General features: G+C 47.3%; 2 protein-coding genes and 3 non-coding genes across 8 annotated transcripts; 3 read left to right on the forward strand and 2 right to left on the reverse strand.

Moving 5' to 3' along the window:
• The first annotated feature begins 5468 nt into the window (after positions 1 to 5468).
• CHAF1B (chromatin assembly factor 1 subunit B) lies at positions 5469 to 33273 on the forward strand. Of its 2 annotated transcripts, none has more exons than XM_027961569.3 (14): positions 5469 to 5554; positions 6136 to 6365; positions 7549 to 7681; positions 8374 to 8491; positions 9491 to 9594; positions 13816 to 13912; positions 15986 to 16070; positions 17398 to 17491; positions 26313 to 26382; positions 26483 to 26574; positions 29577 to 29724; positions 30491 to 30922; positions 31531 to 31625; positions 32492 to 33273. In XM_027961569.3, the coding sequence occupies exons 2-14, from the start codon at positions 6240 to 6242 to the stop codon at positions 32590 to 32592; spliced, it is 1695 nt and encodes a 564-aa protein (XP_027817370.1). In that variant the 5' UTR covers positions 5469 to 5554; positions 6136 to 6239; the 3' UTR covers positions 32593 to 33273. The 2 variants fall into 2 exon arrangements, with proteins under 2 accessions (XP_027817370.1, XP_042094275.1); XM_042238341.2 differs by having other exon boundaries at positions 6230 to 6365.
• A 52987-nt stretch (positions 33274 to 86260) lies between these two features.
• Positions 86261 to 214304, reverse strand: CLDN14 (claudin 14). 3 transcript variants are annotated; one of them, XM_042238346.2, is made up of 4 exons: positions 213922 to 214304; positions 151634 to 151764; positions 139547 to 139682; positions 86261 to 87528 (listed from the first exon to the last, which is right to left on the reverse strand). In XM_042238346.2, the coding sequence occupies exons 3-4, from the start codon at positions 139553 to 139555 to the stop codon at positions 86782 to 86784; spliced, it is 756 nt and encodes a 251-aa protein (XP_042094280.1). In that variant the 5' UTR covers positions 139556 to 139682; positions 151634 to 151764; positions 213922 to 214304; the 3' UTR covers positions 86261 to 86781. The 3 variants fall into 3 exon arrangements, 2 of the variants coding, with proteins under 2 accessions (XP_042094280.1, XP_027822498.1); XR_006057544.2 differs by lacking the exon at positions 86261 to 87528 and adding an exon at positions 131431 to 133633; XM_027966697.2 differs by lacking the exons at positions 139547 to 139682; positions 151634 to 151764; positions 213922 to 214304 and adding an exon at positions 104989 to 105121.
• Positions 131791 to 131897, reverse strand: LOC114110994 (U6 spliceosomal RNA). Its single transcript, XR_003587121.2, has one exon. It is a non-coding gene; the product is annotated as a U6 spliceosomal RNA (small nuclear RNA).
• TRNAS-GGA (transfer RNA serine (anticodon GGA)) lies at positions 197092 to 197164 on the forward strand. The gene has a single exon. It is a non-coding gene; the product is annotated as a tRNA-Ser (tRNA).
• An 8122-nt stretch (positions 214305 to 222426) lies between the features above and the next one.
• Positions 222427 to 222498, forward strand: TRNAS-GGA (transfer RNA serine (anticodon GGA)). The gene has a single exon. It is a non-coding gene; the product is annotated as a tRNA-Ser (tRNA).
• Positions 222499 to 285057: the final 62559 nt, after the last annotated feature.

The raw sequence follows: 285057 nt of genomic DNA on the forward strand, positions 1-285057 counted from the left end.
ACTGTGTGGCCAGTTTTCAGTGTTTGCTGTGATCTGAACCAGGGCTGACTGGAAGTAAGTTTGGGCTTTTTGTTTTCTTTTTCTGAATAGACAGTTGTCCCATGTTTTTGCAAGTCCCTTGGTGGAATGTCTCTCTGTGCAGACAGCTGAGACACTAGAGGGGGCTCTTCCCAACTTGCTGTGTGACTTGGGAGTTGTCTAAGCAGCTCACAGTCTGACCTTTTCCTGGGCATAGAATTAGAGGGGTCTAGGGTCCATGGTGCTGGACAGGGAGGCCTGTCGTGCTGCGATTCATGGGGTCGCAGAGTAGGACACGACTGAGCAACTGAACTGAACTGAGGGTCCATGGGGTCACTAAGAGTTGGACACAACTGAATGACTTCACTTTCAGTTTTCACTTTCATGCATTGGAGAAGGAAATGGGAACCCACTCCAGTGTTCTTGCCTGGAGAATCCCAGGGACGGGGGAGCCTGGTGGGCTGCTGTCTATGGGGTCGCACAGAGTCGGACACGACTGAAGCGACTTAGCAGCAGCAGCAGGGCAATAATAAATACTATGTATCATTATATAGTATCTTTAATTCCATTATGTAAACTATATGATAAAAGTATTCCCTGTAATCACTTTAACCAGTAGTTTCTCATTTTCTACTAATTTACTGTGTTCTTAAATTGTTTTTTTCAGTATCAGATATTTTAAGCTCTATGGTGGAAATTTGGGGGTTTTTTTGGGGGGGTGCATACTGGGTGGCTTATGGGATCTTAGTTTCCTGACCAGCAATGGAACCAGGGCCCCCAGCAGTGGAAGCACAGGGTCCTAACCACTGGACCACCAGGGAATTCCCTCTATAATAGGAATTTTCAAATGTATACAAAAGTACAGAAACCGTTCACTGCAGCACTGTTTACAATAGCGAGGACATGGAAGCAACCTAAATGTCCATCAACAGAAGAATGGATAAAGAAGATGTGGTACATAATGCAACGGAATATTACTTAGCTATAAAAAAGAATGAAATAATGCCATGTATAGCAATGTGGATGGGACCTAGAGAGTGTCATTGTGAACTAAGAGAAAGACATATGATGTTGGTTATATGTGGAACCAAAAAAAGGATACAAATGAACTTATCTGCAGAACAAATAGATTTATAGATGTAGAAAACAGATTTATGGTTACCAGGGGGTAAAAGGAAGAGGGAGGGATAAATTGGGAGATTGGGGTTGATATATATACACACCACTATATATAAAATAGATAACCAAGGACTTACTGTATAGCACGGGGAACTCTTCAGTACTCTGTAATGGCCTATAGGGGAAACGAATCTAAAAAATGGGTGTATGTATAACATTGACTTTGCTGTACACCTGAAACTAAAACAACATTGTAAATCAACCATACTCCCGTAAAAAGGAAAGTAGAAAAACTATTATAATGAACTCATGTGCACCCGTCACTTCAACAGTTTCCAACTCATGGTCAATCTTGTTTTATCTATATTCCCATTAACTTATCCCTCTGGTAATAATTTGTGATTGTAAATATTGACTAATTTTTTTATTGTGTAAGTACCATTTTTAAGTGTACAATTTAGAGGCATGAAGTACATTCATATCATTGGGCAACTACCTCCACCATCCATTTCCAGGACTTTTTCATCATTTCACACAAACTGTATATCCTGTAAACAATAACTTCCCATTCCCACCTGTCCCTTGGTGGCCTCTACTTTCTGTCTCTACGAATTTGCTTATTCTAAATATCTAAGTGGAATCATAACGTGTTTGTTCTTTTATGTTTGGCTTATTTCACTTTGCATAACATTTTTAAGGTTCATCTATATTGTTGCAGATACCAGTTTCATTCCTTTTTAAGGCTGAATGATACTCCATTGTATGGACATACCATATTTTATCCATTCATCCATCCATGGACATTTAAGTTGGTTCCACTTTTTACTATTAATAATGCTGCTATGAATACTATTGTATAAATATCTATTGGTGTCTTTGCTTTTAATTCTTTTGGGTACATACCTAGGAGTGGAATCTTCCTTTTTCCCCTCCTCTTATCTGTGCTTTTCAAACAACTAGATTATCTACAGCACATATTAGTCATTCCCACTCCCAAGTTCTCTAAATTCTAGCCATAACTCAGAGAACATCTAAAAACTACATTGTCCTAGCTTCCTCTAGACTTAAGGAGCATGCAGTCATATTCATCAACATGAGACAGTTTGTAGACGATTTGTATACCTTTTGTAAAACTGGCTAAAAGCGTTTGACTAGCATTTATATAGGAATCCATGACAACTCTTTCCTAAAAATGCCAGAAAAGAAAAATTTTTTTAAAAGCAAGAGTTGGCTCCTCAGACAAACCTGTATTTCCTTTCATCGAGGCTTTGCATCACAGGATATTTGTTTCCTTTCCTTCCAGGAAACTTACAGGTAAAATGTCACATTTGGAAAATTAACCCATTTCTAAAGGCCTTGCTACATTCATTTCTGCCTTCTGATTAACGACCTCACTTTAAAATGTTAAATTCTATTTTTAGGAAGTGTTCATAAGTGCATCTGTTAATTGAGGTATACTGTAAGCACCAGGTACTGAATAATCACATAGTTTTGAATTCTCCAAAATGATCTAGAGACTATATAAATATATCAAAAAAATATAAAAAACCCAAATCCCAATTTTTGTTTGCCAAAGGAGCAAGAGACCTGATTGAATTCAGGGCCAAAACATCCAGAGAGAAAGCAGGAAAGGTGGGGAGTGGGAGAGTCACGTCAGGGAGGCCCTTGAGCTGTCTTCTGCAAGGTTGCACAGGGTAGGACTGGCTTCACAAAACGCCTTGGCTTTGAAGGTCCAGAAACCTGCTGTCAGTCAGCACAAGGAGATTGTCTGTTTATCTGGACCAATCTCATTTCAACCAAGCTCCCAGACTAATGTATGGAATCAGGATTCCAATTAATTTAGAAGGAGAATTTAAACCCCCTGAAGAGGGCATGGCAGCCCACTCCAGTATTCTTGCCTGGAGAATCCCATGGACAGAAGAGCCTGGTGGGCTTATAGTCCATAGGGTCACAAAGAGTCAGACACAACTGCAGCGACTGAGAACACATGCTTGCACTTGTCCACATGACCGGCTTGTTTATGTCCAGAGACTAATGGGTCCCTGATCCACCCATCCATTCCCACGGCCAGGTCCCACTGCTTCTTTGTATCTCTATTGTTGACAGTGAGTTCCTTTACCTTCAATTCGCATTTCCCAGAGCTGTTCACTCCAAAACTCTATCACTTGAAACCCACTTTAAGTGTCTCCTCTTCAAACTTTCTTTGATCCTTCAAGTCTAAAGTAAGTTCACATTCAGGACTGTAAAAGCACATTGTTCCTTTCATGTTTCTTTTCACTGTGTTTTGCTGCTGCTTTTGTTCCGTTGCTAAGTCATGTCTGACTCTTTGCAACCCCATGGACTGCTGCCTGCCAGGCTTCCCTGTCCTTCACTATCTCCCAGAGTTTGCTCAGACTCATGTCCATTGAGTTGTTGATGCTGTCCAACCATTTCATCCTCTGTCACCCTCTTCTTTTGCCATCAATCTTTTCCAGCATCAGGGTCTTTTCCAATAAGTTGGCTCTGTGCATCAGGTGGTCAAAGTATTGAAACTTCAATTTCAGCATCAGTCTTTCCAATGACTATTCAGGACCCATTTCCTTTAGGATGGACTGATTTGATCTTGCAGTCCAAGGGACTCTCAAGAGTCTTCTCCAACCACAATTCAAAAACATCAATTCTTCGGTGCTCAGCCTTCTTTATGGTCCAACTCTCACATCCATACACAACTACTGGAAAAACCATATCTTTGACTATATGGACATTTGCTGGCAAAGTGATGTCTCTTCCTTTAAATATGCTGTCTAGGTTGGTCACAGATTTTCTTCCAAGGAGCAAGCGTCTTTTAATCATGCCTGTAGTCACTGTCCACAGTGATCTTGGAGACCAAGAAAATAAAATCTGTCATCGATTCCACTTTTTCCCCATCTATTTTGCCATGAAGTGATGGGACCAGATGCCATAATCTTTGTTTTTTGAACGTTGAATTTTAAGCCAGCTTTTCCACTCTCCTCTTTCATGTTCATCAAGAGACTCGTTAGTTCCTCTTCTCTTTCTGCCATTTGAGTGGTATCATCTGCACATCTGAGGTTGCTGATATTTCTCCCAGCAATCTTGATTTCAGCTTGTGATTCCTCCAGCCCAGCATTTCACATGATGTACTCTGCATATAAGTTAAATAAGCAGGGTGGCAATATACAACCTTGACATACTCCTTTTCACTTTTTAAATTATTATTTGGAAAAATGACAGGAGGCCTGAAGACCGTTTCTGTGGTTTATTTATTTTGAAACACTAGTGACCAAAAGGGCTTCGCTGGTGGCTCAGAGGTTAAAGTGTCTGCCTCCAATGCGGGAGACCCGGGTTCGATCCCTGGGTCGGGAAGATCCCCTGGAGAAGGAAATGGTAACCCACTCCAGTATTCTTGCCTGGAGAATCCCATGGATGGAGAAGCCTGGTAGGTTACAGTCTATGGGGTCGAAAAGAGTCAGACACGACTGAGCGACTTCACTATCTATCACTAGTGACCAAAACAGGTTACAGCTGTCAGATAGTCACTGCACTAGTGAAAGTCGTGGTAGTCTTGGGTGAGTCTCAGAGTTACAGTGTCCCCACCTGTCCTACAGAAGGGCCCTCCGTTTTCTTTTAGCAGACTGCAAATTCTCCTGAGAGTAAGTCTGCTTTTGAACTGTGGTGTTGGAGAAGACTCTTGAGAGTCCCTTGGACTGCAAGGAGATCCAACCAGTCCATCCTAAAGGAAATCAGTCCTGAATATTCATTGGAAGGACTGATGCTGAAGCTGAAACTCCAATACTTTGGCTACCTGATGCGAAGAACTGACTCATTGAAAAAGACCCTGATGCTGGGAAAGATTGAAGGCGGGAGGAGAGGGGACGACAGAGGATGAGATGGTTGGATAGCATCACCGACTCAATGGACATAAATTTGAGTAAGCTCCGGGAGTTGGTGATGGACAGGGTGGCCTGGCGGTGCGGCCGTCCATAGGGTCGCAAAAAGTCGGACACGACTGAGCTACTGAACTGAACTGAAGTCTGCGTCAGCTTCGCTCTCCACTGTGTATCCAGGTCCAGCATAGGGTCCAGCATATAGCAGATGCTCAGTAAATGTTTGCTAAATTAACAAGGGAAGAAGTGACTGGACTCCCTCATCGTTCCACCGATGCGTCGTTCCGCAGGGAAATAATAAACCGGCGGGAGCCAGCCGAGTCCAAGGGCGCTGGTCACGCCTCCGCGGAGGGGCGGGGCCTCTGTGGATCCCCGCCTACGAGGAGGGGGGGAAGTCTCTAGATCCCCGCCCACTCGGAGGCGGGGAGTCCCGAGGCCCCGCCCATCAGGAGGCGGGGCCTGCGGCGCGCGGGAAGCGGCGCGCGCGCGGCGGCGGGAGCTGGCGGCCCAGCGGCCTGAACGCATCCCTGCAGGTACTGCTTTTCCCGCGCGGCCACTCGCGTCCCCGCGCTTTCCCGGCCGGGCCTGGGTGAAGGGTGAGGAGCCGGGTGAGGTGGCGAGCGGCCCTCGTCGAGGGCCAGCCGCGAGGACCCGGGGGAGCTTAGGAGAAGCGCCCCCGGCGGCCTCCTCTCAGCCAGGTCTCAGGTCCGGTTCCGGCTTTCCCGGCTGCCCCCTTCCTCCCCGGCCTCGGTCGGCTTGCCGAGCAGCCCTTCCGCCGCGGCCCCTGCCCTCCCTCACCCCCGGTAGCCGTCTCCCCGGGGCGCCCACCCCCAGATACCCGGTCTCGCCCCCTCTCAGCTTGGCCTGGCCCGGCCCGGGCCTTGCTTTCCCCTCCCTGGGTGTCCGTCCCTCGTTGCTTTTCTGGACATACCCGGAGAATAAACTGAAAACAGCCGCGGACTCCGCGAACCACTTAAGGTGGAGCTGCGAGGGCTGCGTCAGAGGGCCGCACTGACATCCTCTCCCAGGGTCGGCAGGGCTCCTGGGCTCAGGCTTGAGCGTTCAGTGCCTGGTCCCTGGCTCGAAGATTGATCTCATCACCAACCATTTGCAGCTCTCTCTCCTCCGTCTTTGGAGAACCAACGGGGGCACCCCAACCCCCACCCCCACGCACCACCCCCTGAGGAACTGTGTTTCGCTCCTTGAAGACTCCGGAGGATGAAAGTCATCACTTGCGAGATCGCCTGGCACAACAAGGAGCCGGTGTACAGCCTGGACTTCCAGTATGGAGCCGCCGGGAGGATCCACCGGCTGGCCTCCGCGGGGGTGGACACGGCTGTCAGGGTAAGCGGGGCATGGGGAGTGGGAAGGGCCCTGGAAGCAACGTTGAAGTGGCATTCTCCCTCCACTCTTGTGTTTTTGTTTTTTGTTTTTTTTTTAGGTATACTGTTTCATTAACATTTAAACCAATTTTATGATAATGGAAATAAAACTATAATAGGCAGAGCTTTTAATGGAGCAACATATTGAACACGTCAGATTACACAGACAAAAGCCCCAGAATTGGAAGTAAAACCCACCATTGACTAAAACAGATGTCCTTGGTTGCTGACAGAATCTCCGACTTGAGTCAGTAATGAAGTGCAGGATCGGTAAACGCGAGCAGATATCGCAGATTCCAAGCCTTAGATGGTTTTCCCGAGCAGGGCACTCTTGTGTTTTTATAATGACTGTTAAACGCGGGGCTACCCAGCTGGCTGGCTCAGTGGTAAAGAATCTGCCAATGCCTGAGACGCAGGTTCAATCCCTGAGTCGGGAAGATCCCCCTGGAGGAGGAAATGGCAGCCCACTGCAGTATTTTTTTCCCCTGGGAAATCCCATGGACACAGGAGCCTGGGGTTGCAAAGAGTCGGACAGGACTGAGCACGCACACTGCAGGCAATCATCACAAATTATTGTACTAAGTTACCTAGCCCAGGGGCTTCCCAGGTGCACTAGCGGTAAAGAATCTGCTTGCCAGAGGCAGGAGGTGCCAGTTGGATCCCTGAGTGGGGAAGATCCCCTGGAAGAGGAAATGGCAAATCCACTCCAGTATTCTGGCCTGGAGAATCCCATGGACAGAGGAGCCTGGGGGTCTCAAAGAGTCGGACACAACTGAGTGACAAAGTGTATGTATATGTGTATTTAGCCCAGATGGATAAATTTTCAGGATCTTGAGTCAACAATGAGGCAATAGCGAGCAACTTTCTTCCTAGGGTCCTGTTACATAGACGGATGTCACTGGATGTGGTGATGTTATTATTTCAGAACCCTGAGCCAGTTTCCTCTAGGGGAAGAGTTTGCACAAGAAAGAGGTGGGAGGCAGTGGCACTGGAGGTTTATATTTCAGATAGGAATTACTTCCTCTTACGTTTCAAAAGAGAAACTAAGTTTTCTTTCTGAAAATCAGTGCAGGGTTGTTTTAGTAGGTGCAGTATGAAGCCTGCTCACTACATGTTTCTCTGAATGAGTGTTTTTGTATCAACAGATCTGGAAGGTAGAAAAAGGACCAGATGGAAAGGCCATCGTTGAATTTTTGTCCAATCTTGCTCGTCATACCAAAGCGGTCAATGTCGTACGTTTTTCTCCAAATGGGGAAATTTTAGCATCAGGAGGGGACGGTGAGTATTATACTTTGAATCTGTAGAAACCAGATACACACATGTCTCATAGCCAATACTGAGATTTGAGCTAGATATACTTTCTCATTTCAGAGGTCGCTTGACCCTCTGAATCTGTCATTTAGATAGTTTAGGGGAGTTATGGGGATATGTTATGGGGAGTATTTCATTCTTTTTTATAGCTAAGTAATATTCCGTTGCATTTATGTACCACATCTTCTTTATCCATTCTGTTGATGGACATTTAGGTTGCTTCCATGTCCTCGCTATTGTAAACAGTGCTGCAGTGAACGGTTTCTGTACTTTTGTATACATTTGAAAATTCCTATTATAGAGGGAATTCCCTGGTGGTCCAGTGGTTAGGACCCTGTGCTTCCACTGCTGGGGGCCCTGGTTCCATTGCTGGTCAGGAAATAAGATCCCATAAGCCACCCAGTATGCACCCCCCCAAAAAAACCCCCCAGATTTCCATTATAGAGCTTAAAATATCTGATACAGAAAAACACAATATAAGAACACAGTAAATTAGAAAGCTTTTGTTCAGAAGGGAAACTTGCTGTTCCTGCCCGAATTCTTAGAGGTAAATCCTCATGGCCATAGTGTCTGTAGATATTGTTTAATGTCCTAAAAATCCAGAAGTGAAGAAGCCACACAGGAAAGCGTGATTTGCGTTTAATCGACTCACTCTGCAGATGCTGTCATTCTGCTCTGGAAGGTGAATGATAACAAGGAGCCGGAACAGGTTGCTTTTCAGGATGAGGATGAGGCTCAGCTGAACAAGGAGAATTGGACTGTCGTAAAAACCCTGAGGTAACCTTGGGAGGGACCTGCAGAGGGGTTAGCTTTAGGACCTGAATGCATTCAGCTGATAGGCATTTAGACTTTCATATCTCACTTAAAACTTTTACTTGTGCAAGACAGTAATGCAGGCATAGTTTAAAACAGCGGCCCCCCAATATTTTTGGCACCAGGAACAGGTTTCGTGGAAGACAGTTTTTCCACAGACTGGGGGTGAGGGTTGATTTCTGGCTGATTCAAGTGCATTACATTTTTTGTGCACCTTATTTCTGTTGTTATTATTATTATATTATAATATATAATGAAATAATTATACAGTTGTCACTTGCTGCTCAGTGATAGAGTATGCAGGCAGTTGATTCATCATGGTCTCCTGAGGTCCTCCTCCCTGAGCCACTCCCCAGAGCTCACCTCATGGCCTGAGCTCCACCTCAGATCATCAGGCATTAAATTCTCACAAGGAGCCTGCCACCTGGGTCCCTCTCAAGCACCGTTCACCGCAGGGCTCACCGTAGGACTCACGGCCCTGTGAGAATCCAGAGCCACTGCTGACCTGAGAGGAGGCGGAGCTCAGGCAGTATGTGATCGCCAGGGAGTGGCTCTAAATACACAGGAAGCTCCTCCTGCCTCCTCCTAGCCTCCTGCCAGCTAGCCCAGTTCCTAACAGGCCACAGGCTGGTAGCAGTCCAGGGATTGGGGACCCCTGGCTTAAAAAGATAAAAATATGGATTAAAATGGATTTTCCATTAAAAGCCATTAAAATAGAGTTCCCTAGTTTCTCTTATAAAATTTTCTTTAGTAAACTTGAATCAATTTTAAAGATACAAATATCCTTGAATGTAGTAGTTTATAGCTACAGCTAATATAGCTATATAGCTAATGTAGCTCTAGTGGGAATTCTACAATCCCATTGTGTGGGCCCTGAGTTTGCCTTTAAATTTTTGACTTTTTTTTTTTCTCTCCTCAAGACAAGAATTGCTTTTTCTTTTCTTTTTCCTCTTTGGGTTCTAGGGGCCACTTAGAAGACGTGTATGATATTTGCTGGGCAACTGACGGGAATTTAATGGCTTCTGCCTCTGTGGACAACACGGCCATCATGTGGGACGTTAGTAAAGGTAGCTGATGTGTTTTTGCTATTGTCGGGGGCAAAGTGCAAGTGTTAGTTGTTCAGTCATGTCCAATTCTCTGCGACCCCATGTACTATAGCCCGCCAGGCTCCTCTGCCCATGGAATTTCCCAGGCAAGAGTACTGAAGTGGGTTGCCATTTCCTCCTCCAGGGGATCTTCCCGACCTAGGGCTGGAACCAGGTCTTCTGCGTTTCAGGCAGAGTCTTTGCTGTCTTGAGCCACCAGGAAAGCCCATTATTAGGGGAGCGATATTCCAAGTGGCTGAAAAGTCGAACCATGAAACGCTTCAGAAGAGTTTCTTTAGTGGACTGAAACAGAAGTTTAGCTGGACAGCTTAGGGATTATCCCCGTATGCCAGGGATGCAGTTGGAATGTATGAGGTTTAGCAGTGGTGTTATGAGTCATGAGTTGCTGATGCCAAAGCAAGGTAGACACCACACGCCTGGGGGTGCAGACATGACGGGGGAGCAGGTAGGGAGGGACAGGGCTGATCCCGGCCTTCACAGACCTGAGGATCTTGGAAGGTTATCAAGTCATCCTTATTAATGGGGCATTTCCTGCTCGATATAGCGGTAGGTTTGATCAGGTTTCCTTGGTGGCTCACCCGCAATGTGGGAGACCTGGGTTCAATCCCTGGGGTGGGAAGACCCCCTGGAGAAGGGAAAGGCTACCCACCCCAGTATTCAGGCCTGGAGAATTCCATGGACTGTATAGTCTTTGGGGTCACAAAGAGTCGGACACAACTGAGCGACTTTCAGTTCACTTGACTTCATGGTCAGCTTTACATTTCAGGACATCAAATAAAGCAAAGGATACCTCACTGCTTTGAAAGAATCTGTTTTGGAGGGGTGTGGGAGGAGATGGGAGGTAAACACATGAGAAGTTAACTACAGTTTGAAAATAGCAGTGGTGGCCAATGCCTAACAACTTTTTCCCGCCACAGTCCTGCAGTCAAGCTTGGTTTCTCCCAAACCTATTCCTCTCCTCTCCTTTATCTGGTCATTCTCCACCAGCCCAGATACCCAGGTCAGGGGTCAGGCTGTGGCTGTTGGCATCCTCTGCGGTCTCAGCGCTGCATCCGCCTGGTTTCCATCCATACTGCAAAAGCCTCTCTTGTGTTAATAGTTCCATGCTGTTCCCTGAAGCAGCTTCTCTTACCTCCTCTGTGTCACACTCTCTAATCAGTCCCAAACATTTCGGCCAAGGGGAAGACGGGTGTGACCAGCATCCTCATCTTCTTTTTCCCAAACCTTGATATTTTGGTATCTGCAGACACTCCATCCAGCACCTCTGAAACCAGTTGTAATGACCTTGAACGCTACCAGCCCGCTGGGCATTCTTGCAGGTGCTGGAAAATACCCAAATATGATGGTCGCATTCTAGCAGGATGTGAATAAGTGCGCAACCGTCCATCTGATGTTAGGAAGTGATGGCGCCCCGAGGGGTCAGCGAGTGGTCGGGTGATCAAAAAGCCTTCTCTGAACACGTGGAGTTTGAAAAGAGACTGGAATGAAGTTGGGGAATGAAGACTGTGTGCATTGTTTTGGGGAATAGTGTTCCTGCCTGTGGGAACAGCAGGTGCGGAGGCCCTGTGGCCAAAACAGCTTGCTGTGTCCAGGCAACAGGAAGTCGAGGGTTGCAGGAGCAGGAGGGGGAAGGAGGACCCCAGGCTGGAGGGTGGTGGTGGGCCTGGCCACCCGGGTCGGGTCTCAGGTTGTATCCTAGGTGTGATCGTGAGCTGCCAAAGGGCTTTGAGCAGTAGAGCAACCTGATTTTACTTATTAGCACGTGGCATGCTGATCCTGGGACAACAGAGAAGGGGGCAGGGGGAGGAGCGGTTTTTAAGGAGTGTGGAAATCGAGACTTCATTGTAAGCCTTTGTTTTAAATGTGTAACATGGGCAAGGTTGTTCAAAGTCAGTAAGTTGTTGTATTTGTGGGTTTGCACATGCTGTGATTCCATCTCCTGCCCATCACCTTCAGTTCAGTTCAGTTGCTCAGTTCTGTCCTACTCTTTGTGACCCCACGGACTGCAGCAGACCAGGCCTCCCTATCCATCACCAACTCCCACTTTACTCAGACTCATGTCCATTGAGCCAGTGAAGCCATCTAACCATCTCATCCTCTGTTGTCCCTTTTTCCTCCCACCTTCAATCTTTCCCAGCATCAGGGTCTTTTCAAATAAGTCAGTTCTTCACATCAGGTGCCAAAGTATTGGGGTTTCAGCTTCAACATCAGTCCTTCCAATGAATATTCAGGATTGATCTCCTTTAGGATGGACTGGTTGGATCTCCTTGCAGTCTAAGGGACTCGCAAGAGTCCTCTCCAACACCACAGCTCAAAAGCATCAATTGTTCGGCACTTAGCTTTCTTTATAGTCCAACTCTCACATCCTTACATGACCACTGGAAAAACCATAGCTTTGACTAGACGGACCTTTGTTGGCAAAGTAATGTCTCTGCTTTTGAATATTCTGTCTAGGTTTGTCATAACTTTTCTTCCAAGGAGCCAAGTGTCTTTTAATTTCATGGCTGCAGTTACCATCTGCAGTGATTTTGACTCCAGAGTTGAAGTCATCATCTTCAAGATGACCCTTGAAGAAGAATGCCCACTTGGTCCACACTTGTCCTGTTTGCTGTCTGCTGTCCCAGAGCTGGGCATCTGTCTCTGAAGGCCTGTCCTCCAACAGCTCTGACAGGGACACCTCGGGCCAGGCAGGCTGCCCCTCATCAGCACATCTCCACCTGGTCCCTCAGCACGTCCGCTTCTTGCTCATTTCCTTCCAGGAGCCCTGCGGTCCACTGAGCCCTCTGCTTCCTGGTCTGTCGGCCCCTCCAGCCTCTCGTATTTTCCCTGTCCAGCTTGTTTCCCAAGGGATCATGTACAAACACAGACCGTCTTCATCCACCTGCCCCACCAAGACAAACCCCAGCCCAGGATCGGCTGTGGTCCTGGTCCTGGGCTGAACACAGCTGGTCACAGACCCGCACGCTGCACCCCAAGCCCCTGCAGATGCGTCCCCAGCAGCCTTTGGGGGTGGGTGGGTGGTCCCAAGGTCCCTGCCCCTTTCGCTTGTGAGGTCCAATCCCACCCCTGTTTCCCCAGCAGCCTCCCCCACAAACCTCCAAAGATCTCCCGAAGCCGCTTCTTCATCCCCAGCCACCTTAATCCCAGCAGACTCCCAGGGAAGAGCCTCATGAAGGGGAGGGGGACGCAGTTAGTCTGACATCTGTGGTGTGCACACGAAGGTCCCTGGTGACCTTGGGGCCTGCGGTTTTAGAGGGCAGTGGTGGGTGTGGGGAGCGGGTGCCCCCCGGCAGAAGGTTGAGTGAGTGAGAGGTGAGGAGGTCGCCAGAGTGAGTGACCAGGTGTAGAGTGCTCCCGCCAGAAGAGGGTTTTGTTTCTCAAAGACTGGCCAAGGCTTCCTAACTCCCTCTTCACTTCTTCCAGGTCGTCTTTGTGTGTGACTGGTTTTATCCTCCACGTTTCTCCCCTAAAGCCCTTTCCCGTCTGGGCCTGCCTTGCTCTGGGGCAGGCCCTTGGCTCTCACCCGGTCTCCTGTCCCCTCCCGACTAGTGACACTTCCTGTGTGTGCTCTCGTCAACCCTCGGCTTCATCCTTGACATGCAAGTCACTTCCCAGCTCAGCGCTGCGCCGAGCTGCACTGTGAGCCCCCAGAACCTTTCTCTCGCACACGAGGGTGTCGCACACACCAGCAGTCTCAGCTGCCTGTCATTTCCCCGAACACCAAGCTGGCTTTCACCCCGTGGGTTTGCTCAGAATGCTGCCTTCTCTCCCCGCTGGCCCCCTATGTCCTGCCTAACCTGGAGACCTGAACTCTGAGCTCACGCCTTCTCCACCCTCACCCCCTGCTTTCTTGGCTGCCCCTCGTCCTCCCCATGGTGTCAGTGTGCGTGCCCAGTGGTGGTCTGTTCTCCCCTCCCCGTGCCCCTGCCACTCGTATTCTTTCTGTCCAGCTTGCTCTCCAAGGGGACTGTGTGTTCATAGCTGCCACTGGGAGCTCTGAGCTCCCTGGGACGGGGGACTGCGTGGTTATCTTTGACCCCAGAGCCTGACTTGGGGTTTGGTAGAGAGGCTCAATCACCCGCTGCTGAATGATGGAACAGCAAAGTAATAATACTTAAATTGTAGTTTGTACCATTTGTGCATTAGTGGGTTTTAGTAGTGTGTTGTATGCTTTATCCATAGGCCAGAAGATCTCAATTTTTAATGAACATAAAAGTTACGTACAAGGAGTGACCTGGGATCCTTTGGGTCAATATGTTGCTACCCTGAGCTGTGACAGGTAAGTTAGTATTTGACGAGTTGTCCTCACCTCTGTTAGCTTGAAGTTTTCTTCAGAGATATTTTTATTACAGCTTAACCAATATAAACCACAATCTAGCTTTGATTCTTTTGTTCCTGATTTCATAGAAAGCATTTTATTTTACTGTTATTCTTAAAACTGGAGAAGGCAATGGCAACCCACTCCAGCACTCTTGCTTGGAGAATCCCATGGACGGAGGAGCCTGGTGGGCTGCAGTCCATGGGGTCACTAAGAATCGGATATGACTGAGCATCTTCACTTTCACTTTCATGCATTGGAGAAGGAAATGGCCACCCACTCCAGTGTTCTTGCTTGGAGAATCCCAGGGACAGGGGAGCCCGGTGGGCTGCCATCTCTGGGGTCGCACAGAGTCAGACACAATTGAAGAGACTTAGCAGCAGCAGCATTCTTAAAACAGAGTAAGAAATTGGAGACGGATTAGGACAAGAGCCTTACACAAAGTTAGTACTTAATAAATCTTTATTGAATGGGTGAATGAATGCAGAAATAGCTCTGAGTTAAATCTGAACTTTTTTAAAGAAAAAGTCTTTTATAAATATGACTTAGAAAAGAAGAGATACGTAGTGGTAAGGTTGGATATTTTTTTCAGTTTTTTGATTAGTGTTTACTGCTACAGTGATTTTAACAACTCCATTTAAATTAATTTGAAAAGATATTTTATCTTGTTTTCCTCCTTGTTTCAAGGAGGTCCTGTTGCTGTATTTACTGGTATAATTAAATACAGTAATTTAATTGTGTTCTTGGAACAAAGAATTTTAAAAAAAGCCAGGAGGATTTCCCTGGTGGTCCAGTAGTTAAGACTCCGTGCTCCCACTGCAGGGGACCTGGGTTCAATTCCTGGTCAGGGAACTAGATCCTACATGCTGCAACAAAGACCTGGTGTAGCTAAATTAAAAAAAAAAAAAACACAGAGGTACCAATCATATCGCTCACCTGTCATAATAGTCCTTTTTCAAGTCTCTTCAGCTTTTCTTCTCAGATTTATAATGGTCCTGCTCTAGCCATTTGCAGATTTGTTTTAGGTTGAAAGTTATCACTAGAAAAAAAGTACATAATGACATTTTTAGTATAGCGCGTATAGAGCCATGAAGTCTTTTGTTAGGTTTATTACTGCCATAATTGAGAAGTGCCTCCCCTGGTGACTCCAATGGTTAAGAATCTGCCTGCAGTACAGGAAACCCAGGTTCAATCTCTGGGTTGGGAAGATCCCCTGGGGTAGGAAATGGCAACCCACTCCAATGTTCTTGCCTGGAGAATTCCATGGACAGAGGAGCCTGATGGGGTCTCAGAGTCAGACACAACTAAGTGACTAAGCACATACAGCTACTTTTAAGTATAACAAACTGGATTTCAGATAACCCTGGAACGAAAACACTAAAGAAGAATTAGTGTTTATCTCTTGTAGAATCTCCTATAACATTCCAGATGTCATTTATTTTCTGGTATATGTGGGCGAATTCTTTGGCTTTGCCCCAGTGACATGTGGGATCTTAGTTCCCCAACCAGGGATTGAACCCATGCCCTCTGCAGTGGAAGGGCCGAGTTATAACCACTGGACTGCCAGGGTAATCCCCTGGTGTATGTGTTTTATTCAACACTCAGGAGTGAAGCAGTCTGATCGGCTTGGGGAATAATATGAATTACCAACAACCAGTTTACCTGCTAGTGTTTTCCTTATTTTTGCAAATCCCTGAGGCCAAGACCCTTCCACACAAAATCAACTTCACGATAGTTGTGCAGATGGCCACTGGGCCACACGTCCAAGACCCGAAGTTCATCTCCCTTGACAAGTTGAAACATTCCGTAAAAAAGTGAAATTATGGCGTATTTCCCCCCCTTCATTAGCGGTAGGTAGCCTTTCAGTTGTTAATATTTGCCCATGTCATTCAGTGAAGTGTGAAAGTCTTTGGTCAGTGGTTTTGCAGGCTGCAAGTTGTTGAAGCAGTCTTTAGTTCTGGTACTAGATTGTTTCTATGTGAAACGTAATTCACTTACTAGAAGAGATAGGTCAGACTTGTCTTCTTTGTTTAGGATCCTGAGGGTGTACAGCACGCAGAAGAAACGTGTGGCTTTTAACGTCTCAAAGATGCTGTCTGGAGTGGGGGCTGAAGGAGAGGTACAGGATTGACATTCTATCCCACCTGTGCTGAAGTTGGGACCCAGGAAGTCATGAGCGCCTCTGTATCTTGCAGCTAAGCCCCTGGCGGCCAGGCCCCGACACCTGAACTGCGGTGTGACTTCCTCTCAGACTGCCGAGTCTCAGTGTGGGGGTGCTGGGCTGACCTGAGTGGGAGTGGGGACCTCTGGGGGCCAGGGGAAGAGTAGGTGGTGAATCTCAGGGGTTTCCAGTCCTGCATGAGCTATGGAGTCACCTGGGCAGCATGTAAAAGTACAGGTGCCTGGGCCTCACCCCCAGAGATGTGTTTCACATGGCTGGAGGCAGCCAGGGCCCTGGGGTCTGAGGTGCAGTGAGGGTCAGGAACCACTGACCAGGAACATCCCAGCCCTAGGCAACGGGAGGGCAGGTGGGTCCAGCACCTTCCAGGCAGGTAGAGGGGCAACGTGGGCCACTGGGCTGGTACCCAGGAATGGGAAGGGTTCTGATCTTTGGGAAGAAGCAGGAAATAAAGGTAGCACCCTGGTCCTCGAGATGTCAGATGACTGAATACTAAGGCAGGCAAGGAGCTGAAAGGGAGCAAAGTGGTTACTGGACCAAAGGAGGGATGACTACCAAGCAGTCCTGGGCAGCAGGTTAATAAGGCAGAGTGGGCTGTGGGCTGGCCTGGGTCTGGAGGATTAAATGCTTAGTGTTTCTAAAGTGTCAGGTGCATGGCAGCAAAAACTGTTCCACATAGGTGTTCAAGCCGTGTTGTCTGGGAAGATGATGGGGTTACTATTTTCTTTTTAAAAAGGGTTCATTTGGTGGGAGATTCTAAATATATACACACAGATAACAGACAAAAGGGCTCCTAGTTAACTTCCTGCCTTTTCCCAGTCTCATTTCCCAGGCAAAGCACTGCTCACAGCATGGTGTGTTCTTACAGAGGTATATGCATTTAATAATTGTTGAACCACACAAACACACAGACCCACTCCAGTATTCTTGCCCGGGGAGTCCCAGGGACAGAAGAGCCTGGCGGGTCACAGAGTTGGACACAATTGAACAGCTTTACACTTTCACTTTCAAACACGTAGATACACACACACACACACACACACACACACACACACACACACAGCTTTCCTTACCAACGATGGGAGATGAGTTCAAGACTGATGGCCTTTGCAGTCCTGTGTGATTATTTGATTTGTAATGTGTTACAATTTCATACCTATTATTATGTCAGTAATAGATGACAATATGTAGTGAAGAGGTAGGAATTGGTAAGCCTTTATTGTGAATGTGAAGATTCAGGATAACATGTAAATTTCGTGTGCTGCAGGCGAGAAGTTACCGGATGTTCCATGATGACAGCATGAAGTCGTTCTTCCGTAGACTGAGTTTCACTCCTGATGGATCTTTGCTTCTCACACCAGGTGTGTTTCACGAAGCTTTGGATTTGAGGGCAGGAGGGCAGCAGTGCTGGGGTCTGGGCTCCTCATTCTGGGATGCTTTTTGCAGCTCAAGGAATTCTGATGAAACCAGTGGTCCCAACCCGTCCACACACGCTTCAGTTGTATCTGACTCTTTGCAACCCCACGTACTGTAGCCCACCAGACCCCTCTGTCCACAGGATTCTCCAGGCAAGAATACTGGAGTGGGTTGCCATGCCCTCCAAGGGATCTTCCTGACCCAGGGATTGAACCCACGTCTCTTAGGTCTCCTCCATTGGCAGATGGGCTCTTTACCACTAGCGCCACCTGGGAAGCCCTTCCAAAACCTCCAGGGAGCTTCCGAAAGTCCTGGTACTTGGGTCCCACCCCCCTAGAGATTGTATTTTAACTGGTTTGGAGTGTGTGGTCTGGGTTTTGCAATTTCAGAAAGATCCCCAGTGGTATTAACACACAGACAAGTTTGTGAGCCACTAGACTAGAGTGATAAATGTATTCTCTTAGATAAATTCAATTAAAAAAACAATTTTAACAAATTCCTTTTCCCTAGACATATATACCGAGGTCATAGTTCTAAAACTAATGAGAAAGTGCCCTTATCATGTTTATTCTGAGTAATGAAGCATCCTGTTGTGACAGGGTCTAGACACAGACAAGTTGGGTTGGAATAACTTGTGGGTGTGTAGTGGTGAAGTCTGACAGGTCAGCAGAATCAGCGAGGACATGTCAGGCTCGTTGTCTGCAGGAGGGCGAGAGGGTGAGCCTAGCAGAATCAGCGAGGACAGTGCTATGGCCAGCGTGGTCTCAGAGACCCCTGCTCTCCACTGCTCGGGCACCATCCTGTGTGTGATTCAGTGATGTGAACCAGGGCTCCACCAAACAGGAGGGCGCAGGTCAGGTTTGCCACTACGTGTTCCAGCCAGGCTGAGTGGGGGCCCCCAGGAGTGTGTGAATAACCCAGACGTGTGGATTAGACTATAAAAGGACAACAGAGAACATGTGGGAATGACATTGGCTTGGGGGTGGTCCCAGGACCAAGAGCAAATAATTGCTTAAGTAAATTAAAAGTTACTTACTAAACTCAGTATCAAATCCTTTTTCTTAATGGCAGCTCTAAAGACATTTTCAGTTTAAATCAGATACCCGATGGGTATCTGCTGTCACTGTTAATGATTCTCAGTGGTGTTAATAAATGCAGGAAATGCAATGACAGAGATTGGAAAAGAAGAAAGAAAATGTGATAGGGTTATGTTTCTAGTAAATCCAAGAGATTAAAAAAAAATACTATCAGAATCAAAAAAGAATTTGATAAGGTGGCTAAATATTGTAAAAATACATAAATTCTTTATCTGCTACACTAGAATAAGTACTTAGAAATGTGAAAAGGACAGTTGTTCCATTCATAATAGTACAAAGTCCAGAAGACATGGGACTACATAGGAAAAAATTTAATAAGGCACAGAGCCTTGGTGAAGAAGACTAGAAGGTCTTATTGATGGTTATAAAACAAGTTCTGAACAAATAGATATTTTGTGTTCTAAAAATTAACATACTAATTGTTTTCCATATAAGGGTTCCTTTAAGGATCCCGTTTAGGGTTTTTTGGTTGTTTCTTTTGGTTTTCTGTTTTTTTAATTGGATGACATCTCAGGTTTGTTTAGTAGAGTAAATGCAAAGAATAATGCAACCAGCTTCCCATGTGGCTCAGTGGTAAAGAATCTACCTGCAATGCAGGAGATGCAGGTTCAATCCTGGGAGTCCTCTCATCCAGGGAGTCCAGAAGATCCCCTGGAGAAGGAAATGGCAACCCACTCCAGTATTCTTGCCTGGAAAATTCCATGCACAGAGGAGCCTGGCAGGTTACAGTCTATGGGGTCACAAAGAGTCAAACACGACTGAGCATTAGCACTTATGAAAGAAGAATAACACTTGAGCAGGCATCTCTTTGTCTGAATGTCAGAGATTTTATAATGCAAAAAAAGATGTGCTTTTCATCATAGGGGACTGGAATGCAAAAGTAGGAAGTCGAGAGACAACCTGGAGACAGGCAAGTTTGATCTTGGGATACAAAATGAAGCAGGACAAAGGCTAACGGAGTTTTGCCAAGAGAATGCACTGGTCATAGCAAACACTCTCTTCCCATCAATACAAGAAAAGACTGTAAACATGGGCATCACCAGATGGTTAATACTGAAATCAGATGGATTATATTCTTTGCAGCTGAAAATGGAGAAGCTCTATACAGTCAGAAAAAACAAGACTGGAAGCTGACTGTCGCTCAGATCATGAACTCCTTATTGTCAAAGTCAGACTTAAAATGAAAAAAGTAGGGAAAACCACTGGGCCATTCAAGTATGACCTAAATCCCATCCCTTACGATTATACAGTGGAAGTAAGAAATAGATTCAAGGGATTAGATATGATATAGTGCCTGAAGAACTATGGATGGAGGTTTGTAATATTGTACAAGAGGTGGTGATCAAAACCATCACCAAGAAAAAGAAATGCAAAAAGGCAAAATGTTTGTCTGAGGAAGACTTACAAGTAGTTGAGAAAGAAGAGAAGTGAAAGGCAAAGGAGAAAAGGAAAGATATATCCATTTGAATGCTGAAAAATATACCCATCTGAAGAGTTCCAAAGAATAGCAAGGAGAGATAAGAAAGCCTTCCTCAGTGAACAATGCAAAGAAATAGAGAAAACAACAGAATGGGAAAAACTAGAGATCTTTTCAAGAAAATTAGAGATACCAAGGAAACATTTCACACAAACAAGGGTACAATAGACAGAAACGGTATGGACCTAACAGAAGCAGAAGATATTAAGAAGAGGTGGCAAGAATACACAGAAGAACTATACAAAAAGATATCTTCATGACCCAGATAACCACAATGGTGTGATCACTCACCTAGAGCCAGACATCCTGGAATGTGAAGTCAAGTGGGCCTTAGGAAACATCCCTATGAACAAAGCTAGTGGTGGTGATAGAATTCCAGTTGAGCTATTTCGAATCCTAAAAGATGATGCTATGAAAGTGCTGCGCTCAGTAGGCCAGCAAATTTGGAAAACAGCATTGGCCACAGGACTGGAAAAGGTCAGTTTTCATTCCAATCCCAAATGAGGACAATGCCAAAGAATGTTCAAACTACCATACAGTTGCACTCATCTCACACCCTAGCAAAGTAATGCTCAAAATTATCCAACCTAGGCTTCAACAATACATGAAACAAGAAATTCCAGATGTTCAAGTTGGATTTAGAAAAGGCAGAGGAACCAGTGATCAAATTGCCAACATCCATGGGATCATAGAAAAAGCAAAAGGATTCCAGAAAAACATCTGCTTCACTGACTACGCCAAAGCCTTTGACTGTGTGGATCAGAAGAAACTGGAATATTCTTAAAGAGATGGGAATACCAGACCACCTTACCTGCCTCCTACAAACCCTGTTATGCAGGTCAAGAAGCAACAGTTAGAACCAGACATAGAACAATGGACTGGTTCCAAATTGGGAAAGGAGTACATCAAGGCTGTATATTGTCACCTTGCTTATTTAACTTATATGCAGAGTACATCATGTGAGCCACAGTCAGCTCCTGGTCTTGTTTTTGTTGACTGTGGCTCAGATCATGAACTCATTATCAAATTCAGACTTAAACTGAAGAAAGTAGGGAAAACCGCTAGACCATTCAGGTATGACCTAAATCAAATCCCTTATGATTATACAGTGGAAGTGAGAAATAGATTTAAGGGCCTAGATCTGATAGATAGAGTGCCTGATGAACTATGGAATGAGGTTCGTGACATTGTACAGGAGACAGGGATCAAGACCATCCCCATGGAAAAGAAATGCAAAAAAGCAAAATGGCTGTCTGGCGAGGGCTTACAAATAGCTGTGAAAAGGAGAGAGGCAAAAAGCAAAGGAGAAAAGGAAAGATATAGGCATCTGAATGCAGAGTTCCAAAGAATAGCAAGAAGAGATAGGAAAGCCTTCTTCAGCGATCAATGCAAAGAAATCAAGGAAAATAACAGAATGGGAAAGACTAGAGATCTCTTCAAGAAAATAAGAGATACCAAGGGAACATTTCATGCAAAGATGGGCTCAATAAAGGACAGAAATGGCATGGACCTAACAGAAGCAGAAGATATTAACAAGAGGTAGCAAGAATACATGGAAGAACTATACAAAAAAGATCTTCACCACCCAGATAATCATGATGATGTGATCACTAATCTAGAGCCAGACATCCTGGAATGTGAAGTCAAGTGGGCCTTAGGAAACATCCCTATGAACAAAGCTAGTGGAGGTGATGGAATTCCAGTTGAGCTATTTCAAATCCTGAAAGATGATGCTGTGAAAGTGCTGCACTCAATATGCCAGCAAATTTGGAAAATTCAGCAGTGGCCACAGGACTGGAAAAGGGCAGTTTTCATTCCAATCCCCAAAAAAGGCAACGCCAAAGAATGCTCAAACTACCACACAATTGCACTCATCAATTGCTAGTAAAGTAATGCTCAAAATTCTCCAAGCCAGGCTTCAGCAATACGTGAACTGTGAACTTCCTGATGTTCAAGCTGGTTTTAGAAAAGGCAGAGGAACCAGAGATCAAATTGCCAACATCCGCTGGATCATGGGAAAAGCAAGAGAGTTCCAGAGAAACATCTATTTCTGCTTTGTTGACTATGCCAAAGCCTTTGACTGTGTAGATCACAATAAACTGTGGAAAATTCTGAAAGAGATGGGAATACCAGACCACCTAACCTGCCTCTTGAGAAATCTGTATGCAGGTCAGGAAGCAACAGTTAGAACTGGACATGGAACAACAGACTGGTTCCAACTAGGAAAAGGAATACATCAAGGCTGTATATTGTCACCCTGCTTATTTAACTTCTATGCAGAGTACATCATGAGAAATGCTGGACTGGAAGAAACACAAGCTGGAATCAAGATTGCCAGGAGAAATATCAATAACCTCAGATATGCAGATGACACCACCCTTATGGCAGAAAGTGAAGAGGAGCTAAAAAGCCTCTTGATGAAAGTGAAAGAGGAGAGTGAAAAAGTTGGCCTAAAGCTCAACATTCAGAAAACGAAGATCATGGCATCTGGTTCCATCACTTCATGGGAAATAGATGGGGAAACAGTGGAAAAAATGTCAGACTTTATTTTTGGGGGCTCCAAAATCACCACAGATGGTGACTGCAGCCATGAAATTAAAAGACACTTACTCCTTGGAAGAAAAGTTATGACCAACCTAGATAGCATATTCAAAAGCAGGGACATTACTTTGCTGACTAGGGTCCGTCTAGTCAAGGCTACGGTTTTTCCTGTGGTCATGTATGGATGTGAGAGTTAGACTGTGAAGAAGGCTGAGTGCCGAAGGATTGATGCTTTTGAACTGTGGCGTTGGAGAAGACTCTTGAGAGTCCCTTGGACTGCGAGGAGATCCAACCGGTCCTTTCTGAAGGAGATCAACCCTGGGATTTCTTTGGAGGGAATAATGCTGAAGCTGAAACTCCAGTACTTTGGCCACCTCATGCGAAGAGTTGACTCATTGGCAAAGACTCTGATTCTGGGAGGGATTGGGGGCAGTAGGAGAAGGGGATGACCGAGGATGGGATGGCTGGATGGCATCACGGACTCGATGGACATGAGTCTGAATGAACTCCGGGAGATGGTGATGGACAGGGAGGCCTGGCGTGCTGCGATTCATGGGGTCACAAAGAGTCGGACACGACTGAGCAACTGGACTGAACTGAACTGAACATCATGTGAAATGCTGGGCTGGATGAAGTTCAAGCTGGAATCAAGATTGCCAGGAGAAATATCAATAACCTCAGATATGCAGATCACACCAGCCTTATGGCAGAAAGCGAAGAGAAACTAAAGGGCCTCTTGATGAAGGTGAAAGAAGAGTGAGAAAGCTGGCTTAAAACTCAACATTTAAAAAATGAAAATCATGGCATCCGGTTCTATCACTTCATGGCAAATAGTTGGAGAAACAATGGAAACAGTGACAGACTTTATTTTTCTGGGCTCCAAAATCACCGTGAACAATCACTGCAGCCAGGGAATTAAAAGACACTTACTCCTTGGAAGAAAAGCTATGACTAACCTAGACAGCACATTAAAAAGCAAAGGTAGTACTTTGCCGGCAAAGGTCTGTCTAGTCAAAGCTATGGTTTTTTCCAGTAGTCACATATGGATGTGAGAGTTGGACCATAAAGAAAGCTGAGTGCTTAAGACTTGATGCTTTTCAACTGTGATGTTGGAGAAGACACTTGAGAGTCCCTTGGACTGCAAGGAGATCAAACCAGTCAATCCTAAAGGAAATCAATCTTGAATATCCATTGGAAGGACTGATGCGAAAGCTGAAGTTCCAATACTTTGGCCACCTGATGCTAAGAGCCGACTCATTGGAAAAGACCCTGATCTTGGGAAAGATTGAAGACAGGAGGAGAAGGGGATGATAGAGAATGAGATGGTTGGGTGGCATCACCAACTCAATGGACATGAGTTTGAGCAAACTCAGGGAGATATTGAAGAACAACAGGGAATTTTGGTGTGCTGCTGTCCATGGAGTCACAAAGAGTTGGACAGAACTGAGTGACTGAACAATAATAACTGTTACCAAATAGTATGGTATTGGTATGGGTGTTCAGTCACTTCAGTCGTGTCCGACTCTGCCACCCTGTGGACCAGCCCACCAGGCTCCTCTCTACCCGTATTGGTATAGGAATAAGCATATAGATCAGTGGACCAGAGCAGAATCCAGAAATAGATCTTGGGATAAAAGGAAATTTAGTAGGTAACCTGAGGGTATTTCAGTGGGAAGAAGGGGTTAGTGAGTGAAGAATGCTGGAATGTCCAGATGTATGGAAGGAAATGAAACTGGACTCCTAGCTTATGTATAAAAATAAATCTCAGGTGAACTCCGTACTTAAATATCAAACATGAAAATGTAAAACTCTTACAAGAAAATCTAGAAGGCCTTTCTAGGACTGGGGAAGACCAAGCAAAAGACTGGAGACCCAGAAGCTCTTAAATGATAGACCTACTTGGCTGTAGAATGTAGAGCTTGCCTACAGGCAAGAAATGCAGTAGACAGTATCAGTAGTCATATGATGGAGCTGGAAAATAATGTTCATGGAACAGGAAAGAAAGTGCTAAATGATATCGTATGTGAGCACTCTGCCAGTTGGCAAGAAGAACAAAAAAACAAAGGGAAAAAATCTGGAAGAGAGAAATGAGAGCCAAATACAAAAGGCAGTTTGTAGAAAAGCAGATCTTTGGGTGATATCAGCACACACAGGAGAATGTTCAGAAACCCAACAACCGTCAAGGCAGTGCCAGTTACCTTAATATAAGTTAGGTATGGCTCTATTCATTTCACACTGAAAAACTGAAAATACCTATGGCTGAAGGGTGTGGGTGTGGCTATTGCTGGAGGGAGTGTGGCTTATCAGAGCCTTTCTGGAAAGCAGTCTGGTAACCGCATCGGCTTTGCTGAGTCATCTGAGATTCACTTCATTAAAAAATGAAAACAGTACATAGGGTATATGTCCAAGCATGTTTATTGCAAACATGGTTTGTAGTTGTTAAAAAAAAAAAAAAAAAGCAATACTCACTTAGAGAGGATGAATTGTGGTATTTTCATACCAGTGCACAGTAGGCAGCTACTAAAGAAAGGATCCATTGGTGCCATGCTGGTAATGAGCACAAGTGTGAATAATATCCCATTTTGTAAAACAGGTTTTAAAAAGCCACTGTATAATGTACCTGCAGTTGAGTTATAACTGGTTGTGATGATTATGTGAAAGTGAAGTCAGTCATGTCTGACTCTTTGTGACCCCATGGACTGTAGCCTACCAAGCTCCTCTGTCCATGGGATTCTGCAGGCAAGACTACTGGAGTGGGTTGCCATTTCCTTCTCCAGGGGATCTTCCCGATTCAGGGATCGAACCCGGGTTTCCCGCATTGGAGGCAGATGCTTTAACCTCTCAGCCACCAGGGAAGCCCGATGATTATGTGAGCATGGAGGAAATTAGCAATGACCCAATGGTTTGTTAAGATGGATTATTTGGGGATGGAAGGATGGGTGAGCGGGAGAGGGTAGGGAGACACTGGCTCTGTCTGCTGCCCTCCCCTGGGGTATGGAATGGTCATGTGGAAGACTGTGTGGTTGTATAGGTATGTGGAAATGTTAGTATAAAACATGGAGATGTTCCCAAAAGTAGCTGTGTGTGACTGGCATTCTCCAACAGGGTCTGACCTGGTTTTGAGTATAGCCTGCAGTGAGCTCTCAGATGTGGACTGCTCCCCAGGGCAAAGGCAGCTTCTGCAGGGGCTGGAGATGTCAGCAGAGGGCTGGTCTTCTGGCAGCCTCAGGGTACCATCAGAAGCCCAAGTCTCAGCCTTTGGGTGGCACCTGAGGTCAGAATTGGGGGGTGGACAGCAAGCCGAGGGTCTGATCACAGCGCTTCACCATAGGGATTGGCTGGATTCTCAGGCAGAGGTCACTGAGACCAGGATCCCTGCTTTCTGTTCTTCCTGCCCAGGCCTGGTAGGGGCTCCCAGGCGGCTGAGCCTTTTGGGAGGTGACACTCAGGGGGGTGACAGGTGGCTAGAACTGTAGTAAGGGCTGAGCCCAGACAGGGACAAAATGTTTGCATTTGTCCTTAGTCATCAAACATTGTCCGGGAAATAATCTTTCTGGGGAATCTTATATAAACCCAAACTGAAGCTCTTGCATCTCTGTTGGTGAACAGTCTGATAATAACAGGCCTTGCCTTCCTCTCCTGCTTCTCCAGCTGGGTGCGTGGAATCTGGTGAAAATGTAACGAACACGACTTACGTATTCTCCAGGAAAAATCTTAAAAGGTAGGCAATTAAAGAAATATATGAAACGTTTACCCCTTCTTTTTTTATTGCTTTTGTTAAGTGACGGTGCCTTTTTGCAAAACCTCAATTCATCTTCCAGGCCCATCGCCCACCTCCCGTGTCCCGCGAAGGCGACGCTCGCTGTCCGCTGCTGCCCCGTCTACTTCGAGCTGAGGCCGGTGCCAGAAGCAGGTGTGTTAAGTGACCGGGGTGGGGAGGGAAGAGGTGAGTATGGGGGTTAGTTCCATTTGACCCGTCTTAGGAGCAAAGATTGACGTTATCAAAATAACATGTTAGCCTACGCATTGTCTAGAATACACTCATTCTTTTGCTACAAGCAGCTGTAAAGGAATGAAAGTAGTAGCTTTGTCTCTCTGCTGCTTGGTCAACTATCATTCATCATCAGTTTCCTGTGCAGTAAAACTGATACATGAACTGGATTTCTGTGTAACTGTTTTCCCTCCACTGGCTGCTTTTAAGATTTTTCTGTTTGTCGGTGGCTTTAAGTAGTCCTATCACAGTATGCCTGCCACAGTTTTCTTTGTGTTTCCTGTGCTTGGGGTTCATTGACTGGCTTAGATCTACAAGTTTATAGTTTCCATCAAATTAGAGGAGCTTTTAAAAATATATATATTTATTTATTTGGTTGTACCTGATCAGCGGCTTCCCTGGTGACTCAGATGGTAAAGCATCTGCCTGCAATGCAGGAGACCTGGGTTTGATCCCTGGGTCGGAAAGATCCCCTGGGGTAGGAAATGGCAACCCACTCCAGTGTTCTTGCCTGGAGAATCCCATGGACGGAGGAGCCTGATAGGCTACCGTCCATGGGGTCGCAAAGAGTCGGACACGACTGAGCGACTTCACCCAGTCTTAGTTGTGGCTGCGGGATCTTTAGTTACGGCATGAGGGAGCTAGTTCTCTGACCAGGGATTGAATCCCAGGCCGCCTGTGTTGGGAGCACAGAATCTTAGGCACTAGACCTCCAGGAAAGCCCCAGATATGGGGAACTTGGCCAGTTACTTCTTCAGAGACTTTGTGCTGTCACCTTCTCTCTCCCCCTTCTTCAGGGGCTCCAGCCACACGTGTGTCCGGCTGCTTGAAGCCCCCACGACTTGCTGAGGCTCTGTTCACTCGGCTCCCCCAGCTCCGCCCCCCGCCCGCCAGTGTTTGATTTTGGATGGTTTCTGCAGCCGTATTTTGAGTTCACGTACCTTTTCTTCTCTGTCGCCTGCCCTTGGTGCCATCCAGTGCATTCCTGTGACAGTGTGGTTCTCATCTCCAGAGTTCAAGTTGGCTCTTCCTTATGCATATCTGCTTTCCTCTTGCTTCTAGAACACGTGGACTACAGTTTTTAAAACAACTCTTTTAATGGCTTTGTGTACAAAGGGTTGGTTTTGATTGACTTTTTTCTCTTCATTATGGATATTTTTCTGCTTCTTGGCGTGCCTGATAATTTTTTATTAGACATTGTGGGGATTTTACTTTAGTGGATGCAGATGTATTTTCATTCTTTTTATTTTTTTTTTTTAAGTTTGGCTGTGCTTCCTGGCTCCAGCATTTATTGTCTATAGACTTTTTAATGATGGCCGCTCTGACCAGTGTGAGGTGGTGCCTCACTGTAGTTTAGACTTGCATTTCTCTAGTAATTAGTGATGTTGAGCATCTTTTCATATGGGCCATCTGTATGTCTTCTTTGCAGAAATGTCTGTTTAGGTCTCCTGGCCATTTTTGGATAGGGTTGTTTTGTTGTTGTTGAGTTGCATGAGCTGTTTGTGTATTTTGGAAATGAAGCCCTTGTCCGTAGCATCAGTTGCAGATACTTCCTCCCATCCTGTGGATTGTCTGTCTGATTGCTGGCCTTCTTAGGGATGGCTCTTTCTTGCCTGTAGTTTTCTCACATGCATGTATTGCCAGCGTCGGCTGAACACTCGGGAGGCCCCCACAGCTATCTCTCTGCCCCACCGCCGCACGCTCCACCAAGCCTCTTGGTTCCCAGCTCAGGGCATCTGCTGGACGCCGCCTGGGTTTCCTCCACCTTTGCAGGGCCTGGGAACTCCAGGCAGAAGGCAGGGGCGGTGGCGGGGCTCGGGTCTCTTGCTTCCCGTCTCTGTGGGATCGCTGTCCTCCATGGGCTTGTGGACAGTGTCCCCCGGACCCTGGTTTCAGTGTTCTGCCAGGTATTTCACTTCTTTCAGGGGAAGGGTCAGTTGGTCCCTGTTCCTCCAAGGCTAGATGCAGAAGCTGTTTTCAACTTTCTAAACCTCTCCTTGAATGACTTTCCTGCTAGCTCAGCTGGTAAAGAATCTGCCTGCAATGCAGGACATCTCGGTTCGATTCCTGGGTCGGAAAGATCCTCTGGAGAAGGGATAGGCCACCCACTCCAGTATTCCTGGGTTTCCCTGGTGGCTCAGCTGGTAAAACAATCCTCCTGCAGAGCGGGAGACCTGAGTTCAATCCCTGGGTTGGGAAGATCCCCTGGAATAGGAAATGGGAACCCACTCCACTATTCTTGCCTGGAGAATCCCCAAGGACAGAGCAGTCTGGCGGGCTACAGTCCATGGGGTCGCAAAAAGTCGGCCACGACTGAGCAACTTAGCACAGTGCAGACAGCATGAAAACATCCCTTGATAAGGCGTTTCTATGTGACCCTGACTTTTCCTCGTCAGGTGCTGACCCCAGGGTGACTTGCCTCATCCACACATCTTCCTTCCCTTCTTTTCGGATCTCAGGTGCCCATGAGTCTCAGATCAGAACATGGTGTCCTCATTGGTTCATGCATGGTTCTCCTTGATTCTTAGGTGTGTGTTAGTTGCTCAGTCACGTCCAACTCTTTTGTGACCCCATGGACTGTAGCCCACTGGGCTCCACTGTCCATGGGATTCTACAGGCAAGAATACTGGAGTGGGTTGCTGTTTTCCAGGGGATCTTCCCAACCCAGAGATCGAACCCGGGTCTCCCACACTGCAGGCAGATTGTTTACTATCTGAGCCACCTGGGAAGCCCTAGATTCTGATATTCATATATAAAGTAAGACAAAACTGAATTCTGTAAGGCATACAGCAAACCAGTCTTTTGTGAAATTATGTCACTTACGTCCCCAGGGGCGGGGCTTGGTGGGGGTCGGGTGGAGATGTGTTTGCTCTGAGAGCTTGGCTTGTTTGACCTTCTCTGCCCCTGTGTTCACCCATAACCAGAACCGGGCATGGAGCTGATAAGCCTGCCGTACCGCCTGGTGTTCGCCGTGGCTTCCGAGGACTCGGTGCTTCTGTACGACACCCAGCAGCTGTTCCCATTCGGCTACGTGTCCAACATCCATTACCACACCCTGAGTGATATTTCCTGGTGAGTGGACAGTGAGGACGCGTACCCTCGCTTGGGGTAGCCCTGTAGTTGGCTTGGTTGGCTCTTATTTACCAGCTTTTTTTTTTTTTTTGAAAAAAAGTATTAACGTTAAAAGGAAAGCTGTGTCTCACTTGCTACAATACTGCTTCTGGTGGTCACCTTGGGTGGGTATTGATGCCACACGGATCACCCTGTGGATTCTTCTCATTCTCATAAACTGAGAGGAAGACGCCTGGGCTCCCTGGTCATCTGGGGACTTGCCAGGTCCCCAGGAGGAAGGAAGCCCAGACACACAGGGGGCCCCGGAAGTGGGCCCGTCCGGGGGTATCACCGCCCTAGCCTTCCTGCTTGGGGTTCTTAGCACCCCGGGCACCTTCCTCCATCTCTCCTGCCCGCTGGGGCCCAGCCTGGGCCTCGCCACCCCGCCACCCGGTTCTTGCTCTTTGTAACTCTTGATCTTCTTTTAGTCCTCTTTTGATCTTGGTGGGCGAGAGGAGGCCGTCTCACCTTGATTCCCTGGTTAAGTTCATGACAAGGCAGAGGTGCTGGGGCCCTGAGAAGCTCGAGGCGGGTGGAGCAGGGGGCAGGGAAGGGGTCACACAAGCCCCTTCTCAGCTGGGCCCCTTCCCCACAACGACTCTTGTCTTCAAACAAAGCTGGGGACGGTGCTCACACTTCTGTTTTCCTGCCTGGTGATGAGCGTGCCCAGAGTGGCCAGCAGCGTTTGGTAAACTTCCTCCCTTCTGCTTCTGTTTTGGGAACGAAGGTCCAGCGATGGGGCCTTCCTGGCCATCTCTTCCACGGACGGTTATTGCTCCTTTGTGACGTTCAAGAAAGATGAGCTGGGAATCCCCCTGAAAGAGAAGCCGGTTCTGAGTGTGCGAACTCCTGATACAGCGAAGAAAACCAAGGGTCAGACCCCCTCTGGGTCTTCGCCAGGACCCAGGCCGGGGGAGGGCACCCCCACCGGCAGAATCCAGGACCCCAGCAGCCCCTCCACCACCCCCCCGCAGGCGAAACAGTCTCCGGGCCCCCCAGCGGCCAAGGACACCCCCGCGGCCGCGCTTGGTGCCAGAGGCTCCCCAGCAGGGCCCCCCAAGGAGAAGCCCCTGCAGCCCAGCAGTCAGAACGCCAAGGCCCAGCCGTCCCGGAGGGTCACCCTGAACACCCTGCAGGCCTGGAGCAAGCCCACACCCCGGTAAGCACTCAGACGCAGAAAGAACGCGTCCTTGCAGTTGGGAAAACAGCATGAGCTGAAAGCCCCCCGCCTTGTACTGTGCGAGCTCCCACACGGCGGCCAGAGAAGCGTTTCCTGACGTCTGAGGGGCCCTGGTCTTGCTCAGACCTCCGTCCACCTCGCTTCTGGTGGGGGAGGGGAGTAGGATAATGTTTGAAGTCTTTTTGATATTAAAGTTCCCCCCCTTAATTTCTTGTGAGTTTCTTGCAGTTAGAATTTTTAAAAAGTAACTGTTGAGAATTGAGACTGGATTTTTTTTTAAAAAGAACCGTCCATGTCTTAGAGCTTCCATACTGGAAGCCTTTCTGATAGTCTTAATATGAAGCATCTAGCAGGGTGGTTAGTGCGTCATTGGAAATTAACAAAGCATGGATTTTGAAGTTTTTAGATGGCTGGTTGACGATTTAACTGAGTACATGATCCTTAGTTACTAAGTAAGGAGGCACATTGACATAGTATTCAGGGCCTCGCATGAGGTCACCTCACACCTGTTTTTCCTAGGAACCTTGGTACCATATACAGTCAACCTCTGTGACGCTCACGACCTTTTACTTCTCTTCTTAATCCAGGAGAATAAACTTAATACCCTTAAAGACAGATTCTCCACTGAACTCCATATCAACCCCTATAACTTCCAGCCCTTCCACAGAGGAAATTCCATCAGGTGAGTGACACTGCGGGCTTCCCTGGTGGCTCAGCTGGTAAAGAATCTGCCTGCAATGCGGGAGACCCAGGTTTGATCCCTGGGTCAGGAAGATCCCCTGGAGAAGGGAATGGCCACCCACTCCAGTATTGTTGCCCAGAAAATCTGGTGGACAGAGGAGCCTGGTGGGCTGCAGTCCATGGGGTCACAAAGAGACACGACTGAGTGGGTTAACACTTTCACTTTTAAGCGACACTGTCTAATATAATTAATGAGAATACTGTCTCTTTTGGAAATGAACACCACGTGACTTTAAGTCACTTCCGAGAAATCAAGGATACATCTTGGGACTTCCCTAGTGGTCCAGTAGCTAAGACTCCACTCTCCCAATGCAGGGAGCCTGGGTTCAGTCCCTGGTTGGGGAACTAGATCTTGTGTGTCTCCACTGAGACCCCACACAGTCATATAAATAAAAGTAAATAAAATCTGGCTTTAAAAAAGGATGCATCTTACCAGGCTTGTTGTTTAAACCTGAGGCGGGGAGATGGTGTAGAGCTGGTTCTCAGTTCGGCCCTGCTGGTGCTGTGGGCGTCAGTCCTCGCTGTGGGGCTGTCCTGTGGATGCAGGTGGCATAGCAGCACCCTGGGCGCTGTCATCCCTTCCCCCTCCTCGTGACATCTGCAGTGTCACCAGACTCTGCCCACTGCCCCTCGAGGGGCACGGCCACCCCTGGCTGCAAACCACTGGGTCAGATCTCCCCCTCAGATCCACGAAGGACCAGGCCAGGCAGTCCAGTTCCTTTGTCTGGACACGAAATTTACCTTGTAAACTTCAGCTCTTAACTTAGAGACGTTTTCACTCACCCACCAACCTTGTGTGTGTTTAAGCCTCAGAGACGCCTGCAGACCCTCAGGTCAGCCCCCCGGAACTGAAGCGGCCCCGACTTGGTGAGCATGGAGAAGGACCCCGAGTCACGGACCCTCGATGAGACCTGTCCTGTGCCTGAAGGTGGCTAGCTCTGGGGCCCGCGGGTGCCAGCGAGAGGTGGGCCTGAAGGTAGCTCAGAGCAGCGCCGTCTGTTGGAAGTGGATTTCTCCAACGGAAGATACACGTGGCCTGGTCTTCTCCAGAGATATGCCGCCTCTTGTATTTAGGATTTGTTTTTACCTCGGAGATGCGAACATCTTAACAGATTGCATTCTCTTTTTCTTGAGTTTCTGAGATGGGAGCCCTGTATCATCCGTGGGGTCGCAAAGACTTGGATACGAACTGAGGGCCTTTTACTTTCAGTATTCCCTGATGTGAAAATGAGTGACTCCTGCCTCGGAATATTTGTATGAAAACGCAGACACTTGACGGTGGGCTCTCCTACAGCCGGAATTAGAGGAATCAGTACTTTGAGAAGGTTTATTCCATTGGGTTTTAGTGTGTTGGATTATTTGATCAACTTAGCTTCTAAATAGTTAATTAACTTCTGGAAGTTTGTTACGTTGGCTTTCAGATTTTAAAGGTAATAATGCTCTTTTTAGAAAGATAGTAAACTAGAGTGAATTAGGGGGAAAAACGGGGTTGGAGGTGGAAATCACCCATCTCCGAAGGAAATGGAGTGGAAGGAAACCCTTGCTACTGTTTCAGCATATTTCCTTTTAAAAATCTTTTTTGTGTGTTATTTTTGGGAGGAGGAAGGGTTGTGATTTTACTTTATATGCAGTTTGGTTAACACATAGGTTACCGTCTTGATTTTTCAAAGCAGAAGTACCTGTCCTCGGTGGCCTGTGCTTCTGCTCGCTCAGCACCTGGGCTGCTGGTGTGGTCCTTTCCCTCCTGGGGTTAAATGGGCCTTGCGGGCTGAGATGTGATGTGCCATCCCTGCAGCGGGCATCACCCGTTTGGAGGCTCCTCTTAGCACAGGAGACAATGGCGACATGACCGAGAGGTGGTGACCGGCACGGCCCCGGATGCCGGTGCGGCTGTGTCACCCTGAGCGGAGCTAACAGCTGCTTCCACGACGCCTGGCGCCGGCACCCCGGCACGATGAAGCCCCCAGGCGAGGCTGCACCAGTGCCCCCTGCCCTGTCTGAGCCAGACCAGAGGGCAAGTTCAGGACCCGCACATCCCACCTCCGGCGGGGAGCCCCTGAGGGTGGGAGAACGACCCTCCTCAGCTCAGGCCGGCAGCAAGCAAGAGAGTTGGAAAGAACTTGGTTCTTTGTTGCCTCATCCACAGCCTGTGCCCGTGTGTGTGCTCCGTTGTGTCCAACTCTCTGCGACCCCGTGGACTGTAGCCCCCGCCGGCCTCCTCAGGCCATGGGATGCTCCAGGCAAGAATACTGGAGCGGGTTGTGTGTCCTCCTCCAGGGGATCTTCCCCAACCTGCCTCTCCTGCATTGTCAGGCAGATTCTTCACCGCTGAGTCACCTGGGAAGCTCTGTCCACAACCCAGTTAAAGGAAAAAAGAGCCCGCCTCCCTCTCCATGGGAAAGAGGCAAAGGGGGTGATTTACAACGTGGAGAGCTTGCAGGTGAATCGATACAGGGTTGTAGTAACGCAGGTGTGGGTCACGTCCAATATACAAAGACGTTTTGAGAGGTCAAAGAGCAGCTGTTTTGACCAGGGGTTCTCCACCTTGAGGTCTCCCAAAGAGCTGTCAGACGTCGATGGCCGGGTCCTGTCGCTCAAGTCTGGCCTCCTTGGTCTGGGGCACCGGCTGAGCCTCGGGATTCTTGAAGACTCCTCTGGCCATCTGAGGCGCAGCCAGGATTGAGAAGTCAAGAGAGGGAAGCTTCCGCTGGAGGCAGTCTCTGCCGGTTAAATGCATCTGCACCGAAAGCTTTCTCTTGCTTCTCTGATCCATCACTGAGGGACAGCAGCACTTCTGTCCAAACCGAAAGGATAACAATGTGGGAGATGCCATCAACTCTTCAGAGGAAAAATGACCTTAAATTTCCTGCAGCTGGGGACTTCCTTGGCTGTCCGATGGCTAAGACTCTGGCGTGCTTCCAGTGCAGGGGTGGGGCACAGGTTCGACCTCTATTCAGGGAACTAAGATCACATGTGCTAGGCAGCTCAGCCAAAAAATGAAAATATCCTGCAGCTGGAGCGATGTATCTTTCCTAGGGGTTGGTCCCGTGCAAACAGGAGTCACTGTGGGTCCCGCGTGCCTCAGTAAGCAGGTCTGCTTCTCTGACCACCCCCAGCAGAGGGGCGACAACAGGAATGGGGGGAGGAGGCGGGGCCCAGTTATTCCCCGTCTGCCACCCTGACTGTAAGTTACACGTGGCAGTGAGAGCCCCAGCGGTGGCACCCCCACGTCCCGATCCAGAGCCTGCTTCACCCAGGTGGTGGCGGGGCAGCTGCTGGGGGGCCCGTATCCCTACTGAGTGCAGCGACCTGCCTGCCATTCTGATTTGTAGGTGGGTGGGGTTTGTGTCTGAATCCCGGCTGCCTGCTGGATGGAGAGAGGCCTGGGAGAACTTGATAACGAGTTTCCTGGAGTCTGGGGAGGAGTGGCCTGTAGGCCCGCGGGGCAGCCGGCAGCAGAGGTGACGGCTTCATCATACCAGGCCTGGGTGACCAGGCCTATTCAGGATGCCCACCAGGGCCAGGGCCCCCCCGTGGGGAAGAGGCAGGAGGGCGAGTCAATGTCCAGTCCTCTGACCCATTTCTGCCCCCTGCCAGCCACTGTTGTCCTTGCTGAAAGCACCCTTGTCTGCACTGGATTGATGTTATGGACCTTTCTTACCAAGATGATTGGTCAGTGTCCATTTAAGTAACGCAGGTCTCGAGTCCTAGGGGTGAATGAGGGGTGCAGGATGAACGGGCCTGGCCCCCCGTCCCAGCTAGACTCTCCCAGCACTCCTGCATCTCCCCTTTTGGGTTATTTTTGCTGTATTGCAGTCTCAGCTCCCTCTCCCCTGAGGTGTGTGTGTGCGTCTGTCTGTCGGTCTGTATGGGAGAGGCAGGACCTCAGACAAACTACTTCATCTGAGGGAATTTCTTCACAGCTCTAAAGACTATGCCTCCTTTGGTAGGGGAGAAGGGTCAGAGAAAAGGCAGGAGGGCAGAAATGAGAAACAGAATTAAAGGGTGGAGGGTAAACCAGATCCCGTCTCCTTCTGTGTGGGGGTCACACAAGGGCTTTCCTGGTCGCTCAGCTCGTAAAGAAGCTGCCTGCAATGCGGGAGGCCTGGATTCAGTCCCTGGGTTGGGAAGATCCCCTGGAGAAGGGAAAGGCTGCCCACTCCAGTATTCTGGCCTGGAGAATCCCATGGACAATCCATGGGGTTGCAAAGAGTTGGCACGACTGAGCGACTTTCAATAGACACCTGGTCTCACCTAAGTATGAACTCTCACGGGCACTAGAGGGCGCTGTCCACACTGACCCGGCCTGGTACTAGAGTCTGGGCTGGTACTGGAGTCTGGTACTGCCTGGCTCAAGAGTCTCTGCTGCCCACCCAGTCCCACCTCTCCCGGAGGGGTCCACATCCCTGTCAGGCTTGACATGAGTGTCCCTGGATGCCAACTTCAGCCCCTGCTGGCCAGACAGAGCAACAGATGGAGGAGGGAGTGGATTATGGAAGTAATCCACGTGTCCTCATCTGCTCACTTGGTTCATCTGTTCATTGGACACCTAGATACCCTGATAGCTCAGCTGGTGAAGAATCCGCCTGCCATGTGGGAGATGTGGGTTCGAGCCCCAGGTTGGGAAGATCCCCTGGAGAAGGGCATGGCAACCCACTCCAGTATACTTGCCTGGAGAATCTCTGGCCAGAGGAGCCTGGTAGGCTACAGTCTACAGGGTCACGAAGAGTTGGACACGACTGAGCGACTAAGCACAGCACAGCACGCAGACACCAGTGGATACACTGAGGCACAAAACAGACAAAGCTCTGCCCTCCCTCCCGCAGCTCATGTTCTGCTTGGGGGAGGCCAACCATAGAGCTAGCGCGTATAAGAAGGTGACTTACGGAAAAAAGAGAAAGGTGAGGGGCGTTATGGGAGCTGAGTGGAGGGTAGGCTGCAGCTTTCAGTGGGGAAGGCCTCTCGGGAAGACGGGAAAAACAACAAAGGAGGGGGCGAGGAAGGAAGGAGGCAGCTCAGGCTTTCTAGGCGTTTGCAAGCGCAAGACACACTTAGCTCATCTCTGATGCATCCAGTGAGCATCCCCCGGGCTCAGGCTGCTCCTGAGTGATGGGGGTGAGGACAGATGGCAGTCCCCTGCTGGTGAGGAGCCCCACCACCAGCTCCTCAGCCTCCCTTGGCACCTCAAGCTCACTTGGCATTGAGAATGGGATCAGTTCAGTTCAGTTCAGTTCAGTCACTCAGTCGTGTCTGACTCTGTGACCCCATGGACTGCAGCATGCCAGGCCTCCCTGTCCATCACCAACTCCCGGAGTTCACTCAAACTCACATCAGTCGAGTCGGTGATGCCATCCACCCTTCTCATCCTCTGTCATCCCCTTCTCCCACCTTCATTCTTTCCAGCATCAGGGTCTTCAAATGAGTCAGCTCTTCGCATCAGGTGGCCAAAGTATTGGAATTTCAGCTTCAACATCAGTCCTTTCAATGAACACCCAGGACTGATCTCCTTTAGGATGGGCTGGTTGGATCTCCTTGCGGTGCAAGGGAATGGGTAGGAGTTGTGAAATCCGGACGATATGCCAATGACTGGCGTTAAAATTCTTTGGACTCACTGATTTCATAAAGAAGCTCCATATTCAACTACTCAAGAAGAGGCCGAATCTTGAAGAAAACTTTGCTCTTCCCCCGCGCCCCAGGGCACTCTGCTTCTAACCCAGAAGTTAGAATGAGTTAATGCTCTGCTGTTGGAGCCCCTCCCCAAAGCGGGAACGAGCTCTCGGTTACCGGTGGGATGAGCGCTCCAACAAGCCACTAGGGGGCGATATTGCCAGGCCTTAGCTCCACGGTCAAATTAATTAACTCATTTCAAATATTTTCACTGAAAGGGTTTCTAATCCCGTTGTTATGGAAGTAGTATATTATCTATTACAATACAGTTTTCACGTTTATTACTTTCTAGATAATTAAATGCTATTTTGTCTTCTCAAAGAGCTCTATAAATCCAAGTCACATGCTGACTCAGAGCACACCAGGAGAACTTCACATGCATGTAAGTTAGGTTGAAAAGGCACTTATAGTCGCCGTGCCAAAAGTATAATGAGCTTGAAGACACTAACTTCAGAAGGGCTTTAAAATTTTTAAACCAAGAAAATAAATAAATAAATACAGCCTTAATAGTGACATTTCTCTACATTAGCCACAAATGTAATATCCGCTATGCCTCCCAACTGTACAGACATATACACAACGATTCGTTGCAATGTTTGGAAATGGAAAGCAAGACTGGAAATCACCAAAGTGTCTGCCAAAAGGAGATTAAGTCACGGTGTAGCTATATGTGATGCAGCTGTTAGCTGGACCTTGTCGCTGCTGTGGAAAAATGTTAATACTGACCGTAGTAATGTGCTTTTTGTTACCCAAACGTTGCTGACCAGAGATGCTTCGGTATTCACCTACATAACAAATCATTGGCCACAGTCCTTAGTTTCTGCAAAAATCCCCTGTTCAATAATGTGGCAAGTGCAGAAACAAAGATGAGATTCAATTTATCACGTTCCCTGCAAGCTGACAGGCAACTGACCTGAAAGGCTCAGAGGTGAGCAGTCAGCGTCCTGGGATCGGAAGAGCGTTTGGCTCTGCACCTTTTCCTCGGGAGCCGAGTGAGAGGGTAGTTTCTGCTTAGACACTCGAGGCCCTTGCAGTTTTATTTTTTAAATTTGTCCAGGCTCCTCTGTCCATGGGATTCTCCAGGCAAGAATCCTGGAGTGGGTTGCCATTTTCTTCTCCAGATCTTCCCAATCCAGGGATTGAACCCAGATCTCCTGCATTGCAGGCATGTTCTTTACCTTCTCAGTCACCAGGGAAGCCCCTTTTTAATTTAAATTTATTTATCTTTAATTGGGGGATAATTGCTTTACATTATTGCGTTGGTTTCTGCTGTATATCAACATGAACCCTTCTGGCTTTAGATTTCAAGCCATCACCTAACAATTTTAGCCCTCGTTCCACTTGCTAGTGCACGTGAGACTGACGAGGGCGTTGTCCTAGATGGTGGCGGGGAGCTTAGGCCAGCAAGCCACGTGACTGTGGGGTTCTCACCACAAATGTGGCTGCCAGAGTGTGTGAGGCGGTGTGAAGGGGGTCTGGGGGGAGCATAGCCAGGCGTGGACTCTGGGGCTAGAAAGGGTGGAGTTTCCATTCTGGCTCAACTGCTAAACTGCTGTATGACTTGGCACGTTTTACGTCATCTCCCTAGGCCTCAGTTTTCCCATCTGTAAAATAGGAATCCAGCCTTTGCCTCAAACGGTGGTTGAAAGGATTGAGTGGGACATGTACCTTCCTCTTAAACTGAGACTTCCATTTTCTCAGGGGAGAAATTTTGCGATCCTTGGGGACATATTTAATCACTATACTAGGGTTCTCCAGACAAGTACACAATAGGATATGTGTGTATATATAAATATGCACATATCTTTATATATATGTGCATATAAGTATACACACACTTCCGAGGTGGCACTAGCGGTAAAGAATCCACCTGCCAGTGCAGGAAACTCAGTAGATGCAGGTTCGAGTCCTGGGTCGGGAAGATCTCCTGGAGAAGGAAATGGCAACCCACTCTAGTATTCTTGCCTGAAAAATGCTATGGACAGAGGATCCTGGTGGGCTACAGCCCATGGGGTCGCAAAGAGTTGGAAATGACTTAGTTGACTGAGCATGCATTCATGTAAATATACACACATATTTATATTTATGTATACAAGTATACATACACATGTATGTATATAACTATACACATGTATGTGTATATAAATATACATACATGTGAATTTATACATATGTATAAATACACGAGTGAGAGGGAGAGAGATTCACTATAAGAATTAGCTCACAAGATTATGGAGGCTGGCAAGTCCCGAATCTGCAGTGTGGGCCAGCCGCCTAGAGACCCAGGAAAGCTGATGCTGAAGTTCCAGTCCAAAGGCTGGCAAGTGGAAACCCGGGAGAGCTCCCTCTTGCTTAGTGAGGCTGGACTTTTTGTTCTATTCAGCTCTTCAACTGATTGGACGAACCCCACCCCCAGGTTAGGGAGAACAATCCACTTACTCAGAGTTCACAGACTTAAATGTTACTCTCACCCCAAAACACTCTCTAAATGGACACTTAAAATTAGCCATCACGTAAATAACAAGGGCCTACTGTATAGCTCAGGGAACTATATTTGATATCTATATATTAGGGCTCAAACCTGGGTCTCCTGCACTGCAGGCAGATTCTTTACCATCTGATCCACAGGGGAAGCTCCATATAATGAAAAGAATCTGAAAAAAAAAATATGACAACTGAATCAATTCTCTGTAGATCTGAACACAACATTACAAGTCAACTCCACTTCCCTAAGAAATAAATTCACATAAGAAAACCACCACAACCACCAGTTTTGGCCAACCTTGGAAACTCAGAATGCTCATGGTCTGGCGAGTAGACCAGCAGACGACTCTGCAGAGTGGGAGATCTGGGTCCCTAATTCATGGTTAGTTTAATAGCTCTTAGATATTTAGGTAGAATGCCCTCTCTCCACCCAAATAACTCTAATCTGTGAGACTACACGATATTCTGACAACTCCTCAAAGAGCAATTCAGAACTATTAAAATAGCATGGAGCTGGTTTCCTATGAGAAGGTACAAGCGGAAGCACCTGTGAGTTAACCTGTGGCAGCTGGACCCAGCAGAACCCAGGTTCTCAGCAATCGCAGGGCTAGAAGGTCATGGGCTCTGGGGCCAGCCAGCCTGTCTGGGCTTGAACCCTGACTCTGCCACTTGCTATGTGGCCAAGGGTTTGTTGCTCAGCCTTGCTGAGCCTTTCCTGTCTTGCTCACCTGTAACATGAGATGACAGAGAGCCCCTGCCTCACAGACTTGCAATGCCGATTCAGCGAGAAGCATGGAGTAGGTGCCCCCCACCCGCTGAGCCTCAAACACATCAGCCATTCCTGCTCCTGTAACACCTCCATCGCCTCCACCACTGAGTGTGACGCCCCCTCGTGCGTGCACGCTACAGGGCTTTAGGATTGGGTAGGGCAAGGACTTGGAGAAGGCACTGGCACCCCACTCCAGTACTCTTGCCTGGAAAATCTCATGGACGGAGGAGCCTGGTAGGCTGCAGTCCCTGGAGTCACTAAAAGTGGACATGAATTCACTTTCACTTTTCACTTTCATGCATTGGAGAAGGAAATGGCAACCCCCTCCAGTGTTCTTGCCTGGAGACTCCTAGGGACCGGGGGAGCCTGGTGGGCTGCCGTCTATGGGGTCTCACAGGGTTGGACACGACTGAAGCAACTTAGCAGACTTAGCAGCAGGGCAAGTACTGACTTGAAGGATATTTAAGCCAAGGCTTGAAATATGAAGAGGTGTGAGTAGAAGAAACAGCCAGAAAGGTCCCAAGGTGGGAAGGCCTGACCTTTCAGGAACAGACAGATAAACTGATACTCATGTGGCTGGAGCTTTGTGAAACAGACAGTAGATGGTGTGTGATGAGTTCAGAGATGGGGGCAGGTTAAGCATGGAGAGGAGCTTGAATATATTCAAAGTACAAAGGGGAACCCCTCATAGGCACCCACTCCCCGCTGTGTTTTAGAAAGAGCCCTCTGCATGCACACTGAGAATGGTGCAGAGAACCCCAGTCAGGAGGCGACTGCAATGGTCTGAGCAGTGGTGATGGGCCTGGGCCAGAATGTTGGCCTGGGGTGGGAATAGGGGGAGCCCACAATCGAGGAGCATTCCGGAGATCAAGATGATAGTCCTTGTAGTGACTCTGACTCTGATGACTGTGGTTATTCACTCGTGACATGAAACTCCAAGACTGCACACCAAGAGGGCCTTAGAGATTAGAGTTACAGAGCTGGAAGCCGTCAGCCTGGTGGGATTCCCGCATGTTCGGCCAATTGCCCTTCTTACAGGAAGAGGAGGGTCCGAGGCCCAGGAGGGGTAGGTGCCCACGCTGGGCTGTATGAGGGACAGAGGCTGAACTGGCTTCCAGGAAAACAGAGCCCCAGGGCCAGGCCCTTGACCACCACCAGCAGTCCTGCTCAGGTAATTCCCCCTGCTCCCAAGCGCGGTTGCTGTGCGTTGAGGCTTCATCTCACCCAGCCTTAACCTGAACACTCCCAGGGACGGGGAGCTCTCCACCCTGTGCTCCATCCCTGCTCAGCCTAGGGGGACGCATCTCCCACCTATGGAATCAAACCCGGGTCTGCCTATGTCCACACAGAGCAGCGCGCACTCTAGTTCCAATGTGTCCTTGTTCCAATGAGGTGAATTCCACCACCTCATTCGGGGTGCCCTCTTTTCCAGGCTAAACAAGCTCCAGGAAGAGCAGGGTCTCCGAACATGTAGCTGCCAAACCACTGGCCTGCCCCGGGTGGTGGAAACCACGGTGGCGGCAGCAGCAGCAGAAATGACAGCATCGCGGGGCAGCCTGGCCTGAGTCACATACCCGGGTCCGTCCGGTCCTCGCTCGGCTGGGAGTCACTGGCCATTTTTACTTCTAAGGCCAGACTTTTGGCTTCATTGGGAGTCTCCTGTCTCCTGGCTGACGCAGGAGATGGAGGAGACACCATGTGGCCATCCGGAGGCCTCCGCAAAAGATGTGAGACCCGCAGGGTGTTTGGGGGTTGCAGCCGGTGAGGTGGGCGGACACCAGGTCTGTTCCCTCAACGGCCTGGCCTTCACCTGCAGCTTCGGGTTGGCTTTTTGTGCTTATCTGCTCAGCAGTGGAGCTAATTGTGCAACCAGAGCTCTCTTCTGTGTGACATGGGGGTGCCATGCTGTGCTTCACTAAAGGAGAGTTGAAAGAAGGGCCTTGGGACTTCGAGGCGTGATCCAGTGGCAAAGACTCTGCACTCCCAATGCGGAGGAGTCCAGGTTCGATTCCTGGTCAGGGAGCTAGATGGCACATGCCACAAACACAATGAAGATCCTGCATGTGGCAACTAAGACCCAGGGCAGCCAAATAAATATTAATATTTTAAAAAGAAAGCAAAGAGGGCCTCGGTGGTGAAGCACACCTACCAGCCACCTTGGGGAGGGAAGGTAGTTTCTCTGGGCACAAGCCATTCAAGGCTCAGCTGAGATGCTGGAGGAATCAGGGCTGGTCCTTCATCCTGGGGTCTTTTTTTCTGTTCCTAGATGTGCTCGCTCCAGCCCTGAGTGCTGGCGGAATATGCAGTGGAGGGCCTGGGGCTGCCAACACACTCAGGGGACCCCAAAGGGGAGCCTGAGCTTGTGGCCACCTGCCTGGCCTGGCCTGGCCCCGGGACCCCTTCCCAGCAGCTAGGATGGATCTGCTGGGCTCCCCTTGACAGAAAGGGGGCAGCCCTGGGCCCAGAGAACTGGCCTGGAGGCCCGTCCCCACCGATTAATGCCTGTGGCCGTGGGCAAGTCACATGGCCTCGCTGCACCTCGGGTTCCCTGGGGAAGGCCAGGGTGCCAACCACTCTCATCTCCTTGGTTCTGTGAGAAGGAAATGAGACGGTGAAGGGCCTTCTGCATAGTAGGCACTCACTGAGCATCAGGGATGGTGAAATAAAATTCAAATTTTTGACAAGACAAGAAAGTTTAGACATAACATTTTCTTGGCCCCTTTGGGCCTCCTCCCTCCTCTTCGGTGTGTCTTATGCTGCATTAACCAGACTTCCTTAACAGATAACCTTCCTGCTTAATCTCATAAAGGGTCACAACTCCTTAGGAGATAACCTTCCTTTTAATTGTTAAGGGACCACAGCGAGCCATAACCCACTACTTGCTTTGTACATGTAGCTCTAGATCGTATGAACTGTCAATGTGTATAATGACGTATAACGCTTTGTCTTAAAAATGTATATAACTGTGCTTTAACAGGCAGAACGGTCCTCAGAGCTTTCTGAAAGGTTGTCTCCCAGGTTGTGATCCTCAGGTTGGTGCAAATAAAATTTTCCATGCCTATCTTGCTAAGTTGCTTCAATTCTATCCAACTCTTTGTGACCCCACCGACTGTAGCCCGCCAGGCTCCTCTGTCCATGGGATTCTCCAGGCAGGGATACTGGAGTGGGGTGCCATGCCCTCCTCCAGGGATTGAATCAGAGTCTTTTAAGTCTCCTGTGTCAGCAGGCAGGTTCTTTACCACTAATGCCACCTGGGAAGCCCATTTCTTTCTTGAGACTTAGTCGCCCAGTCCTATCTGACTCTTTGTGACTGTGGGGCCCTAAATGGGAAACCTTAAAAAAGATGGGTTAGCTTTGAGGTTGGAAACTAAGATGGCGCCTGGCGGAAGAGAGAGGGGCGTGGTCTATGTTAAAGTTTTTGATTGGCTCTCTTGATTTCTGTGCACGTGGACAGTGCGTGATCACCTTAGACTCCTGTTATAATGAAGGCACATGATGATTTGACCTTTAACGAGATTGGTGCAACTATGGCACGTGATGATTTGACCTTTAATGTGATTGGTGCAACTATGGAAAGTGCCTCGCAAAACCCCCATGCTTGCCTATATAAACCAAGAGTTTGTGACAATAAAGCAGAACTGCTCAGACGGAACTCCTGTCACCTCTGATTTTCTGTCGCTCGGCAAGGGGCTGGGTTGGCGGACAGCAGGCTTACCTCTCTTTGGGACCCCTCGGCTTTGCTGAGGATAGTTCCACTGCCTCTCTCTTTTTGCGGAGCGCCCCCGGCATGTGACCTCTGTGGATGGTAGCCAGCCAGGCTGTTCTATCCATGGGATTTCTCAGGCAAGGATATTGGAGTGGGTTGCCATTCCCTTCTCCAGAGGGTCGTCTTGACCCAGGGGTTGACTCCAGCTCTCCTGCATTACAGGCAGATTCTTTATCTTCTGAGCTGCCAGGGAAGCCGATTTCTTTCTTAAATTGATTGATGTTTTTAACAGTGGTTTTGCTTTTAGATTTGAAAACCATTGACAAGAACTCACCTTGGTCTCTCTTGGACAAGCCCTTGTGCGGCCTGGGGTTCCCACCCATCACCACTGGCAGAACCTCCAGAGTGTCTGGGGGCCACTCCTTCCGGTCCTTGTCCAGGGTGATGCTGCCCCCAAGTCCACTCCCAAGGGGGATTTCTGGAGCAGAACCAGCTCTCTCTCCAGCTCCATCTCTCTGCCACTCCCACCCCCACCACATATGTGAGACTCCATAGAAAGCAGGGACTGGATCTTCTTTTTTAAAGTTACGAAAGAAAGTGAAAGTTCCTCAGTTGTGTCTGACCCTTTGCAACCCCATGGACAATGTAGCCCATGGAATTCTCCGGCCTGAATACTGGAGTGGGTAGCCTTTCCCTTCTCCAGGGGATCTTCCCAACCCAGGGATCAAACCCAGGTCTTCCACATTCCAGGCGGATTCTTTACCAGCTGAGCCACAAGGGAAGCCCAAGAAAACTGGAGTGGGTAGCCTATCCCTTCTCCAGAGGATCTTCCCAACCTAGGAGTCAAAGTGGGGTTTCCTGCATTGCAGGCAGATTCTTTACCAACTGAGCTATCAGGGAAGCCCAAAGTTATGATAACATATATAAAACATAAGGTTTGTCATTTTAGCCATTTTAACTTTTTATGGTCAAAGATGTATCAATGTTTTTTTGTTACCAGAACATTATTCACCAGAGATGCTTCAATACTATTGAAGCATCATGTCACTTATGTAACAAATCACCACAGACATTAATTTCTGCAAAAATCCCCTGATCAACAATGTGTTAAAGCATACAACTCAGTGGCGTTAATTACATTCATTGTATTGTTACCAGCACCGCCCCCTCCAGATCTTTTCCATCACCCCAAAGAGAAGCTCCGTACTCACTCAACAGCAGCTCCCCACTCCTCTCACCCCACAGCCTCTGGCAACCTCTGTTCTACTTTGTCTGTATGAATTTGCCTACTCTATGTTTCATACAACTGGAATCATACACTATCTGTCCTTTTGTGACTGGCCTCCCTCACTTAGCATAATATTTTTGAGGTTCATCCACGTTTCAGCACGTATTAGACCTTACCTTCTTCTTGTGACCAAATAATATTCCCATGTACAGGCATAACACATTGTGCTTGTTCATTCATTGGTTTATGAACACTTGGATTGTCTCCACTTTCGGGCTGGTATGAATGATGTTGCTATGAACCCTAGGATACAAGTATCCATCTGAGTCTGTCATCAGTTCTATTTTCTTGGGCTCCGAAATCACTGCGGATGGTGACTGCAGCCACAGAATTAAAAGATGGTTGCTCCTTGGAAGAAAAGCTATGACAAACCGAGACAGCATATTAAAAAGCAGAGACATCACTTTGCGGACAAAGGTCCGTATAGTCAACTATGGTTTTCCCAGTAGTCATGTACAGAGGGGAGAGTTGGACCATAAGAAGGCTGAGCGCTGAAGAATTGGTGCTTTTGAATTGTGGTGCTAGAAAAGACTCTTGAGAGTCACTTGGGCAGCAAAAATATCAAATCAGTCAATCCTAAAGGAAATCAACCTTGAATATTCACTGGAAGGACTGATGCTGAAGCTCTAATACTTCGGCTGCCTGATGTGAAGAGTCGACTCATTGGAAAAGACCCTGATGCTGGAAAAGACTGAAGGCAAGAGGAGAAGGGGATGACAGAGGATGAGATGGTTGGATGGCATCACTGACTCAACAGACATGAATTTGAGCAAACTCCAGGAGACAGTGAAGGACAAGGAAGCCTGGCGTGCAGCAGTCCATGGGGTTGCAAACAGCTGAACACGACTGAGCAACTGAACAACAACAATAGCACAATAGGTTGAATTGTGCCCCCCAAAAAGGTACGCTGGAACCCTAAGCCCAGCACCGCAGAATGTAATTTTATTCATTCAGAGATAGGATCTTTGTTTAGAAATAGGATCTTTACAGAGACAATTGAGTTAAAACGAGGTCATCAGTGCGGGCCTTTATCCAACACACCTATGTTCTTATGAAAAAGGGAAACCTGGACACAGGGGTGGAGATGCACAAAGGGCAGGCAACATGAAGACCCAGGGCGAAGACGCCCATGGACAAGCCAGAGAGAAAGGCCTCAGGGGCCCGCACAGCCGCAGAGGCCCACACCCATGGTCTTGGCCTTCCAGCCTCAGAATTGCGAGACCAGACCTTTCTGTCGTCTAAGCTGCCCAGTTCGTGGTTCTTTGTTACGGCAGTCCTAAGAAACGAATACAGGAACTTCCTTGTGGTCCAGTGGTTAAGACTCCCCCTTCCAATGCACCGGGTCAATCAGTGAGTTCGATTCCTGGTCGGGGAGCTTAGATCCCACATTCCTCATGGCCAAAAAACAAACAAAACCCCCCCACCAAGACATAAAACAGGAGCAATATTGTAGCAAATTCAGGAAAGACTTTAAAAATGGTCCACATCAAAAAAAAAATCTTGAAGAAACAAGTACATATGGTAATTATCATTGTGCTCTTGATTTACATTTCACGGATGACTAAGGATGCTGAGCATCTTTTCATGTGCTTATTAGCCATTTGTTTGTCTTTTCTTTTTCATTTTTAAAATCTCCAGTGCATAGCATAGTGTCTGATATGCTCAGGAAAGATATTTTGACTTATGGACGGACAGGAATTCCTGGTCTTGGATCTCCCAGCTGCCTTTACGTGTACCTGGTACCTGAGAAAGTTGCAGGAGTCCTATCCAGTGGTTTCTCAGTGTGCAGAGACAGAATTCCTCATGCAGCCAGCGTGCTTGGCTCCCAAAGTCCCCTCTGATGTGTTTATCACTTGCCTCTCATCCTCAGGGTGACCCTGAAATAGATTGCCCCAACTAGGGCACTTTGGGTAGATACATTAGGATAACTGATGACCCTGAGATGGTGCCAATGCACCATATATGAGGTCAGCCTGGACAGCACACTGGGGCCATCTTGGCTGTCCATCTAACCTGAACACCGAGCTCTCTGCCTGCACAGGGCCTTTGCATAGACCACATCTTCTGCCTGGAGGCCCCTTCGCTGCTGTACTCTCACCTGGCTCTTTGCTGACCCTCAGGTCTTGGCTTCAACCTCTTCTTTTCAAGAGGTCCTCACTGACCTCTTCCCGGATGAGACCCACCTGACATTCTGTCATGACATCATGGCACTGATCACGGTGTGTGATTATAAATTAATTTGCTTGTATGTTTTTTGTCTGCCTAGACTGTCAGGATTTCCCTTTTATTTGGAGGTAAAAAAAAAAATAGAACAAACGTATTGCATGGGCTACCTGTCAAAAGCGAGACAATGAATAAATAGCTATTGAAGGCTGCTGCTGCTGCTGCTGCTAAGTCGCTTCAGTCGTGTCCGACTCTGTGCGACCCCATAGAGGGCAGCCCACCAGGCTCCCCCATCCCTGGGATGCTCCAGGCAAGAACACTGGAGTGGGTGGCCATTTCCTTCTCCAACGCGTGAAAGTGAAAAGTGAAAGTGAAGTTGCTCAGTACTGTTGGACTCTTCGAGACCTCATGGACTGTAGCCTACCAGGCTCCTCCGTCCATGGGATTTTCCAGGCATGAGTATTGGAGTGGGGTGCCATTGCCTTCTCCAGCTGTTGAATGAATGAGCCATTAAGGCAAGAAAGGCTCTGTCATGCGACTCTACAAAGGACAGCTGGGAAATAATAAAAACTTTGCTGAAAGAGACAAGTTCTGCGAAGAGCAAACTCACAAGGTGGAAAACATTAAACCAATGAGGAACATTTGTCTCTTAACCTGCTCTTTAGCCAGAGGATTTTTTGGAATCATTGTGAACACTGATCATTTCTCTCTAACAGCTATTATGAAGCGACTTCCCTGGCGGTCCAGTGGTTAAAGTGCTGCATTTCCACTGCAGGGGGAGTTCTATCCCTGGTCAGGGAGCTTAAGATTCTGCATGCTGCTCCCTATGTGACCAAAAAAAGCTATTATGAGAATGGCTTCTTTCCTGTAGCCACACACTCACCCATCCACCTATCCACCTGCCATGACCCAGCCGTCATCCAACCAACATCCATCCATCCATCCATCCATGCACCATTTCCCTGCCATATAACCATACTCCCCTGTCCCTTTCATCTACCTCTCACCTTCCATCACCTGTTCCCTTCCTACCAACCTATCCAGGTCCCTGTCCCTGTTACTTGGGCTTGGACATGTAGTCCTGTTGGCTCTGAACAAATCACTCCAGCAGGAACAGTAGTTTGCTTTAGCTTGGTGCCCATTCGAGTCATCCAAAGATGAAGGTTACCTGCATTCAAAACAATAAAGAGAGGGACTTCCCTGGAGGTCCAGTGGTTTAGAACCCACCTTCCAATGCAGGGGACATGGGTTCGATCCCCGGTCAGGGAATAAGATCCTGCAAGCCATGGAGCAGCTAAGCCCACACACCACAACTAGAGGGAAGCTCTTGAGCTACAACTGGAGGAAATTGTGCACCACAGAGAGGAGCCACACGTTACAAGGGAAGATGCCGCATGCAATAGCTAAGACTCAATGTGGCAAAAAAAACCACAATCGTATATTAATGCATGTGTGTGAAATCTAGAAAAAGAATACTGATGAACCTATTTACAGGGAAGCAGTGGAGATGCAGACGTAAAGAAGGGACTCGTGGACAGAGAAGGGGAAGGAGAGGGTTGGAAGGACTGAGAAAGTTATGTTGATACGTATAGATGGGCACGTGTGATATAGACAGCTAGTGGGGAGCTGCTGTATCACACGGGGAGCCAAGCCTGTCTCTCTGTGATGGCTTGGGCTGGGGGGGTCAGACGTGGAGGCTCAAGAGGGAAGGCATATATGATTATGAGAGATTCGCCCTGTTGCACAGTGGAAACCAACACAGCGTTGTAAAGGAATTCCATCAGTTCCCTTCAGTCGCTCGGTCGTGTCCAGCTCTTTGCAACCCCGTAGGCCGCAGCACGCCAGGCCTCCCTGTCCATCACCAGCTCTTGGAGTTCTCTCAAACTCACGTCCGTCGAGTCGGTGATGCCTTCCAGCCATCTCATCCTCTGTTGTCCCCTTCTCCTCCCCCCTTCCATCTTTCCTAGCATCAGGGTCTTTTCTAATGAGTCAATAAAGCATATCCTCCAATTAGAAAAAAGAATAAACCCATGAGGAGACTCCTGGGGTTTTCCCCCAGACCGCACCAGTTTGGGGATACAAATAGCAACTGGTTTGGGTATTCTGAAGGTCAGCCTGCAGGCCTGTCTGGACCCAGTGATTCCGTGCTTGCCCTTCTCTCTCCAGAGGGAGAGATGCCACGTGTCTCAGGGGCCCTTGGAAGGGCTCCCTGCACACCCTCCGCTCTTCCTGCCTCCTGAGAATGAGGAAGTGTTGGCAGCTGGAGAACACAGAGGGCGCTGGGACTTCGGGGCTGCTCTGTCAGCGCCCTCGGTTACAGAGGAGGAAACCTGGGCCCGGGCATCTCAAGGTCCCCTGAGCGGGGAGCTGCTGTTACCAGCATCCAGCCTGAGACTTGGGGCGGGGGCCCTGCCAGGAAGAAGCAGAAGCTCAAGCTCAAAGGAGGCCCAGTTCTCTTGCCTGTGGGGGCTTCCCTTTGCCTGACGGGACATCCGAGCCAGAGACAGCACCTGCCAATGTGCCCTGCAGCTGGGAGCAAACAGACTTCTTCTTCTTCTTCTTCTTTTTTTTTTTTCTTCTGTAGCTTTAACACCAGGAGGACGGCGTCTGTTACATAAATCACATGGATGCCATCTGGGGTTTTAACTTGCACGACCATACCTTATCCCTAAGATAGCACCTTCTGGAAATGTCCAGATCAAACGGAAGCCAAAGCCTTGGTTCAGGAGAGAAAGGTTTCCAAGAATTAGGCAGGTGGTGGGAGGCCCCACAAGCCCCCATCATCAGGAATCATATATAACCAGGCACTCCCCTCCCTGCGGGCTCTCAGCGTATCACTAACACCTTCTAGGCTGTTCTGCTGAGACCTGCGTCCGCGTCTGAGCGTCCTGCCGAGCCCCAGGGCTGCTGAATGCTATTCCTCTTGCCAGACAGACTCGGGCTGTTTCCCAGATTCCAAAACACACCTCCAAAGAGAGATGCTTTATCGACTCCCTGGCAAGTACATTTCCTGCTCGGAGAGCTCAACATGTCCCCCATATCCTGCTACGAAGTCAACCTTTCACAGACTTATTTATTTAGTCCACTTAGAAAAAAGAAAATGTACCTTTGGAGATAAAAAGTGGAGTAAAGAGAGGAAATTACTGTGGAAATGCAAAAACCAAAAGGCGGTGACCAGCGTGTGTTAAAAAGTCAATAAAACGCCTGGTTGAAAGGTTCGTCTTTTTTTGTTCCCTTGTAAGGAGTCCAGCGGATTGATCCCCCTCTCGGTGGTGCTAATGCTCAGTGGAAAAAAGTGTTTTTACAAGTGGGCCCCCTTTGCAATGACATTCTGAAACACGAAACACTGTGGCCACCTCCCGGGGTGCCTGGAGGTGCATATTTATGAGCTTCATAATCAGTTACAGTCGGGATTTCTCCTGTGTACGTCGGTTACTGGCTTCCCATTTTCCAACCTGGGGATCAGAGAAGGTGTCAACTGCTGGATGCTCAGACAGCTCTCAGATTTATTAGTTTTCCTTTTTTTTCCTTAAAAAACAAAATCACTCTGCAGCCGGCCAACATTCAAGATGAAGGGAGCAGGAGAGGATCCTATGGTTTACTGAGTCTTGAGGACATTGATTAGTCTGTTTGTAGCTAATTTCCTTTTTTTTGGCTGCACCAGGCAGCTTGTAGGACCTTAGTTCCCTGACCAAGGATCAAACCTGGGCCCCCTGCAGTAGAAGTGCAGAGTGCTAACCACTGAACTGCCAGGAAGTTCCCTAATTTCCAGTGTAGGAGGACAAAGAAGCTGGACCTGGAATGCAGAAACACAAGGATGGCTAACATCAATTTTCTGGACAAATGGTAACTAATCAATTAAGCTTAAATTGTCACTTTTAAAAAGGCACCTTACTGTATATACTTGCTATTGGATATTTGAAAGATCTAAACACAAAGCACAGCTACATCGTGTATGTCTCTTTGTGGTCATAAAGCGGCTGCATACCACCAATGTCACATCTGTGACCCAGGGACTGATAAAAAAGATGCTAAAGATGGCTTTCCAGAAGCCTTAGCAACTTCCACTTATATTTAATTGGCCCAGGTCTAGATATGAGGCTTGGAAATATAAATGTGTTTTTCTGGGTACACTGGTCGTCATCACGTTAGTCACTCAGTCGTGTCCAACTCTTTGTGACCCCATGGACTATAGGCCGCCAGGCTCCTCTGTCCATGGGATTCTCCAGGCAAGAATACTGGAGCGGGTTGCCATTTCCTTCTCCAGGGGATCTCCCCAACCCAGGGATCGAACCTGGGTTTCCGGCACTGCAGGCGGATTCTTTACCTTCTGGGCCACCAGCGAAGCCCAGGGCTACCTCCAAACAAGACTGGAATCCTGTTGGTAGGGAGAAAGGGTAGAAAGGACAACTGGTGCACAACTAGCAGCCTCTGCCCAGCGTCTTACTGCCTAACTGTTGTAAGATGAAGACACGAACGGCACTAGGTTTAGGACTAAGGGGCCAATGACACCATGGATCAAGATGGGGGAACCTTTCAGTTTGGGGAGAAAGCCTGGTTTCTCTTTCAGCCGTGTTGCTGGAGAGGCTAGGAGACTTGTGAGCAGGGAAATGGAGGAGGCTGTGGAGTAGTCAGACCTGGCACTCTGGAAGAGCAGCATGTGAACGAAATTTTAAAATCAGGGACTGAACAAGCTCACCAGTCGAGGAAGAGGAAAATGCCAAGGACGGAGATCTGGGTCTGGAAGAGAAGAAGAGCAAAGAGACTGCAGTAGAGCAGGTGGCGAGCGGGAGGAGGGCTTGGCGACCACGTGTCCTTGGGTCGACGGAACAGACTTCCGGAAGGGATGGGGTGGTTCTCATGCGACCATAACGAGCAAGGTTTAAGGACAGCAAAACTGGCCAGTGGTTTTTTGCAAAGTAAAGGCCATTTGTGACCTTGGGGAGAGTTTGGTTTTTCATTTATTTTTGGCTATGCTAGGTCTTCTTTGTGGCTCAGAGGGTAAGGAGTCTGCCAGCAATGTGGGAGACCTGGATTCAATCCCTGGGCTGGGAAGATCCCCTGGAGAAGGAAATAGCAACCCACTCCAGTATTCTTGCCTGGAGAATCCCATGGACGGGGGAGCCTGGCGGGCTACAGTCTATGGGGTCCTCATTGCTGGGCACGGGCTTTCCCTAGCTATGGCGAGCAGGGGATACTCTCGAGTTGGGGTGCTCTGGCGTCTCTTGTTGGGGAGCACCAGCTCTGGGGCGCATAGCCTTCAGCAGTTGCAACATGTGGACTCGGTCGTTGCAGCTCCTGGCCCCTAGAGCACAGAATCAGCTCTTGTGGTGCACAGGCTTAGTTGCTCCGCAACATGTGGGATCTTCCCAGGCCAGGAATTGAACCCATGTCCCGTGCATTGGCAGGCGGATTCTTGACCACTCAGCCACCAGGGAAGCCTGGGAAGAGTTTTTAATAGGTGCTTAGTGGTCTTAGCATGGTTTCCTTAATCATTTCCCCCCATTAGGCACCCCTGAGTCATCTTGTCACTTTTTTCCTTTTCTTTTTTGGTAATGAAGAAAACAAGAGCTTCCCAGATGGCTCAGAGGTAAAAGAATTTGCCTGCCAACTCAGGAGACACGTGTTTGATCCCTGGATCAGTCCTCTGGAGTAGGAAATGGCAACCCACTCCAGCATTCTTGCCTGCAAAATTCCACAGACATTGGAGCCTGCTGGCTACAGTCCATTGGGTCGCAAAGAGTCAGACACGACCGGGCACACTCACACCCATGAGTGAAGACACATGCCACAAGGGATATCTTGTGCAGCTACTTTTGCTCCCATGTGGAAGTATTCCTTCTGGATAAGACCTAGAAACCACCAAGTCAAAGGATACGCATCTGTCAAAGGGTGATCTGTGTCATCAAATGCCTGCTAAGTGCTCATACCGGTCCACACTCCCACCAGCCATGCAGGTGTCAGTTTAACACACAGTGAAATCCTTGGTAAGCTGGTAGTTAAAAAATACTTTGCTTTCATTTGGAATTTCCATTAAGTTTTTAAAAGTTTTTTTTTTTTTGGATGATGACCATTTTTTAAAGACTTTATTAAATTCGTTACAATATTGTTTCTGTTTTATGTTTTGTTTTTTTTTGGCCATGAGACATGTGGGATTTTAGCTCCCTGACCAGGAATCAAACCAGCACCCTCTGCATTGGAAGGCAAAGTCTTACCCACTAGACCACGAGGGAAGTCACCCATTAATTTTTTTTCAGTTGGCCGTGTTTATGCCCATCTTTCCCCCATTTTTCTCTTTAGCTTTTTTTCTTATCAGTTTATCTGAGTGCCTTTACATATGTATTATTATTTTTTTCCCCTAGTTTGTCTTGATTTTTTATGTGTAATTTTTGCGAGCTTTAAATTCTACATTGTATATAGTCAAGTTTGTTTTTTCTCTTTCTGCTTAGAAAGGCCTTTGTCACCCCAAGACTATAAAAATGTTCACTCTTTCTCTTCTAGGTTTATCATTTATTTTTAAGAGTGAATCTTTGATCTCTATGAGATTTATTGTATTGCAGTGTCAGAAGTGAAGTTGAAAGTTAAGCTTTATTTTCCAAAGTTGGCCAGGCACTTCAACACCTTTCCTCGAGTAATTTATCTTTCTCCAATTAGTTTGAAGTCACTTTTTTTTAAATTTCATACATTTCCTTATGTCCATAAATCTCTTTCTCTTTTCTTTTTTGTACCATAAATCTACCTAGGGATATGTCTACTGATACTGTTTTAATAAGTGCAGCTTTATGTATCAGTGAGGGTGTGTTTCTGTTGCCAGTGATGGAAAGATCCATCTCAAACTGATTTTTGCATGTTGATTTTGTATCCTGCAACGTTACTAAAATCATTGATTACTTTCAATGGCTTTTTTTTTTTTTTTTGGCTGACTCTTGGGATTTTCTGTATACAGAATCTGATCATCTGAAAACCACAATTTTATTTCTTCCTTCCTGATTTTTTTTTGGCTTTGTCTAATTGCTCTAGGTAGGCCTTCCAACACTGTCAAGTGAGAGTGGTGAGACCAAATCAGCAGAGATTAAATCAGAAACCAAACATCTCCCAACACAGAGAACCTCAGGCCCAGATGGTTTCACAGACGAATTCTATCAAACATCAAAGAAGAATTAACGCAGGTCCTTCTTAAACACTTGCAAAAAATTGAGGAGGGAGTACCTCCAAACTTTTTCCACAAGGCCAGCACTGCCCTGATAAACCAGATAAGGACATCCCAAGAGAAAAACTATAGACCAATATTCATGATGGATGTAGATACAAAAATTCTCAACAAAATGTTAGCGAACCGAATTCAGGAACACATAGAAAAGATTATACACCGGGACCCAAGGGGATTCATCCCTGGGGTGCTATGGACGCAAATCAATAAGCATAACACCTCACACTAAGAAAATGAAAGATAAAAATCACACAACTATCTCAGCAGATGCAGAAAAAGCATTTGACAAAATACTTCTTTTCATATACAAATCTTCAATAGACTGGCTACAGAAGCAACATAATGTTAACCTAATAAAGGCTACACACAACAAATCCACAAGGAACATTATACTCAGTGGAGAAAAACGGAAAGCTTCACCTCTCCGATTAGGAGCGAGACAGGGATGCTCGTCCTTGCATTTCTCCTTTTTCGTGTTTGTTCTGGCTGCACCACAAGGCTTGTGGGATCTTAGTTCCTCCACCAGGGATCAAACTTGGGCCTCTTCTTCCCACCCCCCACAGGGAGTGTGCCAAGTCCTAACCACTGGACCGCCTGGGGATTCCCATGACATTTCTCCCTTGGAAGCTGACTGTACATTCGTTTCTGTTAGCAGCGGCTCAGAGGGAGACCACAAGGCTAGAGATGGTGAGCTCACATCTTCCTTTGCTTGCCATCCTGTTGGTGTCACCTTGCAGGGCCCTCAAGGGCCCTGGTGTTGGTGCCAGCCTGCACCCCCTGAGCCAGCCCCCTGCAACCCTCAGTGGTCCTAGCTCTGCAGACCTGTGCTTTGAGCTTCCAGACCTCTCAGCTCTTCCCCTGCTCCCAAGCACCGCAGAGCTCAGCTGCTTCCTGCAGTAACTTTCTTTGTATTAACTCACTGTCCACACTGGTTTCCTGTGACTCCGGTAACAAATGGTCACACCCTAAGTGGCTTAAAACAATGCAAAATAGGGACTTCCCAGGGAGTCCAGTGGTTAAGGTTCCATGCTTTCAATGCAGGAGGTACAGGTTTGATCCTTGGTCATAGAAAGGAGGACATCAAGGCTGTATACTGTCCCCCTGCTTATTTAACTTATATACAGAGTACATCATGAGAAATGCTGGGCTGGATGAATCACAAACTGGAATCAAGATTGCAGGGAGAAATATCAACAACCTCAGATATGCAGATGATACCACTTTAACAGCAGAAAGTGAAGAGGAATTAAAGAGCCTCTTGATGAGGGTGAAAGGGGAGAGTGGAAAAGCTGGCTTAAAGCTCAACATTCAGAAAACTAAGATCATGGCATTCGGTCCCATCACTTCATGGCAAATAGATGGAGGAAAAACAGAAACGGTGACTGGCTTTTATTTTCTTGGGCTCTAAAATCACTGCAGATGGTGACTGTAGCTGTGAAATTAAAAGATGCTTGCTCCTTGAAAGGAAAGCTATGACACACCTAGACAGCATCTTAAAAAGCAGAGCCATCATTTTGCTGACAAAGGTCCGTCGAGTCAAAGCTATGGTTTTTCCAGTAGTCACATATGGATCTGAGAGTTCGACCATAATGAAGGTTGAGCACCAAAGAATTGATGCTTTCGAACTGTGGTGCTGGAGAAGACTCCTGAGAGTCCCTTGGACAGCAAGGAGATCAAACCAGTCAATCTCGAAGGAAATCAATCCTGAAAATTCATTGGAAAGACTGATGCTGATGCTCCAATACTTTGACCACCTAAAGCAAAGAGCCGACTCATTGGAAAAAACACTGATGCTGGGAAAGATTGAAGGTGGGAGGAGAAGGGGACGACAGAGGATGAGATGGTTGGATGGCATCACCAACTCAACGGACATGAGTTTGAGCAAGCTCTGAAAGATAGTGGAGGACAGAGGAGCCTGGCATGTTACAGTCCATGGGGTCACAAAGAGTCGGACGTGACTCAGCGATTGAATGACAACAACAGGGAACTAAGATCCCACGTGCTGCAGGGCACGGCCAAAACATAGAGAAAAACACCAAGTTATCATTTTGCAGTTGTGGAGGTTAGGCGTCCCGTGCTGCTTTCCCTGGGCTGAAATCTAAGTGTTGGCAGAGCTGGCTCCTCCCGGAGGCTCTTGAGGAGAATCCTTGCCTTTTCCAGACGCCTCATTCCTGGGCTCATTCCCCTCGTCCACCTTCAAAGCCAGCAGCAACGCTGGGCTAAGTCCTTCTCAGGCTGCCAGCTCTCCGCTGGTGCCTCCTCCCCACGTCCCCTCCGCAGCGTGTCCCCCCCCTTGCATCCCCCCACCCCATCCCCCTATAAAGACCCTTGAGAGTACACTGGGCCCACCTGAAGAATCTCGGCCACTCCCCCTATTCAGTTCAGTTCAGTTCAGTTCAGTTTAGTTCAGTGGCTGAGTCGTGTCCGACTCTTTGCGACCCCATGAATCGCAGCACGCCAGGCCTCCCTGTCCATCATCAACTCCCAGAGTTCACTCAGACTCATGTCCATCGAGTCGGTGATGCCATCCAGCCATCTCATCCTCTGTCGTCCCCTTCTCCTCCTGCCCCCAATCTCTCCCGGCATCAGAGGCTTTTAGAGTCCCCTGATTAAAACCTTAACTCCACCTGTAACCTCAGTTGCTCTTGCCTTGTCACCCTCCGTGTTTACAGGTTCTGGGTGTTATGATGCAGACATCTTTGGGGGGACATTATCTGCCTACTACGATCACCATCTCCTTTTCTCCACCCTCCAGTACCTGTTTAACTAATTCTTTGTGTTAACTACTCTCTCTTACAACTGTTGCAGTGTCTGCAGATCCTGCCTTGATCTGAATACAATGGCTATTGCTTGTTATTTAAAAGTTTTCCATCCCTCTCTATCTCCCTATCATCTATCTATTTATTTGTTTTTTATATATTTATGTGACTTCACCAGGTCTCAGTTGCAGTATGTGGGATCTTCAGTTGCGCCATGTGGGTTCCAATGTCCTCGGAACCAAACCCAGGCCCCCTGCCCTGGGACTGCAGTCTTAGCCGCTGGGCCACCCGGGAAGTCTGTTTCTTTTTTAACCAACCATCTTATTGAACTAGATTTTCTAGGCTTTCAACCGTGTTATCAGGAAATAAGTATAACTTTCCCTCTGATTTTCAGTGATTTATTTCTCTTCTTGATTCTATTGTTCAATAGTCTAGTTCAACACTTCCATAATAATGTTCAACAACAAGGCCGGTCCCCTAGTTTCATATCTAAAGAAATGCTTTTTTTCCTGACTTTGTTTTCTGCTTCTTTCTGTAGCTGGAAAAGGTGGTGGAAAGGGAGAGGGAGGGATAAACTAGGGATTTGGGATTAACAGATACTACTACATATAATATAAATAGCAATGTCCTACTGTACAATGCAGGAAACTATATTCAATATCCTATTTAATGGCAAAGAATCTGAAAAAGAGGATATACATATATATATATATATGAATCATATTGCTGTACTCTTCAAACTAACACAACATTGTAAACCAACTACAATTTAAAAAAAAAAACCACCGAAAAAAAGGACAAGCTGTGAAAGTCTGTCTTAATGATCCTTGTGATACTCTTACTTTTTTCCTTTTTTGACCTACTGAGACCTCTGAGATCTGTTTAGAATAAATCAGTTTATTTACGGTGTATATTTATGCAATCTGTTTGCTAATAGTTTACTAAGGAACTGTATCAGTATGCATAACTGAGATACTGAGCTTGGCCTGGTGTGTGTGTATATTACATATTTTGCTGTCTTTGCTATCCTGCGAGTATGGTCAGTCACTCAGTCCTGTCTGATTCTTTGTGACCCCGTGGACTGCAGCCCACCAGGCTCCTCTGTCCATGGGATTCTCCAGGCAAGAGTACTGGAGCGGGTTGCCATTTCCTTCTCCAGGGGATCTTCCTGACCCAGGGACTGAACGGGCATCTCCGGCACTGCAGGTGGATTCTTTCCCCCTGAGCCACTAGGGAAATGAGGAGAAATGAGAGGGCACAAGTTGGGTCCCCTCAGAGTCAGAGCTTAGATCTTGAGGAGAATCTACTTGGCTGCCATGTCACTCTGAAGAGGTACAAAGAGATACAAGGCAAGCCGAGGCGCCTGGAGTCAGAACCAGGGGCGGTTAATCACACTGGCCTGGCTCCCTCTGGCACCTCCTGCTGGAGTCTGATGGCAAAGGGGTCCCAGCCCTTGGATCTAGCAGACCACAGAAGGGTAGCTTTAGACTTGAGAAATGGGCTTCCCTAATGGCTTGGGTCCATCTAGTCAAGGCTATGGTTTTTCCAGTGGTCATGTATGGATGTGAGAGTTGGACTATAAAGAAAGCTGAGCGCTGAAGGATTGATGCTTTTGAACTGCGGTGTTGGAGAAGACTCTTGAGAATCCCTTGGACTGCAAGGAGATCCAACCAGTCCATCCTAAAGGAAATCAGTCCGAATATTCATTGGAAGGACTGATGTTGAAGCTGAAACTCCAATATTTTGGCCACCTGATACAAAGAACTGACTCACTGGAAAAGACCCTGATGTTGAGAAAGACTGAGGGTAGGAGGAGAAGGGGAAAACAGAGGATGAGATGGTTGGATGGGGGTACTCTTTCTGCCCCCTTCTGATGCCTATGTCAGAAGCTTTCCCTATCTCCTTTATACTTTAATAAAACTTTATTACACAAAAGCTCTGAGCAATCAAGCCTCACCTCTGGCCCCGGATTGAATTCTTCTCCTCCAGGGGCCAAGAATCCCGGCGTCGTGATTCAACAACAACCTTTCATCTTGGGGACTCGTCTGGGATCCTTCAGGACAAGTGAACAGGCTAAGGAGGTTATAAAGATTCTCTTCATCAGTGGAAGGCTTCCCGTGGTGGACATCTCCACTTCAAGGAAAGGACTTTCTCCAAGTCTGTGAATACCTTCAACAGCAATCACATGCGATGCCTCTTCTTCATCTGATGACATCTACCAACCCTAAAATGGACTGGTGCAACACATTGCATTTTAACTATGGGCATAATGTGACTTTTAATTTTGATTTTAACTTGTTTTAATGACTATGTTGCCTTACATCTGTATTGTATAACTGGATTTGTTTCTAGCTGCATGAAAGCTTTTAAGTTACAAAAGGTTGCTCAAACTCCTGCTACTGCTGCACCTTCCTCCAACTACTATTTGGGGCCCCTGGATCAGATATCCTCAATAGGAGGATTAGGAGAATATGTTGCCAATTTAGGGACAACGCCCCTTCTCAGCTTGAAAGCAGTTATGGAACGAGAACGGCGCCCCTTTTCCCTAGGCAACATAATTCTCCTAAAAGAAAAGGGGGGAATGAGAGAGTCATTTCCTAGGCAGGTTGATAAAAAGTCTAGGGGTCCCCAAGGAGAGAGGGGTCTGGAATTCTCAAGGAGGAAGAAAGGACAAACTTTTTTTTATCTTAAAAGGTAAATTATGGGAGTAGGTCTGGTGAGGTCTTTACAACCTCCAGACATTCTTTGGATTCACTAGAGAGTATATAACTTCATTGCTAACACTAACAAGCAGGTACTTTTTCTGCCCCCTTCTGATGCCTATGTCAGAAGCTTTCCCTATCTCCTTTATACTTTAATAAAACTTTATTACACACACACACACACACACACACACACACAAAGAGATTGTTGGATGGCATTACAGACTCAATGGACATGAGTTTAAGTAAACTCCGGGAGTTGGTGATGGACAGAGAGGTCTGGCGTGCTGCAGTTCATGAGGTTGCAAAGAGTCGGACACAACTGAGTGACTGAACTGAACTGAGCTGATGGCTTAGATGGTAAAGAATCCGCCTGCAATGGGGGAGACCTGGGTTCCATCCTTGGGTTGGGAAGATCCCTTGGAGGAGGGCATGGGAACCCACTCCAGTATTCTTGGCCTGGAGAATCCCATGGACACAGGAGCCTGGAGGCCTACAGTCCACGGGGTCACCAAGAGTTGGACACTGAGCCCAGCACAAAGAATCCAGGGGCTTACCCTCTTTCCCCGGCCCTTCAATAATTTTTTATTTTATTTTATTTTTTTTAATTTTAGTTTTTTATTTTTTAAATTTTAAAATATTTAATTCTTACATGCATTCCCAAACATGAACCCCCCTCCCACCTCCCTCCCCATAACATCTTTCTGGGTCATCCCCATGCACCAGCCCCAAGCATGCTGCATCCTGCGTCAGACATAGACTGGCGATTCAATTCACATGATAGTATACATGTTAGAATGTCATTCTCCCAAATCATCCCACCCTCTCCCTCTCCCTCTGAGTCCAAAAGTCCGTTATACACATCTGTGTCTCTTTCCCTGTCTTGCATACAGGGTCGTCATTGCTATCTTCCTAAATTCCATATATATGTGTTAGTATACTGTATTGGTGTTTTTCTTTCTGGCTTACTTCACTCTGTATAATCGGCTCCAGTTTCATCCATCTCATCAGAACTGATTCAAATGAATTCTTTTTAACTGCTGAGTAATACTCCATTGTGTATATGTACCACAGCTTTCTTATCCATTCATCTGCTGATGGACATCTAGGTTGTTTCCATGTCCTGGCTATTATAAACAGTGCTGCGATGAACATTGGGGTACATGTGTCTCTTTCAATTCTGGTTTCCTCGGTGTGTATGCCCAGAAGTGGGATTGCTGGGTCATAAGGTAGTTCTATTTGCAATTTTTAAAGGAATCTCCACACTGTTCTCCATAGTGGCTGTACTAGTTTGCATTCCCACCAACAGTGTAGGAGGGTTCCCTTTTCTCCACACCCTCTCCAGCATTTATTGCTTGCAGATTTTTGGATCGCAGCCATTCTGACTGGTGTGAAGTGGTACCTCACTGTGCTCTTGATTTGCATTTCTCTAATAATGAGTGATGTTGAGCATCTGTTCATGTGTTTGTTAGCCATCCGTATGTCTTCTTTGGAGAAATGTCTATTTAGTTCTTTGGCCCATTTTTTGATTGGGTCGTTTATTTTTCTGGAATTGAGCTGCAGAAGTTGCTTGTATATTTTTGAGATTAGTTGTTTGTCAGTTGCTTCATTTGCTATTATCTTCTCCCATTCAGAAGGCTGTCTTTTCACCTTGCTTATATTTTCCTTTGTTGTGCAGAAGCTTTTAATTTTAATTAGATCCCATTTGTTTATTTTTGCTTTTATTTCCAGAATTCTGGGAGGTGGATCATAGAGGATCCTGCTGTGATTTATGTCTGAGAGTGTTTTGCCTATGTTCTCCTCTAGGAGTTTTATAGTTTCTGATCTTACATTTAGATCTTTAATCCATTTTGAGTTTATTTTTGTATGCGGTGTTAGAAAGTGATCTAGTTTCATTCTTTTACAAGTGGTTGACCAGTTTTCCCAGCACCACTTGTTAAAGAGATTGTCTTTACTCCATTGTATATTCTTGCCTCCTTTGTCAAAGATAAGGTGTCCATATGTGTGTGGATTTATCTCTGGGCTTTCTATTTTGTTCCATTGATCTATATGTCTGTCTTTGTGCCAGTACCATACTGTCTTGATGACTGTGGCTTTGTAGTAGAGCCTGAAGTCAGGCAAGTTGATTCCTCCAGTTCCATTCTTCTTTCTCAAGATTGCTTTGGCTATTCAATAATTTTTTAAATTGATGAATGAACTGTTTTTCTTTATTTATGTTCAGTTCAGTTCAGTTCAGTCGCTCAGTAGTGTCCGACTCTTTGTGACCCCATGAACTGCAGCACGCCGAGCCTCCCTGTCCATCACCAACTCCCAGAGTTCACCCAGACTCGCGTTCATCGAGTCATTGATGCCATCCAGGCATCTCATCCTCTGTCGTCCCCTTCTCCTCCTGTGCCCAATCCCTCACAGCATCAGAGTCTTTTCCAATGAGTCAACTCTTCACATGAGGTGGCCAAAGTACTGGAGCTTCAGCTTTAGCATCATTCCTTCCAAAGAAATCCCAGGGCTGATCTCTTTCAGAATGGACTGGTTGGATCTCCTTGCAGTCCAAGGGACTCTCAAGAGTCTTCTCCAACACCACAGTTCAAATGCATCAATTCTTTGGCACTCAGCCTTCTTCACAGTCCAACTCTCACATCCATACTTGACCACAGGAAAAACCATAGCCTTGACTAGACAGACCTTAGTTGGCAAAGTAATATCTCTGCTTTCGAATATGCTATCTAGGTTGGTCATAACTTTTCTTCCAAGGAGTAAGTGTCTTTTAATTTCATCACTGCAATCACCATCTGCAGTGATTTTGGAGCCCCCCAAAATAAAGTCTGACACTGTTTCCACTGTTTCTCCATCTATTTCCCATGAAGTGATGGGACCAGATGCCATGATCTTCGTTTTCTGAATGTTGAGCTTTAAGCCAACTTTTTCACTCTCCTCTTTCACTTTCATCAAGAGTCTTTTTAGTTCCTCTTCACTTTCTGCCATAAGGGTGGTGTCATCTGCATATCTGAGGTTATTGATATTTCTCCTGGCAATCTTGATTCCAGCTTGTGTTTCTTCCAGCCCAGCATTTCCCATGATGTACTCTGCATAGAAGTCAAATAAGCAGGGTGACAAGGTACAGCCTTGACGTACTCCTTTTCCTAATTGGAACCAGTCTGTTGTTCCATGTCCAGTTCTAACTGTTGCTTCCTGGCCTGCATACAGATTTCTCAAGAGGCAGGTCAGGTGGTCTGGTATTCCCATCTCTTTCAGAATTTTCCACAGTTTATTGTGATCTACACAGTCAAAGGCTTTGGCATAGTCAATAAAGCAGAAATAGATGTTTTCTGAAACTCTCTTGCTTTTCCATGATCCAGAGGATGTTGGCAATTTGATCTCTGGTTCCTCTGCCTTTTCTAAAACCAGCTTGAACATCAGGAAGTTTATGGTTCACGTATGGCTGAAGGCTGGCTTGGAGAATTTTGAGCATTACTTTATTAGCGTGTGAGAAGAGTGCAATTGTGCGGTAGTTTGAGCATTCTTTGGCATTGCTTTTCTTTGGGATTGGAATGAAAACTGACCTTTTCCAGTCCTGTGGCCACTGCTAGTTTTCCAAATTTGCTGGCATATTGAGTGCAGCACTTTCACAGCATCATTTTTCAGGATTTGAAATAGCTCAACTGGAATTCCATCACCTCCACTAGCTTTGTTCATAGTGATGCTTTCTAAGGCCCATTTGACTTCACATTCCAAGATGTCTGGCTCTAGATGAGTGATCACACCATCGTGATTATCCAGGTCATGAAGATCCTTTTGTACAGTTCTTCTGTGTATTCTTCCCATCCCTTCTTAATATCTTCTGCTTCTATTAGGTCCATACCATTTCTGTCCTTTATCGAGCCCATCTTTGCATGAAATGTTCCCTTAGTATCTCTAATTTTCTTGATGAGATCTCTAGTCTTTCCCATTCTGTAGTTTTCCTCTATTTCTTTGCATTGATCTCTGAAGAAGGCTTTCTTATCTCTTCTTGCTATTCTTTGGAACTCTGCATTCAGATGCTTATATCTTTCCTTTTCGCCTTGGCTTTTCGCTTCTCTTCTTTTCACAGCTATTTGTAAGGCTTCCCCAGACAGCCATTTTGCTTTTTTGCATTTCTTTTCCATGTGGATGGTCTTGATCCTTGTCTCCTGTACAATGTCACGAACCTCATTCCATAGTTCATCAGGCACTCTGTCTATCAGATCTAGGCCCTTAAATCTATTTCTCACTTCCACTGTATAATCATAAGGGATTTGATTTAGGTCATACCTGAATGGTCTATCGGTTTTCCCTACTTTCTTCAATTTGAGTCTGAATTTGGTAATAAGGAGTTCATGGTCTGAGCCACAGTCAGCTCCTGGACTTGTTTTTGTTGACTGTATAGAGCTTCTCCATCTTTTGCTGCAAAGAATAGAATCAATCTGATTTCGGTGTTGACCATCTAGTCATGTCCATGTGTAGAGTCTTCTCTTGTGTTGTTGGAAGAGGGTGTTTGCTATGACCAGTGCATTTTCTTGGCAAAACTCTATTAGTCTTTGCCCTGCTTCATTCTTCATTCCAAGGCCAAAATTGCCTGTTACTCCAGGTGTTTCTTGACTTCCTACTTTTGCATTCCAGTCCCCTAGAATGAAAAGGACATCTTTTTGGGTGTTAGTTCTAAAAGGTCTTGTAGGTCTTCATAAAACCGTTCAACTTCAGCTTCTTCAGCATTACTGGTTGGGGCATAGACTTGGATAACTGTGATATTGAATGGTTTGCCTTGGAAACGACCAGAGATCATTCTGTCAATTTTGAGATTGCATCCAAGTACTGCATATCGGACTCTTCTGTTGACCCTGATGGCTACTCCATTTCTTCTGAGGGATTCCTGCCCGCAGTAGTAGATATAATGGTCATCTGAGTTAAATTCACCCATTCCAGACCATTTTAGTTCGCTGATTCCTAGAATGTCGACGTTCACCCTTGCCATCTCTTGTTTGGCCACTTCCAATTTGCCTTGATTCATGGACCTGACATTCCAGGTTCCTATGCAATATTGCTCTTTACAGCATTGGACCTTGCTCCTGTCACCAGTCACATCCACAGCTGGGTATTGTTTTTGCTTTGGCTCCATCCCTTCATTCTTTCTGGAGTTATTTCTCCACTGATCTCCAGTAGCATATTGGGCACCTACTGACCTGCGGAGTACCTCTTTCAGTATCCTATCATTTTTCCTTGTCATACTGTTCATGGGGTTCTCAAGGCAAGAATACTGAAGTGGTTTGCCATTCCCTCCTCCAGTGGACCACATTCTGTCAGACCTCTCCACCATGACCCGCCCATCTTGGGTTGCCCCGCAGGCATGGCTTGGTTTCATTGAGTTAGACAAGGCTGTGGTCCTAGTGTGATTAGATTGACTAGTTTTCTGTGAGTATGGTTTCAGTGTGTCTGCCCTCTGATGCCCTCTTGCAACACCTACCATCTTACTTGGGTTTCTCTCACCTCGGGCGTGGGGTATCTCTTCATGGCTGCTTCAGCAAAGCACAGCCACTGCTCCTTACCTTGGACGAGGGGTATCTCCTCCTGCTGCCCTTCCTGACCTTCAATGTGGGATGGCTCCTCTAGGCCCTCCTGTGCCCAAGCAGCCACTACTCCCTGGGCATGGGGTTGCTCCTTCCGGCTGCCGCCCCTGGCCTTGGACGCGGGGTATCTCCTCCTGGCCATCACCCCTGACCTTGGATGTGGGGTAGCTCCTCTCGGCCATTCCTGGGCCATCGCAGCCTGGCACTCTAGGCCGCTACCCCTGACCTCGGACGTGGGGTAGCTCCCGGCTGCGCTTAGTGTGCCGGCCGCCGCCGCCACTGCCGACTGGTGGGAATGACACCCTTTCCTTTTTTCTGTGCCTGGCCTCCCGCAGTTGCTCGGTAACTGTGAAAGGCATGCTTTCCATTTGGGGCTTGTTGACTGTGTTCTTACCATCACCCCAACCTCCCTACTGAATGGCCCACATCAAGTTCATGCCCTTGGTCACTTCTCCTGGGTCTGTGTTTCAGTGACTTGAGCGTCAAGCCACACTGGATCTAAATTTCTGCTCAGTGCTCCTAGATTTCTTTCTTGGGTTGTTTTTCTTCCATCCATCCTTCTGTGTTGATGTTTCTCTTCCTTTTTTGAGAAATGATTTTATTTGTTTTATTTTGAGCTGTACTGGGTCTTCGTTGCTTTGCAGGCTATTCTCTGGCGGTGGTGGTGATGGGGTCAGTCTCCAGCTGCGGTGCTCGGACCTCTCATCGCAGCAGCTTCTCTTATTGCCAAGCACACGCTCTGGGTGGCAGGGCTTCGCTAGTTGTGGCACGTGAGCTCAGGAATTACAGCTGATTTGGGCTCTCGAGCGCAGGCTCAACAGCTGTAGCCCCTGGCTTCCTGGCTCAGAGGCAAGCGGGAATCATCCCAGATCAGGGATGGAAACCATGTCTCCTGCATGGGTAGGTAGATTCTTATCCACTGTGCCACCAGAGAAGAACCCCCTCTTGCCTTTTTCTCCTGTGAGTTTCTCAGGGGTGAGCTAGTAGGTCACCTGTACGGCATCAGCTACCACTTGTGAGCTCACACTCCTCAAGCTGCGTCACCGGCTGGTTATATGGTTCTTCTGCGATCGGAACCTGTAGTGGGGAAAGCCGTTCCAAATTCAAACGTGCTGATAAGTTTCAGCGGGCCCTCTGCCTCCCTTTATCCTCCACACTTAACAACTGTCTTGAGTGGGAGGAACCACCAGCCATTGAAAAGTTTAAACAGCCTAGAAAGTGCTTGTTCTTTCAAAGTTTGAAAGACTTGCCATCAGCCCATCTGAGCATGAGGCTTTTGTGGGGGAACAGTTCACTGCCAGCCTTTACTATTTTCCCCCAAATTACTGAGTTAGCTTTCCCATCTTTTCTTCAGTCCAGGTCTATGTAAGATGCACTTTCTCAGAAGACCATTAACTGGCAAGAGTTGCCAAAATTATTGTTTAATAATTGCTTCCCTTGCTTAATTTCGATTTTATGTATTTGTGTTCTCTCATCCTTATCTTTTTTTTTTTTTTTCCAAAAAGTGATCAAGCTGGTTTGTGGTCTTTGTACTTTGTTTTGCAAAAACCCTAAATCTTGAATTCATTATCAATTCTTCTATTTTTTTCTCTATGTTTTCAATAAGTTTTGTATTAATTTTTCTAGTCCCCCCCCAACCCAAGTTCGTGGTTCATTTTTGCAAGAAGTGTTTAAGGATACGATTATTACTTTGCCTTCAACTTTGACCCTATCCCCTGGGGTTTGATATTTAATACCTTCATTATTGTAATTTCCTAGATAGGCTGCAGTTCTAGTTTGATTTCCTTTTTGAAACAAGGAAAAACAGACTTTTTTTTTAACATTTCCGATAGGTTGGGTATTAATATTTTTTTTGCTTCAACTTTATTATTTTTAGTTTTATTATAGCTTTAGAATGTGGTTTCTATTTCACTTCTTGGAAATTATTGAGGTTTTCTTTGTGATCTAATATATTGGAGAGGGAAATGGCAACCCACTCCAGTGTTCTTGCCTGGAGAATCCCAGGGACGGGGGAGCCTGGTGGACTGCCGTCTATGGGGTCGCACAGAGTCAGACATGACTGAAGCGACTTAGCAGCAGCAGTAGCAGCATATTATAAAATTGTATAAGACTGCCATTGTTTTTGAAAAGACAGAGTACTGTATTTTCTCTTTCTTTTCAGGATGCAGAATTAGACATATATGTATAAGATCAACCTTCTTCATTCTATTATTCAGGTCATTTATATCTGAGGGTTTTTTTTGTTTTTTTTTCAACTTTGTTTTATTGGGCCTTACTTGATAATAGTGACTTAAAATGTTTTTCTATGAATGTGCTCCTGCCAGTTCTTTCCAGTTCATGAGAGAGACTTTTTCATTATGGACTATAAAATTGACCATGATGAAGTGACCCTTGTGTATAACCTAGTTTTCATTCAAAAAATTCAAGTTTCCTTAGTTTTAATATTATATGTCTTCCCCTGCTTTATTTTTATTTGCCATGATTATACTCACCATGTATCTATCATGTTGCTTGTAATTTTGCTTTCAGCTTCTCTAAGTTATTTTGTTTTAGTATTAATATATGGGCATATACTTGCTAAGTCGCTTCAATCGTGTCTGACTCTGTGCAACCCCATAGACGGCAGCCCATCAGGCTCCCCTGTCCCTGGGATTCTCCAGGTAAGAACACTGGAGTGGGTTGCCACTTCTTTCTCCAATGCATGAAAGTGAAAAGTGAAAGTGAAGTTGCTCAGTCATATCTGACTCTTAGCGACCCCATGGACTACAGCCTAACAGGCTCTTCCGTCCATAGGATTTTCCAGGCAAGAGTACTGGAGTGGGGTGCCATTGCCTTCCAGTATGAAAATTCTTACCTTTTAGTAAGTTCACCTGATTATTTTTTAAATGATCACATCTAACTGAAAAATATTTGTGTGCGTGTATTTAATATTTCCTTTCTGTTTTTTTTCTATTTCTAATCATTTGCTATGTTAACTTTTTTTCTCCTTTAAATTTAGAAGGCATATAGTCTGTTTGGATTCCAAATTTACCTTTATAACTTAAACAATATACTTAAGCCTATTTTCTCACAATATATCAGTTTCAGTACCACAATTATCTCTTTTTTATTTTCTCTTATGACAGATGAAAAACAGAGCATCTGTCCTCCTCTTCCCCAATTTTATTTGCTTGTTCTGGAGGTTTTTTTTTTTTTTCCTACTTTATACTATTGTCAATTAAAAACAGTTTCTTCTTTTCCAGGTATTAAAACAATTATATTCTTGCAATTAGAATGTCTGCCTTATTTAGAGGTAATTTATATTTAACAGATTAAAGACTCAAAGCTGATATTTCATCCTATGACTTCCTCATCTTTAGTTACTTATATTTATTTCAACTCTCAAACAGGTTACATTTTAAGTGATATTTTTTCAATTTTATTGAGGTATAATTAAAGTATACCAAACTGCACATCTACAAAGCATGCCATTTGATCTGTCTAGGTACACATACACACACTTCTATGAAGCTGTCACTGTGATCATGGTGATAACCCTTTCCATCTGAAAAGAGCAGTGCTCAGTGTGGAGGACTGACAACCCAAATATCCAACATACAGTTAATTTTGTAGACCTAAAAAATATAACAGAACAAGTTGAGTAGAAAAAAAACTAAAAGGTATAATAAAAACCAGAATTTCCTGAAATGAAGGAAAACATAGACACATTTGTACACTGAGTCCTTCATTACTTAGGACAAAAATAATAAAGAACTATAAAGTCTGAGTGAAATTACTGAAAGGGTAAGGTTAAAGGGCATATAGCAAAAATAACATTATATACTAAAAGCAAATTGTCTAACTTCAGATTTATCCTTAGCAGTTTTAAATGAAAGAAAGAAAATGGAACAGTGTCTAATGAAGGTTTTGTTTGAGGAGTTCTGTATGGCCCAATTTTCCACACCCAGTCAAGTCATCATTCCTATGACAAGGCAACAGAAATATGTTATCAAACAGTCAAGAATTCATGAACTGTAAGGTGGGCGGAGAAGGGGACGACAGAGGATAAGATGGTTGGATGGCATCACCGACTCAATGGACATGAGTTTGCGTGAACTCCGGGAGTTGGTGATGGACAGGGAGGCCTGGCGAGCTGCAGTCCATGGGGTGGCAAAGAGTCGGACACGACTGAGCGACTGAACTGAACTGAACTGAACTGATCCATTCGTATAGTCTTCTCTAAAATATACTTGACTGAAGCTAGTGTGTTAGCTGCTCCATCATGTTCAACTCTTTGTGACCCCTTGGGCTGTAGCCCACCAGGCTCCTCTGTCCATGGAATTCTCCAGGCATGAATACTGGAGTGGGTAGCCATTTACTTCTCCAGCGGATCTTCCTGACCCAATGGATCTCCTGCATTGTAGACAGATTCTTTACTATCTGAGCTACCAGGGAAGCCCAAACTAATATTGTATCCAATGGTGAAAGACAGTTGTTTTCTCTGAGATTGGGAATAAGGCAAGGATTCTCACTTTCAACACTTCTATTCAACATTGTTCTGGAGGTTACAAATATTGCAGTAAGGCAAAAAAAAAAAAAAAAAAAGGACATAAAAGTCATAATGGTAAGAAGTGACAAAGTGTAATTATCCCTGTTCCTGTTTTTTAGAGTTTCTTTTCCAAAGTTGATATATAATTTATGTATAACATTGTATAAGTTTAAGGTGTACAGCGTGTTGATTCGATACATTTATATGTTGCAATATGATCACTATTGTAGCTTTAGCTCATACCTTCATCATATCACTTAATTATCTTTCTGGGTGTGATGAGAACATGAAGATCTGTCTGGAGTTTTCTATAAAGAGCACCATATAGTAGTTACCTGTGGGTGGAGGTGGAGAGATGGGTACACTGCAAACAGCCTTGACTAAACTTTTGGACATGTTTATTATTTGGGTTGTTCAAAAGTAACATTCGAGGAATTTGTCTTTTTGTGTTCCTGAGCACTGTTTGAGCCATCCCCGTAGTATTATTCTGGAATGTGGCATGCCGATAGTTTTTATTCTCTGCTTAGATCTTCAATTGTTTGGGGGTTTGGAAGGGGGAGCAAGGCTGTGGACAGCAGCCTTCTGGAAACTCTCACCCTGTGTTTTCATTCTGAACTTGTTGACTCTACTGGAACCTGGGTTGATGTCGTTCTGTGCACGAGGGGGTTACCCTTGGATTTCAGTTTATTCCTCTGCATCAGGTAGAGAGGTTGAGTTGGAGCAGCCTGGTTTGCAAGATTTTTCTTCTCTTAACACTTATTTTATCCAACAGTTGCCACTGGTCAGCAGCTTCCAGATCTTCCTAGAGAGGAAATGAAGGCATCTTTGAGGAGTTGACATTTGAGAAGGAGCGTGAGTGAAGGAAAGTAATAAACCATTTGACGATTTAGGGGAGAGAGCATTCCAGGTAGAAGAAACAACGGATAAAGAGTTCCTGAGCTGTGAGAAAGCTCAATGCTGAGTTAGCTGAGAGCCTTTTCTCTAAGCCTTGAAGCAGGCTTTTTCTCACCCATAAACCCTGGGAACCTCCCATCTGGTTGAGCTGGTCCAGCAGGGAACATACACAGCACGTCTGGTCTAGCTATACAGTGGAATATTATTCAGCCTTAAAAAGGAATGAAGTTTTGGTACATGCCCATGTGGATAAATCCTGAGGACATCATGCAAGTTCATACAATTGCAATCATGCAGTGAGTGACCTTGGTGTTTGGTCCCTTTTACTTAGCATGTTTTCTTTGAGGTGCATTAACATTAAAGCTTCCCAGGTGGCGCTAGTGTTCAAGAATCTGCCTGCAATGCTGGAAACGTAAAGAGACGCGGGTTCTATCCGTGGGTCGGGAAGATCCTCTAGAGGGGGAAGTGGCAACCCACTCCAGTATTCTTGCCTGGAAAAGCCCGTGGACAGAGGAGCCTGGCGGGCTAGTCTGTAGGGTCGCCAAGAGTCAGACACGACTAAAACCACTGAGCATGCACACACACATGCATGTTGAAGCATGTGTTCGTCCCTTCTTCCTTTTGGGGGCTGGGTAATACTCCACTGTACGGACACAGTGGCCTGGAGAAAAAGCTTGTTCAGGGTTTTAAACCTGAACAAATTTTTGGCCAACCCAATACCATATTTTGTTAATTATCCACCTGTTAATGGACATTTGGATTTTTTCCACATTTTGGAAAATGTGAGTGATGCTGCTATGAACATTCATGTATAAGGGTTTGTTTAAGTATCTGTTTTCTTTTCTTTTCTTTTTTTTTTTAGCCTTTTACAATTAGTTTGGGTATTTACCTAGGGGTGAAATTACTGGGTCATTATTACATTTTAATTAAAAAGATTCTCTTCTTTTCAAAATGTGTTGCTTGCAATTTTCTGTGGCTTCCTATAGTATTACCAGCCATCATTTAACACTTTCTCAATTTCTCAGTCCTCCAGTCTCACCTGCTTGAAATGTTCCCGTGGAACCCATGGTGTGTGCTGGTAGAGTTTCTTAATCCTGTAAGACCTAGGCCTTCATACACTGCTTGGGCTTTGCAGTTTGGTGTTTCAGGAGTGGAAAAAAGCAGGTGGCTGAAATGGAAGGGGTGCATCAGAGAGGAGGATTTCTATGCCAGTGTGGCCTGGCCAGTGTGGAAAAGGCAGACAAGGGACTGAATTTAACTCAAGCTCCAAAGGCAGCTTTTGGGCTGAGACCTCTTCCAAAAATGTTCTTTCGTTGGATAGGCTGCCACGTGGTGTAAGGACCCAAGTAAATCCTGGTGCCTCTTTCCCTCCACCCTCAGGCACTTGAACTTGCTGAGATAGCAGTCATTTACACCATAGCATGAGTCAGTGCTGGTTTGCTAACTTTCCAGGGAGGGTCTCATGCCTCCTACCTTCTCTGCTTCCCTCCAATTCAAACACAGACTTATTTTCAGCCTTATTTTTTGTCCAGAAAGATGGACAAAATTTCTGCCTTGAAGGACCTGGAATCTAATGGAGGAGACAGAAAAAAAACCATATGTGTGAATTAATAAAGACAGTCACACAGTCTAAGAAGGCCTATAGGGGAGTGGATAGTACGCTGAGAAAGGGACTAACGAGAATGTAGGGCTGCTTTGAATGAGAAAAAGCCAGTTATTCTTTCTATATGATCTGGAGGTTTTTTTTTTTTTTTTTTCTCTCTGGGGTTTTTTAAAGTCTTTTCTTCTTTTACTCTGATGTTCTGAAATTTCATGGGGATGTATCTTATTAGTGTAAATTTTTGATTATTCATTCCATTTCACACATGCTAAGCCCTTTCCAATCTGGAAAATTCAGGTCTCCCTTCTGTTTCGGGAAATTTTTTTCACCGTTTTTTTCCACTGGTCCTTTCCCTTTATTGCTTTCAGGAACTCCTGGTTGTCAGATTTTTCACCTCTTAAAATGATGCTTTGTGTCTTTCATATGTTTTATGTGATTTTTTTAGTTTCTGGTTCAATTTTATTTGCACTTTAATCTTTGTTATGCTCTGGAACATTTTCTCTACTTTATGTTCCAATCCCTCTATTTAACTGTTAAAAATGTATTCTATTAGAAAAGCTTTCGCTTAAGAGCCTTTTCCATTTTCTTATCTTTTACATGGCATTCTGTTGTTATGGATGGAATAAGATCTTGAATTTCTCCGAGAATATAGAATAGAGATTTTAAAACCTTCTCTTCTCTGAACTATCTGTTTCCTCTGGTGTCAGTTTTTTCTCTTTTTTCTCTCTTGCACGTTGCAGGCTTTCCTCAAATGTCTGATGCTTCTTTGAAATGTAAAGCAGTACAGAAGCTGGCAAGGAGTGTTATTTGCAGAAGCAGGGCTTGGCAAAAGAAAGTCTTCCCTTACGCCAGAGGGAGCAGGAAGCTGGTTTTACCCCCAAGGACTTCTCAAAAGCCCAAAGTAGAAACACCCACACTACCTCCCTCTTCCCAGGTAATGATTCTTTCCCTAGTTTGTCCACTTGCTTTCATGTTCTGTGTGTGTGTGGTGGGGCCAAGGGGAGGCAATAAACAAGGAATCCCCTGACATTTTTCATTCTCACCTCCATTCTCCTCTTCTGCAAGCCTTCATTTTGAATATCCCTAGGGTCTGCCATAGGGTGAGTCCCTCTTCTTAACTGCAGACTTCTCACTTGTACGCTCAGCTGTGTCTCTCACCATCCTGATTCAATAATTATATTTTTCATATTAGCTTTCTATCTTCATGAATTAAAAAAACCCTGATGTCCCCTCTCCTATTCTCTTTGTTGTTATATTTTGTCCTTTTTTTTTTTTTTTTGATGAGGTCCTGGGAGGGCTAGCCACTTAAACATTTGAATTTAGCCTGCTGTCCTGAACTCAGTTCAGTTCAGTTGCTCATTTGTGTCCGACTCTTTGTGACCCCATGAACCACAGCACGCCAGGCCCCCCTGTCCATCACCAACTCCCGGAGTTTACCTAAACTCATGTCCATTGAGTCGGTGATGCCATCCAACCATCTCATCCTCTGTTGCCCCCTTCTCCTCCTACCCTCAGTCTTTCCCAGCATCAGGGTCTTTTCCAATGAGTCAGCTCTTTGCATCAGGTGGCCAAAGTACTGGAGTTCAGCTTCAGCATCAGTACAACCAATGATTATTCAGGAGTGATCTCCTTTAGAATGGACTGATTGGATCTCCTTGCAGTCCAAGGGACTCTCAAGAGTCTTCTCTGACACCACAGTTCAAAAGCATCAATTCTTCGGTGCTCAGCTTTCTTTATAGTCCAACTCTCACATCCATACATGATCACTGGAAAAACCATAGCCTTGACTAGATAGACCTTTGTTGACAAAGTAATGTCTCTGCTTTTTAATATGCTGTCTAGGTTGGTCATAACTTTCCTTCCAAGGAATAAGCGTCTTTTAATTTCATGGCTGCAATCACCATCTGCTGGCAGCTCCCAATTTTAAAAGATTACTTTCGCTGTTTTATGAGAAGGAGCTGGAAGAGTGAATAGTATCCAGAAGAGTTCAAAATTGTTATGACCCCTTCATCATTATTTTAACCTTTTAACATCCATGTTAATTTTCTCTGGTCTAAAACCTGTTTTGTCTGGTATTAATATAGCCACTCTATCCTTTTAAAAAAAATTAGTGTTAACAATGTGTATCTTCCTATTATTTTGCCTTTAACTTACTTTGTCTTTTGAAAAAAGATTTTATTTTTAATTGGAGGATAATTGCTTTACAATGTTATGTGGGTTTCTGCTGTAAAACAACATGAAAAAGCCATCAGCATACACATACCCACTCCCTCCTGAACCTCCCTCCCATCCCCTCATCCCACCTCTCTAGGTCATCACAGAGCTCTCTATGCTGTATAGCAACTTCCCACTAGCTCTCTATTTTACGCATTTTAAGGTGCATATTTCAATGCTACTTTCTCTCTCAATTCACTCTACCCTCTTCTAGAGACACAGACATAGAGAATGGACTTGTCTTTATTTTTAAAGTGGATTTCTACATAGGCATCTTATAGTTGGGTCTTGCTTTTTAATCCACTTTGACAACCTCTTTTTTTTTAATTGAAATATTTGGACCATTTACATTTAAGGTGACTATTGATATGGTTAGGTTTAGATGAATAGGGCATAATTCTTAGTTTATGCAGCTGATAACAGAGCTTCAAAATACATGAAGTAAAAACTTACAGAACTGTAGGGAGAAACAGATCCCCGATTTACAGTCAGAGGTTTCAATATTCCTACTTCAACTCTACGTGACCCCAAGGACTAGCCCACCAGGCTCCTCTGTCCATGGAATCCTCCAGGCAAGAATACTGGAGTGGGTTGCCATGCCCTTCTCCAGGGGATCTTCCTGACTCAGGGGTCGAACCTGAGTGCCCTGCATTGGCAGGCGGATCTTTACCATCTGAGCCACCCGGAAAGCTGCATCTCAATAATAGATAGAACAAATAGAAAATCAGGAAAGATATGAAAGAATTGAACAACACAGGATAGAGAGAGATAGTCGAGGAGGCAGTCTAGAGAAATCTGGAGGGCTGGGGACCCCAGTTCGTGTGAAGACAGCTTTTGAGAGGGGGAGAGAGGAGCACAAAGGAAGCAGGAGATGGGAGTGGCCGTAAATAAGTTGGAAGATTTGGAGATGATCACATGGGAGAAGCTTAAATTCTTTTCATATGAATGGAAAGCCTTTGCTTTCATGAAAAAAATTTTGTGTAAAGGCATCTGTATGCAGGTATTTTCGAGCACCGGAATCATACTTCAGAGCTTCTCTTCAAAGACCCCGGTTTAACCATAGCCCTGGCCGCATTTGGGCATGGAAGGAGCATGTGTCTATTTCTGCGGTCTACCACTGGCTCCCCTGGTGAAATGAGGGTCAACCACCACTTGGGAAAAAGGATGGGTTCTCGGCACCGTATGAAGTCCATCAGCCTGCTCTTTCTCCTCCCCTGTAGTGGAGTTTCCATTAGTGGAGTGGCCGATGGTTCTAGGAGGCCTTGTGTTCCACACAATGTGATCCCAAGAAATTCTGTGCAAATGGATTTTTAAAATAAAATACTGTGCAGTGTGGTTTAGTCGCTAAGTTGTGTCTGACCCTTTGTGACCCCATGGACCTTAGCCTGCCAGGCTCCTCTGTCCATGGGATTTATTTCCCAGTCAAGAATACTGGAGTGGGTAACCATTCATTTCCTTCTCCAGGAGGGTCTTCCTGACCCAGGAATTGAACCTGGATCTTCTGCATTGCAGGCAGATTCTTTACTGATTGAGCCACCAGGGAAGCCTCAAATAAAATAATGTCATAGGTAAAATGTATGAGTGGGATATCTGAAGGGATTCAATAGCGGCATTCTTTTGTAAAGCCCAAAGCCATGCCTTCAGTCACAAGTCACTTGTTGAGGAACTATGATTCCTCACTCCCGTACAAGGGTATGGGAGTAAAAAAAGTGACTAGAACAATCTAGTGGAGAAAGAAGACAAGCATAGCGTGAGTTGTAAAGAAAACAAGCGCTGAAACAGAGTACCTCAGTTGTTGGTGTCCATCTGGATACATGATTCCAGAATGAGTACAGCTGTGTAGCTACCTCCCAGGTCGAGGGAGGGGACATTACCAGCACCCAGAAGCACCCCCAAGTGCCCCCTCGGAATTACCAAAGCAGTGGTTCAAATTTACAGTCCACCTCCCAAGAATGTAAGCTGCAGCTGCTTCACTTCCCTGTCAACATCTGATGTTGTCAATCCTTTAAATTTTAGCCATTCTTATGGGCATGTAGTGGTATCTCATTATGGTTTTAAACAGAACCACACGTTTTAATTAAAAAAGAAAACAAAGGCAGGTGATATTCTTACGCTTGGCGCTTGCGTGCATGCAGAGTTGCTTCAGTTGTGTCCTATGGATTGTGGCCTGCCAGGCTCCTCTGTCCATGGGATTCTCAAGGCAAGAACGCTGGAGTGGGTTGCCATGCCCTCCTCTTATGCTCGGGTATTATGGAGCAATTCATAAACCCTACAAAGGTGAATGATGAATGTCATAGCAGAAATATCCATGGAGCTACGGATGGAAAGGAGACGACCCCTCCTGCTGAGAGGGTTGTCGGAGCAGAGGGCTGGGGTCAAGCACTCCCAAGGGCAGCACTGGGTCTGCCCCTTCCCACAACCTCTTCTCTGTCCTGGAAGCCCCTCGACTCCATTCCTTGATCAGCAAGGTCACAGTGAGCTCCTACCCACGGCAGGTACCAGCTTCCCAGACACCTGTTGAAGCCGCTCAACCAAAACTCTCCAGTGTTTTCCTGGCTGTTAAGTCCTGCCTTCTTGCTATTTATTATGCTGGATAGGAATCCTATGCAAATTCTTTAGTTTGGAAGAATGCCTGGGATGACTGAAAAAAAAAAAAATCCAGACCTCCCTAGAGCTGGAGGCCGGTGATGCTCCCTGCAGGGGCTCCCGTGTGCTGGAAAGCTCCAGGCTGTCAATTATTTATTGACATTTATTGAGCTTCATAAATAGAAATGCCCTCAAGAGAGAAGAATTAAGGTGTGCATGGCGCTGAGCTTTCCTGGGGCAGAACCGGCCCAGTGAGAGGGGAGGGGAGGGTGCAGGTGACATGCCCCGGGGCGGGGGCCTGGGCACTCCACATTTACGGGGTGACCTCCACCGGCCTTTCTCTGGCAGGAAATGGGCTGTTTGCTAATGCCTTGCCCACACGCACCTGCGAAAGCCAGTTGGTGGTGTTTTAAAATAATTTACTAGAATGAAATTTCTGTGTTTTCCTTTGGATATTTGCCCAGCAAATGGCTCTGTGCTTGTGATTCAAGAAATGGCTTCCAGTATTACAGGACCTCAGATTTCACTCTCTCTTTCCTTCTCTCTCTCTCTTTCACACACACACGCAGGCACACACAGACACACGCACACACACACTCCTGTCTCTCTTGGGTAGGAAAGAGTGAGGATACTGTAGAGAAGTGCGGTGGCTTTTTTTTTTTTTTTTTTTAAATCTTCCAAGTCTTAGTTAAATCTGTTTCACTTACTTGTCATCCCTTCCCAACCCACACCCCCGGCCTGGGTTTTCTCTGCTTGTTCCTCTCTCTCCCCTCCGTGGCCGTTCAGTTTCAGAGCTCTGCCAATTATGATTTCATTTGTCTAAAATGGACGTTTTCTGCAGAAAGAATGTGCGATGGGCTTGCCTAGGCCGGAGGCCCGATTTGGTTTAGCAAGCGTCTCCCCATTCCTCCTGTGTTACTGCTGCTCAGCTGTGTCTGACTCTTTGCAACCCCACGGACTGCAGCACGCCAGGCTTCCCTGTCCTTCACCATCTCTTGTTCAGTTCAGTTCATTTCAGTCGCTCAGTCGTGTCCGACTCTTCGCAATCCCATGGACCGCAGCACACCAGGCCTCCCTGTCCATCACCAACTCCCGGAGTTTACTCAAACTTATGTTCATTGAGTCGGTGATGCCCTCCAACCATCTCACCCTCTGTCCCCCTCTTCTCCTCTCGCCTTCGATCTTTCCCAGCATCAGGGTCTTTCCCAATGAGTCAGCTGTTTCCTGTAATCAAGGAGATGAGGGACACAGGAAGGCTCTGTGCCCCTGTGCCCCCCAGGCCCTGCCTGGTATCATTAATGGAGGACCCAGGCTTTTGCCGTCTTCAAGAACGGTGCTCAGCTTTCCCCTGCGGTCCTGCTGCCCCCATCCCAGGGCCCCCAGGCAGCATTTAATGAACAATCACTTATGTGCAGGAGATTTGGATTTCTGGTTTCATGAATGTCTTCTCACGCTCAAGGAGTTTAAGTGTCTTCAAGTCACCTGAGCAAGTTGCTTTACACTTTTTTTCTTTTGGTATTCCAACTCTTGAGACTTTGAAAATTGCAAATAATTTCATATCAGATTGCAATTGTTGCAAATTTCTTAAAATATCTTTTATACTCATTATTGCAGTGTTTATTAGACTTTTCTTTCTGGATAATGTCATTTCGTGCATGAATAAAGGAGTCCAAATAGTACTATTGCCATATTAAAAAATATCTTGATAACATATTTCAGTATAATGGTTTCCTCTTGAAATCTTACATATTTACCTTGTTTTTCCCTTTATATTGAAAATATTAATCTGAGGCGAGTCCATAATCACCAAACCTTTCTAGAAGTGCATAGCATAAACCTCAGTGAGAGGACTCAGTTCTGTTATCTAGGGAAGAACCTGTAACTAGGCCTGTCTTAATGTTTCTGCAGAAAGAGCAGGAACATGCATCTTTTTCTTAAGGGTTATTGCAACTGTAAATGAGAATTTTCTAATCTTGTGTGCATGTTTCCCTACCAGGCAGCTTACTCTTCATGGAGCAGTCCTCAGCAAGTCCCTTTCTTTCAAATATATATATATATTACATAAAATCCGTGACTAAGAGGTCCTGGAAACATGGTCCTTGTGGACGTATATGTTAATGGCGTTATACATCTGTTTAGTTTTCTTTTTGGCTGTGCTGGGTCTTCACTGCTGCGCTCTCTAGTGGTGGCGCAAGAGCTTCTCATTGCAGTGACTTCCCTTATTGCGGAGCACGGCTCTGGGGCGCGAGGGCTCAGTGGTTGTGGCGCATATGGGCTCCGTTGCCCCGTGGTACGTGGCCTCCTCCCGGACCGGGGACGGAACCCACGTCCCCTGCACTGGCGGGCAGACTCCCAACCTCTGGGCCACCAGGAAAGTCTGCCACTGCCTTTCTTTCCAAAGCCCCATTTCCTCATCTGGGAAACGCAGCGATCGCGGTGGCTAAGTCCTGCGTTCCCTGAAGACAGAGGGAGGTGGCTGAACACCGCGGATGGCTCCCTTCTCCTGGCTTCCGGAGCCGCCCCTCTTTGGCACTCCTAGCTCACGGGGTGTTTCTGGTTGCCTTTCCGGACCCCCCTCGCCCTCCCAGCCGCAAAAGTGAGACCCTCAGCCTCTCTGGTGGCTCATCTGCGTTCACGTCCCACGGGACCCTTTCTAGCTGCGCGGCTAATCGCATCCCGGGCTGAGGCCCCATGTGGGGCTGTCCTTCGGCTCCAAGTTCACACGTGTGAGGCCCCACTGGCCATCTCCACTGGAGGCAGCTCAGATCAAACACACGCCAAACAATTCTACCTGACCGAACCCTTTCTTTCTTTCTCTTCCTTTCTTTCTTCCCTCCTGCTCTCCCTCCCTGCGTCCCCTCCCCTTCCCTTCTTCCTTTCTTTCTTTCCAGAGTCTCCTTTCAGGAAATGGGGATCCTATTCTTCCACTTAATTCAGTCCCAAATCTTGGCACCCCCCTTTAAGCCTCTTTTTGCACACCGCACAATCAAGCCATCAGCAAATGTGATCACCTCTGTGCACCTTCAGGCACATGCCAATCTCTTCCCCTCTCCACGGCTGCCGCCTGGTCCAGGCCCCCATCTCATGCCCGGATTGTCACCATCCATTGGAAAAGACCCTGATGCTGGGAAAGACTGAAGGCAGGAGGAGAAGGGGACGACAGAGGATGAGACGGCTGGATGGCATCACCAACTCAAAGGGCATGAGTCTGAGTAAGCTCTGGGAGTTGGCGATGGACGGGGAGGCCTGGTGTGCTGCAGTCCATGGGGTCACAGAGAGTCAGACACGACTGAGCGACTGAACTGAGTCGTCACAGGCGACGTTCCCGCCACCTGGGAGTGAGGAAGCACAAAGGACCCAAGGCAGGAGAAGCAGAATGGCACGGGGCTTTGTGGCCAATTAGGGTGCAGACCCCAGTTTCATCTTTGGTACACAGTAAGTCCTCTACATATGAATGAGTTCTATCCTGAGAACTAGATCCTAAGTCCAATTTGTTCACAACTCCAACAGAGTTAGCCTAGGTACCCAACTAACACAAATGGCCATCTAGGACTGTACTGTAACAGGTCTATACACTTTTCATACCAATAATACGTAAAGAACAATCAAAGACTAAAGAAAACATTGTAATCTTCCAGTACAGTACTCTGAAAAGCACAGCAGTGCAGTACTCCAGTTGAGACATCTTGGCAGTGCCGGCTACAGCAGTGCTGCTTTTATGCATCCTGGACTCGAACTAAGGACACTGTGCTGCTGTGCTCTATACAGTCCTGCACAGGGAATCACACAGAAGCACAGCCGCTCGTCGTGGAAGCGCACACACGTGGCCATGTACGACAGACACGTGAACTGCCTTAGGTGACAACACGTGAATGCATATTTGCATCTTTAAAAGTTTGAGACTTGAAGGTTAGTATGTAGGGGACTTATTGTATTCCTGTCAAGTAATGGACAGTTGTTATACACATTATGAACGCACAGTAGTTCACAAATTATTTCTATGCAGGACAACAGTGGCTGATATGAATGGAGGATTCTCTGGGGATTTCAGAGGTTTTCGTGTTTTTTTTTAATTTTTTTATTTCAGAAGGCTTGAGCTTCCCAGGTGGTCCAAGTGGTAGAGAACCTACCCACCAGTGCAGGAGACGTAAGAGATGCGGGTTCAATCCCTGGGTCAGTAAGATCCCCGGAGGAGGGCATAACACTGTTGATTTCAGAAGGCTTAAGCAATTAGGGCGACTTCTTCACTTTCACTTTTCACTTTCATGCATTGGAGAAGGCAATGGCAACCCACTCCAGTGTTCTTGCCTGGAGAATCCCAGGGACGGGAGAGCCTGTTAGGCTGCCATCTATGGGGTCGCACAGAGTCGGACACAACTGAAGCGACTTAGCAGCAGCAGCAGCAAGCAATTAGGGTGTCTTATCCAAGAAGGAGGACATCTTGGTGCTTTGAGTATAGGAGGGGTGTGAATCCGTTTCTGGAAGTGTATTCCTGGAGACTGGGCCTGGGTCTAGTGTTCCTTGGGGGAGAAGGTTCCAGCTCTCCTTCACACAGAAGGGCCAGGGAGGGGCTGGGTAGTGGCTGAGGACGGATGGGCTGTGACCTGGGAGCAGCATTGCCAGCCCTGGGTTGTGAAGGTTTCAGCACCTGGCAGTCAGCAGGTAACCAGGGCAACCCCAAGGACTAAAGGCTGAGCCTCCCCCTCCTCCAAGTCCAGGGCCTCCAGGAGAGCTGGGGCCCTGTGCCTCCCAAAGGCAGGGGAGGGAACAGGGAGACATGGCAGGGTTTAGACCTCTCTGGATCGGAGCCAAATTTGATTTGATTTAGGGAAGCAAAGACATATAGCATTCCTTATCCCATGAGGGTAATAGGGTAATTTACATTCATAACAACGGTTTCCTGGAACACATCAGAGTCTGGCTCATGTTTCCTTTTCATTTTGAAATTTGGGATTATGCTTTGTACCTCGAAAGGAGACCATGCCTCAGTCAAAACAGCCTTGGTTATGGGCAGAAACAGGCATTCGCAGGTTGGCCCTGGTGGTTGTTACGTGACAAGAAAGGGGAATCACAGGACCTGAGGTCATGTCTTGGCTGTGAATGAGAGCAAGGGAGCAAGAGGAAACCAGGAGCAGCGTTCTTACCCACTTACGTGAAGGAGGGACTGGAGGTCTTCGCTGGTGGACCCGCTGTGGGCCAGAGTCAGGTGTGTGTCACTTCGTGCTTTCTGTGAGGATTCAGGCTTGGACCTATGGGTCCTCTGCATTTCATCTAATCCAGCCAGAACCCAGTTAACAGAAGCTTGGTGGGGTGATGGCTCTGGAAAGAACTAGATACAGTCATGAAACGATTCACCTATTTGGAAATAGTCTGAACGTGAAAGTAATTAGGCTACGGGTCATGCCTGTGGGCTTCCCAGGTGGCAGAGTGGTAAAGAAACTGCCCGCCACTGCAGGAGAGGCAAGAGAACCAGGTCTGAAACCTGGGTCAGGAAGATTCCCTGGAGTAGGAAATGGTAACCCACTCCAGTATTCTTGCCTGGAAAATTCCATGGTCAGAGGAGCTCCAGGGAGGCTTCCACAGCCTGGCAGGCTACAGTCCACGGGGTTGCAAAGAGCTGGACACGACTGAGCGTGCACACACACACACACACACACGTTTCTACTTGAATTAGTGTGTGTGCTTCCTGCTTACCTGTCTGGGTTCGAATCCTGGGTCTTTTGCTCACTAGCTCTGCGACCCTGGGCAAATAATTTAGTCTCTATGAACTTTGATGTCCTCTTTTGTAAAGTGGCCTGGAGAAGGAAATGGCATCCCACTCCAGTACTCTTGCCAGGAGAATCCCATGGAGGGAGGAGCCTGGTAGGCTACAGTCCATGGGGTCACAAAGAGTCGGACACGACTGAGTGACTTCACTTTCACTTTCACTTTGTAAAATAGAGTTAAAATAGTCTTTATTCATTGGGTTCTCATGTATCTTTTGGGATCAAATTAATAAATAAAAGGTATGCCTGGAACATAGTAAGTGCTCAATAAATTATAATCATGATTATTATTAGTCTTTCACCTGATAAGAAGAGAGAAAAATATTTTACTTGAGGAATGACAGAATTCAGAGAAAGAGTTTGGTAAAGCTATTTTAGAATGGAATATTGCCATTTGGGGCAACAGGGATAGACCTAGAGATTTTCATACGAGGTGAAGTAAGTCAAACAAAGACAGATATGCTATTACTTATATGTGGAATCTAAAAAATGATACAATCAAATCTATATACAAAACAGAAACATACTCACAGACATAGAAAACAAATTTATGGTTACCAAAGGCTGGAAAGGGACAGATTAAGAGTACGGGATTAACAGATACAAATTACTATATATAAAATAGAGAAATTTACTGTATAGTACAAGGAAATATACTCAATATCTTATAATAACGTTTAATGGAAAATATTCTGAAAAAATATATAATAATCACTTTGCTGTACACTTGAAGTTAACACATTATAAATAAACTATACTTCAAATTTTAAAAAGCTATTTTTATCTTTAAATTTGTAATCGATCCATTAACTAGAACAACTTCACTAAACATATTCTAAATTGTGATCAAGTAAGGACTGTAGAATATTACTTTATTTTAAGGAAACTTTGTTTCTCTTCTTTATTGATTCAGATATAATTTGAAGAGTAGAAATTGCTTGTTTTTTCATAAATAAATGATGATCTTTCTGATCTAAATCCCTGACCTAAATAGGATAGCATATCTCAGACCCTTTTAGCTTCTCCAGGATTGCCGGCATGCACGCTCAGTCACGTCTGACTCCTCGCGATCCCACGGACTGTAGCCCACCAGGTTCTTCAGTCCATGAGATTCTCCAGGCTAGAATACTGGAGTGGGTCACCATTTCCTCTTCCAGAGGAACATCCCCACCCGGGATCGAGCCCAAGTCTCCTGTCTCCTGCATCTCCAGGGTTAGATGGAGGCTAAAATGTATGGTACCCTCTCCTTCCTAACAGAAGAGGCCCCTGTTGCCTGGGGTCTAGAGGTCAGCACAAAATAGAAAAGAAATGTGTCTGTGTTGGACTGTCCTTTACACCCCGATTTTTCATGTCGCTAAAAGGTTTTCCTGTTGTGAGATCTCATCAATGATGCAGCTTATTAGGCGTAGCTGGTGAGGCTTAAAGGAATCAGAAGAGGGTAGCTGGGTGCACACACTTTCCTGGTGGGAGGCTCTGCCTTCAGGGAAGCACATGGCAGCTGGGCTTCTTGTGACCCTCTCAGTGACCCCGACAACCTGGTTAGGAGGAAGTGTGCAGTCAGGGGAGCATCGGGCAACCTCCAGCCTTGCTGGATCCAGAGCAGCAGGGCCGGGCCTGTCTGGCTTCCTGATCCTGGCCAGGGGGCCTCCCCTTCCACCCGCCCTGGTCCCCGGGCCAGGGACTCACCAGGCCAGACCAGCAAGGCTGGCCACCCGGCCCCGTGCTCATGCTGACCCTCTGTGGCTCTCTTCCCTGCAGAGAGTGACAGCTGGAGCCCTGGTGGCCCTCTTCCAAGACCCCTTGAGAATGGAGGGGCTTCACGGGACAACCCTCAGGCTCAGCTGCTCCACAGGGTTGTGAAGAGCTGGACACGACTGAGGGACTCAACAACAACAGCCCTTTCCGGGGACGGGGTACTTTCTTCCGAATCACAGCTTGAGGCTCAAACAGAGGCTGGAGCAGGGTGCCTTCGGGGCACGTCAACAGAGACAAGCTCCCTGGCTAATGGGGTAACAGCAGGTGTGTGCGTGAGTGTGGTTTAGATCACAGCCAGAAAGCAGCGTCAGGGTCCTTAAGGCAGTCAGCCTCACCTGGCCCTTCCAGCGGTTCTTTCCAGCTGGAAGAGCCTCAGCAGGCTCCCACGTCTGTTCTGGAAGCAGCTGCCATCACACTTCTGTCCCCAGAAAAGAAGCCCGTGACATCCTGCCCCGGGGGTGAGCAGCCTTCCTACCTGGGCCTCGTTCCAATGCCTGGAAAGCCAGGCACGTTCCACTCTTTTTTTTCCTTCTGACTTTTGCTGCCTTACCAGTGGGGCCCTCCTGTGCAAAGGTAGAAAATGACATTGCCCTTCTTCTGCGGTTTATGGCAATTACCTTCCCCCCGCCCCCAAAACCCTGGACTTCCTGCCCGGCCTCTCAAGCCAGGACAGGGTGGCAGTTTCTGGTGATGTCTCTCGGGCATCTTTGGGATGAGCACCAGCCCAGCCCTCCTCTGCTTTCCCATCCTGCCTCAGGCAGAGCCTGGAAGTGGGCTGACCATGGTTACCAGCATCTCAGGGGACAGAATAACAGCCTGGAAACAGACATGGGTATTGTCCATTTCACAGACAACCACCTCCAAAAGCCTTCTTCCCGGATTGCAAAACAAACCCCACTGACCAAACTCCCAAGTCGCTTTTTTATTCAGCTGTCATAAACCACCACATAAATACATAGAATAAATACAAAACCAGCAAGGATTACTTTTAAGCCTTTGGTATGGAGAGCTTTTCTCCTCTTCTTATTTCCCCCTTTCCCTGTGGTTCTAAGCCCCTTTCCTCAGGTTCACATGATGCCTTTGGACGTGAAAGCAGTCCCCGAGTAAACCTGGGGCAGGCGGGCCTTGAATCCATCAGTGGGCAGGCTAGGTCCTCGCAGCCTCTCGGCGTGGGGGCTCCTTGCGATGGGGGGTGGGGTGGGGGGGTGGAGACAGCCCTCCCCCCACGCCAGACTCACACACAGTCGTTCAGCCTGATGTCTTTGGGTGCTAAAGCAGTCCCCGAGTAAACCTGGTGCAGGCGGGCCTTGAATCCATCAGTGGGCAGGCTAGGTCCTCGCAGCCTCTCGAGGGTTGCGGGGGGCGCTCCGGAAGACGGGGGTGGGGTGCGGGGGGAGGACAGGCCACCCCGACCCCCAGAGGGGGCACTCACACATAGTCGTTCAGCCTATACCCGCTGTGCGAGGCCGAGACGGCCGAGGGGGCCCGATTGTCCTTGTAGGCGTCGGGGGGCCGGTAGGCGGGCGCGGGGGCCGCGGCGGCCCGGGGAGGGGCCCGGGTGGGCGCCTCTTCCTGGCAGGCCAGGCAGAGCAGCGTGCCGCCGATGAGCGACAGGGCCGAGGCGATGAAGCCGAGGTAGAGGGCCTGCCCGATCTCGAACTTCATGCCGCTGGGCAGCAGCGGGTTGTAGAAGTTCTGCACCACGTCGTGGGTGGTCCAGGAGACGGCCACCAGGCAGAGCAGGCCCGCCAGCAGGAAGAGCGCGCCGCCCAGCGCGGCGCACGCTGTCTTGGCCGCGGTGCCCTTGGCGCAGCGCGTGCACTGCATGCCCACCACGGCGCTGGCGCACGCGGCGCCCGACAGCAGGCAGGACACCACCATGAGCGCGCGCGCCGCCTGCAGGTCGCGGGGCAGCGCCAGCAGCGAGCGGTAGACCTGGCACTGGTAGATGCCCGTGCTGTGCCACACGCACTCCATCCACAGCCCCTTCAGGTAGGACACGGCCGTCAGGATGTTGGTGCCCACGTGCGCCGTGCGACGCCAGTGCGGCAGGATGGTGGTGATGAGCGTGCCCACCAGGCCCAGGAAGCAAAGCAGGAAACCCAGGAGCTGCACGGCGGTGCTAGCCATGGCCTCGCCGGCTGCTGCCCGCTCGCTCGGGCGCCCGCTGGAGTCCTGATGAAGCCGGAGGCGGGGCGGGGAGACAGGAAACGGGTTAAAGATTATCTCCAGGCATGCCAGACTTCCATAGGCCGTTGGTACCACGATTAACATATTAAAAAAAAAATAGCTTCTGAGACTTGATTGGGTGCAAGGAGAGCTGCTTCGTCTAAGCTTCCCTGGAAGGCCAGAGCTAGAAGGAGCGAGGGTCATGAGGCCAGCCTGTGCTTTCCAAGGACCCCAGGGCCCCAGGGCCCCCCACTTGTCTCAGTGCTTACGAGCTGCACGTGGGAAGTTCTGCCTTATGTCTATCCTCAGACTAGACTGCTGCAGACTCGCACTTTGTTCTGTTCGATCAGTGATTCACTAAGGTTGTTAGGGATACCCTGGGAGCTCAGAGGGTAAAGAATCTGCCCGCAGTGCAGAGGACCTGGGTTCGATCCCTGAGTCAGGAAGATCCCCTGGTGGAGGGCATGGCAACCCATGCCCTCCAAACCCTTGCTTGGAGCATCCTATGGACAGAGGAGCCTGGTGGGCTACAGTCCACAGGGTCACAAAGAGTCACTCATGTACTTACTGGAGGTTGCTAAATCGACAAATGGACTGATCATTGTTAACAAATGGACTCGTAAGCCTGTGCTGCCTATGGCTTAGAAAATAGCTTAGAGTGCCCGTCAGGACAAGTCATTTTCTGAAAGCGGGAGGCTTCCCTGTGTGCTCAGGAAGGGAGGGGTTGGCACCCTGGGCAGGTCAGATGCTGCCTTCCAGAATCCCAGGCGTGACCTTAGAGATCATCCCCTAATGCCAGGGGACAGGAACTACCAAGGCATCAGCTTCTTAGGTGCTACGGCCACGACCATAAACCAATGGCCCTCCCCTCCAGGCAAGGCACCTCTCCTGACACCACTCTGAAGAGGGGTGGGCTTGTCACAGACGGAGGCTGCAACCTGGCTTTCAGATACGGGGTGGGGGTGTGCAGAGCCATTTCATCCTCATTAGGAAATCATTTTTCATTAAATTAATTCCTTGTCTTGCCAAATGCTCAATCAATCCCTTAGTTTTCTTCTATTTTCACTTTAAGACCATTCCTAGAACTGCCTTTTAGAAGGTTTGCATCTGGGACACGAGCGTGCGTGCATGCACGCGTGCTAAGTCGCTTCAGTTGTGTCTGACTCTTTGTGACTTCAGGGACTGTAGCCTGCCAGGCTCCTCTGTCCATGGGATTCTCCAGGCAAGAAAACTGGAGTGGGTTGTTAAGCTCTCCCCCAGGGGACTGTCCTCACCGGGAGATCGAAATGGAGCCTCTGGTGTCTCCTGCATTGGCAGGCGGGTTGTTTTTTTTTTTTTAACCACTAGCATTACCTGGGAAGCCCCCAAAACGTGTTAACCACAGCAAAATCTCAAACCCTTCTTGGGGGCAAGGACCCAGCACGTGTGTACTAAGTGGTGGCAGGCATGTAGAGGATACTCAGGAAATACTGGGAGGGAAGAAGGAGAGAGATGGGGCGGAGGAGGGAGAAGAGAGGATGGAAGGGAGGGGGAGCGAAAGCACCCAAGTGGACACCCCAGCTCCTCTCTCCTGCTGGAAGAGAGTCAGGAGTCCTGTGCGCAGGGCCACCCCCACCCTCTGGGTGACTAGGGGCCTGTCTTTAAAATGAGGGAGCAGCTGTGACAGCCTCAAGGGCTGGGAGGGGTGGGGGGTGGGAGGCAGGGTCAAGAGGGAGGGGGCATATGTACGCCTGTGGCTGATTCACGCTGACGTACGGCAGAAACCCACACAACGCTGTAAAGCGATTATCCTCCAATTAAAAATAAATAAAACAAATAAACCATTAAAAAAAAAAAACAGCAACAAGGGACTGGACCTCAGGGCCCCCAAGTGTCTTCTGATTCTGAAGGGAGGAAAAGGGAAGGGTCTCAGCTGGTGACAAGTCACTACAGCAACCCAAACTGCTGAGAATTCAGAAGGCACGCCCCCTCCCCATCGTCCTTCTTTCTCAGGGCAGTATTCTGCAATTAAGCACAGAAAGGAAGCAGGAAGCAAAAGTGGGCTGAGAGGGAGTCTCCCAAGGCAATTCCTCCTGTGATCTGTCTTTGGGGTTCCCCAGGACCTCTTGGCTTTAATCCTGAGTCTGTCGTAAAGAAATCCTCCCACTAAATCATAATGCAGGACTGGGTTAGTAACAGGTGATGCCTCCTCTGGGGACCTCGACAATAATCTTGCTGGATTTAAAAATCTATGCCTAGAGGTGGGAGGAACTGGGAGATGGGGGCTGGACACATATACACTATTGATACTGCGTATAAAATAAAAAATAATGAGAATATACTGTATAACACAGGGAACTCTGCTTAACACACTGTGCTGATCTAAATGGGAAGGAAATCCTGGACTTGCAGTGGTGAGATGGGGGTGGGGTGGGGGAGACCCCCCCCCAGCTCCTGCTGCCCAGGGAAGGGTGGGGGCCAGCTGTCCAGAGGTCACTGCCAGGGAGGCGGCAGGGCCGGCAGAGGGGGCGCCAGAGCGGATGCGTGGAACAGCAGCTGTTCCCTGCCCTGTTTTCCACATGGGGGGGACCCGGGTGCAGGAATGAAAGTTCATTTTCTGGCCTGGCTAGAATTTTCCCTGGTTTACTTCCTCCTTTTTGAATTCAACAGGACTGAAGTTAGAGTGAGGGTTAGCAGTGGTGTTACGAGTATATCCTCTATAGCTGACTCTCCCCACCTCTTCCAAAGATATCTTTCTACAGTGGTTCAGGTGGCCAGGGTCAGGAACTTTCAGTGCTGAAATTGGGACAGTCCCAGGCAAACCAGGATGATCAATTACTCCAAGGAGTCCGGAGGCTGAGGACTTCTTCAAATGACCTCGGAGATCCTCCCAGTAACCCCTCGAGGCCACCTCCAGCCGGGTGGCTGCACTGTCTGTCCCTGATCCCGGGCCTTCTGAGGCTCCTCCGGGATCTTGCTTGTCAAGGTCAATCGCTCACTATCCTGAGCCTAAAGAATGTGGCATGAACGCTAAGACTGCTGACCCCACTGGTTTAGGGAGGGGGACCGGAGTTTATTGGACTTCTAAATATTTATGGAGAGCAAGGACTGCTAATTTTAGAAACCATTAGATTACTATATTTAAACTCCTGCCAGCAGGAGTTGCTAAAAGTGAGTGTTAATGAGCCCCCAACTCCCAGACCCCAGCTCTCCACCCACTTCCCCCGGAGTTACCAGCAGCTGCTACTGGTCTTAAGTCATAATTCAACTTCCCAGCCCAACCACTTTTCACTTTAGGGCCCCTGGATGGAAAAACAACCTCAAGTGAAGGAATCTCCTTGGAAACCACTCATCTTGGAGCTTCAGAAGGAAACTTGCCCAAGCATGGCCTCCCAAGGGGGCTGGTGTGTGGAGAGGTCAGCTGGTCTGCAGTTGGCTTCACCCATGGGCTACCCTTTTCCTGCAGACGTGCACGTGCTCATAGAGAGATGTGCGTTTGGGACAAATAACGGTTCTAAGGATCAGGTTCTGAAAAGACCTTGACCAGCTGGATGGATAGGGCTGCATGTAACAAGAGGACGACTTCCAGGAAGAAACACTGGGCCCTGCGCTGGGGTTCACAGCCCTGGAAGCACCCCCTGGCTGAGCAGTGTGTGGCTTAGTGACACAGGCAAGCAGGATTTCGGGCCAAGCTTCCCAGTGGCTGCTTCTTGAGGTGCTATGTTGGTAGGATGTCTCAAGGAAGACATAAATGCCAGGTTGCTGTTGTTCAGCCACTAAATCATGTCCGACTCTTTGTCACTCCATGAACTGCGGCATGCCAGACTTGCTGGTCCTTCACCATCTCCGAGAGTGTGCTCAAACTCATGTCCATCGAGTCAGTGATGCCATCCAACCATCTCATCCTCTGTCGTCCCCTTCTCCTCCTGCCCTCAATCTTTCCCAGCAGCAGGGTCTTTCCCAGTGAGTCGGCTCTTGGCATCAGGTGGCCAAAGGACTGGAGTTTCAGCTTCAGCTTCAGCATTAGTCCTTTCAGTCCTTCAGAATGGACTGGTTGGATCTCCTTGCAGCCCAAGGGACTCTCAAGAGTCTTCTCCAGCACCACAGTTCAAAACCATCAATTCTTCGGCGCTCAGCCTTCTTTATGGTCCAACTCTCACATCCATACCTGACTACTGGAGAAACCATGGTTTTGACAGGTATGTTGGAGAAAACCTGGTAATGGTAGGGCCTCTCATCGTAGGCCATATGCAAGCATGCATTGAACTCCCAGAAAAGTCTCTTGTGTGGCATTTCCTAAGTTTATTTGACTGGAGACATCCTTCCCCCCCGATTTTGCCAAAGGACAGCTTAAAGTCAGATCACTTTGGCAAGTAGGCTTAGAGGGTGGAAGTCTGCTGAAACTTTAATGGAGCAATGATGAGAGAGGGTTGATTTTTTAAAAGGATAATTTTGATGCTGGGGGGAGTTGAATGAGCACAAATAGGAGGGCCAGCAAGACTCGCTGATGTGCCCCCGGAAAGTCTCAGGGAAGCCCAGGGCTGGAAACTGATGCCAAGGGCAGCTGTGAAGTGCAGCAGAGTGGCCGTGGGCCCCTACCCTGCATCTGGTTCATGAGCGCCACATCCGAAAGGCGAGGGTTTTTTTCTTTTTCATATAAACTTTTATGTTGTCTCCTTCCTCTGTTGTCTGTGAGCTACATTTTTTTTTTTAAAGGAAGGAATTAAAAAAAAAACAAAAACAAAAACAAGACAGGAACCCAGAGCACATGGTGGGTTTCCTCCCCGCTTGCCTGGACCCCAGCTGTGTCAACTTTGGAGCTGGCCTCTGAATTAGGTCATTTCAACAGCCCTGGCCAGTTGGGGAGCTTCGCCGGGACGAGGGACGCGCAGGTTGTTTGCCCGGCCCTTGCTCCTGCTTCTTCACTGCCCCGGCTTCTTCGGCCCCTTTTGTGAAGAGCTCTGCAGTGGACACACGTCCTTTGTCCTTTCCACCCGCATGGCTGAAGGGCATGTCAGCCCTGGAGTGGAGGCCGTGCAGGTTATACCCGGGATGCCGGGGGTGAGCCAAGTGTGTGGAAGGTTCTACACCCCAGAACCACTGGGGCCTTCCTGCCTTGGCGAAGAGCTAGATGACTTGAGCTCTTGCACCTCATTTCAGCTTCTGGCCGCCCTGCAGTCACAGTGGATCTACAGCCAGTTGAGAACAGGCCATCCCCTATAGGACTGCTCCACAGGCTCCTGACACGTGTCGGATCCCCTGAGACACCTTGGACTTTGTTTCCTAGAGCTTTATCAGAAAAATGAAGAGCTGCCTTTCAAGCACAATGGTTGCTGGACTCTGAAAGAATGCTAAGTTGCCCCAGCTCTGATGTTCAGCAATTAAAGATGTCTGGTTCAACCAACTGCGATGTTTGGAGGGGTAGATTGGGCATTTGGGATCAACATGTACACACTGCTATATTTAAAATGGATAACCAACAAGATGATTGCTTCTTGGTGGGAAAGCTATGACAAACCTAGACAGCGTGTTGAAAAGCAGAGACATTACTCTGCCAACAAAGGTCCGTATAGTCAAGGCGATGGTCTTCCCAGTGGTCACGTACAGCTGTGAAAGCTGGACCGTAAGGAAGGCAGAACGCCAAAGAATTGATGCCTTGGAACTGTGGTGCTGGAGAAGACTCCTGAAAGTCCCTTGGACAGCAAGGAGATCAAGCCAGTCAATCTTAAGAGAGATCAACCCTGATTATTCACTGGAAGGCCTGATGCTGAAGCTAAAGCTCTGGTGTTTTGGTCATCTGATGCAAAGAGCCAGCTCATTGGAAAACACCCTGATGCTGGGAAAGATCTAGGGCAGAAAGAGAAGAGGGCATCAGAAGATGAGATGGCTGAACGGCATCACAGATGCAATGAACATGAACTTGGGGAAACTTTGGGAGATGGTGAAGGACAGGGAGGCTTGGCGTACTGCAGTCCATGGGGTCACAAAGAGTCCAACAAGACTGGGCGATTGAACACAACCACCACCAACAAGGACCTACTGTATAGCACAGGGAACTCTGCTCAGTGCTCTGTGATAATAAGATAAGTGGGAAAGAATTTGAAAAACTGACAGATACCTGTATATGTATAACTGAATCACTTTGCTGTATACACCAGTATTTAACAATATCAATGATGCGTGCGTGCCCGGTCCCTTAGTCATGTCCAGCTCTTTTGTGATTCTATGGACTGTAGCCTGCCAGGTTCCTCTGGACTTTTCCAGGCAAGAACTCTGGAGTGGGCTGCCATTTCCTTCTCCAGGGATCTTTCTGACCCAGAGATCGAAACTGTGTCTCTGGCATCTCCTGCCTTGGCAGGTGAGTTCTTTACCACTGGATCAACTATACTGCATTATAAAATAAAATTATTAAAAATGTAATATCTTTCCTGTCACACCAATTAGACTTCATTATAGCTTAGATATTTCATAAATGCTAAACCTTGGGAAATAGAAACTCCAGGGAAATTTGGATTCATCTATATGAGCTACATTACCCAAACTACCCAACAGGAGAAAAGAAAAAGAACTTTTATGCACTATCGGCATGAAATAACTCCAACCAGTAATTCTTAAATCACATGCTGGATGCTTGCTACTTCATAATGTGCAAAGGGAGGGGATCTCTTTCCTAGAAACTCAGGTATTCTCCAAAGGTGCTATTTTAGTACTTCTTTTTGTGCAAATATGTCAAAATTATGACAAAGTGATCAAGCCGTACCTTGGAAAAACCATTTCATATTCATTTAGGATGGGCTGGACTGTGGGTTTTTTGGCTCTAAAAACCAAGTTTCCTTCATTAGTATTCCAGGCTTTCTGTAACTTTCCTTGGGTTATTTTTCAGACTGGCAGGCATCTGTATTTGAAGCTTATGAGGCCGTTTATGCCAGGTACACACAGTGTGGAAGAACTGCCGTCTTTCCATAAGAGGCAGAGACAGAAGAATTATATAGTTAACTTATGACTGCTTGGATAGTTGATATTATTCAGGAAAACTGATGTGAAATATCTTGCTCAAATCATATAGAATGACAGTTTATAGATGAAAACTTCCCCTCTATTTTGGATGAGTAACGAAAAATCTATTTTTTTCATAACAAGAGCTGGTTTGGGGGAAAATCCTGTGATAATATGAATAAAAGTCATGGGAAGTGGTTAAATGCTTGCAGAGGCCATTTTCAACTCAGCGAGATTGAACAAACTATTGATTTAGTGAAATCTACAAGCTTAAGTTACCATGACCGTAAAATCCTAAACCGTTTCCCAGGAGGCATTCTCTCTCTCATTTCAACTCACCAAATTTCATTAGAATCCATTAAAAAGGTAGTAGATCAACATGTTTGAAATGAAGTGATTGAATTTCATTTACTAAAATACCCTGGTGCCTCTGCGTAGGTTTTTTTTTTCCTGACAAGATAGTCGTATAGATTGGCTATGTTATATTCATTTTTCAGGGGACAGGTGACTAAAAAAATCTGCCATAGAAGAAAAATACGAGAAAAGCAAAAACAACAACAACAAAAAAACCTCGTAGGTTATATGGTTATTTTCAAAAGTGTTAGATGATTAGATAGCTGCTAGTGTGAGTGTTCTCTAGGAGAGCTTTACGTAAGAGATGCTACGGGTTGCATTGTGTTTCCCCACTAAGGGATGCCGAGGTCATAACCCCTGTGTACGTGCGCCCAGTCACTTCAGTCGTGTCTGACTCGGTGACTCTATGGACTGTAACCCGCTGGGCTCCTCTGTCCATGGGATTTCCCAGGCAGGAATATTGGAGTGGGTTGCCATGCCCTCCTCCAGGGGATCTTCCTGTCCCAGGGACGGAGCTTGCATCTTTTCCATCTCCTGCATTGCAGGCGGCTTCTTTACCTACTGAGCCTCCTGGGAAGCCCCATAACCCCTAAGACCTCAGAATGTGAACTTACTGGGAAATAGGGCCGTTACAGATGTAACTTTTCGTTACGATGAGGACCTATGGGGTAGGGTAGATCTTTAAACCAATAAGACTGGTGTCTTTATGGGAAGATGAAGAAACAGGGATGACACCATCTGAAGACGGAGGCAGAGATTGGAGTGATGCTGCCTCAAGCCAAGGACAGCCAAGGATGACCAGCAGCCGTCAGAAAGGAGGAGAGAGGCCTGGAACAGATCCTTCCTTGTGGCCCGCAGAAAGGGCCAGCTGACTGCTTGATTTTTGGACTTCTGGCCTCTAGAACTGTGAGAGAATACATTTGTATTGTTTTAAGCCACCTAGTTTGCAGTGCTTTGTTAAGGCAGCCCCAGGAAACCAACACAGAGGATCACTGAATGGCAGCCTGGGGAATTACAGAAAAAAAAAAGAAACAAACACCCACGTCTGAATATGAGAAGTGAGTTCCCTTCCAGAGCAGACACTGAGCAGGGTCTAATGGCTTCACATCCCAAAGTGTGGAGGACACAATCCAGGGAGAGAGAGGACATGGGGAAGGGGGATTTGGAAGCCCTTCTGTGGTTGTAAAAACTCCAGAGCAAGTGCCAACTACCGTGTGTAACCCAAACGGCGGCCAGATGACTCAGCTTCTCCAGCTTGGAAAAGTGCATTAATCCACTGACCCCACAAAGAGTTTGGGGGGCTCAGTTCTTCACTTTTGTGTAATTGGCTGGGCTGCGTTCAGGGACATAGCAGACCTTTCCAGCCTGCATGTCTGGTTTTCTTAAGTCAACATGTCTTGGTTTCATAGACCATAAAAACCCAAATTTGGGGTCCAGGCCAGATTTGGATAAGGCAACTCCTATGTTGTCCAAGCTTTCTCTTGGAAATCCAGTAGATCTCAGAGGGCCCTCCCTTTAGGACTTACATCAAAACAGAAATAAGTAACAGGACATTGTTACTTCCAGCTGGGCTGGAAACCTCCATGAACAAGGTAACTATGTGATGGATTTTGTAAACCTGAGAAAATGATTTATTTGAGCATTGAACTGGGATTATACAGCAGTGACTAAAAATATGGTGTCAAATGAGAACATAAGGCTGAGATGTACAAATGCTAAATTAAATACTGCTAAAAAAAAGATCTTTAGGGCTTCCTTAGTGGCTCAGTGGTAAAGAATCTGCCTGCCAATGCAGGGGACACAGGTTTGATCCCTGATCCGAGAAGAGCCTCCATGTTGCTGAACAGCTAAGCCCATGAGCCACAACTATGGAGCCTGTGCTCTAGGGGCCTGGAGCGGCAGCTACTGAAGCTTTCGCGTACTAGAGACCCTGCTCTGCAACAAGAGAAGCCACCGCAATGGGAAGCCTGGGCATCGCAACTAGAGAATAAACCCCACTCGGTGCAACTTGAGAAAAGCCTGAGCAGCAGCAAAGACCCAGCACAGCCAAAAACAAAGGCATTTTAAAAATGATGTTTAATGCACGTTCTCTGTAAATTTAGCCTTTCAAGCCCAGGTGCACAGAAGCTGTGAGTTATTAATGATGAGGGTAGAAACAATCACAGTTCAGTGTTCATGATATTCCAGACACGGGCTACCTGCTTTCACTGGCATTAACTTAATCCTTCAACAAATCTCCAACGTGCGTGGCATCCCTGTTTACAGACGGAGAAACTTGGAGGCTTGGAGAGGTTAAGTAACTTGTCCAAGGTCACACCTGGGCTGAATCAGGGAGACTCATAGATGAGTCCTGCAATCACCCAGGTAAGAGATGCCAGCAGTAACAAAGGTGGGTGCTGAGAAGAGATATATTGGAGGTAAGAGTGGCTCTAAGGTCTTGGGCAACTGGAAGGATGGAGCTGCTATTTATTGAGGGTGAAGACAGTGGGGAGTGGGAGGATCTGTGTTTGGAGGGTGAAGGGCAGACAAGGGGAGTTTGGTTTTAGACATGCTGGGTTGAGATGGCTGTCGCCATCTGGTGGGGGAGGGGGACACTGTGGTTGGATGTGCAAGTGCAGAGGAGTCCGGGGAGGGCACGGAAGTGGGGAAGTCCACTCGGAACTCAACAGCAGAGAGCCAGGACTGAGGAAATCCCCTAGCGGTCAAGTGGTTAGGACTTGGTGCTTTCGTTGTGGTAACGTAGGTTCAATCCCTGGTCAAGGAACCAAGATCCTGCAAGCCTCATAGCATAGGGGGAAAAAAAGGGGCAGGATGGAAAGAAGCCGTGAGACTGGGTAAGAGCCCCTAGGGAGCGAGTGTGGATCAGGAAGAGCAGATGCCTGATGACTGATCCCAGGAAGCCTCCAACAGCAGAGATGGGGGTGAGGAGGAGGAGCCAGCTGGGGACCACAGGGAGTGTCGGGAGGGAGCAGGCAACCCAGAGCGAGAATGGTGAGTGAGGATAGTTCCAACTTGGAGGGTGCGACCCACTGGGTCAAGTCATCAGATGAATCACGTCATCTGAGCCCCAGAAATGATGGTTGGATTGAGCAACATGAAGGACATCAGAGACCTTGACAAGCTCAGTTTCTGCCAAGTGGTGGGTGTGGCTTCAGGATAAGCTACAGAGAGGGGCACAGGACATAATGAGCCTGGAGAATTCTTTCCAAGATTTGGACCATCAAATGAACCAGGAGATGAGGCAACTGTTGCAGGATCGGGGTTCTTAATCTGGGGTCGAGGGCCCATAGAAGTCACAGTATCAGTCAGCTTGGATGGGAAAAACAGTTGCATGATTTATTTCACTATCTTCTCCTTGAAAAGCATGTCCTTGTATAATGACCCCCTTACAGTGATCTGATTAGTGCCTGTGACTTCATCACCAACAGAAATCATGGTTCTACCAGCATTGCAGGTATCTGGGAAGATCAGTTACCATCGTTGCTATTTCAAAACTATGCTAGTTATAAGACCCCTGCTAGGTCTGATAGAGAAGCATAAATTACCATTGACAACATGATATTAAAATACTTTGATAGGGACTTTCCTGGTGGTCCAGTGGTTAAGAATCCGCTTGCCAGTGCAGGGGACACTGTGGTTCGATCCCTGATCCAGGAATTAAGATCCCACATGCCAAAACCACCATATGACCCAGAAATCCCACTCCTAGGCATATACCTTGAGGAAACCAAAATTGAAAAAGACACATGCACCCGTGCCCACTGCAGCACTATTTATGATAGCTACAACAGGGAAGCAGCCGTCTGTCCATTGACAGATGAATGGATAAAGAAGCTGCGGTACATATATTCAACAGAATACTGTGCGCTGCTGCTAAGTCGCTTCAGTTGTGGCTGACTCTGTGCGACCCCATAGATGGCAGCCCACCAGGCTCCCCCGTCCCGGGGATACTCCTCAGCCTTAAAAAGGAACACGTTTGAGTCAGTTCTAAAGAGGTGGACAAACCTAGAGCCTGTTATGCAGAGGGGAGTAAGTCAGAAAGAGAAATATAAATACCGTATTCTGACACATATATATGGAATCTAGAAAGATGGTACTGGTGAATTTATTTCAGGGCAGCAATGGAGAAACAGACATAGAGAACAGACCTATGGACATGATGAGAGGGGAGAAGAGGGTGAGATGTATGGAAAGAGTAACAGGGAAACTTTCATTACTATATGCAAAATAGATAGCCGATGGGATTTTGCTGTATGACTCGGAATTCAAACGGGGGCTCTGTGACAACCGAGAAGGATGGGATAGGAAGGAGGTTTGGGAGGGAGGGGACAGGGGTGTACCTATGGCTGATTCATATTGATGGCTGACAGAAAACCTGCACAATTCTGTAAAGCAATTATCCTTCAATTAAAAAATAAAACATTCCCAATTAAAAAAGAAATCCCACATGCTGCCAAGCAACTGAGCTTATACACTGCAACTACTGAAGCCTGCACGCCATAAAACCTGCTAAAATCTGCAACAAAAGTTGCTAAAATCTGCAACAAAAGAAGCCACCTCAAGGAGAAGCCCTCCTACCACAACCAAAGACAAGCCCAGGCAAAGCAACGAAGATCTAGCACAGCCCCAAATAAATAAATAATACATTTAAAACATGTTTGATAACCAAATTTCAATATAAATGGCTTCCTTCGCAATCCTGGGTATCGTTTTACACATCTTAAAGTATTATTTGGAGAAGAGACACTGGCTTCACTTCACTGAATCCAAGGCAAAACAAACAACCAGTCCAATAAACAACAACGTCAATAACACAATAAATAGACACAAAACAGTTAAGCATCTCTGCCGGTGGGATCTGCGGTCAAGAGAGGATGCTTGTTTTGTTGTTGATTTGAAGATGAGAGAACCCAGAGCATGTTTGCCTGCCTTCGGAAGTGACTCCGTAAGAAGCAGATATTGATAATGCTGAAGAGAGGTCCTTGAACAGAGGCCGTCAGGGACCCTGGCACACGTCTGGAGAGGCCGGCTCAGGCTGGAACAGGAGAGCGAATCAACGCAGGGAGCCTGGGGGACGTGGCCACGGGGCACTTGGTGATGTTCTTTGAGTGTCCCGGTTTTTTCAGGGGAAGAGGAAGCAAGGAGATGCGCTGAAGAGAAAAATGGTGGGGAAGGTGTTTAAGCTTTGCGCAGAGGAGAGGGAGGTGCTGGTTACCTTGGAGAACGGGAGCTTGATGGACTAAGACAAGGTCAGCAGCAGATGCTCGTGTGAGGCCAGGGCCCCTGAGGGTTCTGTGACCATCAGCCGCTGGACAGCCTCCTCCAGCCAGTGGGACTACATGGGCGCAGGGAGGGTAAAGGACTGGGGATTCTTCTAGGAGAAATGATGAAGGGAGAGAGCAGAAGGGAGACTGGCGTGCACACAGGGGAGTGGCTGTAATGGTGGATGGAGGATGGTGCTGGGGAGGAGGGGAGGAACAACAGGGAGGAATGAGCTGGAAGGACGGGAGGCTGTGGCTGGAGTCTGAGACGCAAAGCACGGTAACCTTGGTGGGCCACAGCGAGAGGTCGAAGAAGACAACGGGGGTGGGTGGGACCACCAGCGATGGTGCAAGGAACGGCTGGGGAGGGGACGGGCTCAGGAACTGGGGGGCAGAGCCAGCCCACCAGTGGATAGGGAACCGCCATGAATGACTTAGAACAGTCTGTAATCTGGTGGTTTCAGCGTGGTTTGCGAAGTTGGTTCTTTCCTGATTAAGGACTTATTCTCTGCCCGTGAAGTTGAGAGAAAGAGACAGAGGGCTAGAAAGAGGAACGGCACGCAAGTTACATGCCTGTTAAGTACCCACCCGGGCACGGGCAAGTCAGTCTTTGCCCGGCTCTCCCTTCTGCCCTTCAGGCCCTTCACCGACAGGAGCGCCGTGCGATAAACACCCTGTCCTGGAACTCACTCTTCGCTTTGTGTTTTCCTAAGCCACCCTCTGTCCTTGTCCCCTGACATCCTGTTCTTCTCTGCAGAACAGGGGGAACTGCAGGACAGTAGCCTCGTACTTTGGAAGACCCGGCTGGGAGACACGGAGGGGCGGGATTGCATATGACCCAAGCGGGAATGCTCACACTGCGTGTGCTCTGTGCGACCCCAGACAGCTCAACAAATACACTGCGGGGCAGGTTTCTGCTGGAAGGGAGCTTCCTGGCTTGTGTGAGAGGTGGCCGGGCCTCCCCCAAGTAGAAGGCTGCTTAGGCTTCACCCTGTTGCTCACCCAACTCTGAGTATTCCAGCCAAGGAAATTGAATTCAGCAGCTCTCCACTCTCCCGATGGGTCAGCATCCCTTGGAGAGCTTTAAGGAGACCCCAAAGGCCCAGTCACTCCAGACAGCATGGTCCATCCATTCATTCACTGCTTCATTCAGAAAATATGGGAACTTTTAACTTCCCCCCCCTCTTTGGGTGCTGGGATGTGCAGTCAGGTTTGAGAATCGGTGCCTTAATTCATGTGACTTGTAAAGGTTCTATCAGGAGCTTTCAAAGAGTTCCTGCTATATTTAAAATAGATCACCAACAAGGGCGGAACGTCTAGCACTGTCAATATTCTGTAATGAATGGGAAGAGAATTTGAAAACGAACAGATACAGGTGTGTAACTGAGTCACTTTGCCAAACACTCGAAACTAACACAACACTGTTAATCAGTGATAAAGACAAACAACAACAGCGAAAGAAATACGAAGTCAAATTTATCAAAATCCTCCCCTCCCCTTCCCCCAAAAGAGAGCTTGAAATTGTTTAGCCAAGAGGCACAGTACTGATGTCTATTCTGCTTGCTGGCTCTGCTGGCTGACTCGGGGCCTTCTCTGGGCAGCCCAAGATGGAGACAGTTGTATTCATCTACCTAAAAGCCTTCACCCTCACACCACTTCTGCCATCAGAACCACCTCTCCATCCGCAGCTCCTAGCTGCACTCGAGTCACATGTCCATCCTTGACCCTACAGCTCTATCTACCCCTAAGCTGCCTCTTTGATGGCTAAGCATCTTAGAAAGAGGCAGTTTCCTGATTCACCTCTCCACCTTCTGGCTCCTGCCCTCCCAGTGTCCCACCCCCCAAACTTGTTCTTACCACCTGGGTCCTTTTTCTGGGATTCCAGCCCCTCTTGGGCATTCAGCCCACCTGCAGTGTTAATATCAGCCACGAAGTTACCCCCCGGGGCATTTTGCTTTCACTGGGTGGCCCTTGAAAACAAAACTCTTTCTGGCTCCAAAGAATGATACTTGCAGTGGCAAGAAATGATGGGGTCAGTCTTGGAGAGAGGCCAGTGCTGATTTGATGTATGTATTTGTAAAACGTTTGAGAAGTTTAGAATGAATTGGGCCGAATCTGGGATTCCAGCTTGCAGAAGTCCACATAAGGAGCTTGCAGATGAAACAGTGCAAAATGAAAATGAATCCCTTGTTCAAAAATGATTAAGAAGTTCAAGACGGTAACCGCAGACCAGCAAACCCAGCAGGTGCCCTCCCTGGCACCGGGTCCTGGGCGCCCATGGAGGTGGCAGGCCCACGTGACCTGGACTTTGAGACATTCCTCCTTTAAACCAAAGAGTTCATCTAGTTTGAACGTTGAAATGGACAAGAGACACTTTTGCAGTGTTCTGCAGAATGAAAAATATGGTTTCATGTGTTTTTTTTTTTCTTCATTTAAGTGGAGCCCAGATGCCTCTGTAAATACCTGCCAAGGAGGAGCCTTTTGAAAACAAAGCTATTGCTGGTCTCCTCTGCCCAGGACAGGCCGCCAGTGGAAACAGACCTGATGTTCTGAATCTCAGCTTTCATGTCTTTCTTATTCCAGGGAAGCTGTAGGTGTGTGGGTGTGTGCACATCCAAGTTCAAGGGTGAACCCTTGCCTCTTGGGCCCAGAGATCCTGCTCACAGCCTTCCTGCACCCTGGCGGGGGACCCCCAACCCCAGGTGAGGAATGGGAGTCCCATCGGCTCCCTTCTTGCCTTCAAGGGCAATCTCGAGGCACCCTCCCAGCAGATAATCCCCCTGGAAAATTTCTGCTCATGGTTGCTGTTGGCTGCCCAGCCGAGAGCCTATGGCCCTGGCACCCATTCATCCTGCAAACAGTAAGACTCCACCTCCAGTAAGGATTCTGAAGATCACCTGGAAGGAGGACGGTTTGAACTGAAAAGTGCCAAGAATCACTCTTGAACTGGCTGGATTGACTGTCTGAATTAAAAAAACACAAAAAGACATCAGGAGAAGCCTTGAAAAGAGGCTTTTAGACTTCTTGTTCTCTGTAATGCAAGATATTCTCTGAGATAAGCGAGAAAATGATTTTTTAAAACCCTAAATTGATATATTCAATTAAAAAAAAAAACTAACTAGAAAGCAGGAAATATTTATGGTAACTTTGTGTTCCTGTCTGGGAAATCCCGTGGACGGAGGAGCCTGGTGGGCTACAGTCCATGGGTCGAACAAGAGTGAGACATGACAGCTAAACACTAAAAACAACAAGGGAAGAAATTATCTCTTTCTTTCCACAGATCTCTGCAGATGCTTAAGTAGCATCAACCCCATTATACAGATGGATAAATAAAGCATGGTAAGCTTTGCAAAAGACTGATGCTGAGGCTCCAACACTTTGGCCACCTGATGCGAAGAACTGACTCACTGGAAAAGACCCTGATGCTGGGAAAGATTGAGGGCAGGAGGAGAAAGGAGAGTTAGAGGATGAGATGACTGGATGGTATCACGGACTCAATGGACATGAGTTTGAGCAAACTGCAGGAGATAGCGAAGGACAGGAAAGCTGGCATGCTGCAGTCCATGGGGTCACAAAGAGTAGGGTACAACTTAGCGACTGACAGCAACAGAGCAGATGGAGCCAGATAAGAACAGAGGCTGGCATCTGGTCAAACTGATTCTGGATAAACAGCTCAGTCATACATGACTCAGTTGCCTATCTACATCATAACAGCTGCTTCCCAGAGTTGTCTAGAAGATGCTAAGATAATATATGTGAAAACCCACAAGCCTTGCAAGGAAAGACACCTAGTACAGGAAGCTGTGTGCTGTTGAAGTTCCGTCATTGTTGCAGACACATCCATCAGGACTTCACTGATGCCAGCCCAACTGGAGACCCGGGGCTGAGACGCTGGGGTAACTCCACAGTGGGACTGTGCTCTGGTTTCCCGAGACTTTAAAACGAAACAGAGTGATCAAGCGATTGGGGGCCTTGCAAACAGCAAGAATGAAATCTCCCAGTAGGAGGCTGCCGCCAAAAGCCAGCGTGCTGAGTGCTTTCCAGGGTCCGGGACCTTCTCAGGGCACTGGTCCCAGATCCTGGTCTCCTTTGTCTGTGGCCACCCCAGTGGTAGTTCAGACAGTAAAGAATCTGCCAGCAATGCAGGAGACCCAGGTTCGATCCCTGGGTCAGGAAGATCCCCTGGAGAAGGGAATGGCAACCCACTCCAGTCTTCTTGCCTGGAGAATTCCACGGACAGAGGGGCCTGGCGGGCTCCAGTCCATGAGGTCACAGAGAGTCGGACATGACTGAGCAACCAGCACTCGCTCTGAGTAAGTGGTGGTCCTCCCCCCCATCCTGGCAGCTGCTGGGGATGTGGGGTTCAAGGCAGTCGAAGGATTAACTCACTGATCAGATTGCATGGATTTCCCCTCTTCAGTACCAAACCTCATCCTCATTAACCAGAAATCCAGCTCTTCCTCTCCCCCTTCCAGGCCCATGTCTGTGTGCTGAGGGGGTTGGGGGAGGATATGTCTCCTGAGTCTGGAGGCCCTCTACCCCCCGCAGTACCTGACGGGCAGTGACAACAAGCGCTGTAAGCTGACACTCACAGATCCAGCCCACCAGCCCCAGGCTCCACCGGCGATGAAAGGGTTCTGCTGCCCAAACGCTCAGGAACTGGACTCTGTCCGTCCCTCCTGGCTCATGAGAAGCCGGGCTGTCTCCACACCCGGGGCAGGGTCCCCAGGGTGCTCCCCCGCTCTGGCCCAGGCACAGTGGCCCTTCTGCAGGGGGTGATGTCTCCCGCCCGGAGCACCCCTGCCCTCACACAGACCCCAGACAGACCACTGCTGACCCCAAGCCCTCCCATCGCGTCTCCCGGCCCCACACTCACATGCAGCGCCCTTGCGGTCCCAGCCACCTCACCGGACTCCCAGCAGCTGTGGGAACTGGCTGGGCGCCAGGCGGCCTGACCCACGGACTCCACTGGACCCTGCCACTCTCCCGACCTCCCTCTTTCACTGACTGGCCGCTTCAAGGCCAGGGCATCTGAGCGGCTGGCAGCTAGACAATGACTGTGTCCTTTGGGATGAGCCTGTGTGGGCACACGTGTCATTTGGTTGGACGGTTAACTGGCCTGTCCGCTGGGCCAAGGCAGACATTCAGGACCAACCAGAAATGCCATCTCTGCCCTTTGGAAAAAACGCCTGATACATCAGAGCATCATCATCTCCTCCCTAAAACACTCTCTGGAGACTCTCCGGGGCTGGATAAAGCCCGGGCCACCCTGCTGAGTGTCAAAGGCCATCTGCAGTCCAGACTGGCCCACCTGCCTGCTCTCTGCATCCTCACTTCTCCGCATCCTTGTTCATCACCCGGCAAGGGACCGTGCAATTCCTGCCAGTGACTGAGACCCGCACGCATACCCTCTTGCTGCCCTGACCACCCAGCCTGCTCTGAGCCGGTGACCTGGCCATCGCCTTGTTGCTTTGGACTTTTGTTCTGTTGAGCAACATGAAGTTTCTCAACCAGCAGGCTGCTGGGCATCTGTCAGTGAGTTCTGATCAACATGCAACTGTTTTTTTGCTTTGTTATTTGTGCCTACATTTGCAGACATGGGTGGTTCAGAGATGTTGGTGGGGTGTATGTGTGTTGTAGGCACAGGGCAGATAAAGGGACAGTTTGTGATTAGTTGGAGATGAGAGACCTCACCAAGATGGTGGCTTCTGAAGCATGTTCAAGCATGACTCAAGAGTCCCGCGAGTTCAATACAATCAGTAACAGTCCCCAGATGGTGCTTCTGAAAGCTAGGACTGCAGGCAAGGTTGGCCAAGGGAATTGGGCTGTGCTGGGATTCAGAATGGCTGAGAAGCCCTTGTCACAACTAACTTGTCACACACATCTGCCCCTGACTCATTAATATCATCACTGAATCTCCAAGAGCAGTGACGAGGCTCCTGAGTTCTTTCCCCAGCGCTCATCAACCTGCCTGACTCTGGCCGGTGCTTCGGAAAAGACACAGTGAAGGAACTCAGGTGTGGGTGAGCGGCTTGGGCGTGGACCTGAGCCTGCCCTGTATCCCTGGCAATGAGACTGGGAAGGCAGGGATGGGAGCATCTTGTGTCTGGGGTCTTCAGAAGTGTCTGTGAGTTATCATTGATTGAGGATTAACAACCCACATCCACAGAGCTTGCTTTTTTTTTTTTTTTTTTTGGTCTCTTCTCCAGAAATAACTGTCCTAAACAAGATCATCTTTAGTTCAGGGTAATTCATAAGCCCTGATCCTCTTCTATTAGTAATTAGAGATAGCTCACTATAATTTATATACTAAAAAATGCACCCATATTATTTATAATATTATGCTGGGAACTTCTTTGAAATTATTTTTGTAGTTTTGCCTCTGGGATGATTTGGCTCCATGTGATACATTTCATTCACAACTGCCTTTGATTTCTTGACCTTGATGGTAGAATCTTGATGGTAGAATCTTAGGCAATCCTGCAGAGAGAGACAGCCTCTAATTGTGATAAAATATCATACATTTTTGAGAACACTGCACTGAGTAGTGAAAGAGGTGGACATAACGTTAATGTTTTGCAGACCTCCGTAAAAACTTGATTTTCCTGTGGAACAACTCAGTCCTATTCTGGGCTGAAGAGTGAAAGCTCCAAGGCCTGCAGCCCTGGTCTGTGGTTGCCGGTGGACAAAAGGGTCAGAGGGCAAAGTCAGAGGGACTCTTTGTGAAATCCAAGTGTAAAAGTATCGATCCATTTTTCATTTGTTGAATATTTCTTGAATTACAGCATGTGTGAGCTTGATGGGAAGACAGACACTGCCGCTTCATCCTCAGACTATGGGGGTCACTGGCACATGGAGCAGCTGCAAAAGTGACCATTAAGCAAGGAAGCTAGGCTTGGGAAAGCTAGATGGGGAAACAGTGGAAACAGTGACAGACTTTATTTTGGGGGGCTCCAAAATCACTGCAGATGGTGACTGCAGCCATGAAATTAAAAGACGCTTACTCCTTGGAGGAAAAGTTATGACCAACCTAGACAGCATATTCAAAAGCAGAGACGTTACTTTGCCAACAAAGGTCCATCTAGTCAAGGCTATGGTTTTTCCAGTGGTCATGTATGGATGTGAGAGTTGGACTACAAAGAAAGCTGAGCACTGAAGAATTGATGTTTTTGAAATGTGGTGTTGGAGAAGACTCTTGAGAGTCCCTTGAACTGCAAGGAGATCTCACCAGTCCATCTTAAAGGAAATCAGTCCTGAATATTCATTGGAAGGACTGATGTTGAAGCTGAAACTCCAATACTTGGGCCATCTGATGCGAAGAGCTGACTCGTTGGAAAAGTCCCTGATGCTGGGAAAGATTGAGAGCAGAAGGAGAAGGGGATGACAGAGGATGAGATGGCTGGATGGCATCACTGACTCGATGGACATGAGTCTGAGCAAGCTCCAGGAGTTGGTGATGGACAGGGAGACCTGGCATGCTGCAGTCCACGGGGTCACCAAGAGTTGGATATGACTAGCAACTGAACTGAACTGAACTAGGCGTGGGGCTCCAGCCCTCCTCTCCCACCCCGGATCCTCATCATCGCTCCTCCCCACTGCCATCCAGATCTGCCCTTAGATCTTTTTTAAACTCTAAGGTGTAAATGACTAATAATGGTTTAACATATTGTCCCTCCCAGGAGGAACTTTTAAGTCTAATGGATAAAAATTTAGTAGTGAAATTTCAAACACCAATCAGGGTGTACAGGAGGATTTGGGAAAGGAGGGTGGTGAGCATTTTTTTTTTAACACCTCCAATCACTTCATCAGGGCTTTCCAGGAGGCACAGTGATAAAGAATCTGCTTGCTAATTCAGGAGATGCCAGAGACTGACGCAGGTTCAGTCCCTGGCTCAGGGAGATCCCCTGGAGGAGGACATGGCAACCCACTCCAGTATTCTTGCCCGGAGAATCTCATGGACAGAGGAGCCTGGTGGGCTACCATCCGTTGGGTCTCAAAGAGTCAGACGTGACTGAGCATGCATGTATAGGCAGTCATTCCATTGAGTCAGGGCAACCTCTGTGTTTACGGATATGATAGAAGCCAGTAGATATTTCGGAATAAATGGATGGATGATGGATGAATGGATGGACAGATAGATGATGAATGGGTAGTTGAGTGATGAATACTGTTGTTGTTTAGCTGCTAAGTCATGTCTAACTCTTGGCGATCCCATGAACTGTATCCTGCCAGACTCCTCTGTTCACAGGATTTCCCAGACAAGAATACTGGAGAGGGTTGCCATTTCCTTCTCCAGGAGATCTTCCTGACCCAGGGATCGAACTCCTGTCTCCTGCCTTGGCAGGAAGATTCTATTACTGAGCCATCAGGGAAGCCCATTGGTGGATGAATAGATAATCTTTATTCTATCTAGACTGGTCATTGAAGCTTGATTTATTTTATGATTCCTCATAGAGCCAGGCTAGGGACTAACATACATTAGGAAGTTGGTAGAAGTTTGTAGAATAAATGGATAAGTAAAAAGAATGTTATGACTTTCAGTTACTATAATACTTTGGGTCCCCTTGGAGTGGACTCAGCTATCTTGCTGGGATAGAGGCCACTATAAAACTTGACCTTGATCAATTTATTGGCAGTAAATCCTGCCAGACACACAAGACTTCCATGGAATCCTTTCTGAGTGATTTCATGTTAACTTTGCAGAGCTCTGACTTTCAGCTAATTCCTGGTATTAATAATAACAATGATATTGAACTCATTGTGGGCTAGTTATTGTTTTAAGCACATCACATATATTTAATAATTTTATCCTAAAAACAGCCTGATGCTTCAGGTATAGTATTAGCCCTTCCGCCAATTTAATGGATGGGGAAATGGAGGCTCTGAGAAGTTAAATAACCTGTTCAAGGTCACATTAATAGGTGTAGGCAGGATTTGAATACAGGCAGATTGACCTCAGCACCTGGGCTCATATCACGACATAGTCAGCACTTGGTATCTGTGGGTTTGGCATTCACAGATTCAATCAACCATGAGGCAAAAAGATGCGAAAAAAATTTTCTAGAAGGTTCCAAAATGCAAAACTTGAATTTGGCATGTGCTGTCAGCTATTTGTGTTGTTGGAAGAGGGTGTTTGCTATGACCAGTGGGTTCTCTTGGCAAAACTCTGTTAGCCTTTGCCCTGTTTCATTTTGTACTCCAAGGCCAAATTTGCCTGTTTCTCCAGGTATCTCTTGACTTCCTACTTTGCATTCCAGTCCTCTATAATGAAAAGGACTTTTTTTTTTTTTTTTTGGTGTTAGTTCTAGAAGGTCTTGTAGGTCTTCATAGAATCGTTCAACTTCAGCTTCTTCAACATTACTGGTTGGGGCATAGACTTGGATTACCGTGATATTGAATGGTTTGCCTTGGAAATGAACAGAGATCATTCTGTCGTTTTTGAGATTGCATCCAAGAACTGTATTTCAGACTCTTTTGTTGACCATGATGGCTACTCCATTTCTTCTAAGGGAGTCTTGCCCACGGTAGTAGATATAATGGTCATCTGAGTTAAATTCACCCTTTCCAGTCCATTTTAGCTCACTGATTCCTAAAATGTCAATGTTCACTCTTGCCATCTCCTGTTTGACCACTTCCAGTTGACCTTGATTCATGGACCTAACATTCCAGGTTCCTCTGCAATATTGTTCTTTACAGCATCGGACTCTACTTCCATCACCAGTTACATCCACAGCTGTGTGTTATTTTTGCTTTGGCTCTGTCTCTTCATTCTTTCTGGAGTTATTTCTCCACTCTTCTCTAGTAGCATATTGGGCACTTACCGACCTGGGGAGTTCATCTTTCAGTGTCATATCATTTTGCCTTGTCATACTGTTTATGGGGTTCTCAAGGCAAGAATACTGAAGTGGTTTGCCATTCCCTTCTCCAGTGGACCACGTTCTGTCAGACCTCTCCACCATGACCCATCTGTCTTGGGTGGCCCTAAATGGCATGGCTCATACTTTCACTGAGTTAGACAAGGCTGTGGTCCATGTGATCAGTTTGATTAGCTTCCTGTGATTGCTTTCATTCTGTCTGCCCTCTGATGGATAAGGATAAAAGGCTTATTGAAGCTTCCTGGTGGGAGAGACTGACTGTGGGGGAAACTGGGTCTTGTTCTCATGGGCGGGGCCATGCTCAGTAAATCTTTAATCCAATTTTCTGTTGATGGGCAGGGCTGTGTTCCCTCCCTGTTGTTTGATCTGAGACCAAACTATGGTGGAGTTGATTAAGATAAAGGCGACCTCCTTCAAAAGGTCCCATGCACGCACTGCTGCACTCAGTGCCCCTGACCCTGAAGCAGGCCACCGCTTATACACAGCTCCACCAGAGACTCCTGGACACTCACAGGCAAGTTTGGGTCAGTCTCTTGTGGGGTCACTGCTCCTTTCTCCAGGGTCCTGGTGTGCACAAGATTTTGTTTGTGCCCTCCGAGAGTCTGTTTCCCCAGTCCCATGTAAATTTTGGTGGCTGTAAATTTTGCGACCTCCACCAAGAGGGCTTATGCCACACCCAGGTCTGCTGCACCCAGAGCCCCTGCCCATGTGGCAGGCCACTGCTGACCTGTACCTTCACAGGAGACATTCAAACCCTCAAAGGCAGGTCTGGCTCAGTCTCTGTGGGGTCTCCTGTTATACGTAAGATTTTGTTTGAGCCCTCCAAGCATCTCTGGCAGGTATGGGGTTTGATTCTAAATGTGATTTTGCCCTCCAACTATCTTGCTGGGGTTTCTCCTTTGCCCTTGGATGTGGGGTATTCTTTGCCGCCAAAGATGGAGAAGCTCTATACAATGAGTAAAAACAAGACCGGAAGTTGACTGTGGCTCAGATCATGAACTCCTTATTGCAAAATTCAGACTTAAATTGAAGAAAGTAGGTAAAATCACTAGACCATTCAGGTATGACCTAAATCAAATCCCTTATGATTATACAGTGGAAGTGATTCAAGGGATTAGACAGAGTAACTGAAGAACTACAGATGGAGGCTTGTGACATTACACAGGAGGCAGGAATCAAGGCCATCCCCAAGAGAAAGAAATGTAAAAAGGCAAAATAGCTGTCTGGGGAGCCCTTACAAATAGCTGAGAAAAGAAGAGATGCTAAAGGCAAAGGAGAGAAGAAAAGATACACCTTTTGAGTGCAGAGTTCCAAAGAATAGCAAGGAGAGATAAGAAAGCCTTCCTCAGTGATCAATGCAAAGCAATAAAGGAAAACAGTAGAATGGGAAAGACTAGAGATTTCTTCAAGAAAATTATAGATACCAAGGGAACATTTCCTGCAAAGATGAGCACAATAAAGGACCGAAATGGTATGGACCTAACAGAAGCAGAAGATATTAAGAAGAGGTGGCAAGAATACACAGAAGAACTATACAAAAAAGATCTTCATGACCCAGATAACCAAAATGGTGTGATCACTCTCCGAGAGCCAGATATCCTGTAATGCGAAGCCAAGTGGGCCTTAGGAAGCATCACTACAACCAAAGCTGGTGGAGGTGATGGAATTCCAGTTGAGCTATTTCAAATCCTGAAAGATGATGCTGATAAAGTGCTGCACTCAATATGCCAGCAAATTTGGAAAACTCAGCAGTGGCCACAGGACTGGAAAAGGTCAGTTTTCATTCCAATGCCAAAGAAAGGCAATGCCAAAGAATGTTCAAACTACTGCACAATTTCACTCATCTCACAGCTAGCAAAGTAATGCTCAAAATTCTCCAAGCGAGGCTTCAACAGTATGTGAACTGTGAACTTCCTGGTGTTCAAGCTGAATTTAGAAAAGGCAGAGGAACCAGAGATCAAATTGCCAACATCTGTTGGATCATCGAAAAAGCAAGAGAGTTCCAGAAAAACATATCTACTTCTGCTTTATTGACTATGCCAAAGCCTTTGACTGTGTGGATCACAATAAACTGTGGAAAATTCTTCAAGAGATGGGAGTAGCAGACCACCTGACCTGCTTCCTAAGAAATCTGTATGCAGGTCAAGAAGCAATAGTTGGAACTGGACATGAAACAATGGACTGGAACAATTTTCAAAATGGGAAAGGAGCACATCAAGGTTGTATATTGTCACCCTGCTTATGTAACTCATGTGCAGAGTACATCATGTGAAATGCCAGTCTGGATGAAGCACAAGCTGGAATCAAGATTGCTGGGAGAAACATCAATAACCTCAGATACGCAAATGATACCACCCTTATGGCAGAAAGTGAAGAAGAAGAGCCTCTTGATGAAAGTGAAAGAGGAAAGTGAAAAAGCTGGCTTAAAACTCAACATTCAAAACACGAAGATCATGGCATCCAGTCCCATCACTTCATGGCAAATAAATGGGGAAACAATGGAAACAGTGACAGACTAATTTCTTGGGCTCCAAAATCGCTGCAGATGGCGACTGTAGTCATGAAATTAAGACACCTACTCCTTGGAAGAAAAGTTATATCCAACCTAGAAAGCATATTAAAAAGCAGAGACATTACTTTGCCAACAAAGATCCATCCAGTCAAAGCTATGGTTTTTCCAGTAGTCATGTATGGATGTGAGAGTTGGACTATAAAGAAAGCTGAGTGCCAAAGAATTGATGCTTTTGAACTGTGGTGTTGGAGAAGACTCTTGAGAGTCCCCGGGACTGCAAGGAGATCAAATCAGTCAGTCCTAAAGGAAATCAGTTCTGAATATTCATTGGAAGGACTCATGTTGAAGCTGAAACTCCAATACTTTGGCCACCTGATGTGAAGAACTGACTCATTGGAAAAGACCCTGATGCTGGGAAAGATTGAAGGCAGGAGGAGAAGGGGATGACAGAGAATGAGATGGTTGGTTGGCCTCACTGACTCAACAGACATGAGTTTGAGCAAACTCCAGGAGTTGGTGATGGACAGGGAAGCCTGGTGTGCTGCAGTCTGTGGGGTCACAAAGAGTCGGACACGACTGAGCAACTGAACTGAACTGACTCAGCTGTCAGCTATTTATATTATACTTGGTATTATAAGGAACTTGAGATGCTTTAAAGTGTATGGGAGGATGCATAGGTGATATATGCAAATACCATGCCGTTTTATACAAAGGACTTGAGCATCCTCCATTTTGGCTTGGGGGAGGAGGCTGGCACAGCTACCTGCAGATACCAAGGGACAAGGGTGTGTGTGACATGCCCAAAGTTAGCTGGAAGCGGCAAGCTCTCCTTGAACCCCTGCTCAGCTCAGCATCACTGAGCCATCTGCCCTGACAGGTGGATTTGTTTCTGACTCAGCTCTGCCCCCATCTCTGCTGGGTTCAGGTGGACCATGGGCAGAGCTCAGTCCCTGGTCAGCTTTGCATCTCATAGACCGTGGGCTGTACTGTGAGCACAGAGCTGTCACTTTCTGTCAAACCATCAACTGTTTGTGGAGGAACTGCCTGGCTGGGCCTTGGATTGTTCCTGACCCTCTATCTGGGGTTGCAGAGACTGTGTCCAGTGAAGTCCAGAGAGCAAAGCTCAAGGCAGCTCCCTCTTCTGAGGCCTTCTGAGGGGTCACATGGTGAAGGACAGGGGGAGTCTTCTCGGCTTACAGGTAACTGGAGAGCACAGGTCAGTCTTGGAAAGGGAGTCCCCATCTTTGGTTGAAAGAACCTGAGCTCACGGTTGGTGAGGATGTGGTTGAATGGGATGGTGGATGGCATCTTGTCCAGCACAGGGATCACTGAAGGAAAGGTTCTGTCACCCCTTTGTGGAAAGGGCTATGGTGGGTGCCCGCAGGCTAAGTGCTGGTTTGGGGGCTGGGACCTTTGGGATCCCAGCACTGATGATGCCGTTATCCAGGGCAGGCCCATCTTGGGGGAAGAGACTCCTTTCCTGCCTGCCTTTGGCTTAGGTGGGATGAGAAAGCCAGGACCAGCCCAGCTGCGTACCTGAGTAGACAACAGTGTCAGCAACAGACATTTCAAAACAATCTTGTGTTTGCTAATTGTTCTCGTGTACTCTGGACACAGGAAGATTTAACTTTTGGATGAGATAGATGCCAGTTACTTTCCAGCTGAGAAGCCAGGGATCATCTGATAAGTGACAACCAAAAAATTATGTCTTAAACTATAAAGAGGTCAAAAGAATGGAACGTGGATTCTCAGCAGAAATCTGTACAAAAGTCTGTATAATCAAACCTATGGTTTTCCTGGTAGTCCTATACAGAAGTGAGAGCTGGACAATAAAGAAGGCGGAGTGCCGAAGAATGGATGCTTTTAAATTGTGCTGGAGAAGACTCTTGAGAGTCCCTTAGACAGCACGGAGATCAAACCAGTCAATCCTAAAGGAAATCAACCCTGAATATTCATTGGAAGGATTGATGCTGAAGCTCCGATACTTTGGCCACCTGATGAGAAGAGCCGACTCATTGGAATAGACTGATGCTTGGAAAGATTGAGGGCAGGAGGAAAAGGAGACGATAGATGATGAGATGGTTAGATAGCATCATGGACAATGGATATGAGTTCAAGCAAGCTCTGGGAGATAGTGAAGGATAAGGAATCCTGTCATGCTGCAGTCTATGAGGTTGCAAAGAGTTGCACACAACCCAGCAACTGAACAACAACAGCAAATGTTCGCTATTCACGATAGCCAAGAGGTGGCTATTCACAATAGCCAGGTGCCCATAGAAGGGCAAATGGATAAGCAAAGAGTGGGCTAGCCAAATGATGGAATATTTCTTAGCCTTAAAAAGGAATGAAATTCTGATATATGCTACCACGTGGATGAACCTTGAAGACATTATGCTAAGTGAAATAATCCAGTCACAACAGGTCATTGTTACATGATTCAGCTACCTTATAAGGTCTGAATAGCACAGTCAGTAAAGAATCTACCTGTAATGTAGGAGGCTTGGGTTTGATCCCTGGGTTGGGAAGATCCCCTGGAGAAGGAAAAGGCAATTCTCTTGCCTGGAGAATTCCATGGACAGAGGAGCCTGGTGGGCTACAGTCCCTGGGGTTGCCAGAGTTGGACACGACTTAGCAACTAAACCACCACCAAAGCAGTGAGAGTCAGGTTGGATTCAGCAGCATCCCTCTTCTAACTACTTCTGACAAACTAATGCCAAATCCAGATCCTGGCCACCTGGCAGGATGAACCACTCGCTTTCAGGGGATTTGAGCATTTTCTGCAGCATTTGCTGCAGCAAATGCTTCCTTCCTCGTGGGCTCATCGTGGTTATACCACTCTGCCTGAGTGGGCAGGCCTGGCATTGCAGGAGGAGGAGGTGTGTAGCCGTGAAGCTGACTGCAGGCCTCTGCGGGCGGGTAGCATCAGGAGGGGTTGGAGAAGGCCACCAGGTCATCCATCTGCCGATCCAGCCTCCCTGGACTCCTCCTAATTGCTACTCCTTGACTCACAAAATCCCGTGACGCCAGGTGTCTCACCTGGGGGTGCCTCGTGCCTTATAATTTACTTGGTGCTCTTGCACAGACTGTTACTGAATCACGCAGACGCCTCTAAGAGGCAGCTGCTATCATCGCCAGGCATCTGGCCCTGCCCTCACAGCCAATCAGAGAAAGAGCTGAGCTCATGATCTAAGCCCAGAGTTCTCTCCTGCACAAGCTGCCAGCCCAGTGTCGCCAACCCTCCCTCTGGCTATTAGAAAAGCCAGTGATTATAAGCAGCTGGGTTCTAGGTGGCGCTCTGGAAGCAAGCCCCAAGCCCACGGTCAAGATTCACTGAGTGAACAAGCATGGGTATCAACACAGTTTTGTGAAAGGTCTTTCCTCCACCCTGGAGGCTAGCTTACATCCATTACAGCTAATGGACCAGGATGACTTGGACAGGGTCTTGCTTGAAACACCTTCAAAATACCTCGGTTGCCGTGAATTTACCCAGGCAGCACATGGATGAGAGGCAGAGGCTCCTGAGATGTGTTTAGATACTACCAGGGCCTTTTCAAAAGGGAGAGGAACCTGAATATCGACTCTGATCATCTGGGAAGATGCTTGCTCACACTGCCCTCCACCTCTGCTTCCTGCCCCATCCTCTCTTGTTTATACACATGCACACCCGTGCACACACAATGGACACATGGACACACACTGGCCTTCAAGGGCTTCCCTGGTGGCTCAGACAGTAAAGAAGCCGCCTGCAATGCAGGAGCCCTGGGTTCAATCCCTGGGTTGGGAAGATCCCCTGGAGAAGGGCATGGCAACCCACTGCAGTACTCTTGCCTGGAGAATCCCCATGGACAGAGGAGCCTTGTGGGCTACAGTCCACGGGGTCGCAAAGTGTCAGGCATGACTGAACACAGCAGCACGCACGTTCACACAAACACATAGACCCATCTTTTTCTTAAAGTCAATTTCAGCAGCAGCAAAGCTGAATATTTCCAATCCTCTGTAAATAAGGTAAAAAGGAGGACTTCCCTGGTGGTTCAGGGGTTAAAAAACAAATCTGCCTGCCAATGCGGGAGACACAGGTTCAATCCCTGGTCTGGAAAGATCCCACATGCTTCCAAGCAACTAAGCCCATGCACCACAACTACTGACCTGCGCTCTTGAACCTGAGAGCCACAACTACTGAGCCCTTGGACCACAACTATCGGAGCCCGCATGTCTGCACACCCTGGAGCCCGTGCTCCACCACAAGAGAGGCCACTGCAACGAGAAGCCCGCCCACTGCAAGGAAGAGTAGCCCCTGCTCACCGCAACTAGGGAAAAGCCTGTGCAGCAACGAACACCCAGCACAGCCAAAAATAAATACTTAAAATATCAAAAATAAGGTAAAATGGAAAACAACTTTGAACCAGAGAAAGAGCTTCCTTCCATCAGGTGAAATGAGGAGGCTGAATGCCCTTCACACGTTCAGTCCCAAACACTGGTCAGTGGCTTCCCCAAGCCCTGACTCCAGCAAATTGACAGAGCCACGTGGGGACTGCAGGGCACATTTCCGGTCTGTGAACCAGGATCCCCCTCACAGTCTCCTCTCTAAGGTTCACGCTCTGAAACAAGTCACTTCCACTGCTATCCACGGTGTTTCATGATCCAGAATCTCCCTTCACAGCCGGAGGCCTCTCGCATAAAGAGGATCACCAGAACCCAGGACTGTGCACTCGAAGCTTGCGAAGGCAGAGCAGCAGAGAAGGTACTGTTACTGCGAGACCATGAAAATAAAGAAAGGGAGCCCAAGGTCAACTTAACACGAGTTGTTTTTTTTTTTTTTAAATTTCCAAGTGCTTGGGGGATTTTTCATGTTGGTTTCATGGAAATTTATTTTTGCACAGGAGACTGTGTTTGCTACAAGATCTTGCTGTGTTCATTTAGCCCAGTAATAAAAACCATCTGCCTGAAATCCTTTTTGGAAAGAGAAGGGGTATAAACAAATAAGCAAATGGTCATAAAAGACCAGGGAGAGGGTGAGGGCTGTTTCAGAAGGAGGGGGAGGTGAACCTAGAGCAAGTGCGAAAGGCCAGGATTCATAGGAGCTCTGACTTCGGAAGGGACGTGTCAGGCTGTTATGAAAACATATATTGGGTTCAAGTAAATATGGCATGTATGGGAGGATGAGTGAGGAGGAGAAGGCACCACTCTCTTCCCAGGCTCTCGTTCTGGGCTTGGGGTTTTATCACAGGAGTCAGAACGATATTAGGGAGACTTCCCTGGTGGTCCAGTGGTTGAGAATCTGCCTTGCAATGCAGGGGACACAGGTTCAATTCCTGGATGGGGAGCTAAGATCCCATATGTTTGGGGGCAACTAAGTCTGAGCGCTGCAACTTGAGAAGCAAGCCCTCAACAACTGCGGAACGCATGCACCACAACTAGAGAGAAGCCTGCACACCACAATGAAAGGTCCTGCCTGCCGCAACTAAAGGCTTGACACAGCTAAATAAATAAATAACTATTTTAAAAAGGAACAATATTAGGACACATTAACCTAGGAGCCCCAAACTCACATCTACTGAGAACCTCAGGTAGTGGTGGTTTAGTTACTCAGTCGTGTCCAACTCTTTTGCAACCCCATGGGCTGTAGCCTGCCGGGCTCCTCTGTCCATGGGGTTTCTCAGGCAAGAGTACTGGAGTGGGTTGCCATTTCCTTCTCCAGGGGATCTTCCTGACCCAGGGATGGAACTCTGCTCTCCTGCACTGCACGTGGTCTCTTGCACAGTTTTTTACCAACTGAGCCATCAGGGAAGCCCTAAGAACCTCATACATGACCTTACTGGAGAACGGTCTTTGTAGATTTAATTAGTGAGGGTCATACTAGATTGGGAAGACTAGATTGGTAAAGACTGCTGCTGCTGCTGCTAAGTCGCTTCAGTCGTGTCCGACTCCGTGCGACCCCACAGACGGCAGCCTACCAGGCTCCCCTGTCCCTGGGAGTCTCTAGTTAAGAGCACTGGAGTGGGTTGCCATTTCCTTCTCCAATGAATGAAAGTGAAAAGTGAAAGTGAATTCGCTCAGTTGTGTCCGACTCTTAGCGACCCCATGGACTGCAGCCTACCAGGCTCTTCCGACCATGGGATTTTCCAGGCAACAATACTGGTAAAGACTAGATTGGTCCTAAAGGAGATCAGTCTGGGTGTTCATTGGAAGGACTGATGTTGAAGCTGAGGCTCCAATACTTTGGCCACCTGATGTGAAGAGCTGACTCATTTGAAAAGACCCTGATGCTGGGAAAGATTGAGGGCGGGAGGAGAAGGGGATGACAGAGGATGAGATGGTTGGATGGCATCACTGACTCAGTGGACATGAGTTTGGGTAAACTCCAGGAGTTGGTGATGGGCAGGGAGGCCTGACATGCTGCGGTTCATGGGACTGCAAGGAGTCAGACACGACTGAGCGACTGAACTGAACTGATACTGAACCCTAAATCGAATGACTGTTGTCTTCACAGGAAGAGAAGAGACACACAGAAGAGAAAATCATATGAAGACGGAGTGGTTGGGATGACTCACCTACAAGCCAAGGGAAGCCAAGGGATGCCAGGAGCCAGCCGAGGCTGGAAGAGGCTGGATGGATTCCCCCTACAGCCCTCAGAGCCTTTGGGGGGGACCGCCCTGCTGACACCTTGATTTGGGGCTTCTGGCTTCTAGAACTAGGAGAGGATAACGTTCTGTTGTTTTAAGCTTCCTAGTTTGTGATGAATTATTATGGAAACTCAGGCAGCCCCCTTTCTGGCTTGGGGCTGCATAGGCTGGGACAGATGGGGCATATTAGGACCAAGAACATGGTCAAAGGGCTTCCCGGGTGACTCAGCGGCAAAGAATCTGCCTGCCAAGCAGAGACACAGGCTTGAGCTCTGGGTTGGGAAGATCATCTGGAGAAGAAAATGGCAACCCACTCTCGTATTCTTGCCTGGAGAATCCCCATGGACAGAGAAACATGGCAGGCTACAATCCATGGGGTCACAAAAGAGTTGAACATGACTTAGCAACTAAACAGCCACAACAACGTGACCAAATTATTGGCCCCTAAGTTAGGAGCGTCGGAGAAGGCAATGGCACCCCACTCCAGCACTCTTGCCTGGAAAATCCCATGGATGGAGGAGCCTGGTGGGCTGCAGTCCATGGGGTCGCTGAGGGTCAGACATGAGGAGCGACTTCACTTTCACTTTTCACTTTCATGCACTGGAGAAGGGAATGGCAACCCACTTCAGTGTTCTTGTCTGGAGAATCCCAGGGATGGGGGAGCCTGGTGGGCTGCCGTCTATGGGGTCGCACAGGGTCGGACACGACTGAAGCAACTTAGCAGCAGCAATTTAGGAGCGCAAGTTCAGGAGTAGGGCAGAATGGACTCTGAAATAATATGTTGATCTAGTTTTTCTTTCTTTTTTTTTTTTTTCATTTTGATTTGTTTTCCTTCACTGAAAGAGAGAGAAAGACTCTTCTGGGCTCAAAGATTGAGAAGACAGCCTCAGAGTGGCCTTCAGGGTCACCTCCATGGATAGGTGGGGTCTCCTAAAAGTCCCAGCTGAGTTGGGAAATGGTGAGTAGAGACAGTTGCCCTTCTGGCTTCCTGAGGAGGCAGGACATGGAGAAGTAGCAGGAAGGACCAGGTTTTGGCTTCTGACAGCAAATATAGGTTATGTCTCCAGCAAGACAGTGTTCTTGAAGGCCAAGTATTGGCAAGAGATAATTTTCAAAATTCCTTTAGGTCCTGTGTGTGTGCTCTTGTGTGCTCAGTCATGTCTAACTCTTTGAGGCCCCATGGACTGTAGCCCACCCGACTCCTCTCTCTGTAGGATTTCCCCAGGCAAGAATACTGGAGTGGGTTGCCATTTCCTTCTCCAGCAGATCTGCCCGACCCAGGGATCGAACCCATGTCTCCTGCGTCTCCTGCATCTCCTGAACTTGCAGGTGAACTCCTTACCACAAGTGCCACCTAGGAAGCCCCCCTTAGTTCTTCAGTTTAGTTCAGTCCCTCAGTCATGTCCAACTCTTTGCAACCCCATGAATTGCAGCATGCCAGGCCTTCCTGTCCATCACCAATTCCCGGAGCTCACCCAAACTCATGTCCATTGAGTCGGTGATGCCATCCAGCCATCTCATCCTCTGTCATCCCCTTCTCCTCCTGCCCCTAAGCCCTCCCAGCATCAGAGTCTTTTCCAATGAGTCAACTCTTCGCATGAGGTGGCCAAAGTATTGGAGTTTCAGCTTTAGCATTAGTCCTTCCAATGAACACCCAGGACTGATCTCCTTTAGGATGGACTGGTTGGATCTCCATCCAAGAGACTTTCAAGAGTCTTCTCCAACACCACAGTTCAAAAGCATCAATTCTTCGGCACTCAGCTTTCTTCACAGTCCAACTCTCACATCCATACATGACCACTGGAAAAACCATAGCCTTGACTAGACGGACCTTTGTTGGAAAAGTAATGTCTCTGCTTTTGAATATGCTATCTAGGTTGGTCATAACTTTTCTTCCAAGGAGTCTTTTAATTTCATGGCTGCAATCACCATCTGCAGTGATTTTGGAGCCCCCCAAAACAAAGTCTGACACTGTTTCCACTGTTTCCTCATCTATTTTCCATGAAGTGATGGGAACAGATGCCATGATCTTAGTTTTCTGAATGCTGAGCTTTAAGCCAACTTTTTCACTCTCCTCTTTCACTTTCATCAACAGGCTTTTTAGTTCTTTTTCACTTTCTGCTATAAGGGTGGTGTCATCTGCATATCTGAGGTTATTGATATTTCTCACGGCAATCTTGATTCCAGCTTGTGTTTCTTCCAGTCCAGCGTTTCTCATGATGTACTCTGCATAGAAGTTAAATAAGCAGGGTGACAATATACAGCCTTGATGTACTCCTTTTCCTGTTTGGAACCAGTCTGTTGTTCCATGTCCAGTTCTAACTTGCTTCCTGATCTTCATATAGGTTTCTCAAGAGGCAGGTCAGGTGGTCTGGTATTCCCATCCCTTTCAGAATTTTCCACAGTTTATTGTGATCCACACAGTCAAAGGATTTGGCATAGTCAATAAAGCAGAAGTAGATGTTTTTCTGGAACTCTCTTGCTTTCTCCATGATCCAGCAGATGTTGGCAATTGGATCTCTGATTCCTCTGCCTTTTCTAAAACCAGCTTGAACATCTGGAAGTTCACAGCTCATGTATTGCTGAAGGCTGGCTTGGAGAATTTTGAGCATTATTTTCCTAGCGTGTGAGATGAGTACAATTGTGCGGTAGTTTGAGCATTCTTTGGCATTGCTTTTCTTTGGGATTGGAATGAAAACTGACCTTTTCCAGTCCTGCGGCCACAGCTGAGTTTTCCAAATTTGCTGGCATATTGAGTGCAGCACTTTCACAGCATCATCTTTCAGGATTTGAAATAGCTCAACTGGAATTCCATCACCTCCACTAGCTTTGTTCGTAGTGATGCTTTCTAAGGCCCACTTGACTTCACATTCCAGGATGTCTGGCTCTGGGTGAGTGATCACACCATCGTGATTATTTGGGTCGTGAAGATCTTTTCTGTACAGTTCTTCTATGTATTCTTCCCATCTCTTCTTAATATCTTCTGCTTCTGTTAGGTCCATACCATTTCTGTCCTTTATCGACCCCATCTTTGCATGAAATGTTCCCTCAGTATCTCTCATGTTTTTGAAGAGATCTTTAGTCTTTCCCATTCTGTTCTTTTCCTCTATTTCTTTGCATTGATCGCTGAAGAAGGCTTTCTTATCTCTTCTTGCTATTCTCTGGAACTCTGCATTCAGATGCTTAGACGTTTCCTTTTCTCCTTTGCTTTTGGCTTCTCTTCTTTTCACAGCTATCTTTAAGGCCTCCCCAGACAGCCATTTTGCTTTTTTGCATTTCTTTTCCTTGGGGATGGTCTTGATCCCTGTCTCCTGTACAATGTCACGAACCTCCGTCCATAGTTCATCAGGCACTCTGTCTATCAGATCTAGTCCCTTAAATCTATTTCTCACTTCTAATGTATAATCACAAGGGATTTGATTTAGGTCATCCCTGAATAGTCTAGTGGTTTCCCCTACTTTCTTCAATTTAAGTCTGAATTTGGCAATAAGGAGTTCATGATCTGAGCCACAGTCAGCTCCTGGTCTTGTTTTTGCTGACTATATACAGCTTCTCCATCTTTGGCTGCAAAGAATATAATCCATCTGATTTCAGTGTTGACCATCTGTGATGTCCATGTGTAGAGTCTTCTCTTGTGTTGTTGGAAGAGGGTGTTTGCTATGACCAGTGCTATGACCTTTAGCTCTTAGTCCCATATAAATATTCAGACACAGAGATTTGATCCTTAAGTTTCTTATAATCCAGATCACTCAGGACATCACACACGAGTTTCTGCCATGAGGGATGGGGGTGGATGAGGACGAGCATGAAAGGCAAGGAAGGGGAAGCCAGAGGTCACACGGGTTGCCCCAACTCCCCACAGCATGAAGGTTCTGGGTGGGAGCCCAAGGAAGATGGGCTTTTTTCCTGCTCCCTGTTTGGAACATTGGAGGACATGCCCCCAACCCAATGTGGGTGTTGGGGCACCCAGTGCGGTGGCAGGAAGATGCAGTAAACGTGCTGGACCAGGATTCCCAGGCTCCTTCAACTCCTCTGCGGTGTGAAGGGGACCCAGGGATTCTCTCAGATGCCCCACAACAGTACAGCAGGTAACCAAGGGTCTGCTGGGAGCCAGTGGCTGTGAGGGGCCCAGTTTGGCCAGAGATGAGGCGGAAATCTCACCAGACCTAGGGGATCTCCACGTGACCTGGTCACACGTGCGAGGCCCCAAGCACAGGCCTTCAGTCCCTCGTCTTTAGCAGCGACATCAGCGGCAAAGTCCAAAAGGGCGACCAGCACAGCTGCCTGGCAGGAGGGGCCCGTGCAGGGTCAGGACAAGACCAGGAGACCCGTCGTCTTCCCACGGGGACCAGGAGTTTCTGTGCACCAGCTGCTACCCTGGGTATGAGGGTGGAGAGCGAAGAGCACTGATGAGAGTTGAAATCTATCAGCAAATATTCCCTGAAGAAGCCTGTGTCCAGTGAAGGCGGTTATCTCAACCAGAGACAATATCAATGACAAATTACTCCCCTCTAATGCCCGTGGGAGAGTCTTGCGTGGAAGAGAACTATGGAAGGTTCATGGCCCCAGCACACCTAAATGGGGAACATGAGTCTGAGTTCTCACCACCTTGGCCTGGAAGGATGATGGCTATGGCTGAACAGTGTCCCTCCACAGATTGCTAAGTGGAAGTCCTAACTCCCAGCACCTCAGAACATGACTATATTTGGAGATCAGGTCTCTAAAAAGGTGACCAGCGTTAAATGAGATCTTATAGGTGGGCCCTGACCCAAGATGACTGTCATCCTTAGATACACTCATAGAGAGGACACCCAGAGGGAAAGCACATGAAGACAGGAAGAGATTGGAGTGACGCTGTAATAAGCCAAAGGACACTACAGATCCCTGGCCAAGACCAGAATCAAGAAGACGCAGGGAAGGACTCTCCCCTAGAGCAGTGGTCCCCAACCTTTTGGAACCAGGGACCGGTTTTATGGGGCTTCCTAGGTAGCTCAGATGGTAAAGAATCAACTTGCAATGCAGGAGACACGGGTTTGATCCCTGGGTCAGGAAGATCTCCTGGAGAAGAGAATGGCTATCCACTTGCCTGGAAAAGTCCATGGACAGAGTAGCCTGGCAGGCTACAGTCCACGGGGTCGCAAAGAGTCAGACATGACTGAGCAACTAACACTTTCACTTATCACCAGTTTCATGGAAGATAATTTTCCCATGGACTGGGGTAGGGGGATAGTTTCAGGATGACTGAAGTGTGTTACATTTATTGCGCACTTTATTTCTATTATAATTATATCAGCTCCACCTCAGCTCATGAGGCATTAGATCCCAGAGGTTGGGGACCCATGTCCTAGAGACTTCAGAGAGAGCATGCCCCTGCTGACTACTTAATTTTGAGCTTTCAGCCTCCAGAACTGTGGGACAACACAGCTCAGTTGTTTTTAATCAAGTAATTTGTGGTGCTTTGTTACTGCAGTTCTATGAAGCTAAAATATACAACTTTATAGAAATCAAGCTTTCAGAAGGATTTCACTCAATCTAGGAAGAGTTAGAAATCTTCCCCTTGAGAGCAAATTACTTCAGATTTTGACCACGTGGTGAATTGGGGGCACAAGAGGTCGCAGGGCACCTCCCTGAGCATGCCTTGCTCCCCCTTCCTGGTTTAAACCATCTGACCAAGAGCCTGAAGAGCAAATCCCTCCCCCCCACCCACTCCAGGCCACCAGGGCTCCCTCCCATCCCACCGAGGAGGAAGGAAAAGGGATGGCAGAGAACACAGGTTTTCTTAGCTTTCCAACAGGCAGCAGCCCCAAGTCGGTTTTTTTTCCTCTTCCCTTCAAATTGGTCTTTCACGTCCCCAATAACTCTTATCTTTCAGCAAACTCAAGCAGGCCCAGAGCAAGCTGTGAAATTACCAAACTTCAAAGGTTTCACACAAATCATCTTAAAGGCCTGACCTAAGCACAGGAAAGCCCGAAGGAGGCTGAGAAATCACTCCTTATTTCAGCGCTGTGTCACTGAGACTTTGTTCCACCTTGCAGGTCACACCTGTCACCTTAACCGGCCCCACTGGGGTCCCAACCACCTCGAGACACCTGCACGATCCACCCTCCAAAGGCTGAGTTACGAGCTGCGCTCCAGGTCTGCTGGTAGTAGCTTGGATGTTATTCCTGGGCGGGGGCGATGTCTGGGGCGGGCTCGCCAAGGCTTTGGTTTAATTTCCTTTGCTGCTGTCGGGGTAGTTTTTGCAGGAAGTAGGTGGAAGTGATGGTTCCCCGCGGCAGTCAGTCTTAGCCTCGGCCACTAGTGGTGATGGTGCAAAGTGATACTGTTGATAGGAGAGGTGGGATGCCTTTGTGAGCTGGGAGAAGTGTGAGAAGAGAGAAGGAAAAAAGTAAAATAATGACGGTGATGATGATGATGGTAGTGATGATGGTGCCTTTTCTCCAGTCCTGGAGGATTAAAATTTGACCTTTCTTTCTCCCTTTATTTTACATTTCTCGTCTGGATTTAGCTATTAAAGTCCAATCGAACAACTGATGGGGAAAATCCTGTCGGTAGCATTTCAAGTCCTGGGCTTAGGTCAGGCCTTTCAGATGGTTTGTGCGAAATCTTTGAAGTTTGGTCATTTCACAGCTCGCGCTGGGCCTCTTGGCAGCAGGTTCATTGAGCAAGAGAAGAGGTTTCCAGTCTTGAACTGGACGTTCAGGCACTCAGTTGTGTCCAACTCTTTGCAACCCCATGGACTGCAGCACGCCAGGCCTCCCTGTCCTCCACTGTCTCCCAGAGTTCGCTCAAGTCTGTGTCCATCGAGTCGGTGATGCTATCTATCTTGAATTGGCTACGTGGCACTTGTGTTCAACAGACACCTTGGGAGGATGTGTGATGATGACTGGGTGCTGCTTTTGGTGATGGAAATGTGAAAATGGATAAGACAGAGAGTAAAGCCTTTCAGGGAAAGATGCACACACAGGAAGCAGCTGTAAGTGTCCGGCAGCCCCTGAAAGATGAGAGCAGCCCCCTAGCAGGGTCTTTTAGCTCCATAAAGAGATGATAAAATGAGCCTGAATCCTGCCCCAGGATCTGGCTGGCGGTGTTTGTCTGGGCAGCGTCAGTCCTGTGCAAACACAGGCCTTGGGGGAGCTGAAATCCAACCAGGGCCCAGGCAGCTGAGCCTCGTTTCTGCTCCAGGAGGTCATTTTCCTCTATGTGGCTCACTCAGCAGGGACACTCTTTTGCAAGTCAGACAAAGGTGTCTTTTTGCAGTCCATCCTCCTGGAGAAGGCACTTTTTTTTCCCCACTTTGCACCATCTCCGGGCATGTAAGCCACCCTGATCTAACAGAAGAGTGGCCTTTGTGTGGCTGCTTGTAGGAAATTTTACAAAGGGAGGGCAAGAGAGATGACCCCAAGGATGGCAAGCCTCGAGAAGTAAGCGACATAACACACTGGTTTGGGGAGGCCCGTGAAGCCTTCAACTTATGGGGAACTCGGTCGTCGAGTTCTCGTGTGAATGGGGCCATTCTGCCTTCAGCCTTCTCCAATTCTGGTTTTATAGGGGAAGTCCAGGACTATAATCTTGTGAGGAAAAGGGGGCCATTGTGTTTTCTCTTTGAAATAATGCGGTGCCTACATGGGAAAACAAGGCCCGCTCTTAACGATCATTTGGTACACACTTAATGACCAAAATAAGCCTTTAATTTCCAGAGGTGGCTCAGAAATCTTGTCTAAGCATGTGGCCACAGTGATAACTGATTAGGAGGCATGCGGAAGATGGCATCAGGAGATAATACCGGAGTGCAGAGCAGGGTGGCTACTGGGCCTGCCCACTTCCTCCTCTGAAAACATAGCCCCTTGTCTTCCAGGGATGCTGAGGCAGGGAGAGGCAGTGACTCCGGGCCCCCCAGGGCTCCAGCCTGGTCACAGCAGACCCTGGGCCCTCGCCTGGACATCCTTCACTCCCTAGAGACCTGTCTTCAGCTTCTTTTCTTCCCCAAAGTCCCTGTATTTGTTTCTCAGAGCTGTCTGACAAATAAGCACAAGCAGGGTGGCTGACAACAATAGAAACATATCCGCTCACCATTCAGGAGGCTCGAAGTCCAAACTCAAGGGGCGGGCGGGGTTGGTTCCTTCCTGTGGCTTCTGAAGGAGAGTCTGTCCATGCATCTGTCCAGCTTCTGCTGGTGGCCTGCACACCAGTCTCTGTGTCTTTGCTCCAATGAAAAGGACCCCAATCAGAATGGATGAAAAGTCCACTTTACTTAGTGTGACCTCACCTTAACACAATTGGTTATGTCTGCGGTGGCCCTCTTTCTAGATAAGGTCACATTTTGAGAGCCTAGGGAGGACATGAATTTGGGAGCAATGCTTGTTCCATTGAATGGAGCTCCCTACTGTCTTTCCTGAGCTCACCGTTCAACCCAGTCCACCACCATCCTCCACAGACACTGAAATCCATGGATTTTGACCCCTGGGATCCCACAGAGTTAACCCATAGATGGTCCCAGACTTGCCGCCCACTGGCTCTCTGACCCTGCCTGTCAGAGACCCTGCCCAGCAGCTTTCTTTTCTGTTCCAGAAGAAGCCCTTCTTCTCATATTATGCTCTAAGAAATCCATTCATCTTTTACCTATTGGTTGCTTTTTTTGTTTAGTTGCTAGATTGTGTCCAACTCTTTGTGACCCCCCCATGGACTGTAGCCCGCCAGGCTCCTCTGTCCATGGGATTTTTCCAGGCAAGAATACTGGTGTGGGTTGTCATTTCCTTCTCCAGGGGGGAGCCTCTTTCTGATCCAGGGATTGAACCTGAGTCTCCTGCATTGGCAGGTGGATTCTTCACCACTGAGCCACTTGGGAAGCCCTAACCTGTTTAACCAAGTCTAAACTCCCACACCCGGATTTTCAACCTGTCTCCTCACCCTCTGATGGACCTGCATCTCCCTACTGTTGATGTGGTTGCCAGTCACCCCCATCTCCCAGGCCTCACCCTTCTCTGCTCTTAGCCCACCCGACCCTGGTCAGGCTGCTCTCCTGTTTCTCCCCACTCCCTCCTGCCCCCGGCAGGAACCACCCCTATCCTCCTCATACAGCTTCTGTCCCTCGGGCGGTGGAGCCTCAGTCCAGGCTCGCTCCATTGAATGGGGTTCCCTGCTGGCTTCCTGAGCTGTCTCAGCACCTCCCATACTCTTTGTTTCCGGTTCCTGGACCGATGCCGGAAGTTGCTCCTTCCCTGAGCTGCTCATGGTCTCTCTAGTTCGCTGGTGCTTCGCTGACAAGCCATCTCCCCAGCTAGACTTTGTGGCTTTCTGAAGGTTAAGACCATGACACATCTATGCTTCAGTCCCCTGGCACCACCCAGGACCCCAGAAGGCTCTATCAGTTTTCACTTAGAACTTGCACTCATGGAGCCATTTTGCTTTATGAGCCTGGGTTGCCACGGAGAATTACTTCTTAGGGGTTGAGTCAGTTTGGGATGTTAACACAACAGGATGGGGGATTATACTTTAATTGTTTTATGGGACATGTTTCTAAAGGTGGGCCTTAGGTCTGCCTGTTTCAGAGCCTGCAGAGTCGCTTGTTAAAAGGGAAATTCGAGGCCCCTGACCCAGACCTGCTGATTCAGAATTTTAGGAGGTGAGTCTGGGGAACTGAGCGCTGATGTCAGCGCTGGCTCCTGTCCTGGTGATTCTTATGCGTGGTAAAGTTGAGAGTCACGGATCCAGACACGTGGATGATACATACTGATTCTAGATATTCTAGCAGAGCTGAAGATAAACAAGAGACTTATTACAGCTCGTAGAGCCAGCTGGGCAAAGTCAAAAGTGATTCGTTGCTTCCTAGGTGACCCATCACTTCAAGAGTGAGGGTTCTCTCCTGAGGTCAAGTGACATTCTCACAAAATCAGAGGCCCAGGAGGAGAATCTGGAGGGTCTTTGGAGTGAGCAGTGGGCAGTGCTGAGCCCAGTCACAAACAGAGTGTACCTGTCTTCCTCTGCTGGTCCCCTTCCCCCCAACCCCAGGCGGAGAATTAGAGCATGCTGTTCAGAGCTAATGTTTGCTTTGCTTTTGGAAACACCTCAGGGCAACTCAGGATAGGTTTTCAGAGTGGTGTTTGCCTTGGCTTGGCTGCAAAGTTCCCCCTTTCTAGTCTATTTATTGCAAGTTAGCACTCGGCCCCAGATCCAGGAGTCAAACACTGGTTCTAACAGAAATCAGGGGGCAGACGAACGAAATGAAACAGGGGGTGGGCTGGAGGGCGTGTCCCCATGCTGGCTTCTTGGCCTGGGGGGTAACCTGAGGTCAGGGTGGGAGCCAGCCTTGCATTGCAGCCCCTGGCCTGGGCAGCCCCGTGATGCCTCTGGACCATGGGATAATAACACCGCCCACTGCCCAACAACAGGCTCTGAAGGAATTGTTTCCCAGGAGAGAGATGTGTTCCATTGTTAGCTCCTATTTTGTTTACATGTTTTCTTATCTTTCAAAAGATTCAACTAGCTTTCAACAGCAAACTGTGGGTCCTTCTTGATATTCACTCTCAAGTTGCAAACTGAGGCCGCCTTACATTTGGATGATAATCACCAGGGCTGTGCCAGCGAGTCCATTTACATCGTATCCTTTAATCCGCACAAAACTCCATGCAGAGGGTGTTATTAGATCCCACTTAATGATGAGAAAGCAAACTCAGAGAGGTTAAGTGAGTGACCCAAGGTGACCCAGCTGATAAATGGGGAGGGAGTACCCAGGGGTCACCCCATCTGAGCAACAGCAGGGCTCACCACTGGTGATGACTTACTCCTGCCAAAAGCGTCTTTCCTTGCCTTAAGGAACAAACGCAACACATACATACTGCTGTATATAAAATCAATAACAATAAAGACCTACCGTATAGCACAGGGAACATTACTCAACACTCTGTAATGATCTATAGGGGAAAATAACCTAAAAAAGAGTGGGCATATAAATATGTACAGGTATAACTGATTCACTTTGCTGTACGCCTGAAACCAACACAACTTTGTAAATCAACTATGCTCCAATAAAAAGTTTTTTAAAAGTGGAGGGACAAACAATGGTTTACCAAGGCCTGAAAAATTTCACCGAAGTCTAGCTCCTATTTGCATTAAGTATATCAGCCCATTTTATATTAGCAAAATGAAAACTGAGGAAAGGTATGGGTTTCCCATGACATGTCTGCAGGGCATTAAAATACACTATTAAGGGGAATTTCTGGCCATATCACATTTCTTTCTTTCTTTTTTTTTTTTTGATTGTATTTTTTTAAAAAAAATCTTTAATTCTTACATGCATTCCCAAACATGAACCCCCCTCCCACCTCCCTCCCCATAACATCTCTCTGGGTCATCCCCATGCACCATCCCCAAGCATGCTGTATCCTGCATCGGACATAGACTGGTGATTCGATTCTTACATGATAGTATACATGTTTCAATGCCATTCTCCCAAATCATCCCACCCTCTCCCTCTCCCTCTCAGTCCAAAAGTCCGTTATACACATCTGTGTCTTTTTTGCTGTCTTGCATACAGGGTTGTCATTGCCATCTTTCTAAATTCCATATATATGTGTTAGTATACTGTATTGGTGTTTTTCTTTCTGGCTTACTTCACTCTGTATAATCGGCTCCAGTTTCATCCATCTCATCAGAACTGATTCAAATGAATTCTTTTTAACGGCTGAGTAATACTCCATTGTGTATATGTACCACAGCTTTCTTATCCATTCATCTGCTGATGGACATCTAGGTTGTTTCCATGTCCTGGCTATTATAAACACTGCTGCGATGAACATTGGGGTACATGTGTCTCTTTCAATTCTGGTTTCCTCGGTGTGTATGTCCAGCAGTGGGATTGCTGGGTCATAAGGTAGTTCCATTTGCAATTTTTTAAGGAATCTCCACACTGTTCTCCATAGTGGCTGTACTAGTTTGCATTCCCACCAACAGTGTAAGAGGGTTCCCTTTTCTCCACACCCTCTCCAGCATTTATTGCTTGCAGATTTTTGGATCGCAGCCATTCTGACTGGTGTGAAGTGGTACCTCATTGTGGTTTTGATTTGCATTTCTCTAATAATGAGTGATGTTGAGCATCTTTTCATGTGTTTGTTAGCCATCCATATGTCTTCTTTGGAGAAATGTCTATTTAGTTCTTTGGCCCATTTTTTGATTGGGTCGTTTATTTTCTGGAGTTGAGCTGCAGGAGTTGCTTGTATATTTTTGAGATTAGTTGTTTGTCAGTTGCTTCATTTGCTATTATTTTCTCCCATTCAGAAGGCTATCTTTTCACCTTGCTTATATTTTCCTTTGTTGTGCAGAAGCTTTTAATTTTAATTAGATCCCATTTGTTTATTTTTGCTTTTATTTCCAGAATTCTGGGAGGTGGATCATAGAGGATCCTGCTGTGATTTATGTCTGAGAGTGTTTTGCCTATGTTCTCCTCTAGGAGTTTTATAGTTTCTGGTCTTACATTTAGGTCTTTAATCCATTTTGAGTTTATTTTTGTGTGCGGTGTTAGAAAGTGATCTAGTTTCATTCTTTTACAAGTGGTTAACTAGTTTTCCCAGCACCACTTGTTAAAGAGATTGTCTTTACTCCATTGTATATTCTTGCCTCCTTTGTCAAAGATAAGGTGTCCATATGTGTGTGGATTTATCTCTGGGCTTAAAAATATGGAATGCTTCACGAATCTGCATGTCATCCTTGCGCAGGGGCCATGCTAATCTTCTCTGTATTGTTCCAATTTTAGTATATGTGCTGCCGAAGCGAGCACCCATATCACATTTCTATTTCACAAAAATGAAAAGCATGATTGAGATTCACTAGTGTGGGTGGTAGAAAGTGAAAGTGAAGTTGCTCAGTCATCTCCGACTCTTTGTGACCCCATGGACTATACAGTCCATGGAATTCTCCAGGCCAGAATACTGGAGTGGGTAGCCTTTCCCTTCTCCAGGGGGATCTTCCCAACCCAGGGATTGAACCCAGGCCTCCCGCATTGCAGGCGGATTCTTTACCAGCTGACCCACAAGGGTAGAAAGAGTTTAAAATCCAAATGGAACATAAACAAGACCTTTGGGATATGGCTGCCACCCTCTGATCCAGGGTGGGTTGCAATCAAAGGCGTGCTGGATGGAATCTGGGAGGGGCTGGGTGAAACTAAGCCAGAAGTTGTGGGCTTTAGGGAACAGATCCATAGTCTCCCAAATTTCCTACTTGGAGCCCTCCTTCTCACTCTTCCGTTCAGTAGTTTCTATGGCAGAGACATGGACACAGCTCTCCTGTCCCAAACCCACAAGGTCACTTTGATCATTGGAGACTTATCTCTCTTATAAACAGCCTGGCCTTCATTCAAGGACCCATGATTCTCTCTACACTCAAGGATAGGAAAAAAGAGTGCTGTGAATTAAAAAACCCCAGTTACTGATTGATTCTAAGGAACCCCAAAGAGGCTAAGATATTATTTAGACACGGATCTTAGCTCCTAGAGGCTGGATGAAGTGAGCTGGAAGGGGTTAATGGTACTATGCTGCTTGACTATTCTGGAAAACATCATCTTTTGACTTACTGCCATGAGCTAAAATCAGTTAAGAAGAAACCACTGTGAACAATAGTAATTGCTATTCTATCTGCAAAAGCTGAAGTTTGTGTTATTACCCTAGGTTTGCATATTAGGGAACAAGAGATTTGATGAGTTTGGTAATTTGTACAAGATTATAAAGCAAGCAATTGGTAGGGTCCAGAAAAAATGGAAACAGTGATAGATTTTATTTTCCTGGGTTTCTAAATCACTGTTGACGGTGACTGCAGCCATGAAATTAAAAGACACTTGCTTCCTGGAGGGAAAGCTATGCCAAACCTAGACAATGTATTAAAAAACAGAGACATCACTTTGCCGACAAGGGTCCATATAATCAAAGCTATGATTTTTCCAGTAGTCATGTACAGATGTGAGAGCTGGACCATAAAAAGGTCTGAGCACCGAAGAATTGATGCTTTTGAACTGTGGTGCTGGAAAAGACTCTTGAGAGTCCCTTGGACAGCAAGGAGATCAAACCAGTCAATCCTAAAGGAAATCAACCCTGAATACTCATTGGAAGGGCTGATGCTGAAGCTGAAGTTCTAATAGTTTGGCCACCTGGTACAAAGAGGTAACTCATTGGAAAAGACCCTGACGCTGGGAAAGACTGAGGGCAAAATGAGAAGGGGGCGGCAGAGGATGAGATGGTTTAGACGGCATCGCTGACTCAGTGGACATGAATCTGAACAAACTCCAGGAGATGGTGAAGGGCAGGGAAGCCTTGTGTGCTATAGTCCATGGGGTTGCACAGAGCCAGACACAACAACAGCAGGGCCCAGAAATGAATGAGGTCCTTTCTTCTCTAAGCAGTCTCCCATGAAACACGGTTCTCATCTCTGCCGTGGCCTGACGGAGTATCACAGTCTACTACCACATCAGCCAGAAGGTCAAGAGCAGTTATGCCATCCCGGTAGCATGCTTCAGAGTCAGTCCTGGAATTAGCAGAGTTCACTCTCAGTCAAGAAGAGTATTCCAAGGAAATGATATCTTAGATTTTTTTCCCCTTAGTTGGTAGACATTCCTTGAGAGGGTTATGGTGCATTAAAGATATATTACTGTGACGTCTTGTAAAATTTTTATAGCTACTGTTTTACACTTATTCAGCATTCCGGATCTCATTGTGGTATTCACTTCAAATAATACTGTGTGAGTCAGTGTGTAAGAATCAAATGCAAGTTGTACATTATTTAATGATATCCTAAATGATGATATCTTTAGGAATGAATGAAATATCATGGTTGTAGCATTGTCCACTGTTGCTTTTGTCGAGTTTCTTGGCATTCATAATTATGATGGTTATAAGAAATGAACTGTTTACTATTAAACAATATACCTTATATTTCTCAACTATTAAAAAATGTATATAATCTCAAAAGCATCTGACTTAAAAAAAGGAAGAAATTATCAGCCCAGCCTGCATGTTAGAATTTAAAAGCTTCAGAAGCTTTTACAAGTTCCTATTGTGCGGGCTTCACTGTTAGACCAATTAGATAAGATCTCGGAGAAGAGTTGTTTGGCTAGTTATAGTTTAGAGAGTTCTACAGGAAGGAATGAGGCTAAAGCTGAAACTCCAGTACTTTGGCCACCTCATGCGAACAGTTGACTCATTGGAAAAGACTCTGATGCTGGGAGGGATTGGGGGCAGGAGGAGAAGGGGACGACCCAGGATGAGATGCCTGGATGGCATCAATGACTCGATGGACATGAGTCTGAGTGAACTCTGGGAGTTGGTGATGGACAGGGAGGCCTGGTGTGCTGCGATTCATGGGGTCTCAAAGAGTCCGACATGACTGAGCGACTGAACTGAACTGAGCTGAACAGGCAATTCTAAATGCAACTAGCATTAAGAACTACTGAACCTAAGCAATAATGGATTTTTAAATTCATGGTATTAGGCCTGACTAATATCAATGCATTAATGTATCATAAAGGGGAAAGATCTGCATTACTCATTACAAGTAGGAGTTTTGAATATAATGTAATTAAAACATATCTAGTGAATATAATACATGCAAAGTCAATAAGTAACAGATATAAAGTAGATGCTCAATAATATTACTGAGAAAATTACTGAATGATCATCCTACAAAGTTTTATATGAAAAATAATATTTTGACAAAACTTATCAATTGTTAAGGCAAAGTATCACTGAGAAAGAAAAAAAATTTAAACTATGATGTGCCATATATTAGAAGCCACAACTAAACTTCAAAAATGCTTAAAATGAGAAAAAAAATCCGAGTCTTAGAATTAATGAAATACTGTACAACACTCAAAAATTATTGTCAATTTTATTGCCTTGTCTACTCCACCTGTTATACCACTAATGTCCACTAGATGCCGCTGTGATCTGCTACTTCAGATTCCAAAACGAAATCTGAAAACCAATTTTCTCAGGATTTAAAATTGAAACAGTAAGCCACTTTTAAAGACAAAGAACTTGTAAAACCTCATATTTTGAGAGATCGTTGCTCATAATTTCCTTCTATTACGATCCATCCTAAGTATCTCACAAAGTGTAAACTTATTTAAAAGGTGAACTGAAAAGTTTTAAAGGCTTGATAGAAAAGATTATCACCTCCCTTTTCTCCACATCCTCAGATTTCACATTCTGTCTCGTCTGCAGTGGGTTATAGAGAAGGGGAAGTAATACTGATAGGAAAATGTCTGACTTAAATTAAAAGTAAAACATGAACAAAAGACTATGATGTCTTTTGGTTGGTAGACAGATGATGGGACCTTGCACACATGAATTACTGCTTCCCCCACAGGAAAAGCTGGGGGGAGGGGAGGGGACTAGGGTCGGTGGGAGAGCCTTGAGCTTAGACCCAAATGTAATGTTAACCCTGGGGATTGACCCGGGGTCTCCACGCTGAAAACGGATGAGAATCCGTCTTCCAGTAAAATGATAAGAGGACTTAGAAGCCCGAAGAAGCTTCTGGAGACCAACTTCAAGCAGCGTGACTCAAACTGTTCGCCATCTCCAGTGAGATGAGGGCAGAAATTTGGAGGAAGCATTTCAAAACACTTTTATAGCAAAATAGCAAAGTAATATTAGGTATGTTAAGCATAAGAAAAAGAAATCGGGTTTGTATTTTCTATGTCTGTATTCTTTATGTCACTCTTCTCATACTTCAACTTTTTTTAGTATTTTGCAAAAGTATTGATCTATAACAGATTGGAAATTTAAAATAAAAAGAGTACAGTAGTCCTTCACCTCAGATAGCCAGGGAAGCACTCAGAAACCCACCTTGAGCCGCCAAAGGAGGAGATCCCAGAAGCATGACCTTATTAACCCCCTTAGTAATTTTCTAGTGGACGATACAGGTAGAAAAGGGCTGAAGAACAGGGGCACTTGGATTGTGAAGGACAGGATGACTAAAGCAGTGAAAAGAAATCCCAAAATAGCACACGTTGGGGGGGGCCCCAGCCTCTGAGCCTGCAGTTGGTAGCTCACTCCAGAATCCATGTCCCTTTAGTTCTACAAAGGCTCAGAGACCCCACGTCATCACTCTGAGCCGGTCCCCTTGCCCAATGAACACACAGCAATTGACCCTGCGACTCAGAGATTGCAATGAAAAGAAAATACAAAACCGCTCAGAATAGCCCAAATCTTACATATTTAGCTTCAGAAGAGAAGCATGGAGGGAAGTCCACAGCTCACTTGCTTCCTGGCTTAATCCAGCCCAAATCAGCTGGCTCTGATGGGAGGGAAGCTTAATGCACTGTCAGTGTCCATTTACAGATGACTGAATTGGCCATTTTGCTTCTCTAGAAACTGCCCTGTTGCATTATCATACTGTAGTAATTTGATTATAATTATCAACATGTAAAGTGTGACTACTCTTTAACCCAGCTGTAGAAATTCATCTTAAACTCTTAAAGCAAGCAAAGACACACAATGCCCAATACTTATTGACACTTTATCAGAGGAAAAAAAAACTAGATAAAAGCTAAATGTCGTCAATAAGAGACTAGCTAACTGATGGCACCTGTAAACCAAACCAGGACACCCTCAGTGAAAGATGAAATGCTTCTCAAAGTTCGAACGTGCAAAGAGTTCCAAGACACGATTGTAAGCAAGGAAGGAAGCTGAAATCCAGTGCGTCCAATGTGATCCTATTTGTTCACAAAGGAGCACATGCACTCTGATCATGCAGAGAACCCTCTCAAGCCTGTATCTGTCCACAGGGGTTACCTCTGGGAAGTGGAGCTAAGGGTGGAGACTTGCAAGAAGCACTTTCACTTCTAACACCATGCTCTTCTATGTGTTTTTTTAAGTAACAATAAGTATTAATTTAATATGGAACAAAATGCCTACTGCAAAATAGAAAGAGCTGTATGAAATGGCAACAACCATGTCAGCCAAAGATACATGCATAAAGTAGTCACACCCTGAAGGTCAAGAGAAATTGACCGACATCGACAAAAAAGAAACCACAACTCCTGGATGGCTATCACCCATGGCTAGTGAATATTTTTAGTGTTGGACAATATAAAACCCAGAGGACCATGCAGCAGGGGACCCAAGGCTTCCAGGCATGCTGGCCACCACCAGGTGACAAAATCCAGAGACAACTGCTTGATTACTTAATAACTGTGTGGAAATGGAAAGGGGTTGGTTATCTAAAAAAAACCCTACAAAAACAAACAAAAAATGATTGCTTGCTCCACTTCACAGAGGGAGTGTCTAAGCTACCAGCAGTGTTGTTAGTATTTGCAAATGGGACACACACATTTCTTGTTAATTCTACCCCACATGATGCTGATTCATTCTGATAACCCTGGTCTCAGAAATATTTACCTTAAAAGTTAACATGTAATTACTACACTCTCCCACGGCCCCCCACCACAATCTGTACTCTAAGGATGAGAGCTGCGAGGGAAGCCCCTGTCCCCTTCCGGGCCTTCGGCTCAGCAGACCGCATGATGCACGACTCCTGGCTAATGAGTATTTTCAGAGCTTTTCCGAATTGAGTGTGTGCTGAAAGCACTCTGCTTATTCTGCTTTGGCCTTTCTTTCTATCATTTATTTCATGTTCCAGCCATAGTTTTGAGTAAAAGGTGTTTGGACTTGCCTCAAAGGACAAAAGAATAGTACACTGGATGTCAGAAAGTCAGTTTCCAGGCAGCTCGCGTTGCCCTCATGGAAATGGTGGAGGAAGCAGAGGGTGAATGAAGGTCAGCAAGCCCCCGGGGACAGAAGTCCTCTGCACCTGTAACCAGCGCCACAAGCAGCCCTGTGCGCCCAGGAGAGATGACCAAGGGCACGTGAGAGGCCTGTCGAAGCAGAAGCCAGGTTAAACTTCTAAAGGCCCAAAGAGCAATCCTTCCTAACTTCTGTATGCACTGCCCATGTCATGGCTTACCCCACACATGTTGAGGGGGCCTGGGTTGCCAGAAGTGGGGGGCAAGGGGCGGGCAGACGCAGAGCCACCCCTTACAGACACACCAGAGCACTCAGGCCTCCCGGTGTTCTTGGAAGGAAACTTCCTTTCCTTTCAGTCAGGGTGGGCCGGCCCTACAGCTGCAGCTTCACTGAAAACAGTAGCAAGACAGAGAGACAATAGTCTTCCAGATCCGCCTTTAGGGGAAATGGTGGGGTGGGAGAGGGAAGGATCGCGGGAAAAGGGCCTGGAATCAGGGGTTCTGAGGGGCCCGAGTGGGACAGTGTCTTCTGAGATAGGTGGGTGCCTTTAACCGTGAGGCTTCTGTTTCGCCGAGGTGGGGTAGGAGGGTTTGCTGCGAATGTGGGGCCAGAAATGAATTTCCTGGTGGTGGGGGACAGGCTGAGGCTACCTCCTGACGAATTCTCCTATTGGGCCCTTCCTTTATTTATTTAGAGGACTCAGCTTTTCCTCTAAGTAAATATTGAACAGATCTTTTCATACCACCCAGTTAAACAGTGGCAAATTGTTATCTTGTCTCCACTTGGCCCTGTGCACGGCTACTGGGCTTCCTGCTTTAGGCCCTAACTTCATTGGTGGAGCAGGTGGAGCCCCTGCTCTGTGGGTGAAGGCACTTCCGGTGTCGGCCATCTTAGGAGGAGGCTGTGCTGAGGCTGGGAGTCCACGGGGAGAGAGGTCTGAAGCCTTACTTTGTTTGGTCTTATTAGAAGGGTAGACTTTTGGGGGTGGTGTTTACCACCTGGAAGCAGAAGTGGGAATGGGGTGGATTTATTTAGACCCAGAAAACGGGAGCCATGCTGAGCTGGCTGAGGTCCACTGAGGGTCTCCCATGAAAAAGAAAGGTTGGGGCAGAGTCGCTGTGGAGGGGAGGGTTGCCCTACCATGCAGGACTTTTCTCCATAGAACAACTTCGGCAGTCCCGAGTTTCCTCTCTTGAGGAAAGCAGTAGGCACTACCTCAGAGGCACTGCATTAAGATTAACACCTCAGAAACCAAAAATCTCTTTACAATGGCCTATACAACCTGTCCATCCCCAAAGAACATGAAGACACGGGGCCCTACAGTAGACATACTGCATCTGGGTCAAATGAGGGATGTCCAGCCTTTGCCAGAGCCAATGGTCTGAACAAGCAGAGCCCATATGGGTCCGGGGCACAAATGGATTCTTGGCCTCCTCCTCCTCAAACGTGGTGAACACAGCTACAGGCTCAGACCCAGCAAACACTGAACTTCCCAGGACATTCTCCCACCGGTCAGACTGGAAATACCAGAAAAGCAAAGGTGGCTGCCCTCAGAGGTAGGGCTGATATTTTCTTTCCTTTTGGCCAGTTTGGTTTTAACTAGAAACTGGAATACTAATTATAATGATACATGTTTACAGATTTTAACTAATTAATCCCTTGGAGTCCTCTTTTAGGGGGAAAGCACTCTACCCACCTCATACATCAGGAAAACAGAGCCATATGGGTTGGCGGGGCTGGGTGGTCGCTTGTGTCAGTACAAGCGTGGAGGCCTGGACTTCAGCAGTTCTTGACTTCTTGGCCTGGGTCCAGGTTGCTGGGCCTCGCAGCCCCTAGAAAGGTAACACATGAGAAATTGAAGCGGACTAGACCATAAACCATCAGGGGCAGTTAGCTCCACTTAGGAGGGTGGGCCTGGTGGCCCTGCCTATGCCTGTTTCTCTTAGAAAGACAGGTTTGGAGAGGAGGAAAACCCATTTCTCCAGGACTGTTTTTCCCACCTTTAATTACCAGTTAAAACAAAACATTCTGTAGAGGAAAAACTCCCCTTGAAAGAAAACCCAAGTTGCTGTAAAGGTTTCATCTTTCCCTTTCGAATCCCAAGGTCCACAATCATGTAATCCAGTGTTGGCCTGAAGAAATATTTGTCTACAGAAACACCCAAAAGGGGTGTCAGGGACCCGAGTGCCTGGGCATGGGGGTGCAGCCTGCAGGGTGCTCCTCAGCCAAACCCCCCCCCCCAATCAGGCTCTGACCTACTTATTAGGAACCCTCTTAATGTGGTGTTGGAGAAGACTCTTGAGAGTCCCTTGGACTGCAAGGAGATCCAACCAGTCCATTCTGAAGATCAGCTCTGGGTGTTCTTTGTAAGGAATGATGCTAAAGCTGAAACTCCAGTACTTTGGCCACCTCATGCAAAGAGTTGACTCATTGGAAAAGACTCTGATGCTGGGAGGGATTGGGGGCAAGAGGAGAAGGGGATGACAGAGGATGAGATGGCTGGATGGCGTCACTGACTCAATGGACATGAGTCTGAGTGAACTCCGGGAGATGGTGATGGACAGGGAGGCCTGGCATGCTGCAATTCATGGGGTCGCAAAGAGTCGGACACGAGTGAGTGACTGAACTGAACTAATCCCTTTTAACAAGAGGTATCTAGATTTTCTCCTGATTCTGTCTTCTCTGTCTGCCAGCAATATTTTTCTCAACAAATGAGGATGAGATAGGAGGTGTAGGCAAAGAGAAAAGGGTAGAAAGGTCTTCAATGGCTATTTCAAGGTAAGGGAGGTCGTAGGAAGACAGAGAGAGGCGGGGTGGGGGGACCCTTTCAACGTCAACAACTGAAGACATATACAGGCATCCAGGTTGGCAAAGAAATCCAGGCTGGGTCCCCAGAGAAAATTTCTTTTCTAAAATATGAGTAGGCCTGGTCAAGCACGATACTGTCAGTGTATCCAGACAGATTACCAGCTCTGTTTGGAAGCAGAGCCTTGCTATCCCTCCAAACCCAAATAGGCATTTATTTAGTCTCAATCGCATATATTAATTTGTATTATTGTCCAGTTTTTCATATGTGGATGCTTCCTTTCCCCAATTCAATTGTAGACTTCTTAGTGGTAGAGATCAGAGTTTTTTTAATCAATAGTAATTAAAATGATTGATCCGAAAGTTTCCCCTTGTGTGTTATCAACATAAACTAATTTCAGTCTCATTTCTATTGCTTGATTTCCTTTCATCGTTCCAGATTTCCTGTTAAGGTCCAAATTTTGAGAGTGCTCCCCAATGCAAGAACACATCTGGGAGACATGTGTTTCTCTTCTTTGCTCCTTCACAATGGTAATTTTTCCGGCTACTACAGGAAGCTGGGCAGATTCAGAAGTACGGGAGCCCCACCAAAGTCTGAGATGATATTCATTGATGCTATCAGCATGTCTGAACGCCAACATCTGCTTCAAGAGTGATTGCTCAGAGAAGTTCATCCAGTCCTAAATTTGGTTGGTCTGTTTTGAGGTGATAGCCTCATATTGAAGTAATTTCTTCCCACCAAAGGGTCTAGAATAGGTTCAGTTGTAACCAATTTTATGTAGTTGTGACTGCCTCAAGAAACCTGGAAAAGGTTATTAAGAGTGTATGTCTAGGCATACGGATAACTGCTCCAGCCCAACTGTCTGTGAACACCATTAGTAGCCCTTGAAACAGTTCTCCAGGAAGTGCGGGCTGTTAATAACTCTGCCCCGGGGCTCCTACGTGAGTCGAATGTTGCAAGGAGCCCAAGTGCTCTGAATTGACAACCTGCTGGGGAGACTGCAATGAACCCAGGAAACATTGCCGAAGGAAAGTGGAAAATGATCAACTCTCCCTGGCCAGTAGATGGACTTATCACTGTCGACAGACAAAAAGTGACAAACTGATAGATTATGGAGCTGTGCCCCTTCTACTCACTCTGAAAAAGCCGCTACTTCAAACAGTCAGAAGTGCTAAAATATTTCTTGTGTGGCAAGAGAAAGAATCTTCCCATCAGTAACTATTAATTGACTTTCACTTTGTAGGAAAATACTGTATCACGTGCTTGGAGATAGAAAAATATGCCTTCAGGATGTTTACAATCTAGCTACAGGGATAAGACACAAGATTGAAAACCTAGTTAAAATGCAAAGCAGTGGAATATCCGCCCTATGGGATAATATTCTCCCACTGAAGTGAATGAAGAAAATCTGTAAGTACTGAATGCGAAGTGGGAAAAGGCCAGCAACTGAACAAAATACCATCTACATAAAAATTAAAGCCAAGTGCCTAAGTATGTATGACCATCCATATGTATGCAAATGCATAAAGGAAACAGAAAGAGGATACACCAAAATTGAGACAATTTCCTTCTCAGGAGGAAAGTGAGACTGGGGAAGGCTGTAAAGGACACTTTCCATATTTTTACTCAACACCCTTCTGTATTGAATAAATTATTCAGAACAAAAAAAAATCTGTGTATTTCTTACATAAAAAGGGGGAAAGAGTGAAAAATACAAAGCAAGTTCATGATAGACAGGTGATTAAACCAAAGGTAATCATTGTGGTCCCATCTCTCTGCAGTGATTCCTTGAGCTTAATCATGTGATATAATCATGGCCAATGGAAGGCTGCTGGGTAAAGCTTCCTCGCTCTTAAAGGGAGGAATGAAGAAGAGAAAGCACATCTTCTCCCTTCTGATGGATATCATAGCATCCTGGATGGGAAGCCTGGTGGTGCAGCAGCCATTCTGTGCCTTGAGGAGCTACCTTGGGGACCAAGCTGACCTCTGAGAATGTGGCTGGAAAGATGGAAACACTGAGGTCTTTGAAGACCTCATGGAGCCACTGAATGAACATACTCCAGAGCTGCTCTACCTCTGGACCTCTGCTTAGTGAGAGCACGCTGTTCTTTTTGTTGAGGTGGGATTATCTGTTACTTGCAGCCCAATGCATCCTTACTGACATAGCAGTCAGCAGGAGCCCTGTCTGCTTATGCGGTCTCAAGCTCCTTGAGACTTGGGGCATCTTTGAGTCCTAGGACAATGGAACATTTTCCAGAATAGAGAAGAGGTCAGGAGCCTGGTGGCTGGAAGGAGAGAGGGAGCTTTGGGGGGGCAGGGAACTCCTCCTAAGACAGGGGCACTCATTCTTCTGGCATCCTGGTGGTGAGTGGGGCTGCAGGTGTGGGGCAGGGGGTTATGAGATGGCCCACCACAATGCTGGGCCATTTGGAGGGAATGTTTCCTTCCCTTGGAGTGCAAAGCTCTCGCTTCTACACGTCAGTAGCCTCCTTAGGGCTGAAGCCAGTGTGTGGTGGCCAGCACCGCAGGGAGCACAGCTTCAACCTCACAGAGCTGAGCATGGGCTGCGGGGGCTGCAACCCGCAGAGCCTGGGTTGGGTGGCAGTGCTTTGGAGGTGGCTCCCCGCCACCTTGCAGTGGGGAAGAGGTGAGAAAGCCCAGGAGATGGCCCTCCACAGTGTCCCAGGATCCACCAAGAATTTGCCCAGAAGTCGTGACGGTTTTGACGGGTTTGTAGAGAAGTCTAGCTGAATTAAACTCCAGTGATCCCCAACATGATGTTGATTTAAAATGTTTTAAACTGGAGTTTAAACATTGCTGTGTGGGAGCTGAGTGCCGGAAGGCAGAGCAGGGAAATAAGTCTGATTTATCGTGGTTGCCTGGGGGAGTAGAAGAGCAAGAGACAGAGAGAGACACACACAGAGAGACAGAGGCAGAGAGGAAGATAGAGACAGAGACCAACAGAGACAGAGAGAGAGGGAGAGAGAGAGAGAGACAGAGAGACTTAGGGAGAGAGACCAGGAAGAGAGAGCAAGAGGGACCAAGTGATTTCTCACTTAACCTGATCCTAAAGAGGTGGGTGGCTGGTTTTCACGTGGGCTGTGAACACCAGCCCTTGCTTGGAGATCTGTTTCGTTTCCTGGTCTCACCTCCAGCTTGAAATCAATCATCCCACTCAATTCTTGGAGTGAAGTCAAGGAGGGTTTACTCTTAAATCACAAACTCTGAAAGAAGGTAAAAAAAAAAGAAACCAAAAAAACCAGCACTGGCTTTTGAACTAATCCGTGGAACCTAAAGTGACATGAAAGGACTTCAGGGGCTGCAAAAGTACAACAAGTCTCATTTAAACACTTTCCTGATTCACGTGGGAAACAAGATAGAAACAAAAAAAGGAAGCAAGTGTTGGTGGGAATGTGGAGAAATTGGAACGCTTGGGCATAGCTGGTGGAAATGTAAAATGGTATAGTCTCTGTGGAGAACAGTATGGAGATACCTCAAAAAAAATTAAATACAAAAGCTAGCAATTCCACACTTAGATATATTAATATATCCCCCAAAATTGAAAGCACAGACTGAAACAGATACAAACAACTATGTTTTTGGCAGCATTAGTCACAACAGCCAAAAGGTGGAAATAAGCCAAGTGTTCACCGATAGATGAGTGGATAAACACAACGTGCTCTATCCATATAATGGAATATTATTCAGGCTTAAAAAGGAATAAAGTTCTGTTACACACAACCATATAGATGAACCTTGAAAACATAATGCTAAGTGAAATAACACCAGCCACAAAAGGACAAATACAGTATGATTCCATGTGTATAAGGTACCCAGAATGGTCAAATTCACAGAGATAGAAAGTAGGGTCGTGATTGCCAAGAGCTGGAGGGAGGGAGGAATAGAAGGCTAGTGTTTCGCGGGTGCAGAGTTTCTGTTTGGGATGATGAAAAAGTCTGGAAATGGATAGTGGTGATGGTTACACAATCTGAATGTACTTAATGTCACTGAATTCCACACTTTAAAATGATTAAAATGCTAAGTTTTATGTTACATATGTTTTACCACAATTGAAAAAATATTTACAAAACTCTTAACTGCTAAAAAAAAAAAAACTATAATGGAAACGTCATAAACTTCCAGATAGTCAAATATACATGAATTGTGCAGACGTTAGAGAACACCTGTGAGTTAAATTGGGCTTCCTTTAAGCTCTCCTGGGAATCAAGCTTCTTCCAGCATTTCTCTGGGGGATTTGCATTTATTGCAAATGTGTCAGGGGCTACGAATCTTTTACAAATTCAGACTTGCCTTTATCCAGTTACATAAAATTATGGGAGCATAGCTATGACCTGCTTGTCACAGCCATGGGAGTCCGTTGTATAGAAACACCTTGTGACATGCCCAACCACGAGATTACATCTGTCATTTATTTGAAGGTTTTGACGCTTCGTGTCTAACTTTTACATTTATGAATAAGAATATAAACCACCATTAGATACCATCAGGCGTTCTGGTTTGAAACAGAAACTTCCCTCTCTCTCCTTTTTCAACCATCTGGACAGTTTACTCAAACAGCATCTTGACACAGCCATCTGAAATTCCCCTTTGATTTTTGTGTCCGTCAAAATATACAAATGTTATCCATTTGAACTCAAAAAATAAAATTTTACTAATAACATACTACATTTGTTTCAAATACTGGGGTTTCTCTAAGATTCAAATTCCAAAAAGTTTCTGCTGATAAAAATGAAGTTTGAAAAGCACTGTTTTTGATAAATTTCTGTTTCGTTCAATTTAGTGAACATTTATTGACGTCTTCATTCAATTATTAGCTGAACACACTGAGTTCATGGGGGATAAAAGTAAGAGAGAGTTACATTCAGACTACCTGCAAGCTAAGAATGGGTTTCACATTTTAAATGGTTGGGGAAAAGTCAAGATAAGAATAATATTTCATGACACATGAAAAATTATAATCAAGTCATGTCCATAAGTAAAGTTTTATAGGAACATGGCCACATTCATTTTTTTTTTATATATTGCTCATGGCTGGGTTTCCTCTACCAGTGCAGAGTTGAGTAGTTCTGATGAAGTCCATGTAGTCCCAAAGCCTAAAATAGCTGCTATCTGGCCCTTTACAGGAAAAATTCACCAATTCCTGGATTAGACAACAGCTGTATCCATGTGAGGTCTGAACATCAAGAACTGAGAAGCCTGCCATTCATCTTGATGGTGCCAACATTTCTGCAACATCATTGCATAAGCCCATCTAAATTAGTGTCCTCCAGCCTGGACAGGAGACATCCTGAGGGGACCTTGGCAATGCGTGGGCACAACTTTGGTTGTTACCATTTGGGGACATCATGGGTGTGAGTGGACAGGGACTAAGGCTGTCAAACATCCCACAATGGCGGGGGCACCCCTGCACAGTGGAGAACTGTTCTTCTCCAAACATCAGTGGCACATCCATTGTGAAAGAGTAACCTAACAAGTATGGTGATGATTACTTTTCTGTATGGACTTGATTGGGCCACGGAGCCCAGGAAATTGGCCAACTGTTCCTCTGGATGTGTCTGTGGGTGGTGTATTTGGGATGAAATGAACATTGAAATTGATGGACTCTGAGTAAAGCAGATTGCTCTGCATAGTGGGAGGTGGGCCTTACTCAATCAGTGGAAGGCCTTAGTAGGACCTCCCTGAGAAAGAAGGAAATTTTGCCAGCAGATGGCCTTTGGATTTGAACACCAAATCCTCCCTGAGTCTCCAGCCTTTGGTCTAGCTGGCAGATGGGGGACTTGCCAAGCCTCCAGTCATGTGAGCCAAGCAATTCCTTAAAATAAATCTCTCTCTGTTTATGTATACACACAACACACACACATACACACACAGAGATGTACAACCTGTGAGTTCTGTTCCTGATGAATGCAATTACCCCAATTTTTCAGCTTGGGGTCTGAAAGTGGCTTTCAGTCTAGCCAGTCCTGTGCCTTTCAAATTTCACCTCTTTTTCAAATTTCAAAATTTCAATATATAAATGAAAATGAATGTGGCCATGTTCCTATAAAACTTTACTTATGGACAGTACTCTTGCCTGGAGAATCCCATGGATGGAGGAGCCTGGTAGGCTACAGTCCACGGGATCTCTAAGAGTCGGACGTGACTGAGCGATTTCACTTTCACTTTTCACTTTCATGCACTGGAGAAGGAAATGGCAACCCACTCCAGTGTTCTTGCCTGGAGAATCCCAGGGACAGAGGAGCCTGTTGGGCTGCCGTCTATGGGGCACACAGTCGGACACGACTGACGTGACTTAGCAGCAGCAGCAGCATGGACATGATTTGAATATAATTTTTCATGTGTCATGAAATATTATTCTTATCTTGACTTTTCCCCAACAAAATTTCAAAAAAATTTTAACAATGAGATGAAATTGCACTGAGCCTGCATGCACGCCCTCCAGCATGACCTCATCTCAACCATATCTTCAAAGACCCTGCTGCCACACAAGGTCACATTTGCAGGTTTGAGGGTTGAAGATGTGGACATCTCTTGGAGAGGCAGGGACACAATTCAACTCTCAACAGACTCCACACATCCTAACAATCCCCCAGAAGCCACAACGACCCCAAGTAAAACATCTCTTTCCAAGGTGTTTTCAGCCCACGTGGTGCCATCCCAGGGGGCCTCCTGTGGCACCCAAGCAGGGAATGGAAAACGACGTGTGCGTTTTCCTTAGACGTTTGGCAGAAGGAAGCTGGTATGTCTCTCAGAATATCGCCCCCTTTTTAGTTCTCCCCGTGGACAAGGCTCACAGCTTTGCAAAGCGACTCTTGTGGGATCGTGGTCCATCAGACACTGTGACCTAGCAGCTGCTCACTTCAATTTCCAAGCTGTGCTGAACAGAAGGCCCAAAATGGCAGTGGTTTGGGGGAAGGCCAGACTTTCTCGAAAAGCTGTCATTTCAAAAAGGAAGGAAAAGAAAAATCCACCGTTTGGGAGGATAGGCGCTGAGAAGCAAAGATTTAAAAACTTGGCTGCGACCACAGAATGTCTGAAAATGGAGGCTGCTTTGTAAAGATCAGCTTCTCCTTAAACCACCAGGCCATCCACTGGGTTCCCGGCAGCATTTAAGCCACTCCATGGGAGAAGCTGAGGCTTCATATGTCCCCTTCTGGTACCCACTTGGTGAAGGATGGAGAGGGAGAAATAGAAGGAAGGGAGGAAGAGAATGAAGTTGGAATGGGCTCTAAAGGTGGTTTCCGTTTTTTCCCAGCTCACAGATACACAGGAGAAGAGAACGCGGTGGCCTGCCAAATATCTATTTAGGGCAGGACTATAGTTTCAGATGTTTTCCAAGAGGCTCAGTGGTAAAGAATCCACCTGCCAATGCAGGAGATGCGGGTTCGATCCCTGGGTCAGGAAGATACCCTTGGAGGAGGAAACGGCAACCCGCTCCAGTCATCTTGCCTGGGAAATCCCACGGACAGAGGAGTCTGGCGGGGCTATGGTCCGTGGGGTTGCGAAAGAGTCAGACACGACTTAGCAACTAAACAACAACATAGCTTCAGACATACCATCTTGTAACCAGAGCCACACAAACCTCGACTTCTGAATGTTCCCATGGCCAAGACAGAGATTTTCACAACATTCCGAGAAAATCCTGAAATCGAGTCCTGTAGATGGCTTGGAATTTGAAGGGGGGAGCAAGGAAATAATCTTCCACGCATCAGAGGTGCATCTGTGTGGGCAGATGTCTTGAGAGCAACTCAGTGAGGCCCAGAGCTGGTGGTCACTGCTGGAGGGGAAATCGGGCGGGGGCTGGAATGCAGGCTGGAGAGAGTATTTCAGTCCTGATGCCGATGGAGCTGGGCTGAGGCCTCAGGCGGGCGATGGGGGTAGAGGGGCCGGGGGGAGAGAGGGGCACTGTGGCATGCATCTGTCATCCCTGTTCCCAGCCCCTCACTTCTCCGGGGAACTGGAAACACTGTCACGATTTCTCTGCTAAAAAAATCATGTTGGGTGTATTCAGTTAACCTTAAAGCTGCATTCCAGGGTACAGTAGGTGCAGACAAGTACCGCCTGACTCCACTTAAACGAGATACCTAGAACAGTCAGATTCACAGTCAGAAAGGACACTGACAGATGCCAGGGGCGGGGGTGGGGTTGGGGAGGGGGAGTGAGGACTTCAGTGTTTAACGGGGGCAGTTTCAGTTTAGGAAAGGGACAAGGTCAGGAGGCGGATGACGGTGAGAGTTGCACAACCAAGTGTCTGCACTTAGTGCCTCTGAACCATACAGTTAAGGAGGCTGTGAACAGTGTGTTCTATATTATGTGACTTTTACCACAATTAAAAAGACATTTAAAAAATCATGCTGGAAAATATTTAGTGTTTTATTAGGGCTCTTAGGTTTCAGAATGCTCTATCAATGCAAAATGTCAGCTAAAAAAATCCCCATCAAGTTATTTGGATTCTTTTGGATTCCCAGTCACTCGGTCACGTCTGACTCTCTGCCACCCTATGGACTGTAGCCCGCCAGGCTCCTCTGTCCATGGAGTTCTCCAGGCAAGAATACTGGAGTGGGTTGCCATCCCCTTCTCTGGGGGTTCGTCCCGACCCAGGGATCGAACCCAGGTCTCCTGCATTGTGGGCAGATTCTTTACCATCTGAGCCATCAGGGAAGCATCAAGTTATTATAGGAAATTCATTCATGACTTAAGGTTAAAAATAAAGGCCACACCTCTCAGCAGGATCTCTGTGTTCCTCTTGTGGATAAATGTGTCCCAACGTAAGAGAATGGCTCGATGGCACCTATGCTCATTATAAAAGTCATCTTTATTTTTTATGTCCAATATAATCAAGGCAGCCATACCCCATGCTCAACCCACCTAGCCTTCCTTTCCCAGTTTCAGACCCCACGCTGTCCGAGACTACGTGTGGGTGCCCTGGTTGATGAGACCCCGTGCTGTCTGAGACTACGTGTGGGTGCCTTGGTGGGTGAGGAGCCTGTCTTGAAATAAAGTGCATCAGAACCACAGCGGAGTGACTCACACCGAACGGTGCACCCTGGCTTGGCACACGTACACTTCCTGGCCTCACTGATTAACTCTGGGAGACACTGAGAGCTCCCCAGGATGGGGTGGGGGTCTGCGAACATCCCTGCCCCAAGGCCAGCAAAGCCCAGGACTCTGCTCGCCCTCTCCCCAGCCCTGCAGCCCCGGATTTGAGCAGCCCCAGGTAACGGCATCCGGAGGACGCTGTGATGTATGGCCCCTTCCAGAGGACAGGATGCAGACGCGCGGGGGAGGGTAACCCAAGAACAGTGCTGGGAGGCTGCTTCTGTGCCGAGCGGGAGGGGGGCGGGGGGGGAGGGGGGGCGGGGGGGGGGGGGGGCGGGGGGGGGGGGGGAGAGGACCGTGCCTCTACAGCCCGGGCACTGCTGGCCACATACCCCTGGTGGCCGTGCGTGGTCGTTCCTGGGGGCAGAGGTGTTTGGTAAAGGGAAGGGGGAGACGACATGTGTCACGCACCACACGGTGTGGGCAGACCCCACGTCAACTGCAGAGCCAGCCTGAGACCAACCAGGGTGCTTGGCGTGGACAATCATCCTCCACTCCCTGATCTGTCCCGAGTCACTCATGGTCCCGAGTGCGCCTTCTCCTCGCATGAGGCTTCCACCCTCCCAGCTCCAGGGAGCAAGGCACAAGCCTAGGCAGACCCATTGTGCTCCCCACACGAGGGCAACCATCTCTGCCACCCCCCATATTTCTTTTTTTTGCCTTTGTACAGAGCAAACAGACAGCTTCAAATAATAGGTTGGTTTCCTGCACATCTTGCAGGAAACCAGCTTTTAGAGATCACAGATCCATCTCCTGAAACCTCATCTGGGCACAGGGTGATGGTGTGTGTTAATATGTGTGTGTGCGCTCCAAAAGGAACATTCTTAAGCTACATTGTTTAGAATCAGCAGTCCCTGACATTCTGGGCACCAGGGGCCAATTTTGTGGAAGACGATTTTTTTTCATAGGATGGGGACAGTTTGGGGATGATTCAAGCTCATTTCATATACTGTGTACTTTCATCTAACACTGTCATTGATCTGATGGGAGGTATCCATCCGTGACCCAGAGATTGGAGACCCCTGGTTTAGATGGTCTGTGTTCAGCCAAACTTTTGCAAACAAAAGGATTGCACTCAGGATCAAAACTTCAATGATTTAGAAAATAATCTAAGGATGTCCCTGGCAGTCCAGCGGTTAGGACTTCTCACTTCCACTGCAGGGGTCTTAGGTTCAATCCCTGGTCAGGGAACTGTGTGTTCATTTAGTTGCTAAGTCTGTCTGATTCTTTGCAACCCTATGGACTGCAGCCAGCCGGGCTCCTCTGTCTGTGGCAAGAACACTGGAATGGGTTACCACTTCCTTCTTCATCGGACCTGCCTGACCCAGGGATCGAACCCGCATCTCCTGCATTGGCAGGGGGATTCTTTACCATTGAGCCACCACTAAGGTCCTGCAAACCTCGTGGCATGGCTAAAAAAAAAAAAAAGAAAAGAATATAGGAAGTTTCCCAGTTTGGTGGAATGTGGAGTAAGCACCCTTTCACACGATAAAGAGTAAGGGCCATCCCCACTGCTTGACCGCCTGCTCTGAGATGCTCCAAACCCTCTGTTCCCCGGAAGACCCCATGGAGCAGTAACAGGACAGACGAGGAGGCATGCGACCTCAACACCGGGGCCTGACTGCCCTCCACGAGCACAAGGAAGCCCCGCCACTCCATCCCACCCCCCAGCAGTGCAAGCTGCTGGCACCGCACCTCTGCCTTGAATTTCTACCCGCACAAGGGAAACAGGGGAGCCGGTGATACGGAGAACTAGATGACCCCTCCCTCCAGGCAAGGCATCACATGACCACGGTGGAGGCCCAGAAACCAGGGGCACGGTCTGCCTGGTGCCACGCGATAGCCAGGATCACATACCTAGAATCTGCTGGACCTGGGCCCACTGGGGCGTATGCAGGCGCGTGGTGTTCAAGTTGTCACATTCACAAACAGTCACTAGCCACTTTCCGGCGGGGCGGGTAGGCACTTGGTAAGACAGGAAACAGGACCTGTGTGGAGACACCCGATCAGGCCATGACGCGTGGGACAGGTAGGCCTGGGACCTGGTGGGGGGCGTCCAGAGGCAGCCCTCTTTTCTCAGGTCACCCCCGCCCCTGCTGGGGACGTGAGGCACAGACGCAGGGTGCTTTCTGCTTTGGCTCTCCCTGCATTGCTGGACACCCCTGACTCATGCCCTTGGAGTTCTGGGCCCTTTGAGATCCTTCTTCACCTCCTGCTTCCCTTGGAAGATGCTCCATAGACCTTATACAGCTGAGCAGACCCTCTACCCACATGCACGTGTTCATTGAAATATGCCAGTTGATCAGTTATCTCCCAAGGAGAGCAGACACCATGGCCCTCCTTAGCAGGGCTGCCCAAACCGGTTGAGAATCAATGAAGCACTGACTCCTATCAAGGTCATATCCCATGACCTCAAGAGAAACAAGAGACAGAGATCCTGACGTCAAGGGCACATGGTTGTGTATAGAGATGGAACGGAACTGCACAGACCCAGTAGCTGCTGGTCTGCTGAAATATGCTAGAGGAGTTGGGAAGGGGGCAGGAGAGAGTGGTGCTCTCCCTGGAGGAGGTGAACATTGAGCTGAGCCTTGAGGGATGCAGGCATCAAAGCTAAGGGTGGGGAGAAAGGAGGTTCTGGCGCCGGAACAGCTGCACAGTGGTTGGGGTAGGGGCGCTGCGGTGGTCAGAGGATGGTGAGGAGCCCCCGGGCCAAGCCAGGGGAAATGGGCGATAACAGAGGAGCTGGAAGGAGGCTAGACAGGGGATGGGGGTTGGGGAGGCCTTCGGAAACTTGGCAGAGGCTTTGAAGGGCGACTTCCTGAGCAGGCGAGTGACAGTCTGGGAAGGGTGGGGACCATGTGGCAGCCACATGTGGGGTGCCCGGAGCACAGCAAAAGAGAGCAGATACCCTCAGGGTGGAATCAGGCCCTGCTGGGGAAGTGCCATCTACAAGGTCCCCAGTGTGACCCCCTGCTACCCACTGTCCTGTGTGCAAAGGGGCAGGTCTTCTGGACATGTGGGGAGCCTCTAGCATCATCCTTTGCCTTATTAGGAACTGGCTTCCCTGGTGGCTCAGATGGTAGAGACACTGCCTGCCATGCGGGAGACCTAGGTTTGATTCCTGGGTCGGGAAGATCCCCTGGAGAAGGAAATGGAAATGGCAACACACTCCTGCATTCTTGCCTGGAGAATTCCACGGACAGAGGAGACTGGCAGCCTACAGTCCGTGGGGTCTCAGAGTTGGACATGACTGAGTAACACTAAGGGGTTGTCATATCTTGAAAGGATGAGCTGGGGCCCTTCTCTGATCCCTGCCCCCGCCCACACACACACACTTCCACCATGGGCTGGGCCAATGGTGTTAGTTTTCACAAGGGAAAACTAACATTTATTTTGGCCCATTCAGCCTCCCTTCTGACCTTTCCTCTCGTCTGTGCTACCCCTTCCACTCGGGTACCCACAGGTGTCCTATTCTTTCCTTCTTCCCAGAATCACAGAGTTCAGGGTTGGAAGGAATCTCTATGAAGATCACCTGGTCAGTTCACTTCAGTTCAGTCGCTCAGTCGTGTCCAACTCTGCCACCCCATGAATCACAGCATGCCAGGCCTTCCTGTCCATCACCAACTCCCAGAGTTCACTCAGAGTCACATCCAGCGAGTCAGTGATGCCATCCAGCCATCTCATCCTCTGTCGCCCCCTTCTCCTCCTGCCCCCAAGCCCTCCCAGCATCAGAGTCTTTTTCCAATGAGTCAACTCTTCGCATGAGGTGGCCAAAATACTGGAGTTTCAGCTTTAGCATCATTCCTTCCAAAGAAATCCCAGGGCTGATCTCCTTCAGAATGGACTGGTTGGATCTCCTTGCAGTCCAAGGGACTCTCAAGAGTCTTCTCCAACACCACAGTTCAAAAGCATCAATTCTTCGGCACTCAGCTTTCTTCAGAGTCCAACTCTCACATCCACACATGACCACTGGAAAAACCATAGCCTTGACTAGACAAACCTTTGTTGGCAAAGTAATATCTCTACTTTTCAATATGCTATCTAGGTTGGTCATAACTTTTCTTCCAAGGAGTAAGCGTCTTTTAATTTCATGGCTGCAGTCACCATCTGCAGTGATTTTGGAGCCCAAAAAAATAAAGTCTGACACTGTTTCCACTGTTTCCCCATCTATTTCCCATGAAGTGATGGGACCAGATGCCATGATCTTCGTTTTCTGAATGCTGAGCTTTAAGCCAACTTTTTCACTCTCCTCTTTCACTTTCATCAAGAGGCTTTTAGTTCCTCTTCACTTTCTGCCATAAGGGTGGTGTCATCTGCATATCCGAGGTTATTGATATTTCTCCCAGCAATCTTGATTCCAGCCTGTGCTTCTTCCAGCCCAGCATTTCTCATGATGTACTCTGCATAGAAGTTAAATAAGCAGGGTGACAATATACAGCCTTGACGTACTCCTTTTCCTATTTGGAACCAGTCTGTTGTTCCATGTCCAGTTCTAACTGTTGCTTCCTGACCTGCATATAGGTTTCTCAAGAGGCAGGTCAGGTGGTCTGTATTCCCATCTCTTTCAGAATTTTCCACAGTTTATTGTGATCCACACAGTCAAAGGCTTTGGCATAGTCAATCAAGCAGAAGTAGATGTTTTTCTGGAACTCTCTTGCTTTTTCCATGATCCAGCGGATGTTGGCAATTTGATCTCTGGTTCCTCTGCCTTTTCTAAAACCAGCTTGAACATCTGGGAGTTCACGGTTCACATATTGCTGAAGCCTGGCTTGGAGAATTTTGATCATTACTTTCCTAGCGTGTGAGATGAGTGCAGTTGTGCGGTAGTTTGAGCATTCTTTGGCATTGCTTTTCTTTGGGATTGGAATGAAAACTGACCTTTTCCAGTCCTGCGGCCACTGCTGAGTTTTCCAAATTTGCTGGCATATTGAGTGCAGCACTTTCACAGCATCATCTTTCAGGATTTGAAACAGCTCAACTGGAATTCCATCACCTCCACTAGCTTTGTTCGTAGTGATGCTTCCTAAGGCCCACTTGACTTCACATTCCAGAATGTCTGGCTCTGGGTGAGTGATCACACCATCTTAATTATCTGGTCATGAAGATCTTTTTTTGTACAGTTCTTCTGTGAATTCTTGCCACCTCTTCTTAATATCTTCTGCTTCTGCGAGGTCCATACCATTTCTGTCCTTTATCAACCCCATCTTTACATGAAATGTTCCCTTGGTATCTCTAATTTTCTTGAAGAGATCTCGAGTCTTTCCCATTCTGTTTTTTTCCTCTATTTCTTTGCATTGATCGCTGAGGAAGTCTTTCTTATCTCTTCTTGCTATTCTTTGGAACTCTGCATTCAGATGCTTAGACGTTTCCTTTTCTCCTTTGCTTTTCGCTTCTCTTCTTTTCACAGCTATTTGTAAGGCCTCCCCAGACAGCCATTTTGCTTTTTTGCATTTCTTTTCCTTGGAGATGTTCTTGATCCCTGTCTCCTGTACAATGTCACAAACCTCATTCCATAGTTCATCAGGCACTCTATCTATCAGATCTAGTCCCTTAAATCTATTTCTCACTTCTACCGTATAATCATAAGGGATCTGATTTAGGTCATACCTGAATGGTCTAGTGGTTTTCCCTACTTTCTTCAATTTGAGTCTGAATTTGGCAATAAGGAGTTCATGATCTGAGCTACAGCCAACTCCTGGTCTTGTTTTTGTTGACTGTATACAGCTTCTCCATCTTTGGCTGCAAAGAATATAATCCATCTGATTTTGGTGTTGACCATCTGGTGATGTCCATGTGTAGAGTCTTCTCTTGTGTTGTTTGCTATGACCACTGCATTCTCTTGGCAAAACTAGATTAGCCTTTGCCCTGCTTCATTCCGTATTCCAAGACCAAATTTGCCTGTTACTCCAGGTGTTTCTTGACTTCCTACTTTTGCATTCTAGTCCCCTATAATGAAGAGGACATCTTTTTTGGGTGTTAGTTCTAAAATGTCTTGTAGGTCTTCATAGAACTGTTCAACTTCAGCTTCTTCAGTGTTACTGGTTGGGGCATAGACTTGGATTACTGTGATACTGAATGGTTTGCCTTGGAGACGAACAGAGATCATTCTGTCGTTTTTGAGATTGCATCCAAGCACTGCCTTTCGGACTCTTCTGTTGACCATGATGGCTACTCCATTTCTTCTAAGGGATTCCTGCCCATAGTAGTAGATATAATGGTCATCTGAGTTAAATTCACCCATTCCAGTCCATTTTAGTTCACTGATTCCTAGAATGTCGACATCCATTGTTGCCATTTCCTGTTTGACCACTTCCAATTTGTCTTGATTCATGGACCTGACATTCCCAGTTCCTATGCAATATTGCTCTTTACAGCATCAGACCTTGCTTCTATCACCAGTCACATCCACAGCTGAGTGTTGATTGTGCTTTGGCTCCATCCCTTCATTCTTTCTGGAGTTATTTCTCCACTGATCTCCAGGAGCATATTGGGCACCTACTGACCTGGGGAGTTCCTCTTTCAGTCATCTGGTCAGAGGCCTAGAAACTCTTACTCTAATGGGCAAGATAGTACATACTTTAGGCTTTGCTGGCCATACCGCCTCTGTTACAACTGCTCAACTCTGCACTTGCAGTGTAAAAGCAGCCGTGATGGCACAGAAGTGAAGGGCATGGCTGTGTTTCAATAAAACGTTATTGACAAAAACAAGCGGAGGGCCGGATCTGGCCCACAGGTCCTAGCCTGCTGCTCCCTATCTAATGTTCACTCTCATTTCACTGATGATGAAGCAGAGCCCTGGAGAAATGGACTGACTTGGCTAGAGACTCAGAGATCTGAAAGTCCACGGGGACCCGTTGGGATGTTTTTGTTTTCACTGGTGTAGACAAAAATAAAATCAGATGAAGGATTTTATTATTATTTTTTTTAGGTGTGCTCATTCATACCCACTTTAAGTCTAGCCAGGCAACCACACTCGTGAGGTTGATTGAGCAGTTGTATCTGAGACAGACTTCACTCCAGTGTGATGATAACTAACCTCTCCTCTAGGCTTTACCATCACCTACTAAGTAGTACAATCCATCTGACTACTGAAGTCAGAAGCAGTCAGGCTGCTTTTGTGCTTGGTGGGGACAATATGCTGACCCCCAGAGACATGGGACATTGATGGACAGAACCTTGGCTCTGGGGACCACTGGAAAAGCACCAGGTTTCCCCAAAGTTTTGGTCATGCTCCCTACTAAGAGCTTTTTATCACTGTCACTGACACCTACAGGTACCGTGCACCCCAAATAAAAGGAAAGCAAACACTTGAAAAGGGGAAACTTGAGGATCCATGTTAAATGGTCAATGCATAGGTAGCCCAACATATGAAACCAAACTGTTCTTCTTTTTGGATGTGATAATTCCATCTATTTGGACCACCCTGTCAGCATGTCAGATGTAAAATATTACACGTGGAATCATGAAAAATTGCCAACATCTCACCACCATCTTTTGATTAATGGTTAGCTCCTCAGAGATTGATCGGTTTGTTTGATTTAGTTACTTGGAGTGACTGATGGCTACTTTAAAAAATACTTAGCTTTAGAATTACCCAACCTGAGATAATTTTCATAGGCCTTGTGTAGCCCCGTCCAGAATAATTGGACTTTATTGCCTTCCTTCCATGCATGAACTGACGTTCCCTGGAGAAGCAAAACAGATTCAGACTTTGTTGCCTTAATATTTCCATGTAGATCAGCTGCCGTATTCATCGAGAGGCTCTGACCAGATGGCCAGCCAGCCTTGTAGTGACATTTCCCATTTCCCGTCTATTACTCACTGATGGAAAATAATGTGACGTGAATTCCCCATTTTGGGTAATATGTGGTTAGATCCTTGTCGTACCTGCACTGAAGATAAATGACTTATCATGCGATAATTTCATCCCTCTCTAGGGAGAAAATAGGAGAAACAACAGTTCCCCACATTTGGCAGGAGTAAGGAATCGTCACCGTTCAGGCATTCACCAGGATATCTCAATTTAATTTCCTAATTTCTTTTTTTCCTCTCATTGCTTATTTTCCTCTTACTTGGTGGGGAAGGGAACTTATTTCTGCTGCTTAAGACAATTAAGCTCAGGTTTTAGAAGGCATCCTCAGATGCCTGGATTTGGTCACAATACTGGGACGTCTCTTTTCCAGACACCAGTCTGATGCAGAGCTGAGGGAGCAGAAATTAGTGGTGCTGGTAGTTTAGTCGCTAAGTTGTATCCTATGCTTTGTGACCCCATGGACTGTAGCTTAACAGGCTTCTCAGTCCATGGAGCTTCCCATGCAAGGATACTGGAGTGGGTTGCCATTTCCTTCTCCAGGGGATCTTCCAGACCCAGGGATCAAACCTGGGTCTCCCGCATTGCAGGCAATTCTTTACTGACTGAGCCACCTGGGGAAAATTAGTGGAAAAAAAGTCCAACTTTATCATCTAGACTGACTCAAATGTGTCAGCAAGTTTTTTTTTTTTTTTAAATGTTGTCAATATTGTAAGATTAGGCTTGGTTTTCAGTTTCTCTCACCTCACCCTAGGAGGTAAATTTATTTTAGCTATCACACCCTCTAATTATTGCTAAAGATGAGTAAGTAATAATGGCAGACTTGTTAATAAATAATGTACAATTAAAGGCAACATTTCTTCCATCTTTAACAGGTGCCAAGCGGTGTGGTAAGAGAATTCCACACTTTGGTCATATAATCATCACTGTTGCCCTTTGGGGTGAGCACTATTATTACCATCATTCTCCAGTTAAGGCAGGGAGGCTGGAGAGGAAACTAACCTGCCTGGGTCCACAGCTGAATGGGATTTGAACCCATAAAAATGACTTCAGACTTTTAACCTCTGTGCATTGGTGAAGCCAAGTGCTAGGCAACTCTTCTTTCTTAATAGGCTAACATTCCCCTTCTTAGAAAGAAGGCAACCTAGTTACTTCCCAGTTTCTGTTCTTCCCACTGGACTGCAGGTCTCATCTCAGCTGGTTTTCACTGGCGTGTGTGTGTGTGTGTGTGTGTGTGTGTGTGTGTGCGTGCACACGCATGCTCCATTGTGTCTAACTCTTTATGACCTAATACATTGTAGCCCACCAGGCACCTCTACCCATGAGGTTTCCCAGGCAAGAATACTGGAGTGGGTTGCCATGCCCTCCTACAGGGGATCTTCCTGACCCAGGGATCGAACCCGGGTCTCCCGAATTGCGGGCAGATCCTTTACCACTAGCGCTACCTGAGATGAAGGAGCTAGCCTGGGATTCGCTCCCCTTCTGTTGATCCTAAAGAATGTGGGTCCTCCGCGCTGACCATCCGAGCGGGAGCATCTGTCCTTTCCCTGTCCCAGAGACGTGTGATTCATCCTGGGACCCAGGTTAGCTGCTGGCAAATTTTGCTCGGTGAAATAATCTGCATGTTGGAGATGGCGGAAGGTTCTGGAAGTGGCAGAAGGTTCTGGAAACGGCTTCTGCTCTCCTCCTCTCCCTCATTTCTACCACAGGCAGAATCTGCTCTGGAGTGAGCCTCACCTGGCCATAGCCCTCCATCCACTGAGGCCAAAGAGAACGTAAGCCAGGTGGTGGCTTAGAACAGCCTTTAGCAACAAAGCTCAAACGAAGAAGGTCACCTGCCTGCCTGGAGTTTATACCCCGTTAGTAACTCAAGCCTTTTACAAGCTCATTTGTATTCATCCAGACGGCTGTTTTGGCTAGAAAGAAATGCTTTCCCCTTACTAGAATTAGAAATAATTTGAGCAGAAAGCTCCAGGCAAGACACACAAATCATGTTTGAAAGGAAGTATCTTTTCATACAAAGAGTTTTCTTAAATGGAAAAAAACCCCAAAACTCCCCAATCTGTTCTTCTGTCTATTAAGTGGTTTCTAACTCAGAACGCACAGCTGGCTTTGTTTCCTCATCTCATTCCCATCATTTGAAAACTTCAAATCTTATCCCACATATATGACCCTGTAATCACAGTCTTCCTTGGTAACTTGCAGGAGGTTCTGAGGAATAAACAGCTAGGGGGATTTTTAAAAAGATTTCCCCTTATCTTTTATTTGCATTTGTTGATGTTAAAAAATAGCATTCACTTGCTATATGAGATCTAGACATTTTCCCATACTATTTCTCTCATTTCTTATTTATGTTTTTTAGTCTAAAAAATTAGCGCTACCTGACTTCCCAGGCGGCTCAGTGGTACAGAATCCTTCTGCAATGCAGGAGATGTGGGTTTGATCCCTGGGTCGGGAAGATCCCCTGGAGAAGGAAATGGCAACCCACTCCAGTGTTCTTGCTTGGAGAATCCCATGGACAGAGGAGCCTGGCAGGCTACAGTCTATGGGGTCGCAAAGAGTTGGACATGACTGAGCATGCACATGCGCAGAAGGCACAGACGTTTGGCACACTTTATGCAGAGAAAATACTGCTGCACGCTCGGATATTATGTTAGTGTCAGAGAAATGCCCGCTAACTGTCCCCTTCCCATGGACCCAGCCTCTTAGGTACCGGAGGGCACAACTTCCAGGGAGGCAGGTTTTGATGGGAAGATTTAAAAGATTTGCACCACCACTGTCAGTTTACACAGCACCGTGCGTCTCAGTTAAAGAGTAAGTCTTTGCATCAGGGTTTGACAAACCGTGACAGCATATTAAAAAGCAGAGACAAAGGACCTTTGCTGACAAAGGTCCGTCTAGTCAAAGCTATGGTGTTTCCAGTAGTCATGTATGGATGTGAGAGCTGGACTATAGAGAAAGCTGAGCGCCGAAGAATTGATGCTTTTGAACTGTGGTGTTGGAGAAGACTCTTGAGAGTCCCTTGGACTGCAAGGAGATCCAACTAGTGCATCTTAAAGGAAATTAACCCTGACTATTCATTGGAAGGACTGATGTTGAAGCTGAAGCTCCAATACTTTGGCCACCTGATGCAAAGAACTGACTCATTGGAAAAGACCCTGATGCTGGGAAAGATTGAAGGCAGGAGGAGAAGGGGATGACAGAGGATGAGATGGTTGGATGGCATCACTGACTTGATGAACATGAGATTGAGCAAACTGCAGGAGATGGTGATGGACAGGGAAGCCTAGTGTTCTGCAGTCCATGGGGTCGCAGAGTCAGACACAACGGAGCGACTGAACAGCCACAATCAAGTTTTTGCTCAAAGGCAGGTTTGGGAGGGATGTGGTATATATTTTTAATAAAAATAAAACCCCTCATAGATAGAGTGGCGTTTATTTTGAACAGGAGCAGAGGGGTGGCACGTGTGACAGCCCTGTGGGAAAGCCTCGAGGAAAGCCACAGATCCCTGTGTCAACGCGACGGGAAGCCTGACACTGCTGCTACAGCTCGGGAGGAAAGTGGACGTGCATGTCTCCATTCGAGACGAGGCCTGACTCCCCTGTGGAGACTCCAGAGGTACCCCAAGATCCATGTCAGCACTGGAGAGGAATCCTCAGGTTCCGGCCTCGACTCCACACGAGGTCTTAGGCCCTGGCACCGACTGGAGAGGAATCCCGAGCGGCCCCTCGCAACTCGCACGGAGACTGGCCTTTCCTGAGGCCACACGAGCGGGTCCCTGAGGTCCCCGTTGTAACTCAAGAGGAACCTGCCGCAACTCGGGGGGACTGGTTTGTGGATTCCATTTCAGCCACAGATAGCCTCGAGTCTCCCTAATGAGAGAGAGTGGGGGTCTCTGAGGGGACCATCCCCACTCGCGGAGCAGTCTGTGGCAATCTCACCTTCTCCCTCCCTCAATTGATGGGGCAGTCTCTGCCCACGAACTCACATGCTGCACCTCTGGCAGGCCAGCCCACCTTCATCAGCACCTACTGTGTGCCAGAGGGCTTCCCTGGTGGCTCAGTGGTAAAGAACCCACCGGCCAATGCAGGAGACACAAGAGACGCAGGTCCCACCCCTGGGTGGGGAAGTTGTGTCCCAAAGTCGTGTCCAACTCTTTGCAACCCTATGGACTGTAGCCCACCAGGCTCCTCTGTCCAAGGGTTAGGCTTCCCTGGTGGCTCAGATGGTAAAGAATCTGCCTGCAGTGTAGGAGACCCGGATTCGATCCCTGGGTCAGGAAGATCCCCTGGAGAAGGGAATACCCACTCCAGTATTCTTGCCTGGAAAATCCCATGGCCAGAGGAGCCTAGTGGGCGGTGGTCCATGGGGTCACAAAGAGTCAGAGGGTTAGGGTTAGGTTAATTATATTCATAATTAAGGGAAGTCCATGTGATGATAAAAACATAAGTAAGCAAAATCCAAGTGTAGGTGTAGATAACAAAGCGTAGATGACAGAAAGAGGGAGTGAGGAATTCTGACAGGTGGACGGGCAGGGAGAGTCCCCAGCATGGCTGACAGGGCTTATGAAGAAGGAACAGGTAGACAGGGGACGCTCTTTCAAACAGTGGGAGGAGGTTTTGTTTTTTAAGATTTTTTTTTTTTTATGTAGACCACTTTTAAGTCTTTATTTAATTTTGTTACCACAGTTTTTCTTCTTTTTTAAAAAAGATAATTTTTAAAATTTCTTTTTGGCTGCGCTGGCTTTTGGGCTCTGCATGGACTTTTCTGTAATTGCAATCAGCGGGGGCTGCTCTTCACTGGGGTCCAGGGGCTTCTCATTGCAGGGGCTTCTCTTGTTGCCGAGCACCGGCCCTAGGGCACTGGGGCTTCCGCAGTTGTGGCATGTGGGCTGAGTTGTTGTGGCTCCCGGGCTTACTTGCTCCGTGGGATCTTTCTGGATCAGGGATCAAACCTGAGCCTTCTGCATTGGTAGGTGGTTTCCTTACCACTGAGCCACTGGGGAAGCACCCACAATATTGCTTCTGCTTTATGTTTTGTCTTTTTAGCCACAGTTCAGTTGCTCAGTCGTGTCTGACTCTCTGCGACCCCATGAATCACAGCACACCAGGCCTCCCTGTCCATCACCAACTCCCGGAGTTCACTCAGACTCGCGTCCATCAAGTCAATGATGCCATCCAGCCATCTCATCCTCTGTCGTCCCCTTCTCCTCCTGCCCCCAATCCCTCCCAGCATCAGAGTCTTTTCCACTGAGCCAACACTTCGCATGAGGTGGCCAAAGTATTGGAGTTTCAGCTTTAGCATCATTCCTTCCAAAGAAATCCCAGGGTTGATCTCCTTCAGAATGGGCTATCTTCTGCTTTATGTTTTGTCTTTTTATACTATCTAGGTTGGTCATAACTTTTCTTCCAAGGAGTAAGCGTCTTTTAATTTCATGGCTGCAGTCATCATCTGCAGTGATTTTGGAGCCCCCCAAAATAAAGTCTGACACTGTTTCCACTGTTTCCCATCTATTTCCCATGAAGTGATGGGAACAGATGCTATGATCTTCATTTTCTGAATGTTCAGCGCTAGGCCAACTTTTTCACTCTCCACTTTCACTTTCATCAAGAGGCTTTTTAGTTCCTCTTCACTTTCTGCCATAAGCGTGGTGTCATCTGCATATCCGAGGTTATTGATATTTTTCCCGGCAATCGTGATTCCAGCTTGTGTTTCTTCCAGTCCAGCATTTCTCATGATGTACTCTGCATAGAAGTTAAATAAGCAGGGTGACAATATACAGCCTTGACATACTCCTTTTCCTATTTGGAACCAGTCTGTTGTTCCATGTCCAGTTCTAACTGCTGCTTCCTGACCTGCATACAGACTTCTCAAGAGGCAGGTCAGGTGGTCTGGTATTCCCACCTCTTTCAGAATTTTCCACAGTTTACTGTGATCCACACAGTCAAAGGCTTTGGCATAGTCAATCAAGCAGAAATAGATGTTTTTCTGGAACTCTCTTGCTTTCTCCATGATCCAGCGGATGTTGGCAATTGGATCTCTGGTTCCTCTGCCTTTTCTAAAACCAGCTTGAACATCTGGAAGTTCGCAATTCACATATTGCTGAAGCCTGGCTTGGAGAATTTTGAGCATTACTTTACTAGCATGTGAGATGAGTGCAATTGTGCGGTAGTTTGAGCATTCTTTGGCTTTGCCTTTCTTTGGGATTGGAATGAAAACTGACCTTTTCCAGCCCGGTGGCTACTGCTGAGTTTTCCAAATTTGCTGGCATATTGAGTGCAGCACTTTCACAGCATCATCTTTCAGGATTTGAAACAGCTCCACTGGAATTCCATCACCTCCCTAGCTTTGCTCGTAGTGATGCTTTCTAAGGCCCACTTGACTTCACATTCCAGGATGTCTGGCTCTAGGTGAGTGATCACACCATCATGATTATCTGGGTCATGAAGATCTTTTTTGTACAGTTCTTCTGTGAATTCTTGCCACCTCTTCTTAATATCTTCTGCTTCTGTTAGGTCCATACCATTCTGTCCTTTATCGAGCCCATCTTCGCATGAAATGTTCCCTTGGTATCTCTAATTTTCTTGAAGAGATCTCGAGTCTTTCCCATTCTGTTCTTTTCCTCTATTTCTTTGCATTGATCACTGAAGAAGGCTTCTTATCTCTTCTTGCTATTGCCAAGAAAATGCACTGGTCATAGCAAACACCCTGTTCCAACAACACAAGAGAAGACTCTACACATGGACATCACCAGATGGTCAACACCAAAATCAGATTGATTATATTCTTTGCAGCCAAAGATGGAGAAGCTCTATACAGTCAACAAAAACAAGACCGGGAGCTGACTGTGGCTCAGATCATGAACTCCTTATTACCAAATTCAGACTCAAATTGAAGGAAGTAGGGAAAACCACTAGACCATTCAGGTATGACCTAAATCAAATCCCTTATGATTATATAGTGGAAGTGAGAAATAGATTTAAGGGACTAGATCTATGGAATGAGGTTCGTGACACTGTACAGGAGACAGGGATCAGGACCATCCCCATGGAAAAGAAATGCAAAAAAGCAAAATGGCTGTCTGGGGAGGCCTTACAAATAGCTGTGAAAAGAAGAGAGGCAAAAGCAAAGGAGAAAAGGAAAGATATAAGCATCTGAATGCAGAGTTCCAGAGAATAGCAAGAAGAGATAAGAAAGCCTTCTTCAGCAATCAATACAAAGAAATAGAGAAAAAGAACAGAATGGGAAAGACTCGAGATCTCTTCAAGAAAATTAGAGATACCAAGGGAACATTTCATGCAAACATTTTTTTGGCCATGAGGCATGTGAAAGCTTAGCTCTCTGAGCAGGGATCTGACCTCACCCCGACTGGCAGGTGAAGTCTTACCCACTGGACCGCCAGAGAAGTCCCTATGCCTTATTAGATGCTCCCAGTGGAGTCCAGGAAGGGCAGATGGGCAACCAGAGCAAACCTTCCAACAACCCACATAAAGGAATTAGGGCTAAGTTAATTCAAATGAACATGGATCCCTAAGATAGGCTGTTGAGTGAAAAACCAAGATGTGAAACAAGTTACATAAAAAAGAAATGCTAAAAACAATACTATATGTATTTTAGAGGCATATATGAGAGCCTGTGTCTGTAAATGCATTTTTCAAAGATCTCTATTATGTGTGCATCCCAAACCAATAACAGTCTATGGGAGGAGCAGGAAGGAATTAGGATTAGTGATGAGGGGCTCTGAGTGGACTGCAGTTTCCTTCTGTATTGGTTGTTTTCTTTATAATTAGGAGAATGTATTCTGTATTACCTACATAATTAGAATATATTTTAAAAGTTAAATCAATTATCTGTTTACTTTTCATTATAACCCACGGCACTTAAGGATATTAAGGATATTACACTATGTCCATCTATGCTAGGTATTTCTAAATGGATTCTTAAAAAAAAAAAAAAAACAGAATTACTGATCCTTAAAAGGTATAGAGTTCACAGAGTCTAATTCCCTTCTTTCACACATGAGGAAATGTGGGCTTCCTGGGGTCTCTTTATTTATAAGCACAGGAAGAAATATGTAAAACAATTCATGGGAAAGTCATTGTTGCCTTTCAGTTTTCGAGGCAGCTAAGAAAACTACATTAAAATGCTATTTTTTCCACCAAAATTCATTTGCTCAGCCACAAGAGCCATTTTCTCTGAAAAGGGGTGCTCAATGGCAAAGCTTGAGTGTTAATATAGTCTAAGTTGGGATGGGAGTGAAACAGGTTAACTTCTGCCCAGAAACCACCATGGGACCTTGACATAAGCTAACCTCAGTGTCCCCTGCACCCTCAGAAAATACTACTCCACTGACAACAAGATTGGGTCGGTGGGGGTGGTGGGGGACTTTTATCTGTGAGCTGGAAAGTTAGCCTTAAAAGTATGTGCTTCAAACTGATTTCAAAAGTGAGTGTCTAATCTAAGCCTTGCATTTTGGTGGGGTTGAAAAACACAAGGGCTTCTCTAGAGATTTCGGTGAGAAAGACAAGTCGGTATTCGGACTAAAGAAAATATTTAAGTTATGATCAGAAATATATTTGTCTAGAAATAAAAAGGGGTTCTCCCCCCACCCTTAAATACTCACAGCTGGCTCTCTGACCATATCAAGTTACCAGGCTGCTCGATGACTCAACTGCCCCATCTGCGTTGGTGATTGACACAATGTATTCAGGGCTAGGGAACCTGGAGTCAGGACACCCCTGTTTGATGAAGGTTTATTTTACCAGCATAGAGACTCGCACAGTTAACATCTGTGCTGCTGCTCCTGAAATTCCGAGCCATAAAACAAGTAAATTCAGCATGGTCTAAAGTTCCCTGGCATAGCAACCAACTGTCCAGAGAACACACCGAGGGGGCTGCTTGGTAATGGAGCAGGGTTTATCTCAAGCAGGACTGGACATCTGGCGGCATCTTTCCCGAGCAAGAGTGTGGGAAGAAGGAAGCTGGGACGGCAGAGGCCAGCTGGACAGAGGGCCGGGGAGGGGTCTGCTCTTTGCCCTGCGGTCGGGACACTCCCAGCGTTGCTCACCTCTTAGGTTCCAGGCTGTTGAGATGGGGAACGCCACACTCAATCCCAGCAATCAAGGCTGTATTTGAAGATGCTTACAACTGTGGACCAGCCTCTGTGTCCAACCTGGTGGGGAGAGTTCAGTAAGGCACGCCTGTCTCTGAGTATCACAGAGTCTTTAAAAGTGATGGTTCCATAGACACTGAACCTTCATGGGAAAATACTGACGATCAGACTAAACCGGAGACAAAGAGCAAAAGCAACCAGGGCAGCACTGATACTATGGTAATAAATTAGTGAGACCTGACATGCAGCCCAGGACCAGAGGTGAACGCAGAGAAAGAGGAGTCATTCAGCTTATTGGGGTGAAGTGTTCCTTTCCAAAAGCTTTTCTATTCTATTAATGGAAATGCATCATTTAATTATAGTATATGATTGGAAGCTATAGGGATGAAAATGCATCCTCTGAAGACACGATCTCCACTTTTCAGGAATCCTAGAGTCCTGGAGGAGGCATGGAGGTCACATAGGACTACAACACCAGGTTAGCCGCTGAGATGGGTTATGATAGAAACACAGGACAACCCCTCGGGGGAGCCAGAGCGAGAATCATGAACTTGAAAGTGCTCTGACAGGTACCGGATGGTGAAAACATGTGCCTTCCGGACAGTTTGTAGGACCACATCTTCCGGTGTGATACCCGGAGATCTTTGAGGTCACCCTCACATCTGAACACATTGTGCGTTCAGTGCAACTGTGTTAGAGAGAGACAGGGGTGACGCAATCACAGAGCTCTCCCAGCAAGACGACCCCCAGCCTCCTTTCCGGGCACGTGCAGGCCTGGCCACACCTGCCCGAAGCCCCCCACCAGAAGCAGGCAGCCTCTGATTTACCTGCCATCGCCAGCCTCAGTGTCCCTTCTTCACGATGCCACCTGCTCTGGGTTCCTTCATGCTACGGCTCGTGTCCTTGCCCATCCTCCAACACTTACACGGCAGTAACCGGACGCGACTTTAGACGCGCTGGCTCCATCTCGCCCAGTCCCAGCGAGAGGAAAGGCCAATATTTTCCACCCCGCCCCCCAGGACAGCAGAAGGAACCATCCGAAGCCAGGAAGTGTAGCAGGAAGCCATGATCTTACTATATAATTAGAGCCACAGAAGTATGATTTATGTAGGATGAAAAGGAGGGGTGAAACTATAGACTATCCAAAAACAGAGCAGCAGTTAATTAAATGGCAGGACATCCATTCAATGGAAAATCACTTATCTACTGTATTTATAAAAAAACACATCTGTAAGGACAATATGGTAATGGAAAAGGGCACAGGACACAAAGTTAAGAGAGAAAGCTATGTGTAAAATTGAATACAGGTTACGACTGGAAATATACAGAATCTTTTTAAAGGCTTTAAAGGAATAAAAATTTAGATGTGCTTACACATAGACGCTGAAATATAAATACATGTATAATCACACATTGTATTGTCAAAGAGAATTAACAGGTGCAGTGACAGAGAGCAGAGGGTCTTTCTCTGAGCAGACTGATTATTCAGAAGTGGCAGAATCATGGGGGATTTTTTTCTCTATTGCCCCCAGTTTTTACAACGTTATATATAACACGTAATTGCAAACTTATCCTCTGAGAGAGCATGCATTTTGTTTTCTGGCAGACTACTTTCCAGAGTTCAAACAGACAAACTACATCTTGCAGCTCACTCATCCTGGTGGCCTGCCTGGAGGCGAAGGCAGGATGGCCCCAGGGGACCCAGACTTGCCTCCTCGAGGAGAACAAAGAACCCATCCTCACTGCTACACCTTCTCTAAACATTTTCCTGGGGAGGGAGGGAAGAAGCACAGCTGTGCTGTTCAGAGTTCTGGTTTGACCCTTACGAAGAAAGGAAAAAATACATATCAGAAAATCTTGACAGAGGTTGTAAAGTCAGCTGGGGCCACCTCTGGGCACAGGTTCTCAGATCGGGGGGCTGTCCTTCTTGGGGAACCCATGGCTTGGCTTTCTGCTTCATCCCAGAGGGCCAGCCTGGCACTTGCTTGGTGTCTGTCCTCGGGGTCCAGCTGGGATCGAGCATCCAGCTGAGACCCGCCTGGTCCTGAGGACACGTCCCGGAGCGGCCAGAGTGGAGAACTGCCTACAAGAGGCAGGGCCGGGCAGCCCACCCACCCCCGAGGTCTGCCAGCTCTCTCCTGTATCGGGTTAGATGCCCAAGTCAACTTACTTAAAAACGACTTGTCGGGGGGGCGGGGGGCTTCCCTGGTGGCTCACAGGGAAAGAATCTGCCTGCCAGTGCAGGAGACGTGAATTCGATCCCTGATGGGAGGAAGATCCGCAAGCGGCGGAGCAACTAAGCCCGTTGCTGCTGCTGCTGCTAAGTCGCTTCAGTTGTGTCCGTCTCTGTGCGACCCCACGGATAGCAGCCCACCAGGCTCCTCTGTCCACGGGATTCTCTAGGCATGAATACTGGAGTGGGTTGCCATTTCCTTCTCTGACAAAGCCCGTGCGCCACAACTATTGGGTCTGTGCTCCAGGGCCCGTGCTCGGTAGCAAGAGAAGCCTCCACAATGAGAAGCCCACGCACCACCATCAGAAAGTAGCCCCTGCTCACCGCAACGAGAAACCCCGTGCGGCAAGGAAGACCCAGCACAGCCAGAAATAAACAAAATTATTATTATTTTTTAAATGACTTGGGACTTCTCCAGCAGTCCAGTGGTTAAGAATGTAAGCTCCCAATGCAAGGGGCACAGGTTTGGTCCCTGGCCGGGGCACTAAGATCCCGCATACCACTCAGTAGAGCCAAAAAAAGAAAAATGACTTCACTGAGTTGCATTTTAATGTTATATCCCTGACGGTGACTTCCGGAGAAGCAGCACCATGAAGAATGTCCCTGAATCATTTTATGAAGCTATTAAAGAAGCTGCTCATGACTTTGCTTGATGTCATTTGTCTAAGGATCTATGAGGCAGATTATTTTTTATCAATGAGTGTAAGACCGTTTCCTGCGGATGATTTTTAAATTTTTTTTTTTCATTTGCGCTTTGGCAGCTCTAAACTCCAAGTTAAATCTCACGTCTCATCACACTAACAACACTAACATACATTTATGATATATTTGCTCCCTCCTTCCCCTCCACCATCTTTCTACATGTTAAAAATATTTTCTCTTTTCTTCAACAGACTACTTCATTGTAAACGGCCTTAAATTCTTTCTAGGAAGAGACGGTTTATAAATAAACCTGCATAGCACCATATCTTGAGGAAATTGTCTACTGGCAGAGGCCCAGCTTGATACATTAAACAAGGTTGTTAACATTGCATAAGCAAAAGCAAACCCACAGCCAGGACAAATCCAGAACATGGCTTTCTATACAATCACTAGACCGGGCAGTTCACAAACCAAAGCCGCAACAAAAGAGGCTGAGAGACTGCTCTAGATTGAAAGAGACAAAGGCACGCAGCACCAACATGCTGACCTTTGATTGGATCCTGGTTCAAGCTATAAAAGACATTTTTGATGCAACTGGGAAAATTTAAATATGAGTTGGATAGCTGTTGTTGTTCAGTAAACCCAGTCGTGTCCCACTCTTTGCGACCCCATGGACTACAGCACTCCAGGCTCCCCTGGCCTTCACCATCTCCCGGAATCTGCTCAAACACGTGTCCATCGAGTAGATGATGCCAGCCAACCATCTCATCCTCTGTCATCCCCTTCTCCTCCTGCCTTTAAGCTTTTCCAGCATCCGGGTCTTTTGCAAATGAACCGGCTCTTCACATCAGGTGGCCACAGACTTGGATAGTAGATGACGTTAATTTTTACAGGTGTGCTAATGGTATAGTGGATATATAGGAGAAAGTTTTTCAAAGAGAGAGATATTTATTGTGAAGTGTCATGACTGTTTACAATTCACTTTTAAATAAGAAAATGAAACAAAAGCGTACCTGAGTGTCTGTGTGTGTGTAGTACTCAGAGAGAGAACAAATATGGCAAAACGCAAACAACTGCTAGATCCAGGCAGACAGTTGTTCATTGTAATAATTCCCAGATCTTTACTGTGTGTTTGAAATTTTTCACAACAGGTCGGACAGAGGTGTGCAGAAGTCCACTTCCAGATCAATCAAAGATGTTTTAAATCTGACGACAAATCATTTTCTAGAACCCTGAGTGTACCCCAAACATAAACAATTAGGGCAAACATTAGCAGGGGTCAAGGAACAGTCATGAACTTAGCAAGAGAAAAGGAAAACAGCCACCACCACAATTTCACCCTTGCCACAGCATGGAGGACAGGTCGCGGGACGCTTAGGTGGTCCAACAAGACACAGGCATCAGAATCAGGATGCGACAGAGCCAAACAAGTCACTTCTATTAAAACCTACTTATCTCCATAGTCTGCATGGACAGATTTATTCCACATATGCAGCCCAGCCTATAGCAAGACATTCATGGCCCTCTGTCTAGAATTGTGGAGATCACTCAAGCCCAAATATGGGCAGTTATAGAAGCAGGAGGAAGCCCCTGTCACCTGGCCACCAGCATTGCTTCCAAGGCTGCTAAAGTTTCAGTTGTGTCCCTTTCATTTGCAGCCCCGCCCTCCATGGGGAGGGTGCTGACCCATGAAATTTTCTGACCCGAGCTTTTAACCACGGATTCAGAGCTGACATCTTACACTGATTCCACTCCGAACTGTCAACCAGAGAGGCTCTGCTGCTAGCCATATCAGTTTAAGGAATGCTGAGAATGAGCTCCGAATTATGCGTTCATCTGTTCAAGAGCATCTGCTCAGTACCTACTATGTGCCAGACACGGTGCCAGATGAGAACATGCCCTTGTGAATAAATCATATGAGGTTCTTGCATTCACGGTATCTAACATCTAGTGGGAAAAAAATCAAGGCTATGATTTTTCCAGTGGTCATGTATGGGTGTGAAAGTTGGACTGTGAAGAAAGCTAAGCGCCAATGAATTGATGCTTTTGAACTGTGGTGTTGGAGAAGACTCTTGAGAGTCCCTTGGACTGCAAGGAGATCCAACCAATCGATTCTAAAGGAGATCAGTCCTGGGTGTTCTTTGGAAGGACTGATGCTAAAGCTGAAACTCCAATACTTTGGCTACCTCATGCGAAGAGTAGACTCATCGGAAAAGACTTTGATGCTGGGAGGGCTTGGGGGCAGGAGGAGAAGGGGACGACAGAGGATGAGATGGTTGGATGGCATCACTGACTCGATGGATGTGAGTCTGAGTGAACTTTGGGAGCTGGTGATGGACAGGGAGACCTGGCGTGCTGCAGTTCACAGGGTGGCAAAGAGTCAGACACGACTGAGCGACTGAACTGAACTGAACTGAAGATCTAGTGACGAACATAAGCCATGAAACAAGCAAACAAATGTGTGTTTATATATATACATAAAAATACATTGTTGTTCAGTTGCTCAGTCGTGTCCAACTCTTTTGAGACCCCACGGACTGCAGCCCTCCAGGCTCCTCTGTCAGTGGGATTTCCCGAGAAAGAATCCTGGAGTGGGTTGCCATTTCTTTCTCCAGGGGATCTTCCTGAGGCAGGGATTGAACCCGCATCTCCTGCACTGCAAACAGATTCTTTACCACTGAGCCACCAGGACCCCTCTGGGTGCTTATACATATACATGAAAATGTATCTGAATACAAATTGATTAGTCCTCCAAAGGAAATACATGGGGTCCAGTTGAATGATGGATTTACCTTTCCCACTGACTTCAGACACTGGGTAGCCTCACCCCCTGAAATCTCGTCCCTTTCTGCCGTGAATGAGGGGGCAGTGGGAGACGGAGCGGGGCAGGTCCAAGAAGGTATCTCTGAGGAAGCGACTTGAAGTCAAGTCCTAGAGGAGGGGCAGGAGGGACTCAGTGCTGGTGAGAGCTGGGGGAGGAGGGTACCAGGTGCAGAAGGCCCATGAGGTGGGCCAGGTTGGGTGGAGGAGAACAACCCAAGATGCACCTGGGGAGATGACATCAGGTCAGACTTTGTAGGTGGTTATAAACAGCTCTGCATTTACTCAAAGTGGATGCCGGGCCATTGAATCATTCAAAGCAGTGGATGGACATGATGTGACTTAGATTTTAAAATGCTATCCTGCGGCAAGTTGACTGCAAGGGGGGGAAAGAGGGTAAGCTATTGCTGTAGTTCAGGTGAGACGTGTTCTAAAGCATGTCCACTAAGACATGGAGTAGCAGAGACGTGGATAGCACTGACCAGCTTTGCTCATGGGCTGCGAAAAAAGGGACACAGGGTGGCTTCTAGATTTCTGGTTCAACCAAATGCTGGGGCCAGTTGAGGACAGAGAGACAACTCAGAGTGAACAAACTGGTGTAAAGAACATAAGCGAACAGTTTAGACAGAGTTTTTCATCTTCTGAAGAATACCTCCTCTCTTGTGGTCAGTCAGTAATCAGTCTGGTACTTGTGAAGGGTTCACTATGCCTCCGGCTCTTCACATTTACCTTGACCATCTACTTACTCAAAGATGATTTGACAGGACATTCATTAAAAGTCGCAGGTACAAAAAAAAAAACCATTGGAAAGGGATGTGCGTGTATGTGCGCATGCGTGTCTGTGTGTAAGTAGAAGACCCAAATAACAAAAGGGTGGAAATAAGGGTGTGTGTGTGCTCAGGAGCTCAATTATGTCTGACTCTTTGTGACCCCCATGGACTGTAGTCTGCCAGGCTCCTCTGTCGATGGAATTTCCGGGGCAAGAATACTGGAATAGGTTGTCATTTCCTATTCCAGAAGAATCTTCCCGACCCAGGGATCAAACCCACATCTGAGTCTTAATTCTAAAAGAAGCTGTAATGCTTGCAAGCACAAAACTTAGCTCTGAGCTTCCCAGAAGCCACAGGAAAAAGGGACATGTGAGTTTTCTGGAAGTGGAAGTGAAGTCACTCAGTTGTGTCCAACTCTTTGCAACCCCGTGGACTGTGGCCTACCAGACTCCTCTGTCCATAGGATTTTCCAGGCAAGAATACTAGAGTGGATTGCCATTTCCTTCTCCAGGGATCTTCCCGACCCAGGGATTGAACCGGGGTCTCCCACACTGTATGCAGATGCTTTACTGTCTGAGCCACCAGGGAAGTCTCGAATTTTGTAGTTATCATTGTCTAATAACAGGAAGCATGTTGGTTTAGGTGGAGAAATAAAGCTATGCTTACTCTCTACTTTGAAAGCATTTTTTATCACAACATAGCTTGTCTAGGGGCCAGTGATCAATATGGCAAAAGGTTTTGTCAATAACAGTTTAATACAAAAGCCTTCTATATAAAACCTAAAAAAGAAGCCCAAATGCCCAGCAGAATGGACCCATAGGAGGTACTGGTCAAGGGCACAGGTCCTAGGTTTTGTTTTTAATAGTCATTGTGATCTTGGTATCCACTGATTTACCTACAGTTGCTTTTGTCTTAGGATGTGGATCTTTTCTGAGCCTCTCTCTGAAGGTGTGTGTATGTGCGTGGACCTTTTGAGAGTTAGTTGTAGACTTTCTAAGACTTTTTAAAGCAAACTTTACTTGGCGTTGCTGGGTCTTGGTTGCTGCCCAAGAAGAAACCAACTAGAAACTTGGTTTCTCTAGTTGTGGCGGGTGGGGGAGACTCTAGTTGCCCTGCAAAGAAAGGCTTCTCTCTGGGGTGGTTTCTCTGGTTGCAGAGCACCCGCTCTAGGGTTCATGGGCTTCAGGAATTGTGGCCAACTGGCGGCTTAGTTGCTTCCAGGCATGTGGAATCTTCCCAGACCAGGGATCGAACAGGTGTACTCTGCACTGGCAGGCAAGTTCTTGAACCACTGGACGGGCCAGAAGTCGCTCTAAGACGTTTTGATGAACCTCCCATGCTCCCAGCCGCCCCCCTCGCCCCCTCCCCGACTCTGGCCAGAAAAATTCTGCCTTGACTTGCTTTGAGAGAGCAAGCATCAGATAACAGTTTCCAAACCTCGTTCGTGTCACCCGGGAAATAAACACGGCTGAACTCCCTTTCTGTTCTCCGCTCAGCTGACGCCCCTGAGACAGCTGGGGAGCCCCCTCTTGCATCACAGCCTTCTTCTCAGGGGACCCTGGGGCCCTGTGAGCTCCGTGGGGCCAGCCTGAACCAGAGTCCGCTCTAAATGTCCTGAGGCTGGGAGAGAGACACCCCCACCCCCACACCCCGGCTGAGTGCCCGCCCCTGCACCCCACCGCGAACTCACCCTTCCCGGGGAGCTTCACCCTGGCTCATGGCCCTGCAGGGGTCTGCAGCTGGGGTCCAGGGCACCCCGTTCCCTCCTGAGAAGCGACCCTGCGTCCCTGGCAGCCCCAGAGCGAGGGCCCCCAGTGGCCTGCGGGTGGCCCTGCACGCGGGCAGCGCGGGATGAATAATTGACTAATGCAGGCGGCGGAGTGGAATTACCACCGCGGTGCGTCCAGGGCAGCCCACGCGCCCGTTGGGCGGCCGGCCGTCGCTGCCGCCGCCTCTGGAACACGGCTGCCTTTCCAAGACGCCCTTGCCAGCTCGGCAAGCGCACGGCCTTTTACTGGGAACACATTTGCATACTGCATTTCAGGGTCAAAGGTGTGCGCATAGCTTGGAGGATTAATGAGCGCAACCTGGCGGGGGGCCGGGGGTGGTGGTGCAAACGCACCCCTCGCCCATCCCGAGGGAGGGCCGAGGGACTGGGGCTGCCCTCTGGGGTGGAGGGAGCCCCAGCTTCCAAACTGAGGCGCTCAGAGAGCCCCCAGCTGCTCCACTAGTCTCTGCCTTTTCTTCATTCATGTTTTTTCCCCCAACAGATAATTCACTGAGCATCTCCTAGGCGCCAGGGGTGCGTTGGGAGTCGGGGAAGGATACAGCCTGGAACCAAACAAGTCGCTGCTTTTTTGGAGCCTGCATTTGGTGGGGAGGGGAGACAGACAGACAGTAAAGAAATAACAGTTGGAGAGCGCGGGGTGGGGAGGGGAAGAGGGCGGGGGAGGGAAAGAGCAATTATCTAGAAAGGGCAAGGAGAGCCATGGGAAGTTATTCAAGAATGCTGAAAAGGTGCTTCTCTCTGGCTATTCTTAGATTCGCAGTCATGTAACAACTATATTATTATTTGCTAATAGGACTTACTACAGTGTAAGTGCTTTAGCATTTTTGCTTTATTTAATTGTCACACAGCCTAATGACACGGATCTCTGTGCCCCTTTACAAAAGAGGAAATTGAGGTAGTGCATCCCAAGGGCACTTAATAACTAGTGGGTGATCAAACCTTGAACCCAGACTGTTGTCTTTAGGGCCCCACTCTGAAACGCTGTGAAGTTTATACATATGTTTCCCACTCCTTCCCAGATGTGTGATAAGCTCATATGCATGAAAGCATTTTGGAAAGTCAAGCCCCCCTCCTCCACATTACATGATATGTCTCTCGTTCTTGTCTGTTTCTGTTGGATTCCTAAAGAGGGCAAGAAAGCACATGATAATTGGGACCTGAATCGCCCAAGGGTCCCCAAGCTGCCAGCAGACAGGGGCAGGGGGTCAGTGTCGCCGATTCTGCCTGCTCTTCGGAGCTGTGGCTGTGATGTTAGCAACCAGGGCACCCAGTGGGTGACACTCGAGAAGACAGCGGTCACACGAGCTCCTGGCTCCTGCCAACTAAGTTTGCATTACAAGGGTGCTGCCTACCAGCCTAGTGGGTGGCAGGTGCCCTCTAGGAACCAGTGGGAGACGAGCAGGACCACAACCCAGGTCAGATCCTTGCCGTGGGTCCCTCTTGCCACCATCCACCCCTATTCAGGAGACGGGCAGCACCAGGGACAATGGCCTTTCCCTGAGTCAGGGGAGCCAGGGAATCAAGTCCCTGAGTCCAGAACCAGGATCAGCCAAGACTCCCAAGCACCGAAACCCATCCACAGGGCAGCTAAGGCTGGATTCTGGGCAGAATCTTAGTCCTCGATGTTAGAACAAAGTACTTCCCTGGTGGCTCAGAGGCTAAGGCATCTGCCTACAATGTGGGAGACCCAGGGTCAATCTCTGGGTCAGGAAGATCCTCTGGAGAAGGAAATGGCAACCCACTCCAGTATTCTTGCCTGAAAAATCCCACGGACGGAGGAGCCTGGTAGGCTATAGTCCATGGGGTTGCAAAGAGTCGGATACGACTGAGCGACTTCATTTCTTTCTTTCTCCCAGGCCCCAGGAAGTCACCCCTGCCCCCACCATCTGACTGATTCCACTGGAGGATTAAGAGGGACTGGGAGTTGCGATTTAGAAAGCGTAACAAATTTGAAGCTGGGAAGAATTTGGACTTTCCTGTGCAATCACTGGGGCTTCCCTGGAGGCTCAGACAGTAAAGAATCTGCCCCCAATGTGGAAGACCCGGGTTCGATCCCCGGGTGGGGAAGATCCCCTGGAGGAGGGCATGGAGACCCACTCCAGTATTCTTGCCTGGGAAATATCATGGAAAGAGGACCCTGGTGGGCTACAGTCCATGGGGTCACAGAGTCCCACACAACTGACCGACTGAGCACCAAGGCCCAAGCATCAACCACAGACAGCCATCCCCGCCCCAGCCCCTCCACCCGGGAGTGCAGTCGCAGACGTCCAATAAGCCAAAACAAAATTTCTCCGGGTTTTATCCAAATATGCCGTGGACTTTGGAATGAACTCTTGCTCCTCCTTCCCTCTGACCTGACTGCAAATCAGCTTTTGATGGGATTGGACAGCTTGCGGAGATGGGCAGTGATCGCATTGAAATATGATGACGGGGGCAAGACTGTAAGGACATCCTCGAAGTAAGACATGTGCGGTGCAGCAGCCATGTGAAAACAATTAGGACAATAAATTTACTAATTGCCAAGAGTAACTTAATAACAAAACCACAATGCTCTCCGCTATTAATCCTGGCTACTGGGGCGGGTGCCAATTGCATTTTGCTTGCTGGAGGGATTATAAATACCGGGCCAGAGACACGGTGTTTGCGGATATCAAGCGAAAAAGCTTGCGTGGCTTTTCATAATTGAAAAGTAAATGACTCTGCAACCTCAAACCCATTCAGGGGGCCCTAGGGGTTTGAGGTATTTCTGAAACCCGTGCAGAGGGAGAAAGGAAGGCGGCAGGCCTGGCCGTGACACACTCTCCTTCTTCAGCACCTTTTGCACTTTCTCCATGAAAACTCCAGCGATGGGAGTTGCTTCAGGTTTTGAAGGCTTGGTAATTGATTTCTAACAAGTGGAGATTCAAATGCCATATTTTAAAGAGGTTTGGAGTCTCAGGGTTGAATGGATAGATTCAAGGTAACAGCTAGATTCAGTGAACCATTCTTGGATTAGGTAAAGAGCCTTCAATCTTTGGGTCCCCAAGTCTTTTGGGGGTTGCTTGTTACCGATGATTCCTCATCAGAAATTAGGTTTTGTTCCTTGGCATCAGGAGTAAGGAGCTTCCCTGGTGGCTCAGATGGTAAAGAATCTGTCTGCAAATGCAGGAGACCCGGGATCAATCCCTGGGTCAGGAAGATACCTTGGAGAAGGAAATGGCAACCCACACCAGTATTCTTGCCTGGAGAATTCTGTGGTCAGAGGAACCTCGAGTACAGCCCATGGTGAAAGTCCATGGACTCGCAAAGAGTTGGACACGACTGAGGCGCTGACACTTTAACTATCACATCAGGAGTAAATGCAGTGTGTTTGGACCAGAGAATGACCCTTACCTCACAGAAGATCAAAGACAACCATCAAATATATCACCTTCAATAACTCAGCAAAATGCAAAGGACTGCAAATTCCCTAAATAGATGGGCTCTTTGACTAGCATTTGTGGCTCAGATGGTAAAGTGTCTGCCTGCAGTGTGGGAGACCTGGGTTCAATCCTTGGATTGGAAAGATCCCCTGGAGAAGGAAATGGCAACCCACTCCAGTACTCCTGCCTGGAAAATCCTATGGATGAAGGAGCCTGGTAGGCTACAGTCCATGTGGTCACAAAGAGTCGGACACGACTGAGCAACCCAGTGACTTGACTTTCACTTTGAGCCTGCGGTTATCTTAAGGTTGCCCAAGTCTTCAAGGGGTTTGGATCATTCAAGCTTCATTATTTTCTCTCTGAAATATTCAGAAAAAGTAGACTGAAGTATTTTAAAAAGTTTTTCCCTAGAGTATCAGTTCAGTTCAGTTGATTTAAAATATTGTGTTAGTTTCTGCTGTACAGCAAAGTGACTCCGTCATACATACTCATGTATCTTCACTGTTTTAGAGTCTTTTCCCATATCGGTCATTAGAGAGAATTGCCAAGAGTTCCTTTTGCTATATAGTAGGTCCTTGTCGGTTATCTATCTTATATATAGCAGTGTGTATAGATCAATTCCCTGTCTCCAAGTTTCCCTGCGTGGTGTCCGTAAGTATGTTTGCTGCATCTGCGACTCTGTTTCTCTTTTGTAAACAGAGCTACTATATGATCCTGCAGCCCCACTCCTGGGCATATGTCTGGAGAAAATCATAATTCAAAAAGATAAATGCATCCCAATGTTCATTGCAGTGCTGTTGACAATAACCAGGACATGGAAGCAATTGAGATATTCATTGATGGAGGAATGGATAAAGAAGACATGGTACATGTATACAATGGAATATTCCTCAGCCGTGAAAAGAACGAAATAATGTCATTTGTAGCCACATGCCTGGATGTGGCGATTGTCATAGTGAGTGAAGTCAGTCAGACAAAGGCAGATATCATACGACAGCATTTACACCTGAAATTGGAAAAAAATAGCACAAAGCGTTTTTATTTTTTAAATGCATTTGCATCTATCTCTATTCTGTATTTGACCATATCTCAAGGGGAAGTTGCGTTTACAAAAGTCGGAGGTTCTGTTGGTACTTCACTGTGATGTTGCTATCACTGCAATGAGAAGGTTAGCATGATAATAACGTGAAGTTTCAGTGTTTGAAAGACCAAGCATGTTTTTGCTGGACCATCCCCAGGAGATGTCTGATGGCTATTGGGAGGCTGAGAGGAGGAGAGGTGAGCGGGGGGCACCTCAAACTCTGTGACATGTCCCACTTCACTGAGGATGATTGGTTTCACCAAGCCCTTAAACCCTGCCTCCAGCTGTAAGATGGGGGGTGAATGGGTGCCTAAATGGATCCCCTGACCAGCTGCCTTCCAGGAAAGTCAGGAGTTATTACCTTGGAACTTACTAAAAGTTTGGAGAAAAATAGTATTTCTGAGGCCATCCAACTTTTAGTTCCTCTTGAAGTTTGCTTTTGGCTTAATTCCAGTCTTTAGAGACCTGTATACATTGTTTTCATTCCTTTCAGAATTACTTTTACTAAATCCCACATGAGTCTCATCTCATTGGCCCACTTCTAAAGCAGTAAGGAAACGAATGCTCAGGTCCCATCCTACAGTCTGATGGAGTGTTTCCAGCGGTGGTCGAGAAAAGCTGCGTGTCTGCTGAGTCTTTGAGTCAGCGCCATTGTCCCCTAACAATTGTTGCTGGTTTGGTTGTTAGCAAGAGTTGTGCTTCTTCTGAACAACTGGTTTATTTGTTTTTTAATCCCTCGACTCTGGAGTTTCTAACTGATCGTGTCACGTCTTGGGGTTGACTGCACGACTTCCAGATTCAAGTGGACGAGCTCTTACTTAGGACATTGTACTTTATGTTCATTTTCTAATTTCTGTCTTTGTCTCCCTTCTTTCCTTAAAATATGCACTTAACCATTTTTATTATGAAAAGTTTCAAACATACAGGAACAGCGAGTGTACTGTAATGAAAGCTCATATATCCATCACCAGGCTTCACTAATTTTCAATTTAGAGTCAGTCTTTAATATCTGATTTTACTCTTATTGGGATTTGGAATCTCTTGTAAATCCCTCAAATCCTAAGTGGAGAGTACTTTCCAAATCATCACAGTACTTCAGTGGTTCTTCTATGGAGGGGATTTTTGTCCCTCCATCCCCCAGCCCGTTCTCCTTCGAGAACATTTAGAAATATCTGGGGACAGTTTTGATTGTCACAACTGGGTGGAGGTCATTGTCACAACTGGGCTGGTGACATCAACATGTAGAGTTGGGGATGAACAGGATGACACCCAAAGCAGAGTGATCCGGCCCTAACTGTCAACAGTACCGAGGGTGAGAAAATTAACCCTAAATGAAAAGTATTTTTCAAGCTAGAATATTCCTAGGAAGTTGAGCTTGAGTGAAGTTGAAAACTGCATTTTCAAGTTGAAAACTGTTCTGTTGATGAGTACCATAGGGTTTGATGGCTTATGGCAAATTCACGGTACATATGCTAGAACACCAGTGAGAAACTGGTTCACAGCAGTTGTGTCTGGGGAGTTGGGGAACTGGGTGGATGGAGAATGGGGCCGGATAAAGATTTGCTTTGTCTTTTTTTTTTTTTTACTTTATTAATAGAACTGTAAGCTTTTTTTTGGGGGGGGGTGGTCATGCCCCAGTTTTTGGGAGCTCAGGAACTGAACCCAGGCCCTAGCAGCGGCCATGTACAGGAGGTGGTGACCAAAACCATCCCCAAGAAAAAGAGATGCAAGAAGGCAAAGTGGTTGTCTGAGAAGGCCTTACAAACAGCTGAGGAAAGAAGACAAAGCAAAAGGCAAAGGAGAAAAGGAAAGATAGACCCATCCGAATGCAGAGTACCAGAGAATAGCAAGGAGAGATAAAAAAGCCTTCTTAAGTGAACAATGCAAAGAAATAGAGGAAAACAATAGAATGGGAAAGACTAGAGATCTCTTCAGGAAAAGTGGAGATACCAAGGGAGCATTTCATGCAAAGATGGGCTCAATAAAAGACAGAACCAGTAAGGACCCAACAGAAGCAGAAGAGATTAAGAAGAGGTGGCAAAAACACACAGCTGCACAAAAAGCTCGTAATGACCTAATGGTGCGGCCACCCACCCGGAGCCAGACATCCCGGAGCCAGACATCCTGGGTGTGAAGCCCAGAGGGCCTCAGGAAGCATCACTACAAGCAGAGCTGGAGGAGCTGATGGAATTCCAGCTGAGCCATCTCAGATCCCCAAAAATGATGCTGTGAAAGTGCTGCACTCAATATGCCAGCAAATGTGGAAAACTCAGCAGTGGCCACAGGACTGGAAAAGGTCAGTTTTCATTCCAGTCCGGAAGAAAGGCAATGCCAAAGAATGCTCAAATGACCATACAATTGCACTCATTTCACATGCTAGCAAGATTATGCTCAAAATCCTTCAAGCTAGGCTTTAGCAGTACCTGAACCAAGAACTTCCAGATGTTCAAGCTGAATTTAGAAAAGGCAGAGGAATCAGAGATCCAATGCCAACATCCATTGGATTATAGAAAAATCAAAGGAATTTTTAAAAAATCTACTTCTGCTTCATTGACTACACTAAAGCCTTTGACTGTGTGGATCACAACAAACTGTGGAAAAGTCTTAAAAAGATGGGACTATCAGATCACCTGACCTGCCTCTTGAGAAACCTATATGCAGGTCTGGAAGCAACAGCTAGAACTAGACATGGAACAACAGACTGGTTCCAAATAGGAAAAGGAGTATGTCAAGGCTGTATATTGTCACCCTGCTTATTTGACTTCTATGCAGAGTACATCATGAGAAACGCTGGGCTGGAGGAAACACAAGCTGGAATCAAGATTGCCGGGAGAAATATCAATCACCTCAGATATGCAGATGACACCACTTTAGTGGCAGAAAGTGAAGAGGAACTAAAGCGCCTCTTGATGAAGGTGAAAAGAGAGTGAAAAACATGACTTAAAACTCAACATCCAAAAAATGAAATCATGGCATCCAGTCCCTCACTTCGTACAAATAGACGGGGAAAAAGTGGGAACAGTGTCGTATTTCATTTTCTTGGGCTCCAAAATCACTGCAGATGGTGACTGTCGCCACAAAATTAAAGGCACTTGCTCCATAGAAGAAAACCTATGACAAACCTAGACAGTCTATTAAAAAGCAGAGACATCACTTTTCCAACAAAGGTGTGTAGGGTCAAATCTATGGTTTTTCCCGTAGTCATGTACAGATATGAGAGTTGGACCTGAAAGAAGGCTGAGTGCCAGAGAAGTGATGCTTTTGAGCTGTGGTGCTGGAGAAGATGCTTGAGAGTTTCTTGGACAGCAAGGAGATCAAACCAGTCCATCCTAAAGGAAATCAATCCTGAACATTCATTGGAAGGACTGATGCTAAAGCTGAAGCTTCAATTCTTTGGCCACCTGATGTGAAGAGCCGACTCATTGGAAAAGACCTGATGCTGGGAAAGGCAAAAGGAGAAGCGGGCAACAGAGGATGAGATGGTTGGATGGCATCACCGACTCAATGGACATGAGCTTGAGCAAAGTCCGGGAGGTGGTGAAGGACCGGGAAGCCTGGCGTGCTGCAGTCCGTGGGGTTGCGGAGAGTCAGGCATGACTTAGTGCCTGAAAGCAAAGCGGCAGTGAAAGCCCTGGGTCCCACCACTCGGCCCCACCCAACCTTTTAAGCTTTTTAAAACATTGAAGTAGAGCTGATTTGCATTTCAGATATAGAGCAAAGTAACTCAGTTATATATACAAGATTCTTTTCCATTATAGGTTATTGGTTTGGTGGTGGTTTAGCTGCTCAGTTGTGCCAGACTCTTCGTGACCCCATGGACTGTAGCCTGCCAGGGTCCTCTCTCCATGGGATTTCCCAGCCAAGAATACTGGAGTGAATTGCGATTTCCTTCTCCAACTGTAGGTTATTACAAGATATTGAATATAGTTCCATGTGCTAGTCCATAGGTCCTTGTTTGTTTGTTTTTTTAATCTCTTTTATATATAACAGTGTGTATGTGCTAATTTCAAATTCCCAATTTATCTCTCCCTTCCGCCTTTCCCCTTCGGTGACTCTGTTTGCTTTCTCTAAGGCTTGCTTTTTCCTGTGTACCTGTTCGTGGTTTTTCTATTTTATACTGTATGTGTGTCTTATTTGAAGTAGTTATGTTTGCATAATGTGGACTACCTGATGGTTTTTAAAGGATCAGAAAACACAAAATTCTTATTTTTAAAAAAAAAAAAAAAAAAACCTGTTAAAATGGTTGTGTAAGGAGACCGGAAGGAACCTTCTGAAAGGGCTTTCCAGGGAACCGTGAGCCTGTCAGACCCCGAGGATAGCTCGGCAGAGGCCCAGGCCATTAAGTGAATCAGAAACACGTGGAAGGGGCGGCCGTCTGGGCCCCGCATGACGGATCAATTGCAGGGGAGTGAAGTTAAACGAGACGGTCCCCATGCCAAGCCTCTGACACTAATGAGCCCTCAACTCAGGGAACGAGTCTCTGGCAGGCAGGGAGAGGTGGTGGTGCCCTGCAGCCTTGCCTGGCAGCAGTGTGGGCAGAGAGCAACCTCGGGGCCCAAAGATGAGTCTCCGCCTCTCCTGGCTCATGGCCACGTGCCCCTGGGGAGTCCCCCTCCCTTGGCCAGATCTTCCAGAGGACATGCCTGCGATGAGCTATAAGTGGTGATGGGAGTGAAGTGAGCTCCTTGCTCCTTTCAAAGAGAGCAGCTCTCCAGCAGTTTCAGCGAGTAGCTGTGCTGGGGCAGGGTGGGGTGGGGGGGATTGCAGGCCCTCCCACCTCTCCATCCTCCTCTTCCTCCAGGCTCCTTCCTTCTCAGCTCCAGTTCCTAAGGCCTGTGTGGGTCCCTCATATTGGGCAAGCTCCATTCCACCGAGAGGCCTTCGCACATGCTGTTCCTTCTCCCAGACACACTGTTCCTGTCCCTACCCCAGTGAATATCTACTCATGTTCACCTCCTCCAGGAAGCCCTCCTTGACTCCCCTAGCAGGTCAGATCCCCTTCTTATAGGATGTCCAGTCTCTCTCTCTCAGCACTTGGAGAGATGCGTCTTCAGACGGTTTGTGCAATTATGTGGTAGATGTCTGTCTCCTGGCTTGTCTCTAAGCTCCGTGGAGGCAGAGTCTGGGTCTGAATCCCAGCTCAGCACCTGGCACATGCTTGGGGCTCAAGTACCTGTTCACCAAGTGACCCAGTGAGTAACAGAAATGGCGTTGCCCCAGAGGCGTGACCACCAAGAACTTGTCAAGCCACTCCTGGAAGAGCAGGTAAGCTTGGAGGTGCCTCCAAGCTGTGGGAGAGGGGGACTCTTGTGTCCTGGAGTCTCCTGTGACTTCACTAGGGGTGGGGGCCTGGGCGTGGCGAGGCCCAGTCTCTGTCAGAGAGCACACCTGGATTGTTGCCCTGATCACAAGCCAGTGTCTTCTGTTTGTCTTCTTTCCCACCTGGTGCTGATGGAGTGGGGCCTCGTGATGCTCGAGGGGTGAGTTAGTGACCCTCTCAGGTTGGTCCATAGATAGGGGAGCCCAGGACAGGAAGAGCTAAGAGATTCTTCAGGATGACCCAGGGGAAATGAAGGACCCCCTTTCTAGCTGACCCTTGGAGAAGGGCAAAGTGGTTCTGCCCTTCCTGGCTATGGTGACCCCAGATTGTGTTGAATACCACTTCTCTGTGTTCCTATGATGCGCTGGGCATATTCTAGTTGCTTAGCAACGGTGATAGTGACCTTTATGTCTGGTGCCCAGATAGGTTGTGAGCCCTTGAGAATCAGACTGTGGGTTTTTTTTTTCTCCTTCCTTTCAGTCCTCAAATCATGCACAACATCTTGGTGATCCAGGAGCTCCGTAAATGTCTACAGGATGGGCTTCTCACATGATCACATGTCATCATGCCTAGAGGGTCAATTTTTGGTGACTTTTTAGAAAGAAACTTGTCCATCCTGCCACCATTTCTATCAGCAGAAGAAGGGAAGACTGAAAGAAAGAGGGTTTACTTGAAGCAAGGCTATTCTATTCCTTCAGGTGTTCATTAAACACACACACACACACGTATGCACACGCTCTCAGCTACCAAGAATTCTTGTTGAGGCCAGGAGTGGTAGATGTGTAAGAAAATGCTGTAAAGTGAGAAAGATGTATTTGGTGTTGAAAAGTGAATTGATGAGGAGAAGTAACGTGTGGGTTCCCAGGGTAAGATGAACCACCCGGGGGACACAGAGACCCCCTGACAGGTGTGCGGGCCTCCCTAGGAGACCCCCGCAGAGGCCCTGGAGGACATTCTGCCATCACCCGCTTCCAACAGAGATCCTCTGGCCTGTTCCCAGAGGAGAAGGGCAGGCAGACAGGAATCGCGTCTGGGGGTTTTACCAGATGCAGGCTGGACAGAGGTCAGAGAGACTGTCTTCAGAGATTCTGGTCAACCGCGCAGCTGTTTTTAAGTGTGGACTCTAGGCTCCTGTGGCAGTTGGAGGAGGTCACCTGTGCCAGGTAAGGATGCAGAAGCCAAGGATGAACTCGAATCAGAGAACTTCCTCTCCTCCTTCAGGTCATCACTCAAGTGTCACCTCGGGGACCCATCTGTTGGCCAGCTTCCCACAGCCTCACCGCACACACAGTCCCTCCCTGCCATGTCTAATTGTTCCCCTGCACACTAATGCCCCCCACCCCGACAAAGCCCAAGTCGCTAATTTTCTCACAACTCCCTCCCTCCAGAACTGTACTGTGAGACCCTAACCTGCACTGCTCGTGGCTCTGTCTCCAGCATCCAGAACATTGCTGGGCAGGTGTGAACGCGTTGTCTATGGAATGACCAAGAGAATAAATGAAGTCTACCTTAATAACGACGATCCTGTATTCTCATTCACTTTAAAAAATTGCCTTCCTAGGTGCCCCCAAAGCACTAGGCGGTCCCAACTTATATTTAAATTTTAGCAACTTAAAGTGCCTTTCTTTTGAGAATATATTGAATGTTTTTACAAGTGATACCAAGACAGCTGGGGGGCTTGGCCATCATCATAGCAACAACAACAGTTTAATACCTGTTACTGAGAACCTAGATAGCATGTTGAAAAGCAGAGACATTACTTTGCCAACAAAGATCCGTCTAGTCAAGGCTATGGTTTTTCCAGTGGTCATGTATGGATGTGAGAGTTGGACTCTGAAGAAAGCTGAGCGTCAAAGAATTGATGCTTTTGAACTGTGGTGTTGGAGAAGACTCTTGAGAGTCCCTTGGACTGCAAGGAGATCAAATAAGTCAGTCCTAAAGGAAATCAGTTCTGAATATTCATTGGAAGGACTGGTGCTGAAGCTGAAACTCCAGTACTTTGGCCACCTCGTGCGAAGAGTTGACTCATTGGAAAAGACACTGATGCTGGGAGAGATTGGGGGCAGGAGAAAAAGGCGACAACAGAGGATGAGATGTCTAGATCGCATTACCGACTCGATGGACATGAGTTTGAGTGAACTCTGGGAGTTGGTGATGGACAGAGAGGCCTGGTGTGCTGCGATTCATGGGGTCACAAAGAGTTGGACATGACTGAGCGACTGAACTGAACTGAGACCTAAAATGTTGAATAACCTCTTCACTGGTGTAGATCCTCCGTAAACTTCATTTTCTAGCCAGTCTATGCCAAATCACTTCAGGACGAACTTTTAGCAATTACAAGCTGAAGGAAAATTTGAGGTGCCCTAGAGTGGAGATACCAAGGGAACATTTCATGCAAAGATGGGCTCGATAAAGGACAGAAATGGTATGGACCTAACAGAAGCAGAAGATATTAAGAAGAGGTGGCAAGAATACACAGAAGAACTGTATAAAAAAGAGCTTCATGACCCAGATAATCATGATGGTGTGATCACTCACCTAGAGCCAGACATTCTGGAATGTGAAGTCAAGTGGGCCTTAGAAAGCATCACTACGAGCAAAGCTAGGGAGGTGATGGAATTCCAGTGGAGCTGTTTCAAATCCTGAAAGATGATGCTGTGAAAGTGCTGCACTCAGTATGCCAGCAAATTTGGAAAACTCAGCAGTGGCCACAGGGCTGGAAAAGATCAGTTATCATTCCAATCCCAAAGAAAGGCAATGCCAAAGAATGCTCAAACTACCGCACAGTTGCACTCATCTCACACGCTAGCAGAGTAATGCTCAAAATTCTCCAAGCCAGGCTTCAGCAATACGTGAATCGTGAACTTCCAGATGTTCAAGCTGGTTTTAGAAAAGGCAGAGGAACCAGAGATCCAATTGCCAACATCTTCTGGATCATGGAAGAAGCAAGAGAGTTCCAGAAAAACATCTATTTCTGCTTGATTGACTATGCCAAAGCCTTTGACTGTGTGGATCACAATAAACTGTGGAAAAGTCTTCAAGAGATGGGAATACCAGACCACCTGACCTGCCTCTTGAGAAACCTATATGCAGGTCTGGAAGCAACAGTTAGAACTGGACATGGAACAACAGACTGGTTCCAAATAGGAAAAGGAGTATGTCAAAGCTGTATGTTGTCACCCTGTTTACTTAACTTCTATGCAGGGTACATCATGAGAAATGCTGGGCTGGAAGAAGCACAGGCTGGAATCAAGATTGCCAGGAGAAATATCAATAACCTCAGATATGCAGATGACACCACCCTTATAGCAGAAAGTGAAGAGGAACTAAAAAGCCTCTTGATGAAAGTGAAACAGGAGAGTGAAAAAGTTGGCTTAAAGCTCAGCATTCAGAAAACGAAGATCATGGCATCTGGTCCCATCACTTCATAGGAAATAGATGGGGAAACAGTGGAAACAGTGAGAGACTTTATCTTTTGGGTCTCCAAAATCAATGTAGATGGTGATTGCAGCCATGAAATTAAAAGACGCTTACTCCTTGGAAGAAAAGTTATGACCAACCTAGATAGCATATTCAAAAGCAGAGACATTACTTTGCCAACAAAGATCCGTCTAGTCAAGGCTATGATTTTTCCAGTGGTCATGTGTGGATGTGAAAGTTGGACTGTGAAGAAAGCTGAGCGTCAAAGAATTGATGCTTTTGAACTGTGGTGTTGGAGAAGACTCTTGAGAGTCCCTTGGACTGCAAGGAGATCCAACCAGTCCATTCTAAAGGAGATCAGTCCTGGGTGTTCTTTGGAAGGACTGATGCTAAAGCTGAAACTCCAATACTTTGGCCACCTCATGCGAAGAGTTGACTCATTGGGAAAGACTCTGATGCTGGGAGGGATTGGGCACAGGAGGAGAAGGGGACAACAGAGGATGAGATGGCTGGATGGCATCACCAACTCGATGGACATGAGTTTGGGTGAACTCCGGGAGATGGTGATGGACAGGGAGGCCTGGCGTGCTGCGATTCATGAGGTCGCAAAGAGACATGACTGAGCGACTGAACTGAACTGAAAGTGAGTGGTTTGCTGAGAGTCATCCTGTCAAGAGAGATCTAGGTGGGTGGCCAGACTTTCTCTTGGCTGGCGTTTCTCACATGGTATCTGAGGAATTGGGTTCTTGGCATTTGGTGCCCATTCCTCATCCATTTCCACCTTTACACACAGCTGGCCGCATTTCCCCATCTCGTCCCCACCTAGGGCCCCGGACCATCGGCCACCACTTCCCTGGTCCTTCCTGACTCCATCCTACCAGCCTTGGTCCTCACCGCTGGCCCTCTCTGTTCCTAGTGACCTGTCTGCTCTCTCTCTGTGTCTTCCTTATGCCATCAGTGGCCCCTGTGCTAAGTGAGATGGGTGTACCCCCAGCATCACTCCCTAAGGAGACCATGGAGGGCTGGGCAGGGACCCCTGTGATGAGAAAACAGCTTCTCTGAGTTGCTCCCTGCACGTTTCACAGCATGCCAGCTTACCCCGAGACTGGACATTTAGATCAGGACCTGAGGTTAGAAGTCTCACCCCCCCATTCCCTCTCACGTTGCTTTTCCCAGGGCACCTTTTAAAATAACCACCTAGGGAAGCAGCCTGATGCTCTGTGATGACTTATGGGGTGGGATGGAAGAGGGGAGGTGGGACGGAGGCTCAGAGAGGATATATGTGTACTTATAGCTTATTCACTTAATTGTGCAGCAGAGACTCACACAGCATTGTAAAGCAATTATACTTCAATAAAAATGCATAATCACCAAAAAATAAATAATCAACATGAAAAAATTAAGATCGTGCCAATGTGGTCCCATCACTTCATGGCAAACAGAAGGGGAAAAAGTAGAAGCAGTGACAAATTTTCTTTCCTTGGGCTCCACAATCACTCTGGACAGTGACTGTAGCCATAAAATTGTAAGATGCTTGCTTCTTGGAAGGAAACCTATGATGAACCTAGACAACATATTAAAAAGCAAAGACATCACTTTGCCGACAAAGGTCCATGTAGCCAACGCTATGGTTTTTGCAGTAGTCTTGTATGGATGTGAGAGTTGGACCACACAGAAGACTGAGTGCTGAAGAATTTATACTTTTTGAATTGCAGTGCTGGAGAAGACTCTCAAGAGTCCCTTGGACAGCAAGGAGATCCAACCAGTCTATCCTAAAGGAAATCACCCCTGAATATTCATTGGAAGGACTTATGCTCCAGCTCTTTGGCCACCTGATGCAAAGAACTGACTCATTGGAAAAGACCCTGATGCTGGGAAAGATTGAAGGCAGGAAGAGAAGGGGACGACGAGGATGAGATGGTTGGATGGCATCACCGACTCAATGCGCATGAGTTTGGTTAAACTTCGGGAGCTGATGATGGACAGGGAGGCCTGGCGTGCTGCAGTCCATGAGGCTGCAAAGAGTTAGACACAACTTAGCCACTGAACAACAACAAAAATAAGCAAATAGAAGTAACTGCTTAGGACTCAGCCTGAGAAAACTGGACAACCTCCACCCCAAGCTCCTGAGAGGTCATCGGTGCCTGCAGTCCGTCCCCCGCCCGCCGTGACCTGGGAGGGACGATGGCCCTTCCTGTGGCTCTCTGCGCTCCTCCTTTGCTGGGGTCTGTAAGTGACAAGTCTTGTAACTTTACTTCCTCTGTGTGACTGCACTGCAACTACACCTTGAATCTAAATGACCCGGTGTCTTCACCTCCCCAGGGCTGAGCTCGGATGCTGCGGACGCTGGGCGGGTGGCTTGGGTGTCCTCAGTCAGCAGGTCATCATCTGCATGTTCTCAACTTAGTATACCAGCTCTGGCCTCCCAGCTCCAGCCCCCAGTGTTCACGTCCACTCAGAGCCCCAGAATGTGACCTTCTTTGAAAATTAGTATCTTTGCAGATACACTTCATTATGACGAAGTCACACCAGATTCGGATGGGCCTCTAATCCCATGGGACTGATGTCCTTAGGAGAGGGCTGTATAGAGATGCAGGGAGACACAGGCACACAGAGGGAAGAAAGGCCACGGGAAGACGGGGGCAGAGATGGGAGCAATGCATTGGCAGGCCAAAGCCGAGGGTCACGGCAGCCCCCAGGAGCTCCTGGAGAGGCTGGATTCCCCATCACAGCCTCCAGAAGCAACCAACCCTGCTGACACTGTGATCTCAGATCTCCAGCTTCCAGATCCGTCAGACAGTAACTTTGCGCGATTTAAACCACCTGTTCTGTCCTACTTGTTTGCAGCGGCCCCTGGAAACTGACACAGAGAGCTGATGGCCTGGCCAGACCCCCCACCGCCGCCCCCCTGGACTTTCCTGCCAGGAGGAGGATGTGGGCCTCAGGGAGACGTCCAGGCAGACACACTGTTTACCCTCAGACAGGCTTTGTCCCCTGAGGCTCATCCTCCCGAGAACTGACCCACGGAACTCTGACCCTGCCCTCCTTTACCCTTAGCGCTCCTTCTAAGGGTCCACTTTTCTCATCTGATTTCCCTCTGTGGCCCACAGGCTGGCTCCGGGCTCTGAGCAGGGTGCCTGGCACGGGATGGAACACCACAAATAAGCTCTTGGACTATAGCTATGCGTTACAGGGAGGAGATGGTCAGAGCCGTCAAGAAAGCTACTCTTCTGATCTGGGTCTGCGACACAACCTAGGTTGCAGGGTGGGGGGTACCCCTGAGCCAGTTTTGTGGTAAGTGGCTCTCCTGGAGACCCAGGATGGGCCAGGTGGGACCACACCCCGGGGGGACACACAGTCTCATGAAAAGAGCAGACTCCCCCGTGCTGTTGGAGATCACTGAAACAGACAGCAGCTCCCGTCAACCACCAGGCCTGTGCTGTGGACCTGCTGCTGCTAAGTCACTTCAGTCGTGTCCCACTCTGTGCGACCCCATAGACGGCAGCCCACCAGGCTCCCCCATCCCTGGGATTCTCCAGGCAAGAACACTGGAGTGGGTTGACATTTCCTTCTCCGATGCATGAAAGTGAAAAGTGAAAGTGAAGTTGCTCAGTCGTGTCTGACTTCTTGACCCCACGGACTGCAGCCTACCAGGCTCCTCCATCCATGGGATTTTCCAGGCAAGAGTACTGGAGTGGGTTGCCGTTGCCTTCTCCGCTGTTGACCTAGATGAACGTTGAGCCTAATCCCGCCTTCCTGGCCTCAGACAAGCCGTCCTTCTTGGCTGCTACCTTCAGCATTGTTAGAGGACTGTTGGGGGTGGGGGGGCGGGGCGAGGAGATGGGGGAGAAGGGAAGGAGGTGGTCTCGTGTGAGATTTCTACAGTTTGCTCACAGTGAAAAATGGGAGAAGTGATAAAGTTACCACATGCGCCAGTCATCCACCCTGAAACATTTGCAAATGATTACGTTCCTGGGAGTTGGCACTGAGTCATGAGGGATTCTGGGAAGTGGCCTGCTGGCATGAGCCAAAATGCGGGGAAATGAGAAGGTACCTCTGAAACACGCTCAGAAGGAAAATCACTCCAAGTCATAAAAAAGATACAGAGACTTGTAGTTGCCTTTCTGAGCACCAAAGCATCCAGTGTTACCTTAATAATAATAAAAATTGGAATGACTTTGGCAAGGGTCTCATTTGAAAAGATCCTATGCTGGGAAAGATTGAAGGCAGGAGGAGAAGTGGAGGACAGAGGGTGAGATGGCTGGATGGCATCACTGACTCGATGGACATGAGTTTGAGTAAACTCCAGGAGCTGGTGGTGGACAGGGAGGCCTGGCGTGCTGCAGTCCATGGGGTCACAAAAGTCGGACACGAATGACTAACTGAACTGAACTGGCAAGTGTAAAGATGCAGGCATGCTAGCAGCCTCAGATGGACTTTCTGAATCCCTATCATCGTTGAGAGAGGTCCCACGGGGGAAAGGGAGCTGACGGTACGTCGACCCGGTATGTGGGCACCTGGGGCTCTGGGTCGCGTCCGCGGCCACACCCAGTTGACCTGCTGCAGAACCCAGCCTCCTGAAAGGGTCACAAATTATATCTGCTGGAAATCAATGGCCCAGCGGCCCTTCCTCTGTGCTTCTAGAAATGGCCATGATCAAATTGAATGAAGACTCACGCCTAAGCCAAAAAAAAATCAATCCTACTTTTGGCCGAACTAGTCTTTATTGACTTAGAGAGTAAATTCGAATCACAGAAGGAGACAGAAACAAAGTTCCTTTCTGGCCCAGAAAGGCTCCCTGCGTCTCCTGGAGTGCCTGTCCCGGGGTGCCTGCCATCCTGGGAGCAGCTCCCTGAAGCCGTGGTCTTTGCCCTGGAAGGCAGCCTTCTTGCTCCCCGTCTCCACTCGGAGCTGGACCGCCTCCTGCTGTGGGGGCTTCTGACTGGTTCTGGGACTGATGCTGTTCCCGGGGCCTGTCCTTTTTACCTCCTGGGCTTTGGGGAGCGGAAGCCCACCTGTCTGGTCTCATCTCTAAGCAGAATCGCTAGGTTGTCTCACTGCCCCGGGGCTGGTTGACACAAGACACACCAAGCCTGGCCAGGGCCCATGGACCAGCGGGAGCTCTTCCCCCGTTGGCCGGATGGGCAAGTGCTCTGCTGTGTTGAGAGAGAGGCGTTGCATCCTCTCAAGTTCATGCGGTGGAGAGGGCCCCCTTCCAGCTGACCTGTGGGGGACTGGCAGCACCCGCTGTGGTCTCACATCTTCCTTCCCCAGCCTCCTGCTTTCCTGAAGACACTCAGGGGTGACAGAAAGCCGAGGGTGAAAATGCCAAGGGGCTGTGTTCCAACATGATGCAGGCTGGCAGCTCCTGCGAGGCGGGGTCCCCTCCAGTGGGACAGACGCCCCGCGGGTCTGCAGCTTAGCCCCTGCTCTTGGGCACATGCAGGGGGCATCTTCCAGCGCTTTTCTGCTTGGAAGCACCCCCAGGGCTAACACTGGGGGAACAGCATCCCAGAGCCTCTTCTCCTCATTCCTGTACCACCTTCCCCAGAATCCTGGTGACGCCTTAGGGGAAGCCAGGCTTGGGACAACTGTGAGTGATGACGCCCCTTCCCTTGCAGTCAGTCAACCTCCCCCCACCACGGGGCAGGGGGACACGCTGGTCTCACTGGCCAACCCCTGCAGGACCCGGCTACTGCCAATAGCACTTGGAGGAATGTATTCTTACCCCCGTCCTATTAAGGCTATTGTGTCTGAAAGAAGTGAGGAAACGTGGCCAGACACACCTTTTCTGCCAAAGCCCTCCTGGCTCCAAATCTGAAACCACCTGTCCCTCCTCCTTCAGTAAAGACTAGCCTCCCTTTGGCGAAGACTGATTGCTTCCGGGGCAGGCCTGGTCCCTGCACTCCCGCCACACACACCCTGCCTCCCAAAGCCAACATGGGCAGGTAGAACGGCAATGCAGGGTCAGAGGTGCCTTGGGCTCCCCTGGTGGCTCAGACGGTAAAGACTTTGCGTGCAGTGCCAAAGACCTGGGTTCGATCCCTCGGTTGGGAATATTCCCCTGGAGGGGGGCATGTCTACCCACTCCAGTGTTCTTGCCTGGAGATTCCCATGGACAGAGGAGCCTGGAGGGCTGCAGTCCATGGGACTGCAGAGTCGGACCTGACTGAGGGACTAACACCGGGGCAAAGAGGGGTGTGGCTAAAGGGTCACCGTAATAACATTAGGAGAAACGGCTGTGTAGAGTAAGTGCTTGGTGTGACCTGGGCCTGCCCGGTTCTGAGTGTTCCACTCACGTATTTCTCACAACATTCACAGGAGACGGATTTCGACATCCTTACTATTCCACACATGGGGCAAGTGAAGCACAGAGAGGTCAAGAAACTTGCCTGAAGTCACACAGCTGAGCCCTGAGGTGACAGCCAGCCTTCCGGGCTTTCACTTGCCGAACTGCGGTGTTTCCAGCAGGACAGGCAGAGGATGTCTGGCTGCCTCAACTATCTATTAAGTTCCTTGAGGGCAGCAGAGCTGCTTTCCCTCACAGGATCTCTTTTCATTGAGGAAGCACTTAATAAATCCTGATTATATCCTGCCCCGGCCTTCACATGACTGAGGGGCCTGCCTCCCCCAGCGTTGTTGCTGTTCCGTTGCTCAGTCATGTCCTACTGTTTGGGACCCCATGGACTGCAGCACGCCAGGCCTCCCTGTCCTTCACCACCTCCAGGCCCCCATAACCTCCTCTGATTGGGAACCTCCCCCACGTCACAGACACAAATGCCTTCCCCAAGCTCCTCAATGGGTACAGGATTGTTTCCGTGTTTGGTGGGCATCACAGCTCACTGTGGGTGCCTTGAGAGCAAAGGTCAGCCTCTCTTACCTCCCGTGGGGTTCCCCGAGCCAGCCAGGGGCCTGGCAGGCCACGAACCATCAGCGGACATTGGTCAAGTGAATGAAGGAACCTCTCCAGCTTTGCCCGACTCTGCAGTTCTTACAGGATCGCTTTTCTAGAACACCCACCCCAACTCCACCTAACGGAGAGAAGGCTGCTTTCCTAGCGTTTGGAATATATTAGGAGGGGGTTCAAATAAATTGCCAAGACACAACAGGCTCAAACCACTGTGGCTTTGCCAGAAATCACTGGAGAATTCAAGCCAGAGGAGGGGGGTGGGACCCATGATCCTCTGGAGCACCGCTCACAGGATTCTGTCAAGGGGAGTGGGCTCGGGGCTCCCCCAGCCCAGCCTGGGATGGGGGCGGGGGGTTGCACTCTTGGGCTTCCAAACAGAACTTATCAACGATTTAGTCTCATTAAGTTGTAAGAAAACAGGCAACGTGTTCCAAGGTCGTAAGTTTTCTCCAGCGTTCAAACGTTTCCAATGTTTTGTAAAACCAGAGCAGGGCGGGAGCCCGCTGGGGCTGGCTTGGGGTGATAGATATATGTGCAGTTTGTAAGGAACTTTTCCAGCCGCCTTCAAAGCCAGCTCATTACCATTCCATGGGCTCCAGGCGGTTTCTCTTAGTCCCCGAGCGAAGGCTACTCAGAGGGTGTGTGTGACAATCTCCAAAGACCTCGAGGGCCCTCCTGGCATTTTCAGCTTTAACAGAAGCTTCTGGGGCTGCCAGTGTGGACACACGCAGCCAGGTTTCCCTTGCTTTTCTGCAGGTTGGGGTGTGTGTCACCCCAGGCGTGTGTCACTCACAGATCACTTTGCACAGCAGATCTGAGGTTGGCGGCCCTGCCCTAGGACAAGAAATTCAAAGAAATTTCTCTTTGATCATGTCCTATCCCTCGTCTCTAGATTCATCCCCCAGAGAGGTTGTTCCGCAAACGTCAACCTCACGTCGCCGAGCTCCTCCAGGGGCACGTTGCAGGGCTTTGAGCTGCCCGATCAATGGAGAATAATCTCATTACTTCACTTCCTGATGCTGTGCGGCTGCCTGGTTTATCAGCTGGCAGGTGTGGGCGGCTTTCCTCGGGGAACCCTCTCATCCTCTACTTTGCAGCTCTCAGAGCGAAGGGGCTCAGTGATTGCTTCTCTGGAGTCCTCAATTGTCAAAGTATGTTCTCCAGGATATTCTAATTAAAACAGCCTACATTCCAGGTAGGAAAATCTTCCCTTTGAGTCAGACTCACCTCCCAGGTCATCAGAGGCGAAGTCTACACAGCCACAGAGAAGCAGCGAGGGTGCTTGTGGTCCTGGGCAAACCGTGAGCCCTGCAGTCTGCTCCACCCGATCCCTTTGCTTGAGGTCTCATGGTCATCAGACGACAGAGTGATCAGCTTTTGAGTCCAGCTGTCTGGGTTGGAAGTCTAGCTCTGTCCTTTCCGGGTGTGAGATGTTTGGCAAATTCCAACTTAAGTCTCTGTGGGCTCTTCCTTCCATGTGGAGAGGTGCTGGACTCAGAAGGTGGCTGTTTGCATGAAGCCAAATGACCATCCCCAGGTGGCATTCATGGTAAAGAAACTGCCTGCCAATGCAGGAGACATAAGAGACACAGGTTCGATCCCTGGGTCAGGAAGATCCCCTGGAGGAGGGCATGGCAACCCACTCCAGTATTCTTGCCTGGAGAATCCCATGGACAGAGGAGCCTGGTGGGCTACAGTCCATGGGGTAGCAAAGAGTTGGACCTGATTGAAGTGACTTAGCATGTAAATGACCAAAGAAAAGCACTTAAAACTACATCATGTGATGAGAGATACCGGTTACTAAGAATCCTCTTTACCCAGCATCCTCCTGAAAAAAAGGCTCAGTAAATGTAGGCCCTTTGGCTTACACAGATTTTTGCCAAACATCATCTTTGTTTCCAGTTGATTTTCAGTTGAAGAGACTCTTCTTCTGTGCTTATGTGCAATCTTTCCCTCACCTCTGGGATAATTAAGTTAATTATCCCCCGTGTACTATTTGTATCAGCCTCCCTGGTGGCTCAGAGGTTAAAGCGTCTGCCTGGAATGCAGGAGACCCGGGTTCGATCCCTGAGTCAGGAAGATCCCCTGGAGAAGGAAATGGCAACCCACTCCAGTACTCTTGCTTGGAGAATCCCACTGGGGAGGAGCCTGGTGGGCTACAGTCCATGGGGTCGCAAAGAGTCAAATACGACTAAACCACAGCAACGGTACCACTTGTAAGTGTTTGGGGAGGTCACACTTTAAGGGAATTTTACGGTGGGTAGATCTATCTGAAAGTGGAGCATTCTTGACATTCAAGAGTATTGCTCTGGAGCAGATAGCTCTGATAAAAGGTGGAGTTCTCTGTAAGCGCTCTATCTTCAGACATTTGTCTTTAAGGTGATCCCCACTGATAAGTCCAAGACCGTGATCATGGTACCCTGGGACGTAAGCTTTCTGAACCCAGAACTTGGTTTGATCTGTGAAACTGTACTTTGCTGGGACACCAGATTATACTCGGACCCTCTCCTTCAACTGGACTGGTTCTCATGTCGTCAAAGCCAAACTTGGCAGCCTGTCTGTCTCAGAGCCTCACACTGTTACCTCTTAGGATGTACCCCTTGGGGGACTGACGAACCCTGGGGGTAGGGAGTGCTCTGAGCCACTCTGCAGCTGTGTTCCGTGAAGGCGCCACGTGTCCTGGGGCCAAAAGGAAGCCCCGAGAGATGCAATGGGGGTGAAAATGGGAAGATATTCATTCTCATCACAATTCAGATGAGCAGGAAACTTTGCCACGGCGCTTCTTTATTATTTTTCTGGAATGAATCCGATGTTCCTCTGTGTGTCTCTATTCATTGGATCGAAGGGAAAAAAGACTGTTCGTCTGATTTCGAACTTAGTCCCATACATCATTCAATGCTTCTCTAACTGTCTGTGGTAAGGGGACCCTTTTATGGTTTGTTTTTAACTTCTAACAAGTTGCAGATCCTTTCATAACATCTAATAGAGACGGATGACTGGAAAATAAAATTTGAGAAGACATACAAAGTACAAGCCAAATTTTTTTTTGTCATTGACTTCTGTAAACATGAAATTATCCTCTCAAGTGGCTACCAGAAACTTCTGAACGTCTACCCTCTGTTTCAATGCTTTTATCATCTTATGCTGGCAGTCAACAGTTTTGAGAATCCACCCCAGTCCAAAGGCCCACTCTGAGTGGCACTAATTTAAACCATGTCCAAAGGTGTAATTTGACTTGTCTGATTTCATCCTCACCGGCTGCCCCCTCCCAGGTGGGTCAGTGGTAAAGAATATTCCTGCAATGCAGAAGACACAGTTCGATCCCAGGGTCTGGAAGATCCCCTGGAAGAGGAAATGGCAACCCACTCCAGTATTCTTGCATGGAGAATCCCGTGGACAAAGGAGCCTGGCAGGCTAAAGTTCATGGGGTCACAGAGAGTCGGACACGAATGAAGCGATGTAGCAAGCACACATGCATCCTTCAGCTAAGTTCTAAGCGTATTCCCACTCTCTGGTCTAAACATACAACAAAACTTCTTCTGGGAGCATTCCTGTGGAGAAGGACCCATTTTCCTCCCTATGAGAAACCTTACCAGTTCTCCATAGTGGAGAGCTTCCAACCCATGCATCACCTTGTGTTTTAAATTTATTCATCAGGTTTGCTTTTACAAAAGTAATTTTCAGTAACCTCTAAGGAAATGCTTTCTCTCTTATCTCAAAATATTCAAATGATGGACTGCCCCTTCTTCTCGCATGAACAAATTACACCTGGCTTCTTTCCACCTGGTAAGTAAACAGGAATCATGTAGGATGGACACTTGGCTTGTCCTCCCTACCCTGTCTATCTGTCAAGCAGTGTAGTTTTGTGGTGAGCCCACTGGCCTGGGAATGCTAATAACCCCGGCTTCACGGGTAATTTGGGGTAAGGTATTCATTCTGTTCTTCATTTAGCTCCTCTGCAAAATGGGACAAATAATAACACTGCGTGATCTGGAAGCCATAACAAGATGATGGGAATCAAAGTGGTCACCTCCATCTAGCCGTGAACTTGAGGGCTGTACAAATGCGGAATGAAATGTTATCATTCTTCAGGGGAGCTGGATTTCATGAGGAGCTCTGTATTTTACTCACTTTTTTTTTTTTTAATAAAAGAAGTAAAGAAAAAAAAATAAACGATTGCAGCCTGGGATACGTGGGTTACATTCTCTGTTGCTTGTTAGAGCCAGTAAAAAGGGCCACACTGATTTGAAAAGTTAATCACAGGGCACGTTTGAAGGGTTTACAATAGGAAAAATATTGTGTGTCTTTAGGCATTAGTTGCATTTTAATTTTTTGTATTTATTTTAAATTTATTTTTAAATGAAGTATAGCTGATTTATAATGTTACAGGTATACAGCAAAGTGATTCTCTTTACACTTATTTTTTCATGTTCTTTTCCATTATAGGTTATTTTGAGATATTAAATATTGAATATATATAGTTCCCTGTGCTACACAGCAGGACCTTGTTATTTTTCTGCTTATATGTAGTAATGTGTATCTGTTAATCCCACATTCCTAATTTTTTCCCTGCCCCTTTGGTAACCATAGTTTGTTTTCTATGTCTATGTGGATTTTAAACTCTAAATCACGACCTGAAATGTATGGTCTGGTTTAGGCTACCCAACCAGACATCTCGGCCTGGTTTCCTTGCTCTAGAACTCTCTCCTAATGACCAAACAGGGGGAAAAAAAAAAGCAGGGCTTTTTTCAAAGTTGCTAGTCAATGTGCTGTAAACATGGGTCTGAGGTTAGAATATTGAATTCCATGAATATCAACAATCTGTCTTACCCCATTAATCAGAGGTTTACAATCTCTGTAGGCTCAGGGGCCATGGGGCCGTCACTGATCATTCTCTGTCAAAGAGAAATGGAATCATCTAGACGTGTGCCTGAAGAGGAATTTTTCCCCTTGTTGATTTTATGTAGGAAATGGTTATTAAAAAAATGTTGGCTCACAGGGTGGCTTGGGGGCTTGGGGAGGAGGCCTCATGTTGGGGAGGGAGGAGACCTGGGTGACATACACGCCCTATTGGTGGGGCTCTGTGAGCCCAAAGAAGATCAGCAATTTGTTGGGCCGAGTCTCCTTGGGGACCTCTTTCAGAGCAGTGATACTGTGACTTCAGTGACTTCAGTCATGTCTGACTCTGAGATCCCATGAACTGTAGCCCGCCAAGCTCCTCTGTCCATGGGATTCTCCAGGCAAGAATACTGGAGTGGGGTGTCATGCCCTCCTCCGACCTTCCCGAGGATCTTCCCAACCCAGGGATCGAACCTGCATCTCTTAGCCTCTTTACCTCTAATGCCACTTGGGAAGCCCAGCAGTGACACTAATCACCCTCAAATCCACACCCCCTCCCCGGTGCTAATATACCACTTGAGTTGTTTTATCCAGAGACAGACACTAGCTTGGCTAGGATTCCCTAAACTCCAAGGACATGTCCCTCTTCCCAGTGAGAAATAATGCTTGATGAACTGAAAGTTGTGTTTCTTAAGTTTGGCCTCCCTCCTCCCCAGCCAGCTCCACCCTGTTCTTTGGGATCCTTGGTTGGAAATGCTGAAGACTATGCAGACTGGAAACTGCCTCCGTGAGAGTCCAGGTCCATGTTCAAGTCCCCTGAGGTCAGCACAGTTAATTCCTACATTCATATGTGAATTGTCCATGATGCATTTCATGCTATATGTCAAGAAGGATGCTTGATTCTCTAGGTTAGCAGTACTTGCTGTGTGGGGCTTTAACACATGAGCAAGGGTGGAGGAATCAGAGACCTTCAGTTGTACCCCCGCCAAGCACAGCTAGAAACTAGAGACATGGTTTAAAGGAGTTTGGACAGAGTAATTATTGGGGGAAGGAGAATAGTAGCACCTCTGATTTTTGTCCCTAAGACTACAGGACTTCCAGAAAAATCCATCCCCAGTCTCTAGGACTGATGTAGTTTCACCCTGAATTTCCTTGGCTGTCACTGAGGAGACAGGCTGGGGTGGAGTGACTTTGGTTTAGGTCCTTCCCCCCAAAGATGTAATTCTAAGTCACTTCCAGTCACTGTTTCACTGAAGACTTGGGTGGCATGTGTTGCTATGACAGGCAAAATTATTTCCCACCAAACATGTCCTTGTCCTAGTTTCCAGGATCTGTGAATATGTTATGTCACATGGCAAAGGTCAGTTAAGGCTGCTAACAAGCTGAACTTATAACAAAATTAGTGCGGATTATCTGGGTGGACACAATGTAATCACAAGAGTCCTTAAATGTAGAAGCCAGGGGCAGAGGGTCGGTATCAGAAGGATGTGACGTGTCAGAGACTGTACTAGCCATTGCCCGCTTTGATGATGAAAGAAGGGACCGTGAGCCAAGAATGCAGGCAGAAAGAAAGCCAGAGGCCAGAAAAGGCAAGGAAATGGATTCTCCCTTAGAGCCTTCGGAAAGGAGAACTGGCCTGCTGATACCTGGATTTTAGCCCAACCAGACTCATCTCTGACCTCCAGAAACATAACAAATTGTGTCTCATTTTAAGCCGCTTTCTGGTAGATTGCTACAGTAGCAATAGCAAATGAACACAATTGCCATGATATTTTCCTCTAGTTAACAAAAATTACAAAACAATTAATTTTGTTGTTCTCGGAACTGTGGCAAGTCAAGTGGGAACAGAGGTTTAGAACAGCGGCTGGCGATGCCCAGCACATGCATAAAAGCAGATAAGGATGGATTTGAGAGAACTGGCTGGTGGCGTTTGGTCTCCCTGCCCATCTCTTGTGAGGACAGGCATGGGGTCGTCAGACTCTCCCTGATTCTTTTGGAAGGTGGTCGTCCGGAACACCAGGGCTGCCAGTTCTTCAGAAGCCACCCTGCCATCTCCTTAGAGTATCATGGTTTCCATTTTTCCCAATGCTTCCTCCTCAAAAAAAAAAAAAAAAAAAAAATATATATATATATATATGCATTCTTTTCATAGGTAACCCTGGTTCGTTGGAAAGATGTAGGTTTCAGACTTCCTCCCCTGGTGGTGCACTTGCTGGTCAGCTGGTTCTAGGGGCAGCCAGCAGGCCTGCTTGTCGCATTTGCCAATTTCCACGGTGTAAATGTTTTCTTCATGGCTGGCGTCAAGCTACCAACTTAAAATGCAGAGGTGGGAAGAGATGTTCACAGTCTGGTTTGGGCAGGCTCCAGCGTACCCCAAGGAGTGTCTGGAGCACCCCCAGAGGGTTGCTGAAGTGCAGGGGCCCTGGGTTTTCAGAAAGCACAGCACAATTTAACAGTAGTTTGACTCTTCCTATAAAGAGCACTGCGGAGCCTTTCAAAGCAGTTGTGCCTCATTTTACAGCTGATTCTGGAGCTAAAGGCCCTCGCCCCCCAGGCTGCAGCTGCTCGGGACCGAAGAGAATTCTGGAAACCCAAAGAGCTGAGTTGCAAGCTGACACGAGTTGATTAAAAACCCCAGTTACCGTGGGCAAGCCCAGTTTGAACTCTGGAGTGTGCTTTCTAGAATTCTTCTTACCTTTTTACAGTTATTCTTCAGTCTAGCCTGACTTTATACGGTTATTTGAAAACCACTGAAACCTGAAACCATAGGTCTCAGGGAAATTATTAGGAGAGTTTTCATCAAATTAGTATGTCTCATTTTATAGCCATCATGCCTGAATGTACCAGTCAGTCTCATTTCTATCGCTGACCGGACCAGGTGTACTAGTTAGTAATTTGGTATGAGATACTTAAAACCAGTTTGTTGGAGGAAGTTTAATGCACACATAGGAGATATCACATGTGCTTCATGATATGACCGTTGACTTTCAGTCAGGAATAAGAGAAAGGGAATAATGATACCAAACGCAGATTGTTAGAAAGGGGATGCGAGTTAATATTTGTCAAGCTCTCAGACTCACCCTAGGTGCTTTAGAAGTGTTTGCCCCATAGAGAAAGGACTTGTGAACATGGGCTGAGTGAAAGAGAGGATGGGACAAACTGAGAGAGTATCACGTGTGTGCTCAGCCACTCCAGTCGTGTCCGACTCTCTGTGACCCCGTGGACTGTAGCCCACCAGGTTCTTTCTGTCCACGGGATTCTCCAGGCAAGAATACTGGAGTGGGTTGCCATGCCCTCCTCCAGGGGATCTTCCCAACCCAGAGATCAAACCCGTGTCTCCTGCATTACAGGTGCATTTTTTACCACTGAGCCACCAGGGAAGCCCAAGAGAATAGCATTGACATATGTATATGTATATGTATGTATATATATATATATATATATATATATATATTTGCGCTATCCTGTGTAAAATAGCAAGCAGGAAGCTGCTGCGTAGCACAATGAGCTCAGCTGGGTGCTCTGTGATGACCTAGAGGGATGGGAAGGGAGTGGAGTGGGAGGGAGGCTCAGGAGGGAGGGCTTGCATGCGTACATACAGCTAATTCACTTCCTGGTACGGCAGAAATGAACACAACATTGTAAAGCAATTATACTCCAATTTTAAAAAATTGAAAAAATAAAATGCTTGCTCTTTGTCAAAGAAATCAATATGACTTTAAAGAACTGAGAACTTTAGAAGTCTTTGACTTGGGACTTATCACTCAATGTTATAAACACAAATCACAGCATAACCAAACAGTTTCTCCTCTGCAGTCTTTTACAGAAGTTTTATCCTCTCTCCCCTCATTGCATTGAAACCGGACACTCGCAGTGACTCTGCCCTCCCAGTTGAGCTCCTCGGACCACACAGTCTCAGCAGCCCATCAGAATAAGCTTTGACCATTACAGTGGGTGAGAGCTCCATGCAGCCCTTCTTTGCATCACAAGAGCACTTCCTTATTCACCCAACCACACAGCCCCAGCTTGAATGAGGTGGCCCCTTCCCTACAGGCTCTGTGTTCCCCCTCCTGATTCATTCCAAAGGTCAGGTGATGGTCTGGCCTCTGCCGGCCCTGTTCTCTGGGTTCAGGGTTATAAATCAGGGTGCTCCGGCTGATGGGCATGGAGGCCGGAAGACATCTGTCTGCCAGCGGGGAGAAGGAGGTGCTTGCAGCCACCGGGCTGACTACAAATTCTTAGGCTCCCGGGAGTGGGAAGGCTGGGATGAAAGGAAAGGCGGACATTAAGGATGCTGGACCTACATTTTCCAGAGCACATCTTCATCCCATTGTGAATTGATCTGCAGCCCTGGATTTCATCAACGGCATAAAACCTCAAAGTCAGCCCAGAGGGACAGCCTGCCATTTCGTACTCACCAACAATTAGGAGGCTGGTCCAAGAGGCCTGCCGTGCCTCAAGTTGGAACTGCTGAGGGTGTGTGCGTCATACGGACGCACGCAGAAAAAGCCTTTGCCTAGAAATTGAATCCAGTTCCTTTTTCCTGTATTTGTTTTGCAATCCACCCTTGGAAGGGAAAGTTGCGTAGGAAGACAATAATTCTCCAAGGCACACCACTTCAATTAAGAGAGAAGCCCAGAGGAGCCCAGGGTTTCAGGAGGAGCCAACCGCAGATTAATGGATGTGGAAGAATGCTGCGTTCGCAGCTGATTTATGCCTATTCGTGTATTCCGAAGTGTTTAACTCATGGGCATTCCTTAATCATAGCACGATCCAGCGACCACTTTCATTTGGGGGGATGGGGATGACAGGGTCTTGTTTATTTGGCTGAGCTTTAATAACTTAGCTCTTTCTTACAATGCTCTTGCAGAAAGCATTTTTGTAAACTGAGAACAGTGTCCATCCAGTCCCCTCTGGGTCTCCCTTCTCTAGTCCCACATGTTCCTTGGCTGTTTCTTTTTTCCTTGGCCATGCCATGAGGCATAATCTTAGCTCCCTGATCAAGGACTGAACCAGCACCCCCTCCTGGAAGCCTGGACTCTTAACCACTGGATTGTCAGGGAAGTCCCTCCTTGGCTATTCTTAATACAGTAATTATTTTCTTCCTCTGAACTGGAAATTGTCCAGACTCCATTCACCCCAATCCCAGGTGTCTCATACTTAGGGTGGTTTGAGCAAAATCAGCTCAGCCATTTCATTTGTGGAAGAGGGATGGAGGGAAATCTGTGTGCTTCCTAGGATAAGCCTAAGTCAATCTTTTTTTTTTTTTTTTTTTATTCATTTTGTTTTACTTGGAGGACATTCACTTAGCATCTACTACGTGGGGGTTCCACACCAGGCAGGAAAGATTTGGAAAGAAAAAAGACTTCCCACCTTGCACATGAGCTCCCAGTCTAGTAGGGAAGACAGACGAGAAAACCTGTACTTACAGTAAAGTGAGACGCTTTGGGGGAAGGCTTCCAGGACTAAAGGGCCGGGCAGCCGAGTACTGAGGGGCCAGTGAGAGTTGGCCAGGTCTAGAGATGAGCCCACTTGGACCCGAGATGGAGTTCATCCTCTTCAAGGAAGTGCAGGCAGCCTGCACTGGATGGAGCACGGCATGGAGGTGGCAAGGCTGTGAGGTAATGAAGGGTCTTCCATGGAACAGGGCTGTGAGGTAATGAAGGGTCTTCCATGGAACAGGGCTATGAGGTAATGAAGGGTCTTCCATGGAACAGAGCTGTGAGGTAGGCGAAGGGTCTTCCATGGAAGAGGACTGTGAGGTAGGTGAAGGGTCTTCCATGGAACAAGGCTGTGAGGTAGGTGAAGGGTCTTCCATGGAACAGGGCTGTGAGGTGATGAAGGGTCTTCCATGGAACAGGGCTGTGAGGCTGAGCAATAAAGTCCCTTGCCACCTGCCATATGACTCCTCCAATGGGCAGTCTAATATCTGGACTCCTCTAGGGTCCCTGGCATGGGTGAGGGGAATTTGAACACAGTGGCCACCGAGATGCTTTTGAGTGATGATAACGCAGAACTTCAAAATCCCAGTACATGAGACAACGGGGGATGACTCCATCTCTCTACATCCCCTTTCTTCCTCTCACAGACACATCCTCCCTATTACTCCTTTAAGGACACTGACTGTGACACTGTGATGCTACTGGACAAACCATGTGATGGGACTGAGTGCCATTTGTATCTAAGAAAGTGATCGACTTAATCGAGTAATCAATTTGACACTTTTTTATTGCTGAATTGAGTGGTTTTGAATTTACCAGTGATTTTCTATCTGATATCAATAAGGCTGGAATTATATCAATATTCTAAATCCATTTATAGCTATAATCTACAAATAACATGGCATTTACAATATAAGGCCAGTGACTTATTTTAAGTGTGTACTCAGTTGCTCAGTCATGTCTGACTCCTTGCGACCCCATAGATTGTAGGCCCCCAGGCTCCTCTGTCCACGGAATTCTCCAGGCAAGAATACTGGAGTGGGTTGCCAGTTCCTTCTCCAGGGGATCTTCCTGACCCAGGGATTAAGCCCACATCTCTTGTGTCTCCTACATTGGCAGGCAGATTCTTTACCTTTGCACTACCTGGGAGGTTCCAGATATTAAGCTGACTTACTCTAAAAATTGATTACAAGAGGAAAAGTACATCAGGGTTATAAGCTAGACTTGATTTTGAGGAAAACCTTTCATTATGAAAGGATGCTAGCTAATACCAAATAAGTGATCAAATTAGAAAATCACCATTTTGTAACCTTGAATTAAGTAATTGTTCAGTCAAGGATCCTTGATGGATGCTAGAAGGATTCAGGGAAGAGTGGTTGAGAAGTCCTCTGATGATCTGAGATGACTTACTCATCTTATAGTGGAGACAGAGATCCGTAGGCACCCTCTTAACCCAAACATGATCTTCACGTCCGTAAGAGTGGGATGAGCTGGCACTGACGTGACACAGTAGGAAGAACACAGCTCCAACAGAGAAGGTTTCTTGGCAAAAAAATGTTTAACGTGACATTAACCAGTTCTTAAGATCTCATTGCCAGTGTACCAGGAGTAACAGGGGCTAACGGATGGCCAGGGAAGACATAAATACAATACAGACTGCTGCTGCTGCTAAGTCGCTTCAGTCGTGTCCGACTCTGTGCGACCCCGTAGACGGCAGCCTATCAGGCTCCCCCATCCCTGGGACTCTCCAGGCAAGAACACTGGAGTGGGTTGCCATCTCCTTCTCCAATGCATGAAAGTGAAAAGTGAAAGTGAACTCGCTCCGTCGTGTCCAACTCTTAGCGACCCCATGGACTGTAGCCTACCAAGCTCCTCTGTCCATGGGATTTTCCAGGCAAGAGTACCAGAGTGGGTTGCCATTGCCTTCTCCGACAATACAGGCTATGCAGAAGTATATTCTTATTCTTTAGATGCTTACTAACTCACATTGTAATGTAGTGTTATTACTATGCTGTCTTGGTAGTGTCTGTCATTTATTTTGAATTGCAACAAAAACACAACAAATTGTCACATGTATGGCACACTATTAACAACTGTTAAATCTGGATGGTGAGTATATGGTCATTCATTATCCTACATTCTCTCTTTTTTTTCTGTACGTTTGAAATGTTTAACAATATAAAGTAGAAAGGGGAGATGTTGGAAGACAAAACATTTTAAGATGAAAGCTTCTAGAGAATGGACCTAGTTTTCACCACGTATTCTAATGGCTCTGTGTAGAAAGTTGCATATTCTCCGGGGTTTTGTGAAAATGATGCTAGTTCAGAAACAATTCAAGTTGGAAAAAAAGCCATCCAGAAACAGAAATGCATAGTATACCCCCTGTAACACCCTTACTACAGGATAGTAAAGAAAGTAATTATGTCCTGTGGTTAATACTATGCCAAGCAGTGTAATTAAAGTGCTTTTAAAATCTCTTCCTGTACTTCTTATCACGGAGAGCTTATTCAACGTTGTTGTTGTTCAGTCATTAAGTTGTGTCCGACTCTTTGTGACCCCATGGACTGCCGCACACCAGGCTCCTCTGTCCTTCACTATCTCCCGTGGTTTGTTCAAACTCATGTCCATTGAGTCGGTGGTGCTATCTAACCATCTCATCCTCTGCTGCCCCCTTCCCCTTTTGCCTTCAATCTTTCCCATTCTCAACAACATTAATTTTTCTGTTCTGTTCTTTGCCCATGATATAGTCAGTGGTGTTCATAGTGGCATAAAACATCCCAAGAGCCTTCAAAGTAAAAGACAAACTGTATTATTCTCACTCCACTTTGAAGACTCTGGACCCCAGGATTCAGAGCAGGCCGCCAGGTTGGAAGGATTCCAGTGGTGAAGGAGTGAACTTCAAACCCAACCGCAGACTGAAAAGATGGAGATTCTTGGACTGGAATGCCTTTGGAGCTGAAGGACGTATCATTACGTCTAGGTGCCCTGATTGATGTGGAAGGACCCTGCCAAATTCCCTTCTCCAGACTGGAAATTCCAGGATAGTGCTGGTACCAGTGAGTGACATTTTCTTGGACTGTCCCCAGGAGTCATAAACTACTCTGCCCACCTTTACATGCCTAAGGTATGAAAGGTGAAGATCATCGTATAGACATTTAAATTATCTTAACAACATCACATTGAATTGACCTGGGAAGAATGTACAGAGGGTGGATGGAGCCTGACTGAATCGTCTCAAGCCCGTTTCTCAAGGGCTCCCTACTCCCTCAGTGAAATCAGATACAGCAGGGGGATTGCCAAGTTGAGACTGCACTGAAGCACAACAGGCTTTGTTTTACAAGCGTCTCTTTATGATTCTGTGATCGGCTGAGTCCAGGGGAGCCCTGTGCAGTCAGGAGACGACACACTCTGGGATTGTTATCCCAGGGTTTTACTGCCCGTGGTTGGGCTTGTTTTGTTTTGTTTGGGGGTCACTATGTAATTCCAGCCCTGGAGTCATCTGCATCTGTGCGGGGGCTTGTGTAGGTTGTGTGCTTGTGAACTGGATGTGCTCCCCAAAGAGCAGGGAGCACCCCAGGGGTGCAACACGCAGCGTTCTACCTCAGGTTGATATGGCCCATGTATATGGCACCATGGGCCACCTGCCCTCTGCAGAGGCTGAGCTTCTGCTTCCTGAGCATTAAAAACAATTTTTCTGGCCAAGCCACAGGGCATGTGGGATCTTATAACCCTGACCAGGGATCGAACCTGCAACCCCCACGGTGGACGCTCAGAGTCCTAACCACTGGATAGCCAGAGAAGTCCCTGAATTTGTGCTTTCTCTCCAGCCATAGCTCCCCATGGTGACCAGGGATGGGAGAGGAGATATTGTGACAAAGAATATATATCTATATAACTGAGTCTCTTTGCTGAACAGCAAAAACAACACTACATTGTTAATCAACTATACGTCAATAAAATATTTTGAAAATGAAAAAAAGTTTAAAAATTAAAAATAAAAAAGAGGAGATTCTTGGTCTTCCTAGCACCTCACTTAGCTGACATAGAAGATTAATTGCCATCCCTCAGCCCTTACATGGCAATAAGTAAGAACTGGTATCATTTCATATCAGCCTAAGAATTTTGAAGCCTAGCTAAATTCCTTTTTTCTGTCCGCAGTGAGTGTAGGAATTAGGGCTGCTTTTAAACAGATGTTTGGGAAGAAATTGGTCAAAACTATGGGCTCTGAAGTCAAGAACTTTAATTCAAACTTGATTCTGCTACTTTTAACTGTGTGACCTAGCAAACAACTGAACATAAGCCTCGGCTACCTCATCTGTAAAAGAGGTCTAAGGATGATTCAGATTTCACAAGGCCTTTGAGAGGAATGAAGGAAGTCATGTATGCCAACTGCTTAGCTCAGCTCCTGGTACACAGTCAACATTGCCTAAAGGACAGCAATTTTCATTTCCAATCTTGCTCCTTCCTGCTCCATGCCAAAACTAAGAATGTGTCTTACCAAACGACAATGGAGGATATTTAAAAACAGTGACCCCTAGGGGTCTATAAGTAATACACTGTGAAAATCGGAGAAATGAATGACAGCACTAGGTATTAATGCTGAAGTCACTGCAATTCAAAAGATATATAGATAAAGATGTGAATGATAGTTACAGTGTCTTGGGGCCCATCTACATCTGGGTGTTATTTAGAAGCTTGACCACATTGTTTTGAAATTCTGCACCTGATATGAAAGCTTTGTTTTATGAACTTTCCTCTGTACACACTATCCCCAGCAAAACCACCAGAGCAATACAACCTTTAGAAGAAAAGAGATTAATCGATGGTCAAAATAATAACACCTAAATTTCTTAATTTATTTACTCTCTCATAAGTCTTAAATTATTTATTTTATATTAAGGACACCCCCAAGGATCTAAAATAATTGCTAGAATTACATGAACTGAGCAAGGTCATAAAATACAAAGTTAATACAAGAAAAATCAGTTATATTTCTATATGCCTACACTTGAAAATGAGATTTTAAAAAAATCAACTCCATTTATAATGGCATTCCAAACTTCAACTACCTAGAAATAAATCTACTGAAAGACGTTTAAGACCTATATGTAAAAACTGTAAAGCATTCCTAAGAAAAAAGAAAGAGACCCAAATAAATGTAATATATTCATGTTAATTGACTGGAAGACTCAATACTGTTAAGATGTCCGTTTTCCCTAAAATTATGTATTTGTTCAACACAATCACTACAAAAAATTCCAGGAAGTTTTTTTTTTTTTTAAGACATAAATGAGCTGATTCCAAAAGGATCTCGAATATCCAAAATGACTTTGAAAAAGAGATACAAACTTGGAAGACTTACACTATGTGATTTAAAGGTACATGATAGAGCTACAGTCGTCAAGGCAGTAGGGTATCAGCATGAAGATAAACACACAAATCAGTTGAACGAAACTGAGAGTCAGTCAATGGACTGACACTTAGGCAGTCAGTTGTCCCCAAAGATGCCAAAGTAATTCTATGAAGAAAACAAGCCTTTTAGTAAATATTGCTACAACTGAATGTGCCATAATTATACCATGAAATACTATTGGGCAATAAAGTAGAATGAACTATTGATATACCCAACAACGTGGATGATTCTCAAATACAGTATATCGAGCAAAAGAAGTCAAACCCAAAAGAGTACATACACATTGATTCTGTTCATAGGAAATCTAAATAAAGACAAAATTAATCTCTTTATATAATCTGTTTAAAAAGTCCTAAAATGAGGAGGAGGAGAGGAGATCAGCTGGAGACAGCTTGAGGGAAATTACTGGTATGATTGAAAAATAATAAGTTCTACACCTTGTTTTGAGTGGTGATTACTAAAGTCTACTCATTCTCAAAGCTTGTTGAACCAAATACCTAGTATCTGTACATTTAATTTACGTGAATTATATCCAAATAAAAAATTTTGGAGCAAAAATGAAAAATTATTAGGGCAGAAATTATTTAAATAGTGAGCTACTCTTTTACTATATCTATTCTATGTTTCTCTACTTGTTATTGCAAAGACCACTCATATGATGGTAAGGATCATGTGGTATGACTTCTTAAATTATAGCCCTATTTGAATTTTTAGAATTATCATCACACAAAGTTGTTTCAAGTAATGAAAACACATTAGAATACTTTATACTGTTTGTGGTGCAATCATTTCTAACACAAAGACATTCATTTTTCCACTTAACTTAGATGACAAGGATTCAATTCAATTTTTTACATTCCTATTAAATTTCCCGAAGACACAGGAAATGAAAGTCTTTAAAGCCAGTTCCCAGTGCTTTCTTCCTTCCCTTCTATCCCTCTCCCCCATGCCCTCATCTTTATTTACTGATGATGACAGTTTTAAGAAATATAGTCATATTTAGCAAAAAAAAAAAAAAAATCAAACTGAAAAACAGACATCCTTGTCTCTCCCTAAGAATAAAAATGGGTAGAGCATGTCATCATATTATCTTCTTATGGAATTTCTATATCAAATTCTCTTACTATAAAATTGAAGTTTCTGCTTTTGCAACGGAATCAAGATTACTAATGCTGGTTATGCTGCTTATCAGGCCATGTGCAGGGGCCCCCTTGGGTTTACCCCTGACTCCTCTTGTGGGTTGATAAGCTTTCACTGATCCTGATGCTCAGTGAGATCAAACTTTGATCATCAGCCAAGAATAACTCATCCATGAGTGAAGCCAGGCAAATGGGGCTTCCCAGGTGGCTCAGTGGTAAAGAACCTGCCTGCCAGTGCAGAAGATGGAGGAGACGCAAGTTTGGTTCCTGGGCTGGGAAGATCCCCTGGAGGAGGGAATGGCAACCCACTCCAGTGTTCTTGCCTGGAGAATCCCATGGACAGACAAGCCTGGCAGTCTCCAAGCCATGGGGTCAAAAAGGGTCAGACAGGGTTGAGCATGCGCACATGCTACTTAGGACACAGATGCCTGGCATGGCATATTAATAATCTCCACATACTGTCCTGAGGTAGGACTGTCATGAATCCTCTCCCATGAAGCACAGAAATGTTACATAACTTACATCTAATAAGTAACCAAGCTGGAGTCTGACTCCGGTGATTTGTCCCCAGAGTCCATGTTCTTAGCCACCATCTCACACAACCTAACGCTTTAGCAAAAGGGAACAAATAAAGCAGAAGCAGGCGATGCCGCTGTGCATGGTACTTGATAAGGGAGACAGTCTCGGGAGCGGGTACCTCGTTCACAGGAAGCACAAACAAGATTTACTGGCATAGGCGGACATTCCTAAACACGACTCTCATGATTTCCTAGATGTTAATGGTCTTGAGTTGTATAACCCTGCAGCTGTTGATGAAGTGCCTCTGGATTTATACCTGGTTTCGCTTACTCCCTAGAAGGAGCCACCTTGCTTTCAGAACATAAAAAGCGTCACCACCTTTCTGGTGAAATGAGCTCGTCGACCCTGAGAACAATTCTCTCCGGGATTCTGTAACGGAGATGCAATGACTCTTCTGCAGTTGCCCTCCTGGAGATGCCTGGGCAGTCCAGAAATGCGCTGGAGTTTCTTTCCTTTGGAAACTGATCTTGCTATTAATCAACATGAACACAAAGTCTGTGTATCCCCAAATTCCTATCCCATGTGCTCAGTGATTAAAAGGCAGACAAACCATCCCTTCTCACCAGAGGAAGGTTAAAAACAAAAATATGTTTTGCTGACATCCTTAGAGTCCATGCTAAGTTGCTTCTATCATGTCTGACTCTTTGTGACCCCGTGGACTGTAGCCCACCAGGCTCCTCTCTCCGTGGGGATTCTCCATTCAAGAATACTGGAGTGGGTTGCCATTTCATCCTGCAGGTGATCTTCCCAACCCAGGGATTGAACCCATGTCTCTTATGTCTCCTGCACTGGCAGAGGTCTTCTATACCACTGGCGCCATATGTGTGTATATCTATCTATATCTATCTATCTCTCTATATATCTGTTTAGATTCCAGGCAATTAGAACCACTTAATAAAACAAGTTGATGAATAACTCAGCAATCATCTAGTCTACTCACACAAAATTTTCTTTCCTTGTCTTCCTTCCATCTTTCCTTTTTTCCCCGATACACAGAGGGACACTCATTTATTCATCCATTTGATAAATATATACAAAATGCCCATGTATGGGGCACTGTTCTAGGTGCTGCCTACACAGTAGCAAATGACACAAAATCCTGGCAGCCATGATGCTTACAGACTCTGGGAATCATAACAAACAAGATTTAAAAAAAAAAAAAAAGACTGTCAAATGTGGTGGGTGGAGTAGTGCCCCTCCAAAGATGCCCGAATCCTAATTCCAGGAAGCTGTGAATGTGTTGCCTTACATAGCAAGAGATTTGACAAGTGTGATTAAGTTACTATCTTTCCTTTATTAACCTCCTTGCCCACCCTGCTCCCAGCTCACCTGCCTGCTCTGATTATTCTCACCTTCCGTGGCAGAAACTCCAACCTCAAGATAAAACTAGGCAGTGATGTAATTGACAAGCTAGAGTGCAACTTACCGCATTGGTGTGTCCCCAGCCTGGGCAAGGTCTACATCTGAAGGATCCTCCAGGCGCCTCTTGAGCATCTTAGTTGGCCTCTTTCCCAGGTGCCCCAGCTCCGCACTTCCACTTGGCTGGATCCCCAGGCATCCTCAGTGGCTTCCTGCAGCCTGACCCCACCACCCACCAGAGCCTCCTGGCCTCATGTCTGCCTGCACTTTGCTCGTCCTTCCTGGAGATGCTGACCTCTCAGCTGGTGTCGGCTCGCTCCTGGAAGGACGTCTCTCAGACCTCCCAGGCACCCAGGCTGTGGTGCACACAGGCCTGTGGCGCACACAGTTTCAGCTCTCAAAGCTGCCCTTTGGGTACTTGCCATTCCAACTCTGTCCACTCTAAAAAGGGGCCAGTGTCTCTCCGGCTCAGCTTAAATTTAGAGTCACTCTTCTCTCAACAAAAGGCCAATCAAGCACTAAGACGGTTTCACTGACGTCTCTCCCGGCTCAGATGACCTGTTTTCTTAGGCTTCATTGTTGCCAGTCAAGGCTGGTGCCTCTTGTTGCTTAAATTCAGAAGAAAGTGCAGGCTAAGAGTGGTATTAGGAAACAGGAAGAGATCTAGAGGAAAAACGAGTGGGTGAGGGGGGCCATGGAAGAAAAATACTGCAGAAAGTCAGAACTGAGTCCCAGAGAGGGAAGAGGTGGCCTGTGTGTGAAGTCCATCCAGAAGGGGAGGAAAAATGCACATGAGAAATGATTTTCTAAGGAAAGGTAAAGCCAAGAAAGGACAAGAAAACCATTAAGAAAGAAAGAAGGGAATGGAGGGAGAGAGAAAGAAAGAAACTTCATGATCAGGATTAAAGCTGTTTTGTTGTCTGGGAAAGATAAAGGGAAAGGAACTTCTTCCCTCTGTGCGTGGAAATCCAACCAGGCCATCCTAAAGGAAATAAACCCTGAATACTCATTGGAAGGATTGATGCTGAAGCTGAAGCTCCAATACTTTGGCCACCTGATGCTAACAGCTGACTCATTGGAAAAGACTCTGATGTTGGGAAAGATTGTAGGCAAAAGGAGAAGGGAAGAGAGAATGAGATGGTTGGATGGCATCACCGACTCAAAGGACGTAAGTTTGAGTGAACTCCAGGAGATAGTGAAGGACAGGGAAGCTTGGGGAGCTGCAGTCCATGGTGTCGCAAAGAGTTGGACACAACTTCAAGGCTGAACAACAACAACCAACTTTTCAAAGCAGGTTCACTTCCATTTTTCCATAAGGACTTCATCCCAATGACCAAAGTCAGGCAGACAGCCCAGCTTCCCAGAGGCTGTGGGTAGACAAGTTTCAACCCTCTAATCCACCTCTAATCACTAGTTCTTTCTGGTCACTAGCCCATCCTGTGGTCCCACCCCAAGTCATCACTAGCACAAGCTCAACAGGGGTTTCTCAGGGATGACAAAGCAGACTTCTATGACTCAGGAGTTCCCAGGGTATAAGGAACTCTGTGCAAAGTCTGGGACAAAGACCAAATATATTCCTTATAACTACAGTGTCTGTGCCCTGTGACATAGTAGATCTTTCCATCTGAAGTCAGAGTTGATTTCTCCATCCTTGGGTCTGGGCTTTGGCAGGTGCCTTGCTTTGACCAATGGGATGGGAGAAAAATCTCGCACAGAGGTCTGAAGGGTGGGTGTACTGGGGTTTGCCGCTGCTGCTGGGAATCCACTAGCCACCATGTAACAGGGCAGGCCAGCCTCCTGGGGAATGAGAGATCATGTGGGGAGAGACCCCAGCCTCCCCTGCATTCCACCTGACATACATACCAGCCACAGAAGAAAGGCCATCCCAGACCATTCAGCCCCAGCTGGGTGACTCAGACCAGAAGAAATGTGCTCTTCAACCCACAGAATCATGAGCTGTAGCAAGTATTTGCTATCTTAAGCCACTACATTTGGGAGTGGTTTGTTACACAGCATAATCTAACTGGCACAGCAACGTGAACCTGGCAATGAAAATGAAAATGAAAACTGCTCAATCATGTCCGACTCTTTGCGACCCCATGGACTATACAGTCCATGGAATTCTCCAGGCCAGAATACTGGAGTGGGTAGCCTTTCCCTTCCCCAGGGGATCTTCCCAACCCAGGGATCGAACCCAGGTCCCCCACATTGCAGGCGGATTCTTTACCAGCTGAGCCACCAGGGAAGACCAAGAATACTGGAGTGGGTAGCCGATCCCTTCTCCAGAGGACCTTTCTGACCCAGGAATCAAACCGGGGTCTCTTGCATTGCAGGTGGATTCTTTACCAACTGAGTTATTGGGGAATCCCATACCTGGCAATAATAGCCAGTATTTATTAAGACCTTATTAACAACACACACACTGCTAGATGCAGCCTGGTCTGCCATGGGATCTCCCCGGTATCCTGGACAGAATCTTAAACACCGTGGATGGCCAGTAGATATCATTTTAATAATTTTTAAAATGTATTTCTACTGTACCTGAATCCAGAAAGATTGAATGGATACTAAAACACAGTCAAGCAGCATAAGGTAAAGTGAGGTAAAAGAAGAAAATGCAAGTGTCATAAACACAAGGAGTCATAAAATGAAATTAAGCATAGAGCCGAAAAGAAAAAAAAAAGCAAATATAAATAAAATCTAAATGATGGTTTGGAGTAGGTACACTAGTCTGCAAGGGTTGCCTAACAAAGTGCATTGCCTGGGTGGTTTAATAACAGAAATTTATTTTCTGACAGTCGTGGTCGTCCAAGATCAACGTTCTGGCCGTGTTGGTTCCATCCGAAGCCTCTTTCCTTAGCTTCTTGATGGTCATCTTCTCCTTATATCTTTAGTTTGTATATGTCTGGATCCGTATTTCCTCATAACCAAATTTTCTCTTCTTATAAGGACACCGGTCATATTGGATTAGGGCCCAACCTAGTGACCGCATGTGTGCATGCTAAGTCGATTAAGTTATGTCCAGCTCTTTGTTACCCTATGAACTGTGCAGCATGCTAAGCTCCTCGGTCCATGGGATTCTCCAGGTGAAAATACTGGCGTGAGTTGCCATGCCTTACTCCAGGGGATCTTCCTGATGCAGGGATCAAACCCGCATCTCCTGTGGTTCTTTACCACTCAGCCACCAGGGAAGCCCCTACTGACCTCATTTTAGCCCAAAGACTCTGTCCCCAAATACAGTCATATACTAAGGTCCTGGGAGTTGGAGATTCAACATGTGAGTCTGACAAGACAGTGTGGGGAGGGGGCACCACAATTCAGCCCATAGTGGTTGAAAACCACTTTGTTTTCAGCTTCCCAACACTGAAAGGGCACAACAGAGGATGATGGTTGGATGACATCGCCGACTCAATGGACGCGAGTTTGAGCAAGCTCCAGGAGTTGGTGATGGACAGGGAAGCCTGGCGTGCTGTAGTCCATGGGGTCGCAAAGAGCTGAACATGACTGAGCAACTGAACTGAACTGAACACTTACACAAAGTGAAAGTCTACACTATTACACAAGTTCATATACATAAACTCAGGAAAAACAGGACTACCCCGTGGCTAGCTCTCATCACAGACAGGGTTTCCATAATCTTTCTCATGAAATGCAAAAAAAAAAACAAACAAACCAGAATCTTACAACTAAAACAAGTTACAAATCCATCTTCAGCACTGGCCAGTGGTCTAAGACTGAAGAGAATGATGATTTGAATACTTTGTCTTCTCAGCCTTATTACATGAAGGAGTAGCCACTAGACAGGATGGCTGTCAACTTCTGGACCAGTCTTTCCACTAGAATGGCTCCATTTCTTTGGAAGTTAAAGGGATTTTTATTCTCAAGAATTTTCCATTAAAATGCAGCACCATGGTTGAGAACTGATGAAGGTGAGAATGACCCGGGTGTATTTACTAAAGATCCTGGAGTGTAAAGGGAAAGAGAGAATTTTCTAGACCAGAGATGACATAGATCAAGGAACACTTTTCTCCATTTCACGTCTTAGGTGATATATACCAGAAGGGCATTTCTCAACATCTCAGTAAAACTTGGGGGCTCAGACAGTAAAGAATCTGCCTGCAATGCGGGAGACCTGGGTTCGGTCACTGGGTTGGGAAGATCCCTGGAGAAGGAAATGGCAACCCACTCCAGTATTCTTGCCTGGAGAATCCCATAGACAGAGGACTTTGGCTACAGTCCATGGGGTCCCTAAGAGTTGGACACGACTGAACAACTAAACTCTGATGCTGGGAAGGATTGGGGGCAGGAGGAGAAGGGGACGACAGAGGATGAGATGGCTGGATGGCATCACGAACTCAATGAACGTGAATCTAAGTGAGCTCTGGGAGATGGTGATGGACTGGGAGGCCTAGCGTGCTGCGATTCATGGGGTCGCAAAGAGTCGGACACGACTAAGCAACTGAACTGAACTGAACTGAACTGAACAGCTAAACACCTTCAGCATCTACCTTAACTCCCAGCATCTTTCTCCCTGTAGACTGGACATGCTGATTGTGACTTGCGCCCAGGGCCCCTCCTAAGAGAAGATAACCTGGTGAGGTCCTCCGTAGACAGCCATGCACACAGGCAACAGTGACCCTCCTCTTCCTGGTCTTAGCTGATGGTCCATTGACCCAGGGACTGGCAACCTATTCATTGGCCAGCAACCTATGACATATGGCTTGGCATAATAAGATATATTCAGCCAATCAGGTTCTCTCTCCCTTACAGGAAATGGGCCAGATGGGAGTGTGAGTCACGTTGTAAAACTTGGACCAGAGTCCTCAAGGGTTCAAACACAGACTAAAATTATGGGAAAGCAGAAACGGAAAGGAAGTAGAAGAAGCCATAAAGCATTAACAATAACAGCACGCTTCTCATCCATTAGGAACAGAAAATATTATCCAGAGAACAGAAAAGAAGTGTTGGTGAGGATGTGGAAAAATCAGAACGCTCGTGCATTGTAGGAGGAAATGTCAAACTGTGTGGCCACTGTGGAAAACAGTATAGTGATTCCTAATAAAAATCAAACAGAGATATCTTGTGATTCAGCAATTCCACTTCCAAGTATACACTACCCCCAAGAGTTGAAAGCACTCTTGATGGACACTTGAATGCTGATATTCAGGGCATCCTTTACAAAGGCAAGAGGTGAGAGCGACCCAAGGTCCACTGATAGACAGTGTTTTGAATGTGTTAGTCGCTCAGACTGTAGCTTCTGTCCATGGAATTCTCCAGGCCAGAATACTGGAGTGGATTGCTATTCCCTTCTCTAGGGGGTCTTCTTGACCAAGGGATTTAACCTGTGTCTCCATAAAGAATCTGCTTGCAATGCAGACTTGCCTACCGTGAGCAGACAACGAAAGTCAGTGATACTTAGATAACGTGGAAGGAGACCACAGAGGTCATAGGAGCTTTGGTAACAAACCACTTTGGTCTCTGCCATGCAAAAGTATCAATATGGATCCTCTGCTCAACCCTGTCAATTGGTTTGGGCTGCAGGTTCTGATGGAACTTCAGTGGGTGCCAGGCACATTTCTAGGCCCCAGGGATACAGCAGGGAACCAAGCAGAAAAGGAATCCCTGCTCTAGTTGGGGAGATAAACAATTACAAGATGTACCCTCAAACTACAGGGTGGCTTTACTGTGATAAGTACCGAGGAGAAAAATAACACAGGGAACAGAAAAGAAAATCTGATATGGTTACCCACTTAGAATGACAAGAGATGGAAGGACTTGCCGAGAAAGTGGTCTTTGGATAAAGACCTAAATCGGTTTGGGGGAGGGGGTGGTTATTGGGGGAGGAGCTGTTCAGCCTTAGGGGATAGCATGTGCAAAGGCCCTGAGGTGAGTGGGTTTGGTAGAGCTGAGTGTCAGCAAGGAACAAGACTGCCAGGGAAAACACAGGACACTCAGTTAAACTTGAATTGCAGATAAAGAATGAGTAGTTTTTTACCCATTTACTCATGCATGCTAAGTCGCTTCAGTCATGTCTTACTCTTTGTGACCCTACTGGCTGTAGCTTGCCAGGCTCCTCTTTTCGTGGGATTCTCCAGGCAAGAATACTGGAGTGGGTTGCCATGCCCTCCTCCAGGGGATCTTTCCGACCCAGGGATCGAACCCAGGTCTTATGTCTCCTGCATCAGTAGGTGAGTTCTTTACCACCAGTGCCACCTGGGAAACCCTTTTTAGTATCTGTGTGTGTGTGCACATGCACGTGTGTGTGTTTGCACCCACATCTCTCTTTGTGTCTGTGTGTGTTAATCGCTTCAGTCGTGTTCAACTTTTTGCAACCCCATCGACTGTAGCCCGCCAGGCTCCTCTGTCCATGGGATTCTCCAGGCAAGAACACTGGAGTGGGTAGCTATCCCCTTCTCCAGGGGATCTTCCTGACCCAGGGACTGAACCCGGGTCTCCTGCACTGCAGGCAGATTCTTTACCATCTGAGCCATGAGGAGTCCCAAATAGCGCATGTTGCAGTCTTCCCTGCCCCCACCCCTCCGTGAGAGACCGTAGGGAGAGACACAGCTTCTTGTATACGAAACAAGTTGTGATGACCCAGCCGTCCGGAGTGCTGAGGTCCATTCCTTCCGGGTGCATGTGCTATCCTAGCGGGAGGAAGTGCATTCCAACAAGGAACACTGCTGGGACGGCAGCGTGAGGAAGCCCGCCTAACATTCTCGCCTGGTTTCCTGAGAGCCTTGGACCTATATTTCCCAGAGTGTGCTCTGAGGAACACCTGTATCAAGGAAAGTTCTGTTAAAAAAAAAAAAAAAAAAGTGTTTCCAGGAGCAGAGTTTGTGCCTATTTTATCCTGCCCATGAAAGATTCCAAGAAATCCTGCCATAAAATAAACCTGCTATCATTTTGCTTAATCCAGCCTTTCTAAACTCGTTTGACTGCAGACACTTTTACTGGCTAGTGCAGCATATTTGCAAGCATTCCTCCTACGATGGTTTGTCTTTTTTAAAGTATTATCTTTTTTTTTCCTTTTATACATCCATTTTTGGCTATGCAGGGTCTTCACTGATTTTCGTGGGCTTTCTCTTGGTGGCGAGCAGGGGGCTGCTCTTGTGGAGGGGCATAGGCGTCTCATCGCAGTGACTTCTGTGGAGCGCAGGCTCAAGGCATGCTGTTTCTCTAGTTGAAGCACATGTCCTGGGTAGGTGCAATGTTGGGACTCAATCGCTGCAGCGCGTGAGATTTGGTTGCTCCCGAGGCAAGTGGGATCTTCCTGCACCAGGGATTGAACCTGTGGCTCCTGCATTGGCAAGTGGATTCTTATCCACTGGGCCACCAGGGAAATCCCCCTATAATGGTTGATTTAGCGGGATCATGGGGCTCAGATATTTCGTCAAACATTATTCTGGATGTTTCTGTGAGGGTGGGATTGGACAAGATTTACATCTGAATTGATAGACTTTGAGAGAAACGCTGACGCGCCTCCATAACTGGCCTTGTCCAATCTGTTGAAGGCCTGGTAGATATAAAACGCTGACCTTGGGACCTCTGTGGTGGTCCAGTGGCTAAGGCTCCAGACTCTCAATGCAGGATTTCTTGTCCCTGGTCTGGGAACTAGATCTCACATGCTGTGACTAAGACCTGGCACAGTCAAATAAATGAATTTTAAAAAGAAATACAAAAAGGCTGACTTCCCTCAAGCAAGAAGGCATTCTGCCAGCAGGTGACTCACAGACCTCAGCTGTAACATGTGCGCTTCCTGAGTCTCCAGCCTGCCAGCTCACCCTGAAGACTTTTGGCCTTGCCAGCCTCCAGTGGCTCAGATGGTAAAGAACCCACCTGCAGTGTGGGAGACCTGGGTTCGACCCCTGGGTTGGGCAGATGCCCTGGAGGAAGACGTGGCAACCCACTCCAGTATTCTTGCCTGGAGAATCCCATGGAGAGAGGAACCTGGTGAGCTATAGTCCATGGGGTCGCAAAGAGTCGGACACAACTGAGCGACTAAGCACATAAGCCTGTGAGCCAATTCCTTAAAATATCTGTCTGTCTATCTATCTATCTCTTAGTCAGTGTTCTCCAGAGAAACAGAACAATGAGACACACAGGCAGGCCCTTTTATTGTGCTTTGCTTTATTGTCCATCAAAGATATTGTGTATGCTGGTGGGGGGAATTGTTTGTTTGTTTTTACAAACTGAAGGTTTGTGGCAGTCTTACACAGAAAGCAATTCTCTTGGTGCCATTTTTCCAACAGCACTGGCTCACTTTCTGTCTCTGGGTCACCTTTTGGTGCTTCTCACAATATTTCAAACTTGTTTATTATTACTATATGTGTTATGGTGATCAGTGATCTCTGATGTTATTATTGTCATTGTTCAGGGGCACCACAAACCGTGCCCCTATAAGATAAAATGCTTAATTGATAATGGTGTGTGTGGGTGTGTGTATGTGTGTGTGTGTGTTTGAATGCTCCACCAGTTGGCTTTTCCCCATCCTTCTCTCTCCCCTCAGGTCTCCCTAGTCCCGGAGACAAAACAATATTGAAATTAGGCTAATTAATAACCCTACAGGGCTTCCCTGGTGGCTCAGAGGTTAAAGCGTCTGCCTGGAATGCAGGAGACCCGGGTTCGATCCCTGGGTTGGGAAGATCCCCTGGAGAAGGAAATGGCAACCCACTCCAGTACTCTTGCCTGGAGAATCCCATGGAGGGAGGAGCCTGGTAGGCTACTAGTCCATGGGGTCACAAAGAGTCAGACACGACTGGGCGACTTCACTTTCACTTTCACTTTCAATAACCCTACAATAGCCTCTAAAATGTTCAAGAGAAAGGAAGAGTCACGCGTCTCTTACTTTAAATAAAAAATTAGAGGGTATTTCCCTGGTGGTCCAGTGGTTAATAACCTGCCTTGCACTGGGGGCTATGCAGGTTCAATCCCTGGCTGGGGAACTAAGATCCCACATGCTCCTGACAACTACCAAGTCATGCCTGCCTTGAATAAGACTGGTTGCAGTGATATAAATAAATAAATAAATATTAAAAAATTAAAAATTAGAGACGATTAAGCTCAGTCAGGAAGACGTGTCAAAAGGTGACATGGGGCAAAAGTTAGACTTCTTGCACCCAATAGCCAAGCTGTGACGGCAAAGAAAAAATTCTTGAAGGAAATTGAAAGTACTGCTCCAGTGAACACACAGATGATAAGAAAGCACCTCAGCCTTATTGTTGATCCAGAGAAAGTTTTAGTGGTCTGGATAGATCGAACCAGCCATAGCTTTGTGTGCGTGCTCAATCACTCAGTCACGCCTGACTCTTTGCAAGCCCTTGGACTGTAGCCCGCCAGGCTCCTCTGTCGAGGGGATTCTCCAGGCAAGAATTCTGGAATGGGTTGCCATGCCCTTCTCCAGGGGATCTTCCCGACCCAGCGATATAACTCACATCTCTTGCATCTCCTGCACTGGCAGGTGGATTCTTTACCACTGAGCCACCTGGGGAGCCCCCAGCCATAGCATTCAGTTCAGTTCAGTTCAGTTCAGTTCATTTCAGTCGCTCAGTTGGGTCTGACTTTTTGCGACCCCATGGACTTCAGCACTCCAGGCCCCCCTGTCCATCACCAACTCCCGGAGTTTACTCAGACTCTTTGCTTTAAGCCAAAGCCTCATCCAGAACAAGACCCTAACTCTGTCCAGTTTTGTGAGGGCTGAGAGAGGTGAGGAAGTTCAAGAAGGAAAGTTTGAAACCAGCAGAGATTGGCTCATGAAATCTAAGGAAAAAAACTTTTTCCATAACTTAAAAGTACATTGTAAAGCAGCAAATGCCGGTATATTTAAAAGTTGCAGCCAATTATCCAGAAAGATCTAGCTAAGATTATTAATGAAGATGGCTACACTAAGCAAGAGATTTTCAATGAAGATGAAAGAAGATGCTACCTAGGACTTTCATAGCTAGAGAGAAGGCAATGCCTGGCTTCAAAGCTTCAAAGAACAGTCTAACTCTCTTGTCGGGAGCTGATACAGCTAGTGGCTTTAAGTTGAAGCCAGTACTGATTTACCATTCCCCAAATCCTAAGGTCCTGAAGAATTATGCTCAATCTACTCTCCCCATGCTGTCTAAATGGAACAACAAAGCCTGGCTGACAGCATGTCTGTTTACAACATGGCTTACTGAATGCTTTAAGCCCACTGCTGAGACCTACTGCTCAGAAAAAAAATATTACTGCTCGTTGACAATGCACCTGGTTGCCCAGGAGCTCTGATGGGGACGCACAGTGAGGTTAATGTTGTTTCCCTGCCTGCTAACCCAGCAACACAGAATCCATTCTGCAGCCCGTGGATCAAAGAGCCATTTTGACTTTCGAGTCTTATTATTCAAGAAGGACACTTTGTAAGGCAACAACTGCCATAAATAAGTGATTCCTCAGATGGATCTGGGCCAAGTAAATGGAAACCTCTGGAAGGGATTCACCATTCTAGGTGCCATTAAGAACATTTGCGATTCATAGGAAGAGGTCAAAATATCAACATTGACAGGAGCATGGAAGAAGTGATTCCAACCCTCATGGGTGACTTTGAGGGGATTAAGACTTCAGCTAAGAAAGTAACTGCAGATGTGGTGGACATAACAAGAGAACTAGAATTAGAAACGGAGTCCGGGGAGGGGGAGGGGGTGAGGAAGGAGAGGGTGAGACGAATGGAGAGAGTGGCATGGACACACATACACTACCGAATATAAAATAGTCAGTGGGAGCTTGCTGTGTGACTCAGGGAACTCACCAGGGCTCTGCAATAACCTAGAGGGGTGGGAAAGGGAGTGAGGTGGCAGGGAGGTTCCAGAGGGAAGGATCCATGTACACCTATGGCCAATTCATGTTGATGTATGGCAGAAATCAAACCAACACTGTACATCAATTATCCTTCAATTAACAATAAATTTTAAAAAAGGAAATGAAGTCTAAAGATGTGAATTGCTGCAGTCTGATAATAAAGCTTTAACAAATGAAGAGTTACTTCTTATGGATGAACAAAAAAAGTAGTTTACTGAGATGGAATCTGCTGCTGATGAAGATGCTGTGAAGACTGTTAAAATGACAACAAATAATTTAGAATATTACATGATTGGACTTCCCTGGTGGCTCAGATAGTAAAGTGTCTGTCTACAATGCGGGAGACCTGAGTTCGATCCCTGGGTCGGGAAGAGTCCCTGGAGAAGGAAATGACAACCCACCCCAGAACTCTTGCTGGAAAATCCCATGGATGGAGGAGCTTGGTGCAGGCTACTGTCCATGGGGTCGCAAATAGTCAGGCACGACTGAGCGACTTCACTCACTCTAGTTGATAAAGAAGCTTCAGTGTTTGAGAGGATGGATTCCAGTTTTGAAAGAAGTTCTACTGTTTATAAAATGCTATCAAGCAGCATGACTTGCTCCAAAGAAAGAATTCTTAAAAGGAAGAGTCAATCAATGCAACAAACTTCATGGTTCTTATTTTAAGAAAATGCCACACCCGCCCAACCTTCAGCAACAACCACCATGATCAGTTAGAAGCTATCAACATCCAGGCAAGGCCTTCCATCAGCAAAAGTATTATGATTTGCTGAAGACTCGGATGATAGCTAGTGATTTTTTTTTAAGCCATAAAGTATTTCTCAATTAGGTATGTACATTGTTTTTTGACATAACGCTATTGCACACTTCATAGATTACAGAATAGTATAAACATATCTTTTTTATACCCTGGGAAAACAAACAATTCATGTGACGCTTTATTGCAATATTTGCTTCATTTTGTTGGCCTGGAACCAAGCATGCTCTATGTCCAATATATTCCTGTATATAAACATATAGAAGATTTATTAGAGAAATTTGCTCGTGAGATTATGAAGGCTAAGTCAAGTCCCATGACCTGCCATCTGCAGGCTAGAGGCTCAGAAAAGCCAGGGGTGTAATTCCAGTCCAAAACCAAAAGCCTAGGAACCAGGAGTGCTGACGTTGAAGGCCAGGAGCGCAAATTTGCTCTTCTTCTGCCTTTTTGTTCTGTTTGGACCCTCAGTGGATCGGGTGAGGCCTGCCTGCTCTGGTGAAGGCAATCAGCTTTACTCGATCTATCAATTCAAAACTGCTAACCTCTTTCAGAAACCCCCTCACAGACACACCCAGAGAAATGTTTCAGCAGCTCTTCTGGGCATTCGTTAGTCCAGTCAAGGTGACACATATAATTAACCATCTCGATAGATGAATACACATCCTACTCGTTCTGGTTCTCTGGAGAACCCTGGCTGATACGCTGTGGACCAGCCTCCATAGAACAGCTGGGGAACATCAGCGCAAAGTCTGAGGAAGGATCCTGTCACTGATGCAGCGGGGATCTCCAAGAGCCCTGCCAGGCAGGCTGTCGAGGGCCGGAGGGACACACAGACCAAGTCAAGAGGCTTCAAACACGCGGTTCATTAGATCAACTCAGAACACGCAGCAAGAAGCAAGGGGAGAGGTCTGGGGGTGGTTGATTCCCTCTGGGTCAGGTGCTGGTGGGGTGGGAGGACCACACGCCTGAATCCTGGGCCGCTTGGTGTTCACTCGACCCCTCCATCTGCCACGCCAGCCCTCCTCCTGATGGTGCGGTTACCGGGACCAGCCTACAGTCAAACCAGGAGGCTGAGCAGACGGCAAGTGACCTTGTTCTCTGAAGAATCAAAGGAGCGAGTCCACTGAGCCAGTAGCTGAAGCTCATCCAGGAGCCTGTTAAGCAGCTGGGGGATTTACCTGCATTTTGAGCGGCTGAGCACATGCAGATGCAGAGAGAGTGACGCCAGTGGGTGGCTGAGTTAAGACCGCGTGAATCCTGAATTCCTCGTGGATGTTTTCCTCCATCCCTTCCAACTCCATTCAGTACACGAGCTCTACTTTGTCTACGACTAGCGGGTCTCACAGCTTCCCAGGTAGCGCTAGTGGTAAAGAACCCACTTGCCAATGCAGGAGACAGAAGAGATGAGGGTTCGATCCCTGGGTTGGGAAGATCCCCTGGAGAATGGCATGGCAACCCACTCCAGTGTCCCTGCCTGGAAAATTCCATGGACAGAGGAGCCCAGTGGGCTACAGTCCATAGGGTCGCACAGTCAGACACGAAATGAAGTGACTTAGCCCACACGATGGGTCTCACAAACTACTTTCATCCACGAATGGTTTCATCCATCCTCCTTTTTCATTTTTCTTATTTCCTCTAGCAAAACGGAAGAGTCCTATACACAAGAACAAACACACATTGCAAATTCAGTGAGAGAAATGACGGTGGAGCTGCTGATTTGCCTAGTACTTTAAAAAAGAACACTCTAGCAAAGGCCATTCATAGTTTGTATATTTGTTCTTTCAAGTAAATGCCCTTGGTTAGAGACGAAGGAGAGCTTCCCAGGTGGCTCAGTGGTTTCGATCCCTGGATCGGGAAGATCCCTTGGAGGAGGAAATGGCAACCCACTCCAGTATTCTTGCCTGGAAAATCCCTACAGACAAGGGAGTCTGGCGAGTTACAGTCCATGGGGCCACAAAGAGTCGGACACGGCTGAGCACCTGAGCACGCAGAGATGAAGGAAAAGCAGGTGGTTTTTATCTCATGAAGGTTAGAATCTGCCTTGTTTTCAAAACATACCAGAAGTTGTGAATTTTTAAAAAATGATCATTTTTGAGCAGGGTGAAGACATTTTAGAAGGTGACGTTTGGGGAATTCCCTGGTGGTCCAGTGGTTAGGACTCTGCACTTTCACCAATAAGGGTGAAGTTTCGATCCCTGGTTAGGGAATTAAGATCTTCACAAGCCATGTGGCGCAGCCAAAGGTGGGGGGTGGGGGAGGGGCGGGAAGCAACCTCATATAGAAAGTGACATTTCAACCAGGAAAGTGGAAAGTGGAATGCACTGGGCAGAGAAAGGGAAAGGGCACCACAGTGTGCTGGATGCCTACCAGGGATTCCTAACAGGCCGGCGGGGGACGCGGAGGCAGGGTGAGGAGGAGAGCGAGGCAATGCAATAAATTCACAGAGAGAGACAGATGCGTATGTAAGTTATAAATCTCAGAGAAGATAAATAAAAGATTAGGAGAGAGAAATGCGAAGGCTGAGAGGTGTTATCTGAATGAATACATTGAATGGAGAAAAAAATTTCACAACAGGATTAGCTAGAAAAATGCAACATTCCCCCGCTTTAACCAAAGGAGGCAAGGACGTTCCGAAGAAATGTATTCCACTTGAGAATGGCCAGGGTAATTTTTCAGCCATAGAATCAGACATTTTTGAGGGGGGAAACCTAATAAATGGCCTCTCTCTCAGTGGTCAGAGGAGGTCTTTTGGAGGATGGAAAACAGACTCCAAAGGCAGGCGTTGATTCCCCAAAGGAGAAAGGATAAAGCTGAGATGAAAATCAGGCCAGCACTGAGGGCTAAGCATTTGAATGTCCAAGGTCAAATTCAGTCTGCTAATTCCTGCCTCTCCTCCACTCAAGGACAGGTTCCAAGAGGCAGTCAGCAGCCCGCCAGCGTGGACCACTGAGTCTCCATCCGTTGTTGACCAACACAATCCACTTGGCCTCAGACCAGGAATTTGACACATGTTGCTTCCCAGGTGGCTCAGCGGTAAAGAACCTGCCGGCCAAGGCAGGAGATTTCGGTTTGATCCTCGGGTGGGGAAGATCCCCTGGAGAAGGAAATGGCGACCCACTCCAGTATTCTTGCCTGGAAAATTCCAAGGAGAGAAGAGTCTGGTGAGCTACAGTTCATGGGGTCATAAAGAGTTGGACACGACTGAAGTGACTAAGCAGAGCCCACACGCAGCACAGCACCTACACAGCAAAGCAGCTGTAAGGAAAGGGTCTTGGAGTCTAGCAATGGAAGCTTCTCTGCAGTAACTTCCATGATCTTGAAAATTAAACTTGGCAACAACTGATGCTGAGGCTGAAACTCCAATATTTTGGCCACCTAACTTGAAGAGCTGATTCATTAGGAATGACCCTGATGATGGGAAAGAGCTGAAGGCAAAAGAAGAGGGTGGCAGAAGATGAGATGGTTAGATAGCATCACCCACACAGCGGACATGGATTTGAGCAAACTCTGGGAGATAGTGATGGACAGGGAAGCCTGGTGTGCCGCGGTCCACTGGGCTGCAAAGAGTTGGATATGACTTACCGACTGAACAACAGCAAAGACACAGCAGGACCTGCAGCTCTGGTCCCCTGTCCTCCGCCCCCATGAAGTCAAAAGTGATAGCACAGCTCCTTGCCAAGGCCTTGAAAGAGCTGTCAGCTCCTCGGTAGCAGCTGGAAAGTTACGAGGGCATCCTTTAATGACTGTTCAGGAATTCCCAAACCAGCTTGGTCCACACAATGCGGGTCCCTTACAGCCCCTTCCTGGCCCTCCTGTGGTTGGAGCTGAGTTAAGAGTCTCAGCCAGGTTCCCCCTCCGGCCAAGCCTAAGCCCGGGGAAGAGAGTCAGAGATGCTGGGCTGGAAGGAGGATGGAAGAAAAACCCTTCTGTTACATGTAAGATGCAGGGAGAGCGGCCTCAAGGGTCCTGAACAGCCTTTGGGGGCTTGTCTGGCCACTCTCCACAGCAGCCCAGGTGGAATCCAGGTGTTTCCACAGACAAATCACTCCCACCATGGATGTGATTGACAAGCTGGGGGGTGGGGGCTACAAGCCTCTAGGAGATGGTAGAGTCTCACTAGAAGTTAAGCCACAGGGCATCCCACCCCTGGCCATCATCCTGGGTGGGTCCAGTGACACCTGATTCTTGCCACTCCTTCAGCTTCCCTCCACCAAAGAAATTCTACTTCCTTCTGCTCTGAGGGGCCCACATGCTGCCCTTGCTGCTCTAAAGCCTTCAGGAGAGACTCCTTGCTGGCCCCCTCTGGCTCAGCTGTTTGTGGACAATCCCTGGTGTTTTGTTTGGCTGTGGCTGTGTAACCCCTGTCTCTGTTTCCTCATCTCACGGCGCTCTGCCTGGGCCTGTGTCTCCATGTCTGCGTTTCTGTCTTCTTATAAGGACACACTCGGAGAAGGCGATGGCACCCCACTCCAGTACTCTTGCCTGGAAAATCCCATGGATGGCAGAGCCTGGTAGGCTGCAGTCCGTGGGGTCGTGAACAGTCGGACACAACTGAGCGACTTCACTTTCACTTTCCACTTTCATGCATTGGAGAAGGAAATGGCAACCCACTCCAGTGTTCTTCCCTGGAGAATCCCAGGGACGGGGGAGCCTGGTGGGCTGCCATCTATGGGGTCGCACAGAGTGGGACACGACTGAAGCGACTTAGCAGCAGCAGCAGCAGCAGCAAGGACACACTGGGCATCTTGGAGGCAGGGCCCACCTTAATCCAGGATGTTCTTGCCTTCACTTGATCACATCTGCAAAGACCCTATTTCCAAAGCAGGCCACAACCTGAAGCTCCTTTTGAGACAAGTTTTACAAGGATACTACTCAATCCAATAAAAGAAGCCAGAACATCTAACTTAGCAGGTATAGCCCACTTTTATTACATATCCGAGAGTCCTCCCCAGAGCACTCTGAAGTGACCAGGGGTCTCCCCTTTCCATTCTGTAAATCTGGGCCAGCACAGACAGGGCTCAGCTTTCACATAAAGGAGTTTTCCAGAGTGACTGCAGGCAAGGACCTGTGTCAGCAGTGGCTACTGGCCAGGCCGGTAGAGGGTGACTGTGGGAAGCCCCTCAGGACTTCTTCCAGGTGAAAGGTGCACTGGCGTAACTTCTGGCTCTCTGCCCATCCCTCACTTTCCTTCCTGGATGGTGTGCTTGGAATGGGCCTGGGCAGGGAGAGATCCCCTCTTTGGAGTGTGCTGTACCTCTCCAGCACACCCCAGGTGGCTCAGTGGGAAAGAACCTGCCTGCCTAGTGCAGGAGCTGCTGGAGACGTGGGTCCGATCCCTGGGTCGGGAAGATCCCCTGGAGGAGGGCATGGCAACCCACTCTAGTATTCCTGCCTGGAGGATCCCAGGGACAGAGGGGACTGGTGGGCTACAGTCCACGGGATCACAAAGAGCTGGACAGAACTACAGCGACTTAGCACACACTCATATATCTCCGTGGGGTGGGGTAGGGACTGCCCAGATCCACCACACACCCCTCTAAAGTTGGACTTCGGTATTAGAGAACTTACTTGCTCACAGCTGGTCAGTTATGGAAGTGGTCTTTGGGTCCCTTACCCTTCATCTCATCTCTCAACTGGTTCAGAATGTGGGCAGAAAGGAACATGGTGTTCGGAGGGAAAACCTCAGACAGAGACACACACTGCTCACTTTTGTGTGTGTATGTGTTAGTCACTAAGTCGTATCCAGCTCTGTGTGACCCCATGGACTGTAGCCTGCCAGGCTCCTCAGTCCATGGGATTCTCCAGGCAAGAATACTAGAGTGGGTTGCCATTCCCTTCTCCAGGGGATCTTCCTGACCTAGGGATCGAACCTGGGTGTCCTGCATTGGTAGGCGGGTTCTTTACTGTCTGAGACACCAAGGAAGCCCACTTTTAACATCAGTCAACTTAGCACTTCACACACAGTCCACTCACATCAGTCTTTAACGTGCCAAAAGATATACCTAAGTCTGAAAAGTGCAGGGCCCGACCCCAGCAAGCTCGAAGGCTCCATAAAGGGCCCAGGAGGGAATTGATTTCTCCTTCTGTATTATCACTCCACAATAGCTGGTATGCATTCCAAATAAGGCAACAAAGGAACCAGGCCACGCTGGGGAAAGGAGTTTAAGTGAAAATCTGCCAAATGCCAGAAACTCTCAAAGGAGAGGAAGTAGCTGGCCACCCCCTGGGCTCCAGTTCACCGTCACAGGGTCGGTTTCTATACACCAGGCTTCCACGATTATCTCTCTGCAGAAATGTACAAACACAGCCAGCATACTCTGTGCCCGTGGAGAGACCTGGATCAATAGGAGTAACAGGAGAATGAAGGAAAGAGGAAAAAAAGATTTTATCAAACCTATTTGCTTTAAAGATGCCCTAAAGACCTGCACAAACACACCTGCTTCTTCAGCGCCCGGCAGGAACAGAGCAAACATCTCTCCTTTAAAAGAAAGGGCAGAGAAAGAGAGACACTGCAGATTCAGAGCCGGTCTCCCGGGTTAGGCACTCCCATCTCAGCAAGTGAGAGCGAGAAACCTAACCTTCGGGTCATGACGTGTTAAACATGAGCCGTTGATCACTGTGAAAACCCTGATTACTAAAGGCTTCTAAGTTAGTTCTACATCATACTGGGGACAGTGTGGTGCTGGGCAGTGTTTAGCAACTGGACCTCTGGGGGAAAGGACCCTGATCTATAACATCTGCCAATTTCTGTGGTGTAAATACCCCACAGTAGCTGATTTCTAGCTCCCAGTGTGACTCATGGAAGGGGGATTTGGAGTTGCTGCCGATCTCTGTTGACGCAACAAACACAAAACACATCTCAGCACAGGGAACCGGAAAAAGTACTAAAATGGTTAGGAAGTGATACGTTGTGAGGATTTATGACCTGTGTTTTAAATAGCATTTATTTAATTGTAAGCATATACATTTTAATTTTTAATAGTGACCGTCTAATGATCAAGTCACAAAAATCAACCCTAGTTGAAATGAGACGTTCAACACACCACTATCTAGGGACCTTTTTGGAAATACCAAGACCCCACCCCCACCCTATAAATGCCCAAGATGCTGGCGGGGACCACACAGATTTTTAAAAGCTCACCAGGGTGGTTCCAATGGGCATCCTCCACTGAGACAGTCTGATGCATCTCTACAGAAAGGAGACTGAGGTTCAGAGGTTTAAATGTCCTGGGTGATGCTTCACCAAGGTGGAGAATAGCCATGAAAGGAGTAAGGTGTCATTTCTTCCCCCAGGCCTTCCCACGATGGTTATGTGCAAGGAGAAGGGGCGACAGAGGATGAGGTGGTTGGATGTCATCATCGAATTGATGGACTTTGCACACACTCCAGGGGACAGTGAAGGACCGGGAAGCCTGGCGTGCTGCAGTCCATGGGGTCGCAAAGGGTCAGACATGACTGAGTGACTGAGCAACAACAACGTGTGTGCACACACACATGTGGGTTTCCCTGGTGGCTCAAGTGGTAAAGAACCTGCCTGCAAGGCAGGATTTGCAGTTTTAGTCCTTAGGTCGGGAAGATCCCCTGAAGGAGGAAATGGCAACCAACTTCAGTATTCTTGCCTGGGAAATTCCACGGAGAGAGGAGCCTGGTGGCTACTGCTCACGGGGTCACAAAGAGTCGGACACAACTGACGTGACTGAGCATTTGCACGCGTGCATACATATGTGTGTGTGCGTGTATATTATTGAATATAGTTCCCTGTGCTATTCGGGGGTAGGAGTGGTCCTTGTTAGTTATCTGCTTTATATACAGTAGTAAATACATGTTAATCCCAGACTCCTGATTTCTCTCTCCCATCCTTTCCAGTCTGGTAACCATAAGTTTGTTTTCTATGTCTGTGACTCTGTTCAGTTCAGTTCAGTCGCTCAGTCGTGTCCGACTCTTTGCAACCCCATGGACTGCAGCACGTCAGGTTTCCCTGTCCATCACCAACTCCTAGAGCTTGCTCAAACTCATGTCCATTGAGTTAGTGATGCCATCCAACCATCTCATCCTCGGTCATCCCCTTCTCCTCCTGCCTTCAATCTTTCCCAACATCAGGGTCTTTGCAAATGAGTCAGCTCTTTGCATCAGGTGGCCAAAGTATTGGAGCTTCAGCCTCAGCATCAGTCCCTCCAATGAATATTCAGTACTGATTTCCTTTAGGATGGACTGGTTTGATCTCCTTGCAATCCAAGGGACTCTCAAGAGTCTTCTCCAACACCACAGTTCAAAAGCATCAATTCTTGGTGCTCAGCTTTCTTGATGGTATGACTCTCACATCCATACATGACTACTGGAAAAACCATACATAGCCTTGACTATTACTTTGTCAGCAAAATAATGTCTCTGCTTTTTAAAATGCTGTCTAAGTTAGTCATAGCTTTTCTTCCAAGGAGCAAGTATCTTTTAATTTCATAGCTGCAGTCATCGTCTGTAGTGATTTTGGAGCCCCCAAAAATAAAGTCTGTCACTGTTTCCATTGTTTCCCCATCTATTTGTCATGAAGTGATGGGACTGGATGCCATGATCTTAGTTTTCTGAATGTTGAGCTTTAAGCCAGCTTTTTCACTCTCCTCTTTCACTTTCATCAAGGCTCTTCAGTCCCTCTTTGCTTTAGGCCATAAGGGTGGTGTCATCTGCATATCTGTGGTTGTTGACATTTCTCCTGGCAATCTGGATTCCAGCTTGCGCTTCACCCAGCCTGGCATTTCGCATGATCTCCTCTGCATATAAGGTAAGTAAGCAGGGTGACAATTTACAGCCTCGACATGCTCCTTTCCCAGCAGAGTGACTCTGTTCCTGTTTTGTAAATAAGTTCATCTGTGTCACTTTGTTGGAGAAGGCAGTGGCACCCCACTCCAGCACTCTTGCCTGGAAAATCCCATGGACAGAGGAGCCTGGTAGGCTGCAGTCCATAGGGTCGCCAAGAGTCGGACACGACTGAGCGACTTCACTTTCACTTTTCACTTTCATACATTGGAGAAGGAAATGGCAGCCCACTCCAGTATTCTTGCTTGGAGAATCCCAGGGCCGGGGAACCTGGTGGGCTCTGTCTATGGGGTCACACAGAGTCGGACACGACTGAAGTGACTTAGCAGTAGCAGTAGCAGTGTCACTTTGTAATTAATGTCATATTTGTCTTTGACTTTGCTTAGTATGATAATCTCTAGGTCCATCCATATTGCTGCAAATGGCATTATTTCATTCCTTTTTATGGCTGAGTAGTGCGATATTTGAGTAGTGCAGTTTTTTGAAGTATTGAGCCTTATATTAGGAGTCATGCAGAAAAATCTCACTTTTTAATTATTTAACAAGAGCAGAATTAAAGTTTACCTTTAGACTACCTATAGATGACAGAGGATGAGATGTTGGATAGCATCACTGACTCAGTGGACATGTGTTTGAGCAAGCTCTGGGAGCTGGTGATGGACAGGGAAGCCTGGCATGCTGCAGTCCATGGGGTCGCAAAGAGTTGGACACAACCAAGCAACTGAACTGAACTGATCTATAAAAAAAAGGGAGCTTAACAAAGCAATTCATAGGTAAAGAGACTAAAAGGAGACATCAGTGACTTCAAGCATATTTTAAAACCAGCTCTGTATCTATCTTTATACAAACCATTTGTTAATAGCAAATGATTCTCATCTACTCACCCACAGAGGGCTGGCTGAGCTTGTAATGTTTAGTTAGTGGTTAGTTTAAGTTATTCTTTTTACTGAAAAAATGAAATTTACTCTGGCTAGCAAGATTATGGGTGATTTTTATTCATGGTGATTTACTCTTCTGCATTTTTTTCTGAATTCTCTTCGGCAAGCAGAATGTTGTAATGCCAGCATATATTGATACTTTTAAAATGTTTTTATGATCAGGGGGAAGTTGACAGTATTTTTTTTTTAAAAAAGAAACGAAATCTGCTCTGTTTCTTTCTGCATCCAGGCTGTTCACCAGTGCAGTCTGATTTCTCCCCCAAATATCCTAAAGAGAAGAGTGAGAGGCCTTAACTGGGCCTGCAGCTCCTTCAAACTTTCAGGGCTTTTCCTGACTCTTTCTGGGGAGTTGATGATAACCTCCTCTGAATTCCTGTGGGGTCCCCACGGGACAGGACATGGTTACCGGCAACAGGTCCCAGGCCAGTTTCTCCCTCTCTTGCCACTGGTTGAGAGAATGTCGCACTGCGAACTCCTCCAAAGAGACAAAACCTGAGTTTCAGTGGCAGTGGGTCCAATTAAGCTGCTGAGAATGAGATCTGCCAATTCCAGCATCTTCTCTGGTCCATCCTGAGAGGACATTCTTGCCTCGTCCTGTTCCTGCAGAGGAAGGGGTTGGTAAGGGTGGTGGTGGTTGGGGGTAGGGTGGGGGTGGGTGACAAGGCTGGGGAGATGAGTGGTCAGGGCAGTGGATGCTGGGCTGGGCTCGAGGCTCCTGCATTTTTCCTTAGAACAAGTGCACACCTTTTGACACTTTCTCTTCCAAGTGGGCCAGACTCCTTGAAAAGCCATTTTCTTCCTACACCCTTAGCAGCTCTGGTCTCCAAAGCCACGCAGATCTTAGCCCCCTTTTAAGCCACACTGATTAAAGCCCAATTCTTTTTTTTTTTTTTCAAAACCTTTTTATTTTTGGCAGCACTGAGCCTTTCTTGCTCGTGTGTGGGCTTTCTTTAGTTGCATCTCTAGTTGTGATGAGTGGGCTTCTCATTGAGGTGGCTTTTCTCGTGGCAGGGTACGTCCTACAGGGCTCTGGGGCTTCAGTAAATGCAGCCCACAGGCTCAGGAGCTGTGGCTCGCTGGCTTGAAGCCCGATTCTAAGCCCGACTCCCCAACACTGGATCTCCCTGTGGGCGCCACCTCCAGTGACAGGTTTCTCACCAGGACACTTCCACACCGACCCTCCTGACACACCTCACCCCACCCTGGGCAGGGGCAAGGGTGGGGGGAAGCGGGAGGGGGCTTCTGCAGACGGCTGTGGAAGAGTCACATCAGAGACCCCTCTCATGCGTGCAGCAAAAAGGGAACCCTCTTACACTGTTGGTGGGAATGAAAACTAGTACAGCCACTATGGAAAACAGAGTGGAGATTCCTTAAAAAACTGGAAATAGAACTGCTATACGACCCAGCAATCCCACTGCTGGGCATGCACACTGGGCAAACCAGAATTGAAAGAGACATGTGTACCCCAGTGTTCATCGTAGCACTGCTTACAATAGCCAGGACATGGAAGCAACCTAGACATCTATCAGCAGACAAATGTGTAAGAAAGTTGTGTACATACACACAATGGAATATTACTCATCTATTAAAAAGAATGCATTTGAATCAGTTCTAATGAGGTGGATGAAACTGGAGCCTATTATACAAAGTGAAGTAAGTCAGAAAGAAAAACACCAATACAGTATATGAATGCATATATATGGAATTTATAAAGACGGTAATGATGTGAGACAGCAAAAGAGATACAGACATAAAGAACAGACTTTTGGCCTCTGTGGGAGAAGATGAGGGTGGGATGATTTCAGAGAATAGCATTGAAACATGTATATTACCATATGTGATCTATTTCACATAGATCACCAGTCTAGGTTCCATGCATGAGATAGGGTACTCAGGGCTGGTGCACTGGGATGACCCAGAGGGATGGGATGGGGAGGGAGGTGGGTTCAGAATGGGGGACACATGTACACCCATGGCTGATTCATGTCAATGTATGTCAAAAACCACTACAAGATTGTAAAGTAATTAGCCTCCAATTAAAGTAAATAAAGTAATTTTAAAAAAAGAAAGAAAGAAAGAAAGAAAGAAAAGCAAAAAGTAAAAAAAAAGAGACCCCTCTCCTGTCCCTATGGGATGTGTGTTTGGAGGAAGTCACACGACCTCTCAGGACCTCTGTGGCCTCACCAGCCAGCTGGCGACAGTGATGTCCACCCACAGATCAGTGTAATCAGATTTGAGAAGCTACTGCATATGGCTAATAGTGCCAATGTCAGAGGCTCCACCAGTGCCCGAAAGGGTCTCCACGTCTCCTTCCCTGTGGACCCCTCCTCCGGGGTCCCCTCTGTCCCCACACAGGTGCCATCCATCATGTTTCCCTAATATCGGTAGGGTTGCCAGATTAAAAAAACAGGACATCCAGTTCAACTTGAATTTCAAATAACAATTAACTCTCAGCATAAGTATACCCCGTACAACATTCTTATTTGCTAAATCTGGCACCCTTAATTCAAAGAGAGAACGTGCTTCCTGGAGTAGGACACCAAGTCTGACTCATGCCCTCCCAACCCTCTCTCTCCCTCCCCAACCTGGCACAGCACCGGGCGCACACACACACTGGCAGACAGATATGAGACCCCAGAAGGGACAGTCCTGCCCCCTAGAGGCTGTTTTGGAGAATGAAGGAGGCGTTTTTCATTGGCACCATCAGGGAGCCACCACCTGATTGCTTCCCAGGTGGTGCCAGAGTGGTAAAGAGCCAGCCTGCCAACGCAAGAGACATGAGACTTGAACTCGGGTTCAGTCCCTGGGTCGGGAGGAGGGCATGGCCACCCACTCTAGTATTCTTTTCCTGGAGAATCCCCATGGACAGAGGAGCCTGGCTGGCTACAGTCCATGGGGTCGCAAAGAGTCAGACATGACCAGAGCAACTTAGCGCACACACACCAGGGTGCAGGAGGCGACAGAGGAAAGGGCCCCCCTGCCAAATATCTAAGGGACAGGAGCCAGGGACCCATCAGGCACAGAACAACAACCCTCAGCAAAAAGTTGTCCCTGGCCCTACACAACATTCCTGCTTCTGAGTGTCTGAACCTACCTGATGGATAGGAGGATTAACTTAGTTACTTTTTGATAAAACACTAGACCATGGTGCATAGTAATGTTATGTATAGATGCAATTAAATATACTCTTAATTTTTTAGAGCACAGAGGAATAAAAGAGGGTCTGCAACTACCCAGACGGGAGAAGCATGAGACGGGGTGTGAGACCAGTACAGGGCCCCGGCTCTGGAGGGTCACCAGATCAGCAGCATGTACCCCTCCCAAGGAGAGCTGGGCTCCCCTGCAACCCTCTCTTTGCCTAAGGGGTCGCCTCCTCCTTACCCAGGCAGAGGGTAAAGCCCTTAGAGACCCCCAGTCAGCCGTGGGTGGGAACTGTCCTCTTGGTCAACTGAGGCTCCTGGACGGACAAGGAGGAGCATGTTGGGAAATAGTCTTTGGCTGACTGTGCCTGGGGCGTCTTCTGAGGACTCCTGGGTGGCTAGGGTTAAAGGGCAGCACGTCTCTACCATCTGCCCTGGAGACACAGCAGCTCTGAGGGGCCTCTGGAGCCAGGTGCCCCCCGAGGCAGCCCTGTGGCCCCTCTGGTAACTCTCAGCTCCATCCTGCTTCTCCAGGCAGGTCCACAGCCACAGGCCGGCCTCTCAGAGCCAGGGCATCCTCTAAACAGTCCAGTGAGGGAGTCTATCAGGCTCTCTGCTCTGGGCTTCTTCCTTCTCTATTTCCCCGGAAGATAAGGACGCCATGTTTCTTTTTACTCCTGTTCCTCAGGTCACCTCACAGCCCATGAAAACGCCTCATGTCTTTCCTTTTCAGGCAATGCACCCTCTTCACTGCCTACAACAGGGAGCAAACTTTCTCTAAAGAGCCAGACGGTGACTATTTGGGGCTTCGTAGGCTATAAGCGGGGTCTCTGTCACAACTGTGAATGGGTGTGACTATGTTCCAATAAAACTTTATTGATAAAAACATGCAAGGGGCCGGATTTAACCTGGAGGTCATACTTTACCAGCTGCTGGCCTTTGAGGTTAAGGAATGTAAAAGGGCAGAAGCTTTTCTGTTGGAATCCCTGAAGAACAGCACGGGCTCCCTTTCCATTTTCCCAGCTGAGTTGCTTGGGCTGTTCTTCATCTCTGCACCCCAAGGAAAGCAGGTAGTCCTCATACTGCTCTGCCGGTCAGAGCAGCCTCCAAGTCTCGACAAGACTGACAAGACTTGTTCCTCTTTCCCTTCAAGTTCTTTGGAGCTCACCCTGCTGCTTGTTAAAAATCCAGAACCTCCCTTAGCGAGTGCACTCCTCTCCGTGTGTTTTATGAACACTCAGGAACTGGCCCCATTTTGAAAGAGTTGTATTACTACCTCTTGCTGAGTGAATGCCAAGCCTGTCAAGATGCAGGGAGAGGAGATTCAGTTCCCTTTGTTTTATAGAAAAGAACAACCTCCTGGGCCCACAGGCTTTCTGGTTCCTTCTTCAGTAGCCTGAGCCGACCAGCTCCAGTGGTTAACACCAGTGACCAAAGGACCTATCCCTGGGACAGAACTGGGCCATCTGGAGATCTTGTTATGATAGAAGCAGTTCCAAATACAGAGGATCCCTGGGGCTTTGTGAATGTATTTTCTGACTGTTAGACAAAACAGCAGTGTTTCGAAGCCGAAGAAACACGGGGTCTCTTCCTATATGATAGATTATGTTTCCAAAGGAGAGTTTGGGTCTTGCTTTAATTTAATCTGAAGAACAAAGGTTTGAAGCCAATGCTTTTCCCTCAGAGCAAAGAGTCTTTGGAACGGGACTTTAAAACCCCTTCAAGTGGCTTAGAGAGAGATTTTTTTTCCCCTGAGTTGAAGAACGTATTTGACATGTACTGAACATGCTGGATTTCCTGAGTAGGTGATGTACAGCCTAGCAGGCAAATAAGAAAAGTCTGGAAATGATGATTTCCAAAGGAACTCTGAAAAGACAAGGAAGAAAGAGAGGAGGGGGCAGAGAGTGGGGGGCGGGGGGGGGGGAGGAGGCAATTTTTCACTTCATACCTTCCCATATTCTTTTGATTTCTGAACCACGCAACTCTAGTATCCAGAACCCCCTACCACCACCGCCCCCGCAAGAAAAGCTAATTTTACAATAGTATAAGAATGAAATCGTTCATTGCCTCTGCAGTCCAGTTGGGATCCTCGGCCACCTCCTTTGCCCTGGGCAGGGGACTGCTGGTCCAAGCCTTGCTGGGAGTGGGGCTGAAGAGCAGCGCCCCCTGGAGATGAGCTGTGTCCTAGCTCTGGTTTTAAGACGCTGCCTGGGCCTTACCCCACTTCCAGTCAAAGGTATCCAGCAATTTCAAAAACATTTAAATTTCCTGATTTATTGCTAAATGAGTTCTTCTAAGAACGGCCAATAGTTCCAGCAGGGCTGTGTGGCCATCAAGGAGATCTCAGAGCGGTGAGGACAGAGGCAAGGAACTTGGGAGTCTCCAGGCCTGGATTCCATCCATCTCAAAATGCAGACAAATCTCCAGTCTTGCGGACTTGTGAAGAGATGCCAGGGGATGCCCGGAAGTCCCTTAGTAGATCAGCTGCTGCTGCTGTTTATTCGCTCACTCCTGTCCGACTCTTCGCCACGCCTTGCCAGGCTCCCCTGTGCATGGGATTTCCCAGGTAAGAATCCTGGAGTGGGTTGCCACTTCCTTCTTTCAGAGGATCTTCCCGACCCAGGGATCGAACCCGTGTCTCCTGTCTTGGCAGGCGCATTGTTTACCACTGGGTCACTGGGGAAACCCCAGGCAATGGGCAGGCTCTCAGTAAAAGAACTAACACCAACAGGGCCCTCGGAGGGAAGACCCCCGGGGAAAGAGGCCGCCGCACCGCGCCCCCGCCCGCCCATCACGTCCTAGCACCCGGCCTCTCCCGCTCGCCTGGCCCGCGGGCTTACGGGATCCGCCAGCACCCCAGCCGGCCCAGGCCCCGCCCCTTCCGTCCCACCTCAGCCAGCCCTCCACGCCCCTCCCCAGAACGCCTGCCTTCCCAGGCCCGGCCGTGGCCTCCCTGGAGGAGCGAGGGGCTGAGGGGGTCGGGGTGGGCTCCGCGGGCCCCTCCACACCCGCACACCCAGGGACCCGCGGAGCCCAGGCTCGTCTCCAGATGACTCTGGCAGAAAACAACCACGGCCAACCGGTGCTTAGGGAACAGAGGGGCTTTTGACCTAATTATTCCCCATCGCTGGCCTCCATCGATCACCTTCTCCCGATAATTGCCCGCCGCCCCACATCTCTCATGGGATAAATGGGGTGTGACGCTGAGAACCAGCAGTCCTCACTTTGCACACACTGGGCCTTTGTGGAAGAGGGTTTTGTTTACTGCCGTTAAAACGGAAGGAACACAACCAGGGGCCAAGGCCTGCTGGGGAACAGGAGGCTCGTGAGCGAGCCAGCTGCTGGTACAAGCTGAGCAGGGCCTGGACCCCGGGAGACCCCACCGCCTGGCCCAGACCCCACTCACTTGCTCGCTCACTGGTGTTTGCACACCTTATCCTTCCCGCCCTGACCCTGGCGTATGAGGACTTCCCTCTCCTGGCCTGGCACTCAAGGCTCCTCCACGCGCCACCCCTTAGCTCTCTGCTTCATCTCCCGCCAATCCCCCCAGTGGATGGCGGCCCTGTTCCAGCTCAGTCCACTATTTCCCGGCAGGACAGTGAATTGCCCCCTCGGCCCCTTTGCTTGGCCAGCATGTCCCCACCCTGCCTTGCCTCCTCTGCGCTGACACCCACACACACTATCTCCAGCTCTGTGTTGCCCCCTCTGGGGGTGGGTGCTTGCCCGGCCCCTCTGGACCTCCCAAGTACCCCCTCCATCCCATAGTGCTGCAAGGGAATGCCCCCTTTTCTGTTTCTCCTGGCCTCAGCCAGCCTGGGAAGCCCGGGCCTTCGAGATCCCAGCATGGTGTGCAGAGCACATGCTCCACATCTGGTGGCTGATGAAATAACCAGGCGACAGGTGCGCTCCCGCGACACTTACCCCACTGAGGCACTTCCTTTACAGAGCAGGCCCAGGCCTTCCACGCTCCTCCCTCTAAACCCATTGAGACACCTCTGAGCTGTCTGGGGCTCCCAAAGCTAGCCTAGCAAGAGGCTTCAGCAGCGAAATGGAGCCTCACCCTGACCGAGTCTGATTCCTCTGTGCCAAGAATCCCATGGATGGCTGACTGAGAAGAACATCTTGAAAATCAAACTCAAATAGAATGGGTTGGGACTTAATGGAGACCTTTTTCATGGAACCCGACAGAGGACACGCAAACTGACCTCTCCTCTCCTCACCTCTTCCCCATTGTCCCTCCAAACTGAGCTGATTGGACATCCTGGCCCATGTGGGTTCCCAGCCTCAGTGTGGGAGTTGATGAGCTTGGCTCGAGGAACCTTATAACTTGTGTTTATGACATCTACGCCCCCCTAAATCTGTGGTTCTCAACCAGGCCAGGGTGATCTCTGCCCCCAGGGGACAATGTCTGGAAACATTCGCGGTTATTACCACCCAGGGGGAGGGGAGGAGACATGCTCCTGGCATTTAGTGGGTGGAGGTCGAGGTGCTGCTCTACACGCCACAGTGCGCAGGACAGCCCCCCTTTAAGAAGGACTCAGCCATAAATGTCCATTGTGCAGAGGCTGGGCGCCCTGCGAGAGTTCTGTAATACACGTAGGCACAAATCACAACGTGCGTCTTCTAGACACCCCATCTGTTTGATTTGAACTCTGGGATGACATCTTCTCCTGGTCTTCCTTGTCCAGGGAACTGCCAACATCACCCTGGAGGAACAGAGAGCAGGAGGAAACTTTTAACTTGGACAGAAGCCCAAAGTCACAGACACCATAAAGGCAAGTGAATCGGGATGCAGGCCGTCCGGGTGCGTCCCGGGAGCCTCCTTTTGAAATTCAGAGCGCTCCTTCAATCCAGCTCACAGGAAGGCTCCGGATGAAAGGTCGATGAGAGACGTGTAAAGAGAGCACTTTTGTTTCGAAGCTTACAGGGAAGGGCGGGGAATGTTCTGAACAGAGCCAAACCACACACACCTCTATTGGGCCGTGAAAAATGCGCACATCAACAGGACAAAATAATGCACGTGATTCAGCTTTTCAGGCGCACAGCACACATCGCTTACCAAATGAAATGTGAAGGCTTATTTGTTTAGTGGAAATTCTCAAAGAACGGCTCTGCCTGTTGCAGCAAGTAAAACGTGTAGTGTAATTGTGCTGGAGTTTTTCAACACAGGATTTCTCTGTCTGACAATATTTGAACAGATGGTGTGTGGTGCAGCACCCATGACAGCGAGAGGCCCGAGTGGTTTCCAGCCTGAGACCCGGATCCCAGGTCTCCCACTGTTGGCCGATGTGCTTATAGAGCTCGGTGAGCTCAGAGATCCTTCCTGCCTTCCGTGTCACTAAGATTCCGAAGGTCTTATTTTTACTGACACTTTCTCCTGTCCTTTACTGACTGTATCTGTTAGGACTGCCTTCAGCTGAAAGTTGCAGTGGCCCTATCTAAGAGGGACTTGAGCAATAAAGACCCTCAACTCTATCTTGTCACAAGCGAGAAGCAGAAAATAGCAGGGTTGTTCTTGTGTGGCTCAAGCATGTCACTGAGGATTCTTTTTCTGCTTTGTTGCTGTTGCTGGACTTTTGCTTATTGTTGTTGTGCAGTCGCTCAGATGTGTCTGACCCTTTGCGACCCCATGGACTGCAGCACGCCAGGCTTCCCTGTCCTTCTCTGTCTCCCAGAGTTTGCTCAAACTCATATCCATTGAGTCAGCAATGCCATCCAACCATCTCATCCTCTGTCGTCCGCTTCTCCTCCTGACCTCAATGTTTCCCAGCATCAGGGTCTTTTCCAATGAGTCAGGTCTTCGCATCAGGTGGCCAAAGTATTGGAGCTTCAGCTTCAACATCCATCCAATTAATATTCAAGATTGATTTCCTTTAGAATGGACTGGTTGGATCTCCTTGCAGTCCAAGGGACTCTCAAGAATCTTCTCCAACACCACATTTCAAAAGCATCAATTCTTCGGTGCTCAGCCTTCTTTGTTCTCAATAATTTAGATTTTCATCCTTAAACACATCATCTTGTGGTGCTAAGATGTTGCTGCAGCTGTAAACACAACATCTCAAACAGGAAAGAAAAGGTGGTCAAGGGCTTCCCGGGTGGTAGAGCGGTTACGAATCCACCTGTGCATGAAGGAGACACAGGTTAATAGAGCCCTGTAGGGGGAAGATTCCAGAAGCCACAGAGCAACTAAACCTGGGCGCCATGACTGTGGAGCCTGTGCTCTGGAGCTGGTGAGCTGCAACTGCTGAAGCCTGCATGGCCTAGAGGCTGTGTTCCGCAACAAGAGAAGCCACTACAATGAGACGCCCAAGCTCTGAAATTGGAGAGTAGCCCCCACTTGCCACAACTAGGCAAATCCCACACGTCACAGTGAAGACCAAGTGCAGCAAAAATAAATAAAATAATTTAAAAAAAAATGTTGGTCGACATCCCTCCTTGCCCAGGACTGAATGGAGGTTTCTCTGGCAGACTGGGACACATTGGCTCTCATTCATAGGGGAACATCTCCTCCAGGAGTCCCAGCACACTGCCCTTGTGTCTTGGATCACACCCTCACCACTAGGCCAGTGCCTGGAAAGAGGCCCAAGATCCTATCATGGTTCACCCCTTCCCCTGGGCTTGCCCACCACTCAGATAGAGTTGGTGTTCTATTGGCCAGGAAGAAAGCAAGGGCCCAAACATCTGCCAGAGTCTTCCTGAAAAACTGGAATTTCCCAATTAACCGTATCTTACCAACTGAGTGGAGTCTGACGGACTACTCTTTCATTCATTGAAAAAGTATGGGTTTTATGACCAACCTAGACAGCATATTAAAAAGCAGAGACATTACTTTGCCTACAAATGTCCATCTAGTCAAAGCTATGGTTTTTCCAGTAGTCATGTATGGATGTGAGAGTTGAACTATAAAGAAAGCTGAGCGCCAAAGAATTGATGCTTTTGAACTGTGGTGTTGGAGAAGACCCTTGAGAGTCCCTTGGACTGCAAGGAGATCCAACCAGTCCATCCTAAAGGAAATCAGCCATGAATATTCACTGGAAAGACTGATGCTGAAGCTGAAACTCCAATACTTTGGCCACCTGATGGGAAGAACTGACTCATTTGAAAAGACCCTGATACTGGGAAAGATTGAGGGCAGAAGGAGAAGGGGATGACAGAGGATGAGACGATTGGATGGCATTGCTGACTCAATGGACATGAGTTTGAATAAACTCCTGGAGTTGGTGATGGACAGGGAGGCCTGGAGTTCTGCAGTCCATGGGATCACAAAGAGTTGGACACGACCGAGCGACTCACCTGAGGAAGCAAAAGGACAAGGAATTAACAGGATTTGACGAAGTGACTTATGAACATAATTAGTCTCCCGTGTTTGTCATCCCTCCCACTGTCCAGCATGGGACTCTCTGCTGAGTCTTTCCTTAACCATTTCTGGCTGGCAAACTGTCCTGTGGCCTTGCCTGGTGGCTCAGATAGTAAAGAATCCACCTGCAATGCAGGAGACCCGGGTTCAGTCCCTGGGTCAGGAAGATCCCCTGGAGAAGGAAATGGCTACCCACTCCAGTATTCTTACCTGGGAGATCCTCCATGGACAGAGGAGCCTGGTGGGCTACAGTCCATGGGGTTACAAAGAGTCAGACACAACTGAGCAACTTTCACTCATCAACTACCCTGTAGGAAGCTACAGAAACATTCCTGTCAACTGCTTCCTCAGGACTAAGCCCCCAGGAAAATGACTCACCCTGTGAGCTCCGACCCCAAAATGGATCTAACTCTGTATACAGTGAACACCACCACACCGAGGGTCATCCTTTAAAATGCTTCAGAACAAGCCAAACAAACAAGCACCCCCCACACACACATGCACTTTTTGAAATAAAATAATATAAAATCTAAATTCCTATTTCCCCTGAATATAGCAGGGGAGACTTGGTAAATCTGATCTCTGTAATACTCCAGCCAAGGAGGAAAAACCCTAATGACCTGATATTCTATCTGTCAAAGTGAAAGAAATGACACAGAGCTTTTAATCAATATTTATGTAACACTCACCAAAAGCTGTACTTGCTGAAGTAAAATATAACCTCTCTCTCTTTAAACACCTTTTACTTGTTATTCGGATAGGAAGTTATTCTTTCAGAATTAGCTACATCTGTCAACCCGGCATTCCTGGCTGCCACATATAAAGTCCTTACCATTTCCCACCTTCTCAATAACCTTCTCTTTAGCTTAGATTTTATTTATTTTTGACAACTCCCTGGGGTTTCCTGACAGGAGAAATCTTTAAGACGGAGGCAATATTGTTTTCACATTCAGAGCTACACTATTTTTTTTATTGGTGTTTTCAACTCAGAAGAAGACAGTGGGGCAAATCCATGCCAAATGCAGTGAATTCTTTTTTATTATTATTATTAATGGCCCCACAGATCAACATTTACTTTAAACCCTAATGTTCCAACTTTCTTGTCTCTTTTGTCAGTTTAAGAGGTGCCCAGCGTGTGCTCAAATGTGTTTTTGTTGGATCGGCATAGGTTAGATCTCTTTGGCAGGAAAGCATGGGTGAAGCAGATGAAGATTCATCAGAGTCTGTCTGTGCACAGCTCCATGCCCTTACTACCGTTGTTTTGTTCAGTTCAGTTCAGTTCAGTCGCTCAGTCGTGTCCGACTCTTTGCAACCCCATGAATTACAGCACGTCAGGCCTCCCTGTCCATCACCAACTCCCGGAGTTCACTCAAACTCACGTCCATCGAGTCGGTGATGCCATCCAGCCATCTCATTCTCTGTCGTCCCCTTCTCCTGCCCCAAATCCCTCCCAGCATCAGTGTCTTTTCCAGTGAGTCAACTCTGCATGAGTTGGCCAAAGTACTGGAGTTTCAGCTTTAGCATCATTCCTTCCAAAGAACACCCAGGACTGATTTCCTTTAGGATGGACTGGTTGGATCTCCTTGAAGTCCAAGGGACTCTCAAGAGTCTTCTCCAACACCGCAGTTCAAAAGCATCAATTCTTCAGCACTCAGCTTTCTTCACAGTCCAACTCTCATATCCATACATGACCACTGGAAAAACCATAGCTTTGACTTGCATTGCCATAAACTGATCAGAATTCATCTGTCCCCTTTCTGCCACTGATCGTGGCTTACAATCCATTATCAAAGATGGACAAGATGGTCGGACAGCGTCAGCGACTCAATGGACATGAATCTGAGTCAACTCCGGGAGATGGTGGAAGACAGAGGAGCCTGGTGTGCTGCAGTCCACGGGGTCACAATGAAGAGTTGGACGCAACTTAGTGACTTAACAGCAGCTATCAAAGACAGGGTTTTGAGCTTTAGTCCTTGGCTGAAAATCACAAAGATTATCTCCTCCTGCCTCTGTCTTGTGCCTAATCCAGTGTCTGTAGCTCTCGCATCTGCCAAGGATACCCCTCCCTGTTATACTTAAACCCTATCATTCAAGTGACACAGAACTATTAGTAGTGAGGTTAGCCTTGGCATCTCTCCAACAGAACTGTGCCCCTAAAGCAATGGCAGGGTTGAGATTTTCCTTACTTTCCTGGGGAGAACCTTACAGAGAGGGTCACAGTGTGTCTCTGGGGGAGGGTGGTCCTAAAAGAGGGGGATGGTTTGTGTACAAGAGAAAGGAAGAGTTTGATGAATCTGGCCTCAGAAGCTCTGATGTCCACATACCTCTGGCATTCCCTTTGGGGTTTTCTGGATGTCATCTGATCTAAGTGGAAATCAGAGAGGTAGAAACCGAGCTCTTGAAAGACTGAAAGCAAATGGATTGGGTGAGGTCTTAAATCAGCTTTTTCTTTTCTTTTTTTTTTTTAAAGAAATTGCAAGCCACTCTGCCTGCTGTGCAGACACAGCCGTTTCTAGGTTCTTGGTTGAAGAACCGCCCAGGCCCTAACTAGCAGGCTCCCTGTGATATAGTCCAGATTTAACTTTAAATATATATTCTTTATTTTACCCTGCCTTGTTCCAGAAGGAGTTTAAGGCAGCTAGCTGAAATATATAATCATGAAAAGCTGATTCAACTTCTTATTTGGCAAAAGACATCCTGCTGTAAATGGGGGGAGGGGGGATTTGAAATCCTTTTCATTATAAAGTGAGTTATTTGAGATGATTACCTTATTTTACAACAAACAGACATTTCCAGTAATTGAACACAGTTAAGTATCTGTCCAAAAGTTTCCTTTGTACCTTGTAAATTATGGCTAATACTGCTAATATATAGTGTTTTCATTCCTTCTGAGCCACCAGGAAATCTGATGTCATTGTATAGACCATGCAGAAGAAATGTTTAGCACAGGCGAGGCTGGACAGTCACCAAATTTGAATCACTTGAGGCCAGTGCTCTGCCTGTGGGACGAAGGGTCTTCAAGGGCGCTGACCCCTCCCAGGGTTCTTCCCCTTGTTATTTCATTTTACTTCATTCAGCATTGAGGGGCACGGGTTTCTAATTTTTTCCTTCCGCGAGTTACTTAAAATACCATGTTTCTGTGATTTATTAAAGTATTCCGATGTCATTCTTTTACATCAGTTTAATAAATGAACTCTTGCCCGTATTCATAGCACAGAGCAGAGTCTGCGAAGTCTCTGGCTGGCTTTGGTGGGGCCCCATGGCAGTCAGTTCCACTCTGCTGGTCATTACTGTCATTTCTGGAACCAATGGACAGATTCTGGAGAAAGAAGGAGAGGAGAGATGCTGTGGCGTCAGGTGGAGACAGACCCCTTGGCTCAGGTGTGGGCGGGGCAACATCTGGACTCTATGGTCCCCTCTAAGTGCCTGGTGGTTGAGGGGACACACTGCCCGCCAGCCCTCCATTATTCCTGCCTTATTCTTGAACAGAGAACACCAGGTAAGCCAGGCTTAAGGAAGAGGCGAGAGGGGCGGTTGGGGGGAGAAGAAGCTCTCTCCTGAGTGGGTGTCAGGCCCATTGGTGCTGAGGGTGGCCAGGGGTCTTAGAAGGTGGTTCCAACCAGGCCCACATCCAACCATATTCAGGCTGCCCTGAGGCTGCTGGAGCCAGACTCTGGAGCCTGTATCCTCTGATGTTGAGGGGCTTTTACTATTATTTTTGCTTGTTTAATAAAAGACAGAACAGGGACCTCCTTGGCAGTCCAGGGGTTAAGACTCTGCACTTCCAAAGCAAGGGATGCAAGTTCACCCCTGGTCAGTGAACTAAGATCCCACATGCTGCAGGGCATGGCAACAACTTTTCTTTTATTTATTTATTTTTTTAAAGACATAAGAGTACATCAAGGAACAAAACAGAAAGAGGGAAGGACTCACAAGGGCCAACTTCTTTTTAGACACCTCTCCTGGTATCTTGAGCTCAGTGGGGCAGGGCCGGTGCTGAGGGACTCTCACACACAGAATCGCTCTGTGGAGGGGATGCCATCACCCACATTTTACAGATGAGGAAGCAAGACCCAGAGAAGCCAGGATGTTCTGAAGATCTGTTTGTTTTAATCAGTGGACCATAAAGAAGGTTGAGCATTGAAGAACTGATGCTTTTGAGTGGTGCCACTGGAGAAGACTCTTGACAGTCCCTTGGACTGCAAGGATAACAAACCAGTCAATCCTAAAGGAAATTAACACTGAATTTTCATTGGAAGGACTGATGCTGAAGCTGAAGCTCCAACACTTTGGCCACCTGATGCAAAGAGCTGACTCATTGGAAAAGACTCTGAAGCTGGGAAAGATTGAGTGAAAGGTGCTCAGTCATGTCTGACTCTTTGCAAACCCATGGACTATACAGTCCATAGAATTCTCCAGGCCAGAACACTGGAATGGGTAACCTTTCCCTTCTCCAGGGGATCCTCCCAACCCAGGGATCGAACCCAGGTCTCCTGCATTGCAGGCAGATGCTTTGCCAGCTGAGCCACAAGGGAAGCCCAGGAAGAATTAAAGGCAAAAGGAAAAGAGGGCTGCAGAGGGTGAGATGGTTGAATGGCATCACCGACTCGATGGACATGAAAGTGAAAGTGAAGTCGCTCAGTTGTGTCTGACTCTTTGTGACCCCATGGACTGTAGCCTACCAGGCTCCTCCCTCCATGGGATTCTCCAGGCAAGAGTACCGGAGTGAGTTGCCATTTCCTTCTCCAGGGGATCTTCCTTACCCAGGGATTGAACCCTGGTCTCCTGCATTCCAGGCAGACACTTTAACCTCTGAACCACCAGGGAAGTCTTGAGTAATCTCCGGGAGTTGGTGATGGACAGGGAGGCCTGGCGTGCTGCAGTCCACGGGGTCCCAAAAAGTCAAACACAACCTGCCAACTGAACAACAAAGCACAAAGACCCAGAAATGACTATCACAGAGGAGGGAGTTTATGCTCACAGCTTCTGAGAAGCAGGAAGCATGGAACACTGTGTAGGGTGACCCAGGGATGCAGTGGATCAGTCATGGGCAGAGGGCAGGGGAAGAGAAGCTTGGTTCACAGCCTTTACTAGGGTTTTGCGGGGAGGCAAGGCAGGGCACAGCAAACAGTTTAGCACAGGTGAGTTTGAATAATTACAGCAGGCTCTAGGCCATAGGGCTGTCCCTGGTTGTCTGGCTCCTGACTCTAGGGTAATTTAGAGTATGAGAATATTGACAGGGTCTGTGCCAGGTCGATGTAGGAGATGGTTAAGATGTGAACTCTGGATTGGATGGTTTCTCTGTCAAGACAGGCTTGCAGGGGAGCTGTTTACTGTCTGTAAGAATTAGCTGGGCTTCCCTGTTGGCTCTGTGGTGAAGAATCCACCTGCCAATGCAGGAGACACGGGTTTGATCCATGGGTTGGGAAGATTCCCTGGAGGAGGGCATGGCAATCCACTCCAGTACTCTTGCCCGGGAAATCCCATGGACAGAGGAGCCTGGCAGGCTACAGTCCATGAGGTCACATAAGAGTTGGACATGGTTTAGCGACTAAACAACAACAAAAAAGAATCAGCTAGTGCTGGGAGGAGCAGTTTCTCCAAGTTCAAGTCCCCAAATGCCAGAGCATCAAGAATACAGAAAATAAGAAAATACGGTCAATATGCAGCTAATAAGAGACAGAGCCAGGGTTCAGACCCAGGCTGCCTGAGTCCAGGCCCTTCATCGGATTCAACCTGTGAGAAGTTTCTCATCTCCCACCCCAGCCAGCTGCCGCTGCTGCTGCTTAATTACTTCAGTCGTGTCCGACTCTTTGCGACCCCATGGACTGTGGTCTGCCAGGCTCCTCTGTCCATGGGATTCTCCAGGCCAGAATACTGGAGTGGGTTGCCATGCCCGCCTCCAGGGGATCTTCCTGACCCAGGAAGATCAAACCTAGGTCTCCTGCATTGCAGGAAGATTCTTTACCAGCTGAGCCACCAGGGAAGCCCCAGCCAGCTAACAGGAGCCAACTAATCCTCAGGTCCTGTTCTTAGGAGCTTGTTTTGGTTAGAGAGTAAAAGTCAGAAGGAAAACATGAATATAAGATGAGCTAATCTCCCCTGGAAAAGTCACCACAGTGGAGCAAATGGCATTTTAAGTGCTTCAGGGACATTGCTGTTTTTAAGGAGGCTCATGATTCATTTTTCCCCCTATAAATTATCAACAGTTTCCTTGGTTTCCTTTCTTCTTTTGATCTACCTTTGTCATGCATCTTTGGGCCGGGGAATCAGATTTACTAAGCACATGTCTTTTAGCCAATATTTACTTGTGTACCTGGAAAATGTCTGAGGCAGAAGCGGCTGTCAGAGCTTGAGTTTCTGAAGGTTTCTCCCACTTGCTGGAGGACCACCACCCTGGCTGTCCTCTGTGCCACTGTCCACGTGCAGGCCCACTGTCCCCACGACCGACACACACATGCACGGGTGTCTGCGGAGCAAACAAGAAAAAAATGAGAAGTGTATTGAGAGAAACAAATGAGGGAGAGAGGTCTAGGTCAGCCCCACCTGACAAGACGTGTCATTGAATTCTCCAGGCCAGAATACTGGACTGGGTGGCCGTTCCCTTCTCCAGGGGATCTTCCCAACCCAGGGATCGAACCCAGGTCTCCCACATTACAGGCGAATTCTTTACCAGCTGAGCCACAAGAGAAGCCCATTCACACACTCAGCTGTATTTAAAATTCTCCAGTAGCTATATAAAAAAGATAAAAAGAAACAGATGAAGAAATATTTAGGAATCTGTTCTATTTAAACCTGATGTATCCGAAGCAGTATCATTTCAACTCGTAATCATGTCAATATTTAAGATGCATTTAACAAAATTATTAACGAGATATTTGACATTGCTCTTTTCTTATTAAGTCTTTAAACTGGTGTGTATTTTACGCTCACAGCATCTCTCAGTTCACACCAGCCACATTTCATTTGCTGATGTCACATCTCATGCGGCTGGTGGCTTTCACCCTGGATTCAGAACGGCAAGTACCAGGGCGTTTGGCCTCATGGTTTTCTCCACTGATGTATGGGCCCAGGTTCGACACCTCCTTCAACTAGTCCACAGGTCGTCTTCGATGCTGTGATACGTAAACGATCCCAGGTCTTGAAGATGTTCACATATCTTCATTTGTCTTAAGCATTTCCTCAGGACAGATTACAGGGCAGTTTTGAAAAGACTGTGTCATCACGCAGGTGACACTGGGCCTCATTCTCTGAGGGTTAAAACACCCCCATCATGGTAAGCGTGCAGCCTGTATTCTTGGCTTGTCAGGACCTGCCAGACAGGACCCTCAAACCTCCTCAAAGCATCTCCCCTAAACTCTCACCTAGGGAGCAGGACGTGGGCCTCTAGGCCTCCCTGTGGCTCCATCTGGTTTTTCCTGCTCACTTTCCCCGCACCCATCTTATGAGATGTCCGCGGGCCAGTTCCCCACACTGAGAGCCCAACTCCCACCTCTGGGCTGAGGGAGGAACGGCAAAGTCATTCCCAGCTCTGCCACATGCAGGCCAAGCTCAGCACTGCCTTGGCTCCTGTGTCTCTGTCCACAGACACCAGAGCTGGGCAGGCCTAGAACATTCCAGAACCCACCCACTAGGACAGCTTTATTACGCTCAGGCAGACTGGAATATCTGCCAGCTCTTAACTGTGGATGAAATTAAAAGATGCTTAGTCCTCTGAAGAAAAAGTTATCACCAACCTAGACAGCATAGTAAAAAGCAGAGACATTACTTTGCCAACAAAGGTCTGTCTAATCAAGACTATGGTTTTTCCAGTAGTCATGTGTGGATGTGAGAGTTGGACTATAAAGAAAGCTGAGCGCCAAAGAATTGATGTGGTATTGGAAAAGACTCTTGAGAGTCCTTTGGACTGCAAGGAGATCCAACCAGTCCATCCTGAGGGAGATCAGTCCTGGGTATTCATTGGACGGACTGATGCTGAAGCTGAAACTCCAATACTTTGGCCACCTGATGTGAAGAACTGACTCCTTGGAAAAGCCCTGATGCTGAGAAAGATTGGAGGCCGGAGGAGAAGAGGATGACAGAGGATGAGATGGTTGGATGGCATCACCAACTCAACAGACATGAGTTTGAGTAAACTCCAGGTATTTGTGATGTACAGGGAGGCCTGGCATGCCGCAGTCCATGGGGTCACAAAGAGTTGGACACGACTGAGTGACTGAACTGAACTAACTGTGAATGGGTTCTTTCCAAGGGAACACTCTCAGGCCTCCAGACCCCCAGCCTCCTGACTCAACCACCAATGAGCTTCAGAAATGCCCAAAACCCATCGACATCCTAGAGTGAGCCAGCTCAGGTTCTTGTTGCATCCCCCACCACAGACCATTGACCCTCTATCTATTGGCGGTGACAAAGGGCTACCTGGAGATTTTGTGGGAAGGAGTATCATGGGCATCTCTGTGTGTCCAAGGCTGATGAGGATGGAGAGACTCAAGGGGACAACTCAGAGCTGGGGTCAGAGGCACTTAAGAATGTGGGAATGTTAGAGCAGGAGGGAGACTTGAGCTGGTGTATCAGTCAGTGTTGCTGCAGTAACAAACAGCCCCAAATTTTCCACAGCTATGACAGGAAAGATGTCTTTCCACTACATTACTGGGCCCACTGCTGTGGCCCTGCTCTGCCCATCTTCTCATCCCAGGATACAGGCTCAAGCAGCAGCTTCTTCTGCCTCTCAAGGCAGAGGAAGAGAGAAAGAGAGAGGGCAGCTGCTTCTACAGTGCTCCTAGAGTTTGCGCCCACTGTGACTTAAGTCCATGGATTCATGTTCCATTGGCTAAAAGATACCCTATGGATAAGCCCAAAGTCAGTGGGGCAGGGGTCTAAGCCTTTAACCGCAGAGGGGGAGTGATTAACTATGAACACCAAGCCTAAGCACCACAGACACCACATCCCCAGTTCTGTTACGCACCTGGGGAAACTGAGGCACAGTAAAAGAAAGTGGCTTGCCCAAGTCCACATGCCAGGTAAGAGCAGAACCAGGGCTAGCACCGAATCTCTGGTGATCAACCCGATGTTCTTGATACTACCCTCAGAGTTTCCCAAAACTTATCCTTTGTGTTCCAAGGGATATCAACAAGGGTCTTTACTGTGAAACATCTCAGAGCCTTTTAATAAGCCACTGAGAATGATGACTCTGCCAGTCAAGGAAGTGGGTTCTAACTTTTTCTGATTTTTTTTTTTAACCACAAAACCCACAGAACCAGCTGAAGTGCAGTTTGTAGCAGTGGCCCCACCAGGAACACTCTTTGGGACACACAGCAACCCCACACCAGCTAATCAAATGGACTCTAATTAGCCATCAAGAACTTGAAGTTTTATGTTGCTAAAAGGAAAATGTTAAAATAATATCACCTTCCTATAAATTCTTCAAAGCTTAGAAATAGACGCAGCTCTCACTTTTTAGAAGGTTCACATAGCTTTGTGAGGCAATCATTAATTTTGATTATTTTTTCCACTTTCTTTTTTCAGTTGTAGCCAAAAGTGTAATAAATGTAATGAAACTGATCTTCATGAAGTCTTTGGTGGATGAATCATAGGTCCCTGGAAAATGTGTTTGCCTGTCTACAATGTCTCCTCTTTTTTTCTCTGATAAAAACAACAAATGTTACCTACCACTTCTCAATAATAAAAATATGTTGTTTTTTTTTTTAAATATGTTTTAACAAAATGAAAACGTGTGCTTTGGTGTGATAATGACAACTCATGTCATTCTCGAGACATCTCGAAGGGTCATAAATGTTCTCCAAGTTGAGGCCATGGAACTATTCTGAAAAAGGCATGGGAATTAGATCATCTCAAATCATGAGAGTATTTTTTTTTCCATGATGAATCTTTTGATCTATAACATATGTGAAATTAAAATCAATGTCACACAGTTTTAGATTTCCCCAAAGCCTTCAGAAAGTAAAAGCCTATTCAAATGGCTCCAAAATAAAACTATGAAATACACTGCAGTCACCCTTTAAAATAATTTTCTGACACACTCGAATAGATAGTAACTGAGGCCAGGAGGGACTTCCCTGGTGGCTCAGCCAGCAAAAAACCTGCTTGCAACGCAGGAGACCCGGGTTTGATCCCTGGGTTTGGAAGTCCACATGCCAGGTACCAGCAGAACCAGGGCTAGCACTCAGTCTCTGGCAATCACCCCAGCATTCTTAACCCTGCCCTCAGAGTTTTCCAAAAGAGGAAATCGCAGCCCACTCCAGTGTTCTTGCCTGGAGAATCCCGTGGACAGAAGAGCCTGGCGGGGGTACAGTCCGTGGGGTTGCAAAGACTCAGACCCGACTGAGCGACTAAGCATCGTGGATGCAGGCTGGGAGGTTCGGCTCCTTTTTCCAAGGCTCTCAGGCAGGTAGCCCCAAAGATCACAAACTGTTGAAACAGAAGAAGCCTGAAAGCCAGCAACCTGCTCACTCGGGACCTGGGTCCTCTCTGATAAGTCCCTCTAGGTCCCAGCATGGGTCCCAGGACAGGCACCTTCCTTGGGATAGATCAGATGATACCAAACTATCCAACTATTTATTTGGCTGTGCCGGGTCTTCATTATTGTGCATAGGTTTTTCCTAGTCCCCCGATCAGGGATCAAACCCATGTCCCCTGCATTGGCAAGGAGGTTCTTAACCACTAGATCACCAAGGGAGTCCCCAGAGCTGTTTGTTATGTGCAGTCAAGACACAGCTTCCCTTAGGTTCCAACCCCTGGGGAAGGAGAAAGTGAGTCTGGTTCCTCTGTTCCATGACCATCCCTTCAAATACGTCAGGACCGCCATCCTCCTCCCAATCTTCTCTTCTCCGTGTCAAATACCGGCTGGTTCCAGGCTGCTCCTGGCATGAATGTCTCTAAGGCCCTTCAGCTGCTGGAGACAGACGTTAGCCTAAAGGAGCCTCATGTGTCCAAGACTCCAGACAGGGCAGAGACAACCTAGGGCTACTATACACCAGGAAGTGGGGACAGGTGGCATCCGAGCCATGCGGGGCTGGAGGGCCTCTGTCTTCTTCATCTCTCTGTGTCTCCACGACTGGGACCACGCTGCTATGATGGGGCCTACCCAGCACCAAACCCTGGCTATGTGGGGGTGTTTCTTCCTGCAGCAATGCTGACTCATACACCATCAGCATAGAATATATGTACAACTTAGCTCACCAGTAGATCACATTCACAGATTTGCAAAATCTCCATTCCAGGATGAAGCAGTTTGTCATTTTTACTGGTGGACTGAACCAAATCTAGAATTTCAGGTTGTTTTCTGATAGTATTGAAAATGTGTTTAAAATAACTAAATCTTTTCGACATGGTGCCAAAAGAAAAGTCCAGCCAAATTGTTGTCCTGTCAAAGTATAGACTTCTACAAATAATATATGGGTTTCTTTTCTCCCCAGGGCTCCCCTCGAATCCCAGACAATCTTGCTTCTATAGCAGTTGAGAGAAGGAAGAAAAATCGTTTGGAGAAGAGAGTCTGGTCAGCCCTCCATCTCTGTTGGGGCCTGCTTGGGGAATCTCCCGAGTTTCATTCCGTGATCCTAAAGGCTACCGTGTCTCTGTCCCCACATCCATACCTGGGTGAGCTGGAGGCCTCTGCTAACCGCTGGGGTCCGCCCACCTTCTGGCCTCCTTGGGGACAGTGAGCCTTTGTTTTTGTGAAGGAGAAAATGATGTTCAATGAGAGTACACACACCCTCAGCCTTCTCTGCCAGGGTCTCATCTTGAAGGACACAGTCAGGGTGGTGAAATGCAGTTGTCCTGGGCCCCCGGGAGCCCACTCATCTGAGGTCACAGCTCCCCCACGACCCCCACTCCTGCAGGTATCACCTCGGATCCCTGGGTACCCTGTCCTCCTAAAACTGGACTCCATGGGACATGACCTCAAGGAGTATTGGTAGCAACAAAACATAAGTCACTTGCTTTTCCTCCCTTCCTCTGGAAGCAGCCAGAGTCAACTAGCCATCTAACCGACGTGCTGACATGCTGAAGTGTCTCATGGATGGTTATCAAGGTCTCAGCTTTGTCAGGAGAACCCTGAACTTGCCAAGGGGACACCCAAGATGCCAGCCTCCCTGCCCCACTCTGCACGTCTGTTCTGTTTCCATAACAGCAAGTGTGACGGGGAAAAACCTTTTGTATTCTATTACAAGTTAATCACTAAAGAGGTGTTGCCTATAAACTTAAATTACACATAACGACTCATCTCTAGGAACCTGCCTCCCAGGTAATGAACATGAAGCTTCAATTAAAAAATTAATTAATTTAAAAAAATACCTTTGTTTAGCTCACAGGAAATCTCCAGACTAGGCCCCACCTGCCTGCAGGAAGTAAGAAACTAACATATCCCCTCCGGAGGCTGATGGGAACCAGGAAGTGTTTGACTTTACGCCTCCCTTCTAGTATAAAAGGAGCCTGAAGTCTTAACTCAGGCAAGATGGTTCTTGGGGGGCCATGAGCTTGCTGTCTTCTCAGGCTGCTGGCTTTCAGCGTAAAGTTGTTATTCCTTGTTCCAACAACTCATCTCTGAATTAATGGCTGGTTGTGTGGCGACCAGCACACACTCAGTCTCAGTAACTCAAGGGCTGCAGAAACCAGCACCCTGGGTTCAGTGTGAATTTGATCACAATTGCATCTCTCACTGGTGCTTTCTAAGCAATGAGGACTCAGCATGTCAAGCGCGTAAGGAGAGGCTACTTGCTATGTTCCTATGTCCCCAAATAGGAAGTTTGCCCCGAAGACGAATACAGGGAGGAGGGTTCCCCGCCATCGTCCCCTGGGACCAGCCATCAGAAAGCTTCCGAAGCATCAACACACGTGTGTGCGGGCGGGTTCTGAAGCTGTGCCCCCCAGAATCCTTGTGCCACTCAGGACCCCTGGCATCTATCAGGCCTTGCCTGAGGGTAGTCTCCAGCCCTAAGTGGACTGACGTCCCATCCCATTATGAGGCCCACATGCAAGAGACACCGATACCTGGACCCCATGGATGAGCTGCTTCAGCATGTTTGTGTTTATAATTACGTCTTTAGACTTTATTGAGGTCATTACAAGAAGCAGCTGAATGAGAACGGCTTCTGCATTGGGGCGGATATCACTGTCAAGGGCAGGGCTCTATTTGTCACCCAGTGAGCCCAATAGAAGGCCCAGGTTTAGTTTTTTAAAGAATATAATGCCATAGGGGAAAGGCCTTTGTGAAGATTGCAGGCTCCCCTCCTTCTAATAATGAATATTATGCAACCCAGTGGCTCCTAGGACATTTAGAGCCGTGGTCAAGGATAAGCCGCAGAATGGTCTGCTCACTGTAACTGCTTCCTTCTCCTTTGCAAGGTCTTGGGGATTTTTGTTGTTGTTGCATTAACATCGCCATATATAAACCTAAACCAAATAATGTTATTTGGTTTGTGTACAGCAGATTCCAAGGTGTTTTGGAAGGAGATGGAGTATAAATAAATAGCGCTAGATATTACTAGCTCCATAAATAAGCTTAGCCCTCCCTGTATGTCTGTAAGAATCCCCTGAAGTTTCAGGTCTGGAGACACCATCACAGCAAAACGGGTGGTCCTCATTAATAAAAGTTGCTAAGACATTTGCAAATCATAGAAATATGGGGAGAAGGAAGCCCTGTCACCTGAACGTAGGAACTCTGATTTTGTGGCTGGAGGCCAAACACCACCAAGTCTCTTGAAAATGGCAATTTTCCCCACCTAGTTCTGGGAAATGATGGAACAGGCTGCAGTACTTTCTCTAAGAAATATTTCTGTTTTTTAATTAATTTATTTGTTTTTTATTGACCATGCAGTGCAGCATGTGGTATCCTAGTTCCCTGACCAGGGATCAAATCTGCGCTTTCTGCAGTGGAAGCAGAGTCTTAACCATGGACCCCCAGGGAAATTCCAAGACACATTTTCTATAAGAGAATATGCCTACTTCATCCCTCCTGAAAACACTCATTTTTTGAAAATTCCTAGTTAGAAACTCTACATCGTCACTGACTGAAAATAAAAGTTTCTCAAATAAAAGACTGACAGATACAGAAAAAAAGCTAGTCGTTACCAGTGGCAAGGGGGAAACGGTGAGGACCAACACAAGGGTAAGGAGAAAAAAGGGTTATTACAGGATTATATGAAATCAGGTGTGTGAAATTTTTGAAAACTGTAAACCACTGTAGAATTTGAAGAATCTTTCCTTCAATTGAAAACTATAGAAAATGACTAAATGACAAATATTTCCAGAAGGCAACTGGCACACTAAAGCAGAAGTCTCTTAGGTGATTAGAACTTTGTGGTTTTCTCTGTTTTCCGTGACACCACCTAATAACCAGGGGCTTCCTAGGTGGGTCAGATGGTAAAGAATCTGCCTGCAACGTGGGAGACCAGGGTTCCATCCCTGGGTAGGGAAGGTCCCCTGGAGAAGGGAAGGGCAACCCATGCCAGGATTCTAGCCTGGAGAATCCCATGGACAGAGGAGCCTGGCTGGCTACAATCCATGGGGTCACAAAGAGTCAGACATGACTGAGTGACTTTCACTTCATTTCACTTCACCTAGTAGGTGGGTTTCCCAGGGGGTGCTAATGGTAAAGAACCCACCTGCCAATACAGGAGACATAAGAAATATGAGTTTGATCCCCGGGTCAGGAAGCTCCCCTGGAGGAGGGCATGACAACCCACTCCAGTATTCTTGCCTGGAGAATCCCATGGACAGAGGAGCCTGGTGGGCTACAGTCCATAGGGTTGCAGAGTTGGACACGACTGAAGTGACTTACGGTTTTTCCAGGGGTGATGTATACGTGTGAGAGTTGGACTATAAAGAAGGCTGAGCGGCAAAGAACTGATGCTTTTGAACTGTGGTGTTGGAGAAGACTCTTGAGAGTCCCTTGGACTGCAAGGAGATCCAACCAGTCCATCCTAAAGGAGATCAGTCCTGGGTGTTCACTGGAGGGACTGATGTTGAAACTGAAACTCCAATACTTTGGCCACCTGATAAAAAGAGCTGATTCATTTGAAAAGACCCTGACCCTGGGAAAGATTGAGGGCAGGAGGAGAAGGGGACAACAGAGGATGAGATGGTTGGATGGCATCAATGACTCAATGGACATGGGTTTGGATGGACTCTGGGAGTTGGTGATGGACAGGGAGGCCTGGCGTGCTGCAGTTCATGGGGTCACAAAGAGTCAGACACGACTAAACGACTGAACTGAACTGAACTAAAGTGACTTAGCACACACCCAATATCTCACCCATCGTCAATCACATAAGGATCTGGGGAGAAGCCTAAAATTATCCCACCCTCAACTGAAGATATTTTCAGTTAAAGACAGGAGGAGGCTCCAAGGACCCAATTCTTCATGGTGTTAAATGATCCTCGGTGTTCTGTTAGACACCCAGGGGTTCTAAGCTGCTCTGCCCTTAATTAGCTCTATGACCATGGAAATGTCCCTTTTCTTCTTGGCCTCCATTTCCTTATCTTTGGAAACAGAGACAAGTCTTGGATGATCTTAAGGTCCTCTTTTATTCTGAGCCTGTTGCATCCTGGTGGAGCCAACCTTTCCTAGAATTGCCAGCAAGCACCTCTTGCTTTCCTAAGGGGAGTAGTCAACAATGTCCACCAGGGGGCGCCTGGTTCCCTGCAAGCTGTGGCCTTGGGGGTCCGGACACCCTGTGGGGAGGTGAGGTGACCCCAGCTTTCCCATCCAGCCCTGGAAAGATTCCAGGCATCTAGGGATGGAAGGTCCTCCTAGGGGGTTAGGCTAGAATGGCATCATCTCTTCTACTAACCTGTTTGGCCATTTATCTCCACCTCTGAACAGCTGGTCTGGACATCTGTATTTCTGAAATTTCTGGTATTTGGTAATTTGGGACCAGCTGCCTATGTGAGAAGCTTTTCAGTTCATTCACTTCTGATCTATCAGAAGCCAAGAATCTAGGAGCTGGTTGAAGCTGGAAAAGATAAAATCTGCCTCAGTCCCTGGGTGCTGAGATCTGGGCTCACGACCAGCGTTTAGAGGGGGTGGTGATTTAGAGGGGTGGTTAATTAGGGGGTCCTGGTCAGTGGGAAGGGGCGGTGGGCTGAGGACGGGGGTGTGCTGGTGCTGTTCTCCCAAGATGGCCTGAATGTCTCTCCACTCACATAGGCTACAGTCAACCCTGGATGAAATATGGTGCTCTGGCCCCTCTATCTGTAGCTGGAACTCAAGCCACATGGGAATTCTCCAAGTATAAATACAATCAGACACAAGATTCCCTGTGCTCCCAATGAAGTTCCTTGGATTCTTGGGACTGCTGTTTCTAAAGCTCTTGAAGAACTTCGCCAACTCTGTAGAATATGTTTCCTACAGATTATTATTTCCTCAAAAATATATGTTGAAATTTCAGCCATTGGAACCTGTGAATGTGATGTTATTTGGAAACAGAGTAATCGCAGATGTAACTGGTTATGTTAAGGCGAGGTCATTCAGGTGGGTTTTCAATCCAACCTGCCTGCTCAGTCGTGTCTGACTCTTTGCAACCCCATGGACTGTAGCCTGCCAGGTTCCTCTGTTCATGGAATGTTTTTTCAGGCAGGAATACTGGAGTGAGTAGCCATTTCCTTCTCCAAGGGGTTCTTCCCAACCCAGGAATTGAACCTGGGTCTCCTGCCTGGCAGGCAGATTCTTCACCATCTGAGCCACCAGGGAAGCCCTTGGCTCTTACTAAACTGAACAAAAGGCAGCCCTGCCTATTATCGCCAAACTTCCTCCACGGACTGTTCTTCCGTCAACCCCTGCCCTTCCAACATCACCAACCTTTTCTTCTCCTCTCTTTCTTCCATTGCTTCTAAACAAAGATTGAAACAAATTGTTAACCTTTACCCATATTTTCTCTTCTTTCACTGTCAAAAATGTCAGGCTCTGGTCATACCAGGTTGACTGGTGGCCCTACCAAACTTCACATCCACCTGGCACCTAAGAATGTGACCTTAGCTTTGAATAACAAGTTTTGCAGATGTAACTGAGCTTCCCAGGTGGCTCAGCAATAAAGAATCTGCCTGCAGTGCTGGAGACACAGGAGACTCGGGTTCGACCCTTGAGTCAGGAAGATCTCGCAGAGGAGGGCATGGCAACCCACCCCAGTATTCCTGCCTGGAGAATCGCATGGACCGAGGAGCCTGGTGGGCTACGGTCCATAGGGTGGCAAAGAGTGAGACGTGACTAAGCACGCACACACGACAAATCAAATATTCAGTATTGCTTTTAAAGTCAAACTCATAACATCTAGTAATAGCAGCTGACATTTATTGAGCACTTTTTCTGTTCCCTGGTGGTTCAGACGGCAAAGAATCTGCCTGCAATGCAGGAGACCTGGGTTCGATCTCTGGGTTGGGAAGATCCTCTGGAGAAGGGAATGGCATCCCACTCTAGTATTCTTGCCTGGAGAATCCCATGGACAGAGGAGCCTGGCGGGCTACAGTCCATGGGGTTGCAAAGAGTCGGACACGCCTGAAGCGACTGAGCACGTGTGCACGCAGACGTTATTTAAGTAAGGGTCTCAGGATGACATCATCCTCATCGTGGATGGTGGTGAGCCTGAAGTCCAATGACAGGTGTCCCTGGAAGAGTCAGAAAGGGAAAGAGCACAAGGATAGCCACGGGGCAGAAGCCATGTATAGACAGAGGTGAAGGCTGAAGGGATGCCTCCGCAAGCCAAGGAGCACCAGGGGCCACAGAGAGCTGGAAGAGGCAAGGAAGGGCCCCTCCCGAAAGCCTTCAGGAGGAGCGTGGGGACTTCCTCGGCACTCCAGTGGCTAAGAATCTGCCTCGCCATGCAGGGGATGCATGTTCAATCCCCATTCAGGCAACAAAGATCCCAACATGCTGTGGAGCAGCTGAGCCTGAGCATCACAACTACTGAGCCTGCGCCACAACTAGAAATCCCTGCATCTCCATGAAATGTCTGGATGCTGCAACTAAGACCTGGTGCTGCCAAATATATAAATAAGTTTTGTGAAAAGTCCTGTTGCTTCTTGACACCTGAATTTCAGACTTCTGGTCTCCGTAACCGTGAGAGGATAAATTTCTGTTGTATTAAGGCACAGTGGCTGTGGCCATCTGTGCAGCCGCCCCAGGAACCTGATATGATCCAAGAAGGTCTATAGTTGCTGATCTGAGGTAGACCACTTCCCTTCCTGAAACACTTCTCAACCTTGGCTGCAGAGACTATCCCAGCTCTTTTCCTTCCAGCACTAAACAGGCACTTAGCAAGCGCCTACTCTATGCCACGCACACTGCTGGGTCCAGAGCTGCGGCTGCAGTGACGGGTGCTCCCTGCCCCAGGGAGCTCAGGTTCTTCTGCCAGCACGCCTCTCCTCCTTGGGTCCTCCTCCCACTAACCAGGGGGTCTTCCCTGCTCCCTCTGCCCCGCAAAGCTTCTGTCACAGGAACAACCCCCGAATCTGCAAGGGTGTCTCCTAGCTTCCAGACGAGACCTGCCTACTTCGGCTGCTCCGTGACTCCTCCTGGGGCCTCTGGAGATGGCAAATGCCCCCTTCCCTCTAAGCAGCTCTATCCCCATCTATATAACCTAGTTCTCCCACAGAGTGCCCCACGGCCTACAGGCAGGTGCCTTGACACTCCTTCTGATGTCCCCACTCCCAGGCCCGGCCCAGGCCTGCCCCCCCTCCTTCCCTCCCCCTCCCACCCGCCCCTGGCTCATCCCTTATGGCCCCGTGTCCTCTGTATGTCCCTCACACAGACTAGGAGTCTGAACGCCTCACTGTCACAGGCAGGCCTCCCATCAAAGACCCCTGATGGCCTTGGCCTGACTCCGTAACACCGTCTGGCTCCTTGGCAGGGCCAGCCATAGCCCTCCTTAATGGGAGCCCAGCACACGTGCCCCTGAGGGCTTCCAGCAACCTGGACCCTTCACATCTTTAAATACTCCCAGCCCTGTCCTTCCCCTTGCCTCCCTGCCCAGCGCCCTCTAGCTTCCCTCAATCCAGCCCTTCCAACCACTGTCCCAGCCTCAAGCTGGCCTCCACGGGGAATGGCGTTCTCTCCTTCCCTGAGATGCTGGCGTGGCCCTGGAGCAGGCTCTGACCTGTCGTCTGGGCCACGTCCCGTCTCCCACCTCCACTTTCTCCGACCTGAACCAGGCGGGAGCCACGGCCACACCGCCGCCCACCCCTCCCAGCCGCCCCTACAGGAGCAGTCCCAGCAACCAGCCTCAAGGTGGACCAGAGTCCCAGAGCCATGGAATCAGGACGGGCAAGTTCGGCTCTTGGGGCACATTTTATCCTCCTGCAAGTGAAGCATGATTCTCTTGAAGAAATGCAGGTCCACTGGTGAAGACTCCTTGCTTCCCCTGCAGGGGGCACAGGTTCAATCCCTGGTCGGAGAACTACGCTCCTGCACACTGCACCCTGTGGCCAAGATGGAAAGAAGGCGACAAGCTCCATGCGAGGATGAGAACTGTCCCCAGCAGACAATTTCCCACCTTCATCACCCGGGCTGTCAAAGACTGCCCCCCCCCACCCCAAGGTCCCCTGCTATGAGCTGAAATTCACATGTTGAAGTCCTAACCCCCCGATCTCAGACTATGATTGTACTTGGACTCAGAGTCATTGCAATTACACAGATGTCATTAATTAAGATGAGATCATCCTGAAGTATGGGGGGGCCCTTAGTCCAAAATGACTGATGTCTATAAAAAGGGGAACTAGGGCACAGACACACAGAGAGGGCAGACCCCGTGAGGATGTAGGAAGAAGACCAACATCTACCAGCCAAAGAGAGGGGCCTCAGAAGACACCCACCCTGCTGGCATCCTGATTTCAGACTTTTATCCTCCCCAACTCCAAGGCATTTCTGTTACCGAAGACACCCAGTTATGCAGGGACATTTGCCAAATGTCCTTCCAACCCTCTGTCCTAAAGGGCTACATTTACCCCCAGGACCCTCAACGAGGGACGTGCTTAATTCCTAAAGGGCAGTTACCCAGCTCCAGTACGGGCTAATTACAAGTCTGTTCATGGCGGGTTGGGGAAGGCAGGCGTGGAATAGCCCTGTTTCCCCTCTTCCTTTGTCCTCCCCTTCTCTTCTAGGGTCCCTTGGGCATTTCTCCGTCCAGCCAACACTAAGGGAAGGCCTGCCATATACCAACAAGGCCTGCGGTATGCAAACATACAGCTGGCCCGCGTGTTACACCCTGATGTGAAAAGACCAGTGCACCTTGGGAACCTCATCGTGATCCCCATACGCCTGGCTAGCCATTGGGCATGTTTCCCCTGGACCCTGAGTCCAGCCCTGGAGTAGCAGTTGCCCATGAGAATACAGGTCTTCTTGGGTGCAGAGCATTATGTACAAATATCCCAACTTTATGCTGTTCTTCAAAGGAAAAGAGGAGATCCACCCCCACTTCTCTTGGGAAACTGCATCTCACAGAGGCAAAGAATGGACAACATTTTCCCCAAAGCATGGACTGGTGGTTCTTCCTGGGCCCCAGCAGTGGTGGGAGGCTCTGGCTGTGGGTCTTCACACTGGAAACCAGGCCAGAGAATGTGGGCTGGGATGACTGAGCCCTGGACCCCCGGCAGGGCAGGGGGTTAGGGCCGGACAGAAGGCCAGCAGGGAGCAGGGCCAGGGAGGGAGGGGTTCCAGACGAGCAGAGAGAGCCCAGCCCACCACCGTGCAGGCCTGGGGAGTCCTGGCGGGAACCCAGGAGGAGAGGAGGGTCCAGGATCTAGAAGCAGGCAGCTGGGCTGGGAGACGGCCACGGCAGGTCACAGGCCCGCAGTTCAGGAAGGAAACGTCAGACCTAGGTGGAGAGGGGGTGTGTGAGGGTGAGCAAGGCCAGGTCTCCCAAGGATAGACTGGGAAGCCCCCCAGCATGGGGGCAGCGGTCTCGAGAGCAGGACCTCAGCCTTGCCTCCCGGCCCAGATGACAGAAAGGAACCATGTCTCTGAAAATAAGAGGAAAGCCCACGTTTCCAGAAGCGGACTGGCAGAAGCTGCGATTTGAGAAGCCAGCCTCCTGAATGGAAGGCAAGTGCTTTCCGCCTGAGGTCAGGACCCAGCTAGGACACGTGGGGACCAGGGGAGGGACTGGGGGGGGGATGGGAGAGGGAAGGGCAGGTGCACGGAGCTCAGAGGGAGCAGGGCTGGGGGACCACGCCAGCCCAAGGGCCGTGCTTTTGGAAACCAAGAATCCTGATGGTCTTTGCACTGTCCCCAAATCCACTGACCTGCCCCAGACAATTCAACGACTTAGCACCAGCTCTCAGACTGCCTCTTCTATCCAGGCAACAATCTTCCGAGGCTCACAGGGGTTTGGAAAGCACTCTTACTGCCTAAGACTCTCAGGTTGCAGGACTGGTCAGCAGTAAACCCCCAGGCAACACAAGGCCAGCCTGGAGCATAGGCGGCCCCGATCAGGAAGAGGTTTTACTTGGTCTCCCATCTGAGGTCTTGGGAGAGGTGGAAAGGAGTGGGTGGTTGAGCAGCTGACACGGAAAGGTGACCTGCGTTGATGTTTGAGTTGTGAAAACGCATTAACCAGAAGACTAATGTTTAGCCTGCTGCTGCTGTTGATAAGAGCAAGGTGCTTGAAAGTCGCACCTTCTACTGTTTCCTGAGCTGGAATAAAAAGAGGGTCTTTGTTCCATCACTAAACAGACAAATTTGGGGTTTCATCCTTCAGCGAGTCTGATCAACCTACATAATTGTTCATCTTTCCCTGTAATTCTAAAAGCAGAAAAAAGACGAAGAGAAGCCAGTTGTGACGTTTAAAAGGAAAATGAATTGGCAGGAGTTGCCTGCATTTTTGCAGTGTCTGGCTCCTCTTTCCCCTCTTCCACCGTCCACTCGTCTATTTTGGAGAAGCGCCGGCAGGGGTCATTTGTGGATTAGAAATTTCATGACCCCACAGACTCAACAGACAGAGCGAGCGCAGTAAGTAGGAGTGACTGCCTCTTAGTAAGTCTGAGAACAAGAAACCGGCAAGAGAAATGGCCTCTTCTGCCTCTGGAGCTGGCTGTCCGAGGGATCGGGCAGCCAGACCGACGTTCCCCAGGACATGAAGGCTGATCCTCCACGGTGACAGACACGTGGAGAATCCACGACACCCAGACGCGCCCCTCCTCCAGCAGGTTCCTCAAGCGAGGGGAACCCTCTTGGTTCAGTCACCCGGATCCTGCACGCCAGGCTTTGCATGAGACACGGACATGATGAGGTGAAGAGGATGCTCTGGTGGGAATCTCCCCAATCATCAGTGCCTGCTGTTTAAAATTTTTTTTTTTCCCAAAGAAGGCCAGAAGCTAACCAGCAGGGCAGAAGACCCAGGGACCTGAGATCTTACTCCCAGCCAACACCTGTGGGAGAAGCTCCCCATTGTTATCTCAGGCTGTCCTTGACTCTTCACCCCTGGGGTCCCTGAACCCCACCTGTGTGGATGTAATGTTCTGGAAGAATGAGAACTTGGGGGACCTCCCTGGTGGTCCAATGGTTAAGACTTGGCCTTCTTCCAGTGCAAGAGGTACAGCTTCCATCCATGGTGGGGGAGCGACGATCCCATGTGCCTCACGGCTTAAAACAGAAGCGAGAGTGCAACAAATTCCATAAAGACTTTAAAAACTGTCCAAGATTCAGGATGGGGAACACATGTACACCCATGGCTGATTCATGTCAATGTATGGCAAAAACCACTACAATATTGTAACGTAATTAGCCTCCAATTAAAATAAATAAATTTTTTAAAAATTGCCCAAGAATCTTAAAAAAAAAAAAAAGACTGAGAACTTGCTCCTTCCCCAACCCACTCTGCTCAGGACCTACACACCGCACAACATTGCACAACATGTCCCAAGACAGATCCGTGGGGCTGTGAGAAGAAGCTTTTGTCCCAAAGCTGCCAGGGAAGGGCTTGGTTTCCTGACCCACTTTCAGGACCCAAAGCCTCCGCTGAAAGTTCCAGGTGGGATCCTGGAGTGGGGGAAGCCAGCCAGGCTGCTGGGCCTGGATGACCACTTAGTGATACCTTTGGGTGCTGGGGGCGCAGGGCCAGCCAGGAGCACCCTGGAAGGAGAACGCAGTTCCATCTGGCCCTCGGCTCATCCACCCCATCTCGGGCCTCTGAGCCTCAGGGGGGTCCATCTGCCCCCCTACCTCACACCTCACATCCCACCTGAGCTCCCTGACCCAGGCTGGCCCCGGGGGAGGGGAGGAACCCTCCTTGGACACATAAAGGCCCACAGGCTACTCCCTGGGAAAGAGGCCTGGGGCAGGTCACTGATTCTCTCTAACTTCCCCATCTCCTGCCTAATAAAGAACACCGGAGCCACCTCCGTCATGGTTAAAATCAGACGGCTGGAGCACACGATAGTTCTCAGGGCAGGAAACACAAAAAAGGCCAAAAAAAGGCTCCTCAAAGGCAGAAGAGGGCACTTGGCTTCACTGCTTCTCAAGCCTGGGTGCTCCAGTCTGGCCCTCGGAATGTGAAACCGAGCAGCGATTAAGGAATTAGGGAGTATATGAATGCATTACAGGTATTTTATTTTAAAATTATGCATATATTAGCGCATATATGTGGAATCTAGAAAAATGGTGCGGATGAACTTACCTGGAAAGAAGAAATAGAGACACAGACGTAGAGAGCGCGATTTCCGGCACTATGGAGTAGCTGTAAGACTTCGGACTCGCTTCATAACTTCCATGCCTCAGTTTCCTTGTGTATAAAGTGGGATTATAATGATGTGTTAGTAGTAAGCCAACTCAGGGTAATTGTGAGGAGGAAATTTGTTTAGGAAAAGTGTTCAGAAGAGTACCTGGCATTTTTCCCCCTGAATTTTTGGCACGTATTGTACACCCTGAACAGCCACCAGCACTCCATTTGATGCAGCTTGCGGGTGGATTTCAGAGGGTGTGGGCTGGGGCAGCAAGGCTCCTTCCCTTCAGATCTCTGATGGCAACCATCCCCCTGGCCCTTCAGGGGTACACGTCCAGGAGATAGCAGGAGGAGTCCAAGGTTCCCCTTTCCGGAGCTACTAGAAAGGACTTGGCGGAGAAGGCTATGGCACCCCACTCCAGCACTCTTGCCTGGAAAATCCCATGGATGGAGGAGCCTGGTAGGCTGCAGTCCATGGGGTCGCTAAGAGTCGGACACGACTGAGCGACTTCACTTTCACTTTTCACTTTCATGCATTGGGGAAGGAAATGGCAACCCACTCCAGTGTTCTTGCCTGGAGAATCCCAGGGACGGGCGAGCCTGGTGGGCTGCCGTCTATGGGGTCGCACAGAGTCGGACATGACTGAAGCGACTTAGCAGCAGCAGCAGCAGCAGCAGCAGCAGCAGAAAGGACTTGGAGCATGCGTTGAGCAGTCAGCAAAGGTAAGGGGCAGACCACTCAGACCACCCTGGGTCTGACGTCTGCGGCAGCTGCGGATGTCCACCTGTGGATGGACACTGCAGGTGAGCTTTAGCGGCTGGTTTCAGGTGCTGGCAGTTGCTACTAAACTAGCGTAAGAAGAGCAAAATATTTTCCAAAAGCAAGTGGAAATGTTTTGTGGGAGAATCTGGGGTTTCATTCGGACAGACAGGTTGTGAGCTTTTTCATCAGCACTTCTCTGAGGAGGATCAAGACGTCAGGATGGACCCTCTCCACCTGCCCCCCAGACCTCGCAGCTGGGCACCACTGCATTGGTGCAAGCTTACAGCGGTGCCTGGCATTTTGTAAACTCTCAATAACTGCTAGTTACGATTGCCATTGTTTTACTAGAACATACCCTGAAGTAATTTTTCAAGATAGACTCCACGGAAGGTAAAACTTTGAGTCTTTTTTCATGTATGAAATGTCGTTATTTTGCCTTCTTGTTTGATTGACAGGTTGCAAGATACAAAGTTCTCTGTTTGAGATCACTTTCCTTCCGTGATTCAAAATCCTTTCCCTTGAAGGCATCGTCTTACTGTTTTCTCCCACCCAGGTGCTAACCAGGTGCGACCCTGTTTAGCTTACGAGATCAGATGAGATCAGGCACATTCAGGGTGATCTGGCCATGGACTGTCTTCCTGTTCTCTAATATCCAGTGTTGCTAATGAGAAATTCCATGCAAATGTGATTCTTGTACCTTTGTATATAGCTGTTCCTTGCATTTGTGGGTTTTAAAGGTCTCCTCTTTATGTTTGGAGTTTGGAAAATTCACAAGGATGTGTCTAAGGGTGAAATTTGACCTCTTCAACTCGCCCAATATTTGTCGAACACTTTAGCTGAGCCTGTGTTTCTCTTCAGCTCTGAAAGACTTAAGTTCTGATCATTTCCTTCTATCATTTTTTCTGAATATTTCTTCCTTTCAATTTTCTTCTTTTGCATTTTTGGAACTGTCATCTGATAAAATACTGGACTTACTGCAAACTGGTACAGCCACTGTGGAGTATAGTATGGAGATTCCTCAGAAAACTGGAAATAGAACTGCCATATGACCCAGCCTGGGCGTACAAACCAAGGAAACCAGAACTGAAAGAGACACATGGACCCCAGTGTTCATTGCAGCGCTGTTAGAAACAGCTAGGACATGGAAGCAACCTAGATGTCCATTGGCAGACGAATGGATAAGGAAGTTGTGGTACATATGCCCAATGGAATATTTCTCAGCTATGAAAAAGAATAGGGGCTTCCCTGATAGCTCAGCTGGTAAAGAATTCTCCTGCAATGCAGGAGACCCCAGCTCGATTCCTGGGTCAGGAAGATAAAAAAGAACGCATTTGAATCATTTTTAATGAAGTGGACGAAACTGGATCCTATTGTACAGAGTGAAGTAAGTCAGAAAGAGAAACACCAATACAGTATATTAACACATATATATGGAATTTAGAAAGATGGTAATGACGACCCTATATGCAAGACAGCAAAAGAGACACAGATGTAAAGAATAGACTTTTGGACTCTGTGGGAGAAGGGGAGGGTGGGATGATTTGAGAGAACAGCATTGAAGCATGTATATCACCATATGTGAAATAGATGACCAGTGCAAGCTTGACGCATGAAGCAGGGCACTCACAGCCAGTGTACTGGGACAACCTAGAGGGAGGGGGGAGGGGGGAGAGGGGAGGGGGGTTCAGGATGGGGGAGGGGGTTCAGGATGGGGGGACACATGTGCACGTGTGGCTGATTCATGTCAATGTATGGCAAGAACCACCGCAATATTGTAAAGCAATTATCCTCCAATTAAAATTAATTAATTTTTAAAAATACTGGACTTACTGAATTGATCCTCTATGTCATCTACATTTTCTTTCTTAATTTCCATCTTTTTATTTTGGAAGACTGCCTTTGTTCTTCCTTCCAAGCCTTTTATTACAGGTTTTATTTCGATGATAATAGTTTTCAATGTCAAGAACTCTTCCTTATTCTCTAAGTCCTCCTTTTTCAGAGCAACTGTTCTCATTTCACAATGGTGATGCCTTCAAAATTTCCTCTAATATATCTATTGGAAGGTTGGATAGAAATTTTATTTTGAGTTCATCTCTGTTGCCTAGTTTATCTATTCTTTCTCTTTCGTTAGTTTTTTTTTTTTTTTTTTAAATCATCTAGGTCCTCCTGCTTGGCCCATTTCTCCTTTTAAAGTATGGTACTCCTCTGTTGCCCTTCATATTTATACACCAGAAGGGTTGGTTAGTGCAGGTAGCTATTTTCTCTGTTCTTTTTTTTTTTTTTTAACATCAAAAAAATAGTTGTAAATGTTTGTTAGAGATATTTTTAAATTAATCAGTTTATTTTAATTGACAGCTAATTTCTTAACAATATTGTAAAGAGTCCCTTGGACTGCAAGGAGATCCAGCCAGTCCATCCTAAAGGAAATCAGTCCTGAATACTCATTGGAAGGACTGATGCTGAAGCTGAAACTCCAATACTTTGGCCACGTGTTGTGAAGAACCGACTCATTGGAAAAGACCCTGATGCTGGGAAAGATTGAAGGCAGGAGGAGAAGGGGATGACAGAGGATGAGATGGCTGGATGGCATCACCAACTCAATGGACATGAGTTTGGGTAAACTCCAGGAGATGGCGATGGACAGGGAGGCCTGCAGTCCATGGGGTCGCAAAGAGTTGGACATGACTGAGGGACCCACCTGAACTGAATTGATTGTGGTGGTTTTTGCTGAACACTGACATGAATCAGCCTTGGGTGCATCTGTGTCCCTGTCCTGAACCCCCTCCCGCCTCCCTGCCCACCTCATCCCTCTGACCTGCTGCCTGGATGGGCTAGGTGGGAACTGGGAGGCACGTGTTCTCTCTTCTGTCGTATCTGTCACCTCTCCCCCTCTCCCCACGTAGGCCACTCCCTGTTTTCCTCTACTGGGTTCTCCTCCCCAAACCCCCAGCAACTAGCCCATCCAACAACCACAGCAAGTCCGCACCCGCAGTGTGAGCCAGCCTAAAATATCTCCGCAAGGGCTTCGGTGTCACTGGGCCAGCTCCCACGGATACCCCCTTGGTGCCAGGTTATCTCCTTTCCCATGTGCCCAGTAGATACATGCTGCCCGCCCAGTTGAACATCAGCATTTTGTGGATGGGGTACTAGAAGCCCCAAAGCTATTGCACCAAAGCAGCTCAAAGCAGCTGTACAGTCTGCTGGTGTCTACACACCCCCTATCTAGAGGCGCCACGGTCTTCCTTTCCAGGACAAGGAGTCCATTCGGGACAGCGGCCCCTGGAGAACCATGATGGCACTGCCAGACTGTGGCACAGTGGTAAAGAATCCGCCTGCCAATGCATACGCAGGAGACGTGGGATCGATCCCTGGGTCAGGAAGATTCCCTGGAGGAGGAAACAGCAACCCCCTCCAGTATTCTTGCCTGGGAAATTCCATGGACAGAGGAGCCTGGTGGCTCCTACAGTCCAGGGGGTGCAAAAGAGTCAGACACGACTGAGTGACTGAGCACGCACACAGCACAGACCACTACAGGGTCAGCCACAGGCATCAAAGTGGACCCTGCATTTTGAGATTTAAGGCACTGATATGGAATTTAATAAGACTCATCATCCTAGATTCATGCCTGAAGCTGAAATGGTATTTTCATTTCTTTCTTCCTTTCCTGTGTAATGGGATCTCAACAAACTGAGGGCTGGAGAGAGAACTATTCCTAGGAGCCAGAAAACTATTTCCAGCAACCAACACATTCCTGTGATTAACATGTAAGATACTTGGATACATGTTCCACTCGGAGGAGGCTGCGGGGGGACTGAGTAGAGGTTAGTGACAATCAACAAACTAATTTACTATCAACTTCACTGTAGAATTACATTTCTGAACTCGGAAAGCAAGAGGAGGGATGCAGCTCCAAAACAATCTTCCAGCGAATGAGGTTTTTTTAAAATCCATTGGTTTCAACGGCCATGGTAAATCAAGGATATTTTGAACTCTGTGCAACCAAAGGACTCAATGATCTGCAAGTCTTGTCCTGCTTGACTAGTTCTCCAACTAAACCAGTTAACACCAGAGACTGAACCAAGAGTGAGAGCCGTATCTGTGCCTTGCCTAGTTCTTTGTTCTGATTAAAAACACAAATATCTATATTCAACCCCCAACCCCTTTATTATTAATTCATAATACCCATTTAACCACTACCGATAAGTTTTCCCACTCATTTTTTAAAACACAAGTTCAATTTAATTGTTCCAGGCTAAACATATTCAGCTCTCAGCTTCTCCTAGAAATCAGAAATTGAAGAATCCCTTTGTTTCTCCAAATGAGTTACTGTAATAATAATAATAATAAATTAGCACTACTGTATTACTTTCCTCAGTCAGCTCAGTTGCTCAGTCGTGTCCGACTCTTTGTGACCCCATGGACTGCAGCACGCCAGGCTTCCCTGTCCATCACCAACTCCCAGAGCTTGCTCAAACTCAAGTCCATTGAGTCGGTGATGCCATCCAACCATCTCATCCTCTGTCATCCCCTTCTTCTCCTGCCTTCAATCTTTCCCAGCATCAGGGTCTTTTCCAAGGAGTCAGTTCTTCACATCAGGTGGCCAAAGTATTGGAGTTTCAGCTTCAGCATCAGTCCTTAATATTTAAGGACTGATTTCCTTTAGGACTGACTGGTTGGCTCTCCTTGCAGTCCAAGGGACTCTCAAGAGTCTTCTCCAACACCACAGTTCAAAAGCATCAATTCTTTGAAATTCTTTATAAAGCACTCAGCTTTCTTTATAGTCCAACTCGCACATCCATACATGACTACTGGAAAAACCATAGTTTTGACTAGATGGGTCTTTGTTGGCAAAGTAATGTCTCAGCTTTTTAATATGCTCTAGGAATATTACTTTCCTAGAGCTTCCATAGAGTCGGGCATGACTGAGGGACTGAACTGAACTGAACTGAGAGCTTCCATAACAAAGCACAACAAGCTGAGTTACTTAAAACAGCAGAAATTTATTCTCTCGCGGTTTTAAGGGCCAGAAATCCAGAATTAAGTTGTGGGCGGGACTGACTCTTTCTTGGGGGCTCATGCCTCTCTCCTCATTTCTGGTGGTTGCTGGCTGTCCTCGGAATCCCCTGGCTTGTAGCAACATAGCTCCCATTACCGCCTCTACTGTCGTGACCATCTTCCCTCCACGTGTCTGTGCCTTTACGTGGCGGCTTCTGCTGGATGTGTCTGTCCATTCTCTTCTTCCTATAACTTGCATCTTAATTATATCTGCAAAGACCCTATTTCCAAATGAGGTCACATTCCCAGGTATGAGGGGTTAGGACTTGATCTGGGCAGACCCAACCCACAACAACTGGAAGTCCCACGAGCATTGGTCTGGTTAGCCTGCAGGAGGTGGGGATCCAGTGCTATCGGACAAAAACATCTTCGATCTTGATCCCAGCTTCTCAGTCTGTGACTATGCATACAGTTTCTAACAATGATGTAAGATCCTGAAGGAACTCAATCCTGAATATTCACTGGGAGGATTGATGCTGAGGCTGAAGCTCCAATACTTTGGCCACTTGGTGCAAAGAGCTGACTCATTGGAAAAGACCCTGATGCTGAGAAAGATCGAAGGCAGGAGGAGAAGGGGATGACAGAGGATGAGATGGTTGGATGTCATCACTGACTCAATTGACATGAGTTTGGGTAAACTCCAGGAGTTAGTGATGGACAGACAGGCCTGGCGTGCTGCAGTCCATGGGGTTGCAAAGAGTTGGACACAACTGAGAGACTCAGCAACAACAACAAGATCCTAAAGATGGGTTATGTTGAAATCTGCGAAAGACCTCTAACTCTAGGACTCAGAAAACCCCAGGAATCCAAGCTCTCAGTCCTGGTCCTGAAAGCAGCTCATCTTCTGGGCCATGAGGGTGTGTGGAGACGATGGTCTCCTGGCCACGGAACCAGCCTGCAGACTTCCTCCGCAGCCTACAGAGCCATGTCCAATCTGTCGCACTGCTCTGAGCATCTAACAAATGGCAGGATGTGGCTTTGCATGGTAGTTTGAAATGATCAAAAAAATACATATTTATCAAAATATGAGCTGAACTAGGCCATCCAGATGCTGGGTGTCAATGCACCGTGGATCGGTGTTTAACAGCCGGGCCCATTGGTTTCACAGAACTGATTCGAATGTTTCCAACTGTACAGGCAACGCAGGAAAAACTGACGCACGGATCGGCTTATAGGAAAACATTTAATGGAGAGGTAAAGAAAGAAGAAAAAAGGGGGGTGGGGGGCGGTGAGGGGAGAAAAAGGCTAAAGGGAAAAATAAATGGACAAGTGAAACTCTTTAAGTCTCACAAATCTGCAGGGATTTGTAGCTCAGGAAAACCCTAAAGTGAAACACAAATCAAAAAGTGACCGAGAACCATAATCCACATTCCTAAATAAGATGTCTTTTCCGGTAATGAAAAAAGAATAAGACTGTAAATATAAAATATCTCTCTCCATCGTTATGGCTTCTTTCATTTCTTTCTTAAAATATTACAAAGCAAACAAATCCTGCATTCTAATCCATTATGAACCAGTTCCATATCTAATCAACTTGAAGCCAAAGCCATATGGGCTGTGCAAACATAAAAAAAAAAAAAGTAATTCTAAGATAAGCAAAACAGGAAATTGGAGGTTGATGATGCTGAAACTGATATCCGAGTGGTAATCTGAGCGGTGAAGTCACTAAACCCTTCCTGCACCATAAACAGAGTTTCTCGGGGTGTGTTTCATTTTCCTTCCCTTGAGATTTGGCAGTGGGTTACACCAGTTAGTGAAAATCATCGTCTTTCGCTTTCTTACCCCCACGTCGGCAGAATGTGTTGGGGGCACCAGGCGTGGCCATCTGCTCGGCTGAACGCTGTGTGGTCCACCCTTCAGCCGAAGCCCAGGGAAAGGCAGATGGATCCACCTTGGTTTCCCAGTGTCTGCAAAAGCCAGTCTGCCTATCTAGACCAGTCATCTCAGCCACGGTGCTCGTCACACTTTGGCTGAGATTCGTCTGTTGTGGGCAGGCCGTCCTGAGCCTTGTTGAATCTTGAGTCACACCCCCAGCCTCTACCCACTAGATGCCTGTAGCAATTCCTTCAGTCATGATAATCAAAAATATTTCCAGCCATGGCCAGACAGGTCCCTGGAGAGCTGGGGGACAGGGAGGGACATGAGCAACAGAGAACCACTTATTTAAAGGAACCTTTGCTGGAAAGAGCTCAAATCATGCATTTCAGGAAGTGTTACTTCCTAAGGCTTCACAGAGGGAATTAGCTATATGATGCTTTGAACTTGAATGTCACCTTCTGCATAAGACCTCCTCTGACTTTCCTATTTACTCTCACGTACTATTTCTGTTCGATCCCTGGGTCAGGAAGATCCCCTGGAGAGGGAAATGGCCAATGTATGGAGTGTGTTCTCTTGCCTGGAGAGTCCCATGGACTCAGGAGCGTGGCGGGGCTACAGTCCAGGGGATCGCAAAAGAGTCAGACACTAAATGACAGTTCCGTCAGTTCACTTGACTTCACATTCCAGGATGTCTGGCTCTAGGTGAGTGATCACACCATCGTGATTATCTTGGTCGTGAAGATCTTTTTTGTACAGTTCTTCTGTGTATTCTTGCCACCTCTTCTTAATATCTCCTGCTTCTGTTAGGTCCATACCATTTCTGTCCTTTATCGAGCCCGTCTTTGCATGAAATGTTCCCTTAGTGTCTCTAATTTTCTTGAAGAGATCTCTAGTCTTTCCCATTCTGTTGTTTTCCTCTATTTCTTTGCACTGATTGCTGAGGAAGTCTTTCTTATCTCTTCTTGCTATTCTTTGGAACTCTGCATTCAGAGTTGGAAGTACCAATGACCCCTTAATTGCAATTTTGTAGCAACAAACTATTGGCTGAGAGTTATGTTTATCAAACATGTCCTTTGTTTCTGCCATTTCCAGGTAGTTGAGCCTCAAGTACCAAGACTGTTCCTCCAGGCTGGAGTCATTTCTCACTCGGGCTGGGGGTCTGATGGCATTTGGTGAGTAGCTCATCACAGGTCCTGCCAACGGACCCTGCTTTGTCCCACTGCTGCCTCAGGCTCCCACCCTTCCTTGTTTCCAAGGAATCTCGTGGCTCATCCCCCCGTTTTAGATAGGGGGCCACCACCGACTGTCCGCCCTCGACTATCCCAAAGCCGACTTCCCCAGTTTGGGACTCCTTCTGGGTTCTTGCTTCCTTCCCCTCCTACTCCTCTATCCCTTCTGCCATGGGATCAAGCGAGTCGGCCAAAGGGAGAGAAAAATCCAGAGAAGACTACTCTACTGCTTTCCATCCACGAACAGAAAAGATGTGAACAGGGAGAGAGGTAACATAATTTGCAGGGTCCAGTGTAAAATAAGAATGCAGGGATGCTTGTTCAGAACTTGTTGAGAATTTCAAGATGGTGCTAGAAGAGCTTCAGAGCAAGGGCAGGCCCTGCTAAGCACAGGGCCCTTGGGACCAAGCACAGGTCCAGGCCCCTGTTGCTGGTGAAGCAGTGCAAGAGGAAGGAAGGTCGATACACAAGAAACTAGTTATTCAAGCCCCATCTTGATTTAAGGGGACCCAAGTTCCCGGAACAGTACCCAAAACTGGGTAGATTGGAATAAACCAAGATGGGATATCCCAGCGGAGAAGTCAGCCGTGGGAAACAGAACAGCCCCTGACCTTGTGTTGCCCAACAGCCCCGCTGCCCAGCCTCCTGGCACAGCAAGTCCAGCAGAGACAACCTCTCCCATTCTCTGCCAAACAAAACTCCCAAGAGACACTGATGGACCCAGCTTCAGGCAGGGGCCCATCCCTGAACCAGCTGCTGTGGCCAGGGGACCAGGTACTCTGAGTGGCCAAGTCTGGGTCACATGCTCTACCCATGGGGTCTGGAGAGGGTGGGGCACTTCGATTGGCAGCTCCAACAGAAATCACAGGGAATAAGGGCTGGTTTCCAAAGGCAAAGTGTATGCTGCAATCAGAAGGATAATGGAAAGGTGTGTTCAATGCAAAAAAAAAAAAAAGCAACTAAAGCCAGCCACAACAACTCAAGCTAAGTTATACAAAAATGAAATTTAATTGTATGAAATATTGGGAATCCTAGAGTAGGGTTAGCCTCAGAGAGTCCAGGAAATCACATGTAACACCAGAACTCCTATCTATCTGGTTAACTATTCATCCATCCATCCACCCACCCACCCACATGTCCATCTTTCTTTCTCACGGTCCTGCTTCTATCAATGTATTATTTAGGCACAAGGCTCTGAAGCCAAACTACTGAGGTTCAAGTCCAGATTCCATAACTTACAGGTGTGTGGCCTTAGGGAAATTTACTTAAACCCTCTGGACCTCAGTTTCTCCATCTGCAAAATGGGTATAATAAACTCTCATAAGACTGATGTGGGGATTAATGGAGTTATTCTTGTAAAGCATTGAGAACAGCATCTGAAAAAGTGAAAGTCACTCAGTCCATGGACTGTAGCCTATCAGGCGCTTCTGTCCATAGGATTCTCCAGGCAAGAATACTGGAGTGTGTTGCCATGCCCTCCTCGAGGGGTCTTCCCAACCCTTTCTTTCACTTATGACTCTTTAATTCACTTACTTATCCAGCTTTTATTGGCATTGGCATCCAGATCTGTTCCATATCAGCTTTGTCCACCATGTTGCCAAAACCAGATATGTAGGCAAACACTCAGCAAGACAATTGTCAAAATTCTGAAAAACAGAGAAATGAGCTGTCATCTCAGAAAAGGGGAACAGTCATGCTTAAGCTGCCTGCCAGCCCTATTATTCTGCAACTATTTGAAAGATAATATGGAGAACATTACAGGTGCCACCCATCTTTTCCTTTTCCATTTGGCTTATGAGTTTGTTCATTCAGTCGCTTAGTCGTGTCTGACTCCTTGCAACCTCATGGACTGCAGCACACCAGGCTGGCTTGGCCTTCACTATCTCCCAGAGTTTCCTCAACTTCATGTCCATCGAGTTGGGAATGCCATCCAGCCATCTCACCCACTGTGGCTTATGAGTTGGCCCTCATCAACTAAGAGAAAAGACTAGCCCAAAGTCGCTGTCATTAGCAACAATACAGATTGCCACTCTAAACAGCACCAGCTCCTCTTTCTAGCACAGAACTATGTTAACATTTTGGAGGCTTTCCTTGACTCGCTTGCATCCCTACCTCACCTCCATTTACCAGCTTCTTTTTCCTGCCCTGGGGTAAATTTGCTGAAGCCCGAAACACCCATGCTCTGGTTCAGGAGTTAAATGGCTCATCACTAGAATGTTCACAGGGTGATGAATATCAGTAATGCCCTCTCCTTTCTCCCAGTCTTCCACCCCTCCCCCAAGTCCAAGTCTAGCACAAGGGCTAACTCTGGATTCTGGGTCTGCACCGGAAGGTAAGTTGGGCCTCGGGGTATGCCCTCTTCCCTAGTCCACACGTGAACTTGCCTCTGCCTCTTGTCACAAACACAGACCCGAGTTTGCCTTCCGGAGAACACAGTCCCAGAGAGAGACCAGGGTCAGAATCAGACCCACCAGCAGGAGTAGAAAGTCAGCCGTCTAGAGCCTAATCAGGTTGAGGCTCTAGATCTCCAGAGTGATCTCAAAAGCACCCATCCATGAATTAGGGAATTGGGTGAAGGAGGGGAGAGGATACCCAAAAAAGTCTTCACACCAAAGCTTTCAACACACCAGAATGAAACCATCTGTGCACACATCTTTCTGCTGGCCCCTCCATCCCTGCCCCCTCCTCAGACCTGCTCAGTCTCCTCTTTTCCAATAACTTTCCTCTTTCCTAGATCAGTTTGATAAAAGTGAAAGAGGAGAGGGGAAAAGTTGGCTTAAAGCTCAACATTCAGAAAACTAAGATCATGGCATCCGATCTCTTCACTTCATGGCAAAAAGATGGGGAAACAGTAGAAACAGCGGCTGACTTTATTTTTCTGGGCTCCAAAATCACTGCAATGGTGATTGCAGCCATGAAATTAAAAGATGCTTACTCCTTGGAAGGAAAGTTATAACCAACCTCAGTTCAGTTCAGTCGCTCAGTCGTGTCCGACTCTTTGCGACCCCATGAATCGCAGCACGACAGGCCTCCCTGTCCATCACCAACTCCCGGAGTTCACTCGGACTCATGTCCATTGAGTCCATGATGCCATCCAGCCATCTCATCCTCGGTCGTCCCCTTCTCCTCCTGCCCTCAATCCCTCCCAGCATCAGAGTCTTTTCCAATGAGTCAACTCTTCACATGAGGTGGCCAAAGTACTGGAGTTTCAGCTTTAGCATCATTCCTTCCAAAGAAATCCCAGGGTTGATCTCCTTCAGAATGGACTGGTTGGATCTCCTTGCAGTCCAAAGGACTCTCAAGAGTCTTCTCCAACACCACAGTTCAAATGCATCAATTCTTCGGCACTCAGCCTTCTTCACAGTCCAACTCTCACATCCATACATGACCACAGGAAAAACCATAGCCTTGACGAGACGGACCTCAGTCGACAAAGTAATGCCTCTGCTTTTGAATATATCATCTAGGTTGGTCATAACTTTTCTTCCAAGGAGTAAGTGTCTTTTAATTTCATCACTGCAATCACCATCTGCAGTGATTTTGGAGCCCCAAAAAATAAAGTCTGACACTGTTTCCACTCTTTCCCCATCTATTTCCCATGAAATAATGGGACCGGATGCCATAATCTTCGTTTTCTGAATGTTGAGCTTTAAGCCAACTTTTTCACTCTCCTCTTTCACTTTCATCAGGAGGCTTTTTAGTTCCTCTTCACTTTCTGCGATAACGGTGGTGTCATCTGCATATCTGAGGTTATTGATATTTCTCCTGGCAATCTTGATTCCAGCTTGTGTTTCTTCCAGTCCAGCATTTCTCATGATATACTCTGCACAGAAGATAAATAAGCAGAGTGACAATATACAGCCTTGATGTATTCCTTTTCCTAGTTGGAACCAGTCTGTTGTTCCGTGTCCAGTTCTAACTGTTGCTTCCTGACCTGCATACAGATTTCTCAAGAGGCAGGTTAGGTGGTCTGGTATTCCCATCTCTTGAAGAATTTCCCACAGTTTATTGTGATCCACACAGTCAAAGGCCTTGGCATAGTCAATAAAGCAGAAATAGATGTTTTTCTGGAACTCTCTTGCTTTTTCCATGATCCAGCGGATGTTGGCAATTTGATCTCTGGTTCCTCCGCCTTTTCTAAAACCAGCTTGAACATCTGGAAGTCCACGGTTCACGTATTGCTGAAGTCTGACTCGGGGAATTTTGAGCATTACTTTACTAGCATGTGAGATGAGTGCAATTGTGCGGTAGTTTAAGCATTCTTTGGCATTGCCTTTCTTTGGGATTGGAATGAAAACTGACCTTTTCCAGTCCTGTGGTCACTGCTGAGTTTTCCAAATTTTCTGGCATATTGAGTGCAGCACTTTCATAGCATCATCTTTCAGGATTTGAAACAGTTCAACTGGAATTCCATCACCTTCACTAGCTTTGTTCATAGTGATGCTTTCTAAGGCCCACCTGACTTCACATTCCAAGATGTCTGGCTCTAGATTAGTGATCACATCATCATGATTATCTGGGTTGTGAAGATCTTTTTTGTACAGTTTTTCCGTATATTCTTGCCACCTCTTCTTAATATCTTCTGCTTCTGTTAGGTCCATACCATCCTTTATTGAGCCCATCTTTGCATGAAATGTTCCCTTGGTATCTCTAGTTTTCTTGAAGAGATCTCTAGTCTTTCCCATTCTGTTGTTTTCCTCTATTTCTTTGCATTGATTGCTGAAGAAGGGTTTCTTATCTTTTCTTGCTATTCTTTGGAACTCTGCATTCAGATGCTTATATCTTTCCTTTTCTCCTTTGCTTTTCACCTCTCTTCTTTTCACAGCTATTTGTAAGGCCTCCCCAGACAGCCATTTTGCTTTTTTGCATTTCTTTTCCATGGGAATGGTCTTGATCTCTGTCTCCTGTTATTAAAAAGCAGAGATATTATTTGCCAACAAAAGTCCATCTAGTCAAGGCTATGGTTTTTCTAGTGGTCATGTATGGATGTAAGAGTTGGACTATAAAGAAAGCTGAGCACCGAAGAATTGATGCTTTTGAACCGTGGTGTTGGAGAAGACTCTTGAGAGTCCCTTGGACTGCAAGGAGATCCAACCAGTCCATCCTAAAGGAGATCCTGGGTGTTCATTGGAAGGACTGATGCTGAAGCTGAAACTCCAATACTTTGGCTACCTGATGCAAAGAACTGACTCATTTGAAAAGACCCTGATGCTGGGGAAGATTGAGGGCAGGAAGAGAAGGGGATGACAGAGGATGAAGTTGGATGGCATCACCGACTCAATGGACATGAGTTTGGGTAAACTCTGGGAGTTGGTGATGGACAGGGAGGCCTGGTATGCTGTGGTTCATGGGATGGCAAAGAGCCAGACAGGACTGAGCAACTGAACTGAACTGAGATCAGTTTTCCTCTCCAAAGATTTATCCCTCCCTATTTGATGTCCCAGAGCTGGATCTAAAAGAAAGATGTGCAGACATTTCTTCTCTACCTCAACCTCAGCATCGCCATTGCACACCATGCCCCCTACTGGCCCCCTGCCAACACACATACACCTGACGATTGACAAAGGTAGGCATCTTTGCTTGTCATCCAGTGGAGACCAGCGGCATTTGCAAAGGATATTGCTCTTACAGTAAACGGTGTAGCCTAGGGACAGTCACCTTGTGAGCTTCTTTATTCATGAATCCTCAGGATGGATGGGTGACAGTTCCTCCTTCTGATCCTTTCTTATATATATTTACAGTAGTTTCTGAAGTACATCCTTAATCAAAGGGGCCATGACTCATTGACACATCTTTGGAATATTACTGAGTAACTCATTAAAATGTTAATAGCTTCTGTCCAGATATATTGATCTTGATGTCAACTCTTCTTGGAATGATAAATAAAGTTGAGTCTTTAAATTTTATCTTTCAACCATGCTGAGTGATAAGTGAGCAAAGGAGTGTCTGAGGGGAAATACGTTACCTTGGAGGCCTCCAGGTGGACGAGGATCAAATAAAGAGGGATCTTCAAGTGCTGTGATGAAAAATCTCATGGCAGGCCGAGTCAAGCCCCAACCCAGAGCAAGGGAAAATACTCAAAATCCACCATGGTTTTTTTCCCAAGATGTTTCTAAGTAAACCAAGCTACAAGGATGATTTGGGGGGACTTCCCTGGTGGTCCAATGGTTAAGAATCCACCTGGCAATGCAGGGGACACAGGCTTAATCCCTGACTCAGGAATGAATCTCCCACGTGCTGCAGGGCAAACTGGCCTGTGCCCTGCAACTAGAGATCCTGCATGATGCAAGGAAGATTCTTTGTGCGCCAATTAAGACCCAATTCGGCCAAATAAACAAATAAATAAAAATTTTTTAGTTTTAAAAATGATTTTATATCAACAACCTGTGCCAGGCTCCTCTGTCCACAGGATTTTCCAGGCAAGAACACTGGAGTCAGTAGCCATTCCCTTCCCTAGGAGATCTTCCTGACCCTGGAATTGAACCTGGGTTTCCTGCACTGCAGGCAAATTCTTTACCATCTGAGCCACCAGAGAAGCCCCAGAGAAACAAAATTGAGAGGGGAAAAAGAAAAAACACAACACGTGGATGATTTTGGATCAACAACCTGACAAATACCTCCTGGCTTTCCCAAGTGTTCTCAGCGATGGAGGTCAGGGCAGCTTTAGACTGAGAGGGGCCAGCGGCCCACAAGCCATCCTGTTTCCCAAGAGCAAAGTCCAGGGAGGGCGTGCCCTGGTGCTCAGACCAACTCATTGCTCTCTGACTCTCCCACCCTTCTCTTTCTACCTTTTTGATCTTTGAACACACCATTTTCATATCACACTCCTACCCTCCCTCTGCCTTTTGCCT

The sequence above is a fragment of the Ovis aries genome, chromosome 1, assembly GCF_016772045.2.
Source record: "Ovis aries strain OAR_USU_Benz2616 breed Rambouillet chromosome 1, ARS-UI_Ramb_v3.0, whole genome shotgun sequence".
NCBI lineage: Eukaryota > Metazoa > Chordata > Mammalia > Artiodactyla > Bovidae > Ovis > Ovis aries.

Coding starts and splice junctions, on each gene's coding strand:
- CHAF1B (XM_027961569.3), top strand. CDS start 6,240: ATGAAAGTCATCACTTGCGAGATCGCCTGGCACAACAAGGAGCCGGTG. Junction 13,913..15,985: donor GCTACCCTGAGCTGTGACAG/GTAAGTTAGTAT, acceptor TTCTTTGTTTAG/GATCCTGAGGGTGTACAGCA. Junction 29,725..30,490: donor ACCCTGAGTGATATTTCCTG/GTGAGTGGACAG, acceptor TTGGGAACGAAG/GTCCAGCGATGGGGCCTTCC.